The sequence below is a fragment of the Vidua macroura genome, chromosome 2, assembly GCF_024509145.1.
Source record: "Vidua macroura isolate BioBank_ID:100142 chromosome 2, ASM2450914v1, whole genome shotgun sequence".
NCBI classification, from domain to species: domain Eukaryota; kingdom Metazoa; phylum Chordata; class Aves; order Passeriformes; family Viduidae; genus Vidua; species Vidua macroura.
The window spans coordinates 50,414,792-50,703,149 of record NC_071572.1 but is presented as its reverse complement, the minus strand read 5'-3'; the positions used below and the strand labels follow the sequence as shown (position 1 = coordinate 50,703,149).

The 288,358-nt window shown below is 40.1% G+C and overlaps 1 protein-coding gene across 2 annotated transcripts; it reads right to left on the bottom strand.

The window, feature by feature from the left end:
• Positions 1-56,436: 56,436 nt before the first annotated feature.
• Positions 56,437-287,785, bottom strand: KLF12 (KLF transcription factor 12). Of its 2 annotated transcripts, XM_053971027.1 has the most exons (8): positions 287,697-287,785; positions 222,269-222,332; positions 200,040-200,129; positions 145,414-145,951; positions 130,812-130,947; positions 118,409-118,468; positions 78,423-78,580; positions 56,437-62,941 (listed from the first exon to the last, which is right to left on the bottom strand). In XM_053971027.1, exons 2-8 carry the CDS (start codon positions 222,287-222,289, stop codon positions 62,760-62,762), a joined length of 1,185 nt encoding a protein of 394 aa, XP_053827002.1. In that variant the 5' UTR covers positions 222,290-222,332; positions 287,697-287,785; the 3' UTR covers positions 56,437-62,759. The 2 variants fall into 2 exon arrangements, with proteins under 2 accessions (XP_053827002.1, XP_053827003.1); XM_053971028.1 differs by lacking the exon at positions 118,409-118,468.
• Between the last annotated feature and the right edge of the window lie 573 nt (positions 287,786-288,358).

Below are 288,358 nucleotides of genomic sequence, written 5' to 3'. Positions count from 1 at the left end.
TTTCTGCCACAAATGTAATACTTACTAGCACCTTTTAATTGCATCAGTAACTGAACTGACAGCCAAATAAATCTGACAAAGAATGCGAAAACCTTCATATATCGTATACTTTGGGTGGGGAAGATTTCAGGGAAGCTCAAACTAGTTATTTGCTTAATAACAAGGTTATATTTGGTCTTACAATTGCAACTATGATTTCATAGAGTTTCAAAATCGGGATGACAACAGCCTTCACACTTTGTGAAAAAATGTAGGTATGTTCTCTTAGTGGGCTAGAAATACGACTCAGACTGAAAGAGAAAGATTCAACAGAAGCTGAAAGATTTACTGTTCTAATAGATTAACAAAATAATTTTTGCGAACACCTAATTTGTATTAAACTTTTCTAATATCAGAATTCCTGTGTATGACATTTGATGTCACTTTTTGTCTGTTTTGCTTTTGTATGCTTTCTTAACATGCTTTGATGCTTTTTTTGGCGTAAAATTGACACAGGTGATGATTCTCTCTACTTTTGCTTTTAAAATAAAGACATTCTAAATCTTTCTTCCTAAACAATCAATTGCAATGGCATAATACTATTAAAATAATAGAACATTGTTAACTCTTTTAATGTTTTCTCTTTTTTTTTTTTTTTGGTGGTGTTAAAGCTGAGATTTTTGATTACATTAATGCCCCAGCATATCTCAAAATAATCCACAGCCATTGTGAACAATTTCAGGGATAGTTCTACCAGTCACATCAATTCCTATTTGCCATTTCAAGTCTGAACTTCTGCTGTGTGCATAAATGCTCCAGTATGCCCTGGCTGGATTCCCTATTGAACTAGAAACTCAGATCTCTGAAGACAATGGGTTAGCATGTTATTCTTAGGGTGTACCAAACAAGGTATTTCAAGTGAAAGTAAAACCAGAAATATGAATATCGTGGTACAGGCCATGGTAAGAATCTCAGACACACTCCTCACTCTGCTGTGTCTTTTGGGGCTAGTTTAGGTGTCGGCATGTTGGGTCTTGTGAGTGAATGTCATTCATAAGCATCGGGCTGTACCAAATCCTTGGACAAAGAATTGAAATGCATCACAAGGGATTTCCACTCTTGCATTCAAAGATCAAAAATTCGTGTGGCCTTACGTGCAAAGTCCCCCAGTGTAGAACCAAGTCTTTGATTCCTTAACTAGGCAGACTGAACGCATAGAGGATAAATAGATGGCTTCTCCTTAAACTAAGGGGACAAACATAAGAAGGCAAAATAATTCTTTTAAGCTAAATTATCATGTTGGAACAGAGCAGATAGTTAAAAGTTAGTAACAAAGAGAGTTCAGAGTAGAAAATAAAAGAGTATTCTAAGATACAAGTGCCCCTTCCCTTGAAATGTTCAAGGCTAGGCTGGATAGGGCTTTGAGCAATCTGGTGTAGTGGAAGATGTCCGTGTCTGCAGAGGGCTTGGAATGATATGATCTTTAAAGTCCCTTCCAACCCAAACCTTTCTATGACTCTATGATTCCATGAAAAAGCTGTGAGTCTTACAAAAAAAGTTATGGAAGGAAGAAACCTAACCATTTAGAAAAGTCTTTGATCAGTTTATGACAGGCATTCTATAGTCTGTTTGCTCATGATAACAAGGAACTGCATATGATGTTGGGATATGCTCTTCACATGGCCTTTATTCTTAGCAATGTTAATTAGTAACACAGAATTTGAAGTCATGTGAAGCAGAGGATCTCCTATCTTGTTGCAAAGTATTTGTTGTGATTTATGATCAAGATACAGAGAGCCTCTTTCTTATTGTGGACTTATGGTAAGATCCTGAACGTGCTTGGAGTACCTTTATCTTCCAGTAAAACTGAAGAATATTCTTCAGCTTTTTCCTTATTCTATAAAACAAGACTCTTTCAGGTAACATAAGATAAATATACAGTGAATAATAATCTAACAAGACAGCTGTAACTAGGAAGGATATGAATGCAGGTGGAAATCATGATGGACCCCACAGAAGTTTTTGATTTAAACTATTTACTGGATTTGGCAAGTGCATTTCAAATATTTAAGTATGTCTTATGCTGTACTTTTTTTTCACACAATGACTCTCAGAAAACTTGAGAGGGGGTGATTCCTAATTTAATGAGCAGCCTGCCCTTTTCAGAAGCATTTCCTACAGAGGCAACTGCTACAAACAGTGGTATTAATCTTTACAAATTTCAATACCTACACTCTGTTGGTACCTGCTTCTGGGATAATAATACTTTATAATCAGTGAAAATATCCTATTATGCAGTGCTTGAGGAAGATTTTTGATAAAGGTCAGATGTACAAGAATATAACTACTTCAAATGCAGACACATCAGCACAGGTCATATGAATTCCTCTACAGGGGTTTGCAGCTGTCAAGCTTAGGCAACTAGTTTTCAGGGATCTTGGGAATCATCACAGCAAGCACTGAAGTTGTCTGCATAGTAAAAGAGAAAAGTAGGTGCCTGCTTAGGTATCTAAAACTAAATGGGCAGTAATTCTTTTTGGATGACTTTGAAAGCACCTACATTTTTCTGTTGACTTTATAAGCACCTACTTATAGAGAATAAGTTCCCTAAGAAACTAAAATTAGTAGCATGTTAGATGTGTAAGCTAGACAAACAGGACTAATTTTTCACTGACATCTCTATCTGATGATGACCCAAGAAGACTGACATAGTAGAAGAAAAGAATGACTGAAGAGAACACAGCAAAGATTAGCCATATATTGATTTCTGACTACATACTGCAGTAAGTTCTCGCCTAGACACAGGCACATAAAACTATAGATAAGCAAAGAAGAGAGAAAAATAGATGAAATACCAAACTCCAGACACTCCAAAAATATATAGGTAAAGAACAACATGAAAAGTTCAAAATAAAACTATTTTTAGTCAAAGTCCTTGATGGACATCAGCAATGTTTTGCTTTCAGACTACATATTTGGACTAAAACTAAAAAGTCGTATTTATCTACAGAGAGTTTAGAATTGACTTCTGTATTCCTAAATAGCTTTGAAACAGATGACCCAACAGATTTCTCTTGCATCTGTGATCTCATTATTCAATTAAGTGACAATATTGAAAGAAGTAGATGGAAATAAGGAGATATTAAGATTATTGTGTTATCAAGATTTACTTAACCTAGAGAATGATTTTCTCTGTTAGGAGAACCAGAACTCTAATGATAGACAGCATAATAACAAGAGATCTGTTTACAGAATTGATTCGTCTTCATCTAATCTCCAGTGAAAAAATAGCAGAAGTTCTATACTCAAAGTTTACATTTTAAAACAGCACATATGCCAGCTTTAAAATCACATATTTAGGCACGAACAAAAATAATATTTTCTGTATTTTTCTTCACAAATTTCACCACCAGACACATTCAATATGCTTAACTTGTTAAAGTGCATCAAGTGTGCCATTTAAAAAGTAGCACTCGTGTTACTGTGCTTACTTTCACCATAAAAATAGAACTCCCAGCACTCAGAGAAGATGAAGAGAGCTTCAAAAATAAGCATTTTAACTCATGCCCTAGACACCTCTGAATCTGCTCTACACTTAGAGAAGGGTGGTCTGCACATGGGAAGAAGAGCACTTGCCACTGTGCAGAAGCTGCTGTTAGGGAACTTGGTTGCTTTCAAAGCAATTAGAGCTTAATGGACTTTAAAAAGGAATCTTATTCTCACATATTCATTAATTCTATCTTGTGAGGCACAGCTCCTCTCTTGTCCATTTCTTATTTTCACACTCAAGGTCAGAAAGAGGGCATTTTTGGGCATCATTCAGTTATCTTTTCTTATTGATTTTTTAAATTATTTTTTTCCCCCCCAGGAATGACCAGCAGATCTTTTTGGGTGCAGCTGAAAGCAGTAGCTGGCTGCTTACATCTTGTCTTGCAAGGACATGATTTACCCAGGCAGGTTCTGGCAGACCTGAGCTCATTTTGCCTTCCCTCAGAGCTAGCTGACTGAGCAGGAGTGTGGATGGGATAAACTTAGGGCTGTCTGTACCCACCTGTGCAGGCACGCTCCATAAATCATTAGTCACATCTCTGGGATTAATTCCCTTAGCACCATCCATATAGAAAGCTGGTTTCAGAAAGCCTACTAGGTGCAGAGGCTCTCTCTGTCATAAACCAAGAAGAGCTGGGCAGCTCAACTGGAAATCCCTCACAGCGGATGATGGGGTGATGAGTGTGCCTTGGAAAATGTCCTCCTTTTTTATTATCTAAGGGAACTTCAGTGATTACCTTAGACTTCTGTCTAACTTAGAGATGATGGCATTAGGTAAGTCTGATTCCCCAAGGATGAAAATGTGAGCACCTTCCACAGAGTGGGCACAGCTCACAGGAGTCAGCAGCAGGACATTGGCCAACGTGACTGCAGTGGTCTCAGTCTGATATTAAAGACAGGATAAACCAAAGGCTTAATGCCCTTTTTTTCAGAGTTTTGAAACAAAGCTAGACCATGGAAAATGAGATGTCCTGGTTCAGTTTTAAATTGTTAGCAGGTCTAAACAGATTTATGTAGCAGTCATGGGCATTTGCATTTAGGAACCATAGACTATTTAAATCCTAATAAATATCTTCTGCTGAACTGTGTCAAAACAGAGTGGAAGAAACTTTGAGTGGGCTCCTTAAACAAATAATGTTTTAACTTACTTAAATGATGCCCTCCAGGTATTATACTGAAACACCTGTTTTCTTGAGCAACAGCTACTCCCATGGGAAATAAGTTCAAAGACAATATAGTAGCATACAAAATGTTTTTGCCAGATACAAATGCTGTCTACATTCAGTATTGCAAATGCAATTTTTTCTTTCATTTGCAGTCATCTTTCCTTAATAACCTAAGGTTATTTATACAGAATGACTCTTTGTATGAAAGAGATTATCAATGGAAATATTAAATTTCACTTTATTTTAAAAGACCTTGTTGAGTTTAAAGGCAAGGAAAAAAGTAAACCTTTTCACAAACTGAGTTTTAGTGTTAATCTGGAAAGGGGGAAAAAGTTTTTGTACCTCAGCAACAGTTTCCCTTTGGTCCTCCACAAGAATCTGAAATGAAAACTGTCCAAATTAATGAAAAGATCCCAGTTTCCTTCAACGGGCTTTGGATAAGGACCAACTGCTGCTCTCACTGATTTCAACAGTACACTATCTAAGCAGGGCAAAATGATCTAATACTTATCTCTCTGTATATCAAGATTACACAAAATCAATAGTAAATAGAGAGATTATAATTAGGCCCTGATAATGCTGAGTTATTATTCAGAGTTAAAATCTAATTTGCAATGCATATTAGTTTTGGGAAGGATGACAGAAGTAGAGGAGAATAAAGGAGAAGCAAATAAAGGCTGCATTGGCAATGTCATTTTTGCCTTTTAGCTGACAGCTCAGTTTTGTTCAGATAGGACAGGATTTTATCTGTTGCACTCCTCTGCGGTACATTTATGAATCATGGCAGTTAAGTCTTCTGAGTAAGTAGACAAGGATACACTTGATTATGTTTAGAGACTTTTCCACTACTCATATTTTTCCATTAATTTCCGTAGAAGTTTGATTGAGCCCTTTGCAAACACTAAAACCCACTGAGGGCTGGGCGTGAACATTTCCAGAATAAGTGGCAAATGAACATTTTCAAAAATAATGTTCTAGCTGAAACAATTTCCTAGTAAAGTATTCACAAGCAGCAGTCTTCCTGCAGTTCTTGGCTGTGCAAAACAATTTAATCATACCTTAAAGCCAACTGGAAAAAAGTTGTCTAAGCCCTATAAACACAGCCACTAACATTTCCAATGATCTTTCCTAATTCTTGTTGGAAAGAACTCTTACAGTGCAACCTAGCAGTTCAGTTTGCATTCTCTGGAAATCATCTCTAATGAGGTGATTACCTCAGAGCAATTAGAAGTTTAGAAATAAACACAACTAAATAAACAAAAAGATGTGAAACATTTTTCCGGGTTGACTTTGCCAAAGTCAAAGCAAATCAAATTCTTGGAAAAGGACTGACATCTTTCTAGGCATTGATCAAAATTCTCATTTTAAACACATCAGAGGAAATCTATCTCAGATATAGCTGGAGGTCCATAGCTCCACACATGCCAACTGGTGTCCCAGTAGCACCTTCACTTTTGAAAAACTGTCTGGACTGTATGGGCTCTATCTACCTGCACACCCTTCTCACCTTTTACATGAGCTTTATTGTCTGTGGCTTGGGCTTAGCAAAACCCAGCAATTCCTGCCAGGTTAGAGAAGTGGACTAAAGCTCTTGAAGTAAGGGACACCTGAAACTGGTAAAAGTCAACTGGGCTTGCAGACAAAACCGCCACCAACCAACCTACTCAACCATTAAGCAGTCAGTTTCTTTCAGATAACTTCAGAGACTTCATTGTCATATCCAGTCTCCAGCTGTGGCTTGGAGTGAGGCTGGCCTGACTCTTCCACTCTTGAGCTCTCTTCTGCTGTGACTACTGTGTAGGGAGAAGCACAAGGGTACACAAGGTACCTTGCCACAAGTAGTGGGGTAGAGGAAGGTAAGATGGGAAGCTCGGAAAACATATATGGGTTAGCCCCTCCTTGTGTTCTGTAAACATACATACTAGACCTCACTTCTCAAGGCACTGAGATAATTTTTTCCTCCTGGAAGAGAGAGAAATGAGGAATTCTCAGATGAGACGACATTATTACAGGAGCTATGGGTGGGATAGCAGGACAAGCTGCTTTACCTGATTCATAAGATAGTGTACACGTGGCTGTTGGACTAATTTTTGCAAGGGAAAGCTTGCAAAATTATTTTTCAGGAGCTCACTAAGTTCAATTCTTCAAGCATAACTGTGTCATTGCTCAAGTATATCCGTACATCAGTTCATAGATTAATATGATGAGTGTGTTTTCATTGAGTCCAAGGAAAGGTTGAAAGCTTGATATTATCCAGATTCAAAGGAAAAACGATGGAGAGAGTAAATCTCATTGGTGAAAAGGAGGGCTCAGCCAGCCCTACAGCAGTTTGACCTGAAGATAGCCTCTCACAGCCACCAATGCAGCTGTCAGTGGAGTTTTCAATAGCCAGATGTTATTACTGGAAAATACATTCCAGAGATCACTGGAGCTACTTATAGTCCTAACCTTGTGTGACCAAGGCAGCTGATTCTGTAGCTAAAAAAAGGTATTGCAGATTAAGCTGAATGTGAAGCATCAGCTATAGAATTAAGTGGTATTTTGCTGGCAAAACTGTAATGACTAGAACATGCATGTGCTTCTTCACTGTGCCAGCACAACTGCTTTCTTGTTTCAAGCCTGTTCTGTATACACCAGGAGGTGAGCATATCACTCAAACAGTGGGTGGAGCTGATATATTTTCTTTCCTTCTTTGCATTAGGCTGATTTACTCTCTTGTCCCTTTGAGATCATTTTGTCCTTCAGTGTGAATACTATATGATAGCTGTAAAAATTTTTTGGGGAAAAAAAATACAAAAAATGTCCTCCCATTCTGCAGAGCAAGAAGGATTTTCAAGGTCCTGGAATGTGCATGTTTCTCAGCCACCCACAGAATGCATGAAAAAATTAAATGCATTTGACACGTACAGTGCCTTATGTCATGTCTGCTGATGTGATCCAATAGAGATATAAGAATTGCTCAATGCAGGGCTTATAGGAACAAGAAAAGGAGAGTATGATTGCTTAAAATTTACTCTAGTCTGCGAAATAGAATAGATCCACACACCTTAATTTCAGGGGAATATTTCCTATTTCCTGTGTAGAAAATAAAATTCAGTTAGAAAGATTTATTTTTATTAACTTCATATAATGTTTACTGAAATGTGTGGTCAGGGGCTTAAAAATAAAATGGGCTTGCAGTATGAGATGTCCCTTTTCAGCAGCGAGACAGTAAAGTAAGTGGAAAACTATATTCTGAATCCGACCCTGTAAACAAGGACCACCGATACTCTTTTACACGGTTCTTGATCTGCACCTGAAACACCAGTACAAGTACTGAACTACCATTTTCTGTGTGTGCTGTAAGCTTGAGAAATCTCTATGAATCTCAAATTGTAGAATATTCTACAATTTACCAGGTTACAGTAAACACTGATGCCTTATTTAAAAATACCTGCACTGTTTGGATGGGAAGAAGCACAGTACTTACAATTCCCACATTCCACCTGCTGGATAGGTGTCCTGTGATATTAAAGTTTTGTTATATTCTGTGTTAGGCATGTCCTGTGGGTTCGGGTAAAAGCATTGTTAAACTGTAAGTTCCTTCCTCCTTTCTCACCATCTCCATTAAGCAGGAACACATGACAGCAATCATTCCCACCACAGTTGCATTTGCCAGGTCTCTTATTTTCTGCAGAAATAGTGTCACTTCAGCTCCTGTTTTTTTAGTACAGGCTATACTTCTGGCTTGCTCCAGGACTTGCTATTGCTAATGCCAAAGCAATGCCCCTTAAGATGTCATCTGTTTGGTGTGTTTAGGGGTCTATCAGTGGTGATCATATCTTCATAGAATTGCATATTTTGTATTACTGAAGATAGTCTGTGTGTTACAGCTTCTCCATTACTCCGGCCTTCATTTTACTGTATGCTAAATGTTTCAGAATTACTAACAGCCACCTTGTAAACCTGGCAGTTTTCTCTAGAATTTCCAGTTGTTTTTCTGCACTTTCTGTTGTATGGAAGAATATTTCAGGTACTGTTCCTGCAGACTTGACTTTCCTTGTCTTCCTAAATGCATGGAGGTGTCTGTAGTACACCGTTTCTCTTAATTCAGGTTTTTAAATACAGTTTCCACTTTGACAATATTTAGATTGCCTATCAAATTTAAAATCACTCAGTACCATTTTAGGGTATGTTGATATTTTTACAGATCCGAGGGATATTATATTAAAATGCACTTTTAAGAAGAACAACAGAAAATCCGTTTTTGTAATTATGACTAGGATGTGTATGTCCTAGGGCATCTAATATAAGGCTACTTCAATTAAAAAAAAACAGAAAACTCATAAGGAAGGAAAAGGATTCTTTTACATACTGGAAATTTACCTTCTTCCATTGCAGAAAGATCTACGGTCCAAGAAACAAAATTTTGGTTGATTGTATTGAGCTATTATTAGCAGTAAACATTTAAACAGTTCATAGATAAAGGAAAAAAGTAAACCAATTCATGAATCATCCAACCTGAGGTAAACTTTGGATCAACTCTGCATTTAACTCTGTGATTAAATTCCATTTGAATATTTATGGACTTTTTTACCTCTATACTTATTAATGATAAATCAACTTATTTGGCCATTTGAAACACATCAAAGTATATTTAAATTACTGTGGAAGGAGGACTTTATGATGGTGATATCCTAACTACAAATGTACAGAACGATTACTGAAAAAAATTAGAGACTCATGGGTTTTTTCCTTTTTTTTTTTTAAATAGACATTGCTTACCTCACAGATTCCTGTCTTAAAATTGAAGGCTGAGTTTATAAAATTACTATCCCTACCCATGTCAGATCTTCTCCACATATTTCTAGTTGAAAAATTAGAGAGGAGACATTAAGTTTTATAGAAACCGACAATTATGAAAAAACAAATATGTGCAGAACCATTAGAGGTGCATTTGAAGGGAAATCTGTGAAAAAAAATGTTGATTACCAGACTTAAAATGACTGCAGAATTGCAAAGTAGTGGGGGATTTGATTTTGCAGAGTGCCCATCCCTGGGGAGTCAGTTTTGGAACTGTGGCATATTGGGCTGTCTGGAATACACTGTCTCTGATCTTCTCCGGGCTAAATGGCTCTCACACAAATAATTATGTGCAGGATTGAGTTTTTATGGCATGTTGACACTGCTAAAAACAAGGAGACCAGGGACTGAGCTCTAGCATGAGTCTCTTGATGTTCCAGTTCCTCACAGGGTGTAGCTTATTCCCTGGGTTTGGTCTGGAGCACTCCAGCTAGCCCCTCCCGTGGAATTCACTTTTGGGATCCAGCATTAAGCAGCACACAGAGGAACCAAGCTTTGGCTCAGCGTTTGGTCTGGAGACTTTTGTGGCATAGACACAGTCCCAGTGCTATGTATCCTAGTATCCCATTCCCAAGGTATGCTGAACCTCATGGAAGGAGTAGGGAAAAGGCAACATTTTGCAGGCATATATACCCACAGGTTAGTCACTCTTTGTAAAGGAAAAGTGCAGTGGGATTGTAGCTGTGCTGGGAAACTACACATGTACAATGGATCTTACTGTCTGCCTGCTTATAATAGCCAGTTCATGTACAGAATTCAGACTTCAAGACTTCACCTCACAGCAAAGACATCTTTCTAGTCAGATTGCTGGGGTTTTTGAAACATGAACTGCTAAGCCTGAAGCAGTCCTCCAAATACCTTTTCCATTATGGTGATGAGATTTCATGGACAGATTTTGGAATCTTTGCTTCTTTCTGTCCCAGCCTCCTTTAAGGGACCAAGAAAAACCTCTGGACACTGCCTCTTTGTTGTGGGTGCCATCTAAGGCAAGGATACAGGCAAAGGAAGAAACATTCCTTTCTGGCTTTCAAAAGGGTCTTTAAGAGGTAACAACCTCCATCTATTTCCTTTCTCTGATAGCAAGGGAAAGAGATAGTGAGTAGAGAACACAGGAGATCAGTCTGAGGCCACAGCTCCCCAGGTATAACCTTGCTTTCGCCCTGTCCTGAGGGAGTAAGGCAGGTAGAAATAGCCAGTTCAGTGGATGAGAAGAAGGCCTCTGAAGGACTGGTGTGTGGGTATTCTAAGCTCAGTCAGAGAGAAAGAGAAAGGTTTTATAACCAGGCAAGAGCCTGGGAAACAGTTGGGGAAGAATGTAAATAATTCTCTAATCTATCTTGTTATTCACATTGTTTATAAATATGCTCTGCCACTGTGCGTCATTCACTGCACGCCAATGGTGTGACATGTTTTTACTCTAAGACCAATAAAATTAGTCTTCTCAATGTTCTCTATATATAGAGTGGTACATTTGAAATAAAGGAGAGAGTTCATTTTCTTACCCTTCTGATCTGGAGTTCTTTGTTCCTGTCCTGCTCAACAGCATCACTGGTGGTGTATGGCCAGTCAGAAGGTTCTTCCTAGGGTTGCTTCCCCTTATTTTGAGCAGAGCACAAAACCTGCCCAAGTGGAGGGGGCAAGGTAAGGATCTACATTAAGTTCAAAGAGTACCCCCTCTTCTCTCATCAGGGTAGCCACATTTTCCATTCTTGGAAAAAAGTAGGAAAAGTGCTGATTCTGGAGAAGAGGAAGATTGGGAAGCTGGAGTTCAGAGAGCACAATACAGAAGCGAGATGGAGTTGTAGGTAGAGGAAGGTGAAAATAAAAAGCTGAGAGAAACTCTGAGGAAAAGTTTAGGACCACACAGACAGGACAACAGAGAAGGAAATGAAGAAGTCAGAAATTCTGAGGAAAAAGAAAAATTAGGTGTACAAAGTCATGTGTCACCTATCTTTGTTAGCAAATTCATGCCACAACCCTTAAATCCCTTTTCTCTTTCTCTCCGTTATGGTGATAGATAGAGAAGTGAGTTCTAAGGATTTTCTAGGCTGTATGAGTGGACAGAAATAACAAAAATAGATCTCCAGAGGCATCTCCACAGGACAGTTATCCAACTATCTCCAATATTTATTTTACAATAAAAATTAAACTGAAGTAGAAATGGAAATAAAAAGGCTTTCCATATACATAGTGAAGAAAAATTAACAAGGGAGCATTATTCTTTCTCTAACTGCATTTACATTTTCAGAAGGATTGTAGCTTAATGTGATGGTATGTGTCTTAAAATGGGACCACATGCTTGGCCATCTGTTAATCTCATTTTGGCTTTCCCTCATTTTCATAGCCTAGTGTTTGTATCCCTCCAGCATATGTTCATTTCTTCATTTTTTAATCAAGCATTAAAATACATAGAGAAATGGCAGAGACTCTGGGGAATAAAAAGTTCTTAGTGTGGCCTAAGTGAACTTCCAAAAGTGAACAGAAAATTCCCTCTCTTTGTCACACAGTGTTATGACTTGACCTGTCTCTTTTTCCTTTCAAATATGTAATAACAGCACTAGAATTTACACCTTTTAGAAGTTATAATATTTTAAACAATTTAATTCAAAAGTAAGGTTTCATTTTATTCCAGTTTCACCTGACTCTTTTTTCTTTTGACATGGAAAAATCTCAGACATAGTATGCCATTTTTACTAAGACACTGAATTTTTCCTGAGTAGTGTGGTGCAAAAAACTTTGTACTGCAATGACATGATAAACGAAATCTTTCAATATAAGTGAAAAAACACGTCCACAGGGAGGTCAATCTAAAAATCCATGCAAGATTTAGACATAGTGTGAATACACTCCATCTCCTGTAAAGAGATGAAATAAAGAACACATTCTGACTAAAAAAGAGGCATCAAAAAATCAACTTTTGATTTACATTTTCATATATATGTAGGGATTTTTAACTGTTTCAGGTTGCTCAAGTAGCTAGCATAAAAGATCTTGGTGCACTAAAAGCACTTCCTGAAAATCAAGGTCTTTTAAAGCTGTCTTTGACCGAGTGCTGAGACACCAAGGAGGGCAGAAGTCATGCTTCTCACACTTCTCTGAAGAAACACTTTATTTGGAATTCTGAAGCATGTCAGCAGCTCCTACTAAACACTTGCACTTCTCGGGTTTTTTTCGAGACAGCTTGTGCAATGTGACATAGAAGTCACAAAAAAGAAAAGACATTTACATATGTATTTAATACATGTTGAAGAGACCCCACGGTAAGTATTAGACCAAATCAGGAGCTCAGTTGAGCTGGTTGTTTTCTCTATGACAAACCCTGATTTCAGCACCATTACTCAAGCTACAGATGGATCCAAGGGGAACTTGCCTTGCCCTGCTGATGTGGAAATGTGACAGAACTGAACAGCAGAAGTTAAAGGCTTTCTGTACCTTTTTCAGAGAGAGGAAAGCTTGAATATGGACAACTGCGTCCTTATAAGAAGCCTTATCTAGAGCAAGATGTCATGGCAATTGCCTCATGCTGTACCTGTGTAGCTTGTAGGAAGAGGAGAATATTGAGGAGCTTAAGGAGCAAGACTGACTCTGCAAAAGCTTGCAGCACTTGGCTGGGCTGTAAGATTAAAGCCTCGGCTCTGCTCACAGTGGAGCAGAGCCTCACAACTTACCTCCGTCATGAGATGCCCTCGCTCACCTGCAGGCACTCTCTGATGGTGTTTTTTATTGTTTCCTCCCACACAAAAAAAGACACCAGAGTTCTGCCCCAGCAGCAAACCACAGACCGTCAGAACCTCTGTGAACTGCTGGCATTGTCTTCTGGCGACCGTTCAGGTGCAGGGCTGCCCTTGGCACTTGGCTTGCTCTCCATGGCGTATCCGCTATTTCAGCTCCACACAGCCCTCCTTCCTTCCCTCCCTCCTTTCTCTTTACTACCAGTTGCATGCTTTCTACACCCAGCCTTCCTGAGAAGATGTCTGAAGGCTTCTCAGCCTTCAGACTGTTTACCCATGCAGGGGTAAACAGAGGAATACATAAAAGTTTTTAGTGAGCTGATGCTGCTTTCCTCTCTCTGATTTGATCCCACTTCAGTCTTAACTGTCTTTTTTTTTTTAACTTATGAATTTTGTAGAAATATTTTTCAGAAACAAAGAGAATGACAGCAAAATTGTCCCATTTAAATTGTAAAAAGAAAATTGTAAAAAGAAGAAATGTAGGTATGATTACATTAGGAAGGAAGAAAATAATTCAGAACAAATGAAAGACAGTGATGAGAGTGCCATATTACAATTGTGGAAAAAACAGTTGACGTATGAAAGAGACGCAGCAATCTCTCCATAATCTAAGAAAGCAATCTGGGCAACCTGGAAATCAGTAGGAGGACTCTTAAAAGAAAGCCTTAGGTGGCTTTCAAAAATAAATGTCTCTTATTTGTTACAGTAAGCATGAAAATTCATAACAATATGATGCTCTAATGCTACTCGATGTGTTAAGAAATTGCAAGGCAGCTGAAAGCAGTGTGGGAGAAGGGAAACCTCCTCTGCACATCAGAAAATGGCAGGATTCAGGTTGTTTAGCCTAGATTTTTTTAACCAGACAGCCCCCAGATCTTTTTCTAAGTCATTAATGCTTTGTTATGAAAGGCAGCTATCAGCTGAAAAACTCCAGGCCTATTGCTCACCTTCCTGAAACCAGATTTGCCATCTGTTAGGATCCAGTATTCAAATAATGACATCTAACATTAAGAACTGAAATTTCTCCAGCCCCTCAGAGGACCTTTTCCTTTACCATTATGTTTTGCCACTTGGAGCTGCTTTTCTACACAATCTCAAAGATATTTCCTCCTTCACACTGCATTGAGTATCTTCATAGTCTTCAAAAACACCTGCCTCTAGTAAAGGCTGTGCAGTCAGCAAGCTTTCATGGAGGGCACGTAGAAGAAACAGCACAGCAGTAGGTGATGATCCGTCCCTGAGAGTGCCTACAGCCCATCTGTAGAGAGCAGATTCACCCAGCACAACCTACAACCTGGTACTCACCATCCAGACCGTCCTGGGCTACAGTCAGTGCAGTCTGAGTTGCAGCTCCAAGAATGGCTGGGCTCAGTTCACCTTTGATTTCATAAAGGCTTGATAACAGATCTCTCAGGTGCAAACAAATATGGATAAGTGTGTTTTTCTAATATGTTCATTTGTTTGAAATGATGTGCATGTCGAAACACTCTATGAATGTGTGGATATCTACTAACTTTTGGAGGTAAAAATCTTCTAGCCCCAAAATTCCCTTGGAATTTTATCACAGAGAGAAAGTTTAATAAAGCAGAACTACTCACCAAAACCCTCAGTACAATATTAACCTGTTTGTGTCATCTGTAACATCACAACCCAGCTTTACATGACAGCACACAAATTGGCCTGCCAGAAGTTTAATCTCTGATGGCAAAGAGGAACAGTTCTTTCACCTTTCTCAGGCTGGAAAAACACCTCTCACCTCTCTCCTCTCTCCCTTCTGAGTACTCTTTGTACTTAGGAAAAAATGATGAGCAACCTCATGCACTGAAAATTCCTGCATAATGGCGAAACGCTAAACAAGAGAACTTTTTTTTTCCTCTGCAAATATAAACACATTCCACTTGAAGGTACAGTTAAAAAATAGCAAAGATATGATTAAAGAATTCCATGTGGATTCATTACAAGCTTTCATTTCTGGTAAACTAATAAAGCTTTCCAGCTCATTTAAAAAAATAATCTCCCAACATTACACAGGAAGAAAAAATTATTACTCTTTGGGTCTCTGATAGGATATTAGGAGCAAGGCAAAATATTATCTATGCCAGATATACAAGCCAATATCGCAGAAAAACTCATAAAGTATATCAAGTCCAGGGAAAAACATAACAAGCAAAAAGCAGAAAATTACTTGAACTGTAGCAAACTGATGGTAGACCCATAAATATAACTACTATACTTGCAGCCAAAGCTAAAACCTCAGAAACACATTTTCAGAGACATACAATTAAGACTGGGAAAAAAAAACCAGAGAGAGAGAGAAAATTAACAATAAACCCAAAAGCTTTTTACAGACTGTAATGAAGAAGGAAAAGAACACAAGGTACAATAATAAAGCAGATGAGGTAATAATATACTCAGAAAGAGTTGAGAAGAAGGAAAGTGGACAAAAGTAATTCGTAGTTAAACTTGACAGCAATTTCAAGAAGCAAGAAAAAATATATGTGTATATATATATATATATATATATATATAAAAGCTTAAAAAACATTCAGGACCACTGCCAAGATTCCTTGTGGTGCTATTTCTGTGCACACAAATACTCTTTCACAAATGCAAGTGAGTAGCCACACGATACATGATGCCGGACATTAAATACAGCAAACAAGTTTTGTTTCCATTCAGGGCCTTTGCATTTCTGTATTACTCTGTTTTGGAATGTGGAGGTCTGGGGAAGAATTTGCTCACTCATGAAGATTTTCCATAGTAACTTTGAGGAAGGAAGCAATATCAGTTATATTGCATAAATATTACAGCGACATTTCCCTCCTAAGTGCTGTATATATGGGATTTGTGTGTTGGCAGCCCAGTAGATAAATTAATGTTTTACACATTTCTTAGAGATCTTTAAAAAACCCAAAACAAACAAAAAATAATATTGAGCCTTTCAGTATACATTGAAATGCGCAGGATGTATTTTGCAAAGATCCAGTAAGCTGAGGTTGAAATACATATCTGGTAGGCTGTTTTCAAATCAGATTTTTAATTTCTTGTAGATCATATTATTTTTCCACCCATACTGGTGCCTGTGGTGCAGATCTGTCCTGAAGGAACATCTTTTGAAGGTGCTTTGAAGAAAACAAAATCAAAAGGTGGAATTGTAGAGGGAGAAAGAAAGCAAATTGTTCCCACACATTTATTGCCAAACAAGAAAAACCAAAAGAGCTCTCTGGAGAGTTGTAGCTACAGTTGCAGCTATGTCTTGACCTGCTGCGCTGCTTTTTGTTTTGTAGTCCTCAGAGGCAAATTGCATAAGGTTCACCCGGGCGAACACATAATCATCCAGCTGCACATTCATCCCACCTTGCTCTAGGTCCCTACACAAAAGCCTGTGTGAGGAGCAGACCTATCTTACCCTCTTTGCACAGCTGGTGGAGAGGGAGGAATTTCCAGAAGACTCTGGTGGTCTGTATCTAAACTGTACCTAGAAGAACTTCTGTCATATTAGGAATAAGGTAGTTCCATTTTTTTCTTTGTGTTTCAAGAGCACTCTGGTAGATGTTCTAAATTCATATTGGAAAAAAGGCTTCTTTTAAAGCCTTCCTTTGTACCACTTTGCTTCCCTGCTTTTTGAATCAATTGTTTCCCCTAAAAAGTGGGATATGAAGAAAACAGCTTCACTTACTGAAATACTAAATAATAAAATGTTAAGCATTACTCTAATTTACTGGGGAAGTCACTGGGGATAAGGAACTTAGTGGTAGTTATTGGAAAGCTCAACCTTGTTAAAAGGAAGTTTGCAGACTTTGGAAACCTCGAATGCCATGTTCTCAGTACTCTGAAGACTCCCACTGTCTGCAACTTTATAGTGTATTTTTCCTCTATTTCTTTTTGCCACAAGGAAGGAGTAGCAGCACTTCTGGTAGGCTCTGCTGCTACTACAACTAATGCTTGTGTTGTTTTTAAATCCCGTTTAATCCACTGCATCCATTCGAGTCACACTGTATTTCATCCTGTTTCCCCAAGTGCCTCCTTCCCACTCCAGAGCATTTGCTAAAGCAAAGCTCATTCCCTGCATTATACAACACCAAATTACTCCAGGAATTAGGGCATTTCTGATCCTGCTGCTAATACTGGTGTTATACAACTGAGGCTCCCTCCAGATCTGATCCATCCTAAGGGCAGATAATGGAAGTTGCTGAGAGGGACATGCGTTTTGCCAGCTCTGGACTGCTGCCTGCCTGCTTCAGCTGGGGACTGATCCTGAAATTTGCAGCTGAGATCCACCCTCTGGAGCAATCTGCTGGGTGGAGAGACAAGGAAGGCAGACGGGGCTCCAGCAGTGCTCTGAGGCCAACTGAGCATCACCAAAGTTTTAGAGATGGAAGGACAAAGTTGAACCACTTTGTCCTGGTAGAAAGTGAAGCTGGGTGCCCAGTTGGCCTCTAGATGACCTTGTTTCCAAGAGGTTTTATGGGATCTCAAGGGACTTTCTAGATTGACCAAGTCTGGAAATACAGATCAGAGAAATCCACCTCTGGCACAGCCAGGATTTACTGAAAGTTGGGTTAGTGGTAGACTGAGGGCAATCAGAGATCCCTGAAGTCCAAGACCTCTGCCAGAGCTCTTATAATTTTTGGTTTTCTTCTCTGGTGTCCAAGTCACAAAGGCAAAAGTCTGGAGCAATGCTGATTAACTTTGGACCTAAGAAACTTGTGGCTTTTCTGTGTATGAATAAGTAATGAAGGTGTTGGCAGCACAGTATTCGGTACATGTTGTTGTGAGAGAAACAGAGAACAGCAGGCTATCACAATCTCTCAGTCATATCTTATTTATATATTGGAAATAGGCTATAGTGTTTGTGGTACTCTTTAAACTGATTTCAGTGTTATGCCTTAATTTACGCTTACCTCGGGAGTTAAGAAACAAACACTCCTTAAAATGCAGATTATAAAACACATACTTATGGCCATCTGGAAAAAATTTCTGATTGATTAAAGTTCAATCTATCTGCTTTAAGACCAGCTCACAGTAACTGCAATGATTGCAATTCCAGCTATGAGCATTTTCTTCTTAAAGCATTCCTTGCTCTTATCAGCTCAATTATTCAGCAGAACTTTAACTTATTTCATGTATTTCAGTGCCCAGGACATATCTGATAGTGTGGAGAGCAGTTCTGCAGAGAGAACAGGATTTTGTGCCTGGTGACTCAAAATTGCTGAAGAATATAAATGTCCAGGCTCTGTGAAAAAAACAGAGATACATTTGCATACCCCCTGTACCTTAGAGCAGTTGAGAACATGATCCAAAATACTGACCACAGTTTAACTACGTACTGACATGTTCTGCCTGACTTTATATAATGTTCTTCTATTAATATAATAATTAAGCAATTAGCCTTAAGGATATTTTGCAAAACAGCCTACCAGCACGCAAAGCAAAATATAAATTTTATAAGTGTTCCACTTGCCGCTGACAAAAGAACAGTGCATTTCAGTGCAGGAAAGTCACTGAAATTGTATACTTTTAGAATGTTAATCAAAAATGCATTTTGAAATCTAAAATGAAATGTAAAAATATTTTATGACTGCATTAGCAGAAGCTGGAAGTCTGTTCTTCTTGTGTTGGTAAGGAAAATGAGGCAATAGTCTTTTACACATTTACTATGTGATGAGGTACATACACCTTTTTTGGAAAACTTGCAGTGATCTCTTGGCCTGGTGTTAGAGTGGGTCAGTGTTACTTGGCCTGGTGTTAGAGTGGGTCAGTGTTTCCCCACATGTCCCCATTATCTTCTCAACCCTGCATTAAATACTGTTGATTAAATCAACCTTTAATTTTTCTAATACCTTAGAAAAAAGATAGCTTGAAAAACACAATGTGAACCAAAAGCTCATTGAATATTATTCAGTGTGCATTCCCCAATTATTCTACCAGTCTAGTCAGTTCCAAACCACTAGTAAATTTGCCATAATAAAATTTTCTATTGACTTTCCTTCATATACAGGTCGCACCTCTTCCATACCACTCTGAGCTCCTCCCAGATGGATTCTTTTGCTGCTGGCAGGAGCCAAATATTTCTCTTCTGTCTTCTCAGTATTTGGTTCATGTACTGTTTACCCTTTTTATTCAGTCTGTTAACTAGTGGAATACCAAGTCAAAGTAACAGCAGGACTCTATTCATGTAACATGGACATTGACTGTAAGGCAACTGATTTACCACATGGAACAGGTGTGCAGAAGAAAACCTGATAACAGATGGTAACTACTACTGCCAGTCATTAAAATTCTTATACTGAATTGAACTGTGTCATGTCCAAAAGGAACTCCAGATCTTAGGCAGATGAATCAGCCCCAAAAGTCTCTCCTTTCTTTTTGTAATGAGGTAAACTATTTCTTCTGATCTTTGTTGCTGCAGTTTTAGAAACCCACCATCTTTCAAAAATCATGAAGCAGGAGTGATAAGGTGTAAGAAGCGAGGCTGGAGCAGATGACCCACTAATCTCTTCCAAACTTACCCATTCTGTGAATTCCTGCATAGAAAAACTATTGTAGTGGCAGCTTACCAACACCTGTGTTTTACAAATGATAGGGGAAATTTCTTTTGAAGTATAAACAAGTATGTAGACAATTAGTACTGAAAAAAATAGAAGAAGATTTTGGCCTGACGTTACTTTGTTGGCTTAAATGGTTAATATATTGTCCTATGATTTGCTTGTAAGTTCTCATTTAGATCACAATCTTGCCTAAGGACTCATTTTGGTATAAAACCTTTATCAATATGGTTGGAGCACAAACCCCTTATCTATATGTTTATAGTGGTTTGCAGCTGGGATAATGATCTGCCCATGGAAACATTTCAGTCCCTGGTGAGTCTCATTGATTTCACTGAGACTTAATGGCCAACAGCACTCTCTGTTAGCAGACATTACTAAAAAAATGAGGTTGTACTCAAGCACCTGGGTTTGTAGTGGTAGCCCAGTGTGTTGGCACCATTGTGTGGCAGTTTTGGGGGGAGACAAAATAGATTCCTTCCAAAGGAAACTAAACCAGAGAGTCTGCTCCAGCTGCACCCCAATGTTCTCTGTCCCCAAGGCAGAGTGTAAAGGCTAAAGCCAATGACTGGCCCTTCACACAGCTTTGAAGCATGAGACTTGCAGGGGTATTCAGTCCAGAGCACTGCCTGAAGTAACCATAGCTGCAAGGCCTTTGCTATTAAGCACTTATCTGTCCTGTTGTGGTGAATTATTTATTAGTATAAACCTAGGCTCAGTTAGACATCTATGTTTTTTGGAGAGGATTTAATGTAATTAATTTTAGCCATCTTAATCCAAGCTAGTTGGTCTGCAGTCTTGCCTTATTCACCAGGTCAGGGCTTTCAATTCTTTGAATTTTAAGATTGATATGGAATATGGGATATCATATATTTAAGGTATGAGATGAGGACCTTTGGGAGCTGCTTCTCTTCCTCCATGGGCTATCAAATCAGGTAAATTACGTAGTTTATACTACATGTCTAAATTTTAGGCAGGTAAAATTAATGATCTGTCACAGTTTGAGATATGACATGGAGTTTCATGAGCAAATTCTTAGGAAAAAAATTAAGAACATCAATAGCCAGATGCAAATTAATTTTGGGGACATCAAAACTAATGCTTAAGGAAACACACTTTAAAAGGCAAAACCTCCTATTCTGCCACCCATATAGCTCTGCTTGTGTTTAAGACTCAAAGAATGTTCATTTGTTTTGTGCCTTTGATTTGTCTATGGAAATAACCACCTTTATGTATCCTTATCTACTAGTTGATTTCATGTTCTGACAGCAAACAGCTTCTGAGCATATTTGGATAGAAATTTATAGTTACATTGGAAGAAAATACACAGGGACAATAATACTTCCCAAATTATACAATAACACTTTCATGCAAAGCACTTCAAAGAAATGTACATGAAAAGAAAAAAAGAGAGAAAATTGCCCTCAAGAAGTCAGCTGAGGTCTTTCCAACTGTGAGACTCTGCAAACTAAGATTTTTTTTTTTTTTCCCAGTCTGCTTTTAAATGGCTTTGAGGACCTGGTAATTTTTCTTGCTGTCAGATATCCAGAGTTGGGGCACACCAGACAAAGACCCTCCACAACTGACTCCCTCTGGTGAGAAGCATCAAGTCTCAGCCTGCCCTGGGAGCAGGTTCTCTTTAAGTTAAAGTTTGTATTTTCAACATGATGTATAACAGCCATAGGAACACCAACCTGTAGATTATCTCAAACATGATTTTTTAAGAAATGTACCAGCACCTCCTCATTATCTGAGCTACTGAGGATGAAAGAAGAACTTGGATAACACAGTGTCTGAATACTTGTTATTAATGTCCAGCTGAATGCAACTGGCTTGTCTTCGTCAGAATATAGAAGCACTAGCCAAAGCACTAGCACAACTCAAAAGACAGCCAGAGAATCCTCTCTGGTGCCTTTGTATCCACGTTTTCCATCACCCTGAGGACCAGGAGAGATTCTTTAACTGACTACAGAATGACTATACAAAGGTAACTGGGGTCAGGCAAGGCTAATAAACCCTGCTAGGTGTGAACTGCTGGTGTAGCATGTGTCATAATTTTTACTTGTTTGGATCCCAGGAATATGAAGCAGGGTTATAGGACACATTGAAGCAGCTATGATGCTTCTGCACATGAGCCATCCCTAAGATGCAACATATTCGTGTTCAGGGACTGCCAATACTGAGTTGCTAAAGAAGACTTGACCTTGAATCAGTTTATATGACCCTGTGGTCTTGACCCACATAACCCTTAATCTGGATACTACGTGTGCAGATAACTGATAAATTACGCCTGAAATTTATTACTCTTGTGCTTGTATCCTCCAGGTCTTCTCTGCCATCTTTATTGATTATGACAGTTTCTTGCTGCTCTGATTGTTTCTGTCTAGAATTCTGGGGAGAAAGAGCAGCAGCAGAACAATGGCAGCATCAATCGTGGTGAACCCAGATAGCCCTGCTCAGAGTGCTTGTGCAGACACTTTTCTTAAGAAAAGCTCAATGTTTACAAGCGACATATGTGCTGCAGAGCCAGAGCTCCTCTCCAATTCCCTCAGATGTATCTGCTTGTCACAAAAGATACTGGGCAAAGAACAGTCTTGCTTGGAAAGGAACAGTAACCCCTAAGAAACTCTAAGAACAAATTTCTAGTGGCTTCAGCTGAGCAGTTGAGTCTCTAGACTAGAAGGCGGCTCTGACATAACTGTCTTCACAGCTCCAAAATCCTTGGATGCCTGGAAGCCAGTGACCTGGCTTCAGTGCAAAAGTAGGAAACCAGATACTGGCCTCAGAAAGAACATCTCATTGTCTGTGAGCCTCAGGAGCTGACACAATAAGCCTAAATCTTCTTGTATGCTTAAAAACTGAAATCTCTCCCTCCTTGTAAAGGGGAGGAAGAAATCTGGCAAAAAGATGAAACCACCTGACATACATACAAACCACCTTTCTTAATAACACTGACTGAAGTTTTTACCACAAGTGAGCCTGGAGGCTTTTTTCAGGGAATACCAACAGCATTAAGATGTCTGTTTACCTACAGGTAGAAGTAATTTACCAGGAAGAGATGATCCTGACTACATGTAGGTGACTAAATCTATATGCCTTAGAACCTTTCAGGTAAATAGGGAAGGATCTAGAAAACTTAAGAATATGTAATATTAAGCAGTTTTGAAAAGTGGGCAAGTTGAACTTGCATCTTGGATCAGATCAGTGTTTGAGCAATAATGCTAAAGAATTTAGGATGCTTTTATCCTACCCCTAACTGCAACTAGATTCTTACTAATGGGTGGCAGAATATGGAAAATAACCAGTTCTCAGCAAATGGTTTGTATCTGTTATGGATAACAATCAATCCCACACAACTCATTGGAGGAGGCAAAGGTAGAGCTGGCGTGTGGAGAGGAGCTTTATGACAGGCACAGCTGTGGGAAAGGAGAGTGTCCCACATCTGGCTTTCCAGGGACTTCCTCACACTTAATACTGCACTATTTGACTTGCTGGCCAAAGAGTGTTGATCTCAGAAATAAAAGCAAACATGAAGTGTAATTAGCGTCAGTGCAAAGCCAAAGAATCCAAGGCAAAAAATGAGGCATATCTTGCCCAGAAACACGAGGAGAGTAGCAGCAAAATCCACATGCTCCAACATCTAGTCTGGAATATTCCAAACTGTATCTTACGAGTGCTTCCTTTCACATATTGTCATCACATTTCAAAGTTATGGCAAAGGAGACACTTTGGGATAAATGTGACAAGCTCTCTTTTAGCTACAGGAGGCCTGGAGGGGCTTCCCTCCAGGTAGGTGCAGAGAGAACAGCTGTACTCTGCCCTAAGCTGGTGAGGAACAGCCTTGGAATTCATGAGTTACAGGAACTGTATTAGCACAGCACGAGGTCACAGGGAGCATAGGCTGCATTGGATGTTGCCCACAGCTGCTGGGAGTGCCACAGAAATCCTGGACTGGCTCATAGTCATACCTGGCCATAAACGGAGTGACTGTGTTTAACAATCCTTCCAGCAGAAATATTCCAAGATGCCAATTTTCTGCTGTCTGTTCACTGCTCTCTTCAGGCTGATGAACATTTCTGGAGAACAGCCAAAAATTTGATTACCAGTGGAAGCAAGAGAGAATAAATATAGTACTTCTGGCTAGCCCATAAAGCAAAGAAATTCTGTGATTCATCCTAATAATTATAATGTATTTGAAAATATTTTGAAAAGGAATATATTCAGCACTTTGGAAATAAATATATTGTATGCAATTTGATTTTTAACCTGCCATGGAATGTTAATGATGACAAAATATTTGTGTTATAAAGCCAGAATGTGGATATAAATATTTTCTTACTGAATTTTCTACAGTTTTATAGTGTTTAGGATATGAATTTGTAAGTGAAATTAAATATATATTTGGGTCTGGTCTTCAGAAAGCATAATAAAAACTGTTTTCTGCAATGGAAAAAAATCCAAACAGATTTCTAAGAGGCATTAAAATATTCCTGAAGAAGTATGATTTTTATACTACTTATACTTAAAACCAGAAGTACAAAAAATGCATTCCAAGTCACTTTAGAAACATAGAAACCCATATTTCAATCCCAGGCGTGTGATTAATTCTGTTTAGTTAACGGGAAGAAGCGTGTATATAAAATTGATTCCACACGTAACTGCCATCAGAAGCAGGCTCTAAGCAGAAGTTGATGTCCAAAAATCTACAAAGCCAAACATGATTTTGGACTGGGGCTTTCACCTGCTGAACACATCAGTCACTGTGGCCGGAATCAATCCTCAGGGGAGCTTTTCCACCTCCTCATCTGCAAAACAGCCTGAATGTCCTGTCCAGTTGTGATAAAGGCCTGAAGCATCCTGGTCTGTATTCTCTAATAAAAAGAAAAAAAATATCACTGATTCAAACCTATCAATGAAATATAGCAAGAGCTAATACCTCAGAGCAGAACTATTTACCCAAAAGAAAACCATCCTGTAAAAGGAGCAACAACAACCAAAAAAAATATACTCCATCCAAGTAAAACTTCAGGTGATAACATATTTCAGTAAAACATAATTAGTGGGATTGGAATTCGGCCAGTAGCCTCGGGTAAACATTCTTCTTAAAAACAGGAATTGGACATTGTTCCAATGAGTTTTTAAAACCAGCCACAAATGTATGTGCCTTCTCTAGGTGCCTGGAATATTTCACATTGAGTTAAAGTGAAGCATAGGTACCACGCACATCAAAAATGCTCGGTGCAAAGGAGAGCTTTTCAAAAAGGTGACATTTCTGTGCAATTAGTCATGCTCATTATTACTGGGTGATGCCTAGCAGAAGGGTACAAAGCTGGCACCTGTGCAAGACCAAGTATAATGATCTAGAGTGGTAGGACTTGATTTCTTCTCACTGGGTTTAAAAAAGCAGTGTAGAACCATTAATGACTTTTGTTGTAGACTTTTTTTTGTTTCAAGTTTGTGCCTTACATGCCTCAGAAGTGTACTGGTGGACAGTTCTCCCCAGGGTCATTTTAAAATGATTGAATTTAAAAAAATGGTTGAATTTACAGCCCAATATGGGTAACAGTAATAGAGATTCATGTTACTTTATAAACAAAAAAATCAGCACCCCTTTTGCACGTGTTCTTGAAAGATTTGGAAGTCTCAAGCAATTTCACATGTCACTAACATCCCTGCATGATTATATAGCAACCATAGAAAATATCTGCTTCCTGGTATTTTGGGGGTTTGCAATCCCATCTGTTACATTTCACAGTTCATCGCTAAGAATATGAGTTATATGATAAGTTGTGGAAAACACATAGCAATGTCCTCTGACAGAAGCAAATGTAGTAAGATGAGGGTCAGGTGGGGGATATGACAGCTTCAGTACGAGTCTGTCAGAAAGGTCTTCTGGAAAAGGACTTGTCCATCTGCCAAGCATATGAGATAATTGACATCTTGGATGTTCCCACCAGCTGTCTCAACAGTTCAGGATCGAACAGGGGCAATTCACAGTCATCGAGAAGCAGAAATGCATGTTGTAATGCAGGAACTGGAAAACGTGACAGGTGATATTTGCTAATGACTGGTCATGATAGGGAAGAGATGTTAAGCACTGTAGCTATAATCCAGCCATTTTAAAAGACAGAAGGTGAAATATGAATTAATTTTAACACTTTCTAAAATTGCCCTGAGATGATCTATCATCACTCAAGAGTATTCCTAGTACATCCTCACTCAACATCTAATGCTGACATGCTATCTTTTGGGCTACTGATAACCCCACAACCTGGACAATCACTGAGAATACAGAATAAAAATAGAGGGGGAGTAAACTTTTAAGATATCTGTCTTTCCAGTAGATTTGGAACAACTATACCTTATAGAAACATCTGAAAATCTTACATGTAACTTATTCCTAATGCACAAAAATAAAGAATAAGTCATTAAATCTTCTTCCATTATATCATCATATCACCCTCTGAAGAGGAAGCGCTTTCTACCATGCCAGTAATTAATAAACCTAACAAATGGCACTTCTTAATATACAGACATACATTTCTTGAACAATAGAGTACTAAAATGAAAAGATGAGGAGAAATCAGAAACATCTGTCCCACCAGAATTAATAACACTCTCCCCCACTCAACCAAGCATTCTGCCAACACTTCAAAAGGGTAATTAGAGTGACTTGATAATTTTAGATGTGTCATCCTGATTTCAATACCAGGCAAAATAATCCAGCAGGTGGACATTAATTTAATAAATAATTAAGAGGGAAACCCATACAATTTAACTGAGTTGGTATCATTTGTGGAAAATAAAACTTAACAAACAACCATTACAGAAAATATTATACACTTGTATGGAACACTCCAGCTTTAGCATAAAGCCTGTCCCAGCTTTACCGTCACACTCAGAGCATCTTGCAGCACAAGAACTTGCAACTCTCAGAAGGATTGTCCCTGTTGTCCTTCTACCAGCTCTTCTGCTGATGCAGCCTGAAGGGGCTCAGGCTCAGGGACTTTCACATCCCAAGTCCAGATTTAATATAAATTAAAATAATAAATAAATAAATAAATAAATAAATAAATAAATAGACTAGACTAGACTAGACTAGACTAGAATAGAATAGAATAGAATAGAATAGAATAGAATAGAATAGAATAGAATAGAATAGAATAAATGCATTACTTCAGAAATTCAGTTAAGTAGAGCTGGGTTTGCTGGTCTTTTCACTGCTGCCAGATTCTTGACAAATATTATTGAAATTGAAGTAAATATTTTGTGATATCTGGGAGAGACCTGTGATAAACATCTTGATCTTCACTTTGTGCCAATGTTGTTCTTCATTTAAAATCTGTTTCACTTTCCTGTAATAGTTAAATTGTATGAAGTTTGGACAATGCCATGTGTGTAGGAGGAGAGAATTCAGAGTACTGTACAAGCTCAGAGAGCAAATCTTTTGGTGTTTCTAAAATACTCAAGCTCATTCAGTGTCCCCGTTGCATCAGATTGGATGAGATGATTTAATGTTCAGCCTTAGATTGTGGGCAGTGCAAGACAATGTATTAAGTGTTTTCCTTTATCATGATTGCTCATATGTAACCATTAAGTAGACCATTACCTCATGAAACACAAGAGCCAAAAATCACTCATACTGACAGTATATATTTACTAAAGTGACATTCAGAGTAGTCCAGCACTAGTACATTGAAGATTTTGCCCTCTAAATCACAAGAGGAAATAATTCACTTACTTCCACTACTACCACTGGGTCTCTGTTCTTTATCCAGCTTTGCATAGCTGAAACAGCATAGTAGAACATGCTGTATTAGAGTCAGACCACAGCTGTGCACTGTACTTCATCATAATTTGTGACTCCGAAATATTCTTAATTGGAAGTAGCTGGCAGACAGCATGACAGATGATTGCAGAATGATGGTATCCATTTTGTTCTCGCTATTTTTATTAAAGACCCTAGTCTTCATGTCCTATCCCAAAATGAGGGACAAAAACAAATAAATAAATTTTATTTTGAATGTGCTAGGGTTGAGTCAAGCAGGGTTAGAGATCCCACCGGTACAGAGCTGGAAAGCCCTAGCGATGCCTGCACTGACTCAAACCTGGTGATTAGTTTTGTCCTGAGCAGGAGAGATCAAGCTGGCATCTGCTCCCCCTGAGAACATTGATGGGCAGCCCTTCCTCCAGCTGGGATGAAGCTGCACTGATTCGGAGGGAAGAAGAAGTACATAAGCATAAAACAGTATCTGGACATGGAATAAAAAGGAGGAGTAGGAAGTCATCTTCTGCAAACTACTGACAAAGCAGCATATGAGATACACTCCAAGTCTCTATCACAAGGTGCAAGTTAACAAACATAGCTCCCCATGACGTGGGAGGTGGTCTGAATTCTCCGGAGGGACAAGAGGCCTTGCAGAGGGATCTAGGTAGACTGGTACCTAGTCTGGTAGACTGGAGCATTGAGCTGTTGAATTTAAGTTTAACAAGTTCAAAAGCTGAGCAATACACTTAGTAACAGGGTTTTAACTTTTGATCAGCCCTGAAGTGTCTAGGCAGTTGAACTAGATGATTGATGCAGGTCTCTTCCAGCTGGAATTTATTCTATTTGATTCAATTAGATTTGATTCTATTCTACTCTAATGCCTCGACCATTCTTCATAGAAAATGTGGCTATGAAAAGTATTTAATAATTTTGAAAAACTGAATCTCAGAGTTTTCCTGTGACAAAACAGTGCCAGTAACTCCGAGTAATAAAAACGTGAATATCCCATCAAGACTGGGAAATGCCAAGGCTGTCCACAACACCTTGACAAGGCTGCTACTGTGATATAGATACCAAGCCTGTCTCAAATCCCCATTTCAAGAAGAATGTGGAAATACCAGTGTGGTTATAAATGAGACCTAACTGTTGGGAGACAAACCTTTCCTAAGAGTTAAGATGTACAGCTTTCTAAATTCACTGAAAAGAAGAGGAGAGGTTGTTTATCCCATATGTTAGTGTGAGTCCTGATAATGGCATGCTTTCCAATCTTGTTGCCAAAGGCTTGACAAGAGATAATGACTTGAATTCAATTTATGCAAACTGGCCTTGACATTAGATGCATTATCATAGAAGTTTAAATCTAGAAAAGCTTAACTAGGATGGGAGTAGATTTAGGGTCCCCTAAATAGGGTCAGAAATATTGTTAAGGATGTGATACAGTCCAGAAACTGGATTCAAATATGAGGGTTATTCTGTTGATTTCCTTAGGCTAGAAGCATCAGGTCTATGGACTATGTTTTTCCTTTTTTTGCTTTATGAGCCACGGTGGGAAAAAGGAAACTAAACACTTAGCTCAGCGTGGAACAGAATAGAGTAGAATAGGGTAGAATCATTTCAGCTGGAAGGATCATACAACAATCATCTAGTCCAACTGCCTGGCCAATTCAGGACCAACCAAAAGATAAAGCATATTATTAAGGTCATTGTCCAAGGGCATCTTAGCCATTGACAAGCTTGGGACATTGATTACCTTGCTAGGAAGCCTGTTCCAGGATTTGATCACCCACTCAGTAGTGAGATGCTTCTTAATGTCCAGCCTGATCCTCCCCTGGTGCATCTTTGAAGCATTCCCACATGTTCTGTCACTGGATCCCTGGGAGAAGAGATCTCCATCTCCATTTCCATTTCCCTGCCTTAGGAAGCTGTAGAATGAGCAACAAGGTCACCTCTCAGCTTCCTTTTCTCCAAACTAGACAAGTGTCCTCAGCCACTTCTCATAGGGAACTCCTTCCAGCCCTTTCACCACTTTTGTGCAGTCCTATGGATGCACTTGAGTATCTTCCCATCTTTCTTAAATTGGGCCCAGAACTGCACACATCTCATCTAAACTTATACCACCAACCATGGCCACCTGATTGCATCTAAGTTGGTCATAAAAGACAAAATAATAAATTATAAAAGAATTATAATTAAAAAATTAATGAACCCACCATTCTGTGTAAGAAATTGTTTTTAGAGGTCTCGTGCATGTCTGTACTGAAACATATTTTATGGAACTGTAACTGTTTAAGCAGACAGTTATGTTGATTCTACCCTTATTGTGTTATTTTCCATATTATTTTAACCCAACAAACTTTGTGTTGCCTAAGAACCCCACTTGAAAACACTTTGTATGGTCATCAATGTTGTTAATGAAAACACTGAACAGTGCCAGCTTAGAAGTCAGTGCTTGAAGCAGATCTGCTCTTCCATTGTAACAACTGCCTGAGATCTCCCCAGGAGTCACTTAATGACACTCTTGTTATGTGTTATGCTGTGTTAATTCTATAAAATTCATGCTTGTTAGTCAAAATGTAATTGATAGAAAGCCTTGGAGAAATCCAAGTATGAGACATCAGTATAGTTACCATTGTCTGCCAACTTAGAATGAAAGACAACAAACAAAGCCTACCTTCCAAGCAAAATACAGCTTCTAACCCTTTTTTCTGAAATCCAAAACCCATGGCCCTATGTTTTCTAACCAACACTGTCAGGATAATTATCTGATCGCTACCTATGTCATTCCTTCCATCATTTTCAAAAACAAGAATCCTAGATTTAAATCCTCAGGAATTCCCTCAGTTTTCCAAGCTTTGCTAAAATTTATGGTAGGCCTTCAAAAATCTTGGCTAATTTCCTTTATGATTTCCAGATGCAAGTCCTCCAGCAGATGCTTCCATCCCTCTTCTGCAGTCACAGATGATAACTTCTGTGTTCCATCCACCACATGGAATGTAATGGACTAAAGCCTCTTTTCAGATACAGAAGAAAACCAGCTGTTGAGCACATCCAATTGGCTTCCGTCATGAGACACCACTTTGTTATCTGCAAACAGGTATCATGTCTGTTATAGGGATTCTTCTTCTCACAAACATGTATTTTCTTGTCTTGGCACCTCTTTTCTCAGATTGGAGTACTTTACCCTTGGAATCTTTTCTATGGTTTTTCTGAGTTGTCTTACAAATCTCCCCATAACAGGCTCATAAGGCGTAAGTTTCATTAAATCCTGTACTACAATTCAGCAGTGAAACAGAATAATAGCTGCTCTGTTCATGTTTTTTCTTATGATCACTCATAAGGCAAGTGCAGAATCATGGCACAGTTTCTGCTTCCTTCTACTTCCCTTGATACAACAGAAGAAGGGAGTTATTAAATTCAAACTGCGTGTTTGGCAAATGTCAATCCACAACCAAAAGCTCTCAATGAAACTACCAGAGATGTACAAAGTAAGTTGCACTGCTACTAAATTTTGGATGCTTGCATGAGGTGTCCCCTATTTCCTGCAATATTATGACAATCCTTCCTGCTGTCTGATCAAATTGTCATTGCAGGTGCTTTAGGTAATTAGACAGTTTTCAGTATTGTATTCTTTCATCCCGTAACTCAGTGTAACAAGACCCAGTCACTAAAGCTGTATCTGACCTGCTTGAGGAAACTATGACAACATTTCTGCACTTATCCATACTTGATTCCTTGAGGAAGAAAAAGTATAATAAGTAAACCCCCAAATTTCTTGTGAGTTTTAAAATTAGTTAATTAGCTATTATGCATTTATTTAATTTTTCTTCTGGAATTTCCAGTTTGCAAGGAATTTCAAAAAAACAGACTTCCCGAGTAGCAGATACCTTGTGTTCTGATAGTATGTCAAGCTTTTAAACAAAATTTTACTTCCATTTTTTGTCTCCATAAAATGTTGGGTAAATGTATAGTCTTGAACAGTTTCTCACCAAGTTTAAAATAGGAATTGCTGCAAATTTCACTAAAACCAAATGCCATAGTACAAAACATTCATTGAAATATGCAATTATTATAATTAATAATGCCGCTATTAACAAAAGGCACTTCTCTGCCAAAGCCTGAGGCCATCCTCAAGTCATTAAATGAAATCACAATAAATATCAAAGAAAATATACCATCTAGTAGAACTTTGAGATGGGAAACAGTTATTACATCACCCAGTTCATTCTCTCCTTGCCAGTGGAGGAATGTAGTACTAAGTACAAATTCATTCAATTATTTGGATGCAGGTTTCCAACTTTTTTTGGGCACAGCAACAACTCTTTCAGCATAAGAGTAATGAAATCTTGGCACTCCAGCCCTCAGTTTGAGAATCTCTCTGAAAGCCAAAGCTTGTCCAGACTTTTCTGTGTATGTGCACAGATAAATGTAGTTAAATGGAATTGTTTACACTGCTGTTTTTCCTGTTGCACTTGTTTTTCAGCCAGAAGCCATATATAAGAAAGAGCACTTTGCACACAGTGTTGCAAATTGGGACACCTCCATACAGTTAACATATTTTGATAGAGAAGAAAGTAAGTCTGGACATTTTTTCATTTGCTTGCAGCTGCCTGAATAAATTGCCACTATGTCCCAGATACTGAAAATGTACATTTTCTATATGCGTATATTTTAAATAAAACAATAATTTTATAAGTGGCACAGTGGAACAGATCTGGCTGAGGTTCTAGATGATGCTTCCAAGTGTTGCTCTTGAATGCTCCAGTTGCAGGCACCAGCGTCTAGGAGTCATAAAAGCTCATCCAGGTGATGAGAAAATGAGTGCCTGCTGTCTGCAACACACATATTAGATTTGTGCATGGCAGCACCCTTTGAAACCTCTGGATCAGGACATTCTGCTCTGCCAGACGCTCAGTCTCAGCATGTTTTAGACTGGAGCTAAGCCCCGAAACTACTCAGACCAGTGTTCTGGGACATGCTGGGACAAGTGAACACTAAGGCAACTTTCAGGTCAAACAGCAAATCAGTTCAGCAAGTCTGGTGAGCTCAATCAGGTTGGGCTGAGCAAGTGTGAGGCTTCTGTTTGCTTTTGGATCAGATGCACCTAAAACCTTTTCCTTCTTAGACTTCTCTGTCCATTTGTTTTTAATTTATGAAGTTTAATCAAAGTCACATTAATAGGATGCATGGCTCTCCGAGAAGAACCTGATCTTCCACTTAAATGTCCTCAATCCTAGGAAAATGAGGCATACAGCAGAAATTTCTCCTCTATTCCCTTCTTCCACCAGGCTGGAAAATGGAACTAGCTGATGAGAGGAAGAGAAGGACTCACTAAAATATCTTCTAGCTGGTTCTATTTTTCCTGTTTTCACCCTCTTGACATTGGCGTAGATAACTTATTTTAGGCATGCAGGCCTGAGTTTTCAAGTCCAGATCCCCAGTGATTAAACAGGCAATTCTTATAAGACCTTATTTTTCCTCAGTTGTGATTGTGAGTCACTTCCAATGTGCTCAGTCTGAGAAGGCCGTCTTTGCAGGTGGAAACAAATCACAGATTCGTTTACTCAGGTCTGATTTTTTTCTTGTCCTGTCAGAAATATATACACCACAAATCTCCTCTTTATTTCAGAAACACTGAAGGTGAGGCACATCAGTGGAACTTAGAGCAGCTTTCACCTGCCAAACCCTTAAGATCTTTTCTCTATTCCAGTACCTGCAATGTCCTCCCTCAAAAAAACCCAGAAGAGCAAAAAAGATTCAAATAAAACAAACAGAAAAGTTGCTGTTTATCTAAGCTGGCTAGGGAGAAAAATAATTAAAAGGCTAATTATTGTTCCTCTGCTGCAATTTTGAGGATCTGCACAATACATTCTCCACCGTGTTTATCCTGCTATGCCCAAATAGCTAAAATCCAGTTTTTAAAATTATTTACCTTTGTTTCATTCAGCAGTATCCTCTGGGATTGCCCTGTGTACATGAATAGGACTTTTTTTAATAGCTTCTTTTGCTATTTATAAGCTCACTCAGGTAATAGAATAAATTCAAAATCTATGTCACAGTGCTCAACTCATTGCCAGTCATTTTCTCTTCCAACTGTTTACAGGGGAAAAAAAAAAAGACATATTGAAAATGACTGTGTTTGCTATATAATACTACACAATTACTGGGATTTGGTTTAGCTCTAATGAAAGCATTTTGAGCTCTCCTGAGGACTTGAGGAGGTGTCACCTTAATCACCGACAGGAAAGTTTTCCTCTCCTGAAGCATTCCCTACCTCTGTGATAGCTAGTAAGAAGCTAGGGACTGCAGCAATTCATCCATGACCTCTCAGGGACTGGGTGGTCAAGCACTTTGTGCCAGGAAATCCTTGCTTACCTCAAGGAGTACTGTGGTTTCTTGCTACAAGCACACTGCTGTGCTGAAGGCTCTGTGTGCTCAAAGTTAAAGAGGGACTCTCTGAGAGTCCCCTAAATGAAGTTTAGATACTAAGATAGGGAAAACAGGGAGAAGCCTTAGCCCAGGCTTTTAAACTCCAAAGGAAGCATCACTGTCTGCCTGACCTATCCTTCCACACTTGTACTGGAGAGGAGAGGAGATGGCCACGAGGGCTGTGTAGTGTGGCCATTTTTCAGTTCTTCACTGAGTCACTTATAAATGTCTTTGGTTTTCAGCTCCTTTGCAAGGCAGTGTAATTGCTCTTCCATATAGTCCTTCCAAAAGTACAATTGCGCCATTAGCAAACAACATCAAGGAGCTTCTAAAGCCAGTGCTAAATCATACTGGCTGTTTTCCACAGAATTTTGCCTGCTCCACTGAATCAGAACTCATTACTGCTTTGGTTATGCTTGTGACAAAGCAATTTATTAGACTCCTTCACTGCAATTTGTCTGCCCTAAGCTATGCATCCAAAATGCAGGTAGACACCTCTCCCAGTTAAGTGTTGGCTCTAAGCTGAAAACAAGGTGCCTGCAGGAGGCAGTTAATTCTTCCCTACACCCACTATCAACCACCAAGACATCAAGGTCTTCATCCTCGGTGGCTTCCTCAGATAGGACAGCAGATATCCCAACTACTCCAGGCAAAGATTCCTTTAAAATTCAAGCCAGTGCTTTGAACATAGGCAGGTATACAATCCACATGGGATCAGCAGCTGTGAAGCCTGGCCTGTGGGTGACCCTTGCCTTCCTAGAGAGGCATCAGAGGCCAGGTGTGATATCCTAGGACTTCTCTGGTTACACTAGATATGCACATTGAGATAAACATTTATACATCTTATCACTTCTCCTGCCCACAGCCACTTGCTGACAAGTTGCACATCACCCAGCCTGTGGGTCACTGTGCACAGCTCTCTGCCCATCACAAGTAGCTAATGAGTTTAATTCAAAATTTCACAGGGAAAGAAAACAAAAGCTCTCACCTTTGTTGTCTCCCTTCACAGCTGTGTAAGTCCTTTCATATATGTCCTAACATATGGTTTGCAGTTTTTCACTCAGGGTGATTGAGCGCTGGAACAGGCTCCCCAGGAAAGTGGGAACCAAGCCTGTTAGAGTTCAAGAAACATATAGATAATGGTCTCAGGCACATGGAGTGATTTTTGGAATGTCCTATGCAGGATCAGGAGTTGGACTTTGATGGTCCTTCCACCATCAAAGTGTATCCCTTCCACCCCAGCATATCCACTCAGTATGATTCTATGATATCCTAAATTTGACTCCCAACCCTTAGCAAGCCCTCAGCTTTCAATAAAGAGGGATAAAATAGAAACTGCCTCAACTTCTATAAACACATGTGGATGAACTTGCTGCTGAAATCATGGGCCACCAAGCCACAAGAACCAAGTTTCCCTACTAACTAATGGCATGTTAATACATTAAAAATATACCCTGAAACCACCTTCTGGCATTGATGCCAGCTGGCATGAGACACTTCTTCTCCACACTGTTCAACTCGCCTAGTCTCCAAAACAGGACGGCAGCATCCAGCTGCCTGTTGGGAAGGGTCTGTGGGCTGTGCTAAGTTCTCAAGTATTCCCAGGTGTTGTTTGGAAGAATGCTAATGCAGGCCAGAGGCCACTCCAATGGTACAAAAGCACAGGTGGTGGAAGTGCTCATCAGTGCTTCCCACCACTGCTTGACTTACAGGTGTGACTGTAGCCAGAGCAGACAGCTCTGTGCTTGGGTTCATCAGGCTGACTCTTTCCTTCGAAGGGAGGATTAATTTAGTAAATAAACTACAAATTCCTTGCAGGCTTGGTTGATTTCCATGGATTTGCAGCCTCCTTTCTTTTTTTTTTTTTTTTTTTTGTTTTTTTTTTTTGTTTTTTTTTGTTTTTTTGTTTTTTTTTTTTTTTTTTGGTTTGTTTTTGTTTTTGTCCTGCAAGCCATATTCACATCTCATGAACACTGTAGGGCATGTGATTCCCTGGATTCCTGAAAACCTCAGGCCTCTACCGAGCAGCCTGAGGCACTGTTTGGGTGTGACAGGTGATAGCCAGCAGCCCCCATGGAATCACTACCCACTCAGGCAGGAGAGACAAACAGCTGCAATGCCTACCATAATGTGATGGTCAGGTTTCTGACTGGGAAGTGGCTGGTTCCTTTGATGAAAAAAGTGGTTTTTAGTATATGTTCACTTCATCCATCTGTCATGTTTCCTACTATTTTTAAATCTTAATAAATCCTGTGAGTTTTTCATAAGTACAACATTGTGGGGTGAGTCATCCCTTTCAGGATCAACTGGTTGGTTACGGATGTGGCTATTTGCCACCACAGTCAGAGTATTCAGGGTTAGTCTCTTGCTGGACTTAAAGCCAGGAGAGCAGTGGTAGCATGGGGATGAGATGAACCAATGACAAACATCTGGGTGACTGAATCAGCCCAGCTACCTGAGATGGGGCAGGTAAATTCCACTCAAATGCAGCATCTCCTCAAAAAGATAAATAAGCTGTATTGCAAAGCACTGAAGCAGATATCATGTAGATAGGGAACTCGCAGAAGAATTAGTGGGGCAATACTTCCCTTTGGAAAAAGAAATAGGTCATCACTGGCATCATCTCACACTGCTTTTTGTTTATCTCTGTCTTCTCACTTTTCTAGTGGCATAGAGGCAGTTATCCCTTCTCCTTTACTGTGGTTATCTTTCATCCTTTCTCTCTACTTAGAATTTACCTCTTCATATCAATAAACCCACAACCTGAATTAATCTTGTAAACAAACTATATGACAATGAGCAGTGGCAGCATCATTTTTACCAATATTTCTTATAATGACTTCCTCTTGAGTACATATTTCAGTTTCCTATGACACTATTGTTTCAGAACGTATAAAAATCAATATGTAAAATATAAGTTCCTTAATGACTGTCAGGTGCTTTTGACATTTTATCTTGAGTAATCTATTCAAAAACTGCTTGTGAAGAACTTGCGGTTTGGATTTCTTCTCAGAAAGTTTCTAATGTCTCTTTCACTGAATTCTTAGAAGCATTCTTGTTGTCACACATAGTGACTAAGACAACATCTCTAATTTTGCAATCCCTGTTCAGATGAACTTTATAGCTTTAATAGACACTTCCATTTGGGGCAAAAAAAAGGAACCAGTTGCAAGCAACTATCTCTTAATGATTTCACACTTATCTTCTACTAAAATCTGCATAATTTTCCAATGGTTAATCAGCATAAATTTATTTCATTATAAGTAAGATGCAGCTGTTGTTAAGAGCAGTGAATGAAGAAAATTTTAGCATGGTGTCCCTTAAAGCACTTGAGCCTAGATTCAGGCAGTCTAAATTACTTCTGCTTCCCTACACCTCATGTCTCCCTATGCTCATCCCTGTGTCTGCAGGGACACAGGGCATACAAGGCACAGGAGGCTGTAAATTAAGTTTCCAGTGTTTGAGTCTGTACTTTGATGTCCAGATGTATAAGTACCAATACCTCTCAAGTTACTTAACTACTTCTCAGCAAGTGGCCTTGTTGGTTGGTTGGGGTTTTGTTTGTCTTGGGGTTTTTTGTTTCTTTGTGGTTTTTTTTGTTGTTGGTTTGGTTTGGTTGTTTTCATTGTTGTTTTGCTGCTGCTACTTATTGCTATGTATCAGAGTTCAGAAGTAACCTGAAATGCCATGGAACATAGCTTCATATACACTTCTTCTGAATATCTAAATGAGATTGTGGGTACTGGTGGCAGAACTAGGGCTTCCCTGATAAGATTTCAAGTCTTGCTCTGCACTTAATTCAACTCATCCTTCTGTGATCTCCTTCCACTCCATGCACCTTAAATGTGTACATGGTTATGTGAGCTGAGATCTGACCTACATCTAACACTGAACACATAATTCTCTTTTGTGCTGCTGGCTGCAGAAGCATTGTATCTTAACCAGCCTTGCTTCAGCAGCCAACTGTTTTATCTTTGCTTTGAACAGATTCTTGGTCTTGGATAAGGATGTGTTACTGTCAGTCAGATAACACTGGCTTTTGAGGAGCTATTGCAAGCAGCCACAGTCTTTGCCCTCTACCTAGCTTTCAGTCAAATGTTGGGTAAGAGATTTACAAAAGAAGAAGCTTTCTTTATGCTCTTCTTGACCAGATCTTTCATAAGATTGTTGTATAGCTTTGAAAATCTTGCTGTAGAAAAGAAAACAACAGATTGTCTATCACTGATTTCACATAAAAAGGAAGATTTTTTCCATGGTCAACTTAATACTGCTGAGCAGGAGAGAGATAATATCAAACAGGAGAAAAGTCTGACACAGTCTAGACTCATAGGTAAGAATGCACCTCAGGTACTTTAGCATAAAAAAAGGCTTTGCTATAATATAGACTAATGCAGAAAGATTTAACACTTTGAAACTGTGAGTGTTTAGCCATGAATGTTCTCATAAAGGTCCTCAGACTAATTTTATCACAAACACATCTATTCTTTCATAGCTTTACATTAATTCATGTACAAAGGCTCATCAAATAGAAGTAAAGAGTCTTCTGGAAAAAAAATATCCTTAAAATGTTTACCTAGTTATAACTAATAGCTTTTGATTGTTCCTTAGTAAGCTTGGAAGCCATTATAGAAAGCTCAATGAAGAGTCTTGACATTTACTGTGCATTCCAGTTCAAATTTACTAACGGATACAATTCAATTCCTTTTTGCACCACACAATGCCACAAATTCAGTTTAGAGTAATGCAGACTTCCAAGGGTGAGTTGGGAATAATTACACAGAAGGTCAAAAGCCTCTTGCCCTGCAATAAGTACCATTTCTGACAGGCTTGCTAGTTTGTTTAAATAGAACATTATAATCAAGCAGATATTGGAAAATATCTCAAGGAGAGTACTTTTATACAATACAGAGTCCCCCTCATAAAGAAAGATATACCTAATTTTCAGTTCTGTGGAATGTCACCTAGAAGGAAGGGCCCTTTTATTAGCAAGGTGCGACTGCACTTTTGGTCATTGTGAGCTGCAATTCCTTCTCTAAAGTAGGATTTTGTTGCCAAACTTGAAATTAATAGTGTGTTGAACATCCGGCCCAGTGCAAACAGGCTCCATAAGTACCTTCAAATCATCCTTTCTGCATGAAAGAAGCAGTGCTTTTGTGAATAACACCGGATACTGAAGAGTTAGATATGTAGGTACTCCTCTGGTCACGTTGCAGAGAAAGGATGGGGGAGGAGAAGTAGAAGAGATGGTGATTACAACATGCTGTCTATATAAACTAAACATGTGTGAAGGTGTGGGAACGTGCATATAAACCCTTCCAGAGTTTGTTGTTTCATTAAAATGAAGAAAACTCAAAGAGGTGTTCCTTCCTCTCTCCCCCCTCCACATAACAATTTTTGCTGAGAAAAACGTTAGACCTGGACAGGTGCTGATGTCACAATTTTGACTGATAGTCAAGTTCTTGTAGCAAAATAGCAAAACTAATTCATCTGCATACCTGTAACACATGGATGCAGTCTCTTCAGGCTCTCTGCGAATCCCTCTGAGCAGCACAGACTTGCTGCAGGTTCAGGGTACAGCTGGCCATGCTGAGAGGGGTACAGCAGCAGGCAGACATACATCACTGTGCTGAAAGCAGTCTTGGGGATCAGTGGCATTCCTCAATACAAAGGGCGGCATCTTTCTCACTTCTTTGGTTTGTTTTATTTTATTTACTCCAAGTATCTGATCTACTCCTAAACCTTCAATTAAAAAGAAAAATTCCCTAATTTGACAAACAAGCGTCTTGTGAACTCCTGAAGCATTTCAGCTTTGAAAGGAAAACAAGTAGAAACTTTTGCCAGTTTGCTCGAAACTGCCATTCACTGTTAAGTTATTTTTATCAGAGAGGGAAGCTGGCTAAAAGCCTGAACAAAGAGATAGATCTTCATTCCCTTGCTGAACATGAGGAAGCTCAGGTTTAAGGTAGCAATTATCTGTCCTCTGCAACACCACGCCCAGTCTTCCTTCTGCCCTTGTCAGTACAGCTTGCTGAAAGAGCACTGGGGGCACAGAAAAGACAGTCCTCATCAGCTGATCTCTGGCTCACACAGTGATCACCACACGATACTTCATCTAGAGATGAAGTGTGCTATTCTCTCATCACCCTATTTTATTCAGAAGCCTTGTAGGTTCCTTGACTCGTTGCCCCATACAGTGTGTGCAGCCTATCTAGTCCGTATGGGACAAGGGTGATAGCACTGGGCTCTAGTCAGCGATCATGAGGCCACAGCTGTTCTGCTGCAATAATCTCCCACTTGCAGCATGTGTCACAGCTATGAACAGTTTGGCCTGTAAATCAACAGGTTTGATCTTGCCTTCCGATGATTCCTGAATAGGTTGCTGAAAGGCTCTCAAGAGCACCTCCACCTCCAAAACCGGTGCCACCCTTTTTACTCAGAGTGGGTTATGAGGAAGTTGCTGCCTTTTTTGTTGCTTAAGCTGACCTGTGAAAGACATTTTATGCCATACATAAATTATTTGGCTTCTTGCAAGGCTCACAAAAAAAGAGTACTTAAGTATGAACATGTTACCTTGAAGACACAGGTAAGGGTGTAGGATGTGTTTGTTTCAGGATTCAAAATGTGCACACAAATAGTGGGAGCTCAGTTGGATGCAGCAGTGTTGATGCATGGACCTTTGGAAATTGTACTTCCAAATATAGAAATAATTCACTTGTGGTTCTGGCCACATCTGAATCAAATCCAAGAACTATGATCATGTTTTGAATCTGATGCCATATTAAGGACAGATGGATTGACACAAGTCACATTCTTGAGGCGGGTTATTCATAAACACATACATTTTGACACAGTAGATCAAGTGACTAATATTTCATACACCTCAGCATTCCAAAGCACTCACCTGCAATGGAAATGATTCCTTGGTAAAGTATTTTCTTCAGCTACTTGAGCGAATGTGCTCTGTGTCTGTAGGTTCATGTTTGTGCAACAAGATGTTATTCAGTCCCAATTCCACTAGTCATTTTATTTAAATAAAGGTGCCACAGATCTTACTTCTTCCCTGAGTGAGCCACATGTACATGTGGTAAGTGTTCTTTGGACAAGACATGCCACAGCTACATCTGTAGCTGTGAATACACAATCCTACCTCCTCTCCACCTGAGCTCCTCTTAGGCATCCTGCAAAAAGTCTGTCCAGGTCTGCTTGGCCTGACCTTCTCACATGCACCCTGACCCTGTCATGGCATAATGATGGGTAATAAATGTGCTGGCAGTGCCTGAGCACATAAAGTACTAAAATGTTCCAAAGGAAAGTCTTTCCCTGCATCAACCTTGTGGCCTTCCAGACACTCATGAGCAGATTTGGCTTTTGGATGGCCTTGGGTAACCCTTGAGATGTAGTGCACCTGCATCAGTATACCTACATGTTCTTACCAAGCAGAATTCTCTCTTGGCTTATACAATGGAAATTAGAAGTAGGTGTGCCAACATGTATCACTAGGGAAAGACACCCTTAATCCACAAATGGTTGCTTTATAAAGACTGAAGTACTGTAAAAGCCATTCTTTTATGCAATGCAGCCTACAGATTATAAGCTTCCAGAGACAAAGCATGGATTAAGTGCATTACCACACAATGAACATATGTCAGTTAAGTTTTTATCATTGTCAAACAAGCACTAGGAAAGAGTCATAAGGAAAATATTTATAGCAATAAATCCCACCTCAACATGATAACATTCAGACTGAACACTAAAAGAACTAAAGGTATGTAGAATACAAAGTGACTCAGGTATTCCAGGTAACCCATGGCATACTGTAGAACAATAATTTTAATATTTCTGGCTGGCTAATAAAAGTAGCAGGAAAAAACTGTGTTTCATTACTTTTAGATAAGAAACTAGAAGTGTCTGGTCTGGCTGCATGTTCATCTTACTGCAGTTAAGTATAGACAACTTTTCTTAACTATGCTAGTACACATCTTCCAAAATGTAAGGAGCACAAATTATAACTTCTTTCATAAGTCATATAACAAGGTGTGCACTGTTCTCCAGACTCATAATCACGGAAATATCATCACTGCAGTAGTTTGCCTCCCTCTGGATTTTTCCCCTTCGCAAGTTTGTGCTGACAGTTTGCTTTGCTTTACTTTACTCACTAATGTGGTTAAAATCCGTAACCCTCTTGATGACTGCCATGGTTACAGAGCACATCTCTTTCAACAGGTTCCTTTTTCCTGGCGGCAATACAACGCCTCTGATTCACAGGCTGCAGGATAGTGGTGGTGAAATCAGTGGAGCTTACTGTCCCTTGGCACTGGGGACCAAACAGAGAGCTGGTGTAAGCTGAGGATTACCATGGAGCATAGAATAACATCCTTAGCTTTGGCTTTGAAGATTTGGTTTCCTCATCAGTATTTTTCTCTTTTGTTGCCTTTCAGAAATGCAAGTGTTTTCATATCATGCTGTATAATTTAGCAGAAGATTAATATTTTGTCTGGCAGCCTTTGTAGCTTGTATAGATGATTTCTTGCACCAAGCTTCCCCTTCTTTTTTCCCTGTCTCCCCTGTCCTTCTGAGTTTCAGCATGATGTTTTGAAAAGCAAATCTTTTTGACTACAAAGTCCTTTCCAGTCTTTAATAGGTTAGGTATGGGTTAATAGGGCAAATGTCTTCAGCTCCTCTTCATCTTGCTTTACCAAAGTCTGTTTTACCAAAAACATGCTCATTTGTATTGGCTATGTGCTCCATCACAGCTGAATTTTAATGAAAACATTATTTAAAGAGAGTTTTCAGTGTGAAGCGTAGAGAAAGAAGGGGCAAGGGTTTTTTTGCTGTTGTTGTTGCTGTTGTGCTGTTGATACAGTAATGTATACTTTCCAAATTAAAAAACCTGGATGTGTAGATCCCCAGATGACTGCTTTGTGTCCCACAGAAATCTGTTTGTGCCTTAATTCTCCACTGTGAACCAAGTGTATTTTTCTCATTGAGAAATAGTTTAAGAAAAAGGTGAGCCTGACTTGAGCAGTGAAAAATCTAGAAATCTATACTGGAGGGACTGTTTTTAGCAATTTCTCTCATCAGTGATTTCACTTTCCTTTCCAAATTAATTAGGCTCCTGGAATTTCCCCTTAATATACTTTCTCAGGCATAGTCAATTAATGTTGCATTAAAAATATACAATTGCTGAAACCTGTTGCATGTACCATTTTTTTCCAGCCATGAATTATTACCATCGTTTGGGCCATAAAATGAAAGTTAAATAATGCTGCCATATTCCTTTTGACTGAATGAATGTAAATGTTGATCAAAGCTTCCATCAGTTTAAAATATCAGAAATGGAGAATGATGCTGCCAGAAAGATGGGTATTTAATATATGGCGCAGTACTTACATGTTTTTCTCCTTTGTGTTTATCAACGCATTAATTTCTTCTTGTTGCACCAGCATATTTTTATTATTTAGGCAAATTATCATGGCTAAAGTAAGTAGGGCAATTATTCTTTGTTAGCTGGCACACTGCCATTCCTTTCATGTGTTCAAGAGTCAGCTATGAATTATAAGGATGTAATGTCCCTGATGGATTTAGCGGTGACATCATAAATTCTCACTCTGATTAAGACACTAATATGTTGTGTTTCCAGTAATTTCCTGACACCACTTAGAGTGAAGGGCACAAACAAAGATGTCTTTCTTGGCATATGACCAAGGAAGCCAAAGCTACTGTGAAAGAAAACAGCAGCCAGGTGAATTCAGCTCCTTTGGAAATACATCTATTAAATGGGGAACAATACACCTGCATAATGAATGGTGCTCCTCTATGCGCATGGCGTGCTTTGGAAACCATGGTCAGCTGAACAAAAAAAAAAAGAAAAAAGAAAACAAAATATATATTTGAGGGTTCTGGCAGTAGTTTAAACTGCTTAGATAAAGCAGTTCTGGAGTAGCTCAGGGTTCACCACAGAATCAGCATGTAGCTGGATTGGACCCAGCACAAAACCTGAAGTGGTTCCCTGTATGAAATCTCTTCCTATCCTTTCCCTGGTGGGGAGTCATGCCTTGCTCTTCTGGCTCCAGATTCTGATTGAGCACTGGTAACACATTTCATAGCTACAATCCAGTGAGGTCAACATATCCACATGGGCTTTTGGGGCGAACTTTGGGAGTACTCTCAGGTGAAATAGTGACCTATTTCTCCTAAGAGAACAGAGAACATGGTGGGACTAATGCCTGGCTTGTAGTGAGGTCCATTGGCACAGATGAGTTTTTGGGTCTCTATTTTTGATGTACACCAGAACAGCAGACTGGCACAATCTGCAGGCCACAGAGGAGGCTTGGCCTTGTCTTGTCAACATGACATGCGGGATCACTGATCCATCCCTTCACTTTACCCATCACTGCTTCATTCTGTCTAAGCTCTCCAAAAGGAAATTTTATTCACTGCACACATTTATAAAATACTGTTCGTCCTTTAAACTAGTTCCCTTAAACATACCCTAAAAACCAGCACCACTGTTGCTCAAGAGACCCTTGTTCCAGGACCTTGCAATCTCTTAGTGTCTTTTTTAGGTAGATTTAACAGGTCTCACATTTCTTCCCACCCACCTCTGCCATTCAGGCCTCCCTTTCCTCTAATAAGATCCCACCAGGTGCCTTAAGGTAGCACATGCTGAATTCCACAACACCATTGGGAAGCTGAAGAGTCTGGATTTTGCTTTAGGAACTGTATGTTGCTCTTGCAGCAATATGAATTTTTTTTTCTGTAATAAAGCACACTAGGATATTAATTATTTCAGTTAGTCCAAGGTGCCAAGTGGCATTATCAATACCACATATTATAAAAATGTTCATGTTAGGGTTCAAACTTTGAACTTTACTTAAAAACAATAATGGCCTAGAAATCTGTTCCTTCTCTTTGCCTTCTCTGTTCTTGAACAACTCCAATTTTTAGATTTTTTTCTGCGACCCCATGAATCATCTTTTCCTGCCCCAAGTTCAAATGGGCGCTGCATCTCATGATGCCACATGACTTCAGAAGCCGTACCTTTGAACAGAAGCCAAAATATTTATCTTCTGCGTATAAAATGCACTTTATATCATCTTGGCAATGAATATGTTTGTGCATCACATCAAGCAGTGCTTGGCTTCCCTATGGCACATGGTGCAGTTTTATTAATAGTATTGATTTTAATCTAATTTACCTGAAAGTTTTCAAACTTCCTGCTTCTGTATGGTATCTGAAACACTACCCTACAGGTCAATCCAGATCATACCTGTTTGAAGCACTCCACATGAATTTCCACCCAAATTCTATCTCTTCCAAGAGTGCTGGGTCCTGTCAGTGTTTCGCCTTTGTTCTTTTATGGCAAAGCATTGATATGACATTTGTAAATGTTGCCAGATGAGTCGGTGGCCTGGGTTTGGTACATAATTCAGAATTTCAGTTTTTCAAGCCCTCTGAAGCAGCAGCCACTATTGGAGCCAGAGTTTAATGTTGTTAGTGTATTAATTCATGTCAGTGGTTGAGTAAATTTTTTTTTAACCACATTTCATAGAAAATCTCCTACCACCAGCAATTGATCAAATATGACAAGCTCCCACTTGGCTAATGACTGTGATATGGGCTACTTAACTCCTGTATTTCTTCCCAGAATGGAAACTATGGCTTCTGGTGAAATAAAGGAGCTTCTGTTTCTCTGCCACTGTCAGAAATGGAAATTCAGAGCAATATTTTCATCAGCTTGAAATGCCAGATCAGATTAAAATCCTCGTGCCAAGGGGAAGGCATTTGCTTTGAGCTGCAGTTCTTAATGCTCCTCAGCCCACCACTTTGTAAGAGCATCTCAACCTTCCTATTCCTCCTCTCACTGGAGCAGTGCTAAAGTGTAAAATCATCAAGCGAGCCTGAGATCTTCTGGCTGATACAGGACTGCCAGGCTAAGAGGGTTATTTTAAGGAGGGAAGCACACTGGTGGAGATGTAAACTGGAACTCATGGGGCCCACGAATCCTACCCACCCATTTATGATTCCCATAAATTTTCCCATAAATTGGATTTTGCAGCCTCTCTGATGGGGAGAGTGAATGGGATGAGCTGCCCAGGGAGCAGGGCCTTTAAACCACTGCCTTAACCTTGGACATCCTAAAGTTTGTGATAACTGAGGTGGGCTCAGGTAACAGAGAACACCATTGCCTGCAGCTTGAGGAAGACATCTATCCTGCTTGGACATGTTCTTGTTACTAAACCTTCTCTGCACTTCACACATATGGAGAGCCTGGTATGAAGTGTGTTGTTGTCATAATGAAATCACTGGGAATCAGATGAAGAAATGTGTGTTTGAGCATTTAAAGCTAGACTTGTAGACCACAAAACAGACTTCACAAGTAGAGGTCAAGGTGGCACCAATTAAGACAAGATTATATTTAATGGAAAGTCACCTGGATTGAATTAAGTGTATTTTGGACCTAGCAGGCTGGAATCAGGATAAACAAACTTCTCCAGAATTCCTAGGTGACCTTACAATAATTATGACCAAATCTGAGTTTCAAGTCTTCAGAGCCCCGAAATTATCTTTTATATAAGAACACATATTGCTACTCGGGAGGTCTGTTTGTTGTGATGAACAGAGCATAAAATAAATCCCTCACACACAATACTGCAGGTGGAGGCTGCAAAGCAGTTTCTGTGATCAGTAGAGCTAATGGGCCTCCAGTGTAAAACACATTTTTGTAACTCTCTTTCTTCAGACCTTTTTTTGTCAGAAACACAGTGCCAAAAGAGCTTAATGGCTTTGTTTTCCAGTCCATAAACTGCTGATATGTCACTGGTGTTACAGTTAAGCATACACAATAAACCCACCAGAGTTCAAGCTCATGCTACAGTCAAGCACTGGGGCCACCACCTTTGCTTTTTTCCTTTGCTTTTTTCCTTTGCTTTTTTCCTTTTCTCTTTTTTTTTAAGTTTATTACTGCTGCATGTTTAAAATATTATAATATACCTCTACATGGAAATACAGAATAAAAAAATTATACACACACTTCTCAGTTTTGTAGGTTCAACCTGTTGCATCTTTGCCCCTTATGCAGACAGTATGCCCAGAATAAGTATGGAAATCAGCCTTTAATTCCAGTTTGTTTGCCAGTCTTGGCCTGCACAGTCTACTTGCTCACATTAAGATGAATGCTGGTCAACAATTTTTCACCACAAGAGGGTTTCTTTTGAGAATGTGTTGGTTCACTGAGCTTCACTGATGCAGCCAAGGCATTTAAATGCCTGCTTAATGAGTCCATGCAGGTTTTCAAATCTCTAATGGTGTCAATTATTTGGACCTTATGTATCCCTGGCAGTTTCTTAGTGAATGCACATTCTTGTCAACTTTCACTATTTTCTCTTAGCAGTAAAAAAAAAAAAAAAAAAAAAAAAGGCAGATGCAAAGAGGTTTCCTGAAAGTTCACTAGAAATGTCTAAAAGTTTTGAGTTCACGCTGGACTAGAACATGATTTCAAATACAAAAACATTTCTTGTGGACCTAAAGTAATTTTATATATGCTTTTCAAGAATCAGCCAACTTCCAATCCCTCAGTAAACTTAAAACACCTGTCCTAAAGAAGTAAATGCCACTCTTGCTGTATTTGCTTCACTTAAAGCTGATTTTAACTTTTAAGCTCATGGCTCATGGTCTTACTGTGATTAGAGATACTGGTTTTATACTACAAAAAAGAATGGGAAGGCCTAGATTTTCAGGAGATACAAAATGCTTATTCTTTCTCTCTCCATTAAAATGGAGGTAAATCTGATGCAATTGATATTTTGAGTGTTTTTGTAGAAGTTTTTGAAGTGTGTGCTTCTATATTTGTTTAGTTTGAATCCTGGGGGTAAGGAACCATATTGCAAAAGAGGAGAAATACACCCAGCATCAGTAATTCTTACAAAGCTTGCAAGGACACTTCTAAACACCTTTATGTGGGGTGTGCAGAGAAAGGTGTAATGAAAGTATAAATGATTATGTTTGGCACAGTCTGATTCAGTGTTTTGTATCTTAGTGCTCCTGCCATGCTCTTTCCCCCAAACCATGACCCCCTAGGACCACTGTATAACCATACTTCACTCTCATCTCAGCCCCAGGGGTACTGATACTTTCTCTTGTCCTTTCATTCCTTTTCCTGACTTCACATCTCTCTTCAGCCTTAGTTCTTGATTCAAACCACAGGTGTCTGTCCACCTCTTCATACTGTAACTACTTGCCTTCTACCCCCTCCCCACCACCCCCTGCTAGGCAGGACTTAAAGATCACAACCTCAAATAGACCCAGCTGAATCTCTGTACCTGGCCTGCAGCAAGGTCAGAAAAACAATCTGCTTGGGATAAGAAGTGTGGTGTAACACTTGGCCACCCAGGTGGGAACCAGTGACTGGTGTTACCCAGTGGTGCTTTCTGTGGCTGAGAGAAAAGCAGTAATGTTTGCAGAAGGATACTGTGAAAGCCTGAATTCTGTATCCTGTGCTCCTTCCACATGTGAAAGAACCATCTCAGACTCCCAACTACTGTAGAGAAAATGTACTTGGTTTCACAGACGCATAGAGTAGTTCAGGTTGGAAAAGACCTTAAAGATCATCTAATTCCAAGCCCCCTGCCATGGGCAGAAATACCTTTCACTGGACCAGGTTGCTCAAAGCCCCATCCAACCTGTCCTTGGAACACTTACAGGGATGGAGCATCCACAGCTTCTCTGGGAAACCTGTTCCAGTACCTCGCCACCCTCACAGTAAAGAACTTCTTCCTAATATCTAAACTAAATCTACTCTGTTTCAGTTGAAAGCCATTACCCTTTGTCATATAACTTTGTAAAAAGTGCCTCCCCAGCTTTCTTGTAAGCCCTAAAGGTAGTGGAAGATTGCTATAGGATATCCCTGGAGCCTTCTCTTCTCCACCTATACAGGAGATATATTCCCTTATATATTTATCAGGCCATTCCTGACTCCTATAGCAAGGAGTCCACTGTGTCTTTGGTAAGTGGCAATCAATCTGCTGGATATCACCACCACTCCTGCAAGTTACAGCCAGTGAACTAACATTTGCTCACTATTTCTCTGAGATGAATTCAAGCATGAAATTGCTATCAATGCCATCCTTACTTCCTACCAAAATCCTTCCTGCTAGAATAGTCAAGGAAAATATTTTAAGCCCTGAAAGCTTCTTGAAGTTTATGGGTGCATGGCCATCCATGTGAATCAAACTAAAGCCAACAATCCCAAAGGGCCACATTAGTTTTCCCACAAAAACACATGAATGTAGCACTTCTGTCCCACACTTGGCAGGTTATTTATTTATTTTAATTTGCAGCAACCGTGACTGAGTTACATTCATCTTCCCAGATGTTGTTAGTGATGAAAGCTGAAGGAACAAGTCTTCTGATGTTGATGTACTGTGTGCCAAACCTCATCTTGAGCCCCTGGCTCCTGCTGTACTTTTCTTGTGTCTGTACTGCTGCCTTGTGATAAATGAAACTTGCAGAATCACACGTACTGTGGTACAGGAACAAGCATCTTGTCTGGGGAGTGGTCAGTGCTGGAGGCTAAAAACTTGGGCTGTGTGTACATCTGCGGAGGCTCATGTAATAACTCCAGTAAACTTATTATAACTAAAGCAAAGGTGTTGAAGCTTTGATTACAAATGTCAAACAAAATGGGAAACAAAGCAAGGCTGAGGAAGGAAAAAGGCCCCAGCCCTGTGTTCTCCTCCCCCCACCTCATCACAACAAGCAGCTTTTCTGTCTTTGTTTTATTAGCTCCAAAAGCCTTTGCAGTCTTGCCTTCTTGGCACACTTGTAAAGTCCTGGGAAGCTCAGAGTTTTCTCTCAGTTACACTGAAAACCACAGATGGTCTAAATGATCGTTTGTAAATACATGAATAATCGGAACCAAAAAAGCTCTGCAGAAACCCTCTACCAGCCTTTTCTAATTTTCTACAAAATGCCTCTGAAACAGATTGCATACTTCACCAGCAGACTGAAACAGCCATGTTACCAGTTTCGCAGATGGAGATCAATTTCGTCTCAGCTAATTCAGGGTTTTCAATTTCCATGAAGCTCCTTCCCACTGGAAGCAGTGAAGTACCAGACCCCTGTTTGCTGAATGAGAGATGGGCACCAAAGGAGCAGCTCTCATTTCCTGCTCACATCCCTTGACTACAGACCCATCCACCAGCCTGGATGTGAGACAAACCCCCCAGCACAACTGAGGCTAAACCTCTGCTTTCATGTCCCTGTTGTCCCCTGGGCTCTGTCTCTGTCCACACCTGGGTGCTGAGGTGATGGTGCGGTGTGCAGGACCCCAGGTTGTCCAGGTGACCTTGGACCCCTCTGTCATGGGGAAGGTCACACTGTCTCCTATGGGATGCTCTTTGCAGTCCAGGCTTGGGGTGAACACCTGCTGCCAGAGGGGAAGATGAGAACAGGCCAGGTCTGGGGGCATGTGGGGCTTCAGAGCATTCCTTAAAGCACCAGCTCAGGTGAGGCATAGAAGGAGTCTGATCATTCATCTCCTCCCTTGACCTTTTACAGAATCACAACATGGTTTAGGTTGGAAAGCACCTTAAAGATTATCTCATTCCAATTGCCTTGCCACGGGCAGGGGTACCTTCCACTAGGCCAAAGCCCCATCCAACATGGCCTGTGACATTTCTAGGGATGTGGCACCCATTTTAGCTCTAACAGCTCAAAGTAAAGGACTTTAAAACTGCTACTCAGATGTTGCATGCCTACGTGAACACCTGGCTCCTAAATATATTCCCAGTAGTGCTTCTGGTGCCCCAGCTACCTTTAGAAAGAGCTAGTCAGTGCACACCTACATACATGCATACAGTGCATGCATGCGTGCGTGTATAAATACACATATATATGTACTAAGCAGATACATGCATGTACTTGCATGCCTATACGTGCTAGCAGTCAGAACTCAGATGTCAGTATAGACAAAGCAGGTATTTAAGGATAAACGAGGAATTAAAGCAGCTTTATCTGCTGGATAAAGCAATAGCTAGGGAACAGTTGCATCCTGCTTCCCATATCAGCCAGCCCTCTCTTTCAGCAGCACATTTCCATGAGGCTGTGGACACAGGAGAGGAAGCAACTTCCCAGCCAATCCTCTGCTGTACAAACCTTGGCCATGAGCAGAGAGGCTCCCTGTCATCTTGCTGATGAAGGAATTTCACTGTCCCTCTCCCAAGTCTGCCAGCCCCTCAGAAATGGCGACATGCTGCTGAAATGGAATGGCACAGCAGGATGGCCATGATCATACTGGTGGGAAAGACTGAGATTTTTTCCCCCTCAAAATTAGACACAGTGTCTTAGCTAAGCTACCACAACTCTTATTTTATTAATGCTATTTGCAGTAGATTCTCTTCTACATACGTAACGTATTCAATGAATATATTTAACTGTACTTTTGCAGCCAGAGACTGCTAGATGGAGACAGAAAATCCTTTCCAGAGACGCAGGCTTCTGTGTTTGCATCCAGTCTCAGAGAGGGTGCTCAGCCACCAGTGCTGCTGCACCTGCTATGCCGCATGTGCCACATTTATGATCCAGTTGATCATGGGAGAGGGAGATTTAATAACTCCTTAAAAACTACATACCAGAGCCTCTTCAGGGCATTGCATTTTAAAGAAACACAGAGGAGAGCCCATAATAAATGTTACAAGGGGAAATACCTGTGACTGATAAGAAGCTAAGCGGATGACAAATCACAAAAGCCTCCAGAGAACTCCTCAGGAGAAGATAACCTTGAGACGTACCTGTATATAAAGATTAAACAGCAACCCGAGCTCAGCAGAGATTTATAGCGCTTTGCAAGTGTCTTGGTTTCACTGTTTGCTTTTGCAGTAGTTTCTGGACTTTACTGTTAGTTTCTGTCTGTTAATATTCTGCACAGGCCCAAAAATACAGGTGTAGAAAAGTCACCCCAGAAAAAACAAAGAATTTATTTGAAATATTTTACAAGGAGGTTTTATAGATCAATATCCCCAGCAAATGAGAAAGATAACCAGGAAAGGGCACAGTGCACCTGTGAGCAAGGTTGTGCAAAGATACAAAGGAAAACATAAAGGATAAAATGTATTGACATGTTTCAGCTTACTGGCTAAATCTGGTTATTCATTCCTTTGTAAGGGGCAGGTCTGGTTATTATGGGCTATATATTTTTGGTAAGACAAATATGTGAGGTAGTAAATGCCTTTGTGAGTACGCTTCAACAGGAAGGGTATGGCTACTGCTGCTCTGTGGGGCCTCTCACAGAAAACACCCATGGGTATAAAAACCATAGTCAGTTACAGACTGGGTCAAAACCTTAACCAGAGAGCCTGTTCTGCCTAATGGCCCAAGTGAGAGGGAGGGACTTCAAATGGTCAGGTGCTATTATGAATATCAGGAAACATTTTCTCAGTGTAAGGGTGGCTGACCCCTGGCACAGGTTGCCTAGCAAGGTTGTGGAGTCCTCATTTTTGCAGATTCTGAAAAGCCATCTGGACACCATCCTGGCAACTGGCCCTAGGTGTCCCTGTTTGAGCAGGGGGCTTGGACCACATGACCTCCAGAGGTCACTGCCAACTCCAAACATTCTGTGATTCTGGCATTTTTTGCTTAGCTACTGAGTCACTCCAGCTTCAGTTAAACGTCTTTGCCTCTTTGTCTATTTAAAGGGTTTAACTCTGCCAGGTTTGCTAGGATGTGAGGGTTGTTTAGGGACAGGTTTCCACAGTGTGCATGGCACACACTGCTGAAGAGACCAATTACAGCTGTGGCAGCCTGTACCACAGTGTTGGCTTCTCTTTGGAAAGGTCAAATACTTGGCGACCACCAACATGTTTTTCCCCTAGCATTGCCTTTTCAACTCCCAACCAAAATCTCATGCCACCAGCCCACAGGGCAGCAAGCAGATGTGTCAGACAGACCTCTCATATGGATGAGTTTCCCTGTTAGATGCTGGACCTGAGGACTTGCACTCTGAATCCATGGGTGAAAGTCTGCACAGCCAGAACTCCATCTGGCAGGCGGGCAATCTCCCTGGGTTCAAGGATGATGCCAATGTGACTTTTTTCTGCACGTAGAGAGGGAACTGTGCTTATCTGATCTACTAACTCTGTGTGCAAAGCTGAAGGTGGTTACCAGCAGCCACTCCTTGTCATGCTCACGGAGAGCCAGACGTGCCCCATACGATGTACTTAACGTGCCAACTTTTCATTCCAAGTGGACTGTTCAATAACAAAGGGGAAAAAAAGGGGGAGGGATCAGAGGACAATTGAGCAGTTGTTTGTGCAAGTGGAAGAAATAACTTTTCAGGAACAGAGCATGGGTCAGGGCAGAGGACAGTGTGGGCGTTCATTGAGGAGGTCAGACTAAACAGGCAGTGATGCATTTTATACTTATGTCACTCTTGGGAGAAAAAATGAAATTAAACACACACAGGACACTGAGGAAGAACAAACAACTTATTGTGTGGAAAGAAGTGCTTTGGAAGGGCCAATGCAACTATCTGATTTTTAAATTCATCACTGGTTTGAGAGATGGAAGATCTGTTATAGCACAGATTTGGTTGAGAAACATCTCTTCATAAGGCTCAAAGGTCTCCAAATCACTTTGTTTACTCGTTTCTCTGCCTGTAACCATGTAACACTGTGGCTTTTAGTAGATAAATGATCATATTGGTTAAAAATAAGCCAATGGGAATTCAGGGGAAGGGGAAAAATAATTTTAATGAGAAATTTCACCAATAAGGGTGCTGTGTGGCTCCAAGCCTCTGACTTTACACCCAGTTGTCCTAGACTGGCTCAAACATAAAGGAAGCTCTTTTATGGAAGGGCCAGACACAAGGGAGAAGCCCACCCAGGCCGCAGAGTGTCCCTAGGAGCAATTGCAAATACCAACTCTCTTCAACCAGGTATGAACTTGCAATTTCCAGTGTGCCACTACCCTCCTCCAGCAGCTGTTCCTTCACTTCAGGGGCACACAGTGAACAAATCTTCTCCTAGCTGCACATCAACTGCACCAGCCTCCCCACACACAGGGAAAGGAGAGGGGCAGAAGTAAAGAGTTCCCCTTTTAAAGTACTTGGGGAATTCAGATTATATAGTAATGCAAAATATTTTTATATCATCCTAGGACATTTTTGTTTATACTGCTCAGTGCTATTTTATTTGTTCCAGCTTTGCCACAGATGCACAAATTCTGTGAAAGGAGAAAGAATGTCTACTCTCTATGGTGGCTTTTAAAAAATCAGAAAAGCAAGTAAAATCCATTTCTTAAGCAAACATTCAATTAAAAAAATCACTATATGTTTATAGAAAACAAAGATTTAATTTTAAAAAGTTAGTATCTAGGTATTCCAGAAGGTTTGAGTCATCCACAGTAATAATTAGGGGGTTTGTTCCATACAAAATGCTTTATTTAACCTTCATGCCTCCATTCAGATAAGTGTACAAATGCATACATTTAAAGGTTTAAACTCTATTTCAATTCACAGCTCAATTCATAGGAAAGTTGAATACAGAAAAGCAATGCACCAACAAAATATGTCTGAGACACCATTTAAAACGATAACACTTGTTCATTTAAATCTTTGAGAATAGAGTGGAATAATCATCCTCTGACAATTTCATTAGGGGACTCCCTTTACATTATCATAGGGCAAAAATCACCTTTTTACAGTAAGAGGAAAAGAAGCTCTGAGTATATTTACAATACATACACTATACATAAATACAAGAACAACACTTACATAATATTAATAAACTTATAACATAGGCATTGCCTAAACACTACATAGTATATAAATGCAGAGGAAACTATTGGGAAATTAGATCTTCAGAAGTTTACTTTAAGTTTTGAAGAAAAGTAATTTTTGTATTTAAAAGCTTTTGAAAAGAAGGCAAAAGGAAATCTAAAAAAACTAATATGCTTGCCTGCTAGCACTGGTATTTTTATTCCTTTTAAATGTAGGAGCTCTATTGACACTACTATCTCTATGGGGTTACCGATAATGGCCCTCCCTTTCGCATCTTATCTAGGAAAAAGATTGAGGTGCTGTACATACTAATTCCATTGCTGTGAAGCTTCAGTCCCAAATGAATCGTTTGGTAAACTACGGGATGTTTTTGTATTTTTACACAGGAGGATCAAATGAACACTCGTTGGTAGATACAACAGTAATGACCTGATTCGAAGGAACAATTTGGGGCCAAATACAATCCCATCCTTAGGTTTTCATTCAAATAACACCATGGGAGAATTTGTTTCGTCCATAAGTAACTTGGCCAAGAATTATATTTTTCAGTATTGTTGTTTTTTCCTGAACACAGCTGAAAGAACTTTCTGATTTAAGGGTATTTTTGACCCCACATGTTGATAGCAGTGTCCAAATCTCTCTTTCCCTTGATGTGTATGAAATGCATGTGCCTGAGTGTGGGTTGAAGGTCTTAAGGCTGATGGTGCATGAAACTTAAGTAATTCATTACTATCTCTGTGTATATTCTACAAATGTGCAAATGGGAAATACAACTTTGTAAGAACAGACAGAAAGTCAAGTGAGCATATTGTGTGGGTGTTCAGTGAAGAACTTACATTACCAAGGAAGCCATGTATAGGACAATCAGGAAAGAAAGAAAACACACGGATTTTTTTAAGATGGAAATGTAGCAGTGAAAGAGTCTGAAACCAGAAATGACAACAACAATCTGAATCGTGAATAATGTTAGTTCAGCCATGAAGATTTGGCTCAAGCTGTCTTTCCAAAGCTCTTTTGTACCTAGAAAGGCAGGGAGAGGGAGAAAAGTGGTATCTGAACTTATTTGTGTATTTCATGGTTCATGCTTATGACAATCCATCAAAGCCATCGCCTGTGATCCCATATCAGAAACTGAATTACTGTTTTTCTACGCTGAGGTCACAGCACAGAGCAAGGTTTAGTGAGCCAATGTGTGAACCACCTCTTCTTTTGTAACTTTTGAAACTGAGAGCACCTTGGCTCACTGAAACTTCTGACTCTGAATTGGGAAAGATGTTGCAGTTCATTCATATGGACAATAGGATCTCAAGTAATTTTTTGTATTCTTATTTCTGTAATAGCTAAAATTCGTATGTTCAGTTTTGTTTCTCTGGAGGACTGAAAAACTCTCTATTGAAGTTACCACAAGGGTAATTATTTCATAATTCAGGCAGTGAGCATGAGGTTCTATAGAATAATGCAAAACAAACAAACAAAAAAAAAAACCCCAAAAAAACCCAAACAAAAAAAAAAAAAAACCCACCAACCCCCCCCAAAAAACAACAACAACAACAAAAAAAACAAAAAAAAAACCCCAAAACAAAACAAAACAAAACCCCCAAAAAACATTTTGATTTCTGATAAATTAATTTTTAAAAATAGAAGAAGCATGAGGACTGGCATTACACTGCTATTTTAAGAATCCATTAGCAGTAGTTAATATTTACAAAAACATTGAGGAAAAATAAGAGTGCAAGAGTCACAGCTGGCCATTTTCTGGTAAGATCAATTAGTCTACTGATGCAAATGTTTAGGCCACACAAAATAAAAATTTCCATACTTCGTCTTAGGAATATCAACTTCTTATTTGCTATTCAAAGAGTCTCTACACTGACAGACCCCAACTTTTCACTCATTTGTCCCCAAAAGAAAGAGAAGCGATTTATTTTGTCCACTCATGAAGTCAACCAAGATGATATTAAATCCTGTGAGCACTACATGATGAAGAGAAAGGAGACATAAGGTGAACTCTTGTGTTTCCAGAGTTTAATGCAGAGGATTTTTCAAGAGTCCCTATTCTATCATATTCCCTAAAAAAAAAAAGCTCCATTGGGCTTATTGCTGGTTTTGGATTACTTCACTAGAGAATACCCTGGATACATGGGCATATCCAACATAAATTGGGAAGAAATCCCCTAAAACACCGCTCTGACAACAACTTCCAATCACACCTACTGAGAATCGGTACAGCTACGAGTAATTTGTAAACTAAGATTTATTTTCTTCTTACAAATATATGACAGATGTTATCTGAGAAAATAACTAAAAACTCTTAACACAGTATCTCAACATGTGAACATACAAATGGCACTTTGTGTTTGTTTCTGTGCTGCATTATTGTTCTCCAAGTAAAATTTCATTTTCACCTTATTGTTAACAGAATCCCATTAAGTTATTGCTGTGTAAAAGTATAGGAACATCCCATCAATTCTAATTACAGGCACTTTCAGTTTCTGTTTCACCTCTAAAATAGATTTCAGGTTATCTCACTGAAGTGTATGTGTATTTTAAATGTCAGAACCGTCCTGCTACAATGGATATTCTTGACATGTTACTGCACCTAGAAGACTAAACTCCCCTGGAATCAGCAAAAAGCAGCTGCCTATTTCAGCTCTGCAACCTTTCATCAGGATGCACTGTAGTTGGGGAAATACAAGAAGAAATAAAATCATATGAGTGTTTGCCATTCCTGTATCTGTAGTTCATTGTAAAATGCCAGAAGGAAAAAAAGAAATCACAAACCGACAAACCTTTCATATGGTTTTCATTTTGTTTAAGTGTTTTTTTTTTCTTTATTTAGTCAAAGACATTGAGCATTGACTTATTTGACACGGAAGGACTCAATAAAACTTTGTTATATCACACACCATCTGCAAAACAGCAAAGAAGTGGCCACTCCATTTTGCAGAGAAAACACGCTCTGATAAAACAGAACAATTTACTTCTTGTGTTTTGTGTTTAAGCTTTGCAAGGCATTATCCTAACAGTCTTCCCAATGAAAACTGAAGGTAAGGATTGTTTAAAAATGTATTTCATTTCAGCTATTTAACACCCCATGTAAAACTGTGAGTTTGAAAATACTTTTCCATTATCACACGTATCACATTTTAACTGTTACAAGTATAGTAAAATACTTTGAAGTTACTTTGATTTCTAAAGATGCAGTATCCTTACAGTTACATTTTTATGCCAAAAGTTACATTTTTATGCCTTTCTTTTATTGTGAAGAATTTAAGCCTTTTCAATGTTCCAGTGGGCATGACTTCATAAGCATACATTACGTAGCAACTGCTACGCTATAGCAAAACTGTGAAAATACAACGATTTCTTTGTGCAATTCTCCAGTCACGTATCACAGGCAAAGCCATAACACTATAATATGAGCTCGTTTCTTAAGGTAGTATTTTCTGTAACAGTGTTTACTTAAAATTCTTCCTTTTCTGACCTTTTTTGGTTTTTTTCCCCTGTAAATTTTAATTACAAATAAACTTGTTTATTACCTGCATATGGGTAGAGACATATGGAAGTGCTGGGGTTCATATGCATGAGTGTAAGGATGAGCATGTGGGAGTAGCATGGATTTACTGAATGATCTTAGGACTTGACTGCTGTGGAAGACACAGTTTCACACAATGACCTTTCCAAACTCAAATTCAAACTAAAAAGTAAGTGGGATATTGTTAGTCACACCTACCCTGATTTTGAGGTACCCACTTTCAATAAAGGGGAAAGATTTTTTTTTACATTAAACAGCATTTATTACCAGAATTTAAATTTATAAATGGTAACTAGAATACATTTTCAATGTGGCTAATGGAAAACGAGATTTATGATCACTGTTACTCTCATTATTAAAGGGCAGAATGGCTGTACAGCTATTTGTCCATGCTCTGCACTGTAAGTTTACCCAAACATGAACATCACTGATGTAATTTTCAACACTGTTAATTTTGTTATACATTACTCCAGCAAATAATCATATATACAAGTCAGTCTTAATCTATTTAATTAATTATGTAAGCATGAGAGAGAATAAGGAATACTGCATCTTCATCCCCAAGTAAAAATTGCTGTTGCAATGAGCCAATTTTACAGTGCTGAATATAAGGGGTGCTCAAAAAATAATAACACAATTAAACATTTTAAAAGTTTAGTATCAAAGCTGTTTGCTCATTACATTTTCCTAAAATGCTGGCTCCTGAGGTTTCCTGACAAATCCATTTAGAACTTTTGAAAATATATGAAATCTGACACTTCATGGCATAATTTCCCTCTCAAGCTGTAACATGCAATGCCACGGCATGATGGACTGAAATCTCTTGCCTTTCTGAAGGAATGGGACACTGTATGTTTGTGTATCCCAACTGCTCAATTAAGATGGGCCTACTGCATCGTGTCAGGATGAGATCTGGTATTTCTGCATGCTACACATGATGTAAGCCTTCGCCACAGCCAGGAAATGTCACAGACCTGTGGTGGGGTACCAGGATTTTTGAAGAAACTACCTCGGAGCAATTGCCCGTTGTCTTTGCACAAGCACAGAAACTTGGCAGGTCTGAACCACAGCCAATAAAGGCAAAGACACACTGAGGATCTGGGGGACATCAGCTCCACATTCAAACACCCCCATCCTTCCAAGTAACTTCTCTTAAAATACTTCTGAAGGGGACAAAACCCAAAAAACAACCCTGTGGAGTAACTGGGATCAAAGCCTGAAGGTGATGGTATGAATGTGAACTTCATCAAGAAAAATACTGTGTATTTGAAACCCAGCAGTGGACTACTGCTGGTTGTGTAATTCGTCTACAGGTAACAGCAGCATGAGAAGCCCTTGCACATGTGCTGGAAAGGCTGAGGATGTACCTCCTGCCTGTGAAGTAACAAAATGTAGCACACACTCCTTTACCTTTTGGCTTCATTCTCCTACCATTTGCCACACTCTGTGCCTCTGTCCCTTGGCATTACTGCTGCTTTAACCCTCTATCACTTTGGGGTTCTTTGAATAAAACCAGACCCTCTTTCTGTTGCAGTGCTTCCAATTCACAACAGTAACAGGCAACCAGCTGAAAAAACAGGGATTCACAGAGACCAACATCAGCCTTGGGAGATGAGCCTCTCCAGGGTCTGTTATACATACGCTCTTCCACAGGGCATTTCAAAGCTGAACACTAAAATTAAAGGCCTTTCCGTTTCTCTTGTAGTTTCTCTGTCTTCATTGACAACAGGGGAAGCCTAAAGAGGAACACTGATCTCTCCCTGTTGCACCCTGCAACTGATGTTTGAGAGTAACGTCACATCCTCCTCTACCCTAACAGAATGCTCAGTAGGAGTTTCTGCTCAAGCAAACTTAATTTTCTATGAGAGGGGAAAAAAAAAAAACAACACAACAAAACAAACCACAGATCCCAAAAGGAATTCTGTATGCCATTGGTTCTTCAACTGAATTACTGCTATTCAAATAATTAGTTGGTAAAATATTCTTGGGCAAGAAAAGAATTTTATCAATGGAGTTCTACCTGACCTGACTTCTTTCTCTAAATGCCAACAATGACAGATGCATTTAAGGGGATGATATTGAAGTACACAAAAACCAGACCTCAGACATAATCCATGAAGCACCTCACATACAATACTTTGACAACCAGCTTTTAAAATCAACAGTAGTAATGCTGCTCATAAAGACACAGTTCTGCTGTCCTGCAATGCCTCATGGTCTATCCAGAAGCCCTGCCCTGTCCCTGATTTGGAGATGGATTCTAGAATGTTGTCAAATGTGGTGGAAGTAGATCACTAACATGGTCAATGGGAGTTGATAGAGGCATTTTTCCCACAACAGCTGTGAATAATTTGTGTTGAGTTTCTCTGCTCACCACTTGGCAGTGAGTGGGAAGCCTGAATTTCTTCTAAGTTCTTTCAGAGAGCTGATAAACTATCCGTACTGGGGAACATTAAGGATATTTAAAGACAATCAAACTCTGGAGTCTTGTGAATGCTGTTATAAACTATAATCCCAGTCATATTAATCCTCAATTAACTGTAATTGCTTTTGTATCTGTATGGGTACTCTGTGTTGTTTTTTCTTAAAGATTACTTTGATTCCAGAATCCCCCCAACATTACTACATTTACTACAGGAATCTGATATTAACTGAGATAGTCAAACATTTAAAAACAAGTGGCATCACAAATTTAATCTGGAATTACTGCAACAAAATATTAATAATTAAATGCATTGCAAAAGACCTTATGTTTACATCTTTCATTTCTAAGCTATGAAAATCTCAACACTTAGAAAATATTGCCAAGCCTCCCCTTTGTCAAATTTAGCTGAATAGGCAGATCCTTCTGAGGAAAGAAAACAGAAAAACACTATTCTGTTTGCATGAATAACTAATGACTAAGAGTTTCTCTCTTTCCTACATAATTCAATTAATAGAAATTGGTTTGCAATTACAGGGCTGTATGGGAATGATCAAGAATTTCCTTTTATTTAATCTGAAAAGGCTTGGATTGAAAATCCAAGCAGAGGCAGCCACTGGTACCCTACAGAGGTCCATTTATACTATACCGCTGGCAAAATTTGGTTATTCCCTAACTCCCAGGGAGAAATCTAATGTCTTGCAGAGCACAACTGCATGTTTCTCTGTCCTACTTACAGTTCATCCACTACCTCCTCAACAATCAACTCTTTCCTTTATCTTCCCTGCTTTCCACAAGTATTATGTTAAAGGAAATAGAAGTACTTAATTGTGGTGCCTAGCAGGTCAGTGAAACCAGCAAAAAGATTAATTTAAATCCTACATGCTGTTTCTGCATACCCCCCACTTCTGTTGGTGTGGAGTAAATTATTGTCTCAAGAGCCATTTTATTCATTATTGCTTTTTCTCTGCAAGAGATGCAGCCGTTTCTTCTCTGTTTTGTTTTGATGATACATTCAAATCCATCTCATGAATGGCTATACCACTAACCTTGGTACCAGCAAGTACAAGATCTGACTATTTCCCTGGATTCAAATAATGGTTGTGGGAAAGAGGATACCTGCATGAAAGAAAACAGCACACTGAGAATAGGATAGGAGTTTTTAGGTGGGCTCTTTCTATACAAATCAGAAAATGAATCTAATTAATTCCATGGTAAAACAGATACTTAATATGGTATTTCAGCAGAGGTGTTACTGCCCTTTGCTTATTTTACAGACTTCAACAATGACAACAACGAAAGAAAAGAAGGAAAAAAACCATAAAAGAAAAAAGTTAAATGGCTGGTGTCCTCTAGGGCATAATGACAAGTTGTGGTATGATATTAAAATTCCACCATCATTATTGCAAAAGTCTGATCATGCAAACCTCCAGCTCTGGCAGCGGGACCTCTCCAGCAGAATCTTCTTGCCTACTCACACGCAGCTTGTCTGTAGCACAGCTCCAGTGCAGTGCTGATACCGGCCAGATGGTATAGAAAACGAGGGAAAAGATGGCATAATACAGATCTAGCGGTCTTGCTCTCATCATCATCATCACCATCATCATCATCACTATCAACAGTTCGTGGTATCTATACTCCAACCAGCAGTGATTTTTCAGGAACAAAATGTCTGGCAGCTGAGAAAACATACAAGCTATAAACATTTTTTGTCAAAGGATGCAGCATGTAAAATAATGCCCATTCCTGTAGCATCTCGGCTGCTATTTCCCAGGTGATTGTGATGACACTTTCAGGGGGTAGCCATGCTGAGGGGCAGACAGGGTTAACTTCAGATGGCGAGGAGAAGAGTGGCACTTCTTTTCCTGCTTTTTTTTGAATTTCTGTTATTATTTTTTGTTACAGATATCAGGGAAAGCCCTGCCTGTTAACACTGTAGAGGGAGATTCAGCCCTGCTGAATTCACTGTGGGTAGTTAAGAGACCCAGCTCTTAAACTCAGCTGGAACAGGTAGCATTTCTCAAACCAGCATGTGCCTGCGGCGGTGGAGCGCCAGGTGATCCGAGCGGGAGAAACTGCGGTCACAGTCTGCACACTTGAATGGCTTCACTCCTGTGTGCTTGCGGTAATGCCTCGTCAGTTCATCAGATCGAGCAAACTTCCAGGTGCAGCCTTCCCAGGTACATTTGTAGGGTTTTTCTCCTGGGAGAAACAAAAGAAAGAGAGGAAGGGGGAAAAACAGGTTGTGACTTTCCCCTTGTTGCTATTAATCCCCACAATCCCCTCTGCATGCTTCCCATGAACAAGCACTGCCTAGGGGTTGCTTTAGGCCAAATTACATAATTATGAGGTACTGGATCTGCTGAATATAAGGAAGAGAGCCTTGAGATTTATCAATCCCGTGGCATTAACATGACTAAGAAAATCAACAGTATTAAGGCAATAATATAGATCCTACCTTGCAGGGGTGATGCGAGGATTAACATCAGGACAGAGGGCTGTGTAATTATTCTCATCATTACCATACAAGTTTGCAACCCTCATCTTGTCAGGCTACACTTTCTCCCCAAATGACCAGATTACCTGATATTTCTGCAATTTACCATGGGCTGACACAGACTTCCCATTATTCTATGATGCTTATGAAGGTTTCTGATTATTTGTGTAAACAGCATTCTGAGACATTTCTTAGTAAGCTGGCAAAAATCAACTACAATTTCCCAATGAAACATAAAAATTCAGTCTGCAAAACCTCCTCTTTATTTACTGCATTTACTTTCAGTAAAAATAATTTTGTGTAAGATGTTATTAGGAATGGTGTACAATTTTTAAATGTACTTAGCCATGGGACTTGCACAACACTGTTCATAAATACCCATTTACTTTAGTGAGCTCAGACTTGGGCTAATGTAGATTTTTTGAAAACCCCACCATCTTGCTTTATATTTAAGGGTAAGAATGATGTCGTATCATGTCAGAGGAGAAGACTAATACAGCCAAACTGGATTTTGTGCTTGCATAAAGCACAAACTGTTTAGAATCCCATTTTGGCTATGTTTTTAGGCTATACTTCTTTGTGACTTCTACCACTCACCTTCAGTGTCTATAGAAATGCTCTTGGCAGTTACCTCGATCCCATAGTTCAGCATAAACCAAAACTGAGGAAAGGAAACTGTGTGAGGTCCGTATTTATCTTCCTTTTGTGTGTCTAAAATTTTACTTCCCCTCTGACCAGCTAATCACAACCTAGACAACAAAAGTGCATCTCTGCAACAACTGCTTCCTTTGTTAGGCACAATCATTCTTCAGTTAGTTATTATCTCATATGAATCATGAGCAGCTTGCAAGCTCATGAACCAGTGACGCAACACTTGCCTTTTCATAGGCAGAAGCTCCCTCCTTGTGTCTCATCAAAAGTCAATAAATGCTTTGCAGAGAGCCCTTGATTTCAAAAGAAAATTCCCAAGTAAGAGTATCATCACAAAGTTCAAACAGCCCTGAAAAATCCAGCTGAAATGGCCTCTGTAAGGAAACCGAGTGCTGTACAGACATCAGCATGACACGTCAGCAAGGTTGTCAGCAACATTTGAGCTCCTTGGATTGGTACCTTCTGTGCACCATCTGGGCTGTGCTGCAGTTTTGATGTCAGAAGGGGGTGGGAAACAGTTGCTGTGAGGAGAACCCAGCAATCAGGGCTCTGACCACAACCCGTAGTTGCACCAGCAGCAGCTCAGCCTAGATAATTTTGTACTCTCCAACCAAGCACAGAATACCAAATATTGCTCATTGCCACTGGGTGGCCACAGTGTTGGGCATCTCAAATCCACCAGCTCCTGTGAGCTGGACAGGCAGGCACAAGCTACATGGCAGATGGTGGGATGCACTCTCTTGCCAATGACACAGTGCTACAAAATGCGCTCAAATTCGCCACCAAACTGTCTTACATAGATATTCTTGCCACAAACAGTTGGTGCAGAGCACTGTACAAATATAGCAGTACCCCCGTCCAAATTGGCAGGTTGATTCCAACGCTCCTGTCGCACCACATCGTTTTCCAAGCGCAGCGCTTGTCCTGCCCACCCCTCAACACACTTTTAAACTCTCTTGTTCACTAGATACTACCTCAGTTGGCTTCTTTGACCACACTTTCGGACAATGATATTTCTTAGGCTCTGGATTATTATTTACAAGCGTCTGAAATTTTAAACATCTTCAGGGATGGAGACTCAACTACTTCACTGGACAACCAGGGTGAGGAATTTTTTCCCAATATCCCATCTAAACCTACCTTGGTAGGTTCGTGTAACTGGAGGCCATTTCCTTTTGTCCTGTCACTTATTATCTGGGAGAAGAGACACACCTTGCAACAACTTCCTTTCAGGTATTTGTAGAAAGCAGAAATGTTGCCCCAATCCTTTCTTTCTGCAGGCTGAGAAACCCCACTTCTCTCAGCCATTCCTCATAAGACTTCTGCCCACACCCTTCACTAGCTCCACTGTCCTTCTCTGGACACACTCCAGCAGCTCAATGTCCTTTTAGTCAGAAGGACAAAATTCAACTCAGGATTCAAGGTGTGGACTCACCAGCACCAAGTGCAGGGGCACAATCACTGCGCTGGCCCTGCTGGACACACCCTTGCTCTTACAGGCCAGGATGCCATTGGTCTTCTTGGCCACCTGGGCACATGCTGGCTCATGTTCAGCCGCTGTTCATCAGCATCCCCAGATCCTTTTCTGCTAAGCAGCTTTCCAGCCTCCCTTCCCTCAGCCTATAGTGCTGCCTGGGGTTGTTGTGACCCAAGTGCATGATACAGCACTCAGCCTTGTTGAACCTCACACAACTGGCCTCAGCCCATGAATCCAGCCTGTCCAGATCCCTCTGCAGAGCTTTCCTACCCTCCAGCAGATCAACACTCCCCAACTTGGTGTCATCTGCAGACTTACTAAGGGTGTACTTGATCCCCTTGTCCAGATCACTAATAATAATAATATTAAAGATATTAATGAAATCCTTCCCCCGGTACACAGAATTCTGTATCTTCCTTCCCTCAGCAGAAAACAGAGAATCCAATGCAAAAACGGATGGTTTGCATGAGAAATACCAGAAACAGGTTTTTAGTTCATCCATTAAAACAATATTATTTCAGGTAAGAAACGAAAGTCAGCTGACAGAAGGATGTGAGGGTAGATCACTCAGCTGGAGTTCCCACCTGTTGCTGCCAGCATCCCTCCTCAGTGAGTCCTGCCTGCCCAGCCCTCACAGAGCTATGTGAAAGAGACAGGACTGACGACATTCCTTGCAAGGTATTTACTCCACTGAAGGAGAATCACTCTTATAAGCTCAACCTAAGAGGACCTCTCATTGCTTTCAATTAAATATATACATGTAGTGTTAATGTGAAGACATTCACTCACATGCACCTTAAAAAGGCCGCTGTAAAGACAACTGTGAAAGAGACGATTGTTCATTAAGGTTAATCAACATTTTACACAAGTCTAATTTTTAGGGAAAGAATAGTACTACTGCTTTTCTCTTAAACAGCTACATTATCTGTGCATGCTTGAGTGCTAGAAAATAAAAATTCTTCATATACTAACTCTTAACCTTTTGTTTGCTCTCATCCCAGACATGAAGACTAACCACTGAGGTTGTCAAAACCAGAAGACCCAAGAGTTCAAATGATGGAGAAAGGACCAGGAGGAGCAGAATTGCTACAAGCCGAGAAGTTGGTGTCAGCTATCGCACACCAGCTTTGCCTAGTGAGAGCTTGAGCACTCATGGCTGAAATTGTCAGTGCAACCAACAGAGGGGAGCTGGGCTTCAGCAAGGCAACCCAGAGAGCAGTGTGTGAGGAGGCGGACAAAACTGGAAGAACTTAATGACACTACATCTATCTATCTATCTATCTATCTATCTATCTATCTACATTTCAAGACTGGATTGCAATGGAGTCGAAATCAAACACTCGACCATTCTGACTCAGACACTTTTGTCTCCGTGCGAGCACTTGAGTTTAAGTGTTTAAGAAACTCTTGGGCTTCAAGTATGGGCACATTTTGACACCTCATGCACCCAGACACTCAAATTCTCGTTCAGCTTTAAGGAGCAAATGCAGGCTGTGTGAGTTTTGCCTGGGGTGGTGTAAACACAGGAATCAAGAATTCAAAACAGTAGACAGTTTTGGGAAATTGGAAGCAAGAAGAGCTGCAGAAAGAGACTAAAAATGTGGCAGTTAGGAGGACGGGGAAAACTGAAGGAAGATAAAATCCTGTTAGTTCAATATTCTTAATCTATGAAGTTTTAAAGAATCTATCAATTTAAAAATAGATGCCTGAAGCTGTGAATATTTGCTGACCCTCTAATTTTGCATGTGCCTTTGAGAGCTCTATTGTTTCGTCCTGAAACCTGACAAAAATATCTCAAAACAGAGAAATTCCAATACTATTCTGCAGCTTTATACTGCAATACATGGACAGTGAACAGTACACCACAACAGCCATTTACATAGCTCAAGCAGGACCCTGGAGCATGAAAAAGTATTTCTAGACAGTTCTCTGTAGAAAATTAGTAATTTCTATTATTTGGGGGAGTTAATTACAAAGTTTTGAAGGGATGAGTCAACGCTCCAAATGAGAATAGCAATTTTTCAATCTTCTATTAACACAACATCTATTTCTAAGAGCCCTCCAAAACCATGCCTTTTATAGTACAGATGCGACAAACCAAATTAGTTTAATTACTTTTACCATATTATTTCTCCTAACCTACCATGACTCCTCTCACTTAGGCACTTAGGAACATGGTTACAATTACTGCTCATTAAATCCTCCAAAACTCTTCAAGTATTGAATTAATAATGCTGAATAATGACCCCTGTTCAGGCACTTCAAAATTTTCCACCCTTCACACAGCCCAACATCTGTCTTCCCATATCTTTATTCATGTACCCTGACATCTGGAAGACCATTCACTGAGGGAAATAAATCTCTTGAACTTTTACTTTATAACCCAATGACATTCATGTATTCCTTATTAAAAAAACCCTGTGTAGGTACCAGCCCAAGACATGCCATGTAACAGATGAAGGGATCAGAGTCTGTTCTGCACCATGCAGAATTTCCCATGTGGGATGTTCCTCAGCAGTTATCCTCTGCCCATCAACTAGCTGGTATCAACAGCATTTGATGCCAGACCAGATGTTTCAAAGACAGACACCACAAAACCACCACGTAAATAGTTATGGGTTATTCTGCCAGCAGAGAAACTGTTCTGGAACTCCAGGAAACAGAGCTGGGCTTATATTCATTCTTTAGGTGAGGAACCTTATTTACTGCAACTGCAGATGCCCCATGTACTCCCTCTGTCCATTTGCAGTTCCTTTCATTTGTCTATTATTTCAGTTTCATTTATCCAGCTGTTTAGCGGGCTCTTGGCAGCCATGAAGCAACACTGTCTACTACCAGGACAGAAAATATCCCAGTGCTCAAGCTGTGAACACTTCTCTTCCTCTGGCATCAACTCCCCTCTCTTTCTGGTATTACAGATAAGTGCCATGTCCCTTCTTATTTATGTCCTCCTCAGAAACCCCTATCATTTTTTTCTGCACATGGAAAAAATGACACCATGACTCTTGAGTTATTATGTCACTTCTCTGCAGCTCCTTCCTGCAGTGGCAAGCAGCGTTTTGAAACATTGCTAATGCTTTTATTCCAAGTAAGAGCCAACGAGGAAATAAACATAGCGGGCTGTTCAGGGGTAAAGGTTTAGCAATCTAGTCAGATTTTTTTTTCTATGTTAAGCTTTCATCACCCTGTGAAAGACGAAGTCAGAAAGCTTATGGAAACATATACATATACATAAGATATAGGTTTGTGTAGTAATTCCAGACAGGAAGGATGGGGGCACGGAGGAGATGACTGCTTACCCCATGCACAAAATACAATGGTTTTTAGTGAAATTTGCACAGTTCAATAGGTGGAACGTGCCCAGTTCGGCTATATACATCTTTATGCCCCAAGTTTCTACTGTCATTATTTTGGAAAGTATTCCCCACATAAAAACAGAGTGAGGTCACAAGGATTTAGCTCGAAACAAATTGGAAGAAAATAAATAAGCCAGCAAGCATGCCTCTGCCTATGTCTGATATGCTACATTTTCTAGTCGAAGTGAACAGATCTGCAGTTTTGTAGGGTTGAGGACATCTCCTGGTGATTCCTGGTTTGGTTTCTGCTGCAGGATGTTATGCAATATATGTAATGTATAGTATTTATGTCAGCTGTTTTCAGCTCCTATGTAAGCACCAGAATTGTTCTGAAGCATACAGAATAGTCCTAGTGCACCCATACTGACAGGACACTAGGAGAAGAAATCATACATTGAAAATCACAAATGATGGCTAATTAGATTTTGCGTTTCTACTAAAAATAAGACATTTCAGGCAGAAAAGAATCTTATAACAGCAAAAACACTATCTGATCATGAACATCCTCAGGCACTCCCAGAGGAAGAGGGGAGCTTAGCTTTCAGACATGGGGAAAGGGAAAAAGGACAATTCTCACATTTTATGTGATATTTTTATTAGTATAATTTTTTTAAAGAAAAAATAGAGCCCTTATCAAGCACTTTACAACTCTGAAATGCCTTACAAAGCTTTTCTGAAAATGTAATCCCTCACAGAAGTCTCGCTTCACAGTAGTATTGTGTAACAAATATCAAGGCCATTCTGCCGGTAGGAAAACCAAACCAGCAAGCATCAGCCTTCCCAAAACTGACGAGAGTGAACAGCAAGGCTATGACTTACACATTAGGAAACACTTTACTTTCTGTAATGAAAGTGCTAGATCTTAGCTTAAACCCTTTAAAACTTTGAAATATTTTCAATCATTTTGATGCAAAAATCTAATTCAATTATTTACTTAATGCAGTTACTAATTCTCTCTTTGGTGAACATAGGCAATTTGACTTTTATGTTTCAGTATTGTCAAAATATGCAAATAAAATATCTTTCCAGGAAGAGATTAGTTTCGTATCAGTTGAGCAAGTCTGGCAAAACAATTTCTACGAGCAGAACAGGAACATACTGTGCTGCCTGGGACACGTCTTGAAGTTCAGGTTTTTATTTCTTGTTCTCAGTCTGACTTAGGCAAAAGACAGGGACATGGTTTCTCCACGTGGAAACCACGAACAAAACAATTTCTTCAGTTCAAATATAAAGTGACAACCTCCACTCTAGAAGAAGAGACAGAACTTCACTGCACTTTGGCAGCCCTTGAACTCATTATTTACAAACTCCACTTGTGATAATTCAGGTGGGAGTCCTTTTCTCACATCAAAACACACGAACACATTTTCATTTCACTGCACTGATGAGCTTTGGTCCTGTTTGCCATCCTGGCCCTTCTTCTCACTCCCTCTGCAAGACCAGTCCTACTTGTTTCCTTCTACTACTATTGTCCCACATGCCACTCTAGGCATACAGCTGCCCCAGTCTGTTGCTATTTAAATACAAATCCCAACAAAAAAGCCTTTGGGACTAAAATCACAAAATTCAATTTGCTGTACTTTAAGAAGGCAAACCCATATTATCAGTCTCTGGTCTGTTCTGTAACCACATGCAAAGAAAAATGAGAAAGAGGGGGAATCCAAGCAAATTCCGTATTTTCTCTTTTTGGGGCTTCTGCAGAGACTTTGCCCCAGAATGGGCCCTACTAAGCACTATGTGACATATGAATGAATTAATACTTGAGGACAAGGATTAGTTACATACATTGCTAAGGGTGCTGCTGATGCAGTATGATAAACTTTAACTCCGGTAAAAATAGAAAAAGTAAAACACTTGGAAACGTAAAAGGCCTCCTCCTGTGCACGTGAATCCAGGAGCCAAACTAAATCCCAAAAGTTCATGGAAAATATAGTTTTATTAACCTTGCTGAAATTAGTTTTCTCTATGACATGGTGTGTATATGTAAGTTTTTAAGTATATGTTAAGTGCATATACATATATACTTAACATATATATATTATAGATATATCTGTAGTGAAAGATGACATGAAGTTTTCTTCTTCACAACAGCCATAGCAAATACATGGGACTATTGAATTTCCAGTACTGTGGGAAAAAAAAACTGAGGTTTTGCTTCTTATAGCAGCTTTCAGTCACCGAAATATTTGGGAAAGATGATGCAACAGATCCATACTTCCATCAGCAGCCAAGTGTATGGAGGGTGCCAGCCAATCTGCACATTTACTCTCCGTAACTGGGGCGCTGCAGTCTTGGGCTTTAGTCTGGCCTTCCCCAAATAAAACAACTTTCCTTCACTGTGGTCTACAAATGCAAGGGAGACACCAAACAAGTCACACTTCCCTACCCATCCACCTTCAATGCTGGTACTGTGACTCCTCCCAGCACTATTCTACCATGTTCATCAAAAGAAATACTCATGTTTCTCAATATGAAACTTAAACCTTTTTTCTTGAAAAAAAAATAAAAACCCCAAACCAACAATTAAAACTGCCAAAGAAATAATAAAGAACACCCCAAACAAAAAGTAACTAAAAGGCTTCAAAGGATAAGCTTTGTCCCACAGTTTTGCACAACTGATTATGTGGTGTTTGCACTGTGCTAGAAGTCAGGCTCAAGCAGAGGATGGGCACTGCTGTGCTAAGCTGATTATAGAAACAGAGCATTAAAAAACTCACCTTACATTTAAGCAAGTTGGAAATGTAATTAAACTTTCCAAAAGAAGATATACCAATTTTTATCACAATAAAAATCAGATTAAATATATACAACACTTAAGAAAAATATCAGCTGAAAAAAAAAATGTGCATGAGAAGGGACAAGGGGAAAGCTCATTAATGAGACTGAAATACCACTATTTCATATCCTACATGGATAAAACACTGATGTACAGAAAATAACTCCTCATCCTACACAGGTTTCATCAGATCTTTTTACTTTCCCATGAAACAAGAAGTTTTTGTAGAATTTACCCATGTTTCTAACTGCTTATTTGCAAAAAAAAGTGAAGAGTGAAAACACTAATTTTCAGTATCTAGCTCTTGTTTGCTTTTATGCATGGAAAAAAAAAAAAAAGAAAGCAGGAAAAAAAAAAAACCTGATTACAACATTTTTTAAAAAGCTTTTATGACGCTTACTTGCAGTTCTGAGCATGCTGCACTCTCAAAAACTGTGTTTCCGATTGAAGGTTGTCCTGACAAGCACAGGATGGGCACGAGCAACTTCAGACACACTTCCCAAAAGACATGGGTTGTCACCAGCAACAAATTGTTGTTCCCTCTGCTGGGGACTGAGTGGGCTGCAAGAGTTGGAAACCCTGTAGTGTGTATTTATTCCTCCAGGTCTGGGTGCAACATCTGGGAAAATGTTTTGGAAGCAGTGGGAGTAAAGACATCTTTCTTGCCTTCATGGCACTTCGGGGCTACACATGGTAGACCACAATCACGCCAGAGACCTCAGATGAACTGCAGTTCTTTGGAGGTAGAGCATTAAGTACTAAAAGGTTGGCTTCGAGAAAAATCTTATTCTGCATAATGAAATTATCATTATTCCCTCGTGCCACACACAGACAAAACACATATGCACCCCATATTTACAAAGTCAAGGGGCACTGTTGAAAATATTTTTCATAACCTTGAGACTGAAAGTAATCACAGATGCAATTAGACTCGCTTTCCCATCAAAGTGCCTTGGAATAACCACATGGGCACTCTTCCATATCGGCACAGCATCAGACCTACAATGCAGAGGAATGACTCCCTGTGTGTAAGGTGAATTCAGAGCTTGCAAAATGTGCCAGAAATGAAATAATTTAACTTTCCATAGAGCAGCTATTGGAAGAGAACTGGATGTACAAGCTCCTTCTGGTATGGACACCTGCCTGTAACCTGTAACTAGCTGGGCTCAGACAACGATCACACTTCATCCAGAGGTTCCCACTTCTACATCACCTTTCTAGGCTGTGGTGGTGTTGGTGAGTCTGCCCTTACACCCCTGGTACATAGTGCACCAGCAGACATCTGCTCTTAAATATATTTCTGTCCTGAAACGTGAAGCCTGCCACATCAATGGAGTAGGCTGAGGTTTCATTTATTAAATAACCAGTTTATCTTCTAAAGAGAAACTGCATGAAGAAAGAGCAGAAGGCTAGAAAGGAAAACTTCTGTGAAATATACTAGTTTTCACATTGGAAAGCTCTACTGTTTATTGAAACTGGCAGTAAATTTTAAACACTAAAAGAAAGTATTTCTTAGAAAATAAAAGCATCACCCAACACAAATAGACCCTCCTATTTTACTTAAAGCAAATTAATTTTTAAATTGGCTTTGTTTATTTAAAGTCCCAGTTTCTGAAACAGCGTAAGAACCTGCTTTTGGAGGTTTTTTCACTTGATAGATTTTCACGATACAGGTAGAGCTCAGGGACAAGGAGAACACAGGACATGAAAAAGAAAAGCTGGGGTTTTCTTTGAGTGAGTGAGTTTGCTGGGTAGGTGACAAAGAGGTGCTACAGACCAAAAATCTACACAGTTCAAGTAAAATCCAGACAGATTATTTTAAAAATGTTGCTTCTTCCCAATATTTGTCTAAAGAATGGATTACAAATCTGTAAATATCTCTCTGGAACTTATAGTTAGCAAAAGGCATTAAACAGACCTTAAAAAAACAACAGATAATGAATGGAGTTTTAAAACCTACAGAACAAAAATAGCTTTTTTGGTGCCTCTGACTTTTTAAGTCCACTCTGAAAGCGCTCAAAGGAAAATGTGAACAAAGACTAATGACAGGGGCCCTTTCATATTAAAATAATATATGGAGCAACAGTGAGTGAGAGGAATGCAATGTTTGAAAAAGCACAGACTAAATAAAACACCCATGTACTCACTAGTCCTCTCTCTTCTAGGGTGGTGTCTCAACACAGCTATGAAGGAACATCTTGGGGAGGGAATGCTGTCATTTTCTCAGGTACAAATCTGTACTTCTGAGATGTTTACTGTCTCTATGTAAAATTGCTGAAGACCCCTTGACACTGACAAATAGGCTTCATTACGTCTGTGGCAAAGGTATTTGCTCTCATCTCTCAGGAATGATATAGGCGTTGATCAAGGACAAAGCACCAAACACTAAAACAATTCATTTGGCCTGGGGGCTATATTCAGCCTGGCTCTGCAAGAGCCTGACAGAGCAGCCCCTCTACTGCAGCAGCAGCACTGAGAAGGGTGACTCAGACCCAGTGCCCACTGGGGCAGGACCAAGAGCAGCAGTTGCAGCCCAGTATCTGAGTCCCACAAAAGTGCTCTGGTTACAGACCTTGGCCTCCTCCACTCCTCCGAGGCAGGAGCAAAGCCATGCCTGTGGATATATGGTGCCTACACCCATGGATTAAATCCGTTCCTACTTCATGCTGGAAAGTCCCAGGCTTTTGCAGCTGTTGACCCCAGAAAGCCGCACTGTCGCGTTCTTTCAGAAATTTTAAACTAACAACCGAAATAAGGTTGCACAGATATACAGAATGCTGATTACTGCTACAGTAAATGAAGATACCGTGGAGGTGAGACAGAACAGATCTCTTGTGTTTCAGACACTAAAATTATGTCCCACATTACTTCAAAGCAGGCATCTTCTTTCTTTGTTGACTTCTTCAGGATGATTCATACAATGTTTTAAACTCTTTAGGCTTCTCCATGTGCTAAGGGGGTAGCCATGATGAACTAGAACTGGATTTAACCATGAGCAACTTCAGATGTTTAGAGGTACATAGAGTGGAAAGAACCAGTATTACTCAGTCTGTAGGACTCAGATGTCATACTGGAAGTGTCAACGGCAACTTTTGTATTGCTTAAAAGGACTGAAATAGCCACTACAGATCATAAAATGGCATTCTGACTTGTTTTCTTCTCCAACTTCCAAGTAAAAGCAGTGAAGTGAAGAAGGTGGGTCCCACCAGGGCTGCACAGGTGCACCCCTTAGGTGCACACCCCTAAACAGCATTTACACTCTCCCCATTCCTGGGGCCAGCACCAGCACCTGTGCCAAGTGCAACACAGATGAACACAAACTGGGAATGCAACCCATGGCTGCTGGTTTTCCCATTTTTAAAGATTATTCCTTTGTGGAGTCACACATTAGTAATTTTCTTTTAAGTTCATTGAAGCAGAAACTAGCTCAATGCAAGTCCAGTGAGCCAATTTCTCAGTTTTTCCTTGCAGAAAGAGTTGATAAACCTGAGCTGCGAGATTGCCTGCAAGCCCTGAAGGCTCTCCATCACAGCTGATACCTCCTGATAGCTTTATTTGATGATCAGGCAGAACAAAAACAAGAAGCTGATACTAGAAAGAGAAATTTAATACCAGTGCTTGTGATTTATGCAATGGTCTATCTATCAGAGGTTTCACTTGCAGTTTTCCCAGTCAGAGAGACAATACATAAGTCAAGTTCGCCCCCCAGTGGACTCCATGCCCACACCAGCACACTAAGTTTTGAGGACACTGGTGGCAAGTATTGAGGAGCTAGATGACAGCATACTTAAAAAAACCTAGGAGTTACTCCAAGAGAACTAAATTCAACTGTTACCATCTATAATATTCCGTTTCCAGTCTCCATGAGGATGAAAAGAAGTATACCTTCCAACCAACAAATCTGTTCATCCTGTCATAATACCACATAGTTTTTCCTCCTGTGTCTAAACTACTGTGAATGTTTCAGTGGCTATCCACACAAAATAATGTAGTTTGGAAAAGATCTTTAAGATCATCGAGTAAATGAAAAAAAAAAAAGTTCTCAAGCACATACTGCTTAGGTAAACAACTGTCAGCAAGATCAGCCTGCCTAAAAAAATAAGGTACAGATTATGCAATGCTGAGTTTCTGTGATCTTTTCTCAGAAAGTTTCCTACTGAAACTTGCTCACTCTTGCATGCACAACTGTCATACTTCATTTATACTTATCCAAAACTGCACTAATTACTGTGGGTCATATGTGAATAATTGACTTTTGCCTGAAGCAAAAGTAAAGGCCAAGATAAAAAATGCAAGATGAGATTAGTACATGGCCAAGTACAAGATGAGTACGCTGATGGCCAAGGCTACATGTAAGTCTGAATATACCAACTTCTTAACAAGACCTCTGAAGTGTCCCGTAAAACACAGGTTTTCTCACTGGATCCACTGGCTAAATTCAGCACCGACCATTTTTTCTAGACTATACTTCTTTCATCATGCCTGCTGCAATGTCAATATAAAGCAGTTATCAGCTGATTATTTAATGAAGGTTTTTGATTAGATTTTATTTTGCTTTTTCCCTGAAGTAATAACCAAGTACCAGCATGACTACAAAACCGTTCAGGCAGCTGTATTTTGGCATGGGAATTCGTTTCAGTCAACTCACAGCCTAGCAGGTATCCGGGCTTCCTCTGTACTCAGCAGTGAAAGAGAAGCACCTTTGCAAGCCAATATCTGGGTACACCTGAAGAGGGAATAACATGCCCCAGAGGAGCCAATCCCTCTTCTCTGACTACCCAGAGATCCCAGACAGATAACATAGCCTTGACACCAGCTGCTATGGGAACCACAGCTGGGGATATGGATCCTACGATTACAGCAGGTAGACAAACTCCCTTTTGTGCTGGTGGAGAGCTACATATGCTTAGACTGGGATTTGCCTACATCCTCTAAAGCCTTCAGTGCCTACTTCTGAGCACCCTATGTACACAGCCTGAGATTCAGCTATGTTGACTATCTAACACTGATTTAGGGTGCATTACCTGCAAGCACTGGTCTGCCCCATGAGATCACTGATGAATTACAGACGTTTGACAAATGTAATTCTCAGTGTTTTAAAATGTCATGGCAGAAAAGAGCGTCTTCTGTTTCTGGGCTGCCTTGGATGTGACATTTCTGAGGTTGTCCACATCTAGTTTGGTAACCCACATGGTGATTGCTTATACTCCTGGGCTGGTTGCCAGTCTGGCAGGATAGAAAAGAGTGACTTCCCTGTGGTGTAAGCAGATAAATGGTATTTTTGTTTCAAACCAAACCCTCTATGGCTCTTCTCTGCTAGGCTCTCTGTCTTTAAATCTGTTACAGCCATGTAATGCTCGAAGGGTGATACAGGCAAGAAAAGAAACAACATGGAAATCCAGCAGGGAGAAGGAAAACAACAGAGTAAGGTTAGACTGGGATAAAAGAGGTAAAATAAGAATGACAGAAAATGGTGACAGAGTAAGGGTATATAACAGATATTAGAAGAGTAGAGATGAAAGACCACATTTAAGATGGGAAAGAAGAAGGAAGACAAAAAAAGAATTAAGACAGGACACGACAAATAATGAGAGAGCAGAAGGTTCGTCTTAATGGGAAGATATGAAAAAGCCAGGAAAATTGGCCTGAAGTAAATGTAATTAAATTTCCAGGTCACCAGAACATTTCTGTTGTTTAAGGAAGGGACTTGTACCTTACAGAAATTGTTTTAGTAGGGGATATTAGGATGGAGCCTTGTTCAGAACTCCTCTCAACAAAAGCCCTACCAGCCAAGAGACATTTTGGAAAAAAGTGATGGAGATGCAGCCTCAATTGAAATGGAGAAGTCTTCACTTAATTTTCTAAAATGTCATACGCTTTAGAGTACATCAGATCACAGAAAGTGCCAGCAAAGATCCTCAGCAAAGAACAACATTGTCCTATATGCTGGATAAACCCCATCTTTCCTCCAAGGAGTTACAGGAATGCTGAAGTCCATTAAGAGCAGAGAGATCAATAAATTTAAGCAAATCAGCATCAGAGTAAGGAATAGCACTGAGGCTCAGAGTGTTCTGTCCACTGCCTTTCTAGGCATCCAATCAATCCCCTTTTAGACTTGCTCTTGATAACTTCAAATTGCTGCTCCCGAGTTTATCCACAATAAAATTACAACTATTACACATCACTGCTTCAGCTACCCTTACATGCCTGTCATACAGATTAGTAACAGCCCATAAAGTTAATAAGGACACCAGGTACTGACTGAGTGTTAGGTATGGTCACCCCTGAATGGGGCCCAGCTCCTCTAAGCATCTCTCTTGCATCTCTGCTGTAGGAATCTAGTGTGACCGATTCTCATACAGCGATTACTTCCCTCTCCAGTATGGGTTAGGTGCCTCTGAAAGCCTCCAGAAAGACATATTGAGGACTTGAGTTTACCCTTGAATTGAACTGAAGGATTTCAGTAGCTCCTGGCATCCAAAGGCTACATCCATAAAAGCAAGTAGTTTCATAAGGAACAGGTCTGTAGAGTGAAAAAAATGTTGCTGAAGATTCATGAACACACTGTATGCTCTTGATGGTTCTCTCTGGACTAGCTCTGGTTGGTCCCAAGCAATGATCACCCTTTGTTTTTTCAAGCACAGCAAGTATGTCCCTAGAGGCAACTTTTCTGTTTAGTTTCATCTGAGAAGAGTCTGGTTGGTGCTGACACCAGTCTTGGGCTGCCAAGAGGGGATGACAGGGAAGCTCCACTCAAAAGAACACTCTAGATCTGCACCAGAATGCCAGTGCACTCACAGACATCTCTGTTATTCAGGTACCGGCTTTTGGCTCTTAGTGTAGGATGACAAGCTCATTATGCCCTAAACTGGACAGAAAGATAGCTTCTTCTCTTGATCACAGTGCACAGTGACAGCAAATCTTACCTGTGTGCGTTCTCCGGTGAGCCTTCAGGTGGGAGCTTTTTGTGTATACTTTGTTGCATCCCTCAAAGTCACACCGATGGATGCGCCGCTTCCTGGAGTCTGGAGACTCAGACCTCCTCTGACGCCTTGTGCTCTCAATACTGAACGGTGAAATTGAGCTGAAAAACAGAACAGAAGCAAAAAAAATGAAGCAAGAGCATGGTGTATAGCCCAGGCCCCAAAAAAATCAGCTGTAACAGAAGTGACTGTGCTAGAAGTGGCGTAAAAATGAATTATCTATTTCCCTTTCAACATTTTGACACAATTAGTGCTTGAACTAGAGCATATTCTGCAGTATGAAATAACTGAAGGTTTGATTTAGAAGTGCTTATTGCCCAAAAAACCCCGCCATGATCCTTGAAATACTGCTCCAATAATGAAGCAGCCTGACTTTATCTGAGCTCTATTTCTATTTGACATGTGTTCAGGCACAAGCTCACTGAACTGTTTTCTAAACAAGTTTATATATAGCCTCCATAACTTCTCTTTGACAAGTTTAAATAGATAAAAAGCCTGAAACCTTTTATGAAAAAGTGTTTCCAGTACCCAGATCTGAACTATGGATCCTCACATTAGGCCAAACACCTGTTGTTTGCTTGAATGCAGACTGCTAACAGATCCAGATCACCCTGCAGCAGCGATTTTTCCATTTTCTCATTAAACAGTTCTCAATCTATCACATGCAAGCCAATGAAATTTATTTTCTTTCAGACCACTGATAAATGAAGTTTATTAGAACAAGGCCAGAGAGCAATCCCCACAGAAACACATAAATGCTTATCAAAGATACTTCATTAACAGCAATGTCCTATGGCCTATCCGTTACCCTAATTTTAAGCAATTAAAAATACAGCATTGAAGTAATGTTGCATGAGTTTCTAAGTACAGTGTGTGCTGGACCCATTACTTGTAAAAAGCCTTGCTACTGCAATGCATTTGGCTTGATTAGATAAATTATTATCAAGTTGAAAGGCCATGATTCAAACCCTCACTGACTGCCAGTAATGCCAGTAATCATACCACTCAGCCATAAATCATTATTAACTGATCATTCTATCAACCTCACTACGATTATATTGCACAGTAACCAGGATCACCCACAGCTACAGCAGCCTGTTTAGTTAAGTACTAGAACAACTCTGCCCTTCATCAGGTTTCTGGGGCTTCCCAGGTTTATTGACATTCAAGGTAAATGGGCTACAGACTCATTAGCCTGCTCTTTTAGACTCTTAAGATCAATCTGAAGGAAAAGCATGAACCTTTGGGAAGCTACAGGGTACTAAGGTGGGCATTTGAAAGGAGCACTGATGTTGATGCATCTGCTGGGAAGCACCTCTGTTAATACCGCCCTGCAAGCTCCTGTCAGAGGAGCTCCTGCACAGCTGTAGCTGTTACTGCATACACTGAACTCCTAGAGCTTTCCAGAACTTGCTGAGGACTACTAATATGGGGTTAAAAGTTTGCATAAAGCTCTCACACCATTAACTCATGATTTCACTGATGTTCTAATTCTCTGCATACAAATCTCTAAGCCTTGAATTAGTGGTAGTCCAAATTACGCAGTTTTATTTTTGTTTAAATATTTTCACAGTACAATCCTAATTTGAAGCACTAATGGGGAAAAAAAAAGTACTTTCTTTCTGAGCAGTACTCTTTTAACATATATTCATATTTCCCCTGCAGGCAAGAGATTCTCCCGATTAATTATATTTGCCTACAATATGATGCATGTACACAGATGTGCAGAGAATTCCTGAAATGGAGACAGAAGTGGACAGAGAGCCGTAGTAACAACATTAGCTGGCAAAAAATGTCCCCAGGAGATTAAGAAACATTAGCACTTTATGACTGGAATACAGATATGTCTAGCTCTCGCAGAAATGGCTTAGGAATTGCATTTAAGCATCTGAATCTCAGAACAAATAAAAGTCTTGGGTTTTCACTGAGACAATTCACTGAGAATGGTTTCACTACTCCAGTAGGGATTTTTTTTAAACATCCCACCAGCTGAAATAAAAGCAAACTTGTAAATCAAATGTTAAAGGTCAATACTGAACATATAAAATCCAGTGCTCAAAACTAGGAAATCCTGATCTTTAAAAGTAAGTATTTGTGCATCTTTTTTCTGCAAGCAACTTACGAGCTGTCTTAAAACCCTATTTTGTAACAGAGTGTTCAAATCCTGGATAGTACAGCTCATTTAAATAGGAGGAGGATCAAGCTTAAAATGCTGCTGCAATTTCTAGCCCCGAGACAAACTGAACCTTGAGAAGAGTCAGCACCTCATAAAAAGCTATTTGTCACATACGAGAAAGTGATCTCACTGCTCGGGACTGCTCTGTGCTTTCCCAGATATTATATAGAAGAGGATGACACAGAGAAGTCCGTGAAGGTGGCACATGATCAATGCTGCTGCTTTTTGACTGGATTGCTCCCTCTTTCTAAATAGTGTAGGACCCTACTTATCCCACAGGAGGGAAAATAACTGAGTAAGCCACAGAAGGTGATGAATTTTGTCACCATCCCTTGAGAGCTTCACAATCATCGCTTGCTCAGCACAGCAAGGAGAAAAGCTCTTGTCAGCTAGAACCAGCAAATGTCACCTCATGCTTTCCCTTTGCAGCCGTGCAGCATAAATGACAAACTAACCAGCAGAGGAGACGCACATGGCAAGTGAGAGCATATGTCCGAGGTGGTTTTCCTCTGCCACTTCAACTCCTGTGGCATAGGGGGACCCCCACTGCAGACATGTTCAATGGTGGAAAAGGAGCCAGAATCTACCTAACACCACCAGCTTGGTTTTAGCCTTGCAAAAGCTGCGTGACTTTAAATGGGGATATCACCAAAGACACTAAAAAAAGCACAAAGTGCTTTTTTGAGCTTCCTCAGGTTAGTCCCTCTCACAGTAACTTCCAGATGATTTGCTGATATTCTTTCCCTTTGCCGTGCAAACAGTAAAGGGACACATTCTTCTTTCCCCAGCAATTTCTATAAAATACCCTCACCAACCAAACAGATAGAAGGAAAATCTAGGCCTTTTGAAGGCCACAAGGGCTGTGCCAGCTGTCTCTGGTCAGCACAGGGTTCCCAAAACTACTGTTTGATGGCACCATGGTAGACAAAGATTTTGAAATGGATGTATCAGGGAATTCACAGGCATTTATTTTTTAAACTAACTTAGTTTTCCTCTTTCTTTAAAAATCTATAAAATAAATAAAGAAAAAACACCACAGGAAAGACCACAATGCCTCTCTTTCCCCAACCAAAACCCAAACAAAACATATCGTAGCAGCCTCTTTCAAATTTAAGTGCCGCCCCAGAGACTGCACAGAAGGAAGATTTGGAAACCTGTCATCAGCCAAGAGCTACCAGGGTATACCCTGAGGAGGAGCTGCCAATTCTCCTGTTAATGGCCACAATCCCAGGCAGCCTTTAAGGCTCAAGGTGGACTTTTGCAGTAGGACTGATGCCACACTTAACAGCTCAGCAGGATGTATTAAATCACTGCTGAAATATGAAGTTTGAAAGACAAATTAACAAAGAAGAAAACTGGGTTCTAACGTGTCAGCTTGATGGTTATTTATTTGCAGCTCGTTATTTCTAAAACCAGTGTAATTTCTATGTTAGTGTAGAAATTGTTACATCTAATGGGAATCCTGGGAGACCTCTGGCTGCCTCCATAAGCTGCTGCAACACCTGTAGTCCGTATGGTTGGTAGGGTGAAATGAATAAAACCAATGTGAGCATTTAGGGTGATTTATAAAAATTCAGCCATGTTACTTCCAGCTAGAAGTGAAAACATGCATCTTTGCAACTCACACAGGGCCAAGTTCTTGTCTCTCTGATAGAAAGAAGTCTGCAAAACATAACATCGACTAGGGCTTCACCACTAGGTGGCCATGAAGTTCTGCTGAACGGGATCTGCACTGCATGAGATGTGGATTATAACAACCTTGGTTGCAGGATTATTTTTCCTTTCTATGAATGCTGACCATGACCTCCTCGGTGTTTTGCCTCTGTTCTGTATGGACTGTGAAAAGCCCTTGGCACAGGCAGTGACACTGTTAAAAACCACATGTAATGGGTGAATTTACACTGATCCTGTGTTTTCTGAGCAATATGCCAAGCAGAGCTGTCTGGGGAACACAGTTTGTTTATTAAAGCTTTGAACTGTGTTCAGTCTCGTGACACACCACAAGTCCCTGTACACTGGCTGCTCCCCACTCACAGTGTGCTCAAGTGCACTCACCCTGTGGCAAACACACAGGGTTACCTTCGGCCACCGAAGCACGAGCTCCTGGGTGCTGCTGGCATGCCAGTGAGGTGGCCAAGGGCTGGCTGACATGGCCAGCAAGGAGCGAGGGATGTGCAGCAAGCCACGCTTCAGTCTTTGCTCTACAAACCAAACAGCGTCCCAGTGCTGCATCTTCATCCTTGTGATTATCATTTTTACTCCTCCTTGGCCCCTCCACTATGAGCCCAGAGTCTTTGGTAACACATCCTGCCTGCCTCCAAAGTCCTCATGGAAAACACATTGATTCAGGGCTAACAGGTCAAACCAGTTTGTACCCAACATCCCTGTCACCTTATCTAAGTCTCTCCTCTACAGCAATCATGCTGCATTACCTTCCTCTCTAGCTGGCCCGGTAGTTAGTTGAGAGACTTGTGGCTGCACCCTAGTAACAGTCCATGACTGCTAAAAGCAGATGCTCTCTTCCCTTTGGGGTGAGACCCAGGAGGTTATCAGCCATGTCCCCTCCACTCTGGCTACTATAGGAAGAAAAACCAGATGGGGCTCACACCCGTGCAGCATCTGCTCAGCCCATGTAACACAAGTTGTGGTCCTCTTGTGCTTCTTTTGGGGCTTCTTTTTGGGGCTCTGAGTACAGGATTTGGCTGAGATGGCACATCAGGACAGTTCCATTCCAGCTGCTCTCTGCTGTGTTGGCACCAGCACTTGCCTGATTCTGCAGCAAGCCGGTGCAGGACCAACAGTAACGAGAAGAAAATTCTGCCAAAAAAAATCAGGGAAGCTTTTGGTAGCTTGACTCCCTAAGTAGGAGAGTATGCCAAGTACCTGCACTGACACATGGCAGAGGATGGGAACCTATGGCCATGGGTTAGGGGAGTGTCATCACCCCTTTTAGTGGCAACCAGCTGTGATTACCACAGCTTCCATGTTAATTTAGAACATGTGTGAAGAAATCGAGAACGTGGACATAGCAATCAACATCAGAAACAACTGGACAATACAGCTTTTGTTCCACAGCAAAGTGTTTCCTGTAATATTTGAGTATAAAACACATAGAAAAATAACCACATGAATAGATAACCTGAAAACAAGAATTGGGAGATATGACCATGTTGACTAACTATGAGCTGATGATGTGCTTTGGCAATACATGATAGAAGCAGTCATAGCCCACCCTCAGTTCAGTTTTGGATATTCAGATATTTACAGGTTTTATGTTTTTAAGGGAAAAATATCTCACTATACAATATTCAAATAATGTATAAATTTAGCAATGTGGATCTTGACTTTATGAGACATGCAAAGGTTCTGGGTCAGCCTGTAAGTTATAGTAATTAGAAGTGCAGGCAAATTAAATAAAAGCAGAAAACTAGAGTACTACATGCCTGTGTTCAGATGGTAATGAGCAGTTGAAGAAAATCCTTGGATCTCTAGGATTTGTTCAGTGTTCGAAGGGAACCAGGGCTGCAGAAAGATGTATCATGGGTTTTGGCTGCTTAACATTTATAGAAACTAGAGCTGTTAAGTGACTAACTATAGACATAATTTTTTAAAATCCCAGCTTTTGGATTCAGTGTGGGATGGCACCCCCTGGGCATACGGAACAGCATGCTCACACACCCCCACGGCAGCTGTCAGTCCTCTTTTGGTTCTCAGGGCAGCTGCCCACCAAAAACCCTCAGAAGCAGGGATAAGCACAGTCCCAGCACCTTTGCTTGGCTCCTCTGGCACTTTTGTGAATGAACACACCCACAGCATCACGCCACTCATTCGAGGAGCTGATGTCACTTAAGACAAAGTATCTTCTGTTAGTTAAGAGCTTAAGTTTCACACGCTAACAGACATGTGAGTACTCTGTGCCTTTTTGAAAAGCAGCTTTGAATCACATTTCCCAGATTCCAACTCTCCATTACTTTATTTTGTAGCAACTTTTCACATAATGTAATTTCATTTTCTGGTAGGCCATGTAATGTTACTATCCCACTCGGGATAGTGGTAACACTACACACTACACCATGAAGAAATATGACATGGATTTTATTTCTCATTACAGTTTATAAAACTCCTTCTAGTAGTCAGATGCCAAAATCCTACTATATAAAAACATAGTAGTTTTTTTTGCTATAAAATGCTTAAATATCAGTGCCATCTCCTGATAAAAATCTTCACTCAAATATTATTTTTTTTTTAATTACAAAGTTGCTATTGTCCCCTGTTCATAAACAGATGCACATGCGTATATACACATGCATTTTTTCTCCTCTGATTCTTAGATTCTAATTAATGTTTCATGAAAGGCAAACAGCTGCCTTAGGAATGTCAGACATTAAAACATATCAAGCAGTACTTAAGGCGATCATAAAAGGAAAATATGTGCTACTCCTTTATTAGCAGTAGTTACTTCAATCACTGTACTTTAAGGTGATGTTATACTCTAAATTATACTTTTTGTCAAGAAAGAAAGGAGGAATTTGGCAGCATACATAAACAGCACACATATTAAATGGGAAAATTACATGGATAAACAAGACAGAGATACAAGATTATTTGAATACATCTGGTTCAGAAAGTCCTTGAGCTGAGGCTGGAGCGAAGCTGCCCAAGGAGCAGGTGGGTAGATGATAGTAGGAGCACAGAAGTTTCTCTGTTATGCTCTGAACTAGATGTCCACCACCAGCTCCTGCCAGTGTCCGGTAAAGAGGATCCTCTGCTCCAGCTCCATATGGCCATTCCCATCCATGCTGTTATATCCCTGACCTGGGCAGTCAGCAAACAAAACATCCTGCACATCTTTGACCTTGACTTTATCTGCAGCATTTACTGCTGAGACCAGATAAAGGTACTTGAACTGCTGAGCTGCCTTGCAAAACCTGAGCATGCCACAACATTGCTCTGGCTGGGGTGGAAGAGGAAGCACAACTATACATGGAACAAACTTCTGGCAAAAGGAAAGAACTTTGGGGCCTACTAAAAGCACTAATGTAAACCACGGCACACCTGACCAAAACTATTCATCACTTCTGTTACCAGCTGTGTTAAGCTGAGACACTAGACATTTGTTTGATCTTTCTGATCTATATTAGTGCTGTGGGATCCAGGAACACTTTCCAGCTCTTAGGATTTGGTGTTCTGAGGTACATTCCAACTCCACAGTGGACTGAGACCCAAATACACACCCTAATCTCCTCTTTCATGCTGCTCCTCTCTTCTGACTTTCTAAGGAAAGGAAGCTGTCCAGAAAGCATCTCTGACATGCCCCAGCACACCCCCCAGATCTGGTGACTGGAGGACTGTAAAGCATTTCTGACAGAGAAAACCCACGAATTTAATCTATTATGAACTCTGAAATGTCACAGGAAAAAACCCTACCAAAACTTTTCCATCTATTTTACCTTTATTAACCAACAAAATTTTACCCTAGAGAGCTACTTTGTGAAAAAGCAAAGGAATTACATGCTAACTACTTTGCACCTAGGCATTGCCTACATTATTAAAATGCTTCTTCCTGGTTTTGAGAAAATTCATGGCTGTATGACAACTTGCACTACTACATCCAGCAGTAGCCAAACCTGGGCAACAGCAACTCCCACACCAGCCCTACTGAATTACTGAGATGCTCTTTAACAAGGATGAATTTCATGTTTCTCCTAACATGCCAGAGCATACAGAGTTTGCTTCTACCTGCAAAGGTTTTAGAAACATTTGACAAGAAGGCTATTATGTTTTACACACAGACTTAACGTTTTCAGTAATATTAAACATAATTCTGTTTCACTGCTCTGTCTTTCCCTTGGTTTGGACAGATGGACTCATATTAAATGAGACACTTGCCCTTAGATTTTGTCAGAGATTCTGAGGTGACACATGAAAGCAGTTTACATATGTTTATAAGTATTTTTTCTAACATGTGCATGTTACAGAGAAGGCACAGCTGCAATATTGACCCTTCCAGCCCATCAGGATGGCTGAACAGAGTGCAAAGACTGCTCTGGATGTTGAAGCCCATGTTAACATCTATTTTTTTAACATGGTGTATTATCATGGAATAAAGACTAACAGAAAAACTCATCTGTGGAGGGAATATAGATTTTCTGCTCAGCAAGGTTCTTCAGAGTTAGACTAAGTTGTTCACAGTCTTGTCCTGTTTAAGGATGAAGATGTTCAAAGACAGAAAAAAAAACCCAAACAAAAACCAGCAACAGTTTCTGGGCAATGAGTTCCAGTGCTCAGCCACACTCATACTCTAAAGAGAGTTTCTAATGAATGCTTATTTTTAGTAAATAGTTCCTACAAGGTTTTTATATTCATAAACACATGTATCTACACATTATAATGAAAGACTACTAAGTGACCATGAGCTAACATAAACCTTAACTCCTCTTAGAAAAACCTCCAAAATTAGCTTATTTTGCTTTAGCCTGATGTTTTTTTCTCAACAGGAGTGAAAATTAATGAAAAAAAGGAAACCTCAAGCCGTGGGGAAACATCTTCACAATGAATTTGCAAGTGGACTAAAGTGCATGGGCAAGGGTCTGTTCTTTGAATCTGAAGACAAAGCATTGTGTATCTTCCTGGAAGCAGGAAGAATTCCTGAAATCCTGTATGCCTCACATGTTTGATGCATGCTAGTTCAGGCCTGGGAGCTGAACCTGGTCTAGCAGAGAAAAAGTACCTTATTTCGTCCCCTCTTTCAGAGGTGGCAGAACAGCAGTGATCATTCACAGGAGCTCCAGCTGCACTAATTCTCCCTCCAGACAGAGGCTGCATCAATGCCGAGTCTGTTCTTTCTTTCTTGCTTCCTTATAAACAGAGCAGAAAATTGGGTAACTGAGCACCTACAACTCAGCTCTGAGATCACAGAGCCCTCTCCTGCTTTTTATCTCTCCTGTTTCTGATTCATACTTTTTCTTCACACTTTTCTGGCAACACATATTGCAAACAAGCCTTGTCAATACTTGTACTCTCAGCAGAAAATTATTTAAAACAGGGAATAAAAACTACTCTGTTGCAGACATGGGATGAGCTGAAATGTTCTTCATGGAAATAAGATAAGTATGTACATATATTCATGTCTTTCACCTTTGTTCTGGTTATTTGTTCAAAGAGCACAGACCCTCCACTTGCTAGTGTAGGACTCCCTGAATGTTCTACCTTGCTCTCCAGATTTCACTTTCTTCTACTATCTCTAATTCTGATTCTTCACGCTGTACAACACAGTAGTCAGTCCCAGTGACTGTACAATGATGACTCTTACATGTGCATCCACCTCCTCTTACTGGTCAGAGTAACAAATGTAGTGGTGATTAAAAATTCTCTGTTCTGTATCCTTAGGTGACAAAATTGCCACTAACATCTTACCAAGTCAGTGATACTAAATGAAGACATTGTTTCCATTGGGACTGAAGCTCATGCAAATGACCTTCACTTTCTTCCTGTTCAGAAGGGTTATTACTGATAAGTTAAATATTTGATTACCCTAGATACCTATGTGAAATCCAGTTATGGGCGGTCATCTGTCATACTCTGTGTCACCAAGCAGATTTTGTTAACTACTAAATGGTCGACCACACTGAAGTGTACATTTTGGTGTTTATATACATATTTATGTAGACAGCCTGCCCCCTCAAGCCATCTCAGAACAGCATTTTTTTTGTGCCCCACAGCCTTTTACAAGCTCCTGTGTGAGAGTATATATTGCCAAGTATTCATCTATAACTGAGATAATATAACTATCATACCTATTTGATCTGTCTAGGAAAAAAAAAGACTAAATCATTTAATTGATTTGGGGGCAAAATAGTTACTGAGTGCAAGATCATACTTCAGGGATTTGGGTTTCTCTTCCTAAGATACTTTCTAATCAATAAATTCTGAGATTTATAGTTTTGCTTGTTTTGTTCTTCTCGAGCACCCTCTCCTATTGAAAGGAATTTTTAATAAAAGAACAAGAGAAAAACATCCTATAAATCTAAACTGTACCACTCAAGGGCTCTACAGATTGTGTTACTAAGCACTTTCATTAACAAGGAATCCTGATGTATTTATTTTATACAAGAAATCAGCTTTTCTGTTCAATATGCTACCTTCTACCTGGCTTTACAGCCACTCATATCAATGATGTATTCCTTCATTTGGATTACGAGATCCTTGCCACATCTTCATGGCTGTTTGTGTTTGCAAAACAAAGTAGAGTGAGGTCCCAGTACATGAACAGAGTACTAATACCCTACTGCAATATGAAGAAAACCCACTACCTCTCCTTGCATCTGTGATTTTCCACACCTAGTTATAGCAATGGTCTCACCTGAAGCAATGTTCTAGGCTTCACCAGGCCCAGCCTCTTATAGTACTTTCCCAAGGACTGCCACTTCTTTTCTCTTCCTTAATTTCTCCCCTCTTCCCCCAGACTTGCTACCAATTCCCCAGATGGAAACTGTCTCTCTAGAGAATCACAGGGCCAGGTTTTGTCACTGAGTGTCATAATTTACAGAGGTAGAAATTTACATAGTTGTAGTTTCTGTATTTGCTGGTATTTGGAAGATTTCTGGTGGCTTCATCTGTGGCTTCACCCTGGATGGAAAGTGTTCCTGAAAGCTGCAGAAATCACTCAGACATACAACTTCCGAAAAAGGGGAACTCATGACTACCATCTATGAGCTGGAAGAGGTACTGCATCTTTTTACTGGCCTTGCACAGATCTGTTGCATCATGTGGGCAACATTCCTTTTCTTCTATTATTAAAATCAACCCGATTTCCATCCAGCAAATAGTCAGTCTGCGGCAAGTAGAGTTTTTCCACTTGTAATTAATTATGCACCAGAGCACTAATGTACTTTTCACACATATCAAAAAGCCAAATTTCAACAATTCCTTGTTTATCATCACAACAGGTCACCAGCCACAATGATATCCAGCTTGGACACAGGCCTCATAAGGTCTGGCAAAACTCCTATTCTCTTCAGTGGAGTCAAACATAGGATTTCCCAACAGAAGGAAGAAACCAGAGTATTGTTTTCATGAAATGGTCGTCTCAGCACTTTCTCAGCAAGGCAGAATTGCATTTAGACTCTCAAGTCTCATGAGCAAGGCAAGGTTTGATTAAGATAAAAATTTCTTCTGTAAGCAGGCATATAGTTTACATTTTCTACTAGGAAATATACATCTTTAACACATCTGCTTGTCACAGAAATTGTTCCAGTTGCACTCAAGAGTCTGCACTCTTGAGTTTGCACTCACTGAGTTTGCACGCACTTTGAGTTTGCACTCAAAGCCTATTTTTCCTGATAAATACACCATAATACTTTTCCAAGAGCCTTGGTTAGGCTGGTAGCCGAGAAACTCCACTCCTCTGGGCTTCACTGGGTCGAAGTGACTTCATGGGCTTGCTCTCATGGTCATCCACTTGAAAAACTAGGTGGCCCTCACTGTGGCTATTCCCTGGACAGGGAAAACTACAAGTATCTTTAGGATGACAATAACCTTCTTTAGAAAGGCAAGAACAAAATCCTGATGACTTCTTGCCATCAAAATAAACCTCAAGATTTTACTCCATGCATACTCCACCTCTGCTAAACCAAAAACTGAACTGAGGACTTGGGTGTTTATATTCACTATCACTTTGTATGTGAATTTTTGCAGGGATTTAAACTGGGTAAGATTTAAATGAAGTTGCCTCTTCAGGTTTTTTGAAATGTAACATAATGCATTCTGCTGGCAAGGAATGCTTCCTTACTGGTAAAAAGGGCATATGTCTCCCCTTGGGATGTCAAGTATTCAATTATTTGAGAGAAATTATTCTGCTATTTCCAACAGACGTTTTGTGTGCTGTTCAGGAAAGGATAAAGACATACAAAGTTGAACAAGCTTTGCAACCATCAGATTTTTTTACCTGGCCCTTCCCTAGACACTAGAAAAAAATTCCATGTTTGCAGGCTTTATGAAAGCAATTTTATTTCATTTCATCCCACAAGAATTAGTTAGGTTAATCACTTGTTAACAATGTTGCCCAACAAAAGAAAGAGAATTCATAGTAATATAGTACAGCAATTAAATGAACATCTTCTAACAGGAGGTTAAATGGCCATGCTTTTTTCAGGTTAGCAAGCTTTTTCCTTTGATTTGAAATTGTCTCAGGGATGAGGGAAGGAACCAAGTTTCCCTCTATGCAGAAAGATCATCCTGTCACCAGCAGAATTTCTTGCAGACACCTTAGTAATGGAAATCAATCATCCTTCACCCACATGATGTTCCTTGTCCTATTTAGTGCTACATAATATTTTCATGGCCTCGTTATCAATACTTGATGTATTTATTATTTACACTACCATCATTATAATTTATTTTCACACTTGGAAGCACACTCAACGTTACAAAGGGAACCTTGCAAAGAGGCAAAGGGAATCTGCTCTCTTGGAAGCTGTCATATCCCTCCCAACTGCATCTCCTACAATGCTGAGAATCAAGGGATGGTAGCAACGGGACACTCCATTCACCTTGCTAATTTATGCATGTTGCTCATTAGCGCAGGTCCATAGATCTGAGTGGCTGGAAGACAGTACTCTGAATTTCAAGTATCTTAACTGTACAGTCAGCAGCACTGGTGTCACCGTTTGATGCTGGCGCAATGCCAGTGCCCTCATGAAAATACACTTTTCTAAATAAATGCTGTGAGATGTGATCAGGAACAGAGCAGAGCAGGCCTAAGCTTAATAACAAAGGAAAAAAAAAACTTTATTAAACTACTACTACTATAAAAGACACACTACTACTATAAAAGACACACAATAAATCCAGGATGAAAACCTTCCAAAACATTCCTCCTCCCCCCGTAATTCTAACAAAACTACAGTGAGACACAACTCGGACTCTCGATCAGGTTCTCACCCTTCAGTTAATCAATACTCAGTCCATCAAGCGAGAGAGGAGCCTCTCCTGTGCCACAGACCCCCCAGGAAACACAGTTGCCACCTCCTGTGTTTCCATGTCACACATGGCAACCACCCGGAGAAAATCTGCCAGTGTGACACTCCCCTTTCCATGTCACAGTGCTCTCACCACCGTGCATGGACAGACTGCTCATAGGGCTCCTTTAAGGATGCTTTGCCAAGAGCCAAAAGAACAACAGTTCAGTTTCTGGTTTTGGGACAACAGTCCCCCCCATTTTTCCCTCCCCTGGGGCCGAGGGTCTCAAGAACAGATCTTCTTCTCCACTCCTGCACTTGCAGCTGCTGCAGCAGGTCACTGCCACTTTCGCACTTTCTTGGCTCCAACCATTGCATCCCCCTAAAAATGCAGTCTCTGTTGCAAGAGAGATTGGTTCAGTCTATGGCTATACAAGAAAAGTCCAGCCAGAAGCCACTCCATCACCTCCTCCTACTTAGAATTCTTTTCCCCTTCTTCTGATATCTCAGTCCTAGACTGTCTCCTTTCTCTCCTACATCGAGGAGGAATAGTGTTTTGCAAAGCTTTCCTTTCTCAGGAAAGGGTTAAAAAAGTCTCAAGCTCCCAGGACCAGGACGGCTGAGATCCCACAGCAGGCTGCCGAACTCCCACACTCCCACGGCTGGACACTTGTCTGCCCCCACACCTCTCTGCAGCGATTTCCAGGTGCCTCCAGGCTCTCTGTCTCTTCCTCTCCGGGGGGGCTGCCTGGGACATCTCAGGGTTCCTCCACCCTTCGGTCCTGTGGGGGTGGGTCAGCCTGGTTCCCTTCCCTTCACCCCCGCCCCCTTCTCTCTCTGGGGCTCCGGCCTACGTCTCCCAGGCCGCATGGCTTCCCCTCCCCCACCCAGCCTGTGGCCGGGCAGGGCAGCTCTGCACTGCACTCTGACGGGACCCACAGAGAGAGCTCCCTTGGCAGTTCTTGCTTTTAACCCCCTGTGTTCTCAGAGGCGTGTCCAAGCCTTCAGTGGTCACTCCTAATGCTAATATCTAACCTCGACTACTGATTGGCTTGACTACCAACTTCCTGAAAAAAAATTCACTTCCATGTCAAACCGCGACAACTGGTCTAGGACCCAGTGGTCCCTTGTTTGCTACAGTTTTCCTGCATATATTAGACCAAAGCCAGTTGTGCTGACCCAGGATGCAATTAATTCATCTCTGGAATTCTTATTACTTCCCTGAAAACATTTATTTTCCCAAATCTTCACCAACATGATATTTGGCTTAATAACTTAAATCTACATCAGGACTCATTTAGTTCTACTTTTCAAATTTCCATTTTTGAGAAAAAAACAACAAGAAAATTGCCACATCCACTTCTAGATATTTCCCCCTTCCTAATCTGTTAAAATCTCTGTTTACTATATGAGATTTTACAAACAGTCACCAAATAAAGCATCAGCTAGTGCTGCCAATGTAGTAATTAAGAACAACTAGTGTGCTTACACTCAAGCTTTTATGGGAGAAATCGGAGTCTGTTAAAATCTAGCAAAACTCAACTCTGCACATATGTTGTTTTCCTTTGTTTTGTTAAATGGGATGGAACATACCAGAACTTTAAAGATCAAAAAACACCCATAATTTCCTAAAACATTTGGAGCCTTCACATGCAGTAAAAAGGGATAATTATCAAAGCATTTTGCTGTCACAATTGCTCATTTGGAAGAGGCACAGGAAAAAAACAACCAAATCCAAATCCAAAACTCCCAGCATAACAGAATGGCATTGCTGTAACTGCAGTAAATAAGAGAAAGTGTTAGACAGATGGAGGGGAGCATCACAGTGGCATTCAGCACACCATCAGATGAGACAACAATGGCCACCACAAGCAACTGAAGCCAGACATTTCACCCTGGCAATGGGGTTCCCATATCCTATGTGCCCCATGGAGCCACCTCCACACTGGGCAGGTGTCCCTATTGATACTGCCTCGGATGTGAGGGTGCCTGCTCAAGGCACCTTGTGACACCCAGTCAGAGGTGAGGAAACGTATTTCAAGGGGCAGAAAGAACAGGGCTCTGTCTTTGCACCCCACTTCTCATTTCTTTGCCCCGTTACATATTTTTCTCCTCTACATAAGGGATGGAGCAACGAGGACTGTTGTTGCAGACTGAAGTAGAGTTTGACACAAGACCACAATGTGGACACACAACCACGTGCTAAGCATTTTTTTCAGGAATATTGTTTTTGAGAAGCCATTCACTTCATTTACATCCCTAAATCCTCCTTGGAAGCTCCCATTTCCAAGGCCACCTTCTCCCCCTTTGCCTGGGTAGGAAAGTGGCAGTCTGTAATGAATTTCATTTTAGCTGTAACAGCAACCACAAAATCCATTTCTTATTTACATCTCACACTTGGCCACTCAAATGCAACCATATGAGTTACACATACATAGGTAGTCTTTCATACTGATAGAATGGATTTTTTAATAGTAATAATGTTAATTGTGACCTAGAAGCACCTTATGGCATGATAAAGTCCCTCTCCTGCCATGCACTCACCCCACAGCAGGCACAGAATGAAGCTGTAGCATTTCTGCCAATGTATTTGCTTCAGGTAGTGTTAAACAGCTTTGTTCCCTGACCAGCATTTCTTGCTCTTGTTAGGGTCTTTTCAACAAAAACAAGCTGTCTGAATTTCAGTTTATTTTATGTTCAGTAAATTATAGTAATTTTCATAATATCTTTAAGCTTTTCAGTGGCTGATGGCCTGGCAGGTGGACCTTTTGCATCTCTTCGTACTAAAAGCCTGATAAATGTCTTATGGAAAAGGCAGGCAAGGAGACGGTATGAAAAAATCACAGAGTATCAGCCAAGTGAGTGGTGCATAGTGCACTGCTCTCTGTTTCACACCAGGATGGTAAATCCTACTGTCTTGTTTCTGTGACAAAAAATTGAGCAATAACAAAAAATTGTCCAGTGCTCATCTCGTTTTGTGACAGGCTGATTTTATTTCAGCCTCTCGAGTTCAAAGAGCAGAGATGTGGTTTACACAGATGTCCCATGGGTGAGCTTGTATTTCTGAAGGGCTGAAGTCTAACCCTACCCATCTGAAAGCACTGCATTTAAAATCCATTTTGAAAGACAACTCTGTTATGAAGTCTCACATTATTTCAATGCCCATCTTACTCAACAATACCCTTTGAAAGTATAGACAAATTAAATGCGCAGCTTCTCATTAAAGCAATGTGTTATGTTTTAATAGAGTGAAGACAGGGAAAGGAGTAAGAGATGGCTTACACGAGCACTGCACGTGATTTTTCCTGGTATTCTTAGTCATGCTCTGTATCATTTTTGTAGGGGCAATTGTGAGCATATTACCCCTACCTCCTCTCCCTCTTCCTCCTGCCACCACAGTGTCAGAGTGTATCATCTTTTTGGGACCGGACTGAATCACACGGCTGTATGAATGCACATGTTCTCCAGGCAGAAGAGTAAATGTTAGCACTAAACACAACCAGCAAAGGGTTACTTTCTGATCTTTTCAACTACCCACCTGGAAGTAGGTAGTAGAAAAGATCAGAAAGTAACCTGTCCTCATTTCTGACTGGGCTGTAAGTCAGAAATGCTACTTACTGTTTGTAATGACTGAAGGGAGTGTTTCATCCTTCAAGTAGGTGCACATTTTAGGTGAATGTGGTTAGGAGAAATCCTTACTGACACTAATATGGTGACGAAGCCTATGGTGCTACTTCATGCTTTTCTATCATATACACATCACCAGACAAAATGCAAGCCAAATACTGGCATGGGATTTCTAAAAGATCTCTTAGGAAAATGTCAGGTTTTCTTTTTTTAAAGTAATGATTAAGATAATAATTAATTAAATAAATAAATAAATAATAAATAATTAAATAAAACAGTTGTGTGACCAGACTGCTTCTGCTCTGCTGGCAAACCGGCCAGAAACTACAGGCTCCCGACTCTGGGACAAAAGAGCCATTATAGACCAAATATTCACAGGAACTCAAAGCTGCAACCTCATGTTCTGGCAGAAGTCCCTGAAAAAGGTGGTGCTGTGATTTATGTGCCATTCAATGTTGTTTTCAAGACATTCACTGAAATGAAGAAGCACCATTAGAATACATCAAGCACACATCAAAACCCATCTAAATCAACAGTGACTGAAAATACATCATGTGCTTGACATACAGTAATTGACACATCATATTTTACTTGACATTTCAAGGACAGTAGTACCTATTTAAATGGAAACACAGTAATAAAAATATTTTTTTACTTGAGCTAACCAAAATCTAACAGAGCATCTTAGTGAAGAACTGCTTATTGAATATCAGAAATAAAAAAAAAAAATTAAAACAGTAAAATCTCCATTGACTCAAATTATGAAACACAGAAGAATCAATTTACAAGAAGATACAACTCTACTAACACATCATTATCTCAGGGGAAAATTCTGGTCACTCTGGCTAACAACCTCCTACTGATTGCCATGGAGCCATCATTTAAACCATCCCTCTCCACTCCCTTTGCAGCTCTGCCTGGGTTTAGGTCTACAACAAACTGTCAGGACTATCAGCATGACAGCTGATACCAAAACATGGATTAACATGATGGGAGTATAGGGAGCCACGCACACAACATGGGTCACACTCTTTTTCCCAGCACAGACAAGACATTGCAAGGTAGCAGAATTTTGAATCACATATGCTTCACCTGACACCTCATCCTCTCTCCTGAAGGCAGCTGCAGAGGGACATCACCTGTAATAACAAAGGTCCTACAGGACATCTTGACAGGAGAAAGGGGGATGTAATATAAACCATTCAAAGAGCAGCAGCCACATATGCTACTCTTTACAACAGGACAAGGAGATTCCCTCAAATTTAACACCCAGCAAATTGAGAGCTCACTGTCATACCTTCTTCTTTCCCGCTTATAAAGATCACTCACAAAAGATCCTTATATTCTTTTGCTTCTCTTAAATAACCTAAAGGGTTTTTTTTTCCCACCATATGTTGTGATGTAAAAGTAAGGTGCTGACAGTTTTTAAATTGAGGACTAAACTGACTAAATTCATCTGCTGTCACTGCTTTCACCTAAAGTGTGCTGTACAGTCTTAATTGATTATTTCTTGTTCCATCTTCTCTCCATTTCCAAGACATGAGGTTGCACTGCCCTGAACTGCTGTTCAGTCAAGCCAAATGTATTTAACTCTTTTACTCTGCCCTCTCAGCTATACCCTCCAGCAATCTAAGCAGTTTGCTGCTTCTCTCTTTTATTCAATTTGCTGCTTCTCTTAGGTTTTATTCAGATTTGTACATGTACTGAATGCAGCAACCTTCCCTGAAATAATGCCATGTTCTCACTGAATGCAGGACAGGAGCATTTGCAGGACGAGACCCATGTGCTGTATGTGTAATGTAATGATATTACGTTGTATGGATGCCATGTAGGAAAAGCCACTGTAAATGAGGATGGGTGGCCAACATAAAGAGTGAAGAAAGCATGTAGAAACCTAAAACTTCGGTAAATACCTGCTGTGATGTATTCTTCCCCTCCATTTTTTTCCCCTGTAAGCTCTTACTTCAAAGAATGCAATGAATTTATTAATGAATAAATACAAACAAAATTATTTACCTTTTTTTTTTAAACTAAGGTCCTGCTCATACATTCTGAAATGTCTGTGCCCAAGTAGGAAAGTAAACAGAAATCTTGGGTCAGTGTAGAAGTTTATTAAACCAGAAGCAGGAAAAGGAGATTGAGAAGGTGGTAATCATGTTAGGTCAGCAAGCAGAGAATTTTAATCTCCCCACAACCCTCAAAAAGTTTTTGGTGACGCTTTTTAATTGCAGCAACTACAAAGAAAAATAGTATGAGTAATGTGTCATATACCTAATTCTCCTTTCAGAACTGTGGAGAACTGAGCAAGGTACAGAAAGATACAGTGCCAGAGTTTCATTTTAGGCTTCAGAATTAAATACAGAGATCAAGTAGTTCAAAGGACATGAAAGAAAAAAGACTTGATGTACTTTGTGAATTTAACTTCTTCTTAATAGCTTTGTCTACGCTGCCATAACAAGACAAGAGCATACTGGAGGAAAATGGAAAAAGACAAAACTACTAACGAATATGAAGTCATTTTCAAGACTCAGAATAGGATAATTCAAAGAACTGAGAACAAAAAGGAGGAGTAACACTATAAAGCGATTTTTAACAGTCCTCTTTTTAGAAAGTGGCTGAACAGATTTATCAAAGTATGTGAAACGCCTGATCCTAAGCTGAAGTTCCATGAAAGTAGAATCATATTCCTTTCTGTTCATAGGTCAAAGAAATGCTGCCAGCACCAAAGGAAAGGACAAAGAGCACTTTCTGCTTTTAAATTAGGGAGTGCTCCATGTACACACACAAGTGCCTCTATATATCTAGCTAAAATGTGGTCCCTGAGCACAGAGTGTGTACACATTTAATTGACTAAAACTGAGAGGTCAAAGTCTGAATAGCTGAAAATTAAAAGAATATTCAATGACACAAGTGAAAAGGAGGCTAATTGAAAACACAGAGAATGGAAATATGCAAACTTACTCAAAATGCTTTTTCTAAATAACAGTTATATCAAGGCTCTGAAGTAGGATGCACCAGAGATTGAAAGACATAATGATCCTGTAATGCCAATAGATATCTATTCTGAAAGCACACACAGAACCAAATGTTAGTACACAGTATTTCAAGCCTGTACATGTTGTGCTGAGCCCAGTTCTGCTCTACCTGATGTCTGCCCTCTTTCCCCTTGCCCCATCTACAACCCACCAAGGAGAATGAGGCCGTTCCACCACCCTGCAAGCCATACATTACAGGGATGGGCCATTCTCCTACATTCAAGTCAGGACAGTCTGCTTGAAATGCCGTATTTCTACTCCCACATGCATGCAATGGGATACATCACTTCAGGAACTGGATGGGATGTGCTGCTTTATGCAATGGATGTGCTATGAGGCAGCTTGCTTCCCAGTCCTTATGAAAACATGAGTTTCTGCTTGCTCCACATCAGGAGAGCACAGGTTCCTGGTCTCTCATCAACAGTGTTTGCTTGTTCCTGCAAGCTCAGACTTTGGGAGGGTGCTGTATCTCCTTGATGGGAGATACTGGCCTTGTGCAAGAGAGGCTCTCTCCCCAGAAGGACCCATCATGAATCTTCCCTAGGGGCTGTGAAACTGGATGATGAGGAGCAGAGAGAGCAGCAAAGGAGACAAAGACAACTGAAGGCATCAAATGTGGCACAAGAGAAAAATGTGTTTGCCATTGCTCCAGTTCGAGGTGCAAGTCTTCAAGTTGTGCAGACTAAGGTCATTGATTCTAAGTGCAATTATGAGAGGGAAAAGTGTAAGACAACTAAATGAGCTTCTTTTTGATTTTTGAATCCAAAGTCACAGCCTTCCCCCAATCAGCTGCACACTGGACCTTTTTTGTGCACCTGCACTGCTCCATCTCCCCCATTAAGCTGCCTCCTGTTGTGCATGCTAACTTCTCAATATGGCGTTACACAAAGGACTGAGAGGCTGGAGCTGAAGAAAAATTTGAGGGAGAGGGCACAAAGGAGAGGAGAAAAGCCCTGCAACACCTCAGTGGGGACAGCCCCTCGGTATACACCCTTTAACACACAGGCTGCTTTTCCATCCATACTCCCAGGATACTCTGCAAGCTCTTGCAAAGAACGCCATCAGCTTGGAAAGTACTGAGCAGACTTTTTATATCACGCAAGAACAAGCAAAAAGACGCTTGTTGGGTTAACAAGTCCTAACACAGCCCAAAATTCCCACAGCATCTTTACGTGTACTCTTCTAAATCTAATTTGCTTTCAGTGCAACTACTTACAGAAATACAGCCACAGAAGGGTTTAAAATTCTGGTTGAATATTAAGTTGGCCAGAAAGCAGCCATGCCACCTTAGAAGCTTATCTTCTAACCACCTTGGTTACCTGCTATGCTCATACTTTCAAGGTCTATTGTCATGTTACACGGTTTGTGCTTCAAATTAAAATTTAAAGAAAACTCAAAACACCTCAACAACTCAACTAGGCCATTAGGTAAAGTTTGGAATTCAATATTTTATTATAAAAGTAAACATTTTAAAAGTTTAAAAAAGCAAAACAGGCATTTCTGCATATCCTAGCAATATCATATAGGAATGAAAACTACATCATACTAAAAACAATGTTGAGGGGAATGTTTTCAGTCCTAGTTATCTGTATCCAGCTTAGCCAAGATTTTTTGTCAACTCCTCTAATCATGTAATAATTGTATTTGTAGTGTAGGAGTATTGTCCTCCTTTTAGTACTATGTTAAGTATCAATTTTCATGTGATGAGAATATTTTAACTGAAATGAATACATTAGATTACATGTAAGCAAAAAAGCACTTACTAAAAATAAAAAATACTTTTGGAAGTTCCTATTATTAATATTGAAATGCAAAGCAAAGAAAGCAGTTCCATTGCTCTGAGGGGTTTTCCTCTACTATTGTTTTCACATATATATTACTTGAATGCCACTCCTGAAGAGGCAAACAACATCAGGACTTGACTCTAGATGGCAGCAGCCTCCTTTAAATTTTGGTTTTCTCATTCCCTAGTGTCCTGGTCTTTGTTCCTTAACACTCCAAACAATCCTATTCTTCCTGCTCTTCCCCCAAAATAAAGATTCAGTGCTCCAAGCTGCACAGTTTGGGGAGGTGACTGGAAGGCATTTTCAGTAAAAGAAATTAGGCCATTCCTGCAGTTAAGCTACAAGGTTCTTCAAAGCATACAGGATAATTGAGGCCTGAAATGGGAAAAAAGAAAGGAAGATTTCTCCCCTCACCCTTTCCCTATCAGTCACCTGAAGAAATACTGGAAAATAGTGCTTTTTTCAGCTAACAACACCCCCTCAGAAAGGAAGGGGCAAAAGACAGACAAAAAAGAAAAGAGACACCCAGGAAATGGAACAAGAAGGTGCCATTTCATAAGGAATCTGAACTGGGAAAAAAGTCTACCTAAACAATATGGCTTTAAAGCACTGAACAATTGTACAAATCTCTCTCTTTGGACACAGTATACTGACACTATGCTGGTGGAGTCTATTAGATGAGCCAAGGCTACTTTATGTATCATAAAACTTAACACATAAAGAAAGCTACTGCTCAAGGAAAAACACTTTGTCTGAACGCCTCTCTTCTTCTCCGAATATTTACCTTCAGCTTTGGCACTCAGCCACTAGTATTGGCCAGTATGTCCTTGCCCCATCCTGTTGCTAGTGTCTTCCCCCTAATGGGTTTAGGTTGGATACTGTACCTCCTCCAGCTCATTAGTATTTCTCACATGCCCTTTGACACGATCACAACTCCAACATTCACATGAATGAAAGTGAAACACAGAAATACTTTAAACAGAGATTTCCAGAGGTTCATGTATGCATAATTCCTTAACATCTGTAAACTGCTGCAATTAGAGCTGATTCTGTGAGCCCTTGAGCACACAAGACACTTTATTTGGGCAAACAATCCCAGTTCAACTGGATCAGACCCCTCTGTGCAGTTTCCCATAAATGTGTTTTAAAAACCAAGCTACTAGACTTAAAGTTCACAGACACTATCAGAATTTTGAGGATTCCCACATACATGTGTGGCCATGGTTGGGACACACGGGGACATCAGAAAGCACTCAGGGAACAGCCTTTTGGAATAGTTACAGATGGAAGGCACTGTAGTGCTCTAGGGCATCAACATGTTATGTGTGGGCTATTTTCAAAGCTCTAACCCTAACCCTCTCCACCCCAAGCCACAGACATCTCTAAAAGTATGGAGAAGCAGGTTAGGGAGCTAACATGTGCCAGTGCCCTCCCTGGCATGATTCACCAGAACTCAGCTTAACTTGGGTACCAACACAAGACAAGTGGTGAATACCCACAACTAGGGACAGGGACTGGACTCTGCCTGTTAGATTTGTCCATTCATCTGTGCAACCAAGTTATCCCTGCTACTTTTGGGAATGGAACTAACATCACCAAGATATGTTGCTGCTAAAGGGCTCAAATGTTAAATCAACAAATGAAGACTTCCACTCACATATATTCCAAAACTTGACTTCCTTGTCACATCACAAGTGAAATGTCCCAGACCCAGAGTGTCTTCTAGAAGACCACACCCACACTATCCCAATGCTTTTTAAGGAGCAAGCCCCAACTACCCAACACTGGCAGAAATAGTTCTGTCTTCTGTGTGGGTAAAAAAATCCTGAAACTGGTGGATCTATACCTTAAATCCTGCAATTGGATCCAAATGATCAAACTTGTGTCAGTGTGGGACCCCACAAAAATGAAAGGCATTCTCTGAAGGTGCAAGGCTTGCTTGCATGAGTGTACTTGCACCACCGGGATCAAAATCTTTGCTTTTGGGTCTAACACAATTACAATTCAGAAATGGCAAGTGAACCATGGCCACTTTAAAAACTGCATCTCAAGGGCCCAACACAATTTATGAGAGCAGCAGAAATCACCAGTGGTCTCACCCTTAGGACTACAGTAATAAACAATTCATTTTTGTGCTACCAGAAAGAGCAAGAAGAGAGCAAACAAAGCAGTAAACCTCCATCTTCCCTTTACTCTCAATTATTACCAGGTTTATCTATAATTCATTGGTTTTACTATGAGAATCAACATAAAATCTGTTGAACAGAGTTCAGATTTATGAATTTCTTTTCTCAATACCCCAGTGAGGCTGATGGACAATGTTACTACCATTTTTCAGAGAAAGAAATGACACACAGAATAATTAACTGCCCAATTTTTTTCTTCTATCTTCTTCTTTTTTGTATTCTTTTTTACAATAGAAATAGAATAGAAATATAGAATGGAATGACAAATATGGGCGATTGGGGCATCCTTAAAAATCAGAAATCTACGATAACCAGCGTGGCATTTGGCAGATAAGAAATCCTTAGTCACAGTCCCATATACCTACTAAATGTAAAGGTGTGTGTGATTCAAGGTAACTCATCCTTCAAACTCCGTTTTTCTGGCCTTCACTGGGTGTTCAGTTTAGGATTATAACTCACATAATAATTTTTAAAGAGGGATTTTTTTTTCTCCATGATGATATTTTTACATCTCCATTTGTTACGTTCTTTTTAAAACTCATTATTTTTTTCTGTTCTTAGTTAAGTGGTTTGTTTAGACTCCTTTGATGGCCAAAGGAAAAACAGATCCAGGGAGAAACTGACAATCCTTGGGATAATTCACCGTATTTGTCTTAGACATAAATGTCTTCAAATGGGATGGAAAAGTCCACCTCTCTCCAGTAAATGCAGAATGAACTCTACTCACCAAAGGAGTCATACCAAGAGAAGCACCTAATATTTATTTATCCATGGCAGTATCTTTAGCTGCTATACTGAGGGCAACTGGTGACATTGGGAAATCATGGCAACTATTTTCACACAGCTGATAAAAAAAAGTGGTGATTTGCAAAATATTGTTAAGAACAGAGAAAACTGAATGGAAAAAAAAAGGAGATTTATTTGGTTTAGAAGCTGTTTGGTTGCTCAACAAATTGCTAAGTCATTTGCCTACTTATATTTACATATGTGTGCATTTATGAAAATGCAGTCTGAGTGAGGCACAGTGGAAGGTGTCTGGAGGCAACACAGGGCTTGCTGATACACCCTTGACTTTAACGTATCAGACTTGTAATGAGGGACTAATTTGGTTCTAAGCACTAGCTTGGCAGAAACAAAATACTTATAGACTATTAATAGAGAAACTTCTCACAGAAGCTGTGACCTTTATGACTTAGCATGGTTTACAGCCCTACCTCTGTTACAATTAAGCAGAGCCTTACTGCAAAGCAACAGATTTCTGCCTTTTTTTTCCTCCCCCAATTATAAGGAAAGGACTGCTAAAGTAGAGCTACTGTTTAGTACACATCCTGATGCAAATCCCTTCTGCAGTATGGAGGTGTACCGAAACTCAGCAGGTTTACGCTGCTCTGAAAAATGTTCCCTAATGTCCTGCAAACATCTAGCCTCAACAGCCATCCTTAGCTGAAGGCCTAGGGAGATTTAAAGACAACTATCCCTAAAAAACTAATTAATAATGAGAAAATATTATCAGTCACAATGTTATAGTGGAATTGGGGGAAGGGGGAGAAGTTTATTGAAGGGGTTACTTCTCTCATTTCCAAGTCAGACATACATAATAAGTTTCTAATGACTCTGAGTATAATTAAACATTTAAAATCAGTATTGCAAATGCCTGATGGAAAACAGTTATGAAACACATCAGAGAGGACAGTCCATTTACTATTTCAGCCTTTATTTGCCAAGCCATGTGTCAACAAAAATACTGGTTGTTAAGGTCACTGAGACTGGAAGAGCCAGGGAAAAAAATTATCAGGATCATTTTTAACACAAGTTGTTCAAGTCTATAACTCAGGGAAATATGTAATGCAAAAATACACATTTTCATTTTTAACCACACTAAATAAACTTTTTGTAAATTGTAAAAGATTCATCTGACTCCATCTGCTCACTGATGTAGCTCACAGCAGCAAACAGCATCAGTGAAAGTATGTATAAAAGCACAGGTGCATGGGATTAAAAAGCAAAAACCAAAAAGACATAAAATAATGTAAAAAGATAACAAATTAGTTCCAGAAATACAAGCTAAAGAGATATTCTGCAATAATTACACCAAGAGGCACAGTAATCCTAGTTCTTCCTGGCACTGCAGAAATGAACAGCTCTATAGGGATATGCCAACAGGTCAAGCAGCTGAACAAGCAATGCACATAATTTTGCCTTACCTAAAAATGAGAATTGAACAAACTACCATCTCTTTAGAAGCAAATGGTGAGAGCAGCTAAATGACTGGTATTTCAGCAGTTTTATGTTTTGTACCTATTTGTGCCAGAAGAAGTGATGTTCTGAATGTTAGAAGAAGTGATGTTCTGAATGCTATGAGTGACAGAGCAGTCCATGGTAAGCATGTTTCTTTAATTTATCCTAGTCTTAGTAATAGATTCAAACGATGGCAGATCTAGGATTAATTTGGTCTCAAGAAGAGAGTGCAGAGTGGAAAAGGCTCCCCAGGAAAATTATTTCAGTCACCTCTTTGACAGCTGGCCCACAACCATGTTACCCTGTGAATGCCAAATTTGTGAGATAACTGAGAGGAGATAGTAGAGCTCTGCACAGCCAATAATGCAATGATAGGAAGTGATTATTCACTGTTTTTTCAAAGAACTGAGGACTTAAATTGAACAGAGGGAAGAACTTTATTTTTTTCACATAACACACACTTAGAGCTCACCGCCACTGCATACAGCAGGGGACGAGAATATAGATGAGCTCAAATGAGGATTAGACAAGTTCACAAAGGGCAGGGCCATATATGGATATCAAACATTAAGATCAAGTAATAGCCTCAGAAGCTGACGGGCAGAAACTACTAATTTTTTTTTTTTAATGCTGTAAGGTAGAAGATGGATAGAGAGAGGGGATGCAGGTATTCCAGTGGAAGAATCGCTCTATCACAACCTTGTTTCTCTGCTCTTTTGGTAAACACTAGCCAGGTTACTGGGATCACTGTGACCTCAGTGGGAAGTATTTTAGACTTTGGTCAGTTGTTTCTACACACACACTAGTGAAACTTGCCTTTTGAAACCAGCTTTTGCGTGCCAGCTTTAGTGAAGGATTCCCATATCAGAGGAGTAGGTTTTTGCTGGCTCTTATGCCAACAGGACCGTCAGTAAAAGGTCCCAGGAAGATACTACCTGGAGTGCTTACAAAATACACGACAGTTTTAAAATGACAGCTTTAAAATGACAGCAGAGCAAAGGAAACATGCTCATCAGAAAGTGGAAGGTTCAACTTGCAATACCAGGCTGTCCTGCAGTCTAGCAAGGCTCTTCACTGTACACTGTCCATTGCTTTGTTCACGTCAAACCCAGACGACAAGCTGAAGAGCATAGTATCACTTCCTATTCAAGCGCGCTTCACAGACCAAGAAGGACATGCCAGGAATCTTCTCAGTATCATCTAGCCCAGGAAACAGGTGTAGGGAGCATGAAGAAATATCTAAGGGCATGGGAAAGTGGCGAGTGGGCTTCTCAGTCTCAGAGAGGCCAGAGGAAGGGTAGAGGAGCCACTGCCAAGGCAAAAGGGGAATGGACAGCAGCAAAAAAAGACATGTAGGCTACTGAGGTTCCTGAAAACATATTCTAAGTGCCAGCAGGAAATCTGAAAGGTTGAGAAATGGCAGAGATTTCAACAGCTGGCTCAACAGAACAAGTCTCCTTGATTTCACTGTTGGGACAAGTATCTCCAAAAACACTTCTGTTCTCAGAACAGGGTATCTTAGCTACTTTTGTTTGTCAAGTCTGGTAGTAGAAGTAACAGTAGCATGAAAACTACTTTAATTTTCTTCACTGAAATCATTGTAGTGTTTAGTGCTCATACCAGGCTCAGACACAACAGTGTTTAATGATATTACCATGACACAGTGATAGAGAGGGTGGATAAAAACCTAAAAAAAATTAAAAAAAAAGAAATCAAAAAACCCTCCACTAAATTGCCTGACAAGTAATTTTTATGAAATGAAAATAATTTACACAGCAGTTTTACAGAAAAAGAGAATTATGCCATTAATCAGCACTGCTGGATAATTACACTGTACATGAGGCCTTGCTTTTAGGGAAAAAATATAAGCTAATAAAGACAGTCAGACGATCGGTAATGGCAGGGCTTTTGGGAGATACCAGAGACACAAAGCTTAATAATTTACCACTAAGGAGTATAATGACTGAGAAACCAAATTATTTTAAGTTTACATTAATTTTCCACCCAATTACATATTTAACATTAAATCCAAAAGCTAGAGAATTCCCCTCAGCTGTGAACAACCACAGCAACAATGAGAAAGCCAAGGGGATGTGATCTCAAACATGACTGGACTCTGAATGTATTCTTCCAACTGCTGTGTACATCCTTAATATTCAGAGGTCTGCTCGAGAATTAAAGCCAGTTCACACTTCCCTCCAGTTACTGCCGGTTCAAATAAGGTCTCTCCCTAATACAGTCAACTGCAGTCAATCAATTTTCTTTGTGGTGTCTCTTTGCACCTCCCAAGCACCAGCAGCAGATGGCTCAGCCTGGCTGTCTCACTGCCACATTTGTAAGGGAGAAACCAGTGAAAAGTTGAACAACATGGAATTAACAATGAAAATGAGGACTGGAGGGTAATGAGAATGTTTCATTACCTTTGCGTCGTAAGCAATTTAACCCTGATTATTACTGACCTCTGGCAATATTGTATCCAAGTAAAATGTGCTATCCTAAAAAGCATGGGTATACTGGAAGGCAGACATTGCTTCTGAGTGTACTCATAAATAAACCAGAGCATTTCCCTTCCTGTGTTAGAGGCTTACCTTACAGCTGAGTTATCAGCATTCAGCAGTCCCCCCATACTTTGTGTCTGTGCAACAAACAACACAACTTGGTATAGTACACCTGGAAAATTATTATTATTATTATTATTATTATTATTATTATTATTATTATTATTATTATTATCGTCATCATCACTTATGTGGCACCCAAAAGAGCATTAGGTAGGTATTCACAAAGTAGTTAAAAAGACAAACTATGTGCTACAAAGGGCTAATACTCGGTGAAACAGTAGAACTACATAGGGCGGAAAAACAAGAGGAGGTGGTATAACAGGAGGAAGTATACAGGTTATAGGAATAACATTAAACAGTTACTGATCTGGGGGACATGAGGTTCAGTGCACGCTGCCTCTTCTTATTCCACACTGAGTTCACAGGAATCCCTGTGACAGGACATTTTGTTAGCATGCTTTCCAAATCCACTGATTTTTTCTGAAGTGCTGTTTGTTTGCATGCTAATCTTAATCTTTTTATCTCTGAAGGTGTTGCAGCCTGAAAGCAGATACATTTAAAAGTTTCCCAGTTCCAAAGTAAATTTGCCTATTAAGGATTCAGCAGCAGCCACAGATTTTGAAACTTTCACTGATTTTACAGTGATGGCACAATACAGTCCATGACTTCGGGCCAAGATGCAGTAGGCCAAATGCACAGGAACAGCTCTTTCCCCTGCACACTGTATAGTGCACCAACAACCCACACTGAGGAGCTCTGCACACTTAGGGACCCCTGCAGCCCACTAAGTGTAGCTGAATGTGTGGTCTATTCCCACTGAAGTGCTATGATGTTGTGTGAGCCTGCCCCTACTATGCACCTTGGTGTCCCAAGAGCTCTTCCCTCTTTTCTGCCAGAGGCATCACAGCATCCTTCACGAGCTGAGCACACTGGGGACAGCCCAAGGAGAAGGCAGAATAGTGGAAGGTGAATTTTAAAAAATGACCAGTAAAAACTACAGTGCTCATTATCAAGTCCATCTACTAATACTAAAACAATGGCCACACAGTTCCCTGCACTGTGGGCAACCACATTCCATCCAGAACAAAGCATGCTGCTGGCGCCTCCAGAATATTAATAATAGTAAGGTATGTACTGCAGCAGGAGGGAGAACTACAAGGGGTAGCGCTCCACGGGGCTGGCATAAGGAATGGATCTGCTTCAGGCTGCCTGCCAAAGGCACTGGAAAACTTGACTTTTCAGAGGCTGCCCAAAGATGCTTTTCTCCTGCCTGCAGTACTCTTTGGAAGGTTTTTACCCAGACCAGACTGCACTGTAGCCAAATGCAGGTGAGAAGTATCCCTGCTCATTCTCCAGCCTCTCCAATTGGTACTGCTGCCTCCTAATAGAAAAGTTACCAGGATCCCTCACTACAGATAAAAGCTTCTGGTTCCATGACATCCTGCCACGCACATGGGGCTTTTTAGAGGTCACTAGAGTCACGGGCAAGTATCTTAGAAGGAAATCATTCCCCCTAGCCCTGTAACCCAAGGGGAAGCAAGTAACAATGGAGGCTGAAAGAGGGACTATTCAGGTTTGCCCAAGACCCGCTGCAAATGCAGGGATTACGATGGTCTTCCAAGATACAGAGGAGAGAATAGAAAAATTCACAAAATGCTGACAGAAACACCTCACTCCCTGCTTACAGCCTTTTATACCAGAGGTTTTCGTAGGGAGCAAAAGCAGCAAACCAGCATGGAGAAAGGAAGGGACACAAGGGAGAAAAATATTGAGATGCCAGTATCCGTTGCACCATTGCAATGGTGCACCCTTTACCATGGGGAGACATGTCCCCTTGGGAAGGGGGAAGTGTGTCTTCATGAACAACCTGCTGCCAGTTCAGGTCTTGCAGCACCCTTAGGTTTGCACACACGTAACATATCCCTGAGATGCAATGTATCCCTCACTTCCTCCCCCATCAGATGGCTGACAAACTGCAGAACAACACAAAGAAACACTGCTGGCTTAGTCAAAAGGATTGCAGACATATAGCTGCTAGAAGCATTACTAAATATGTTGATGTTTCATAACAGTTTGATCTCACTGCTGTTTGTGTACAGCAGGAACAGCCAGTCAAGGTGATGCATTTGCTGTGCAGATCTGCTGCAGCACTTCAGTTTCACTGGTGGAACTGATCCAGGCTTCCCAGTTCCCTACTCCCCACAGCTTCCCCTTGCTGTGGTAATATGCTGTGGTGCACTGAGAGAGCCCAGCTCCCTACAGAAGTGCACATAGAAAATTTAAACCTTGTCTACATGAAACCTTCAGCTTTCAAACTACTAACAGTGGGTCCACAGGTGGAAGAAGCAATTTGGCTTCCATATATACTGAGCAGAAAGAATTTGAGATACCATCTATTTTTCAAAGGATTAAAGTTAACATGTGTCTATCGCAAAACATCAGCTTACCTCACAAATACAAACATGTAGTTACAGTTTTCAGGGACACATTATCTCACATCATGGAATATGCCAAGGGGTTAACCTAAACCTTGGAGGTATGATTTTAAACTGGTTTTGCTAAGCCATTGTCATCTATTAAATATAACTTTGTTTTCATAGGGAAAAAAAAAGTCCTTTAGGAGTTTCCTCTGAAAAAAATAGCATTTTGAGGTCATCCTGAGGGTTTCTGGAATTTTTTCACATATTCTAAAAATCATCCTTGTGAAGCCCTGCACAGTTATGCCTCCCCATCAATGCTGTCCAGAGAATGCAGAGCTTGTACGGCTCCTGCTCCAGGTGCCCCCAGTCCTACAGCTTGAGGTGGTCCTTCCCAACCAGAGTTAACTCTCTGCCCAAATAATTTCAATGTGATTTTGCAAGCTACTCCTTGTAGAGAAAAGCTTAACTAAATTATCACCTCATTCTAAACTAGTTCCTATACAAGTAAGAAATCCCGTGAGCATAACACTGAAATTTATTGAAATGCTTACTTTCTTGCACTGGTCGATGGAGTGCATATTACTTTACAGAAGCTAATACAATTTTGTTCCTGTTCCTTACAAAGGACCAGCCACAGTTCCTCCCCAAGAGGGAGCACATCTCTGCACTTACACAGCCTATATTCTTTCAGGACTCTTTATTACCATTTTCCCTACAGCTGATCTGTTCTGCACAGATTTTCTGCTCAGTATGAGGGGCTGGGGAGGGGGGCATTAATTATACAGCAAGATGGAGCAGGGCCAGGCAGCCCCTCTGGTGCACTGTCTCCTCCATGCACAGCCTTCTTCCTGCTGCTTTGCAGCTACAAGGATCACCTGTTGGTCTTGGCACTTTCCCAAGCTGGGGCCTAGCGGAAATGACAGAATCAGCTAGAAATGAGAGCCAGCTCCTATTCCAGCAACCCAAATGAGGGAAATACAAAAACAGATGATGGCAACGTGATCTAGATGCCGCACATGAGAGCCAAGAGGGGGTGGGGTAGAGGGGATACATAAAGAAGGGGACAAAAACCCCAAAACAAATAAAAAAACAGAAAACCTCCAAAACCACTAAAAGGAAGTTTTTTTCCTGCTGTTGTCCTCTTTTCATATTCAGCACAGCAGAAACATTAGGTGAGTTTTACTCTATCTGAACACCTGCCAACAGGGAGAACTACCTACCTTGTTCCTACTCCTGCTGGAGTTGTCAGATGTTTCCATCTCCCATATGAGAGATGTCAAAGGGATATTCAGGTACACAACAGAAACAACCTTTTTCAGGCCAGCTCCTCTCTGTACTGCATGGTGACACACAAGCTGTTCCTAGAGCTGTGTAAGGAGTTCCCTTCTTCCACAACAGTGCTCAGCAAAACCTTTTACTTGATGTTTGGGTGAGATGCAATGTTGTGTAGCAGAAAGATTAAACATTACTCACTTCTCATTTTAGTCTGCCAGGCAGAAAAAGCAGATAAGTAATCCAGCAGAAAAGGTAACCATCACTAACTATTTAAAACAGAGCAATGCTGCCTTTAAAATGATAAAAATACAAGCTAATTGCACACTGCATTTCCATATCTAACTAGTTTCATATAAGCCCTCAAAATCCATATTTACTCAAAGCAGTAACCAACCTAACATCCAAGATGTCTCATCAAATTTCTGTGAACCCTTGAGCTGAGTGACACCATATATATTTACTCTCTCCAATACCTTAACAGGCTTTAAAAATGAACTTTTAACATTTTTTAACCCAATAATTTTTAGAAACCATAACAGTAAAAGCAGGAAAAACCTAATACTTAAGAGGAAGTTTATTTCCTCTCCAAGAGCAATGGAATGGGTCCCCAGAGCTTCCTTCTTCCTGAGAAAACACTCTATGAATAATCAATGTAGAGTCCAATTCCTCAACAAGCACCGAGCCTTCAAACACACCCAGCATTCAGCAGTCTCTGTGACTCTGGCCTTTAAACTGTAACACTCTTTGCCTTTCTCTCCCTGGTTTCCCAAGCATTCTTTATTCTTTTCTTTCCAGCAACTAGGTAGGTACGCAGAAGCAAAATTCGAGCACTGGGAGCAAGCTGGGGCTAATTTGCACCTTATGAATTATTCAGGTCCTCCTGATTCCTGCACCTGCACTGAGGCAGGAAGCTTGCGAGAACAGTCATTACTCTTCTCTTGGGTTTGCACAAGCTTGGTTACTGCTCAGACACTTTGTTCTGTAACCAAGGGCTTCAGGTCCTGTATTAAGCAATAGGAATGGGAGAAAAAAAAATAACTGCATGTTGTCAACCCCCCCCCCTCTCCTGCCTCAAACCCAGGATAATCACTCAACCCTGTTCAGAGACAAATGAATTGTAGGGTGTATCAGACTGATGCTGAGTTTATCTTACATATGCTAATCCAGATCAGAGCATCAGGAGAGAAAGAACGAATGGGTGCTTGAGTCCATCCTGTCCGACATTTACTCAGCTGCATTAAATTGCACATTTAAACTTCTCCCTAGCTCAGTAGGGAGTATTTCACATGCATCAAGTATTTCACATGCTAACCTGATCATTAAGGCATACTTCTCCCCAGATACAACCCAAATAAATTCTCTGCCTGGCATTCTGGCTGACATAAGGGGTGCTAGCAGTTTAATACTATTGGAAAAGCCTATATTGTGCTTGCAACGGGGTGGATTTAACAAGCAAATAGGTCTTTTTCATCTCTATCTACTATTATCTTGGTAAACAGAATGTGACACCTAACTGCAACTCCAGATACAACCCATGAATCTAGACAGTCATTAGAAGCATTTGCAGAGAGCAGATACAAACCAATTAGGACTATGAACATTTCAAGATAATGATATGTTTTTGAGCTAATATGCAAAGGCAAACAGACCTAAAAGTATTACGCAAATTCAAAGCAGCAAACACCATCTTTACTGTATCTCATGTCCGCAGCTGCACTGAGTATCATTAGGTCTTGTCCTTTATTAACACTGCTGTTACCAACAAGTTTTCCAGTTAAAAGATCGTCTCATTAATCCCAAGCAGCTAAGCATCATGCTTTGATTGATTCAGTAAAACAGATCTGTGGTAACTGATAATGAAACCTCTTTAATCCCCTCTTCCAAAAAAACCAAGTCAAACACGAGCGTTAAGCATTCAGAAAAGTACAGTCAATCCTTATCAAATCTTTGCTTTTCTTCTTTCTATGCCTAAAGAAATTAATGCATTTTCCTGTTGATGCAGGATGTGTGATTGGTTCTCTGCTTCTCTTATCGCATTCCTTTCCAACAATAGGTACTCTGGCGCTTTTTTTTAAGGTATTTTAATCGAGCATGTAAACATGTTTTATTCTTTGATGCTCTTTCATTCAGCATCATTAATCCCCAGCATGAAATCAATAGACTTAAAACATTTAATCACGTCAAAACGCAACATACAAATCCACAAATGACTTCAGTTCATCACACACACTGAATAGCTTGCAAATTGGAAACTATGCCTTCTTTTTGCCTTGGGAATCAGCAAATCCTAAGCTAGTCTTCCACTGAAGTAAACAGATCCTTTCTCCAAGAATCTGCCATTAGGCAAACAAAACAAAGTTGATAAACAAAACATGGGATTTTCTGTTTGCTCTGTCATCTTTTTTCATCCCTTGCAGTCTCACTGGCCTTATGAGAAACACTTGTTTTACTGCAATCTCTTGACAGTATGCATGTTTAAAAAAAATTTAAAAACAATTACAGTAACTGGGTTACAGAATGTACTGGAGGTGCAAGAGAAGGGAAAACATCTTTGTGGTTGCTTACTTTCCCTTTTTAACAGCATACATTGTTTCTCTGCTTGAACAGAATGCAAAAGGAACAACAATCCTAGGCACTTAAAAAAAAAGGAAAAAGAGAATAAGCTCAACTTTATATATGATTATGATTTCAAAAGCCCATAGGACACAGAAAGTGACAAGAATAGCTTTGATGGGGCAAAAGTTGTGGCTGAGCTGAAAAAAAAAAGCAGAAACAGGTAAACAGGCAAAAGCAATAGTCTAAGTAATGGAATAATATTTTTAATTCTACTACATTAAAAAGCACTGAAAGCTTGCTAATTTGAAAGAAAAAAATACAGTTTGGGAAGTGGTGAAGTGTGAAAATGGGCATGCTGAAACCTTGATTTGGGAGGCAGATACCCAAAAACCTGCCTAGGTCCATGATTCCATCCCCACCCACTGTCCCATGAAGAGTCCTACACAGCCTCCCCCCAAACCCATGAGGTCCTTCACTGTTAAGATGGAGCTTCTCTGGGTACCAACCACTAGGCACATGTCCACACATACTCATTCTGTCAGCTATCCATTTACCACCTACAGACAGAGCCCTGTCCTGAACTTTGCCTGTGTCGGGTGAAGAAGCCCCAAAAGGCAGGCAGAGGGCTGATGATGGTGGTACTAGCAAGGTGCTGTACTGTAGCCCTGAATTCAGGTAATTCACTCAGAGAAGGAGCATCACCTCAGGAATAATCTGGCTATATGTGTCCATGGAAGTAAGGCTACTCTGTAATCAGGAATGCAAGACCCACAAGGCTAAGACGTTGGGCAGAAAAGAGGGATCCTGGCTCCATACTGGAAACCTGGACACTAAGCATCTAGAGAGGAACAGTCAGTGAAAGGTCTGTTTCAGTATCCACAGCTCTTTCTGGCCTGATGTTACTTCAGGGAACGGAGCTTACAGTCCAGTCCTGTCCACGCTCAGGCAAGGATACAGGTTCTTCTTACCCACTCTCCTTCCCCATCCCATAACTTCTGTCTTCCTGTTTATACAGCTGCCCATATTCAGCAAGAAGGGAGACGACACTCTACCGCTCCCCTCGTATCTTATCTGATTAAGCCTGCAGTGAGATCCCAGTGAGATCAGCTTGTGCTCAGAACCTACACCTCAGGTCTCCCATTCTGTTGACAAGCTAGTTCATGAAGCTCACCTGTGAAAGTGGCAAAATTGCTGTTGGTGCTGCCAGCTTGTTTGACAAAAGACTCATCTCTGCTCCGTTATAATCTATAAAGGGCTACAGAGACTACTTCTAAGGGAAAACAATGTTTTTATTTCCTACTGGTTCTCTAAGCAGTCCATAATGTACATAATGTACATAATGTCCATCTGATGTAACTGGGCTGTATTTCCAGAGAAGCACTTACGTTCCCTAGGCCATCAAAGTTTTCTGAGAGTGTAACAGAGGTATCAGTGCCTCTAGTGTAGCACAACATAGTCCCACTCTAGTTGAGAGAAGGAATGAAAATTTCAGAGTAGGTATGATTAATCTGTACTATAAGTATACAGAGTGTAAGTGACCTCCTGATTTTGCAGTTTTTCCCATTGAAAGTCATGTTTATGCACTGAGCTGCATGAAGGAAAATATGTAGATTAGGGAATTGCTTCAAATGCTTTGACTATTCTAGACACATTAATTTTTCATTACCTCTTTTATGAAAAAAAAACCAACAAAAGCCCACAGCAAACTAACAAAAAAAAAGCCCAATAAAAAACATGAAGTAAAACTAAAATGTGAAATGAGGACATTCCAAATCCGGCAAAGAGAAGATCAAGTATTTTCTGCTGGCAGTGCTCTTAATTATTACCAGTAACTTCCTATCTATTATCATCATCATTATATTTTATCCTGCTCTTTAAAAATGATCCAGATTACCTCTGCAAATGTGTGGGGTTTTTTTCCATTTGACAGATGCTAGATTCGCTTTTGGCTGAAAACAATCAAAGTTTAGACACAAGAAATATCATTTAAATATCCTTTAAAGGAATATCCTTTAAAGCCTGTGCTCTTCAGTTAACAATCTGATCCTGGAGATGAATTGCAAGTAGAGACTTGGGCCTTAACATTCTTACTAACTAATGGGAATGCTAGCAAGTAAAGCAGTGTACTCTGCACTGCAATGCTTATTTGCTTTTTGAACTGGTGACAAATGAGAAGGACTGCTTTGAATTAGTCTTACAGACATCACCAATACAACAAAACACTGCAAACATTCGTCTTTGAACAGTGGAGAGTCAAAGCAAACTAAGGTGAAAATGGTGTCCAGCAGAGCAATTCAGATCAGGAAAGCCATCCAACTCCAAAGCAGCTTGACCTGAACACAGCCCCAGAGGCCAGGCCACAGCTGCCAGCTAGACAGTAGCCAAGAAGTTAGCAGAGGTGCAAGCCAAGAAGCCAGCCATGAACCCACGTGCCAGTGCAGGAAAGCTGTATTCCAGAATTTGGCATCTGGGTCCTCCAGCTGCCAAACATCTCCCATCTGGCTGAGCCTGTGGACAAGGTGTTAAAAAGAAGATCAGGGAAGATTATACAAGAGCGAAAGCAGCACTCTTTGCAAGACAGCAAAGATGAAGAGGCACATTGTGCCCCAACATGTGAAACTCACACACATTATCACTTTGTTCCCAGTGGATCAGAGAAGGCAGTCTGGACAAAATGCTCCACATTTTAGAGGAAATGAACAGTTAGATGTGCATGAACTGAAGCAACCGTCCCAGCCTCTGGCCATCCACAGAGGTCAGCAGATGCAGATTTGTGTGGAATTGGTTCGGAGTAAAACTTACAACTTTTAGCAGATTTGATGAACCAAATAAGAGAAAAATAGGGAAAAAAAACCTACAAAAAATGTTTCTTCAAGTCTTTGTGATCCACTCTGTTCCTCCGTCATCACAAAGAAATTGAAGTATCAAAGAATGTTTCTGTACTTTCCTAACTGGAATACCATACTTCTCAGTGTAATTTTATGGAAGGATAACTTTCTTGCAATTTAGTGGAAAAGATAAGTTTAGTAATACAAAGTTGAAAAATACCCAAACCTGGGTAGTCATGAAATTTAATTCAAATGAAATATATCCACTTATACAACTGCATTTAACTGCAGCAGAATACACTTCTGACAAGCATTTACTGTTCCCGAACTCCAGCAGTGCCATACCCCAAAAAGAGGGACCAGCTATGGGGAAGACTCCTAGCACTTCCAGCAGTTTTAAATGCATCATAAGAATTTGTATTTTTAAATAATGCACTGAGAGTTTAATGTTAATCTAATTGATCTTACTTCCACCTTTCAATCTACAGGCAGGTCCACATGGCCCAAATGAAGTTTGACAGATGTGTCATCTTAATCAACTTGGTTCTTGTTTTTAAAAACACATTTAAAAAAAACCCTACAGCTCTTTTCCAAATTTCTGTTTTTATTAGAACCTATTTGTCTTGCCAAATATTATCTTTCAGTCTCATCTCACTCCAGTCAGAGCACACTACTGTCAGCAGTTTAGAACTGCTGCATGAGATGACTTAGCCATCTTCATCTACATCTAACCATGCATGTTTTTCAGGCAGCCTCATTAGTAGGATCTCATATTTATTGCTATGGTATGTAAATACCAAGTAAATTAATGAGGGATTTTTAAAGCAAAATACTAACAACCTCAACAAAGAGCAAAAAACAACACAAGTGTCCTTCTTGAAAATGCTTCCTGCAGAACAGAAGCCAATATGCAAAATGTTCTATAGTTAATTTAATGCAAGCTAAAGAAGCCTGCATTAAAAACTGTATCTGAAATAGACAAGTATTTTAGAAACACAACATTCTGAGAGCCTAGTAGGCTCATCAGAATAATTTCTGACATTGCACTGATAATACAATCAGTTCAAAGAAAATCTAAGTATTTTTAAACATAAATGTATCATTTCAATTTCATAGTTAAGGAAATCTTAAAAGATTTGTATTAGTTCTAACAGAGAAATTGCTCCTGCTGCTACTTTGAAAATGTTTGAGTAATAGGATCCTGCAAATTTTTAATATAAATATACCAGCTGTAGTGTAATTAACTGCAAATTGGAGATAGGAGTAGTCTTGAGGAATGACTTCTGTATTTGACTACTCATTAGCAATTTGAAAGTGTAATTGCTCTTAAACATGCTTTCTTCCTTATTTTATTACAAAGCTTAACTGTACTTATAAATGTGAAGGATTTATTCTGGAACATACTTGCTTATATTGAATGTGAAGTTGTTTTTTCTTCTGTACTCCAAAGACAGGGGGCACACAGGTCACTAAGAGCAGATAAAAGCAGTGAGCTGATGGGTTTACACTTGTCCCATAATAAACACGACTCCAAAGGAACCTTCTGAGGGGCGCACAAAACAAACAAAAGGAGGAGGAGGACAGGCAAGCAAGCAAGCGCACTGACAGTGGACATTTCACTGTATACTGTTTTAAAATCCACTAAAGCAACAGCCATGAATCCCACAAAAACAGGAACCCTACCAGTTTTGGTACATCTTTCTGTCATTTGACATAATTTCTACCTGGGCAAGTGGGGTGAACTCGAGGGCCCTTATGATATCACAGCACTTGCTGAAGCCTCCCAGTCACCCCCCGCCACTGGATTGGCATGTAAACCCTGTGCCATCTACAAGGCACATTGCACAGTAAGACTTTTAAATTTTGCCCTCCTTGAAATAAAAGCAAGGAGATGTTTGCAAAGAGCTCTTCCTACATTTTGGAGCTTTGCTTTACCGTAACTGGCAATGATCCATTGTTATATGAACTATATTGATGCACATTAACTTTGTTACTCAATTTCAGTAGACTACTTTGAACACTTTATTATTAAGCATCAGAGAAGGTATTTTCTATTCTCATATTTTAAACACCGGGATTTATTTTTTAAAAAAATTGCAGCTTTCCCACCACCCTCTGAGCCCCAAGATAAAAAAAAGCAATTGCAAAACTCGACTTCAGATCTTGCCTACCCCCACGTATCCCCCAGTCATGACATAAAGAGGGAAAGAAACCTGAAAAGCACTGCTTCTAGACTTTATCAATAAAACAGAATATTATATAATACACAATAAAATGCTTCATACCTGGAGTTGAAAAAACGAAAAGGGTTAACAGCTGACCTGGCACAGCCCCACATGCTCTCTCTGGAAATTGAACACAGACAATTAGGAATTTTAAGTTACCCCAAATAATCGAAGGGGACTTAGACAAGCTTGAGGAACACTTACTGCAAAGTAAGTAAGGCACATAGCCTCAGTGTGGAAGGCACTTTAGGATTTTCCCATTCACTCAAAACTCAAACTGAATTTGCTCTGTAGATACCCCATCTAATGAATGATAAGTAACTTATTAGGAGCGCTGTGATTAATTTTCATGGCAGCAAAGTCAAAGCTTAAGGGCCCACATGTTGCTCAGTGGTAATTCTGGATCATGATAGATCATATTTTCTTGTTTAAAAAATCATCAGCAACAAAGAGGTAAACTCTAATGAGAATTTTAAGCAGGCAGACATTGCATGAAGAGGAAATTATGGCTGCAGTGAACGTCTGCTCCCAGAATTCTGCTGTATCAGTAGTATTATTCCCACACAAAACCAAAAAACTTAGGCTTTAACATTTTTACTTAGAATTGGGACTCTAGGGAAAATATACAATCTTCTAAAATACCATTTTGAATAATGAACAACACCAATATTCAGGGCCATAGCTGTACAAACTCCTATGCTTGTTAAGATTTGGACTACATGATGTGCTCCTTTTCACTGACAAATTCTGATCTACTGCATGTGCTCAAACAAGAAGCTTCATAAAGATGGTTTTTGGAAAACATTCCACCAACTTAAGAGAAAAAAAAAAGAAAAGCCTGCAGAAAGCCAAGAACATGAATAAGCCCCTTTAGTCCTTTGTGGTTCAGACCTCAAATGTACTGTGAAAGTAGTCTGAGGCCAATGCTTAAGAAACTAGCAAAAATATTAGAATAAGAATATGAAAAATAAAAAAGCTCTAGCACACTAGCAGGTATTTGCACTGAACATGTTTTGAATCTTTTATAATGCTCAATTAAAATATCTAGATTGGCACAGGAACTGTTGAAAGTGAAAAGGAAACTTTCATAACAACTTTGCTTCATTTATACAATTGCATTTTCCACTGGCCCTTGGAAACCTACAAATAATCCATTTTCTCTCAAAATTTTGCACCAAATGCTTTGAGCCTGTCACACTTCCCTGCCTCAAGTGTACAGCAAATATTGGCTCTTTACTGTTTTTGCCATTTTTTAGATGCTAAATTTCTGATAATGACAGAAATATGGTCTGCAGATGACAAAATATTGTACAGAATTCTTGAAGTATAAGTTATTAGCTCTATCACTGCCTAACACTGTTTTGTTTTTTTCCACACTCTTTTCCCACTCTCCAAGTAGAGTCTTTTCCTTTTCAGAAACATATCTCAGGTATTTTGTCCCACAGTACCAAATAGATACAGATTTTATTTTACAACTGTGTCATTATTTAATCAAAGAGCACTGTGACAAAATCTCCCCTGCCCCATCAGCCCTCAACTGAAAGCAATATACACTGGAAAAATGGTTACTGGAAACCATTAACACCAATGGTTCTCTTCCATGTCAATTAACTTGCAATCATCTCTCTGTCTCATTGGAAAATAATTTATTTGCACAGGTGATATAAACATCAGTACATTACCTGGAAGTCGTAACTCTAAATTTTGGACACTCCTTTTCATAAAGTTCCCTTTTTAACAACTAAGCAACAGGGCACCAAAATACAGTAGTTGAGGTTAAGTATTTGCATGCTGAATTTTTGACAGTGGGAAATTTAGCAGACAACTAGAACTCTGTTCAGAACCTACAAGTATCCAGGCACTGAAGCAAAAGACACTCGGGCATCATCCAACCAACCTCACTGACTCCTAAAAGTTACTATGCTCCTTTCTGTTTGGCATGAAAGCCAATGGGCTGTGGCCTCCCCACCCAGCCTCTTCTCCAAACCAGAAACCTAGAAATGGAGAGAAATACCTAATCCTTGCCTCTGGAACTTGAAGCTTATCTGTGCTGTGAAAATGGCTAAACCACATCTCAGACCATGTAATCACCATAAAAAGGATCTGTAACAGTCACTTCCCAATCCAAAATGCAAGTATAGAATAAAGAAGAGGAAAAGGACCACTCCTGGGTATCTTTTGCACACAAATGTAGATATCTGGCTTCCTGAGTTAGTGCTCTAACATCAGGCTTTTATGCCATAGGTGGGTGGCTGCACCACTGCTGGCTGTCACATTTTTACACCGGGAGATGACCAATGGGAAGAGGACATCTTGGTGTTACAACAGGCAGAAATAGGTAAGCTCAGAACTTGGTATCTTCATTTCCACAATGGAAAGTTGGGAACGTGAGCTGCTCTTTTTTTTTCTCAAACACTTTAATGAACTACTACATTTCAGAAGCCCAAGCTCCAAAGAGATCAGAGACAACTCACAGCCAAGTACCCACCCAGGATATAAGTGGAGACATCTCTAGGAAGCTGATTGCTCTGCCTGTTGAACTTCAAAGCCTTTAACTCTTTGTTGACTGTACTGCAGGAGTGTTAATGCCTTGTGCAGGTGCTCTGTCACACTGCTGGAGCCAATCACCTATCTCAGAACCTCACAACACTTCCATCAGACCTCCCCCAAAGCAGAAAATCTGCATCTTGTCTCAAGTGCCTGCGCTGTTGTGGCTCATCTTGGTCCTGGGTACCTGCAGTACTTCATGTGTGTTGCAAGCATTTGGGGATAGTGCAACCTCTATGATTTGCAATATATTGACAAGGATGTACCTGTTACAGAATTGCATGTACTTGTAGTTCCTCTCAAGCAAAAAGAGAACCACTTTATGTTATTCTGACTATACTTTAGGAATGGCAGAAGATCTCAGAAATCATGTGGTGATACAGACAGCAAGCAGTTCTGAAGTGAAAAAATTGAGTGCAAAAGGAATCAACCTGTTCAGCTTGGTAAATATTTTTCAGCAAACAATTTATTATGCAACATTACCCTATTATTGTGCTTTTGAAACTTTCATGACTGAGATTTTGGTCATTATATAGTTCCTCCTGTGAACTTATTTATCAATGGTTTGACTCTTTGGCCTTGACAAGCAACTGATTACAGAAACAGCAGTGCTCCTCAGTTCTTAAGAGAAACACCATGGTGACTTATATGTCTTTCTGACAGCATTGTGTGTCCCTGATTTATCATGCATTATCCCAGCACTATGCTAAATATTGTACTTTTCATGCAAATAATTGAGGGACATATTGTGAAAAGACTGGGACTGCTGACTTTTAATGACTACATAAACAAAGTGTTTTTTTACTGCCTGATGTCAGCTTCTGGTGATTTTCAGGTTAATTTATTTTCCAGGCTCTGTTTGCAATGCTGGGCTTTTCAGCCAGCAGCAGATCCTGTATACAGGCCTTAAGGTGAGCACTTTCTAGGGCAGCCTCTGGCCGCAGTGCCTGCCAGCCTGCTCCATGCCCCCCCCACCCCCCCGAGCTTGCAACACAGGCTAGATGAGAGAGCTCTGTCAGTTGCTGCCTCCTCTGATCCACCCTGGTGTCTTCCTTATTTTCTGCCTGCCTCAGCTTTCATATTTCCTTGCACTGCTCTATCCTCTGGCAACTCAGTATATTTCACAAGGATAAATAAAGTATGACCCAGAATCTCATGCTTGACACATCTTTTGTCACTGCTGTAATGATGGAGATGCAGAGTTTGACTCTGAAACCTGTGACTATCATTACTCCAGGATTAGATGCTATAATCAGCCACTGTGCTGCTTTACTCCTCATTTTAGCCTTCAATTCCTTTATTTTGACTAGAGTAATTTCTTATTTGTGGTGGCTGTAAGGTCCAACTATCCTTTCGGCAATGTATTCAGAATAGCAATGCTCATGTTCTAAGTCACATGACACCTCCTTGGCACACAGGTTCAACGCAAAAAAGACTCTCTTCATATCCATCATCCAATAACTCCCATTTACTCCTCCTTTATCTCCAGCATCAAAAGAACTTGCTGTGAGAAATGAGGTTGTGGTGAAATCACAAAGGGGATTTAACTAATAGACAGGGAAACCTACCAAAATCTTTTCCCATTATGCAGGAGAAAGGAAAATGGCAGGGAAAAAAAAAAAGGAGGTTCATTTTTTTTTTATTCCTGTATTTACATGCTCATTCAATTATACCTTGCCAAACAGTGTCCCCCTCTTAATAGTTCCCTCCTTTACATGCAGTTTACATACCCGTGACCTACACAACTTTTGTGGTTTTGCATGCATTGACCTAAACACTCAGGACAATATTTCCATAAATCAGTATAAGCACTGCTATTAAGATTTAATTGTGCTGCATGTATGTCTGTCAAAATCACAGGAACTGCCTTATGGAAAAGGTAAGATAAAAACTTATCTAATCTAGATAATGAAACAAGAAGTAATTTTGTCTCATGTGACAGCAGAGGACAATGCTCTTTCTTTTTCTTATCAGTAAGTCAAAGTAGCAGTTCACTGAGGAGGTTTTATTGTGGCTTTTCCTGGCAGTGTTCTGCTATCCAATCCACACCTATGAGTATTTGTTAGAGCTCTAAATTTCTTAAAGCACAGGGCTCTGCCCCTGCTTTCTGTGCTGATTTAGAAAGACAAAACATAAAAAGCTGAATAATGAATCACTGGGGAAAGAGATGCCAAACAGGTATACAAACTGCTAACTGGGTAGTACTAATTCTACCAATATAATGTTATTTATAATTCAATCTTCAGTGTCATGCTCTTCAAGCAATTAAACAATGCCTGCCTCACTATCCATAAAATGCATTTCACATATCTAACGACTAATGACTTGAGCTTCACTCTGGAGCAACACATTTTAGTGATTTTAGTGGATTAAACAAGGAAGTAAGAGGCAGATGTACCTGATCCCAACTCATTCTCTGTTTTGCTGCATGGCCTTCAGCAAGTGACTAACCTGTAGATAACAGTAATATTTGAACACACAGGGGACCTGTACAATTTAATTAGTTAATGTTTGCAAAGTAGTCCAAAGATAAAAAATGCTGTATGAATGATAATCACACACTATTGTTTCATGGCATTTTATTCCAAAGCATGTTTGTGTAAACATGTTTAGAAATGTAAAATTCCAGTAAGGGCAAAGTTTGACAACTACCTTAAAATGATCGGCACTTCTTAAACTAAAATTTAAATTAATTAACAAATTTAACTTATGCTAAGAAGACATTTATATGTGAATTCAATACAAACACTAAATTGAAGCTGGGAAACAAGATCTTTGAAAGTTTCTTTGTGGCAGACAAAGGAAGTGAAAAAGACATACAGAAGGTATCAATGAACCAATAGGTGTAACTTTTTCACTGCAAGATAATGGTCTCCCAAATAGCCTAAGTGTTGAGTTACTTTTCTTTTCTTTAGCATCCAGACTTCTGTTAGTTTCAGGACTAATCATTAGACCAAACAATGGCAAACAGAAACAGGATTTTGGACTTTAACAGAACCAGGATTTCTTAGTTCTTCAAGCTTATTATGCAATTAATTTAAATATTTCTCTCAAGATGAAAATATTACTCCTAGCAATGGTATAGTAAAAGCTCCAGAATGACCTACTCAACAGTCATGGAAACTTATTCTTACAGAGGACACAGGAAGATATGATTTTATGTAGACAAAGGTCTACTCTTAAAAGCATTCTTATTTTCAAATTAGCTTTTTTCAGGGAACAATTTCACAATACCCCTATCTCCTGATACACTTCAAATTAAGCAATCCCTTTCAAAGCAGGAAGTGACATTAATTTCTCTGAAGAAGCCAGTTTTGATTTACAGTTGCCATTCACCTAGCCTTTGTTTCTAATGATCATTGGCTAGTGGGGAATCCAAGGCAAAAGGCTTTGGGACATATAGCAGAAAATTTTCATACCAAAAATCCTAGTGCATGCATAGGATGGCATCCTTTGATTTTATTGCCCAACTGTCAAGTTATTGAACTTTTCTTTTGTCAAACATCACATAATTTTAAAAAAGGAACCTTTTCAGAATAATATGGGTTTACTGGATTATTGAAACCCCAGGTTCATACTTAGTGCCTAAAGAGCAATTCCCAAAGGTATATAGGTCTTTCAAGCTCCTGAAATCCTTAATAAGGGCTTTAGGTCAATTCATTTCTATATACAAACAGAAATTTCTGAGAATTCAGATTTTGCTAGAAATAACTTTATAAAATGCCATATAAACACACTGTAGAAGAAGTCAGTACTTCTTCAACAAGCTGTCTGAACTGCTTTTAGGGAGTGCATGTAGGTAGGAGAAATCACACCTGTAGGTGTCAAATTTAGATGTAGTAGGTTCAGCTTCTTCTCAAGCCACAGACCTCCAGCATGGCCTTAGAAAATAACACAGAGGGAGTTTCCTCATATATAATAACTTCAGCAATGTAAAGTTTTATCACTCTCTAAATCACTTGTCCAGGTTTCTTTACAGCTGCTGGAGAAGACAGATACCTTTTGAAAGGTAGATTAGCATAACTGAAAAGTTGACTGGACTGAGAAGTATCTCTCCACTAAAGAAATCCAAAATACTCGAGCCTAACTTTTAGATAGCTTGCATTGTGAGAGATGAACTTTGCTGCAAGGTTATGTCTAAATTGGACAGTGCAGCACTACCTAGAGGCTGCCTCAGGTAGCTGAGACAGAGCACATTGCCAGCTCAGCAGTGCCCTTGGGTCTAGCCAGCGTCCAACCCAGCAACACTTTTCACTGCAGAAACCTCTTCTTTTCTGCCATAGGATACTTACTTGAGACTGCTGACAAAAAATAAAACAAAACTAGAACAGAAACATCCCTGAAATAATGACACAGTGGGGGCACCAACCATAACACAGATGCCTTGCAGGGCTCTTTGTCACTGCTGTCTTTCACTTACGTATCTGCACAAATGCCTCTCAATGCTTTTAGCAAGTCAGTTCAGTTTGTAGAACAACTCTGGAGGAGACCAAGGAGAAGCCTTACCATGTTACAGCCTGTGGGGAGGTCAGAGGCCCACAGACAGTTCTTTCTGAGTGTGTGGTCCAATTTCCCTCCAATTGCAGCAACTATGTAACCTTCTGCTCTGAAGTCTTGCTGCAATGGAAAAATGCATCCCAGACTTGGGTATTCTTCATGAGACAAGTAAAATTGAAATTGATATATTCCACAATTTCACTTCAAACCAATTAGTGTTCTCCAGTGGAAAAAAAAAAATCCTTTATTGAGGAATTCTGGATGAGCACTAGCCAATTCTCCATATGTAAAATCACCACCAGTTTTAAAATGAGCACAGGCAGATGTACCAGAAAGAGGGAAGCAAAGTTCACACAAACACTGCTGAAACACCCTCGCTTATGTTTTTTTGGAGGCTTGGGACAAAGTATTTTGTCTGCAAGTGGAAGGAAAAAATGAGGTGAAAGTTCCCTATAATGAATAGCACAACAGTAGTAAGGATTGCAATCAAAGCAGGAAAACAAACTGTAGAGAATGAATAGCTGATGGAAACAAAGATACAAACTTCAAAAGAAATAAAAATAAACCACAGAAGCTGATTTACACTGAAGAAGAGAAGGGAGAAAAAAAAGACATCTAGGAAAAAAAAATCAGATTTGAAAAGCATGTACTAATTTAAGAGAGTACATTGGTATGATGCTATCCTGTCTGTCTGTTGTGGAGTCTCTTTTTTTGTAACTGCAGTATCCAAAACTAACTCCTACTGTATTGCAGTAATAGATGCCAGAGATTTTCAGAATAAAGTAAAATGATCACATTAGCACCAATGTATCAATCACATAAAGTAGCCAAAGAGAACAGGGATTGAGTCCCTAATCTCATTTTCATACAAGCACTCCAAGGCACCCAGCTCAGCCTAAAGAAGAATTCATGTTAAAGGTCAGAGCAGTCACATACAAATGACAAATCCTATCTCTGTGAATTAACTGCAGCTATAACTACAAGTAGACAGGATTTCCTCTCTGAAACTTCTGACTCTCCCTTACTCCAGAAAAACAATACACTGTCTGAAGCATCATCAGTTTATATGCACAGTTCCTCTTTTCCTTGACATTTGAAAGAAAAAATGGTTCCATCAAAGGAGTTTCCTCCACTTACAACACCTAAGGAGAAAAGGAATCTAGAGAGAAAGAGGAATTTCTGCACCTTTGGATTTTTACCAACATACTGGTCAAAAGTTCATGCTAAAAATCACCCTCTGCCTCTCCTACTTCTGCCCTCAGCTTCTTCAAGTAGGAGATCTTATCTTATATTCAGGGAGGGAGAGATGCATGCTGTAAAATAATGCATTTTACCACACAAATGTGCAGGAAATAAGGAGATGAATGCTCTGTTCAGGGTTTGCATTACTATGTGCCATGGGGATGGCTCCCTAGGCCATCCCGCATCAGTTCTGCCTAGGGATGGAAAGGCTGTCAGGCTGATGGAACAGCATGTTGCCTCTGTGAGGGACCCTAAAAAAGTTTTACTGCTCTTCGAGGGGGGGACTAATGCCTTCTCCTCCCTTGGCTTCATAAAGATTTCTGGAGTGTATCTGAGATTTGGTTCTGAATATATGATGCTTTTCTTGCTGTGTAATAAGCATCAGTGGTGTCAGGCATATAGAGGCAAATCTGCTCTTTGTTAGATGTTACATGTCAAAATGAGTTTGTAAAACATGCCATAGAAAGGATGAAATGCTGCTTACAATGCAAAGCCCACTGAAATCTACATAATGTTGCAATATTTATTATCAGCCAGAGCATATTATTTGAGATTAATAAACAATTCTTCGTCCGTATTTTGTAAGGCATAGCAACTGCCATAAACCACCACTGTCACAGGAAGAAATTTCACTGAAGTACCATGCTTGAAATAATGACTTTATTTATCTATAACTTTACAGTATTGATTGGGTTTGTTGAACTGAAGGAGAACTATAAACTCATTCCAAAAGAACTACTGAGTAAGAAGACTGGAAGCTCAGCCAACATAAAGCTTGCAGCAAGAAGGCAATTTCCCTGAGAAAAAATAGTCATACTTGGTCACTTTACAAATATGCAAGCAAATTACATTCTGTTTGTGTAAATAAGAACTAATGCCAAGCACGTGGCTCTTAGTGTTTCATTGTCACAATTTTTATTCCTAAGAATTTTGTTTCTGTAAGACTACAGTGGACCCGAAACAAAGCAGCAACATAGGTGGATGCCATCCAGTTTAAGAGGACATGAAAAGCAAAGCTTTCAAATAGGTATTACAAACTGTCCTGTGACCCAGCTAGGTAAGTGTCATTTCCAAAACAAGCTTTAAAATGGCTGTATTAAAAAACCAGTTTCTCCCCAAAAACTGACGAGCTGATTTCCCTGTGGTTAAAACCTGGCAGACTGAGATACAAGGGAAGATGCAGGAGCATTCAGTACAATGCTGCCACTCCCAGCTTCTGGCACAGTAGCTCCCCAGTCAGGCGCTGTGGATTGCTGTGGCCTCACCTCGCACCAGGGATCTGCAGTGTTGACGTGTGTCCCAGGCAGCTGCCTGCACCACCCGTGGGCGATGGAGAGGAACGGGAGCTCACAGGCTGGAGTCTCTCGCTGTCCCTAAATTAGACAGCTCCAACAGGGTGGAGGGATTGCTGCCTGAGCGTGCTGAGCGCTCCCGTAGGCACGGAGTGAGGTAACTGCATGGGATGCAGATAGCCACGCAGGCAAGATGAATCCTGAGCCCCACCGACAGCACACAGGGAAAGGCAGGAGGCAAGGAAAGGCAAGGCACTGAGGCAATCCCTCACAGCCCCACATGCTGTGTGAGGGGCTCTACAGGATCAACCCAAAGCAAATGCCCACCACCAGATACTGAAATCCCCAGAGTCTGAACCCCCTTACTGCTCTTAGAGAATAGGTGGCAGTAGGCACCTATATATATATGAATATATATATATATATATATTCATAATCCTTATGCAGAATAATTTAAAATATGCCTGCAAAACAAGCAAGAAAAGATCAGCTGTTGTCTCACACCTGCTACCAAGCACCTACAAACTGGTATTGTGTTTAACAAAGACAAGACTGTACAACACCAATTGGTACTGAAGAAAAGGATGCTGCCAATGCTTTGGAAGTACTGTGGTGTACTTCCCAGCCACTCTTTGCAAGAAGTTATTTTTTGGGCAACTATTCACCAGAAAGAGTTTACAAGCTCACTTAGAAAACAACGCACTCTGCGGAACAGTCACCCAGACTCAAGGGCCAACCTGTCTCTGTCAGGCACTAAGCTTTGACCTACGCTTTACTGACTGCTGAAGAAGTCTTTCTATGCATGTCCCTGTGCTGCCTGGTTATTCAGCAGAACAGTAGGTGCCTTTCCATGTCCTCAGAGGAAATTCCTGTCTGCTAAGTTTAGAAGCTGAAATTGAGCACACAGGATCTCCTTTTGGAAGGCTTCAGAGGCACTTTCCTCTCTGCAACAAGGCTATGTAGAATGAGAGCTTCTTTTTCAGTGGAGTCCTTTGCTAAACATCTAACATTAAGGTACATACTAGATGCCTAAAATCAAAATAGAGCCTGCCCATAGGACACATTATTGCAGACCAAGTAAGAAATAGATTGAGTGCAGTCGGCATGAAGCGCCAACATTCCTTTTGAACTCAGCAGCTGTATGTGTGGTGTCTGTGACCGAGAATGAAGATGACAAATTGCAGATCACAGTCAAATTAGATTTTCCTAATGGGGCTTTTGAAATAAACTAACAGATTACTGTTTAAATAAAACTTGTATCAAGAATGAGTTGATGTTATATTATTAAATTTCTAAATTTGATTCTTAAGCTCCAGAGCCAGTCAAGTAATACTCAACATATTTACCTTCACAAACTGTGGAATGCATTGTACAAAAGCTAAAAAAAGCTTCCCATGGTTTGACCAGTTCTCTAAGTGTTCAAGCAATGCCCATCACAGAGAACAGTATCTGCCTGCCAGTCACATATTAAAATTACTTGCTAGCGCTCCATACTTCCTTTGTTCAGTAATTAGTGCAAAATCATTTACTGCAAAATCATGATGTATTGTTTTATTTCTCTGGCTTACTATGTGTGCTATAAATTGAGAAAAAATACTTAGCACTTCAGGGCCTGCTGTTGTGACTAGAAAATTGAAAATACACATGGGACCTGTCTATCAAGCAATAGCCTCACTGGCAAAGAAACCTTCCCCTCCTTTATTACTGTTAGAAAGGGAGCCTTCTAATCACAGAACCAACACCTTGTCTTGCCTTGCCTTGCCCACAAACACCTCTCTCTCTGCTTAAGGAAAATATTGGCCTGAGATTCACAGTTATGGTGCTTGGCTGGAAGATGAGGTAGTTCATGTCTGGTGAAAATGAAACAAACAAAAAAAAAAAACAACCCCAAAAAACCCAAAGGCAGTACTTCCCCAAACGTGGCTTTAAAATGTCAGCTCTTTTAGCTGTTGATGTCCAGGAAAACAAAGCAAAACATTTTTAGATACCATATTAAGACATTTAAAATGCATCTATAATAATTTACACAATAGCAGTGTCTACTGGCCTTCATTATACCAATTTTTTTATTTAATAATGTCCAGAATGCCCATATTTTGAACCTCTCAGATAAAGTAACGTGTTTTATGGGTCTAACACAGGCTTCAGTGCCTGGAGGCTCTAGTTCTATTTCCAGCTCTGCTTCAGACCTACAGGGTGACCTTTACGCATAACCTCCTTTTCCTCACCTATAAAATGGGGATATTAATACTTATTTACCTCACAGTTGGTTCCCTTCCAGCTGCTACAGTGACTGACCAACCTCATGCATCTACAGAATTGCAAATGTTCAGGATAAACTGCTTCTTTCTTTTCAAACAAGCAGTGCAGGTACTAAATCAAGAAATCATTTGTCCAGCCAGTTAGCAAAAGTACACAGAAAAATAACCACAGTGGAAAATTTTTCAAAGCCCCTCAGTAATTTCCTTCCAATGATACTGTCCTTCAGGAGAAATGCTGCTAGTTCCTATCTGACACCAACTAGAATCAACTTCCTGATGATGCATTCAGTCAAGGAAAAAATACATGGTTTTTGAGTGGTAATCTAACCTGGTCTCTCTTTGGAGAGGATATAAAACCACTGCAAGCTTTCCAAGTTATAGGGGAAGAAACAACTTCAGTATGAAACTCAACCTAATAATGAGGGCAGAGAGAAAGAAAGGAAAAGATCACGAGAGAGCCAAGAGATACAGACATCTCTTCCAAAAAAGGGAATAAAGCTCCACAGAAAAGGTGCTGGCAGGTATGCTGCCTGCAGGCAGGAGGACAGCCCTGCAGCATCGGTGCCTCCGTTGGCCTGGGAACACCTCAGTAACACTCATCTTGTCTGGGAACGTGATACTTACTCTTGTACTGCTCTGGCTATGGAGAGCGCTGTAGATCCAGTTTCATTAACGCTATCTAAGGTCACATTTGGCAGGTCGTCATCATCACTGTCACTTTTAATTTGTCTGGGAGATAGGCCTCGGGGGTCCATTTGTGCTGGAAAGAGACATATAATGGATTAATATGAGTGTGCTGAAATTAATCTTGTCCCAGAACAACATCAGGGCGCACAACACATCTGCCTGCTCCGGCTGGAGAGCAGCGCTTGTGCTGAGCTTCCCAAATCAGCTGATAGGTGGGCAAAGCCACCCAGTGGTGCCACAGCTGGATGTGAGCATGTCCAGGGGCATGCAGGTCTGTGAATTCAGAGGCTACACCAATTCACTCAGCAGTACCGAAACATCACTGCTCAGACCGCATCCAACAAAAACCCAGTTTACTCTCAGGTAACTTATGCTGCCTGACTTCACAAAGCAAAGGGAAGGGGAAGAAGGGAAAGGATTACATCTGCTTTGTACAACACAGAACACTCAAGAGTACATTTGACAGCAAAAATTCAGGAGCAATCTCTGATTCTGAGCATTCATTGTGAGGTATCAGGATGGAATCCATGTCACTCCACTCAACTAAAATTTAGGCATCCAAAACCCCAGTTCTCCTGATTTCTGACATAATTCAACACCATTGTCAGCCTCTGAAGGATCCTTCACTCCACACTACGTGTAACCTCACACAGGCAAACAACATTCAGGTGACCAGTGTCAGTAGGGCTAACACATTTTTTTGAAAAATCACCCAGTTGCATGTCTTACAAATGTCTGAAGATCAGGAATTTTAGGATTGTTTTACCTGTCCACAGCTTACAGTATCCATACTGCATGGCAATGGAGTAAGTGCCCGGGTCCTGGCAGTGACAGCCGCAGGGACTTGTATAAAGAGCAGCCAGGGCTGCCCCGTGGCAGACACAGATGGGTCCAGTCGCTGCAGCTGACCCACTGCTGGGCACAGCTGAGCCCTACAGACAGCAGGGGTGTCTCAGGGAAAACAGGTTTAAGAAAAGGCAAAACAACTGGCCAAGAAAGAACTGAGGGGAAAAAAGTGTGAGAAACACTTTACATTGAGGGTGGCAGAGCACAGGAACAGGCTGCACAGGGAGATTGTGGAGCCTCCCCCTCTGGAGACATTCAAAACCCACCTGGATGTGTTCCTGTGTTACCTGCTCCTGGTGACCCTGGCTTGTCAGGGGTGTTGGACTGGTTGATCTTCAGAAGTCACTTCCAATACTATCAGTTCTGGGATCATGTGAAACAGCTCTGAGATACCAATGTGCAAGGAGATGGAAGGGAGAAGCTTCTCCATAATGGGGCAGTTCCTGGAGGAGACTGTCCTGATGGAAACTACTATCTACAGGGAACCCACAATGGAGCATGGGAGCAGTGTGAGCAGAAACAGCAGCAGAGAGGAACTATCATGGACTAACCACAGCCTCCAGTCCCCATCCCCCTAGGACGGGGAAGGAAGAAGAGCTGGGAATCAAGGAGTAGAGTCCTGGAAAAGGGGGTTGGGGATGGTGGTTCTCACCATCCTAATCTACTTTTAATTAGCAATAAATTACTTTTCCCTGCACTGAGCCCTATTTGCCTATAAAGGTAATTGGTAAATGATCTCCCTGCCTTTATCTTGAGCCTTGAGCTCTTGCACCTTATCTTCTCCCCTGTTCTGTAGAGGAGGAGGAGTGAGAGCAGCTGGGTGTGCACCAGGCAGATGGCCACCAGAGTTAGCTTTTCTGCCAAAAAGAAACAGGAAAGGAGAGGAGACCAGAAAGGCAGGTGACCTGCCTTCCCTCTTATGCTGGCTGCTGTCCTTCAAAGGGGAAGAAAGCACAATTCAGCAGGATAAGGGGAGGGAAACAAGAGATGCCTATAGGGGGGAAATATGGGGCACAACTGTGTCTTGGGATAGTGCTGAGAGGAACTTGGGGTTGCTTGTGCCATAGATAAACTTCAGAGGTGATGTGGAGAAAGACATTTCTCCTTACTCATGAAATACCACATAGGATTAGTAAGTGCTGAGAGACACCAAAAGCAGCTGGAGAAGAGAGTAAAACTGGAGAGATGTCTGACTGTGCAAGGGAGGCATAGGAAGGGGAAAGACAGGCAGAGATTTATGTAAAAATGTGTTTATTTTGTCTGCTATGGTGAAATAGAGGAATTCATGTTATTTATTTAAAGAGCTAACTGTTGCAGTTTGTTAGCTTGTGCTCTCCTGTATTGCACAGGAGACAGGACACTTCCTTCTGGGTCTTGCAACATGATTTTTTGAGAAAGGTATTCATTCCTACTCAACTCTGGCTAACCACAGACCTAGACAATAGGTATCACAGGCTCCCTTTAGAGATCATGAACAGTTCAGTGGGCCCACAGCTAGGGAGCAACTCCAAAAGTCATAGTTAAATCTGCCATTATGCCATCTTTCTTATGTTACAGTGTTTACTGACTCTACAAAAGGGACTGAGTTACAATGAAAAATGGGAGGGCTGCAGATACTTCAGGAGCTGTGCAGCCGTAACAGTAGGACTGATGAATAGCTAGGCTCTTGAAAAGAAAGCACTCCACAAATGATTGATGAATCCAGGGAAAGCTGGTCTTAAATTTTAATTTATATCTTAGCTGCAAACCACCTGTGAGTAAAAGAACACTGATTATAAACTAACTTTCAGTTGTGGTTTCTATGTTACAGAATTTTGTAAGGAAAATGCTGTTAAATATGTTCAGTAAGCTGATGGAACAACCCCTCCTGGAACCACAGTTGCACAGTACTACTTCTATTATCCTTCTACAGGCACAGGTTAGGTGCCTCAGTAATGCTGGCTACGTTTGGACTGCTTACTATTTCTTCATATATGGTAAACACCTTTTGCTTATCAAAGCAAAGGCTATTGACAGTGAACCATGACCTCCATGAGACAAATACAACTAAATTTAAAAATTGTTTGAAACATTCATTCATTTTAGGCAGAATGTGCACCATTCTAACTATGCTTCTTAAAATCACAACTTACACATGATGATATTCAATGTGTAACCTCAACCTGAGCACTAGGGATAATTTAGTACTTTATTTAAAAGCAACTGAACCACCTAGTCAGCTGATTTAGGCCCAGAAAACTATTTGGAAAGAAGTGCCACTTCTGCCTTGCTCCCTAATGCTCCTTCTTAAAATAATGAGGTTATTACTAGGTATTTAATTAATGCTAAATCTAGAAAAGATTATATTCTTTTCAAAGAATCACAGAAAGGCATAGGTTTGTAGGGACCTTAAAGATGATCTAGCTCCAGCCCCCCTGCCATGGACAGGGATGCCATCCACTAGACCCAGCTGCTCAGAGCCCCATCCAACCTGGCCTTGAACACTTCCAGGGATGGGGCAACCACAACTTCTCTGGGCAACCTGTTCCAGTGCCCTACTACCTTCTGAGAAAAGCTTTTATTTCCCCCTTCGAGTGAATCTCATTACAGAAAATTATGCTTGTATCTGCCCGATATTTAAATGTGCTACAAATGATGCACTTGTGAGAGCTAGTTATTTGTTCACAGAATTAAAAATTGTAACAAAAAAGCTATGTATGTTAACTGAGGTTTAATCTGACTTGCACTACAGAAGTTTTAATTAGCTAGCTCAGAAACTAAACCTAACTCGAAATTATGAAAGTTGTTACATAACCTAGTCTATAATACAGTTCTTATATTTTAATTCTGATCACTTAAGTGTGAATACACCTACACAAAAAGAGATTGTATAAATGTGTATGAACAATGTTACATACTTTCATTCTTTATGAGACATGTTGTTTCATTATTACTGCAGATTGCTGGCTCATAAGTTATTCTTGAGACTCCTATGACATCTGGTATTGATTTTAGATTACTACAGGAATGTGCCAGGATGAAAGCTCTCACTTAGCTTCTCCTTGTTTCTGCTCAGTAAGTCCTACTCTGTACACTTCTAGCACAGACACGAAGTTGCTAATAGGGTTGTACTTTTTCACCCAGGGACAATTTACTGTACCCACTAGGTACAGTTTGCCCCATCAGACACCAGTGTTTGAGCACATAATGAGGTGCTGCCACACCTAAGTATGGAGAGGACAAAAGGTGAGGAATGGAAATGTATCAGTGGGTAAATTCAAAGGCAGGTATTTCAAGTACTGCTATATACTTGCAGAAAACCCAACTAAGGATTGTAAGTAAATAAAACAATGTTCTACAGATTATTCCCTTACTTTTTATGTCAGCCCACATATATATCCTTTTTTGTCTCTCTCTTCGTTTGTCACTTCCTTCCAGCTTGTAGACGTGGGTGGCCGAGGCACTTGGGAGCTGAGGTGACTGACCAAGAGGCTGAGCTTTGCTGCTGCCAGCTGGTGTAAACTGCCCTGATTTCTCATCAGCATGGCTGTGGCTGCTAGGGGAAAACAGCCTTTAAAGCTACTCTCTTCCCTGAAATGAGCCATGTGAATAACCAACTGGCCAAAAGCCTAACAAGTATCTCCTCCTCACCACTCTCCGCAGCATGCAAACAGCAGCACAGGACTGTCACACGTTAGGAGTTCATGACTCCTACTTATGTCAACAGCTCTGACTTTCTCTTGGACATCTAAGAACAACTGTTGAACTCCTGGCATCAAGGTTTATAAATACCAGCCTCAGTTCATAAGCACTGAATTAGAAGTAATTACTGGCCTAATGAACATCAAACAGGAGAGGATGAAGAGATGCAGGCAACAGATAGTTTAGCAAATGAGATAAAAAAGGTGGAGGACAAGTGAGTAACAGAATGCAACTGGCAAGCAAGGTGGAGGAAAGCCCATAAAACATGCCAATGCATTTTAACCTCCCTTCATGCTGTACCTTGCTCTAACAACCAAGCTCTTCCTTGAACTCAGGACCATGGGGACTTGTCTGGGTCACTGAATCGAGTCCTCCCAAATACAGGCAGACACATGAATTAATAAAGCTCCAGCCCTAAACCTTAACTAGTTTTCTTACCCTTACGACGCCTCTTGAAAGGTAAGATTTGTCCAACAGAGCTATCAGGTGTTTTTGTGAAGTGTGAATGAGGTTAATGCAAGGCAAGCAAAAAGAAACCAGTCAGAGACTGCTGCTTTCATGGGACAAAGGTGCCACTGAATGAGTGCACAGGAGCTACAGAAGCAAGCTGTTAGCTCTCCATGCTGAATAGACTGGTGAGCCAGGGGAGTTAAGAACGTCTGCAAGTGCTGAAGGCTACAAGCAGCCACATTGCTTCCCATCATTGTTAGCCTCAAGAAACAATGATCCTTTTTTGCTAAGAAAAGTAGAGAGAATTGCTCATGATATTATACACACAAATACATGCAAACACTTCTTAATGCCCCTTTGCCAAACTGTACCAAAAAGGAGCTTCCCTCTGGGCACTATGAGCAAATTCACTTCCGGCACTTATTTTAAGTGAAGGTGTGCAAATGGATCTCACATAAAGCACATACCAGCCAGTAAATACTACACAACTTAAGTCTATCATCATTAATATTGTATCTGCCAGCTGCCAGTTGCCAGTAGGAAAAAGCCGGATCTGGATCAGATATAAGCTTGCTTCTATTTCTGTCAAACTGAACAGTTTGGGGCTTTAAAATTTATTCTGGCTGTGGGGTCAGACAATACCTGATCCCACTTCTGAGGACAGAATTGCCTGTTCTACAATGCTGGAAGAGATTTAAACTTACAGGGGAGCTTTTTAATGAGCACTGCATACATTTGTGCTTTCTGGCACACGGCTGCATTGGTTTTGACATGGTACAGGATTAGCCATGTCACGGAAGCACAATTTCTGGGAAGGATCCAGCTTGTCGGTTGCTAAGGGCAGATGAACCCCTTGGAAGAGGATCAAGCCTCCACCTCCCCACGGGAATAACCTGAGCCCACAGCCACACCATCAGGGGACCTTTTTCCTTCTTCATTCCATAAACTGGTGCTCCTGCCCACATTCTGGAAACTCTTGGGAAGGAAGGGATTGTGGACTTAAATTGCTCCAGGCTGACAAGAGCCCAGCATCCCTCCTCCCACTTCTTACACATGTGCTGCTGATACTAGGATGGTAGGTAAATTTTCTCCCCATCTGTCATACTTGGGTATCAGCCAGGTATGTCCTAACATCTTGGCTTTTTTTCAGTGATTAATCAGGGATACACACCTCAAGCGCTCTGATGTGGTCAGACAAAGCCAAGCACTGTCCGAAGCCCTGCATCTGGATGGCTGCAGGTGGCATGAAAAGGGCCATACACCACAACACTGCTGTCACCACTGGCAGTTCTCAGTTACTGCAACCTGATTTACTTTCCCTAGTCAAATTTCCTGTGAGTGAGATCATCTCATCATTAGGTTCATGAACACCCAATAGAAATAAATTTTATGTCTACATCCTATCTTTGATTTAAAGGCAAATATGAGACCCTTGGGCTAAAGATTAATGAAATATTTAAGAGCAGGAGAAAACTAAGTAACCATTAGGAGTTTTACCTCAATTTATAGCTAAGCTAGATAGTAATTAACTGGTGTCGAAATGACTCTGTGAGATGATGCTTGCTGGTATGAAAGCAGAGAGAAAATTTCAGCATCCTGAAATACCTCTGTCTCACTTCAGCTTAAAAACTCAGCTTTCTGCATTTACTTAACTTTCAGCTAATAACTTTGTAAACTTACACACATGTAGGTTTGCCAACACACCACACCACAATAAGAATCACCGTTACTCTTAAAATAATTAAAAATTTGTTCCTGCTCTTTGAAAGGATTTCCAAATTCACAGTTTGCTTGCTTTTGTTTCACATTTTAGACTCCCTACCCTGCTTTCTCTGAAGGATGCCTTATCAACTTGCTAATCAAAATGATTGTTCATGATGGGATTTCCAACTGGTCCTGCCATTCACACACAAGGACTTGCCTGCCAGAAGCAGGGTTACACATTTCTGCAGTGGGGTCAGTGACACCAAGACCTGTGCTAGCTGAGACATCAGCCTGGATGGTGGGGAAGCCCCTCCAGCCTTGCTAGTTCAGATCCACACCTGGTGATGGGTTTGATCTCAGAAACACAGATTTTTATTGTGTGGAAGTTTAAATGAAGCAGAAACATGGAATGCCTCAATAAGCCAGAAAGGGTCATCTTTCCTGTTTCCAGTAAACTCCTCTCTGGTTGATTGCAGTCCATGTTGGCATACAACAGATTAAAGACTGTCTCCAGCTGCAAGTAATGCTGCTTTGCACTTACTTCCATTACAAATGGAAAACAAAATACTACCTCACATGTCAAAATTAACATTAATAAGAATCTCATTACTACTGCTGTTATACATGTGTGTCCCCGTGTCTGCAGAGCACGAAGGATTGAAGTAACAAAAGACATTTGCTGCCAAACTCCTAGAAGGATGGAAATGGAAAATATGGCTAAGTAAACTGTATGGCACTCATGTTTTAGCACAATACACATTTAATCTGCCAGCATCAGAAACACTGCAGTTATGAATACTGCAGTGTCTAAAGCATAACTTTGGACCCTTAATTTCGGCATAAAGCATAGTTCAGTATCTGATATATTGCAAGAAAGCTCCCAACCAAGAGCAAATCTTCTGCTCTTTCTTAAACTGAAACGGTCTCAAAATGTCTCTGATAACAGATGCATCTGGGTAGATCAAACACCAAGCAGAAGGAAATCATCTCCATCCTTCTTGGTTACTCTTGGAAAACTGGTTTTAGTGGAAGTCAGCCTTACACCGCAGTTTGATGTTTGAAACAAATGAACATCCCCCTTCTTCGAAATTTTTTTAGAGAACAGTACACCATCATGGACTTAGCAAGAGAGCATCAAAAAAGACTGCAACACACATCACTATGCATTTTTAACGGTGGAAACAACACTTCCAGATGCAGATGTACAGGAGCTACTTAAAATTACAACCTCAGAGACTGTGTTGTACTCAGGTTTATTTAATGCATTCTAGGAAACAAAAATGTGTCTTTACAGACCTACCAAATGCACATGAATGATGCTATTCACTATTTCCTTCTCCTAAGCTGGTTCCTACTATATAGAGCATATATAAGGCATTTTTCTTCCTATCTAAAGTTCATTATAAATGCTTTATGCATCGGAAAAATGCTCTGAGTGCACCTATCAGATTTTTCATCAAAACAGCTTGGTGCCTGGTAGGAGCAGCAGAATTGGTCGATTTATTTCATAAAACTTTATGTACAAAGCAGCAGTATCCATGAACGTAATGGTCAGAATATAGAGTCTACAGGGGTAATTTTTATTACAATTTATAGCAAGATTACCCATACTCCACAGTTTTCAGATTTTATGGGACTATATGGCTTGAGCAGTTAACTGCACCTAGCATGGTTATGGTTCACAGAGAATGGGAACTGGCACTGAATGCACAGTGTAACTAATCTAGCAGAGAATATTAATTGCTATGATCCAATCAAAGGCAATATTTAAAATCATTTCAACAGTCAAGTAATTTGCCATAAACCTGTAAAATAATAGCTAATGGAGAAATACAGAGCTAAGAGTGATCGCATGGATGTAATATATGCACATACTTAAGCATCTGTCATTGGGTTGTATACATAAACATACAAACCCATTTTTTAAACAAAGGACTTTTCTCTTTCTAAGCTATTTCCATGCCAGGAGACCTCATCTACACAAAAAAGGAAACTACTAAGACTACTGAGATTTATGTCTCACTGAGCATCCAGTATACAAACACTCTATCATCAAAAGTAAACAAGGAAAATAATAAGGACAGAATGTATCTAATATTAAATAAAATACTGTGAAACTACTATACAACGGTAGCAGACTGTAACTTACACAGTGCAACAGGCCAGAGGTATTTTAGACATCAGGAAGCTTCCAGCACGTTGGTCCAAGGCACAATAAAACCCAAGGCAGAGAGAAAATAAATGAGAAGTTTTAGGCATGTGTTTCTACTGGATCCAAATTCATGGGATAAAAGCAAGCAGATCAAAGCTCAGCCCTGGTGAGAATACAGAACTGAAGGGCCAGAGGCATTCTTGGCATGGAAGACAAGGAACTAACAGCTTCCAAAAGGTGCAGGGACTCAGGATATGTCAAAAGAGATTTACTCATCCCGCTTATGCTGGGCTTCACAAATCAAGTTGGAGTATGCCTGTACCTCATTCCCTTCCTCAAATCCCTCCTAGGGAACAATGAAAACGAACAATGAAGATCAACATGAACAAATCATATTGATGAATCGTAAAAGAGCATTTGCTTCTACAGTGAAAAAACCCAAGTATGTCACTAGTGAATCACTAGAAGCAGCACTTTTCTGGAAAATTAAGTAGAAGATTGTTTAGGGAAGTCCCTATAGTTAACCTAATCCATTTTGTCTTAAATTCAACCTCCTTGGTTTCAAATACCACAGTATATCATATATCCTGTGTTTTAACTTTCCACTCTGGCAAAAACTACTGTTTATTCTAGCTCTTAAATAATGTGCACCATCTTCAGGAGCACAGGTCCCACCATGAACACAAGCCTCTCCTCCGCCTGCTTCTCCTCCTGGCCAGCCATTGCCAACCTGTTCCTGCTTTCCCAGAACCACTAGTGTTTCTTCACCTGAACCAACCAAACAAGGGGGAGAGAGATCCAACATTCTGGGGACAGCAGAGGGGGAGGTGGACAGGCTGGAATACATACAGCCACAGAAGATTTTTGTGCATAACCAACAATGGTAGCTAAGGTAGAAACTGCCAGCCTCAATGCAACTCAAATCCAAAATAACTGTCCACTAAAACGCAGAAAGGATAATCACTCCACATGAAACAAAAAAGGCAACACTACTGGTTTTAATTAAAAGTCTCTTCCATAGCATAATTTATACAAACAGACCATATAATCTGACCTCTAAACATATGGAACATCTTAGTTTCTATCTTTGTACTACAAATTGCATTTACTTTTGTGAAATAAACTTTACAGTAGGCAGAAATAACAGGCTGTACTTAAAAAAAACAATAAGGGAAGTGGATAATGTAATCTAATGGTACTACTTGTTTGAAGTCACAAAATATCTGCAGCAAAAGATAATGCATTTACTACTTATCAATATATCCACAGTGAGGAATATGCCATGTGCAAACTGTGAAAAGACAAAACTGTGTATTTTTGCCAGGTCTGTGTACAGATATAACATAAAAATAGTTCAAGACTATGTCAATACAGCTATTTATGTAGAAGAGAAGCAGACAAAGTTCAGTTGGCAAATTTAAATTTATAATGTTCTGACTGGTGAATTTTGCAAGTGATTGTGTCTTCTGAAAACATAAAAACCCGCAAGAATGAGAATCCATAAATTTGATTCCAAAACTCCAGAAATATCAAAGTTGCACCAGCCCTTCGTCCTCCATTATCAGTAAGGAGTTTCTAAAAGGCTCTTAAATGAATGCATTAACTCCTCTGAACTACAGAAAACAATTTTCAAGGATATTGTATTTGGCAAAACCTGCTGCTACAGGGACATGATTTGCCAGTAGTATTCATATATCTGATGGATATCTGCTGAAAGCAAAGAACAGTGGTCCAAACCAAGCATGACATTCATATCATTAAAACCCTGAGGTTCTACAGTTTTTCACCTCAAAAAAAAAAAAAAAAAAAAAAAAAAAAAAAAAAAAAAAAACCAAAAAAAAAAAAAACCAAAAACACTGGAATAAATTTTTCAACATAGAAAATGCTATATTTTTTTTTCCTCTATGCTCAGTCTCAGGAAGAGTGGAATAGTCTTTCTTCTTGAAAATTTCCTCTTAAAGCAAGAAAAAAAACAGAGAAAACACAGAAATAGCTTGAGGCAGACATGCTGTATGGAACATGTTAGCCTCAATGCTCAATGGTTAACATACAGACAAACTTGGAGCAACTGAAGAGAGGGTTTTAAGGGAAACGATCAAGCAGGCAGTCTTATCTATAGGTGCTGCTACCTGCTGGGCCTCTAATTAAACTTTTAGCAATGCTGCTAAACAGGGAGCAAAAAAAAGCAAGGAAAGAGTTTTTCTGGGACTATAATACTGTTTCATGGAATATTTTAATGTACAATAATGCCTAGTCATCACCACCTAATCCTCACAGAAAAAAGCTCCAAGCACCTTTTAAAGCTGTGATAAGAGCAGTGACCACTGAAGGGAGTGAACTTTGACTCTGCCATGTTGTGGGGGTGGCAGAGGGTACAGCCCTCTGGTATCCATGAGGACTCGTGCCTGGCTCCCTTCCCCTCTGTGCCCGACAGCCCTAAAGTATTACTCTGCTTTGTGTGCATGAAACAATGAGAGAAGAAGGTTGTAGGGGGCAACTTGCACAGCCAGGCGGTGCTGTGGGGGCTGCAAGAGACCCTGCTGCTCTGGGGATCTCCCTTGAGTGTGTCCTCCTCAATGGGTGGACCAGGGCAGGAAGGTGCATGGTCAACAGGGGAGTCTCCACATAACTGTGTGTTCATAGCTGAGTGTTGTGGTGTTAGCAACTTGTAGGAATTTACTAAGATTTGCAAATGGTAAGTGCTGTATTACTGACACCGAAAATAGTGCTCTCTAATTACCTTCTAATTAAATTAATTACAATTAAACATTGTTATTAACTTCCTAAAAATGCACAAATCCTGGTTTTGATTTAGACTAGGTTTTTAATCCTACAAAGGCACATCACTCTGACATAAGGGTGCTTTTGCAGCATGACAGGCCTGTCTCCCATTGCCTGTCTTGGGGTATAGCATGTGGCACAGGACCTGATGGGATGCACCTTGTAAATACTAGGGCTACGTGTCTTCAAACAAAAAGAAATCTTGCAAGCAAAAAAAAAAAAAAAAAAAAAAAAAAAGGGGGAAAAGAGGAGGCAGGAGAGACAGCAGAAATAAACAGCAAACTGGGAGGCAGAAAAGGAGACCTGAGACTCTTCTGAAGGGTGGTGAGACAAAGAACACCATGATGAATGGCACCACGGAGAAGGATGCACAGAGGCGGAGGAGGAGATGACAGTATAGGTTGGAAATACTAACAGAAAAGGAAGGGAAGACAAAGCAGAGCTGCTGAAAGTGGCACTCAAAGAGCAGTCAGCAAGATGGGAAGGACTAGAAAAAAATAGAGAAATAGAAAAAGACGGGGAAACAGAAGACAAGGTAGCCACTTTCTGTGCCGGAGGGAAGAGAAAATTCAAATAGAACATGAAGAAAGAACTATTTGCTTGAACTGCCTAAAAAAGCAGCCACCAGGAGAGTTTTGTCTGCAAGTGAGAGAAAGGAGGACTGGGAAGCATCAGGGGAAGCAGAAAGCCACCTGCACAAAACACCTGGAAACAGTATTAGAGGGATGGTGACAGCCTGAGAAGGTTTTGCAAAAAAACTAAAAATTAAATGGTTCTAGTCAAACCTGGAAGGAAGAGGAAAATTCAGCATGAGAAAATAAAATTTGGAATAACAAGGAAAAAGCTTTTCTCTATGCCCTGTTTCTTGTATTTGCTCCGCTCAGCACCTGAACTCTAGAAAAACAGGAGAGGTCTGAGCTCAGGTCTGATGTAATTTTCATTAATTTTCACATTAAAATATCTCTTTTCAGAAAAGTGCCTTAGTCTCAGTTGTGTGAAAAGGGCTTAGATAAAGGTTAATGTAAAACATAACTTTAAGTGCTTCCCAACTGGCACTCCTGGATCATCAATGTCATCTCTGAATTAGCACCAATGCAGGAATAATACAGTGATTATGCTGCTGATGCTCTGTGGATCAACTGTTTCAGTGTGCATATTTTTCTGTTTCTGAAAATTAGCAGCATTCATGTAGAAGTTGAAAGCTGTGATTCTAGATGATTCCAAACCTGCATTTGTCCATCAGCTGGTAGAGGATTAGGAACTAATTCAATTTGGGAACAATGTCCTGCTAGGATCTGTGTACATTTATTTTTTATTATCAACACAAGAGCTGATCATTGAATGGAATTTAGTCTGCAACATATTAAAATAATTTAATTGGTTAATTGGTGCAATATCACTGCATTTAATTATTTATACTGTTTTGCATTAAAGAATGAAAAACACTCCAGCAGAGCTGATAAAAGATTACTACCTAGAGTGGATTGCTGCCCAATTTACTTCTATTGTATTTATTTAAATTAACCCGAACTTCTTAATCAAAAGAATTAGGGACATAAAGGCACACAGGGCTAAAATTACATCACTGTATGAAGTGTAATAAAAGTTAAACCATCATTTTGAGGCTTAAAAGTAGACTCAGATCAACAATGAGTTCATTTCCTATGTCCAAGCCTATTGAGAGGGCACAATCCCCACCAGTTGGACAGTCGCAGATTAACAGACAACAGGATACCCCTAAACATCTGAATGACCCATTACTGTAGTCCTGTACAATAACACATAGTTGCCAGTTAATGAAAAACAGACATAAGAGGTAAGAAACAAGTTGTTGAGACCTGCTCACTATGCAATTAGGAACACAGGAGATGCTACAAGACTTAAATGTCCTGCAGTCTCATAAGCCCCAAAGTAAGGTTATCTGTCAATATCCTCCCTTTCTGCCTAAAGCAATACCTCATTTCAGGGGAAAATTACCATATTTTATTCACTGACATGCAATGAGCCTTGAAATGAGTATCTCATTCCTTTCCTCATATTCCCATCTTGGTCACTAATGCCCCCTTTATAAAGCTATGCTTTAAATTTTCTGGGCACATCTGTTTTTTCTTTCCTTCCTCCACCTATTATCTCACTATCCCTAACAAGTTTTTGCTCCCTCAGTAACTGTTGGGTTCTCATGCTTTCTTGCTTTTGAGCTCCCCTTTCTGTGTTCTTTGGACACCTTAAGAGTGTATCCATCCTTCTGACATGTGCCTCTTCCTCCCTTCACACCTCCATGTGTCTCTTGGGTCCTGCATCTGCAAAACTCATTCCCAACATAAACGCTCTGGGTGGCTTCCTTCCCTTCTGCTGTTTAATCTGGAAGAAGAAACCTAATTCAAAGTATTGCACTGCCACTCCTTAAGCTTAGTAAAACCTACTTCTCTGCATCTGCTAATGCTCTTTGGTCCACAAACCTTTTCTTCACACATTCCTACAGCCCCAATAGCTGCTTTCTACTTGCTGGGGAACAAACCCTCTGACATTCCTCCCCTTGCTAAAAAATCTGAAACACCTGGTGAGTTTTCCATGTTCATCTATGATGTTTTATATATTGTCATAAATATTATACACTGACATTTTTTCCATTCTCCTACTTCTTCAGCTTCTGAAGAGGACTTATTTCTCTCAGGACAAAACCTGCCACAAGTTGTCTGAGCATCTAACACCACTGTTGAAATCAATCTTAGTTTAAAAACTTAATTATTTTAAAGATTATCCAGGATAAGACTTTTAAAGGTTCCTCCCAATTATGTAAGTTGTATGTCTTTTCAACAACAACACAGTAAGTGTGAAAACTAACAACTTTATAATCATTATATTTTTCTCATACAAGACCAGTTTCAGAGATGCCACAGATGCACAAAACTGGCTCCACCTTACCTTTGACATGGCTTCTCCCATCCTCCAACAGTGGTACTACTATAGTGTTGTTCATATTGCCAGGTGATCTCACAGCTGTATAGACAACAGGCACCGACTGTACCACCACGGGGATACGGTGCACATGACTCATTTTGTTGGACTGCAAGTTCATGGGACTTGAAGGTGGTACTGGATGGATAATGTGCAAAAACTGCTGGCCTCCAACACCAGATGCAGAGGCCACAAGAGGACCTGGAGTTAATACTGATGGTACAGATGCTGCCGAGGAGACTGATGTTATTACTGTGGGGGATGAAGCTGGCCGACTGGAAGAAGTAGAAGTAGAAGAAGGGGAGGAGGCTGATGCTGTCATGGAAACCGGTGAAGATGAAGCTGCTGTAGGGGATGACCTGGCTTTGTTTATTGACAAATCCACTGGTTCAGTCTGTGTTTGGAAATGGTCTGTAGATAATGAATCCTCCGTGGGGTCAGCCTTCATGTTGTTTAGTAACAAGGGTACAGCATCCATATCTGGGTAGTTGTGGACGTTTGGAGACTGTTGAGGAAGAACAAAGGGACATAGTTACACATGTGGCTAAAGATGACTCGCACACCCAGTTGCTAATGCATACCACACAACTTGATCATGAAAGCCACAGAACTTGTTTCCTTTTCTTGAGTCAGCTCTTAATTTTGAAGTACAAATCGTGTTAGAAAGCACAGACAAAATATTTGAACAAAATATTAAAAAGAAAAAGAAAATTCTACTCCCATTTCTTAGAAAGTGTCAGGATTAACAGCACAAAATCATCCTGCTTCTTTGCACTATGCAAAGTCACCAATGACAAAAATTTTAGTATTTTCAGCATTAACAACTATTTATATTGACAGAATATTATTTCCCAACATCTAATTTTAAACCACAGCATTACTCTCTTGTGTCATCATCACTCAGACATGAAGAAAAACTGGTTACCACCATTTCAACAACTTTCTGCATGCTCAAAGACTGTAATTTCCCCCCAGTTGTCTACTTTTTTCTAGACTAGGCAGACCTGACTGCTTCTTTCTGTCACACATCTGCTTTAAAAGGACAAGCCTTAGTACCTGTTTGCTTTTAACAGTGATCTTTGAAGTTTTGTTCACAACTTTTCAGAAGGTGGTGCCTTACGCTACCCTCAGTCCTTCAGTTCTATGTTTGACTTCTGCATTCTGAATGGTAGGCATTGATAATGAACTTACGTGTCAGTACAGAGCCACGCATTTGTCTGATTGCCCTGTCAGAGCGAGCAATGGTTACAGCAATTCATTATTCTGAACTAGCCCATTAGATAGCCTTCCTCATTGTTATTGTTATTATTTCCATACTAATTAAGAACAATTTTCCTGACTTCATGAAATAATCTTATGCTTTAGATGAATTCTTTCAAAGCTGGTTGGACTAAATTTATTCTAGAGCAGTACCATCTGCTATTTTTACAGTTTTCCCTTATTTCCATCATCAAAGAGGTTAATAGAATTTTTGAATAATGCTAGACCAAAGACAGATCCCTAGAGAAGTTCATTTGATATATCTTTCCATTTTGACAGTACATCATTAATAACCGGTCTTTAATGATGTTTTTTCAAGTAATTTTCACCAGGCAGAGCAAGGATGGAAATGCCCATCGATAATCTGGTCATAAGACAAAGCACAGCTCTCAGCTCCTTAGCTAAGGAACTCCATGGCACTGCACTGCAGCACAGCTTCTCTACAGACAGGCATTCGCACAGTGTAGTACCAAACCACAACCTCACACCTCACTGCTCCTTCAAACCTCACTTGACCCAAAACAATTACTCCCTGTACAGACCTAAGCAGCTCTAAATGCATTTATTTGATCTCTAGATTATAATATTTACTAAGTATCTAAAAATATTAAGTCAGAAATATTTAAGCTAGAAATATTTTAATGCATCTACTGTCAATAAACTAACAATCAGTCAAGCTATGAATTCCCTCTGGGGTTTTTATAATCAAGTACATTAAATATTTCCAAGGAAAGTCCTCCTTGTTTTGAGTCAGAGTCAAGCTTCAACAGAGAATGAAATTCTATTGAAAAAGAAAAATACAACCACTTATAATGAAAACTGCAGTAATAAGGACCTAACTGGGTATTATTCCTGGCATGCTGAAAGATTAGATGTTCTAGTAGATCCCATCTATTCAGCTGATTTAGATTGGTTCTTGGATCTGACATTTCCCCTTATTTGAAAGCAAGAACGTCTCTGGAATGTTCTCTTCCTCTATTCATACACAAATTAATTTAAAATAAAGGGACCACCATCTAAATAATGGATTCACCTGAACCCTAAATCCTGCTATTCTGTTGTAATACAAGTAACAAAAGCAAAATATACCTTTTTATAAAGACAATGGGAAATTCTCCTAAAAAGGACACAAAGTGAAGAACAGGTTTCTTTTCAATGCACATAACCAGCCATGAGTGACAAGGCTACATAAAGCTCTTCCTCAAGAAGGCACACCTGCCCATAATTGCCAGGTGATGATTCCTGGTAACTTCCTCTGAAGCACCTTGGCTATTGTCCATAATGAGATCCCCACCATGCCATCATAAAGACATAAACATACGTGGCACAGGAAGTTAATTTGTCAAATCTTGACAAGTCTCATCTATATGCACTTGGGAAGATAGACTGGTTCTGCTGAACTGAACCATAGGTACCACAGCGAAGTGGAAAGGGACACCTGCACCCTCATAAGGCCAAAGGCAGCATCTCCTATCTTAACTGTTTGAGAGGAGAGGGATAAATGGCATCAGCTTGTGCAAGAGAGATGAGGGATCCCCTCATGCACGTGGCCACACAAATGTCATCTAGAAGCAGCATGAATTGCCAGCTCTAGCCACAGTGTAAATAAATCCACCATGCAAAATCCTATTGCTTTACTCCAGGTTTGCCCTGGGTGCCAGAGGCAGATATCAGGTTGACCCACTGCCACAAGAGACTCAACAGAAGGGATCCACATAGATCTCAAAAGCTATTGCCAAACGGGTTGCATCTGCCCTAAAGTCCTAACCTGCCTTTGCAGCAAGCAGCACTAGGTCCCTCACAAGAAGAGTAAAGAGCCCCAAATCCTCCTGTACCTGATACCACATAAAGTATTTGTTCCGTGGGTAGAGTTAATGGTCTTTGAGACAAAGCACAGGTCATGACTTACAGATTTTTCTAAATTGTGCTAAGAACAGGCCTTTGTTTCACTATAGTAATTACACCTACTCCTTTGGGAATTCAGAAAAAAGTAACATGTAACTTCAGACTATCATACAAATCACTTTCTCTTATAACATCTCCTCTACATTTACTTTTGTTTGTACATTCCTTACATTCCATATATCCTTCCCTAGGTACTCTCTTCTTGTCCAGAGCTGCTGGAGGGGCCACACAGTCTGTGTACTATGGTAATGCAACTGATATTTTTATTTCAGTCTTCAGTAGTGAAACAAAGCTCGAAACCTTCACAATCCCTTCATGAATATCTCCAAACAGGATGACAACTGGCATGCCCTTCCATAGCTGCTTTTCCCTGACAAAACTCTAAGACTAAGGATGCCCTTTCTTTGGTAAATTCAGGGTGTGACTGATGTCAGTTGACATTACAAAAACCAGCAAGAACCTTATCAAAACAGGTTTGTATGTCTCATATTTAAGACAAAAATTGTAAGCAAGTGCTATATTTTGTTCTGCTGGTGGTAAACGAAGAGATCTACCCCAACAACTCACACTGCTTTACAGTGAGCTACAAGTGTTATATGTTCCTCCATGACCACAGATTTTATCTAAGCTGCCAAAACTCTATTTAAGCAGTGTGTGAATCAAAACTTTGAATAATAAATGTATCATTATTTTCTGAAAATGGAACATATAAGTAAACTTTTCTCAATGACAACAGCTATTCCAGAATGAGGAACTAAGGGAAGAAGAGCAGCAAGGAAGCAAAAAGGAATGGGTGAATTCTCAGCATCTTCCACTAATGTTATTAACTGAGAAATAACTGTTGATTGCCCTAGACACTGAGTGTTGTTGTTAGTTTTATTTAATGGAACTACATCTTTTCTAACTGAGAATATAATAAAGCTGTGATTGCGATAGTCAGTGTACCTTCAGCCATTCTGTCAGCTCAACTGGAAGGGAAACAAATAGCTGTGGTGCTCATTTCTTCTGTCTCTCCAATTCTGTCTTTCCATTCTCATCTAGTGAACTGGGTTTCTTGTGGTAGTGTGGGCTCAGAGGATTGCTAGTTTGGGCATCTGAAGCAGGCTTTTCCTGTCTGGCTCCCAAAAGCATCTGTGTTGGTTTTGCAAACTTCATTTTGGTTTTAGGAGTCTAAACTCCGCTTTTGAGAGTTTGGCAACTTTCAGAACATTTGCTGGCTTAGAAAGGGTTCATCCTAATTCAGTGGGCTGCCCTGGACACCTGCCCAGACCATAGAAATACAACATGAGGGGTTACATCTCCACCTGGCCTCCCTCATCTCACTGCTCAGCCCACTGGTACAATGGAGAGGGGCAGCTTCAGCCCTGCCACCAGCTGGGACTTGGAAGCAAATCTCAGCAACTCATGTCTCTGCAACATTGCTGTTGCATCCTTATGCTGTTCACCATCCACTCCAATCCAGGCTGAGCCAGAACTGGAAAGCAGGTAAGGATGGCTCCCTGTTAGAAAAGGCTTTTTAATAAAGCTGCAGCCTCTGTTAATCAATGCTCTTGGCTCATGCTTTTTGTGCCTGCCCTTTTAAAGCTGTACACCAGTGTTCTCTGCAATGCTCTGTTTCATTAACTTGTCATTAATAAATACTGCCAGGAACATAACACGTGATTTCCCTATTCACAAAGATTTTTTTTTTTTTTTTGGCTGAATAAAAAAGCATTCCTTACTCCTTATTCCCAGACCATTACAGAAAAACAACCAGTCTACCTCACAACCCGCCACAATACCCAGAGCGAAACACAGTGACGCTGCGGCTGGTAACATCCTATCTGCTGGGCAGCCATCCTTTCCTGCACAGTTCTTCATCTTCTCTCCAGCCCCCTGAATTTCACCTCCTCTTAACTTATTTGTGAGAAAATTTTACAACAGCCCCTTTTGACTCTACTTTTATTCTACTCATGGCAACTCCTCTGTGTATCAGCATTGTCTCCTACCCTAAAGAAGCCATGAAGAGCTCACAGTTTGCAAACAGCTGAGGTTAAAACCAGAGAAAAAGCAAAGATTATTCTGTTGTCATCAACTCATCCTGACACCTTGCAGTTCACCACCTTCACATGGTACTAAGCCACAGTGAGTCTTTAAGCCTTTGTGGACTTCTACTGAGCCCACACAATTGAGCCACACAACAGAGTTTACGAACCTCCAACAATCAGCTGTCAGTTTTTGAAGTGTCTTCCTTTCTGGCAGCAATCTCCCAAGGTCAAACATTTTGTAAGAAAGCATACCAAAAAAGCTGTCCTTGATGACGGAAACAGAACAGACTAAATTTAGCGTTTATAAAATAAGCTAGCTTTGAGGACAGGAAGTTAAAAAATAAATTGCTAAGCATTTAACTCTTCAGTCAAACCACACAAAACCCCTTCTTGGTTTTCATTATGCTTTCCCACCTCATTCTGCTCCAGCAGGAGCAATTTTAGACAAGATGATTTTGTTTTGTCAGTGTTAAAGAAGACTGAGATAAGAAAAATCATACTCTATCTGAAAAGCTCCCCACAATTTTAACCACATCATTGCCACTGCAGCACCAGAACGCCAAGGCTCAGCTGTGCAGGCATGCAGTCTCTCCTGGGCAGGCAGTGCAGAACGTGTGCCCAGCTAGAGCAGCTTTCAGCTCTGGTCATGATGCCCGGAGGGCAAAACCTTAATAATCAGAAATACTGTGCAGGTCACAGATTTTCTAACACTTCACAGTAAATGAAAACCAACACATTTTAAATTACAAAACCCACTTGCTCTAGAAGGAGTTATTTTGCTTTCGTATAGCACACAGATGTGCTTACAACTCTGATGCCATGAGATGAGCAGGTGGGTTGGGTTTAGAACATGGTGTACCCATTTTTTGTACACAGTTCGTTTTTAAAATGGAATATTTTCCTTATCTTGCTCATGATACGGTAGAAAGTTCATGCCCCTGAAACTGCATTTCTGTAGGTCCTGGCCATGAAAACATACCTGCCTATGTCATGTTTTGTCCTACCCCACCCCATGGCACTTGATGAGCACAGAAGGCTGCAGCTAGCTAGGGTCAGTAGCAGCCTGGGCACTTCAAAAGCCATGTGGGTTATGGCTGAAGTACCCAGCGCTTTACTTAGTGTCTTTTTAGGGCTTATTTTGCTAATCTAGGAGTGAATTCTCTTTGAAGTTACAGGAAGAGATGTTTTTCAAAACCTCTTCCCAGCATGAGAAATTACCTTCACAATATTCACTTCTCTCTGAAAATCCCCACTTTAACCAAAGCAACAAAATACTCTCAGAAAAAGAAGTAATACAACCTGCAAAAAAAAATGAACTAAACAACCTCTACTTGAAACACTCTGCTATTCCTCTGAAAAGATGACACATCCAAGACTCAACTATGCTCAATTTGAGATGAGGCTATTATTATTATTCTATGTACCAGAACAGTGGCAACAGACAGCTGTATAAAGGCAGAAGGACAAACATGTACACAGCTGAAAACTAAAACTGAGCAAAATACTTAATTTTGTTTCCACATGCTAAAGCACCAAGAGAACAGGCATTTCTGCCTTTTTGCTCAAGGCTGCTCCTGTAGGCTTTTCCAGGCTCACAGAACTGCTCAGCTTGGATGTACTGGAGAAACACAGGAGGTCATGCTGAAGAAGAGGGCAAAATGCAAGACAACGAGACCATTCTGCTTCCTTTCTGGAAGCACAAATTAAAATGTGTCTTACTGTCAGTTTTCAACAAATAGTTGCTCAGGGTCAAGGTTAAATTTGTATTCCAGGGAAGAAAAGAGATCCCCAAAAGATGGCACTCCCAAGTAAGGCTGAGTCAGACTCTGTCACAACGACTCATATTGAAACGTTTATAAAAAGCAGTAACCGGCGCTGAGAGAGACAGAGGGTAAAGTCCAGGAGTTATTAAAATAAAAAAAGGCTCAATGAAAATGCGTTTAACCAAATTGGAATTGATTCAACAAGAGAGACTGAGAGATACTCACTTTAAAATACTCATGATTCACTTAATGTATCATTATCTCTGCATAACACTTGGAAGTTTGATTTCAAAGTGGAGGTTTCCAACCCTCAAGGCCTGAAAAGAGTATTTCTATTCTCTTTGTGAGTCCGAAGAGGCTAAAGAAACTCTCCCAGCATATCCTATGAGGCACAGGTGGCCTTATTAGCTGAGTGTTGTTAAGTGTGTAGAATCTACAGAAGATGCCCCAAAATAAAAAGAGAATTACCTATGAAAGGAGGAGACCAAATGCAAATCAACCATTCATAAACACACAAGCATAATTCAAGCTCCAAGGCTGTCAACACTATCTTCTAACTTTTTCTGATCAGTGACACAATGATGTTTTCCACAACTACTTCAACATTAAAAAAGTACCACGTGCTGCAATCTTTAGTAACACTTCAAATTAGGACTGGGCAAACAGATTAGGACTGGGAAAACAAAAGGAGATCCCTATGCAAACAGCGTTAATTTTTAAACATGTTTAACAATGAGTGCAAATACATCTAATATGAAATGACTTATTTTTAAATAATACATTTGCCAAAACGTAAGCGTTAACATTGCTTTGCATCCAGCTCTCCTATCCCAAAATTGACAGGTTTATCCAAGGATTTCTATAAAAGCACAGAAGGAAAAGCGAGTGATTACAGATTTCTACGCCAAACAAACTAACCAGGCCCTGTGCTATTTAGTATGTTAAATGTAAAAAAGATACATACCTTGAAAATGAAGACAAAGTCTCAGTACCTCAAATTCTGCATGGGCCTGCTGGAATATTTCTGATAAGCAACAAAACTTAACAAAACCTTGTTCCCTAAATCATGAACACATTCAGAACACTAGATGCTCAGCTTAGATGTTTTACTTCTATATGACAAGTGTTACGAGAATGCTCTGTCAAAGGAAGAAGTAATTGAAAGAAAAAAATTGATGCTCATTGCTATGACACAAGTCTTGAAGAGAAACAGATCTAATAAAAGTGCAGTGCTTGGATTATTACTTTCTTAAGAACAAAAAGAGTATGGTGATATAGCTGTATTTCTTGTACTGATCCATTTTAGATGTGAAAATAATTTCTGAATAAATGGTAGATCCCTAAATAGTTGGTAAAGGGAAGGTAAAATACCAGGAAAAATATTATATTACCCCAATTCAATTCTGGGGATTTAAAAAAAAAAGTTTGTTTGTAAAATTCTAGACAACAAGAATTCATACAATCACCTAGCAGCTCCCCTTCTAACCCTTCCCCCCACCTTACACTGAAAACAATGAAAGCCTGAAGAAAAATTTGCAGTCAACAATTTTTTAAAATTTTGATGTAAAGTTTTGATACACATTTTCTTACCCTGCACATTACTCCGAAATATTTATAAATATACTAGCAAAAATGACTATGACAAATAATGCATGAAACTATTATTTATATCCTTTAACCACCTGCAAGCTATCACTGAGTTCCAGGCAAAACTGAGCCATGACCAAACGAGCCTTTGAGCTGGACTGTGTGCACCTGGTAAACAGAGCTGATGTGGAAAAGTCACAAATGACTGGGCAGTACTTCTTCTCAATCATTCCTCAGTCTTGCTCTGAGGTATGAAGGTCTCCATTAACTGCTTCAGCACCTGTGCACCTACTGGACACTTATGTGGTGGTGATGAAGGTGCCATGCCTGAAACTCACATCTAGTGTGTCATACATACTCTGCAATTGAGCTTCTCCATGTCGTTCCTCGCTTGTCATTGTTCATCTTAATTTCCACCAGAAGAATTCATTTTCCCAAATGAACCTCCTTCTGTTTACTATCCTTCAAGCTGAAGTTTAAATTCATTTTGTTCTTCTGACCTCCCACCTGAGGCTGCACTCAATGTCGACATCTTTTCAGTAAAATAAATAGATGGCACAGAGATAGGTGCAGTTAGGTCTGACTGAAATTAACACTTTCAGTGGCGTAAAAAAAAAGTGTTCACTCTAGAGAGAAAACATTTAAATCAAGTTTTACTAAAACTAACACCTTCTGCAGTCTGTTCCTCAAACTTATTGCTGGTCTTAGTAAAACAAACATGGCTGGTACTGTTCACTGGTACTGAGGGAACATGGCCTGAGTTTATATGTCCAAAACCTCTCAACCTCCAAGTGTGCGTAGCTCTACTCCAAGCTCGTTAACCATGGTGAAAGCAGTCTGCCTCATTAACCCCCTTGAAATCCTTGCCTGCTTCCCACTACCACCCTTCCTCTGGGAGCAGGCAGCACTGAGGTGGACATGAGCAGACCTCAAGGAAAGAAAAAGAGCCAAATTTATGAAAAGAATAACACTGGCTAGAAAAAAAGACCTACCGAGGCAGACAAAATGTAGAGACTGGGTCTGGAACTGTCTGAAAGGGGAAAGTTACCTACTACGTCTTGGCTAGGAAGGCAGGGATACTACCAGCAAAGGGACCCAGGCTCCAAGGGGTCATGCCAAGTGAGTCTGTAAATTAAAGAAATCAGGCACTTTAAACCCTACACAAAGCATTAAGACACCTGATGTCACCTCATATACAACAGGGAGGCCTACAAGATGAAGATGAGGGTGGGAAGGAGATGGTGATCATCCCTCTGAATGAGGGATTGGCTGGAAAGGCTGCAGAGGTTGACTATATGTCAGGGAGTGTCCCAGCCTGGAGAAGAGGAGGCAGGTCAATCTTGGGAGTGACCACAGAAAAGGGCTTGTGCCCAGTAAAGCAAAATGCCCCACCAGTGCCTGGGACATGAAACTGCTGAGGTTCACCATTCCTCTGATGTCAGCAGACATCCCAGAAATCTGCTGGTGAAACATCCTGTCCCTCTGTAACATTCATCCACAGAAAATTTAAGACAAGAAATGCATATTGCAGTAATGGCCCACTAAGGGTCTGAGCAAAACTAGCACAGACAGCCCTCCTCCCAAAGGCAGACCAACACTGCCCAAAGGCAGACTGCTTCATTGCTTAGGCTCACCAAAGTTTTTTAGCATAGCTTTTGGAAAAGTACAATTGGGATGGCTATTTCTGACTTTCTGCCCTTAAAGCAAACAGTCATATAAACTATGAACATGTATATTTGGGAAATTAATTCCTAATGCCTCTAGACTGGATTTTGATTAAAGTCACTGTCCTGGTATATCACAGTTATAGAAGAAAACTGCTATTGTTACAGAAGAAAAAAACAAGAATAAAAACCAAGCCCTCCCTGCGCACCTACTTTGAGTCTTTATATAAAAGTTTACAGTTGAAGACTAAGTAGAACAACATATGGATTATGAGACGGACAACCCACTGGCACCGACAAACACTCCAGTTTAGACCATTTAATGCAATACTCTGGAACTGACCATAAAGATTTCCTTGTTTCAGTTCTTATCCTATGACAATAATAATCACTTACTGATTACTGCAATATTTTTAGTCTTCAGAAATCTTTTTTACACATAGATAACATACACTACACTTCCACTTTACAGAAGGGGAAATGTAGGGAAGAATCTCTAGAGATTTTCCCACACTACAATATCAAATTTAGAGTTGTAACAGTAGAGCTAAAACATTGTAATACTCAGTATAAAAATTAAATGCATTCTAAATATTAAACCCTCTTTATATTATTTTATTCTTTCTGACTTGTAAGGGTTGAATAAAAATAGCATAAAACAAAGTATCATTATTCAGAGTACTTCTCCTGCTCTTAAGTAAAGCCTGCAATGTGTATCTGTAACAACTTCCATTATTTGAAAGGCTCACCTCTGAAATCTGAGACAACTGTACACACTCAGTATTTCATTATACTTTTAATCTTAAAACAATAAACATCTTAGCAACTGAACTAAAATTAACTCAAACTAATTATTTTTAATAGACAACAATATTACAGTGATATTACACATCAGAAGAAACTCGGTATTTACTTGTTTTTCTCAGAACAGAGTTAATACGGAACTATGATCACCATGTTATTACTTATGGATGACATCACTTCAAGTTTGCTCTGAAGAACTAATTGCTTTTAAACAGAAAAAAACATCAACTTTCGAAGAAGGTCTTTGTAATAGCTGCTTAATAACTTTTCATTTCCTAAGCTTAGATCAACTTCAGAATATATTACTATACCAAATTAAATTCTGTTAGAGACAAACAATTGGGTTTTGACAACAAGTAACACATATAAAAATGCCATATTAGGCACCTAAAACTGAACTGTAGGCAAAACAATGCTCTTGAACCCCCCTCAGAGATATACATTTCAACTTAAAGAAAACTCCTTATATGCTATCCATGGTGACAGGGGCAACAAGACACAAGCTATTTCTCTTGCTTGTGAAAAGAAAACATGGAAGAAATGTAAAAGGAAAAAAAGTAGTTTTTATTTTGGTGCACAAATTATTTTTCAACAGAATAATTAGTTTTACTTCAAAGTAGAAGTTTCTATTTAAAAATAAAGGAAGAGAGGGAGAAGTAAATATTAGAATGAACCATTGTTAATGATGAACATTGACCCATTTAAACTTTAGGTAAAGAACACATCAAGTATCTTCTGATCTTTTTGTTATTTCTTTACTGATTATAACCAACTAGTGCATTTGAAAGTGATTCCCCAAGTTTTTGGTTGACCTAAATCCTCCTTCCTCGCCTCTTCCTCACCCCTTTCCTTTGTTAACAAAACAACATTCTGTATAAGGTTTTCTCCTGGCTCTTTCACTAAGAGCGCTGAACTCCGATGTCCAGGCAGAGGCACATGGGGCCGCCTGAGACCTCCTGGAGTGTGAAGGATGGCACTGAGCTCATGGACAGGCTCTGGCACCCTCATGGGGAGGAACTGGCAGTGGCTGGGGTAGACCAGGGTACCCCTGAGGACACAAGCTGTGCAATTACCTACCTATGCCAACCCAGTAAAAGATGCACACAAGCACCTCTTAGAAGCACACAGAGGGACAGAAGAAAAAAAAATTGCTTTGTGCTGGTAAAAAAAAAGGTTCTGTAATTCTTAAATTCATTCTAAATACAGACATAAATGGACTGCCTGCAAAGTGATGTTGTGTAACATTATAACAGTGACATCAGGATAAGCACTGTCACACTTCCCCATGTTAAACCAAACAGGACACATCACCTAGTACTGGTTATGGAACTGATGTTTTGCCACATCATTGCTATCACAACCCATATTTGAATAGAAATTATGGTCACGGTCAAAGAAGGAAGGTGCTTAACTGCATGTGTCCATCGACTCTGAGAACTTACTGCTGCATTTTCAGATGCATACACACACATGGATACAACCCTTCTCAGCAGTCAAGGCTCATGGGAAGGATCCAAGGGTACCAAGCATTTCCAAATACTCCTCCTGACTGTTTTAGGAGTAGAATTGTTTGAAGCGCAAGAGCTGATCCCTACATGTGCACTGCCTTGCTGCTCTGATTCAGAAGGAAGACTTGCAAACCCAGTGTGCTTATTTACTTTGGGAGAGGTGCATGAAATAACCTAAAAAAGTATAGATTCAAATGCTCTCTTTTTCCATTAATCCTAAATATAATGTCCAGCCAAATGCAGATGAGCACACCAAATACATCTCTGAATATGCATACTCAAAATTCTGCTTCTTCTGAGACACTGTCACTATTACTCTTGACATGTGGGTCTTATGCTTAAGCTATTTTACAGCACTAATTAGTACTGACAGCTCCTAATATATTACAAATTAAATAGGGAAATTCATACTTGGGTTTAGGAGCTCTTTTACCATTGAATTTAAAAGAGTATCTCTAGCTTCAATATATAAGTAATTGCATGTTACAGGCATGAAAATCTAACAGGAGAAAACTATAGGCTGTAACGTGCAGCTGTTTCAAAAATGGCTTGGCATCTCACAACTTCACTTGGAAATTCAAGACTTCTGCTGTCAAGCAACACAGAAGACGGATTCTGACACAGAACAACACCTGCACAGAAAGGGCCATGGTTCCCCTGTGGAGCTGCTTGTGGCATGGCCACAGTGTAACTGTGCTCATTGATTGGCTCAGGTGCCTCCTTCAGAATGCCTGCACACTCACCACTTTGCTCTATTTCACCTCTACTACTGCACACACTCACAACACAAATGTAGGGAATTGTAGGAAACCTTAGGTTGGAAAATGGACCTTGAAAGACCGTCCAGTTAACCCACCTGTTGTGGGCAAGGACATCTTTCACTGCACCGGGTTGTTCAAAGCCCCATCCAATCTGGCCTTAAACATTTTCAAGGACAGGGAATACACAGCTTTTCTGAGCAACTGATTGAGTCTCACCAACATCACCAGAAAACTTACGTCTCTTCCTTAAGTCCAGTCTAAATCCATGCACTTTCTGTTTAAAATTATTGTCCCTTGTGCTGTTGCCACAGGCCTTTATTCATCTTTCTTATAAGCCCTGTTTAAATACTGAAAGGAGGCAATATGGTCTCCCTGGAGCTTCCCCTGGTACTTTTCTTCTCCAGAGTGAGCAACTCCTCTCTCAGCCTTTCTTCCTAGCAGAGCTGTTCCATTCTACTGTTCAATTTTGTAGCCCTCCTCTGGACCAGGTCTAAATGTGATTCCTCAACACAGAAATAGCTGATACAGAGCCAACCACTCCCTCATCCACCAAATTGGTTTTCTAGAGGCACAGTGACATAAAAAAATTAAAATCATGCTCTGATAGTATATGTAATCCCCTTTTGCAGTACTCTTCTTGCTGTTTCAACAGCTTGTCTACTCCATGACTTGCAATCCACTACATAGAGTAAGGTTGGCAGTTACTGCCCATCTTTACAGATATTTTGGCCATGGCAAAAAGCTCATCTTCTGTGTACTTCCCAAGCAACAAACTCCACAGTAACTGCTGCACCAGCGAAGAACAGGTCTACTAACTGTGAACAGGCCAATTTTCCCAAGAAAGACTGAAGCAGGTATGGAAAATTCTGATGGCAAGGAAAGTTTCCTACACCCTCAGTAATGACGTGCTAGAAAGAGTTACATGCTTCAGATTAACTTTGTAAGAAGGAAAAAAAAAAAAATCCCTGACAGAAAAAGCCACATCACACTGAATAAAAACCCTAACTTAGCTAGCAAGAAAGTGGTTTCTCAGGGCAGCAGAACACTGCACTGCCTGTCCAGCTGGTGCCGGGCTAAGCCACCCAGCACCCTCACCCTGCCACTAGACTTCAGCAGTGAAGCTCCTCTGGAAAAAGGAAGTTGGGAAAACAGAGTCTCACACCAACCTTCAATCTGCATTTTATAGGAAAATAACGACACTGAGGAGGGAGTCTGGAGTTCTGATTCTACATTATTTAGATAAGAACTGGATGAAATCAGTGAAGTGTATTTTCTAAGCAATGTGTGAGGTGGTGTAAGCCTGTCTTCCTCTAGCACAGCTGTCAGCAGCCTCTGGCTTACGTGCTAAATTGTGGCATGTGGGTAGCCTGGTAGTAGTACACAGCAGGAATTAGATGCTAAAATCATCTGTTTTTCACAGAATCAAGATATCATGAATTACCTCTCTGGTAATACACAGCCAGTTAAGAGAAAAATCCTGCTGAGAACAAGTCTTGAAAATTTGCCTAGCAAGTAAGCTCTGATCAAAACATTCTCATTCTCTTGCTGCTGTGCTGTAAATTTTGGAACCTGTAAATCAGACTAGTTTGAAGAGAATGCATCAGAAGATCCCATCTCAGAACAACAGCCTCATAACTGCACCTCGTAAATCACAAAAAGCCTCATAAAATAGAGCTCTCCTTACATGCATGGGAGACAGACTTGAATCCCTTCAGGCGCTGGTGCAAACTGAACCCAGGTCTTCCACATCATTAGTGGTTAAGTGACCCATGCTTCTATGTAAAAAAGAGATCAGGAACATTAAAAATATGGGGTTTCAGGGCATCTAAAGCAGAGTCTGAGTCACAACAGTGAAAATTTCAACATTTCAACCACCAGGTCAGATATCCTCAATGGGAGAGGTATACATCACCTCTGTTCCTAGTCCTGATTAGAGGCACACAGCACTGAGCTGCTCTACCTTTAAGGGTATATAAAAACTATTTTAGGCCTTTAGAAATGCAATATATTATAGCTAAAAACAATGATATTCCTCTGAATTTTTGTAGTCAAACAGAAGAGTTAAGGATTTCACTTTTGAATTCTGTCAGTGAAACCCCTACTGGTGGTCCACTTCAGGAAGAGATCAGGCTAAACACCCATTTATTTCACTGTGTAGGCAATTAGAATAAAAGATTAATATTTGCCTATGACAAAGTGTCCAAGTGGCTAGCTGACATGGGCATCATTTAACACAAAAACAGTGCTGTGAAAAGGTTTTATAATCCCATTACAAGACTTTGATAGAAGGGCTCACAGTTCACATAAACTGAGGTGGTCTTCACAGACAGATGAAAGTACTTTATCACATTTCACGGTAAAAAGAACTTTTTACATACATAGGACTACTCCTCAAGAGCACTAAGCGTTTCTGAACACTGTTCAGCTTCAAACCCTGAGACCTTACAGCTTAGACATCCCTTTATATTTAACTACTAACTAACCCAGTGCCTGCATAGAACATAATCAATAGCTTTATTATCCTGGAATCTAATTACAAGGGCATTTTTTGCCCTTTCTCTCCCTTTTCAAATATGAGTTTTCTCATAGGAAATTAAAATAACAGTTTTATTTTACTATCTGTCATAGATACTGCATTTTATTAAATTCAAAGTAAGTTCATTATCATACTGAAAGGTCTTCATTTGGTCTTTACAAAGACAATTGTACAAGCCCAAAGACTTTACTACAGTGACTATGCTACATGAAGGAATACAACAAGCTGATATACTTCTAGATTAAAGGAAGCCAATTTCATTGTTTGATGTATAATGTGTTCAGCATAACATTAGATGATGAATCAGCTTAGTTACCAGTCCTGTGGGACACCGGCATTGCTTAGAGTGACCAGGGCTGCTGCTGTACCAGCTAATGACTCCTGTTCTGAGGGAAGTACTTTCCTAATGGCCAAGGAAGCCAGCTTACCAACCGATCCACTCTATTAAAAATACATCCCAACAGGGTTGATAGTTAAAATAGTAGAGCCGACTGCCTGCCAAAAAACCCTCAAAAAATCTAATGTGTGAATCTGTTGAGGGAAATCTCAGGTTATTTATTCATACTGAGGATCCCAAAAGACAGAACATTTGTTTAGGCCGGAATTTGCAGACTGTACCCTGCTTCAGGCATTAATGCTCTTTTAAAATGTTTGTCATGATATGCCTAAACGTGAAAGATTTAGGAACAGCAGTAAGACAAAACAACCAATCTTTTTACAGTATTACATAAGATGTAAACCTAAGAAAAGGAGATGCTGGACAAGTGAAACTTAATTCATGCTTTGCCTTCATGCTACCTGTCTCAAACAACTTCTATATACAGAACAATATAAACACATCTGATTTTAGAAATATTGGTTACACACCACAATTATGATATTTCAAATCAAATCTTCCTTACATCCTAAAGTAACAAATACTACCATGCAGGGAGATGTTTATCACTGTAAGGCTAAACCAGTTACCTCTGGAAAATTAGTTTACTTTATAACTCTTTCAAGACACCAAAATAAGTCTTAGGAGGATAATGCAGCACTTGCAGGAGGAATTGTGTACAACAAAGGCAACAAATACAGTAACTGGTGGTGCTTGGAAAGGTATCATTAAATTCATGTTGAGTTCAATAGGCCTCTCCTGTATGAAAGGTTGTGAATGATGTGAGGCATTTTTTCCAGTATTTCCCTTCCAGATTAGCTTTGTCCAGTAAAAGAACTAGTCAGGCTATACTCAAATGAGCAGTCAAATCCTCCTGGGGAACAGATGTTTCTGGGTCTCACCGTCAATATTTCAGATCTGTCAGAAAGGTCACATTCATGGTATATAAATAGTGAGAAGTATGCCACTCATTTTCCTTCCCTATACATTTTTGGTAATGATACAGAACACTGTAAAAACTAAGGCAGAATAAAAAAATTTAAAATTACACAAAACAGAGAGGAATTTGAATATATTAACTCATTTAGTTCATCGAGCTCATAACTGGAGGATCTAAGAAAGAAAATTAGGAAAAGCAAGCCCTCCTTTTAAAATTCCTGGTCTCGCATTTGCCCTATAGAGGAGTGTTCAACATACCAAAAGGGAAAGAGTTCTCTGGGCAAGGTGATCTCGAAACCATAACTAGCACTGAACTCCGTTCCTCAATCAAAAGGATATAAATTAAAAAATTAAAAAAAAAATTAAAATAAAATTAAAAAAAACCACCCTGGAATAAAATGGCTTAACCCCTAGAATATATTATCTATTTAAATTATCATAACATGGTATTTCTGCTACATTACTGCTATCGAATTAATCCGGCCAAACTTCCTTCTTTAACAGGTAAGGAGCTTACGAAAATTTGAGAGGCACTTAGTTATCAAATATTACTCTACTTATGGCATTCATGGGTCAACATGCCTCTTGGAATCTTGCTGTGAGTTTTAAGAGCTGGGTTTTAGTTCACTTTACATCAGCTTAACCAAATAAACTCAATAAAACACTACAGCTTAAGTTAATAAACCAATAACCTACGTTACAGAAGATAAAATACATAAAAATTACTAATGCTGAGTGTGTCAAATTGATGTTATTATTACAATAACATGTGTTAGACTTAAGTATGAATATCTGGGGAGAGTATAGGTTGAATATTTTAAAAAATCCACTAAGACCTGTCATCACAATGGTGTACCACAAACAGGCTTCAGGCAGGCTAATATTCCCTGATCCTGCATTTCAATGTCTACAATATAATTGTTCACAGGTGAGCTATGGGAAAGTAATCTTTGCCTATAATCAGTAGAGCCAGGAGAGGCCAGAGAGCCCCTGGGCTGAGCAGGGCTGCTGTCTCCCCTAAGCATGAGATCTGGGCTTCCACCTAAAAAAGCTTCCCCTCATTAACCAGGTCCAGTTACCAGCTTACATACATGCATTGAAATAGACTAAAACTAAGGTAAGAAAACACATCCCTTGGTGATTTTTCTAACATTTCACCTGTATGGTGAAAAAAGAGATCTCTCACCCTAATTAAAACATTCTAAAGGATAAGCAAGGTTTCATGTTGGGAGCTGCATAATCAGCCCCTTTCTAAATCTTAACTGTAGACCTCAAGCTGCAGGGTGGGTAGTTAATGAAGAAGGGAAGCAAAGTATCTCTATGAAAGGACAGTCTCATTGAGAAAACCTGATTTTCTCCATCTGCCAATATCCCTTACATTTTGACCAGATTAACTTTTGGCCAAAGGTACACATGGGTCAGAATGAAGCTGCAGTAAAAATAATAAAAGCACAGTAGGGAGCACAAATAGCTCAATGTTACTCATCCAAACTAAAACAGAGATGACAATAGGATACTTCAGAAAGACTTCTTTTCTTCTTCTTTAAATGAGGCACCTTTTAGAAGGCATTAGACTTCAGTGATGTTCAGAATCCTGAATTTTAACTTTTGCTTGGCTTTCCCAGTAAGGGTATTAACATCTTTAGGGCAATCAAGAGAACTACCATAATTAAGCATATTTAATACCAGAAACCAGTGAAGTGTTTCAATTTATTCTCAACAGAAAATTCTGAAGTGACCAGCACAATAAAAGTATCTCTATAGTAATGAATTACTTTGATAAAATGGAGCAAAGTTCATTATTTGCATTCATGATAGAGACATCTTTGAAAAGGAAAAATTAAAATATATGGGTGATTAGAAAGAATGAGCAGGACACATGTGAATTGCTGTCTTTTCTGTTCTACAGTGTATAAAAAAATACTGAAAATCAAAATATTGTCTGAGTTTATATTACTGAAGCCACAATATAACCTGATACAATTTGTGATTTACATACTATTACTATAGATATAAAACAAATTGAAAGATAATACAACGCTTGTGTGGTTACTAAATAGCACAGGTGCCTGAGACCAAGTTCCATTTGGCACTGAGGTTGATTAATTGGTCCACCTTATGGAATAACAATTTCTGATGAAGAAGATCACAAACATGAAAACCAAATTTAATTGCCCTTAATAGCAACTAAATTTAACTCTTCTCTACAAGCAATAAGCTATAGCTTTTTGCTTGCTTAAACTACCAAGATTACTACCAAAAAAAGGAGAGGACTGCAGACCCAGCCTCACATGTCCCAAAAGCCCTGGGGAGCTACATGACCCCCACTCAGTCCAGCAATGACTGACTTCATCAATGGTTAACTCTCGCCGCCCTCCATCTGCTTACACCACAGTCAGAGAGGTGGCAAATGCTTAACGGGGAGGAAACTGATGACTGAGTATTTGGCAGCTATAATCAGCACAGCACTTATTTTTGGGTGATGAATCACTGCTTTTCTCCCAGCCACACAGTGCTGGTACATTCACTGCACAGAAAACCTCTTTTATGCAAGGGGCTGATGGCAGGACAATGAACACCTCTCCTGGTAGAGTCATGTCAAGAGACTGCTTTGGAGAGATTAGAAGATGTTATAGCCAAAGGCTGCTGTGTGCAGTACTGCTCACTAGCATTTGCTAGCCACACATCAAGCTCTGGGAATGTGGGGCTACTCGCCAGGAGATCTCCAAAAGTCTGTTTACAGTCAATAAAGATCACCTTTTCCTTCCTAGTGAAAACAAGACTGAGGATGCAATGAAGGAATGCTAGGTGTCAACAATGGTATCAAGGGAGAAAGCTAGGTCTCCTCCCTTGTGAGCCACTTGAAATTGAAGTCAAATCACATCACAAAATAATACTTCAAAGTCCTGTCAAAACTTTGAATAAATGTGCAAAAATTGGAAAATTGGAAAAAAATGACTGAACAACATTTTCATAAACTCAGCTGAAGCACACCTCCGAAATCACGCTCCCCACGAAGCCCTTGGCAGCCTCACCACAGGCTGCCTGGGACCAGAGCCAGGAGACCTACCCGATGTCATCATGCACCAAAAATGGCACTGCAGCTACCTTCCAAACCCACAGTGATGGCAGTGAGGTGCAGCATCTTTATTTGGCACTACAGGGCACATGCTCTTCAGCAGTGCTGTGCATTGTCAAGATTTATTGCTCTCCTCCCCCCTTGCCTCTCAACTCAGAATCTGGCATTAGTTCAAGGACTGACCTAGGCTTCTGGTACATCCTCCATGGTCTCTTGAACACAAATTTCCACCACAGCAGCGCTCTCAGTCACAGGATAATTACATATAGGTCAGCAACTATTTTCTGTGGCATATCAGCTGTATCACAAACGACATCCTAATAAAATTATAACAGATCCACTGACATTTTGTCTCAGCATTAAGAGATGTGACAAAGTCAATAAACACATCATATGCACTTCAGGGTAGTGAATGGGTGAGATCAGTGCTTTTGCTTTAGTGTTTACTATAGTGGAATCCAGAATCCCTAACAAACACAGCAGATTAGTTTTGCCACCCCAAAATAGGCACCTCATAATTTAAACATTTGCCTTGCTACCACCTACCAAATTATTCTATCCTTTTCATTCTGACTTTAAACTGGTATCAACAAGTGACAGCACTTTTATCTAAGCTCAAGCCTGAGAATGTGTCTGTTTATATTAATGTCCAACCCAAATCCGTTTGTTGTGGGATCCATCAGGAAGACTGGAACAACAATTATTATTTACATAGAGAAACACATACAAAAAGTATAAAATATAAAACCTGAAATATTTAAATGTCATTGTATACAGATAGATATGTGTGTTAATAATCATACTATATAATTTTTTAATCTGTATATATAAAGATATAATTATAGAGACAAGTATTATAAAGACAAATTTTTTGAGGCCAGGTCTATCCTTTGATTCAGTGTTTCTACTCAGTGGCCTGCAGAACAACTGAAAAATCTGTGTGAAACATAGAGTTCACTTGAGTATCTATTTTTGTGGTTTTTCTTCACCTTTGCAAAACCTTTAGAAAAAAAAACAACCAAACAAACACTAATGAGCACCACTTTCTTCCTTTTTAGCCAGTTAAGTTTTTATTACTATTCCTGTCAATATTACAATAAATATTTTAGTTTGAGAATTTCCAACTCATTTCTGCTTATGACACCACCAAAAGCCTAATATTGTCCTAACACTGTCAAAGATCAAAAGAGAAAAGAGTGAATTCTAATAACATCAGCTCTATTCCCATTAGATTTCAAGCTGTGCTCATGAATGTGCTCCTTAGGGGCCAATCACTAAGATGGCTTTTTCAGCTCTGGCTTCCTATTTTTTGTATCTTCTTCAGAAATTCAGTAGCCACTTAGGACATTCAGCAAAGAATATTTTTGTACTGAATATACAGTATATTGTGGTGACTATTTCCCACAAATAAATCCCTAGCATACAATACACACTTGTTGATTCCAGCCCGCAATCCTTCAGTGTGTTGAACAGACCTAATACCACAAGGCTATTGCTGCTCCTCTTTTCCACTGTCACCAATGGAGCACCATTGTACCTGATTGTTTACAAATCATACATAATTTAAAGGATAACACAAATATGTCATACATCGTCCTATAAAGCAATGATATCTACATAAATACCCCTTTATCAGTTGTCCTGAATCTGCACGTAATTCCTATTCTTAAATTATCATACACAACAGTAGTAATTTTTTTTAAAAACCCACAAAATTTTGCATGACGCTATCAGATACATTACTACTTTTTACAGTGACCAATTGAAAAATTTTACTTCAAAAACCACCACACAAACACAGCGAGGTGTTCTGCACTGCAAACTATTCTTTCCACAATATAGTATCACTTTCCAAAATAAGAACTTAAACAATTGATATTTTTTTAGTTTATTGTTAGTTCAAGGTAGTTACAATTAAAGTTTTAGTACAGTCATGTACTAAGAGCCTGTAACAAGACTGAACAGTACCACAAATAAATTAACCTGTATATGAGGTTTCAGTAACATACATAAAGAACTAAAATATATAGAAATCATTTTTTAAGTTTATACATTAGAATAATCTTTTTAACAGGACATGTAGACTAGGATGGGTGATTTGAGGAAAGACTATCCCTCTGCTATGGAATATTCTATTTCAAAATTTCCATAGAAACAGTAAAACCCATTGAAACTGCTCTAAGGCTACCACCACTGTTACTACCTGAAACACCTGAGCCCACATCTATAAACTATCAAATTTTAGCACAATATCAGAGTGTGGGTGCCTTATATCTTGCATCCTGAGTTATAAGGCCTCTGAAAAAAAAGAGCAGGGCCAATGCTACAGCTGGAAAAATAAAACATCTGTGACTATATACACATATTTAAGAGACAATTAAAGAGATGATCTACATATGTAGAGAAGTATGTAAATCTCCATTGTTTAAGAGAAATTGGAAATGTGAGTGCTGTGGTGGGTCTGGAGGACAGTCTGCTTAGTATAGGGCAGAGATTTACCTTCAAGCCCTGATCATCTGTCTTTCTGCTTCTTCCCTCTCCTCCCTCCTCCTTTACAATGTGCATGGCCACCACCAGTGTAAACCACAGGTGATAATTTCTCAACCAACCTGTCACACAACCACTGCTGCACCACAGCCAGTTAATCAAACGTGTCCTTTTTGAAACCTGCATAATGGCATCGTATCTGCCACTTCAAATTAGTGGCTCCAAATATTCAGGTCCATTTGCAACCCACAGTCTGTCCCAATCCATTATCACATGACACTTGGTCAGCAAGCAGATTGTAAATTAACATTTCCATCTTCTGCTGTAGCCTTTTAGTCATAGTAATTACAATAAAATCTCTTTAATCAGCACACTCATAAAATAACCAAGATGGATGTCTTTTATTTGAGAAGACCTTGTGATACACATTATGCCACCAGCTGCAGGGGGAGAATATCAGGCTTTGCTAGGGCAGCAAAGCAGTAAGCTTTCTCACACTCAAGCCAGAACAGCAACTCGAGTTCCTCAGTGATGCAACACTTTCTGCTGTGATTAAAGTGAAACAAATAACATATTTCTGGTTTCCTCTTTTACTTTCAGTGTACTTCCAATGTTCTTAATAAAATACTCCCACAAAATGCTTGCAGTTCACCTAAGCAGAGACAGACGTGCTTTGTAATGTCATTTCTTCAATGTTCAAGGCAGCCTTTTCAACAGGGCTTATAATTAAGAATGCTTTTGATGGAGAAATTGGGCCTCTGCTGTTAATCAAAGGACCAAAGACACCCCTCAGCATGCATAATTCCACACCTCTTTGTTTCAAGGAAATCTTGACAGGAAAATAATGGTTCCTTCCATTCCTTTCTTCTCTGTCAGTTAACCACAGAAGGTTATTCTGCTCCAGCCTCCCAACCGCTGAAGCACAGATTACTGGAAGGCGAAAGAGTCAGAGGCACAAACTTACCAAGAAACCCTCTGCATCATTTTTGCACTGGAGGTGAATGAACTGACCTGAGTAAAATGGCCTTCACTATGGGAATGTCCCAGGGAAAATTTAGTGCTCGTTTAAAATTCAGGAAAATTGCAGTCAACTGAAACAGTCTGTCCTTCAAACCAACCTTATTTCTGACATCTTTAGATATCCCCAAATATGATCTCAGCTCAGGCACAGCTGAGACTCAGAAGTACAGCACTGTCAAAACTTTTCAAAGACTTAAAAAGTCTGGAAACAAAACACAACATGGCTTTGCAAAGCTTCTGTATTGAAATGTGTTCCATTTTTGAGAAAAAGATTACCAAATGATTGCATTTCCAAAGAAAATTCATAGGGTTTGTAGGACACATCTGAGTTTCCAACTTCTAATGCTAGTTGGTACTCAAGGCACAAGAACTTCTGCTAACAGAGAAAAAAATCAATTAAAAGGTGCACAAAAAGTAACAGGGAAAATATGTGCAAGCAGAAGAAATCTAAGAAGCTTTGTTCTGTCTCAATCTTCAAGACAGGTCAAACAGTTCCTGATCCCACTTTTCAGTGTTTTGATCCTGTCATTGATTTATCCACCAGAGAAAGTAAAGAAGTTTAATCTTCACACAGTTATTGAAATAATCACAACTAAAGAGGTAGAAAGCACTCAAAAATAAACCACCCTCAATTCCAAAACCTTTTTATACTTCCAAATTGCATTAATCATTCTTGTTACAAGGTGCAAGTATAAAACAACAAATCTAAACACCTAAAAATTACCAAAGTCACAAAGATAGAGGTTGTAGGGCAATCTCAAACATGAGTTAAATACTTCTGTGCTGCTTTGTTAATGTTACTGGTCAAAGGGGCTTATAAGAAATGTGGACATGCCCTCACCTTATCTCTACTCCCTCTGTGCTACCTCCATGTGCTTCCCCCATATACAGCATTCATAATACACTGAATTTACAGTGTTATTAGGAAAAGATCCATTTAAAGAAAACTCTGACATGAATTTTACATCAGTTTGATCCTTTGGGTATTCCAGCAGGCTTCAAAGAGAATGTGTCAGTAATTAATGCAAGTTCATAAGTTTATTTCCTAGGAGTCGGCCCACATATGTGGTTTTGTCCAACAGGATAGGTCCCTCGGCAAAGGCCTGAGTTGCACTGGGAGCATTGTCAGCTCTCTAGTGAACCATCAGGCACTTTCATGTAGTCATCTACAAGTCCTTCTGAGAGAAGCATGGTCTACATTTTTCTTTCTTCATATGTTTCTTCACACATTTCTGATCATCTTGATATTATCTAAATATCTCCTTTACTAACAGACCCTATTTTTACTGGCTTTGTATTTCTTCTACACTACCCAACTAGGTATTAAAAGACAAGTGAAGAAATTGCAGAAGAAACTGAAATACTTAATGTGTTTTGAGGAATGGAATGAAGTTTTTGGAAAGAACATTACTCCTATCTTCTCACCAGAACTGGACAGAAATAGTGGTAACTACAGCCAACTCCTTCTGGTTTACAGTTACAGAGGGACAAGAATTGCATTTACAGGAGATGCCACAGAAAGACATCTGGGGACACAAAGACCAAAGACTGAGGGAAATAACAGATATGGCATTGCCAGTTACAACACCAGCTAAATCCATTTCTATCAAACATCATCACGTGGCTCTTGGAGCAGACATGAGGGCACAGAATTACAAGGTATCTTAGAGGGCTGCAGCAAGTAATATTTTTAGTTTTAAATCAGATATCATTATAAAGACTATGTCCCTAAAGGCCATTCCCACACATTAAACATTATCTTTTGCCACCCACAGAGATCACATGGCACAGCCTCTCCTTGCTCTACCCTGCACTCCATACTTAAACCATAATAAAAGCATGGTTTTCTCACTAGCTCCCCACTGCTGCCCCTGAAACTACCTTCTTGTCCAGAATTACTGATTCATGCTGTTGTGCAACGTCTTCCAAAATTTACTTGGACTTTCTTCCCAGACATGCTAGTCCAACCACTGGAACAGCAGGAGAGAGATTAAATTTGATACCAGAAGTTCTGCATCAAGGAGAAGCCAATTTTTAAATTAGGAGCTGTTTTCAATCACACTCAACAGGGTTTTATTCTGATCTCAAAAAAAGAGCTGTTAGTCTGAAACTGAAAACTTCACAAAAATTAGATGACATTCTTGATGGATTTTTTTTTTTTTGTGTGTGCATAAACAAATGTTCTAACCACAGCCACAGACATGGGCCAAAGATTATGAATTTCAATATCTGAAGTTAGGAAATATACAATGTAAATACTGAAAATTCAACAGCAGACACCTTCAAGTATTCCCTTTGCCCTGGTGAGTGGATTCAAACAAATAACAATCACAACAATCCAGAAGCCCAAGAATCCAGAAAATTGACTGTAAATGCAATCTAAACTCAAAACACTTCCATGGACTACACTTGTTTAATGTCTCTCAACTTTTCTACGTCAAAAATTATGTTCGAAAACGAGGAGAAAGTAGTCCTCTAACACTCCATTCAATCTAGAAAGTTTGAAAAAATACAAGTAAGCAAGCAAAGAAAGAAACCAAACCCACAGACATCTTTTTTCTATTCAGTAGCAAGCAGAGTTTCTTCTAAAAAGAAAGCAGTATCATGACATATACTCCGACTCAAGACTCCTTCTTTAGGGCTTTCCTCCTTCCTCCCCCCACCCCGCCCTCTCCCCACAGAATAGGAAGCTTATATGAAGAATTTGTAAATGAAATTACTAGTTCAGTATTTTTCCAATACCTACCATTAGGCAACATTTTGGGTTATTTTTACTACTTTTAAACTAAATTTTCATTGTAGTATAGACTACATTGTAGTATAGACTTCACTGTAGAAACCTGCAGACAGTTTTGACATTTGAACCCCACTCACTGTAAAGTTAACATGCTTGCAAAAACTAGATTGTGAACTCAGGCTCACATGGTACAGTGAAGCCCACTGATGGTGTTACCTCCCTGCACCTTTAAAACTTGCGTATTTTCCAGAGCACCCTCATTGTTCAGGCACTTTCAACTCTGATCCCTTGCTGGCTAACTATCAATTTCCTTTCAAGTCCTTTTTACTGCTACTTTCCAGCAGCAATAAACACAGTTCTTTCAGGTAACAGCTGCCTTGCAGTTTGACACCATTCAAAAACTTATTACAATGACTGCTACAGGAAGGTATCTTAAAATCAAGCTTGTATCCAACCAATTTTGAAATTATCTAAGCTTTTAAATACAAGTGTATGAAGCTCACTTTCTTTGCAACACTTGAAGCTAAGCAGTTACCTTAAATGACCCAGGGAAGAGTGAAATGCCAAGCAGCAGCTCTCTGATTTGGACATGCTAGAGTGCGCAAAAGAGCAGCACGCAGCACTTGAAAGAAAAACATTGGGATTTCTTTAGTTTGTGTTTTGAGCTGCAAGCAGTTAAGTATTTCAAACACAAAAGCAGATCAGAATTGGGTGAAACATGATGCCTGTCATGGTATTTTTATTTTCAAAGATTATTTAAGAAAATACTTGAAAGCGTCCACAAACCCACAGTGTCCAAGACCCCCCAGTTCACTCCAGCACTGCTTGCATTGTAGCACTGCTAGATGTTTGTAACTTCGACAGAGGAGAAAATGCAAACTTCACACTGACATGAACAGGCACACCAAATATACCACTGCCCTTTTCTGATTATAATTATGACTGGGACATACAAACAGGGCACAAAACCCATGTATTTCTCCGACACCTGTGATGTACAAGCAAGCAAGCAATATAACACATAGTGTCACATTCAAATGCCTTGGATTTGGTCATGTACAGTTTTGAGACACCAAAATTCTTCAAAAAGCCCTTCTGCACCCTTCTGTACCTGATGGAAGCTATGGGGAGTTTAAATCAATATGGATTTAGCCACTCCTGTGCTGAAGAACACTTGGAAAATAAACTGAAATAGTTATGTGGTAAAATACAGACATGCTTTTGCACTGAGTAGTCTACAGAATAAAGGACAGGATTTCTTTCAGGCTTATAGAGCCAGGAACAGGACAGGCTCCTGCAAAAAGGGGCTCCTGTCCTGTGACAGAATTTTCTACATCCCAAGGCAATACAAAATCCAAACTCCCACTGCAAACACCACTAGGGAAGGAAGGATTGTATTAATTGCTTTATGTTACTCACCTCATCTACAGATGCCAGAGATTATACCTGCAATAGTCACTTTATCTACACTTGCATAAAGCATAGAGGCTGAGGCAAACGCCTCTTTAATTTACAAAGAAAAGCTTTACAAATAAAGTCTTGGGGGTTTTGTTTTCATTTTTATTAAAAACTAGTAGATGATTAAGCCCTTACAACATTAAGAAAGTGTATTGAGCATGAGACATGGTTAAAAAGTAAATGCATCAGCTTATCATTCAACTCAGAGACTGCCTAGCCTCGAGCAAGTACATCAGGATCTCTGCTTTCACACTTCTAGAACTGTGCAACCATCACTGTCTAATTCAAATAAAATAGACAACCCCCCAGGAATCTTCCTGCAATTAACACAAAGAGCAATTAAGCACAAAATAGTTGTAAGGCTCTGAGAAAATAAGTGAATCAAAGTGCTCTAGGTTCACAAGGCTTAAGGAATAGCCCCATGTTTGCAAGACCACTGCTCTTCTCCCCACAGACACTAACCCAGAAATAATCTGCGATTAACTTAATAATCAATAAAATAAAATAATCTTCAGGAGATACTAAAATTATTATCAAAAAGAAAAACAAGAGGAAGGCAAAAGTACTTGCTCAACTGTATGTAACTTCTGTCTTCTATGTTTGAGTTACTTTTTGTTTTAAACGCTGCAGAAGCAGTCAATTTCTCTTTCATTTTTGGAAAGTTTCAAACATTGATTAGGCACTGGCAAACTCTGCTGAGACAGGCTAGCAAGAAATCAACGGTTGATATGTTCATCTTAAGGTACACAGAGACGTCCCTCTGTTTTTAGCAGATTTTCTGTTACTGGGGTGGTGTATTCTTGCTACCATCTCAGCTGAGATCTTGCACCACACATATGCAAAATGCCTCTTTATCAATATGAACAGAAGAGCACTGTACCACATTATTCATGCAAGATATTATTATAAAAAAATAATTTCACAAATCTATTTGCCGCATTTCTCCACCCTTCTTACTCACTTGTTTACCTAGCTGCCAAAATCACTAAATTTCAAATGCAGATGTGAACCTTACCATGACTATCAACTAACATCTTCTGACTGAGCTACAATCTTAAATGTCAGTTCTAGGCAAACAAATGAGCAAAACTCATGAGGGCATAATTTATTAACACTGTAAAATGGACTGCTGTTAAATGTTTTCCTCCAGTAATGACAGTGTTGGCCTCTAATCAGACATGTGCACACTACCAGGAGTTACAGGATCACCCTAATTCTGACCGCTGACTCAGGTTTTCAGATTTGCTACAGGTCCAAACTGAAAACCAGGCAAATTCTAATGTAACAGCGACAGACCACATCCTATAGCACATTCAAAGCATACTCTACCCCTCACAACAATGAAAAATCCCTTTCTAGAAGATCACAGCAGCATAGAAATACGTAAGATTGCACATGATAATAAGGTAGAAACTAATGACTTTTGTTGTCCTAGAAGTTGAATCAGATAGGTTTAGAAAGGTTTGCTCAACTTAATGTTAAAACTTTGAGAACTAAGGTTTTACAACCTCAGAACCTGTTAAGAGTGCTTAGCTATCATCAAAGTTATACGGTTTTTCCTGGGAAAACAACACTTTCTCATCATACTCTCAGAGAATATGAAACATTTATTTTGCTGCCTATAAAGAGCCTTTTAAAAAATCTGGATGCTGCCCTTTTTTCTCCTTTCTTGACTAAATGAATGTTTATCCATCAAACTTATTCTATCCAGTTAGTTTATGCTATGCATTTACTGACTTCATTTCCCAGTCTAAAATTATTTGTTATTTTTCTGTACTGATCTTCCTCTTAAATGATTCTAGATCTCACCTCCAGCTTACCAATTTTAATCTGGTCTTCTAGAATGCTTGCAGTCCAGCTGGAAGTTCACAGGCTTTATTGTCTTGGTTCTGGCCAAGACAGGGTTAACTTCTGCAGTAGCAGGGAAGGGGCACAGCCAGGACATGGAAGTGTATTCTATACCATCTCATGTCAATGCCAGGGACAAAGGGAGAAGAAGGGAGTCTTTTGTAGGAAGAAGACGTTCCTTCCAGTCAAGTCAGCATGGTGGCGGTTCCCAGCTGGAGGGAATGGTTGGATAACATCATTTCCAAGCCAGAAGGAACAGCTGGGTAACTGGTTCTGAGCTGGAGAGAGCATTTGGAACAATCTTAATGTTTATAACAAATACCTATCAGAGAGAGTAGAGAAGACGGAGCCTTTCCCAGTGGTGCCCAGCAGGACAAGAAGCAACAGCATTAACTGAAGCACAGAAAATTCCATTTAAACATAAGAAAAAAAACAACCTTTTGTACTATCAGGATGATCAAACACTGGAACAAGTTTCCAGGAAAGGTTGTGAAGCCTCCATCCTTGAAGGCTCCAAGGATGGAGGCCTTGGATATGCACACAGGGACTGGATACAGCCTTGAGCAACCTCTTCTGGGTGGTCCTGCTCCTGAAGTGCCTTCCTGTCCCAGCTATCCTGTGATTATGTTCAATTGCATCCTACCATCTGTAATTTGATAACCCCACAAGATACACATCCCTCTGTTAGACAGACTACCACCACCATTTCATCTGTTTGCAGTCATCCACATCATATGCTTGTGTATGTCTGAAGTCATCCACATAGTCATCATTTCATATACACTGTAAATCTTCCAGATTGTTTCTGAGATGTTGCATATTACTCCAGTCAGAGCCTTACTGAAGTTGAGAAGAAACACTTGGACTGCTCTTTCACCCCAGCTGAGCTACAGTGCCACCAAGTCATTCTATCTCAAGCAGAAATTTCATAAAGGCCATTTCACAAGCTCACTACATTCCATCATTATATTTTTGTCCTCAGTACTGTAATCAACTAGAAGACCTAAAGTGCTTTATTACAAAACTGTCATAAAACATCAGCTTACACTTACTCATGAGCACATGCTTTTGAAGAGTTATGTGTCTGAGCAGCTTTCATGGTTGCCAAATTTGTTTGAATGGTCTGCAATCACAACATCTTCCTTCTTTGTCTCTTTTAAGATCACACTCCCTATGCTCTTTTGGGATACCACCTGTCCTTTATGATTTTTACAAGGTAATTGGTCTTGGACTCAAAACTGCTTCAATTAGTTGTTTGGGTAGAAAAGAATAAACTGCACCTTAAGCTTACAAACCTGAATGCTTGTAACTTGAAAGCATTCTTTAACCTGTTCTTTCCTTTTCCTGGCCTGTGTTCCTTCTACCTTGCTGTTAGCTTCAACCACTCTAAGTAGCTTATCCCAACCAACCTTCTTTGTAAAGACAGAAGAGAGGTAGATTACTATTCCAACTTCTTCTGTTTTCAATTATATTCTCAATTTCTCCCCCAAATAACAGTTTTATAATTTCCTCTGTCTCCCTTTACTTACAGAAGCTTTTTGCTATTTACAAAACATTATTTTGTTGTGCACTACATCCCTTACTATCTGCAGCTCTGCATTTTATAATTTGTCCAGCATGCTTTTCATGTTCTTTAATCATTAATAATCATAGTGCCAAAAGAGTTTGTCAACATTTCAAACTATCATCCTTGTACTGCTGTTTGGATACTTCACTCGGATTAGCCAACAGTCTCAGCTTTCCTGCAGAGAGAAACTGCTAGATGATCTCAGGTTTTTAATATTCTTTTGTAACTGTATTTCAAAGCTGTGCTAAACAAATCAGTCTGAGAAGCAGTACACCCACGTTCACAACCTTTCTTTAGCTAATGATAATTACAGATTGTACTACAGACAGCCTTTAATAAACAGCATCAGGTTTAGAAAGAAGACATCTGTAGGGACCTTTCCGTTGCCATGGAAATATCTGTAGGCCAAGCTGTCTTTAGCTCCACACATTACCTCTGTATTAACCTATTATTTTACTTTTCTTTGAATATTAATACAAATTATGGACTAACTCACCCCAACAGGATTATTATAAATGATAATTTTGTATGACTTTGAGGGATTCCAAAGGAGGAGTCACAAATGCTACATAAAAGGGTAAAATCCTGGACTTTCAGAAAACTGAACACTTGCCTGATGCTGCATGGCTTTTATTCCATGGAGTCTTGCATACCTGCAGCTTGCTTTAGCAACATGGATAGGTCAAGTCTCCGAGCAATCGCTAATGCACTTTCTGAAGGCCAGGAAGCAATTCACAGCTAAATTTTTTCACATCATTATAAAAGTCTGGATGAAACTTAAACCATGCCAGCTCAAAATATTAAACAGATGATTACTTTCTGAAACTATGTGATTAATGCAGTAACCATCACGAATGCAATAAACAATGATGACATATGGTGCGGAACACTACAGGAACAGGCACAATATATGTGTGCAACAGACAGTCTCACGTTCCGAAGACTGTTCTGAAGGATTCCCAAATATTTTGCAACTATGTACACTTAACACTGCTGAAATGCAGTCATCTCAAAGGTTAGATGGTACTAAGTAACTTGCAAATGACATATAGCATAACAGGGGCATCTCTAACACCCACACAGAATAAACAGGATCTCAGTTTTTAAGTTCTCATCCAAAACACACCCACATAGCCAAGTGCATACTATTCAATTTAGTTATTTCATATAAATGAAGAAAGAAATTAACCTCTGCTAAGGTATGATCCACTGGACTCCAGAAGAGTGAGGGATCCAAGCTCCAAAGTTAGATTGTTCACAATTAACAATAGCACTTTGACTGCTTCACCAAAATTACAGAGGATGTAGCTGAAAATGTACCTTACTCTGACAATATCTCATACTGCCAATAACTTTTGAACAGAAGATCAATCAGAAGTTCTCCCTAATGGCTTCCATTGCAACATTAATTTTTGTCACCAAGTATCTGATGATAGACTTTTGAAGAGAATCATTAAGAGTGCTGCCCAAAGAAGCACAGGCAACCTCTTTAGCATGAACTAACCTTGAAATTCATAGAAAAAGAGACCTAAAAAGAATTCCAGGAAATACTAAGCTATTGCTGCTGGTTCTTACCTAGTATGAGCTGTATCTGTTAGTGAAAAGGCTCTAGGTAAAGTTTCTCAGATAAAGAAAATCATAACAAAAATATTTCCTATATTTTTTCTGTATTTTTTTAATACCTTGTAACCTCAAAATTAAAAAGAAAGTAATTTTATCAGACTGTCCAGAGTGTGAACAGCAATTTAGGTTCCATTTCAGAACTGCTGACTCACATAAATCTGTGGAAATCTCTCCACAGACCCTAGAAAATCTGTGATTGTTGCCCAGAAGTAACACTGAGTTCAGTCAACAATTAAAACCATCTATTTTCAAACAACAAAAGGCAACCTTTTCTCTTTTTTTTTATATCTTTATTTTGTTTCTTGATCTTATTCCCTTCAGTGAAAAAAACCCACTCTTAGTAAGCAAAGGGATATGCTTTTTATGCAAAGTTTAAAATTATAAATACTGGAGAACAGACCATCAGGCTGAAAATCCTCATAAAATAACAAGTGGCCTAGCTACCACCAGGTAAGAACTTAACTCATGACCTTGGTCTTTTTAACCAAGAGCAGCATTTGCACCACATCAGTACAAAACGATATTAAAACCTGGTATTACAAGAGGCAGTAACCCCACTGCTGTCCTGTCCCCAACTTGGCTCCTCCCTCATGCTGCCACAGGGACTTGCACACCAGCACTAGGGAACTGGTGGACTGAAAATCACCTCCTTCTCCCAAAAAATTAATCATTTTTATTGCATATCCATTCCTCAATCTGATGCACTTGGAATACTATTGTTGGTGATAAAGAAGGAGCTTGAGGTCAACCATGTGCAGTGAAGACAACAAGGTAGGAGTGTACTGCTGTGTGCTGGCAGCAGTACTGGCAAATACTATGGGATGGTGACAATGAAATTAAGTGGGGATCTGAGGGCAACAAATGGGGCACTGACATCTGCCTGAGCAGCCAGATTCCTGTATCATCAACTCACATTCAGTGGTGCCTTCTGTCAGTAATCCCCTGGGATCAACAGGACCACACACAGACGACTTCATTGTACCACTGTTCCTAAAATGTTTTCCCTGTGTTTCATTTACATGATTGCACACCATCACTTGTGCAAAGCTCTCCATTTGTTCAGTGCTCATGACAAACAACCCTCAATGACCAAGACAACAGATTGTACTCATTATTCCACTGTCACCGGTGACCGCTCAATGCTGCATTTCCTCTGGAAGATGCACTCAAACACTTCAAGTAATACTGAAGCTTTCTTATTCATGTCATAAAAGAAACAATCAATCCAAGTTCAAGGTTTACTGAATTCCCCACACCTACCAGCTGGGCCTCAACACCACAGGGAGCCAAGACCCTGGAGTGTAGAGGAATCGCTGCCTCCAGAAGCTCCACTTCTGTTCCCAGCAGGGTGCAGGAAACATGTTGCTTGTCCTACCACCCTACCTTTCTAGAAATCCTCCTCCGCATGGAAGTGCCACAGGAATGAGGCTCTGTGGACGTGAAAAACATCCCCACCAAACTAAATGGACCCAAAGATGGGGTGGTAAAGCCAAGGACAAACTTCATGTGGAAGAAAAGGAGGATTACACTTCAGAAGCTGAAGAAGTTAAAGACAAACAGCTGAATAAGAGTGGAAACTCACTACATTTAATTTAAGCTGTATTAGATCCAAATGATCCCTTATGAACAGCAGGCACAGGTAAGCAGATCAAAAAAAGTAGTATAATTTTTTAATTAAAAGACAAACTAAGATCTCTGCAGATCCTAAGTTCAATATAGTTCCAATTAAGAACAACGAGATAGTGAAAAACAAGCAGCATTTAGCTGTACAGAAAATTGTCTTTGGTCATATCACTGACTTTGCAAACAATGTATTTGCAAAGAACAGTGCATCTACTTAAAGAAATAACCAATAAACCCATTAGCACTTTCCAGATATAAGACACATAATCCCATTACTTCTGAAGGATATATTTTACATTTCAAAGTAAACACAGAAAGGATTTCTTAAAAAAATATACTTTCCATGCAATCAAGCCTAGAATCAAAGAGAAACTGAATTGAATAATGGCCAAAGCACAACGTGCACAGTTACACTGCCTAGGCAAGAGGGCTTCACACTCAGCAGCACCATGCCAAGAAAGAACTTGCCACTTGACATATAGAAGTTGCTTAAGTGAGAAGACCGATGTCAATTACATCAAGAGATTGGCACTAAAGGTCACGTTACTTAATATGCAGTATTCCTGGCCCTTTAAAGAACACTTAACATATGGCATTTCTGGCTTTTAAGTCACTTTTCAGAGACTTTCCTTATATTCATATTCAATATCCATCTACAAAGACTTGCAGAATAAACTTGCAAAACTGAGTGACAAGGTAATGACACAAAATGCATGTGGGAGAACTAACCCTTACTGTGCCTATACAAGGATGACCTGTAAACTGGATGTGTAAATGTAGCTGTCTTGGTGGCAATGGATTATATTATAGCAGCTCTCTTGGGAAACAAAACATTGCCTTCAAAACAATGTCAGGTAATGGTATACGAAGAGTAACCCATTATTTTAAATGCTGCATGGAAGACAGATATGGGCAAAATGGTAATAACCTCTTATCTTTCAAGAATTAACTTAATTTAGGCCTTGCCTGGTTTTGGCAGGGGCTGGGGCTTTTTTGGTAACGTTTTTGTTTTAAGCCAACCAAAACCTAAAGCATGAAAACTCACTGGAAATCTGTAGTGGGTTGAGCCTGGCTGGATGCCAGGCACCCACCAAAGTCATTCTATCACTCCCCTCTACGACTGAAAATAAATACAAGGGAGGGTTCATGGGTTGAGATAAGGACAGATCACTCACCAAATGCCATCATGGGCAAAACAGATTCAAACTGTGGATATGACCTAAATTAATAACTAAAAACATCAGAGTAGGATAACAAGATATAAAATAAATCTTAAAAACACCTTTCCCCCACCTGTTCCTCAGCTTTACTTCCTCCCCAGCAGTGGCACAGCGAGACTGAGGACGTGGGTTATGATCAGTTCATCATGCATTTTTCCTGCTGCTGCTCAGGGAGAAGAGTCCTTCCCTTGCTCCAATGTGGGGTCCCTGCCAAAGGACACAGTCCTCCACAAACTTCTTCACTGGGTCCATCCCACAGGCAACAGTTCTCCACAAACTGCCCCAATGTGCGTCACTTTTCCACAACCTGCAGTCCTTCAGGCACAGACTGCTCCAACACGGGTCCTCCAGAGGGTCACAAGTCCTACCAGGAAACCTGCTCCAGCATGGGCTCATCTCTCCATGGGTCCACAGGTCCCTGCTAGGATCCTGCTCCAGCATTAGCCTCCCATACGGTCACAACTGCGTTCATGGCAGTTGTTGTTCATCCACGTGTTCTGGTGTTGGTCTCCTCCATGGGCTGCAGGTGGATCTCTACATCCCCGTGAATCTTCACAGACTGAAGGGGGGCAGCTGCTTCACCATGGTCTGCACCATGGACTGCAGGGAAATCCCAGCTCTGGCACCTGGAGCACCTCCTCCCTGCTCCTTCTCCACTGACCTTGATGTCTACAGGGCTGTCCCTCTCACATATTCTCATCCTATTCTTCTCTGGCTACAAATCTATCTGTGCTATATTTTTTTTTTCCCTTCTTAAATCTTAACAGAGGTGTTACCACCATTTCTAACTGGCCCCAGCTTGGGCCAGTGGCACATCCATCCTGGAGCTATTGATGCGTTTGACACCTTAAGTTGCAGTGGTTACTGTACCTATTCTACCTAGTGGTGAAAAATCAAGGGGGCCAGAGGATTTTTGTCTTGCAAGTTCTAGAGATTAAGGATGATTAGCTCAGACACTGCTATTTAACATTTAAATACTTAACTTACTGAAGAAGAACACTGAACCTGATATTTAAAAATGTGTGTTAGCACACATTTACAAGGTTGATGTGAGACATGAATTTTCAAGAATATATAAAGCAGATAATATGTTTAGGTTTTGGAAAATGATGACTGAAGTCCTATGATAAAGATCCAAGTAACAATTGATATGGAAACTGATCTTCAAAACATAAAAGCTGATGTAATTGGCGGACAGCAGTTGCAAAATAACTGAAAAGAAGTAGCCTACATTTGCCACCACATTGCCACCAGTGTCCCAGAACTCAGAAGGATAAAGGAGTTAAAAGATGGATTAAACAGTTTTACTGGGAGGAGTTCATCACCTGCTATTAAATACAATTACTCAAGTATAGCAATGGGCTTAAAATCACCTAAAAATGCTGACTGATCAAAGTTATGTCCAAGGAAGGATCACACAGCATGGACCTTTTTCCATCTTCCCTGTTTTCCTCACCTGTTGGGGATACTACTACAGTGTTTGGTCCAATGGACCTTTGGCTTGACTCACCATGGTGCTTATGAGGATTCTAAATAATTCAGTCTGCTACTGCTACCACTCCACACAACCAGACTGCAATCATAAACTGCTTTAATGCACAGTATGTTTCACCACATGCCCAGGTAACAAAGGTTAAATGTCAGCAAAGCTCCGTTGTGGATATTACCACATGATGTCATGTCATGTACTCAGTCAGATGCCATTTGGATACCAATATAAAGAACAGGTTGTCAAGCATTTAAAAAAGAGCTGCACTTAGATTTAAGAAGAGTAGTGAAACACACAGGTTGATGACCATATTTTAGCCATGATTTTTAGACTGAGGAAACATGACACAGGTGTTAGTGTAATAAAGTAAAGAGGAAACCAGATATATTGGATGAAAAGCTGTTTTTTCCTATTAGGGACACAAAGTCCATTTGGACATCATCTAGAGCAGCAGTCACCTCACTCCCCAAATAACAACAAAACCAATACCTGGGTTTTGTAAAATGCACAGACTTCTTGTTCTTATCAGGGTGCAGTGGAAGCAGTTGTTTTTCATCTATTAATCCCTTTCTGACTTAGAGGCTGGTTAACCAAGAAAAACTGTCCTCCATACATTCCTCCCTGACAACTGAACTCAGATAAGGTTCTCCACCTAACATCTGACCAGATTAAGATGTTCTGGGCATTCGTGACAAGAGCATTTCCCTTGGCCCAGCAGAGTCCAACCTTCTTTTTTCTTCCCTGCCCCAAGCTTTATGAGAATGATGAGAAGTTCTTTGACTTCCTCAAGGTCAGACTTGAAGTGGTGGGTAGCAGTAAAGTAGGTAATTTACTTGGGAGGAGATACATGCTGAATTTAAAATTAGACCAAGCTTTAACTGAAGTTTGACCGAAATGTATTCATTTATCTTTATCTCATACAAAGAGGGCTATTTTGAAAGCTTCAATTTAGCCACTTTTTGCCTAGAGCAAACTGGTAAGTGAATTTTAAGAAACATCTCTAGAAATACACAAAGTGCTACAGATAAACAAAATACTGAGAACAAGAAATCCATAATGAGATCAGTCTTAGGCACACACTGAAAACTCTGGTGTTGCAACTGCTTCAAAACCTTTATGCTGTTACAGTAATAATGTCCAACCAATAATAGTACTATCTGTACTGATCACTGAATGTTGAATGCCATTCTGATTAAGTATCTTCTGCTAGTTGCCAGTGACCTTCATTTTTAAGATATTCCACTAGCAATAGGCTCTATCCATTGCTAAAACATTGCAATTTCATGTTTGGTGCATCACTTACAGGTTATGAAACTCTTCTCTCAAAAATGGGGAGTTCATTCATTTCAAGTTCCTTTCCTGGGATACATACTAAGATTGCAGAATCACATAATGGGTCAGGTTGGAAGGACCACAGTGGGTCATCTGGTTCAACCTCCCTGGTCAAGCAGTGTCCAGATGGTTCTTGAATTACATTAGCACTTTATTATTACTCCTTAATAACGATCCCCAAAAAATAAACCTATGACTGTAGATGGAACAGCATTATGTCATGGCCTGTATCTTGAGCTGTGCAGTCTCCAGGTTCTACAGACAGCTGTAATTGCTGATTCATTACACTAAGAGAGGGTATATTTTGTATGGAGCTCGTTGGTCCTCCAGTTCAGTAAGGAAAGGGATCAGTCTTTATGTTTCTTCAGTGTAAACTTCCAAGTCAGCTGTTCAGGGCCTTATCTGTCAGCTTTTACAGAAGCAAACAGAAGCCAGGAAGAGAAAACATACCCACTTACAGAGATGAATACATCCCATCTATGGAACACATTGAAGATGAAAATGTGATGTAGATCCAGCTTCCCTCCTCGAAATGACTGTATTTGAAACTACATGAAACGAAAGACCTTTCTGCTGAGGATGCCTTTGCTTCTGGAAATGTCTAGGGATAATTGGCAGGTCGACAAAATAAATAATGATACTCTCACATTATTGGTTTTGTTCAGTCATGCCAGGACAATCTTACTGTTTCATGTGAGATAATGATGCAATAAATCTTAAGACATCTCTACCACTGCATTTTAATTTTTTTACATGCTCCCAAGACTTTTAGCATATAGATACATCACCCTCATAAAGGCCTTGATCCTCTTGTGGCTGCAAATGTTGATATACTCCATTACTAACAATAGCACAGGTTACACGGAGGTGCTATAAAGGATGAGCCTCAGACACAGCTCTCCATGGTGTCTGAGAACTGCTGTTCTTTTACACGTGCAATCTCTCATGCTCAGAAAAACAGATTCAAAAACAAAAACAAAAACAAACAAACAAAAAAAACAAAAAAAAAAACAAAAAAAAAAAAAAAAAAAAAAAAAAAAAACAAAAAAAAAAACAAACAAAAAAAACCAACCCAGAAGATTCCATCAGAAAAAAAAAAGTTGTAGGGAGATCTCCGTACTCCGTATCACCATAATAAGCACAGGCTATGCTGTCAGGCAGCTCCATTCTTTCAAGCCATGTCACTTAGCTGTCTTTTGCTGGAGTCAAAATGCCTTCCTTGTTCAGTCACTTAGCACCTGCAAACTGCAAAAGCAAAGCCCTAACAGCCATTTCATCCACATGACATGACTAAGAGCACGAGCCATGAATTAGGGTAGCACATATCCAGCCATGTGTTGTCACTCTTCCCCTTCCCTGCACACTCCTTCTGCTTTAAGACTACTTTGGCATTTGCCTGACACCTAAGAAAGCCAAAATTTTGTTGGGTTTTTCACCCCCTCCCTCCAAGCTACTTTTATGTCAGACTGTCAGGCTGAGCTGGCTCACTAAGCGATCCCGTGGTTACCGGCATCAGTTCAGGGATGGTAGCTGAGGAGTTGGGGAAGGAAAGAAGTGGGAAGAACAAAGGAATGGGACAACCTCTTCAAATGTCTGACCTAGACTTCAATGCAACTAACAGTACAGCTACTACTGCAAGGAGTATTAAATCCTGTTAAGGCTGGTAAGCAGTCCATGCACCCTGCCCAAGAAAGCAGAGGTCATCATTTAAAACAAAAGCACACAGAAAGCAGAGATGTGTATGTACACAACAGAAAGAGAAAGGAATTGAGAGAAGGCAGCAGAGGAGCACAAACCATCCACACAAGGTGAACAGCACAGCTATTTGCTTCAGGCTTTGAGGGCTTTGAGGAACCTGATCTAGTGGAAGGTATCCCTGCCCATGCCAGGGGGCTGGAACTAAATGCTCTTTAAGGTCCTTTCTAACCCAAACCATGCTATGGATTCCATGATACCTGGCCATGCCAGGGACCAGCAGCAGCCTAGCTGCAGCAGCTCAGAACTCAGCAGGGGCAAATTTATCCAGAGATACTCCCTACTAACATGTCTGGCTTCTTCTGATTCCAAAGATTGCTCATACCACCCTAAGTGCACAAACCCTCACAGCGGGAGTACTCATCTAAACACAGATCACAGCACAAGCTGAATAATGCTTTAAGGGCACTGGAGGTAAAGCAATGCAAGTGCCTTGCACTACTAAATGCTCCTGCAATAACTCAAGACAAACAAAAAGAAAAACCAACATTTTAGATAAAGTTTTAAGGTATTTTTTGTTCCTCCTTTTATAAAACCAGAAGGCTATAAAGAGCTGCAGACAAAACATGAACAAAACACATCCAAGTTCCAGAACACATGGCTTATCAGAATTTAGAAATAAGTATTTTTTTAAGATGCCTGTTCTCTGCAGAGCTTTCACACTGTGTTAGAAGAAACAGGGAAGACAAAAAGCAAATATGCTAGTCAATGATTTAAGGGAACACCCAAAATAGCTACTAAGGGAGACAGCCTCATGAAACCCACACCTGGCTTTCACAGCTCCTTGAGAAATGATTCACAAAGGGCTCGGGTCAGCCTGCAGCATGGGCTCAGGACTGGTACCCATCACCACACCACAGGCAGACACTTCCCAGATTAGCAGATGGGCACAGCAGGGTCTGGTACAGGACAGCAGGAAGCTCCGACAGACAGATTGCCAGTGCAGAATTTCATAGAGGGAATGGCGAAGGTCGATTATCAAAAATGTAACCTTTTGGTTTTCCACAGAGCATGTTTTTCTCTTAAAGTTCCCACTCAGCAGTTATTCATTACCAGTTTCCTCCTGTTAGAGAAATTACTTGGTTGGCATGGCAACATATTCCCACCATGAATTTCTATCCCTCTGCCTACTTTCAGTTCCCAAGGACTGAGAGCTTCACTGATCCTTCTTCACCCTTTCATGCCATTACTGCCTATACCATACTCCTTCACAGGGGCTTTTATTTGAATTGCATCAGGCACCCATGGGCGGGCACAGTCATTGTGTTCTCTGGCAATGACATTATGCAGAGGAGCTGTAGCTCAGGACTCAATTACTCAGTTACTCACTGTAAACAGCAACTCCTAAACACACCAGAGAAATGGTCAAGGCTTAGTTACTGACCTACGTCATTAATCTTTTAGACGGTCAAAGATATTTTCCCTTATTTTAAAATGAGCAAGGGAAATTCATCTAATGTTACTGTGGAATTTTGAAACAGAAAGTTAGCTTAACAGAGGATGCACTCCAACTACATTTGCTGATGTAATTTGTACTCACCACTAACTGATGGATAATGACAAAAACATTTATCTTTTTAGAGATTATATAGTTTTAGAAATCATTTGAGTGAAGGCAAGGAACATATTAAAAATCAGGTACATAATCAACAATAAACCCTCTCATACACACTTCATCCCAGCATTTGATACGAATAAAATTAGTCCATAAAGAATATTTAAAGTTCACTACTTCACAAAAACTTTCCTCACTGTAGATGTACCGTGTATTAGCTTAACAGCAGGGTTTAAACAAAACTAAGAACAAGCATCATGTCAGTAATGTATTACATTAGTCTGCCTGAAAATGCAAGGACATTTAATCCAATTGATTTATTCCAATTATTTTAATGACTGTTAAAAACTTCTAGAGATTATGGGAGCAGTTTTTATAGATTTAAGGTTCCTGCATGGTACACCCTGGCCCTGAGTCAGTGCCATGAGCAACAGAACTCCTTCAGTTCTTAAAAGCCAAGCAGATACTTACATTCTCTGCTGAATGCTTAATATTCAGTATCTTTCAAAAAAAAGCCCACAGCATGTTTTCCACTGCAGACCAGATATTTCATACTCTGCATGTGTGATCTGGATTTACTTTATCAGGCTGGATATTAGGACAAACTTCTCCACTGAAACTGGTTAAGCATTGGGACAGGACCCCTAGGGAAGTGGTGGAGTCATCATGCCTGGAACTGTCCAAAAACAAGTAAACGCGGCACCTTGAGAAATGGTTTAGCGCACTTGGTGGTATTACATCAAAGACTGGATTTGATCATGGAGGTCTTTTCCAACCTTAATGACTATGATACTTTGAGTAACATTTTGTTTATTTTCAGCTGGGGTTTGCAGAAAACTTGCAAATACCAATTCAACAGAAGCTGCAAGTGTCTTTCCATAATCCATTTAAAGCTACCAAATTTCTAGAGCAGGCAGCTATTTTATTTTTTAGCCTTTAAGAAATACTTGTTCTTCTTTCTGACAACAGTAAGGTCACAATCTAAGAGTAAAATTGTTATGAAACTCAAGGCAACCTCTTTTTAGTCTAGAAGTATTTATGGAATTTTAATGTAAGAATAAATTAATATTTGAGTATTCAATACTAACAACGCACACGCTTATTTTATGTTAAACTAACTCTTTATCCCATCAATACTATGAATGGTTATTCAGTAAAAAAGTTAAGCATATTTCAAGTAATTCAGTAATTCAGCATATTTCAAGTAATCCATCCATGAAAACTAATATGTACAGCAACAAAGGAAAGAAACTCAAGCTTCAATAAACCAAACTATAAACTCTTTTCCAAGACCAGACATAAGTAATACTTACCTTTTCACTCTATATTTTTTAGCTTATTATGTAAAATGAATACCATTCAGAAGCCAACAAGACTGTTTTGGCTTCTACTCTATTTCTCTATTTTATTTTACAATTTTCTATAATGAAAATCAATAATGTTTTCTGTGCCATGTTTGCACAGCATGTTTTGACCTGCAGATCATACAGAACTGTGGATGCTGCAGATTTAACATTTTTATTAGTCTATACCTACACCTTAACTTGGATATGTAAAATAACCTGAATTTAGAGACGAAAACCTCTTAAAGGTGTTTCAGTTTTTTCCTTTTTTTTTTTTTTTCCTAGCTTAGAGCACATCTCTGCACTGGCAGAACCTCAGAGCAGTTAACAGTGGACAGGAGCTTCCAAACAGCTCTTCTGCCATATAAATCATGGCCCAGACCACTACTACTTCCACAGGGGACTTTTTTTTTGTTGACAGCTGTCAATAACATCACTACTGTTTACTCAACAATAGAACAACATATTAGTATAAAAGCCCTAAGTACTCTATTAAACATTAGGTTTATAGAACCATGAAGTTATCACAGACCATTGCTCCACAATACTCAGTAGCTGAAGGAATAAAAACTAAAGTCTTTTTTTCTCAACAGCACCTTCTGCCCTCCCCAGACATCTCATCATATGGACTCCCCAGAAATCCACAATTCTGTTCTACTATAAGTAATGGAAAATAAATCAAGAGTCTGTCACAGGAAGTGCTCTCATTGCCACCACCATTTATACTACTACATCTTAATTTCCTACTGCAGTCTCAGGATGGCAGTAGGCAGGTGCAAGACAGGGTTTACAGGTCAAAACCTACACCACAGTCTCTGGTTATCAGGAGAATCTCCACAGAGCTCAAAGAACAGTGAAAACTTGCAATACTAAACTTCTAACCCTAATACTAACCTTCTGCTCATGTGGTCCCTGCACAATGACAGGTACAGGTGGGTATACCAGGGCATGTTGCTGCATGCTTGCTTTTTGCCTGTGCTTTCTGGAGGTACATGGTAACAGCTCCCACTGTATGCATAAAAAGAACCTATCATCGGGTTCACTGTGATCACTCCTGCATTCTTGTAACATCCCATATGGACAAAAACAAAATGACCACTGTTTGTGCGGAAAAAAGAACAAGAGGAGCTTTGGTAATCAGTGGGTATCATGACCTCTAAGCAATGGAGTATTAGAGGAGAGTGAAGAAAGAATGGTACTAACAAACACCCACTCCAGGTCAATCTAGACTCTCAACTAGAGAAGAGTAGAAGTTGTCAGGGAACTAAGTGGGATCTCATGGGAGATACCTCTAAAAGAGTCAAAACAGCACAGGCGTACTGCAAGGTCTTTAAGGAGATCAAAGTACAACACTAGTATATGTAACCACTCAGAAAAGCAAGAAGATCTTGAACAACAGTTTGGGAGACATGAAACACATAAAGAAGCTCCAGTACAAAAAGGCAGTATAGCAGGAGGAGCAAGAGAAGGATGAGCACACATATATCACACAGGAACACATGGGTGGTGCTGGGAAAGCCAAAGCCCAGCTGGAGTCTAGATTTGCAGGGTATCAAAGGCAACAAGAACTTCTACCACTACATCAGCAATACAAGTATGAACAAGGAAAATGTGGGTTTGTGGCTGAAACAGGGGACAGCTTGCTGATATCCTTGCAGCACCTTCCTCTACCGTGTGTGAAAGGTGCTAGAAATTGGCAAAAAGAAAGTGGAAAATGTCGTGGAAGGGCACAGACAATATTGAAAACATATCAAGCATATCTGTAACCCAGACAGATGCTGCTGTCTTCCAAGGACAAACTGATTTGATTGCTACAGAATTTCCAGTAACTCCCTCACTGCAACGGCATTAGCTCATCACAGAGCATCACAGAGAAGATCAGTGTCTCAGCATCAGTATCAATCTCATTGTACTTTCCTACAATGAAAGTAGGAAACAAGGTACAAACATCAACAGAGACAAAGGAGGAGGGTGCATGTGACATCTGTGTGGTCGGTGTTCCCTTCAGGCACCAGGGGAATGGAGGCAATTTGGAGGAGACAGGGCTGAGTGGGCTAATCAAACATGATCCTTTCCACGAACAAGCCTTGCCTGGGAAGATCACCTGTCCTCCCTTCCACTGCATCCTCAGCACCTCTCCTCCTCCTCGTTCCCTGCCCACCCCAGTGAGCTGGGTCTTACCATAATTGTCTGCTTGGACTCCATCCTTGGGCAATGGGAAGCATGAGCAGTGGCCTGTGCTGGTAGGGGAGGACAAACACAACCTTTGGTTGCTGCTGGCTTTTTCTGCCTGCAGTTCCTATGGTTTTCTGTTATGCTTAACTGATGAAACCAAGCAATAACAACATCTGTAAAAGGATGTCTGAAAGCAGATGCTCCTCTAAATAACAGTTTATTAAATACTCATCCTCACAATGAAGGGTAAGGGGTGGGGAAAGGAGGGGAGTGAGGAGATTATGAAGGGAATTTAAAAACAAAACAAAAAACTAAAACAAAGAAAAAAATTCAAGAAAACAGAAACCTTACAGTAATTTATGTAAAGACTCATCTCCACAGGGAGAAATAAGGAAAAAAGCCAACAATGCTAAAAAATATATACAGCTCTTTCAGTACTTCCCCAGCAGGATACAGAAAAAAAGTAAAATATACATCAAAAAGAGTATTTATAAGACAACCTCCAACAGAAAAGAAAAGCTAACAGAACATCAATGAACAAGAGAAAAGTAGAAGCAATCCTTTCTTATACTGAACAGCAAGGATTAAAATAATTTTGGTATTTTCATAACATAATGGCATTTCTCTCATGATGCTGAAGTGCTCGTGATACTGTAAATTATTGAGTTATATTGGCTTATGCTTATTTTTCTTAGGCTAGCCAGTATATAATAAAAATATAGTAACAATGAACACTTACACAACACTTCTCACTTCAAGAGTCCTTGAAGAAATAGAGTATAGCAATTACCAAACTGAGAGCCAGGAAGAGAGAAGATTTCACTTTACCGCAGTCAAAACAAAGGGAAAGGACAAGAGCCCAGGCACTTCCATCTCATTTCTATTTTGAACATATCAAGGTGCCCTAGTGAGCAAAATATACACTGTCATAATGAACTGACTACTCTAATGAGCATTATAACAAAAAAAAAAAATTCCATCAAACTCATCTGTGAGTAGAACAAAATGAAACCTAATGACTAACTTTTCTCCTAGTGAAATAAAAAAGATTTTGTGAGTAACAATTATTTCACAGAGACATTTCAATGGAAAACATTTTTAATCATCAGCTCTGGACCACAAAAGTTAGCATGCATCAGCAGGCCTGCACTACCCATGCACATATATAATCATAGACGGAGGTAAACAAGAGGTAATTCAAGGTAGCTTTCTTGTAAGAAAAGTGAGATTACCTAACTCACTTTCCTCCGTTTCTTAATATGAACAGAGGGGTTATGTACACTTGTAACCTACTGAATTTCACTGCCACTGCAGCCTAAATTAAATTTCAGATGCCCAGTCAGGTGAGTTACCGGACAAGAAGAGTAACTGCTTTTCATATGCCAATAATAGTTTCACACATGAAGTCTAAAATACTCATTGTTGTATCTTAGAATTCCACTGCACTGTAACATGAAACAACACAAACCTGTGATGAGTTTCAAGGCAAAGGTGCAACAGGATTTTAGAATACAGCGCTGTATACCAGCTGATATATGGCATGCTCTGAGCTCCCATGACTACAGTGTTAATACCCTTCTGGCACAATGCATAAGAGCAAAAATCTGTACCTCACTGGTTCCTCAATTAGGATTGCAAGCTGAATCACAATTACAGCTAAACTGTCAATACTGGATTCCCCAAAGAGAAGGAAATAGAGCGCACACGGGTGTCATGGGAACTTGGGTTATCAGGGGGAGTTATATTAATTGTAGATATTTGGATGGTTAAAATCTTTCTTGCAATTTTTTTAAACCATTTTCAATGACTTCTTTAGTGCAGTAATGGAAATGTTGAACATCTTGCATAGGAATCTATTTTCAACCCAAAATGTAGATTTTGGAATTCACAGTAACCACAGATATACAGCTTATATATATCATGCTTGTTTTTCTTTATGCCCAGTTTCTCAGCTGAATAAATCTTCCAGGAGACTCCCAGCATAAGCCCTGGTAGCAGAGCAAGCTGAGAGGTCATATGTCATCAAAAAAGCGGACTGACTCGAAGGTGAGCTCACAAAATAGTTGATTGGGGATAGAAGGCAATCAAACTATAATCTTGCAATGAACTTTAGCACTATGCTGCAATCAAAGGGTCAACTTTTCTTCTCCCAAAGGCAACATTATTTTTCTAATCCATATAAGAATATAAAACATATCAATTTTCGTATCTAACATGATAAATTCTGTAACCGTGTTTTTGCTATGGAACTGTAACAATATTAAGCTATGTTAGTTTCTGGGTAACATTCCACATTCTCTATGAGACTTTCTCCAATCTTAGCAGATAAAGTATTACCCTTCTCCTCTACCAAACAGTTCTTCCTAAAAATCTAAATTTCTTGTAATTGAAACCATCTTATTGTTGCCCTTCTATTACTACAGACACAAGAAATCTCTTGGGCCTGGCACTGTTGGCTAAACACACACTGTTTGGAGCAGAGATCTTCCTCTGCTTCACTCCTTTACACTTGCTCCTGTATTCCTAATAAGCACCGTCACTAATACCTGAAGAACACTATTAAAAGACTGTCTAAACTTCAGATTAATTAAACCTAGATACCCTGGGACCGCCCTTTATCAGTACACCACCTCACACAATTAAGTTTTCACCCAAAGTGAAAATCCCCCTGTTCCTACCATACATATAACAAACAATACCAGACAGAATAAGGAGCACATTCCCTGCTGTGCTCTGTAACAGTCAACTTAGCTGCCTAGGAAAGGAAAGCAATGGCAGACAGCGGTCAGTAAATTAAGTCTCAGAGGATTTGGGATACTTCACTTAGTGTGAATTTCAGCATCATACATCTTACCACCCTACCTGCATTTTTAGTCTGCAATTTTGGTTAACTTGGCAAAAAGACTGCCTGGCAAGTGTGCTGAGCTGGTTAAGCTATCATTTCCTGTTAGTCTTAAATCTATTACCTTTCTATTGCATTTTTTGATTTGATCCCTGAAGAGAAAAACAAATGAAAAACAAACAAGGAAACCATACCTACATCCATGACAAAACCCCTTGGCTCCCTACACATCAGCTGACTTCAAAAGGAGTAAGAAACATGAAACACTGAAAAGATTCAATGTTTGATAATGCAGTAGTGCAGAGACATGTCAGAAGTGGGCAGCTGCGGTCCCAGAGGAGTAAAATGTCTCAGGATGTAGTTCCAGATACAGGTCACCAGCTGTAATCAAAAGCAGCACCCACAATCTTTTTCCCACTCTCCCCATCTCCATATAATAGAGGCTAATCCGTGAGTTCACATGCAAGTATGACTTGCAGGACATATACAACCCTTCCCTTTCTCCCTTTAGGTAAGTTTTTTCTTGGACCAGTGATCACTTGACCCTGTACACCCCAATGTCACTGAGTCACTGGCAATGGATTGAGCAAGAATGCCAGGATGACAGCAAAGACGTAGGAGTTGGCTACCTTTTTTCTTCATGCAAGCTTCCACTCAACACGAAACAGCACCCGCAGCACTCGTGAGCTTGTGATGCTTGATTTGACCTAATTAATCCAACTGACATAATCCTTCTAGGATGTGACTTGCACCCTTCTGGGTTGCAAGCACAACCTTCATCTGTGCTCAGGAAATACAGTGTATCTCCTTAAGTACATCTCCCAGGGCTTTGCATTGTGCCCTGTAGGTTAGGTCCTTACTGGATCTGGAGTCAGATCTTGACCTCTTTCTGAAGACTGTTCTACATTTATGGCACTGCAAAGTAACCAATGAATTGTACCAGCTGTGATTCTAACACCTCATAACTCCCTGAGTGATGCCAATTGCAAGATGAAGAAAACCAACAGAAAGCAAGACGGGCTTTCTTTGCAGAAGAGATCAATACATGTGCACTGTCCGTACACAACTTGTTTCCCCAAATCAGTCATGCTAAACATTAAGTAATTCAGAAAACAAATAAGTAATTAAATGAAGCAGAAATTCACAAATGACAATACCAAATATCAGAAGTGCTCTTTCTTCTACTAATACAAAGAATGTACCCAAGCTGAATGAATCACTGCAAAAGAGTTCCCCATATAGTCACGGAGTAAGCTTTGTTACTGAGACTATTATCAACTGAATATGAATAGGTATTTTCGGAAATCTTTAAAAATAAGAGATTTATGTCAGTATTACCCAGGCTGAGGTAAAACATGTTTATGTATATAACAACATAAGGATGGATGGCATTCTTCAGATATGAGACAAGAAGATAATTTGGCTGGCTATGAAAGACACAGAACAATATTGGCTTTTTAAAGGGTTTTGTCATTTTAATAATTTCCTTTCATAATTCAGTAATTATAAGTGATTCAAATGTAGACAGACCAAGAAGAATTAGGAGGAGACTCCAGAATAAGATATATAATCCTCCAGTGATGATTTGAGAGAACAAAATGTAGGCAAAGGAACAGATGAGACTGCAGATCTGGAAACAAAGAGACTGATGAAAATTAGCAGTTCATCATTCTCTGTATTTTAAGATTAATTGTGGGATATAAGTCCCACATTTATATCTCCTTTTAACAACAGCTTATGGCCCAATTCAGCAAATACTTGAAAAGCACAACTGAACACTAAGTCGCACACATTTACCAATTTTTAGAAACTGGGCCACATTCTGCAATTACTAGCAGGACTTTCAAACTCCACACTGAAGCCAGTCAACACTATTCACCCTAACTTCTTAATAGCAGCCACCACATTAAATTCTCCACCCAGTCTCTATTGGCAATACATTAATCCAGCTTCCCCGCATTTTCACAATCAGAAGTATTACTTCCAGAATAGCTTTTGGCATACACAAAGAATGAAGATTTTTTTTTTTGCTGCTGAAGTACCCCACCTTCAGCCTCATGGGGAGGGATCGCCTTCATGTCCTTTTTTGAAGCTGGTAACTGAGAAAGATTTTACTGCAGCCCAAAAGATCTAAAGTTGTAGGTCACTGGAGGATATTAAATGATAAGCAAATTCATATTTCTGAAGTAATTCTCCCAATTTATTAGCAATGTTAGCTCCTATTCCACAGTAGGGGAGATAATAATGAAGCCTTGTTAAAGGGCGATGCAGTATCTTTTATGTAATGTCTTTTTTTCATTTGTGATAAAGTCATTAAAGCAGCACTGTGTCTTCCTGAAGCCTCAACCAATAGACTGCATTAAATCTCCTGTGCAAAATTAAGTACAATATCTCACTGGAAAAATAAGCATGTGTTCTTGCTAATGCTGATGGCCTTCTTAAAAGCATTAAACTACTCTAAATTGGTGACAATAAAACAATACAGAACTGTTTAGACTTTTTCCAAAGCAAAGAGAAAATCCATTTCCCTTGTAAATACCTCTTTGTTCCAAATCTGACTACTAACCTCTATCTCATAAGGCATGTCTTCCTTATGGACTGACTAAATCCTATTCTCCCACAATGATCTAGCTTCAACTCAGTGTCTTAAATCTGGGTTGATAAAGGTTTGTCTTCATTACACCAACAGAGGCTGCAGTTCCAGAGTCCTACTCACCTCTTCTCTAGTCACATGGTCCAAGGATCTAGTGCATGGGGCACAGCTGAAATCTCAGCTCTAATTTCCTTTCAGACTCAGCTAGAGAACTGGGCTGCTTTGCAGCTGGGAGTACCTCACACAGTTTCATTCTCCCAGGGCTACCCTAAAAATCTCAGCTGGACTACACTTTCTTTGCTTATTCCTTCTGCAGTATTGCATTTTAAATTCACCTTCATTTGCTCTAGGTAAGTAGCACTTGTGCAGCATAAGGGCTGGGACTACTATTTAAGAAAACTACTTAAAAACTATTCAGTGGTATCAGACCAGGTTTGGACGGGGCACCCAAATACAGCAAAAGACACAGAGGAATCATGATACACAACAAAACACGTAACACAAAAGTTGAAAGATCTTCGAGCTCACGCACAAATAGTAGAGAAGAACATTACATTATACTTAATCTCTTCTGCAAAACACTGAAGTCTCCAAATTAAAACAAGAAACAAGGGAATATAATGGATTGATTGCCTAGCTTGGTATCCAAATACAGCAAGAACTGCTAGTATCTGCTCTGTCCTGGTTCCTATCTACATCATGCATGACTTCTACTACTACCATACATAGTCAAGAGACAACCTGGTGAAGACCAAGTTGCCCAGAGTAGGACAGGGAAGATGAATTTCTTATTAATGTGCATTGGCACATGGTGTATTTTTTACCACAACTGTCACAAAAAGTAAGTGAAAAAGTAACCCAAGGTTAAAAGCTGGTGTGTTTCTATAAAAACTTTTTTTTCCCAGTTGTACTCTCATTTTGGTGCTGTAGGTGGGCATGTTCCTTCTATCTGAGTTTTTTTTACTTCCATGTTATCCAGTTATTGGAATGATCATTTTTCACTTTACCAAGAATTCTAAGCTAGGTGTTTTCTACTTCTTTAGTTAATAGCTCAAGGGGAGGACCAGTTGGGTGTGCAACACAGTCCTGCACACATAAATGTCCAGACAACACCCAAACTCCCCCAGCAAGGTCCTGTGGGTGAAGCCAACCTTGGAGACCATGAATCACAAGGTAGAGTTATCTGAGGCACAACTACAGAGTTGTGCAAACCTACATTTTCTGGATGACATATTCATGTGTCCTGCAGAAAAGCATTCAACATTCCTACAAGGAATAGGTATATATCCTTAAAAATTCTTTAAAATTAAGAAGATGTTTATTTGAAATATGGGCTCACACTTAAAAAGGAAACAACTCAAAGTGGTCCTGTAGCACTTCTAAGACAATCGCACCCTAAAGCCTCATGGGCAATGCATGACAACTCAGCGTTCTCTAGTCTGATAGAGCAGTGCTCACCATCCTGGTCAAGGGCCACTGGTGCTCCAGACACTGTTGGTTTCACTTCTCCACAACAGATATTGCCTTCATGATTCTCCAATCACAGATGAAACCTTTTTTACATAACCCTTAGCCCATGTCTCACTTTTACCCTTGCAAACCTAGAGCAAACAGCTGATACCAAGCCAGAACAGCAAAAAATCCAAATGTCTTCCCCTCTGGGTTTTGTAAGAGTTCGTCTGGTGTTCAGCTCCTACGTGATGAAGCTCTGGCCCTTACACTCAGAAAACTCAAAATGCCATCTTAGTTCCCGAAATTTCAAGTAGAAGTCACATTACCTGTACACACATATGCTGTAATAGAGGTGCAAATCTAGGGACTTTGGGTGCTGTAACAACACAGACAGACACCACAATTTCAAACTCCTACTACTTAGATCACACTTCAGTTCCCACTCTATGCTTCCCATTTATGATATTCATCTTCCCAAAGAGATCCACGTGCTGATTTTGGTAATCACAACCTTCAAACACTTGTCCCTGTTATGTATACCAACATCTACATATTCAAAGCATATTCAAAGCATGTCTCCGAAGTACATGCCAAACATCTGTTTCAACCAGCTCTCTTTAGAGTTTAAGCTGTTTGCTGGACAATTGCCATCCTAATGGCCAGCTCCTCTGTTAGTGAACTGAAGAATTCATTTTGTATTTATTGATTGTTCCCTAATGAAGAATCATAAAGGTGCCAGAGACTCTTGACCAGACACTACTTAATTAGTACTAAAGTGCATAAAATTCCAAATCAAACGAGCTCTTTGTATAATGGCTCAGTCACTGGGGGAAAAAGTGATATCATTTTCTGCTTATACGGAAGTCCATAAAATTTGATTAAAAAACTCTAAGGAAATTTAAAAAATATATAGATTATTCATTTCCTTCCAGTTCCTAAGACATCAAGTAGGTCTTCCAGAAACAACTCATGCTTTGCTAAAGGAAGTACTCTTCATAAAGGACGCAGCAATACGTATCACGCACAGAATTTATTTTATATTGAACAAAGGCAAATGCCAATGGAACCTTTGTCTTCTGAACACTATATAGAAATGTCTCCGTTACATACAAAGATATGCAAAGCATCCAAAAGGTACTAAAAACAAATGGATCTGTCTTTTCATCATCATGGCTCACACAATAGTTCAATTCTTGCATTCCCACAAATTACATTATATTGGAGTCATTTCTGAGGGCACTTGCTCTCAAGAAGGCGGTGGTGAGCAAGAACTCGATTAAATGCCAACCTTTTTCTTCCTCTCAAACTTAAAGCCTCAAAAACACCCTGAATAACTCGTATTGCCTTGCAAGTATTTCAAATTAAGTCATCCTGAAAGTTAATTCCCTCTTTTCCATATCATTCAAATTCTCAATTAAATAACTGAGAAAATAACAGAAAGGGAAAAAGCCAAGTAACAGAATTAGGCAAAAGCCTACAAGGCAATAGCATTGCTGCTTCTATTAGGCCGCTTTTGAAGGCATCTGTCTTCAGATTAGTAAAGAGGCTTGGACTCTTTGGAATAACATATCATGTAGACAAGGAAACAAAGTTTCATGATAAAAAATACATTAAAATAGATACCCTGGCTGTAATCTACAATCATTGATACCACATATGCAAGAAAATACCCTCCCATCTTCCTAAAAGCTATTACTCCAACACCAAGTTCTGCAAAAAAATTCAAAATCCAGTTCATGATCTGTACTGTATTCAGCAGCTGACATGATACCAGATTCATTCCTCTTATCTTAATGATAAACAAGTGCATTTCACCAGACAGAGAGCAGGTTTCCACAAACAGAAAATGGAGTAGGACGAGCATATAAAGGATGAAACAATCGCAGTACAGCAAATATCCCTAGAAGGCAGAATAGCAAACATACATACATACTTATATGGACTTCCCAGACATATGGCTTCCTTTACTGAAATCTATTCCTTTTTCCTTTTTTTTTTTAATTAAGCTGCACCTATTTTTAATAGGTGTAAAATTACACCAACAGCATCTTCGCTATCTCAGATGATTTCAGTAAGTCTTCTGCAGAGTTTTGCTCTGTGCTTCCAGCAGATCAGACTAGATGTTCACTGGTACAAGTCGCAAGAAAATATGCTCCACGACAGTGGAAATAAAGAAAAACAGAGAAAAGAAAATGGGAGGGAAAGCTAACCACAGAGAAGCTGGGGAAGGGTTACCAGAGTGAGGTCACACAAACCTCTGCTTACCCCTTGCTCAGATTCCAGCAGCTCTGTTTTGACTCTGACTGCCGGCATCCCATCAAGCATTAACATTCTGTTCTCAAAGGCGCTGATGTCCTAAGGCAAAAAAGGACAAAGTTAATAAAAAAAATTATGAACAAACCACTTGTTTCAATTCACTGGTTTAAGTTCTATGATACTGTAGAAGTATGTTTCTTTCACCGGAAATAAAGTTAACGAGGAGGATGTAATAGTAATTTGAAGGAGTAGCTGCCAAGTTACTACTTCTGCTAATATAGTAAATCATACTTTCAGTTATCCTTAAAAGAGAACTAAATCCTTGTAAGCAACAAGGAAAAATCATCTCCAATTACTATTTTGTAATTTGAAATTAATTACACAGGTACACATATATTAAGTCCTTGCTTTAGAACTGAAAAGGAAAGCAGTGTTGTCAAACAGTTTGAAGATTTTGGCAGTATGCTTAGGTATAGTTGATTTCAGTCAAAACACTTGTACTTCTGGTAGAGAAAGCTTACATGGGGAGAAGTTACAGTGAAGACCTGTACCTATACACATTAAAAATTACTACACAATTGCTCAAATTTCTTATCATTGTCTTATAAAGTTATCAGCATTTGTGAATGAAAATCTCCACACTGTGGCAAGCACATTTCTCTCTCTCAAGATTTTTTATTGAGGTGCACAGAGAGAAATGTGCTTGCCACATCCACACAACTCTGAAACAATAAAAATTATCTCTGAGAGAGATAAAAAAGCAAGTTAAAAACATGCACTGTCCATGTAGTTATGGGCACTATATGCTGAGAGCTTCAAGCTGAAGAAGGATTTGCAGAACTGTGCTTCCCTGAATCAACATTTCTGCTGTTACTAGAGCAGTTTATGAGGACGTACAGAACATGCCAAATGTTGTGCCTTCAATTCAAACAGTACCTCAACCTGAATCAATTTTCTACTCCAGACAAGGCTCAAGGCTGGTGTTTGAAAGCAAGTGTCTTCAGCCACCATTTAGTCTGGACAACATGGAGAGAATAAAAACCCTTTTATCCTTCAAGCTAGAATGTGAGCTTACAAATCCAGACACCTTGGTCAGTGCTACAGAAATGTGGAGACATCACACCCATTTTTTAAATAATGTAACTAGAGCACACTTCACTTACAAGTAACTTATTCACAGTCAGTTATTAATCTACAGCCCTGTCTGGAAGGCTCTAAACTAGAAACTCACCTCTGCTCTGGTACCTTGTAGTCCTCTAACTGCATGAGAATGGGGAAAAAAACATTTTCCCTGTGTTTCACAGGCAGCAGATCCATTCAGCACTGCATGGTGCCATTATTCCTAAGGACTGCATTCACAGCCCTGTTTCTTATCATGGTTGCTACAGTCAAAGTTTAAGGAAAATGGTCTATCTGAACACAGCTTCCAAAATACGTTTTAAAAACTTAAACTACTTTAAACATTTTCTTTTTTCCATTCGATACACCTCATCCCAGGACCTCCACTTTCCAGGATATAAATACTGCAGAAACTGTTTATTTTTTGTATACTCCTTTACTGTAATTTAAAGAACTTGTTGAAAAGGGAAACTGATATGCCCAACACACTGCCAAAAGCAGAGCAAATGACCTGCTTAAAATGCCTGTCACCCTCACTTTAAGTCCTGTGTATTTTAGCACCCAGAGTTGTGGCTACTTACTACAGGACAAGAAGCAGCTTGATGGTGAAGCAGATAAGCAAGTGTAATCTCTATTTCTTACCTTTAAAAGTAGATTGAGATCATTCACAAAAAGCTCTAAATGCTTAGAAGTTATAGAATTTCAGATTGAACAAGTAAATTTCAGCAGGACACCTCTGCATTCAGACATGCAAGAATGCGAACCAGTCAAGCTATTGAGATGTCTCACTCCATGCTATGCTACTGCTGTACATCTACTGTACTTTTAAAACTTGACACAACAGGAAGAGGAAGAAAAACAAGTTCTTCCTACGTTTGCTGAGCAAATTATTTTGTTCACCTTGATGTTTATTCAGTGTTTGAGACATGAGGTGGAAAACACAGGAAGGGTCTCTGATGCCACAAAGAAGCTGGATGAAATTGTGCCTGACTTTACATCTTTCTTCCCAGCAAGGGCACTGCACTGTTTACTTATTAGCAGCAGATCTCAGGTGTCACTGAGCCCCATCAGTTTGGATGTGGTTTGAGTGGAGAAAGAGCAGAAGCCAGTATGGCATTCCTGGCTCCCCCAGTGCCTATTTTGCAAGCTGAGAGGTCCCTCTGCTTTCTTGATTTATAGGCAGCACAGTTGAATTTTACAGCAAGATCAGGAATACACCATCATCAAACATCCCTTAGGCTGTTTAGCTCATAGACAAAGAAGGATGAGCTGATGCTGCACCATGTCCCTGAGGAAGTTTTACCCGCCTGAGCACAGGGACGAGGCTGGCTTACACAGGAGGCACAGGCAGAAGGAGGGGGGAAGACAAAGTGCCACGGAGGAAAGGCAGGTTTAATGAACTGTTAGAATCTGATTAGAGGCTAATGTCCCTTTTAGTGCTTTGTACCAATTTACAGCTGATATACTTGAACCATTTTTTCCCCACTGGCTGTGATAAACTCATTAGTTTTAAAAATGCAAGCTAAACAGAGCCTTTGAAGTTTAAAACTGATAAATAATGAAAACCTGACTAGTTCATGTACCATTTAACACATTTACATTTAACTAAATTTTCATCGTGTTAGCTTCTCCTTTTGTTCTCCAAAAATCTTATTTCTTAAAAGCAGCCTTTCAAGAGCTGGTCCGAAGAGCAAATACTCTAGCTGCAAACAGCTCTGCCTTTCGGGTAATTTATAATTCACAGGAGCAATAATCACAGGAGTAAATTATTTCCAAACTATTTGATCTCGTCTGCATTTATAACTTGAAGTACGTTGTGTGACACATCCTGAGAGGCCACTGCCGAGTAGATCCAGTCTGTGTGTGATCACAGGGACGACACATTCAGCCCAAAGTCACCTAGAGAGATGATCCAAACAGCACTCTCCTGCCATAACCAGTGCTTGCACTACAGTACGTTCGAAGCCATGCAGCAAAACAGGTATAATTGTTGAGGTTTGCATAAAGTGAGCTGTCACCTAAGGCAAAGGGGCTTGAGTTACTCCCACTGAGACTGGGATATGAATTGAGCTCTTCCAGGAGCCTCCAAGGTCAGGCAAGCAGATTGAGCATCCACATCAGAGTGAGGCCAGGCTGCTCCAGCGCCCACATTAACTGATGACACTCATGAGACCCACTGGCAGAGATTCAGGCAACCCCATTTTCTTCATTAACTGTGGTAGCTAACTTCCAGCCCCCAAAATTGCTCAGGTGAAGGGTACCTTAATTCGTGTGACAGTCCTCCCTTTTCTAGTCTCCCACCTCAACCCTCCTGCTGGACTCCTTTACCACCTTCGTAAAACACACGGCAGATGTAGGTCCTAAGCTGGGCAGACAGTGAAGCCAAACACTGCATGACCTTACCAAAACATCTGTTCTCTTGGATGAATAACTCATCCTAAAAGAGATAATGCTCTCTTTCTCAGTGCCATCCATTGGAACCTGCCACTAATCACTTTTGGACACTTATTCCCTTGAAATATTAATTAAAAACACAAATCATACCCGGGTCCGTATGGGCAACTGCTACTAGAGCAGTTGTTACACAAGACAGACACGCTTTCAAGCTTACAAGCTCTTTTGAGAAGCTGCAGCAGTTAGTTAAAAACCAGACTCTCCCCACTCCTAAAAGGACTACATTTTCTGCACAGCACCTCTACAACCATCACTGACATTTTCTTCGTGAGGATGGCTTTCTGCTGCAATTTTTAATCAAATTATCTTTCACTACTTGAGCGGAAGAAAAAAAAAAACCCAAATCGTTATCTCATCCTGATACAAACCCCCTCAGCACCCTGTAGTGTTTATTTAATTATGAATTACACTATTATGACATTTGCCATCCACAAGAAGTGCTAAGGTTTTGTAGGCAAGTTTTTCATTTGGCCAAGCCATACATTTTAAGAATCACACTGCAAATTTTTAACAATCAGAGAGGATCTGATGCCACAACTCACCTCCTGTTCTGAGACACCACAAAGACACCCCTAAACCCCCTTTATAAGATAATCATAAGATTACTGAAACCAGATATCCCCACCCCACATCATAGTTGTCTCTCTCACTCTCCAAGATTTTCACATCTAGCTGCTCAGTACTAAAGCCTTACCACGCAGATAGGCCCTACCCCAGGCAACCCCAGAAAGTGAGCAGTGAGCTCAGGCTTCAGAGCACCCAGAACTCAGACCTCACATTTCCTGTGTGGGTTGACAAACATTTACATTCCTGTGAAAGAAAGCCTCCTCATCTTGTTTCACTCCTGAACACTCAAGTGATAGAAAGGCAAGGCAGATGATGCTTGCTACTACTGCTACTAATGAAAGGCTTAGTCTCACTGAAGAGCTGCACATTGGTAAGACAGACACTGATGATTCTGCTTTTTTCCATGGTGACCTAAAAGTTTCAGCTGACAATTCAATCTTCAAAACTCTTGTGGGCTTGGCCTTCATCATCGACCATATGCCCTCCCAAGCCACTGCTGCATTCCTCCTCTCCCTCAACAGCACAAGGGAAGAACAGAATAAAGAAATGCTTAGGAAATGAGATAAAGACAAGAAAATTACTTATGAGATACTGACACAGGCAAAATGGACTTGATTTAGGGAAAATTAATTTATTGCCAATAGAGTTGGATGATGAGAAACAAAGACTAAAACTAAGCACCTCCATCCCCAGCTTCCTTCTGCCCAGTCCCACTTCATTCCAAATCTTCCTTTACTTTTCTGTACAAACTTAACTTCTAACTCGACACACTTTGATTTTGAGAAATGAAGTATCAGCTTGGGGAAGAGCAGTCACAAACTCACCGTTCAAGCTACAGTAGAAAGTTTCAAGCTTCAGGGAGTACATTTGAACAGCTAAGAGCCATGAACAACCTTCAGGCAGTCCTTCTCACCCAAAGCTATGACACAAAACTTTCCCTACCTTATCTTCTAGTTCTTTTTACACAAGTTTTCTGTACCTGTAATAATTTCTTAATTCATCGTTATATTCTTGGGGTAATTTTTGTTATAACAATGTTCTTGATAGTTGATAAACATAGGGTTTTAAGTCTTGCTTTTTTATACAGGCGTCTTAGAAATATCACTGAATTAACCATGAAGTAGCCTATGTCAGTTATATGCCCTATAAATAAGATTACCTTGTTGATTTTTTTCAAACACGTATACCCAAATTCTTATTATTCTCTTTTCTTATATCACTACGTGGAAGTTATTCATCAGTCAAAGCAAGAGTCACATAACACATCAAGACAAAAATGTGAAGTGATCTACTTGAGGTAAAGGAGAACCTTTTAAAGGTATGATTAGGTAAGTTTTTCAAAACATGAAAAAAGAGAAAAAAACAAAGAGAAAAAAACAATTTCTCTTAGTTTCAAGGGATAATAGAAGATTGAAGGATCACCATTTCTTATCAAATGTAACAATCTTCATAGGGAGAGAAAGCCAAATAAACCTGTCAACTCAGTTTTCTGAAGACCTTTATATACTATACAACAAGATCAGTTATTCATTTAAATGCAGTTCTCTCTAGGATGAAACATACCAGTTAAAGAAAGTACATTGTTGTGGCTAGAAGAGAATCACTTAACTGGGAGTTCTGCCAGGAAACTAGGGGTAACAGCCCATGACTTGCCATAAGATCATCATATGTAATTATATCCATAGCTGTGTAAAATGTTCATAATGAAAGCAGAGATTCTGGTAGTTCTGTATTTTACTCCAAACTTGAATTTTCAGTCAAATTCACCAGAAAACTATGGTTTGCCTTTACTGATGCTTCAAGGAAAGCCAAAATAACTTAAGTGAAGTAAAGCCTTAGACTTCTTACTGTTTTCACATGAAACTGGGGGGGAGGGGGTGGGGTGGGGGGGGTTGATTCTAGTTCATTTCAATTCAAAATTAAATTTCTTTGGTGAGAAGGGACACAAACATTCAACTGCATGGCATCCAGTGAACTGGGAGGCATCACAGCTCTGAGTGTGGTCTCTTACTACAATTGTGACTGTCAGGTAGAGCCCAGACCTCAAAAGCACCTGTGACTTGACACTGTCAGTGCCTGAGGCACATGCAAGGGTTGGCCTTCAAGCTCATGTTCCCCAGCTCAGATCCTTGCTAGAACTACCAGACCATGTCCAGCTGTATCCCTCTCATACCAGTACAAAGATGTGCACATGCAACACAAGTTTCTCAAATTCCTAGTCCATTGCCTAGATCTCTTGCAGAGAATACTACTAATTTTGAAAACAGCAGACTTCCAAAATTATGAAGTACTCAAATCCCTAAGGATGTAGCTATGTTGTAATCTGCAATATATTTTTACAGATCTGTCTCCAGGAAAAGACTTCATGTCGAGACAATATTCAGTGGAGATAACAGAGATCTCAAATTTTGCTGCTATAATCTTTTTTTATTAGCTTGGGTTTAAGTTAGTTTTAGGGAATATAAATAGAACTGAAGAGATGTGGTCAGCTTCCAGGTGACAGAGGATCACCAAGTGCATTGGTAACTAGAGGCCAATCTGCTATTTCTCAAATTCAGCAGGCAACCCTGTCAGCTTTGATGGCTTAAAATCCTTTTACATCAGCTCTGCTGTCCTGCCAGTTTTAGCGATTCTACAAATAATTATGGATCCTTCCTGTGGTACAGACACAATAGGTTACAACCAACAGTACTTACACCAAAGCCTCACATTTAACTTTTATCAACATTAATGACTTCATTGTCTTCCTTCTACTACAACATTCACAGAATATTTGATTTTTGTGAATATCAGTGGATTCAGTAAGTATCTGTGGATTTTCTTAACCATACACTTGAAGTCCCACATAATGAAAAAAGCCCAACCTCTCAGTCAAAGAGAGAGCGGGAAAAGAGCCATCATTTAGGAGTGCCACATATTTAAGAAAGGGTACATGTGCAGAAAGCATGTACTACTTTTATCTTTACACTAGAATTATTTTAAAAGACATCTTTTCAGAACATTTGACAAGTAATAGTAAAATAAACTCTTTTGGGTTTTTGAAGTGCAGACAAATAGTAAAGACTACTATCAAGCTAAAACTCATTACTTTTTCCCAAAAAAACCAAACAAAAACAACAAAAAACCCTCTAGCAATTCATTTAGATTGGCACTTCTCCTTGACCACTAATATAAGACAAGTGTTTTTAAAAAACTCTTGCTCAATTTCCAAAGCAGTGTTCCAGTATGTCAACTGCCCTTGAGACTGGAGAAGAGCTTAAAGAAGAGTTTGAAGATGAATAAGGCTTAAAATTAAAAACAAACCTCACCACCTGGCAAAAAAAAAAAAAAAAATTGTAACAGGAAACACAGAAGAATTGAAATTTCTAGTATTACAGTGACCAAATTTGCACATATTACTTAAAGGTTACCTTCACTGTTGTCTAAATGGTGACTATTTTGTACTTGCTGAGCAAATGAATATTAAATGGCATTGCCCAGGAGCTTGCCAGCAGATACACAGTGACTGCAATTTTACTCTGAATTCTGACTGTACCTGCTCTGGTCAGAAAATTAGCTGCTGAAAGCACAGGGAGCTGGCTGGCACAGTTCCCCCACCTTCCACTGTGCAAAGTGTGCTTCCATAAAAACAGATACAACATGGACTCTGTGTGCTGGAGAACAGAAGGAACATTTAGCATGTAGCAGTAGCCACAGTTTAGTCCAAAATTTGTGCATGAAATGGTATGTGGCAGGCCAAACATTGTTGCTCTTTGCCAAGAAGAGAAGATGCTCTCTACAGGATCTGCTTGGCACCATCGTCTGCACAGTCCAGAGGGACCATCACCTCAAAGCAACAGCACCTTCAGCTCTACAACTGCAAAGCTCCAGAGGGAGCAGTGAAACAACTGGGTAAGCACTTTCATAAGTCTGGGCATCAACACTTGCTTCAGAAATGGCGCTGGACCTTGCCATTTGTATTTCAAAGAAAATAAACACACTACCAATAATACTGTCTGTCCCACTGCTGCATGGGATCATACCCAAACCTTCAGCTCAGCAAGAAAACTGCTGCTCCTCCAGGTGCCATGTTCACGCCCCTAAAATAAAACATGGCAATAAACTGACCATCAGGGCCAAAATCTGGCTTCTTATAAACCATAGACATTACAAACTGTATTCTCTGAATGAGAGCAATATAAGGTTATGCCAACATTAAATAGCCTAGTGCCTTTTAGCAGCAGAGCCACAGAAATGTTAGGCAACTGGCACTGCTTCTGTACAGCAGGTAAGTAAGGGTAATTCCTTGTTTCTCACTGATCTGGGAGCTCCAACACAGAGGCAGAATGAAAAGGGAAAACAAGGAAAAGACAGCTTTTGTAACAACTAAAATTTAGGAATTTCAGCTAAGATTTGTTTTTATTTCAGATTTACTTTGTTTACATGCAATTTTTAAAAACTTCTGGAGTTTTTTACTATTAAAGACAGAGCACTATATGACACCCATAAGAGAACAACCTGTTCCCAGAAGTCAGTGGCTCAGTTCCAGTTCAGCCTGCCATGCTGCCCATGACAAGAACAGCAGCCTTGAGGAGGAGGAGGACACCTTGTGTGCAGTTGCACCTTCCAACACCAGGTATTGTAGGACACACCGCAAAGCGCACAGAAGGTTCACACAGAGCATCTGTCACAGTTCATGTACAAAGTCACAGATACCACAGGCAGTAAGTGGTGAAACCAAGTGCTCTTTCAATGGCCCTGTTCCAGCTGCCAGTTAGAGCTGCGACCACAGTCTCAGCCTCAGAAGCAGAGTCAGTTAGCAAAGCATACTTAAAGCTCATTTGATTCAAGGACAGGCCAAAATAACACAGGATTAATTAAACAAAACTGAATGATTGCACACTCAGATGAAAAGGTCAGACTACATGCCAGAAACTAAGCATTACTGTACATGCTTCTCACCATGGAGCAAACTCACTGCTTATTCTGACATGTTTAAAGAGAGGGAGTATACTGTGATAAAACTCCCAAATTGCAAATGTTTAATACCGTGTCCCAACCCAATCTCTGTTTTATTTAACAACAGTTTGAGGATTCCTGCTCCCTGCATACTTCAGTGGAAACTCCTGAAAAAATATGAATATTAAAGCTGGTGAGTAGTACAAAGCTCAAAAAAAGGGAAAACAGTTTAAAAAAAAAAAGGGAAAACTCTTGACTTCTGTTCATTTAGTGAATGAAATACAAAGCACCACAATTCATGAGTAATAATTTTTAAGTATCCACCAAATATTTTTTTAAATTGTATAAAATAACATTTTGCTCTCAGATTGATTGCATCAAGCCAATACCTAACTACTCACGAGGTACCTTCTTACTCAAGACAGAATTATCAAAATGCTTGTGTACAAAACTGCCAAATTAGATTTCACAAGCAATAAATTATAGTAGAATTAGGGCCCATTTTAAAGACAATTTCAATTAAGTGCTAAGAATTTCTAATTAACAAGTGTTAAACGTCGCCAACATGCGTTTCCCACAGATTCTCAAAGAAACTGTGATTCCTCAAACACATTTAAAAAACAAGTGCTCTGCACAAAATTACTGCAAATTATTAGAATAATGGCAAACGTCAAGATTAAAGAATAGTTTAAGTAATTCTAGACAGAGTAATAAAAGTCTGGAAAACATCAGAAAGAGATACAGAAGTAGCACATATAGCAGTACATTAAGAGACGCTTTGAACTTTGATTAAAACTTCTTGAAAAGGCAGAGATACCAAATTTGCTATATAAAGCAAATCAAACTCGGCAGTTATATTAATTTAGAGATTATAAACAAAATATATGGGTGTGTATCTAGGCAAAAGACAAGCTAATGCATAATTCATTTATACCAAGTCATTTTACAGCATGAAATATCATGGAAAAACTAGGGGAACAATGAATGCTATAGTCAAACTGGTTTTTTCTTAGGATCAAAGGATAATTTAGTGGGAAAGCTTTTCAGGAGATCTCCAGTCCAACCTCCTACCCAAAGCAGGGGCTAACTGGAAACCATGGGATTTGCACTGGAAGCCATAACTTCACACAGAGAGAAGCTAGCCTCATGACAAGTCTGCTTGTCTGATGAGCTGGATATTGGTTGAAAAACAATTGGACTTTTCTACAGATTTGTTTACCAAGAGCTATCATCAAGCACAAAAATACAGATACAACCTCTGGCTATGCAAACTTGAAAGAGGTACTGGGGCAATACCATCACTCATACAATAGCCTGGCTACATCCTTTCCCTAAGCATCCATTATTGACTACTCAAAGCAGAAGCAGGTAAGGTAGATGGACGTTTGTTCCAACAGAAAACACATTTCTATTTTTATGTTTCTTCTTTACGCATAATACACACCAAAAACATCAAAGTTAAATCAGCTCTAAACCATAGCATTTGGTCTCAAGAGCTGCACTTCAGAATGAATTGCCATTCTTCTGCCAAGTACCTGGTACGGATCACTGCCAAAAGGTACCTTAAACTAGGTAGGCCACCGTTCTTCTGCAGGATTTCACCACCTGACATTTACTGTAGAGCTAAATGAGATGGTCAGCACATGGCATATACAGCTTAGTATGGACTTCAAATAATAACTTCAGAACCCTCTCCCTTTGTTCCTCTCAGTGACTATTCGATCGCTGAAAATGCAGTGATACAGCCTGCCCATGTGTACTATTGCTCCTGGCCAGCTTCACAACTGGCAAAAATCACAGCCAAACAGCAGAACCTGGCAAAGCACCAGCACACTACAACCTATTGCTGTGCTCACTGAAACACTGAGAAGTATTACACCAAGCTATACAATAAAACTATTCATTCCTACCTGCTTTTGAACTGCACTTTGCATGAGAGGTGCCCTTTGTAAAAGCATTTGACAGAATCATGTGTGACTGCTAAATGTGCACCACTAGGTCTTTAAATCCTCATTAGTGCTCATGAAGTCAGAGCACCTGATTATACACTGCGCAGCAGGAAGGTCTAACAAAGTGTTGTTATTTGTATCATCCTTTCATCCTGTATCAACCTAGCATCACGCTCCCTTTAAAAATGTATAGTGACCTTACCTATGTCAAGGCTTTCAAGAAATAATGCACTGAGATAACTGGTTGCTTGGCATCATACATAGCCTTCAGAGCATGTGTCAAGCCCCGAGTCATACTAATATATTTAACATTTTTCATTAGGACATAAAAAGAAATTGTGCCTGTATAAATCACATATTTATTCCCAACACATGGCTTAGTTACACTGTGTAAAATGATGAAAACGATTTCCTGTCCATATTAGCTATGTCTCACATAGACTAAAATGCTTTTATTAGATTTACTTTGCACCACAAGAACTGGATGGATTAAGTTGCTCATATTTTTAAACACCGATCTCTGTATAGACATCAAGTGTTATGTGTACTGAATCCTTCTGAAGATACCCAGACCTCTAACATTAATAACATGACAAACTACCTCCATCATTATTCTGGTTGCTGAAATTCAATAAACATTACTAAAATCTCACCACTAAAATCACAGCCACAGTCGTTTCAAGAGCAGTGTTTATCAGACACTGAATGATGGTGGCACAAATCTGGTGAGCGATTCCCATGATCAATGTAGCTGATTCACGAGAATGCTCTCTATGCTGAAAGCTCAAAGCTCATGCCAAGTCAAAACTTCGCATGTAAAAAAAAAAAAAAAAACAAAAAAAAAAGAATTTTTTTATGAATACCTTTTCTTAAAAATCACTCCTCATGGGAGTACATGGACCTGTTGGAGCGAGTCCAGAGGAGGGACACCAGGATCTTTAGAGGGATGGAATATGAAGAAAGGCTAGGAAAACTGGGACTGTTCAGCCTAGACAAGAGAAGGTTTTGGGGAGAACTTACAGCAACCTGTAGCGAGCCTACAAGAAAGACGGAGAGAGACTTTTTACAAGTGTATGTAGTGATAGGACAAGGGGGAATGGATTCAAACTGAAAGAGGGTAGGGTTAGATTAGATACTAGGAAAAAAATCTTTTCTGTGAGGTTGGTGAAGCAATGGAAAATGTTTCCCAGAGAAGCTGTGGATGCCTTATCTCTAAAGTGTTCACAGCCTGTTTGAATGCTGCTCTGAGAAACCCAGTCTAGTGAAAGGTGTCCATGCCCCCAGCAGTGGGGCTGCATCTTTAAGGTCCCAGCCAGCTCAAACCATTTAGTACTTCTGGCTCTGTGCAGGCAACTACTGGTAGGTCACTTAGGTTTGGATTACAAATAAGAGACTTCTCTGATACAAATGTACACACAGCCCAAAGAAGGGCAAGCTGTGGAGAAGCAGGGCATGAGGAAGCTGTCCTAATCCAGGGGGATGTCCTTCAGACACCAAGACTCTTCAGAATCCTCTCCTGTGTACACAAAGGTCTGGTGCTGCATAGCTACATAGTGCAAATACTAAGTCTGGAGGCTGAAGTGAACTTTTCCCCTTGTTTGCCTTGCTCATATCATATTTAGGATTTTACTGCTGTTTGGGGAACAGTTACAAACACTTTAAATCACATTTGCCTGGTGTGATCTTTTATTTATTTACTCTAAAGATCCCCACGTGGGAGATTTCAGAGCCAATGGGGTGGAAGAATTTCAGTGTTTTAAAACACTTTCTGATGAAAACAACACCGTTCTTATAAAAGATTCCTCAGTCTCTGATCCCACCAGGCTGGCACTGTGGAGAGACATCAGCAAATATAAGCAGATGGGTTATCATGTTGGTGCCCTTCCTTCCACACTCCAGTAACTGTTACTGATACAGACTTGTGACTTGACAGAAATAACACATTTACCAGAAACACAGAAAAAAAAACCCTGACTGGCAAAAAGAAAAATCTAACTTTGTACATCAACTGATAAACAATAAATGCTACCTAGTATCCAGAGGAAATCTGGCAGAACTAATCCCAGCCTGCACCTGGGAATTAAAAGTGGAGCACAGCATACCTAGTAGACTGCCTAGCTATTGTCCGGCACAGCTGAAATCATTGGAAATATGTTTCTTCATTAACAAAAACAGAAACTTACATAATACTACTTCAAATAAATTAAGACTTTTTTCTGATAACCTGGTTTTACATTAGGTAAATAAATGCCTTATTTCTGTGCACTAGGCTCTTCTAGAAGAACTAGCAATTGACATAAGATTAATACAAAAGAATTCTTAAGCTGCATACAGCTCACAAAAGCCAGAACCTAAGGACATCATTAACTCTTCTGGAAACTTGCTATGCCCCAAAGTAAATCTTTTCCTTCGAGCAAAAGTGCTAAGTAGCCTTGATCATTAGGAAGTTTTGCTAAAGATCAAAGAGCAATGGCACATTTACATTCAGAATAACGTAAGAGTCCAACTCTTGCTTGAAACCAAATACACAGCTGAAAAGGATACAACAGGAGTTGGGTGTTGTTATTACCTCCGAAACTTAACTATTTTACTTTTCCAGTGTTTCTTTGTCCATTTTCCATGCTGAAAAGGTATTATCAGCTGAAGTAGAAAAACAGGCTCTTCCACACCAACCAAAGTGGCTAAATCAGTTTGATAAAAAATGAAATCCTGCAACTTTTTAACATTAAAGCTTCTTTCCAAAACGCACCCACTTTTAAATAACAAAGGCTCTAAAACTTCTGAAATTATCATTACCACTATAGAACTAACAGCAGGTATGCTTGGTTTATAAATACTTTCCATATATTTAAATATATAATAGTTAGAATAATTACCCAACCTGTTATGAGCATCTTATATCAAGCCATGAATTAATATCTCATTTCACTACATAAAAAAATATATTTTCAGAGATGTATGTTGCTTGTCCTCCCTGAAGAGCTCAATAAGAAAGCATGATGGCTGAATGGATTCAGGTCATTCTAAAGAAAGGTTTAGTTCCTTGTACATGAACAGCCAGGATATTGTGAACTCTCTGGCTCTCTTTCTCCATATTAAAAAAAAAAAAAAAAGATTACCCTTGCTTTATGCAGAGATTATTATGGCAATTCACTTGTTTTACATCCTGTGATAAAATAAACTCCATTGTCATTCTGCCTGGAGCTCCTGTATCTCATCCACTATGTAAATCTCCAAAGAGTAGTTCAGCTAACATCATCTCAGTTCCACTGCACTTAAGACAACCTACACATCTAAGTTAATTTTCATCTTCCTAAGACCAACAGGCACTCCTTACTTCTTAATTTGCAAGAGAGATTCTCACTGTCATTTCAGTTCAGAAACATCTAATCCCATATTCGTATAGTTTTAAATGAAACTTAGATTGTACTCCAAATGTCTGGGTTTTGAGGGTTGTACCATGCTCTTAAAAATATGGAAAAAAAAAAAAAAAACAAGGAAAACATAATGTTTTGTATCTTGCTATTTCTAAGACACCTTTTATCATGTGTTTAGCCTTTAGTGGTTGGGGGTTTTTTGTTTGTTTTTTCCTAATACAAATACTGAAATGCTTCTATATTACTTTAAAATTAAGGTGGAAACTCAGCATGTTTACCTATAATGTTTGAAAGCCTAGGCCTTTGTTTTCACTGGAGCTATGCCCACATGTCCATCACAGCTGACTGCAATCACAGCTGCAGCTGACTGCTATCAAACTGAACACCAAAAAACTTCAGTAAATAGCAAAGTTCAAAAGAAGGTGACAGCCTCAAAGCAGAGAACTTGCCCTTTCCTGACTCATCACCAGACCTCTGCATAAGAAAGACTTAATGAATCATCACGTGGGAAGCACAAGAGTGAGTCGAGATTTAGATTAACACTGGGAGCTTGTTTTCTCTTTTAGACATATGTCCTTGGGTATAGGAAATACCATACCCAGTGGAATCATTATTCAGGTCTGTTAGCAGTGGATATCAGTATTAAACTGTCTTCTCCTTATGTGCTAGCTACTGAATTCTAACACATTCTTCTACACCATCATATGAGAAGTGACAAATTGCCATTGTTTGACATCATGCTCTCCACAGGATGTCAAAAATACTAAAATCCAAATGCGCTTACTTCTACCACTAAATTCTTATTGTCAGATACGTAGGAAAAGGAAAACAAGAACACATAGTATTTCAGTATCTAGTTCTATGTATCTTAATCTGCACCACTGTTCAGATGGAGATTATTCCCTTCCTCATCACAAAGAAAAGATTAACTCCAAAATGCAATTAGTTGTGATGCTTCATGATATTGAGAATTAATATCTCCACACAAGAGAAGTATCTTTTTTTCCCATGCAAAGTTATATGCTTATAACTAATGACCAGAAAGAGGTCATAATAAACTGAAGTAGCAAGTAGCAAGTCCTGTATATCTGGTTTTAAATTGTTTTATTTTATGGATTATGCTCAACAGAAATGAAGATTATTCTGTTTCTTGGAAACTGAAAACCTGAGAGTATGAATTTAAAAATTTTTGTCCCTATTAGGCACTTTGGAAACTTGTGTCATACTTCTGAAAATACACATATCAAAATGGTCAGGACATGCATGAAAGCATTTCCTGATCTAAGCTAAAGCAGTAGCACTCTTGGCTCACTTCCCACTATAGCCTGAACTGAGGAAATGCTCACCTGAAAATTTCTCACCTAGATCTTTAGGCTGTTTCCACCATTTTATTTCATATATAGCCTGCAAGACGAATTTTGGAGACAAGAGGTGGTATGAGTTTCTGCTCCACCTGAGATGCAGGAACTCTGTTTTTAACACATCTCTCCCTCCCAGCAGGGGAACACCAACACACACCACACGTTTTCAACAGAAATGGGAACCAAGGGTGTCTTTGCCCACATTATAAAGCTATTTGTTATTTTATACTCACAGACTAGTTTTTGTTAACTCTGCTCTGAGCTCTTGCTGATCTTTTCAAGATGAAGTTTTACATTTTTTTTTCCACTCCCATAATGAATTAAAAACCAAACAAAGAAAACCCTCAACCCGACAAAAAATTCTCAAACTTCAAAAAACAAAGCAACATTTACAGGAGGATTGTGATCACAGGATGCATTTAAAAGCTCCCTCTGACCTTAAAAAATCAGATGAAGTTACCACACTTCAAGTCTTATAATCAACAGCAGTAAATAATACAAACTATAGACGCTAAACCATTTACTAAATAAGAGCATAAAGGGTTATCTATTAACTTTCAGAAGTAGTTTAAACGGCACTCTACAGAACTGAGTTATGTCAGTAGGTGAAGAAGTAAGCTCTTAAAACAGCTTTCACCTACATCCACAATTTACTACCCACAGACCATCCTCACCACCTATCTCTTTATGGAGAAGTGATCCAGGCAACACCAGCAAGATCTACCTTTGCTTTACAACGACATTTAGTAATTTTCATTACTTGAACTGTGAAAAGAACATTTTAAATATTCCACGTTTTTATCACATTTTGTCAATTCTAGACAAACTACTCTCCTGTAAACTGCACTATAATGTGGGCTGCCTTACTCCCCCACACATCACCTCACATGAAAATTGCTGCCACTCTCTTTTATGCAATTCTCCATTCTTCCTATTTCAAAAAACGGTTTAATAAAAAGGATTTTAATTCAAAAACCAATGCATCTGAAATATTCCACATCAGCTCCAAGCAGAGCAGAAGTCTGTGGAGACACTGGATGCAAACCCTGCACACCACTGCTGAGCCAAAGACATTTCTCCCAATTATGAACAAAGCCTTTTGGGCAACTTTGCTCTGACTAATTGAGAATACAACCTTATTTATAAAATATGAAGATATCTGTATTGATTTTAGAGTAAAGCTTGAGATTTTGCAGAAGACCAGGCTTTGACAGGGCAAGCCTAACTCACTCTATGCCTACTTTCTACGCCTTTCTGAAAACTCAGAGTGCAAAAAGACCACAGCTATCTTCAATCAGTAAAATAACACTTCTGAAATATACTGCATTTTTTATATATAAAACTTAAAAGAAATGGTTAGGATACTCCATGGATGTTTTACCCCTAACCCATATTGATAGAAACTAAATACAAAAACAAAACCCTCAAAATCATAACCCAATTTTATTTAAACAAGGTCAGATCACAAGCCAACTCCTAAATATGATTTGTCCACAATCTACACATATGTGTGCCACCAAGAGAGTTAGGAAACTAATAGAATGTAGCTAAGACCCAGGATCCATAGATGAGAAACTACTTAGATTATGCAAGCATCTGTCTGGAAGAAATTAAGAAACGAGCTGTGTAGAACAAATTTTGTACTGCTGTTCATAAGGAAAGCCTAATAAGAACACCAGGGTCTTTCCAGAAATCATTCCATAACTTTGCAAATGCAAGGGAAACAGGAAAGAGCTCATAGGCAAACTCACAAAGCTGAAGTGGTTTGTTGCAAGCCATCTTAAAGCCTTTTTCTCCTTGGGAAATTTCAGTGTTGGAAATTACCTCAGCAATTTTTCAGTCATGGGCCTTAGCTCCAAATTCACCTCACCTTACCTGCAGTAGGACTGAGCCTACAGTGAGCAAACCTGGGGCTACAGTGTGCACCATGCACAGCCCTCTAGCACCAGTGGGAAAAGACAGGAGCAAGAGACAGCACAGTATGTGGCTGCTGATGTGAAGAACAGGAAAAGAAAGAAAATCACTGCTGTTCCTCCCTTTCCGCAACGTAAGATTTCGGGAAAAGCTTTCCTCCCACTCTACAGTTTCAGTGTTAACTTTTACGTTTTTCACCAACAGCAAGTAAAAGCAGATCTGTCCTGTGAATATGACTGAGCTCCAGACAACTGCCTGCTATCTGTTTACATTATGAAATATTCATTAAAAATCAACTGTTAAGGGACCCATCTTGATAAATGTTAGACAACAGATGAAGCCAAAAGAACTCCACATCCCCCTGCCTTGCTGAAGGCCATCAGTCATTTTTAAGTAGTCATTTGTTACACTGTTTTATCCAGCTAATTTATAATCACAATGAATTAAGACAAAACATCCAACTACAGCCTCTTTGCCTGAGAGTAATCTAAACTGAAAAGCATATGACAAAAAGATAGATTGATGGTCAGTGTGAATTAATTCCCTTGAGATTCATATATTTTACCAAGTTGATGTTTCTAGTCATAAAGATATTCCAAGAATTCACTGAATGATGCTAGATGAGAAAGACTCCTTAAGAGCAGCCACTTTCTTTCTAGAAAAACTGCATTTGTTTGCAATACAGAGGGGACAACTGACAAGAAAAACCAAAAATATCACCACACTGTTACCACTATACTGACTATGCAAATAAAACCATAAAACTTCCTGAAAACATTCTCAAATACATATTACAAAGCCATTTTTTTATCATGATCAGACTTTAAAAAGCATGAAAAAGGGAAAAGATGAAGTCCAATGAATCCAAACTCCATACAAAGCCAGGGCAGATCCTGAGTCAGATGAGATGACCCAGGGGCTTGCCCAGCCGGCAGTGGAGCATGGGGTAGAGCCCTAGGCCTGCAATCAGCAGCTAGCAGGTTCTGCACCCTCCCATGCCCTGCTACATGCAGGAGCCAGAGGAGGTGAGGCAAGGGCACATAAAAGGTTGGGAGATTCCTGAAATGGAGGGGGCTTTCAACAGTTCAAGAAACACGTCCTTAAGTCCCTTCCTCTAAACAGCTGAGCTGAAGTTTGCTCTTGGTTGGTTTGGTTTTGATTTTTTTGAAGACATGACATACAGAAAATTAGGAGTCATCCTTACACCATTAAACTCAGTGTAGTTCATCACTTTTCCAGCATTAAATAACTTAGAATATCATTAAACCTGATCAGCTGAACTGCCCAGTGTTATTTCTAGAAGCTGTTCATGAAACCACAGTGTGAGTGGTGTGATTCACCCATGGCCACTTGTTAATACAACCCAGATCTCTGCTTTTCCAATCTGAACAACCTCTTTTTCCCCTTTAGTTTTGCTCTCTGACCTTCTTTCAGTCCTGTTTACCTGGTTTTGAAGTCTTGATCTTTATTTTGCCCAGAACCTTTGAGCTATAGTTTTTCTCTGTCAGTTACCCATTTCCTTACCAGCTCCTACCCAAGTCTCACCCCCCAACACCCCCATTCAGCCACTGTACACTGAAAAACATAAACTTTAAATACCTGATTCAACAGATAAATGAACCTCTGGATGCAGCTGGACATGGAAAATGCAGAAGCATCATAAGCTGCATGCATTCAACATACCCATGTGCTGTCAGATTTACTTTTGCATATTTCTTTTTTCTGCTAGATATTCATCTAACTTCATTTTATGAGACAAAGAATTATGCCCATTTTTCCTTCATCAGTTGCATATATGCTTAGATATCACTTATTTATACAACACAATGTTTACATATATTTTGATGCAGACAAAGGAAGACCTTAAATATACCAGTATAACATACAGTCAATGCAACACAAGTTGTTTACACTCCCAACAATACACCAACATTTTAATGTTAGCAGTGAAAATCTTTCAAAACTAGATTAGTAGAGGAGCATTAAAACAAAAAGCTAAGGCAGGGTGCTGGCTGAAATCCAATCTCTTCTCTATTGGAGTCAGAACTTTATCAACTGATCTTAACAGTGACCACAGAGAAGCCTTCTCCACCTCTGTTGCTTAAGCCTTCTGGAATAATTTCTTCCCAGAAAAGGAATTTTTAGCCTCAAGCTTTGAATTCCTCCATGTAACCACATTTTTCTTTTCATTCAGCGATATGATTTAATCACAGTACTTTCCTAATATAAAAGACTACCAGTAGGATTCAGAGTCCTACATTTGCAAAGGCTGCCAAACAGAATACATGTAAAGAAGTAACTCAGTACCCCCTTCCTTATCTGCACATATTTAGAGCAGCTTCCCACAATTACTGCGGGAAGTCATCAGAAGGGCATGAGAGAGTGGAACTATGGCTTGACAGGAAAGAGGTCACCCTGTTCTCCAGTTCTTCCTTCCTCATTCCACCACTCTGTGTTAAACCAGAAGAGCAAAAGCAGAGAGAGGAACAGTGATACACAGCTAACAGAGATACAGCTCTCATGCAATTACAGAAACCTGCAAAAAGGTCAAATTCTTTCAAGAGTCTTTTACTTTTGCTTGATCTGGAAGCTGTCCCTCCTCTGCACACACTCTGGGTATGACAGCCCCTCTCAAAAAATAAATCCTTAACTTTTTCTGCCCTGGTGTCACTTCCCAAACCAAATACCTAAGACATAGCCTGTCCCAGTTAGTTCTCAATCCAACACAGAACATTACTACACTATGGTAGTACTACTCTGTGCTGTCTCCTGGACAGCAAGAGTTGTCCACTGTAACAAAATGATATCCACAGATGGCTTACAGAAAATTAGTTTGGTTTTTTACCCTCTCACACTTTCTGTAAGTGAAGTGCCTCCCCAAGTTTGTAAAGATTTTATCACCTCACTCCTGAAAGATGCAAGTAAGGTTTAGGAAGTATCAGGTTTTCACTCTGCTATTCATAGCCAAGAGCTCTGAGCAGGGAAGTGTTTGCTCTGCCATGACGCTGGCCCATCCCAAGCTATTAGACATCGGTATGGGCAGCAGCCACTGACTTGTCAGCAATCAAACCAAAGAAAAATTCCTCAAGACTTTGTGTTCTGGTTTTAGCAGGAACAACTGCTGCCTCATGTGGGCATATGGGCCCCTGACCCCATGGAAAAAATTGTGTACATTTCTGCACAGCTACTAATACCACTTTGTCTCTATCAGGGTTTAAATTTGGCTCTGGGAGGCTGGAGGTGTTTTCTGGGACCTGCAGCATACAAAACAGATGTTCTATGGATGCTTCTGAAGATTGTTTTGCTGGCTGTTATTTCAGGAAACAAAATTCAAAGACATAGATCATTCCCTCAAATCTCATGCCGCTTGTGAATTTGGAGGTAGCTGGAATCAGCATGTCCACTTCTCTGTTGTAAACACTCAAGAAGTTTACCCAAGAAGGAATTACACTCTACTGTATCCAGGTCAGTAGTTCATAAACAGCAAAACTTCTGAACCACTAAAAGCTCGATAAAACCAAATTACCACTGAGAAAAATAAGACTCTGTCCTCTTGAACTACTTTGCTAAGTTAAAAGAACTGCAGACTTACATTTCTTGTATTGAACTAATACTGTGCTTTTGAAAAACAAAACCTGGGGTTTTTGCTGGTCTTTTGATTGTTTCCATCCCTGACTGGGATTCAGGGTTTGACAGAAGCTCTCAAGGAAACAGGCTTCCCACAATAACACCCCTCCTTGACTATTAAGAGTTTTCTGAATGCTTTATTTAGCCAAGCTGCTGCACAGCATTCCCCTGGACTGTGCCCTGTATCCCACTGTACCACACCCTGCATTTGTCAATACAATTCATTTGCTCTGGTGTAAATCCACAGGCAGCATCATCTGTGTTTAAACAGCCTTGGTGGGAACTGGTTATCATAGTATCCCAGAAAAAGATTGTCCCTCATAGTCACCAATAACTCAGATTGGCAGAGGTCAAGGCTTGGTGTCTTAAAACACTAGCCAGTCGTGGAGGTCCATCAATAGCTTCTTCCTTTTTAATGATCACAGAAAACTCAGAGTGCAAAACAACCTTCTATCACAAGAAAACAAAGCACCAAGATAACTTCCAAAGAGATCCTCTCCTGTTTAACAGATCCATCTTAAACATTGACAGATCCATCTGTCAATGTGGCATCTGAGTGCTACTCCACAACATACTAACCATCATAGTCAGTAGCTATAATGGAAGACAACACCCCTCTAATTCTCCATTCATCTTTGCATGGAAGAATGATGAACACCACTATGTATGAGCCCACTCAAACACCTGGCTTCAAAGGAATTGCCTATTTCCTTAACCATACTACTGGTTTTTCTGCTGAACATTCAGTTATTGTCTGCAAACACTGCATTAAGCCACGACTGTTAAGGTACAGTATTGCCCTGCCTCAAAGACAACACCGCATACAAAACTCAGGCCAGTTATGTAAGCTATTCTGTTTAATAACACAGTGTACATTTTTGATACCAGCATTAATACATATAATGCATATAGCTGTAAAAATGTCAACCAACTTTTATGGCTTTCCTCTTCATATGAATATTCAGTCATCCATTTGTCCCTAGATCCACTTCAATCCTGAAAAAGAAAGTATTAAATCATTTAATTCGTGTATTTTCTGAGAAGTTCAATAATTTCTCAAGTATGTTGTGCATGTAAATACAAAAAAATCTAACCACAGATATCTATTCCATAGTAAACCATAGGTCAGAAGAACAGTAATTTTGTAAGCACTTAAAAATGGATAAATACAACAAAAAAAGTATATTGCAGAAAGCCTTATGTTTCCTCTTAACTAATGATTTTCATCAAAGTTCTGTGTTTTTAACTTCTGTGCTGCTATTTCAGCTCACTAAATCCCAACTGCTTTAATTAGTCTTCTGAGCCCACTATGTACCAGTACCCTGCATTTGTACAGGAAAACTTTCCAGCAGCTACAGAGGACAAGCATTCTTTACCAATATTTCAAACTGTATTTCCCAAAAATACTATGTACAATCCCAACAGTGACACATTAAAAAACTGTCCAAGACCACCACAAAATCTGAATATGTATTTCTTTCAGGGTTTCCTATAGATACATGATCAGTTTAGTTATGAGGGCTACAAAGAAGAACAGAGGGCTGCAGCATCCTTCCTGTGAAGAGGGGCTGAAAGAGTTGGGGTTGTTCAGCCTGGAGAAGAGAAAGCTCTGGGGAGATCTTACAGCACCTTCCAGTACCTAAAGGGGCTACAAGAGAGCTGGAGAAGGACTTTTTACATGGGCTCATACCGTAAGACAGTGTTTCAAATGAAATGAGGAGAAATGTAGATTAGATGTTTGAAATAAATTCTTTACTGTGAGGGTGGCGAGGCATTGGCACAGGTTGCCCAGAGAAGTTGTGGATGTTCCATCCCTAAAAGTGTTCAAGGCCAGGTTGGATGAGGTTTTGAGCAACCTGACCTAGGGGGTGGCATCTCTGTCCATGGCAGAGAGATTGGAACTAGATGAACAGTAAGTCCCTTCCAACTCAAAACATCCTATGATTCTATGTTAATCTATAAAAGAAAAAAGCATATAGAGATTCAAATATTGTGTTCTGTGAGGCTCCTTCAGGTTTAAGAAAACAAACAAACTCAGTAGTCCAACTTTTTAAAAAAGTCTTGGGGCAGAAAAAAAAATCTTCAGATGTCCAAAATTTAAATAATAGACAGGATGTCTTAAACCCCTTGACAGAATATGTTCATGTATCTGGAAGCAAATGCTACTTACATATGTCTCTCTTAATAATGGAAATAGTGTGAAGTCAAGAATCTGAATCTGCTGTTAGACTTAGTATGAACAATCTGCTGTTATTTTTCTGTCATTCAAAATAAGGTTATCCTTCAAATACCAGTACAGCATCACCTGCCTGATTTTAAACCACATTCCAGTAGTTCATTACTGCTGTATATATGACAACATGACAGGTTTCCAAATACTATACAAACTTTCACAGTGAAAAGAAGCAGCTCCCTTAAGAAAATAAAAATAGTCCATTCATATAGTGTGTTATTATCATACTGACTAAACATCACACACTTATATTTTATTCCTAAGAAAATATTACGTTTAATAGAAGAAAGTAAGTTTCAAATATTTGTATGAATTATAAAAAGCTGCGAAGTCACCACACTGACCTAACTGAATACCATAGACTGTAAGCATGCTAACTGTTGTAGACCATTTGTCTTCTCTCATGCATCTTGTAGACTCTCTTTTCCTTTTTTATTTAATCTCCCTTGGCATTATTTGGATTATTTCAAAATCTCATGTAGCAGATTCCTTTTTTTTTTTTTTTTTTAAACTGCACACTTGAAGAACCACCTTTGAATTTGTAGCTGCTCTTTCCTCTGTGCTCTTGTCCAAAAATGGGACAACTGGACCACATTTTCCATATCCTGGACTTACACGATGTGGTCACCTAACCTGTACAGGAAATTACTTACTCATTTCCTTTCTTTAAATTAAATGCAATGTATCCAAAAGCTTCATGGAGTCTCTATGACAGAAGACAGAGTTTGACTGGTAATTGTTTCCAGTTCTCCAGGTTTTCTCATCATTACTCCTCTCTACATGCACACAGACACACATGTTCCTGCAACACAACTTAGCTTCAAGTTACACACCAGCGCTGGAGTCCTATTATGTTACGGTGGCTATGGTGACACAGCAAACATGGGTCTGTGTTTCAGAACTAACAAACCACTATCCAACCAGCCAGAGCTGCAGCTGTGGTTTTGCATTATTAATTCATGTCCAAGGGTCCTCCTCATGGAAAAGCTACTTCTTTAGCAATGACAAGTAACTGGGTTTGCTTATTAATGCTCCTCAGGTTTGCACAATTAACAAGCACTGAATTGCCCACATCCTTGCACCACTGGGTGTTCTCCTCTATGGAAGGGCTTCTATTTTAGGCTGCTTTTGAGAAGATTAAGAGCAAACCTTTTTCCTCTGAAAATAACATTTAAGTAGTAACTTTGTAAAAGTTTGCCCTGACTTTCAAAAGTGCTGAAAAGCTTTTACTTCATATGAAAGGACTTCAACATGCATATGAAAAAAGGGCCCATCCATTCTGCCGCATGCGTCACCGCCATGAAACCCATTTTGGACTTTGGTTTTCAGTCCCTTGCAGTGAAATGTTACTTTTTACTATCAGGAATATGGAATCAGACATTGAAGTCCAAGTAGAAACATCTTTCATTTGAATCAAGCAGGTTTTACAGTCGAAGAAAACCTACCCAACGAGACAGCTGCGCAATATTTCTGATTTGAAATCTTTAAGTTAAAAAGGCTCTTAAGTAATCACAGAGCAAAGCACAAATCATCATTTTCAACCAAAAGAATGAAATTTAAGCAAACACAGAATTATGCCCTCCTCAACCCAAAGCCTAATTTTCACCTTAAAATAGTGTTTTGGGACCCCAGGAGTTTATGAATGACACCAAACATTAGATTCCTTTTTCTACAGCAAGAAGAAACCAAATAAATTTGGTTGGTTACACTTAGTCCATTTTGAAAACCTGTCTTGATCAGATTAGATGCCCTGGTTGTGCCACCCCGACCAGCATGGCTACCCCCTGGTGGAGCTGAGCAAGACTCCTGGATCACATTAAAGGAGCATGAGAAGAGTTTCAGGACAATCATGCTGAGCATATTTCAGGAAAGACAGAAGTCCCTCCAGGTGCAGAGGTAGCCATACCCCTACAAATAGAACACTTTTGAACATATAAACCCACACAGTTCATTAGTTCACAAGACCGGACTGGTATCACTTTTATTTATCTTTTACATACTGATAATTTTAAAGAAAATTCACATTAATACATTAACAAATTACTCCTTGTGCTATTTTTACTCTTTTATAATTCAGATAGGTATGGGAATATACATTTGAAAAAGACCAACACATTTGCAAAGTTAAGTCATTTGCTGAATCAGAATTTACTAACTTTTCCCTCTACAAAACAAACTCCTTATTTGGACATAAGGGGGCTAGTCACCTTCTTACATAATCTATTTTTTTTCCAAGTATGCACTTTTCTTCTTGAAAGCCCTTAGATCTGTATTTTGACTTCTGCAACCCCTTTCAAAGGCCCTGAGTCACACCAAACTCCGACAAAACCATCAAGACTTCTCCCAGACTCATCAAGACCACCCTTGCCATCAGGTAAGGCAGGATCACTGAAAGCTCAGTTTCAGCACTATTCAGAGATGAACACAGGTTATCCTCAAACCAGTGTTAAGGATAGCTACCCTTTTAGTAACAGTGATCACACACTTGTCCTTTTTCCCCAAGTTTCTGATTCTTGCAGGGACATTCATAAACTCCATAAAGTGACATTTTGCACAAGCTACAGATAAAATATACATTAACCACAAGCTACAGATCCACAACAGTCCTTGGCAATTAAAACTGATACAGGATAGGAGATGCTGGCATACAGTCCAGCACTGAACTGATCCCGAAGTCTTCCTCAACTGGACTTCAAGTGTCTCCCTTTCCTGACTTGGGTCTGGTCCCCAGGATATTTGTAAACTGAATGCTGTACCACTGTAATTGAAACTAGCCAATACACTTTGCCACAAAGCCTTGCAAAAAAAAAAGAAAAAAAAACTTTGAAATTCCAATACACGGCACTGTCCCCCCAGCAGTCACCACAAGCTGCAAGACAAACCATGTAGTACAGCCTAAAACTTATTCAGTTTAGTTTAAGTGTAACTGCAGACCTCACAAGACCAAAGGATCACTTGCTATGCATCCTAACAACTGTGATCATAAGGGTTATTCCATCCCCAGCTGAAGTCTTTGCTAATTTTTGATTGCAACTGCTGTTCAAACAAGGTACAGTTACTTACTTTAATATGCCAGCCCCTACGCTAACATCTTTGTTGCTCTGCTGTAATGTCATAACAGAAATACCTAAAGTTGCTCAAAATATTTCTGAAAATTACCTTAATGCTTCAACTTCTGGTTTTCAGATACTTTAATAAAAGTAAAGAGAAGCAAGAGGTAGAGAGGAGGATGCTTGTTGCTAGGTGATACCTAGTTCTCCTGAACTCCTGAAGACTGAAATATTTATCCAGACTCCCATGAAGAATGACATCTAGCAGGGTGAAGAGACACACACATGTACTAAAGTATATCAGGATTCAAAGTAAGAAGCAGCAACTCTGCCACCTGCTTGGTCCCTAGGGCACCTAAGATGAGAGGACTGCAGGGATGGGGATGATGCAGCTCCTCCTAAACATCTTACCCCAACTTTCACTGAGCCTATAGGGAGAGATGCCTCCAATACATTCATGCCAAACCAGAATGATCTCAATGCGGCTGCAATCATGGCAACACAAATAAATGCATCCTTGGCTACCTGACCATAAAGCAATGTTGTTTTCCTGATGCTTGGGGTACTTTTCCCCAAACCACTATACTCTGACAATGGGTTTCCACAAAAAAAAAGCATGCAGTTGGCCAAATGTGGATGAAGAATTAATCAACTGAACACACAACCTGCATGCCATGTTCCTCCTGCTCCTCACTTTAAAAGGTTTATACTAAACGTTCAACAAGTGCTTACACAGTCCTTCAGTAGAGACTTAGAGGAATAAACATTATTCTTTACAGGGTCTTTTATTTGACATTAATGAATTATTCTGAACTGATCAGCTTCAAGGGTAAATCCCAGACCTCCTGAGTCTTCAAGATGAATTCCAAGAACAATTTGCTCTCCCTAGAACTTAAATGTCTGGTTTGACAACTATTAGATAAAATTTCAGAGAAAGACGAAGTCTTTCCGTAATCCTTAAAAAGCCTTGCTACTGCATCAATGTACACAAATTACATTAGAAAGTGTATGTGCGCACTGATAATGTCTTAAATATAGAATAGGACTTAGTTAAACTCTGGAGAAGTAGTGGAGTCCTCAAATGACTGGATTTAGGTAATAATCAGTGGTCAGTCTAGGAGAGTGCAATAAATTGCAGGGAGCAGAAAAAAACCACAAATACAACTATTTGACTTCTTATTCTAGAAGTAGTGAACTTCAACACCCAGTTGTTTGAATGGATAGCTCTGAAACCTTAATACTCCCTTCACAATTCTAGCTTAAACAGAATGACATTGTTTTTCATTAGATCCAAATGAAACAAATAGTGATAAACACAATCACCCATCACTTTGGGCAGCTTCTCTGACATACGGAAATGCTCAGTTACAGTGCAGGACAAGGTCTGTTAGTTCACCACCTTATCTTCGCACACAGTTCAAACTCTGTTAGAGGGAAAATTTTATTCACCAGCCTGTGCACAATGTTGAAGGACACGATAAGCCTTGTTATAAAAATTATAGCTTTTATATATATACATATACATACATACTTGTACGTATATATTAATATAAAAATATGCATGTGTTCAGTCACAAATTTTTGATGAATTAGGGTTTTTTTGGTAAAAAATTTTCTGAAAGAATGTGCATAAAGCATACTTTCTAATATATCATTCAAAACAACATACATTTTAAAGCTTGAATGAAAACCCTAACTCCATTTCTGAATTCACAAAGAAATGATATTAATAAAAAAATGTCATCTTTTCCCCTTCAGACTTCGCTTTTCCCCTTTCTTCAGGAAACAGTATATATTTCTCTCCATATAAGGATTATTCAAGATTTGTATTCATAAGGGCTTATGAGCATCTGAAAGAAGTATTTAAAATAATATTTAAATATTTAAAAGTGGTTATTCCTAATTCAGATTGGGATTATGTATGCTTTGTTTCTACCTTTTGTTTGGACTTCATATGAAACAAATGTGATTAAGTGTACTAAAAATGAAGTAAAACTTTAAATTAAAAGGAAAGTTATCCACAGGAAGCCTGCCTGTGCCTCAAGGAGGACAAGAGGGAAGAGACCTGCTAGTGACTTTTCCATATCTCTGCAGTGGGGGAAGGGATAAAGATCAACCTCTCTAGCAGGAGAGCTCCATCAGGACTAGATTGACACAGTAGAAACTGCACAGGAAAGGTCCTAACTTTATAGGTTTCCTACTCTTATTTTGTCCTGATAATACAGATTAGCATTACCAGACATTATCACTCATTGTCCCACTTCTGGTTGAATGCTTTTACTCAAACTAGGTTTATGCTCAGTACAGAATCGAGCCTTACTTGAGGTACAGGCAGCAGTACTTATTCTCTCTTCTCCGAGTTGCAACATAATCTTCTATATTCTAACTCATTCCAAAAATAAAACAAGGATTTTCTTTACCTTCTGTTAGGATGCTGCTGAATCCCAGAGACCACCAGAAGAATAAATAAGTCTCACACTTGTATGCACTTATAAATGAAATGACCTGATCTTAAGAACCAGTTTACTTAGGAATACAATTTGTATGTGGATCATGTCTCTGATGTTTCTCAATGTGATGGCAACCTCCTGATTACCTGATGTGTGGGAGGGTGGATGAACCCCTAAGGCCTCATGCTACAAGTCCAAAGGAATGAGAGCAACTTTACTTCACACTTTTGTCAAAATCTGCTCTTTGGTCAAGCTAGCTGTAGTGAGCAGAGCTACCGGTGTTTTAGCCTGCAAGACAGTCTGAAACACATGAATGCCTGAACAGATTAATACTGCCTCAGATGGCAAATAGTACCTTACACCACTCAAAAATTTTTAAAGTGCATCCTCATACTTGACTTCAGAGGGCATACCAAGACAATGGAAAAATCAGAGCAGGAATAACAAATGTAACACTATGTAGTAGCTTATATAAACCCTGGCATATCTTCCCTTTTTACACTGTGCAAGATGTTTTAACAGAACTTAGAAAATGGCAGTAACCACCATCCCACTATGGACAAAACACTGTGCAGCTCTCCACCACAGTGTCAAGCAGTCTGAGCCAACTTTCACAGAAAGAATAAGCAAAAACAGAGAAGTTGTGCCCATTAAAATTCCTTTTAAAAGAGGGAACAAAATTGTTCCCACAAGCAGCAGAAAAAAGCTGAACAAGCTTCAAGTTTATACATCACCAGCAGGTGGTCGTAAAATCAGTGTTAATGTCGCTGAGACGTGCATAGGCAGAAAGACCCAACACCTCATCCCACCAAGCCCCAGCCTGGAGATGGTCACCACTTCACAAGTGCCCACATATTCAACTTCTACCTCACTGCATCAATAAATGCAAGATAAGTTAGCAAAAACCTAAACTGCTTAAACAAATCTATTCTGATCCTCCAAAGTAGAGGCGGCAATAGTTATGAGGTGGCTTTAACCTCTCTAACTACAGCCGCAGCATCTAAGGACAGGCTTCCACAATTTATCCTAAAGTTGGGAAAAAAGAGCAAAGAAAACCAAGCAAATGCTATTCCAAGTTGTGATACACACTGAAGAACCCCAACTTCCAGGCTCAGTTACACTTCTAAGAAATAGAGCAATAAGCCGAGTGCCTCCTGCTCTACACAGTAGATAATAATGTTCAGGTCCTATTCCTGCCTTTACACAACAAATTCCAACACCATATTTTTGAAAATTTGGGCCCTTTCTTTTGCTTTCCATTAGAAATGTATCAATAAAATGCTTTTTCAAGAAAACAGTATGGTATCTAAAGCACTGTATCTATCTATGTGCCTGTGTGGTTACATAATCAGGCTCTAAACGAGAGGCACTACATGACACCAGTGATGCTATTAATCAATTTAAGGAGCCTATTTGGCTGGCATCCTACAAATGTGGGTGATGAGTGTCTATTTTAATAGGAAAGTACACTCTCTAAAATTGATCAATTGACCACAAGTGTTTCAATTAATAATTTTTAATGTCTTTTCTCCTAGCCTGCCCTTCCTTAAAAGTGCAGACTGGCATTATTACTAATAATCATCTCTCGGCGTACTGAAGGCAAAAGGTTCAGAAAAGGGAGAAATTCCAAAATCTGTCAATGCACCATTCCCATCAGGCACTGACCAGCTCGAAACAACTTCACTACCGGATTCAACAGCTACAAATCTTTTGGTAGCAATTTGAAATCCAGAGAAAATCACTGAAGCATACTCACACTCTTGATGCCTTCGGAAGGAATGAGGAGAATAAAATTTATCTTTGTACTGTTTCTAGCGAACTTCCACTGTAAACTCTCCATCCCAGCTTTTCAAGCTACCAATACATGGTAAAGTTCAGCAAAAGCCATCATTAACCTTAGGAAATGGTACATGTGTCTGGAGATCCACCCAATACATAGCTGGTCGTATTCCATCAGCCACCCTAGACCTCACCATTTTCCTCCTTGTTACAACAGCCCTCATATTTTTGATGGGACATGCAGATGGCTCTTATTATTTTCCTGTCCTTGTTTAGACAGGAATATATTTGCTTCTCCCCTTCAGAGAAGGGGATGGTTGGGAAATAATTTCATGCAGTATTCCAGGGGGACATAAGTATGTAGTTAGATTTGTAGATTAAATTCCAAAATCCATAAGGAGCCTGATTTCCAAAGGTAATTTGTACTTTCCAGTCTCCTACTGAGATGACTGCAGCAGCCTGCAGGACTCACCATCTGCATGCAGCAAGCCAGTGACATTTCATTCTGCAGACCAGCACAGGCAAACAACCCCCTTAATCATGGCTTGGCAATTGTTCACATTCACAGCCCAGAAACCATAACCTGAAGAGCTACTTTAGCAGATAAAGTTCTTGCCAAATGGCAGGTTCATCTCACCTACTGACAGACACCTACACCTGCGCTAGCTGCCCTTCATGGCTTTGCAGCTAAAGGACAGAAAGGTGCAGTGTGAGGGCCTGAGTCACTGTCACTGCAGCCAGTCCAGCAAGTGCTTTTGACAAAAAAATCATTTTAAATAAAACAGTACTTAGCTGTCTACAAAGTAAAGGGTACTCTAAGTTTTAAGAGCTTTGTTTTTTTTTAAACCAGTCTTGGGTTCATTTGTTTTCCTGATCAAACACTCTAAATTTTAAGACTTAAAAAGAGACCATTTCAATGGAGCCTGGAGGACTTGGAAAAGCATCCCATTTTTACAAGAGCTTAGAGGGAAAAAAGGAAAAACAGAAAAGTAACATGAGTTTAAATACTACTGCCAAGCAGGAACTGGTGACACCAGCCATGCTTCCTATACACCAAAGCTCATTAGTTGTATAGACATCACCATTAAAAAAAATTACAAAAATCAGAAACTGAGAATGGTAAGGAAATCACATTGCCTGATTTAGTAAAAGAGAGTCAAAAACACTGCAATGAAAAAATCCTGTATTTTATGGGGAAATGCACAATTGTAAAGACCAAAGTTTTTCACAAACTTGGCCAGACTGCTGATCCCATACTCTATGTCACCCCAGTGAAACAAATCAAGTTTATGCTCCCAATATTCTCACTCCCATAGTAGAAAGTGGACTCACTGTATCTAATCATCTTTCAAGGAAGAGAATGCAACAAATAAATTAATACACATAATTAATCACAAGAGACATGAAAACCACAGGCTGACAAGAAACATTTTCTTTTTCCTCCCCCTCAATACTCCAGGTGTAACAAAAATAATGTGACAATATGGATGCTGTTTAGAATTAAGCATGCCTTCTACCCAAGACACTCAAGAACCTGTCCTTTCCTAACCTACATAATCCATAACCCCCACATTATCCTGATGAAGAACACCGTGACTTACACAAACAACTTGACTCACCACTTCCCCAAGGATAAATTCAACAACTCCTTGACAATCAAAGCTTTTGTTTTTCTACCAGTTGCCTCTGATTACTTTCTTGACTTGCAGGTAACACCTGACATCATACATGACTTCAAACGCTTAAAGCAGTCCAACTGGCAATAGGAGACACATGAGCTGAAGATGCATTGGGGCTATACCCATCCTCAGCTTATTGCCAGAAATACACTTACCTGGTATTTTGCAATTATGAGGAAGGTCCTAAATTAGATCAACTACTGAAAAATATTTCTGTAATTTGATTATGTAAGAGATAGCCAACACAGCTTCTGCTATTTTACCAATTTCAAACAGTTGCCCATCAGCTACTGTCTGTATCTTGGAGATCACCATGCCTTTTCTACCAACTACTCCCTTTGGTGACACAGTTTCTTCTTTCCATGTAACTCTAACACAGAAACATTGCAGTTGTCCACCTCAAGCCTTAAGGATCCATCTTTCTCAGGTTCAAGAACCCTTCAGCCACCTTTGAGACACAGGTTCCTGGCCCAGGATGGAAATGATCCTTTCTCAACCACTGGACATCCCTTTCCACCTTCCCTTGCTTTCAGGATAGGCTTCTGGTAGGTGAGTTGGCAGCTTCTGCAGCTCAAATGCAGTTGTCTCCATGCACACCTCAGCATCGGTGCCGTAACTGGCACCTTCACAGCCCCACACTTCAGCAGTGTGAGCCTGCTAACCAGACCACCCTGTCCTCACCCCACGGAGTGAGCAGTCTTATGTTCCACTGCCTGACATTCAGTGGCTTCAAAAGAGTTTAAAATTACAATCTAAAACAAGGTGATATAGAATTTGCGAGCCCAACACTCCTCTGTGCTTTGTCCCACCTACCCTCATCACTACTCTTACCATAGCTCACCCTTCAGCTTCTTCCCTGAGTTTCAGTCTTGGGCAGACAGCTCATCCAGAGGCACTAATCCAACAACAACCCTCTCAGTATCACTGAAAGTGGCTATATTCCAACTAGACAGCCAAATCCTGACTCCATCTTGCGGTTTATTCCATTACTATGGAAGATTTCAAGGTTGGATTTCTTTTTTAATACAAAAGCTAATTATTTCTTCTACATCCTTAGTTGTGCTCCTGTTTATTCATTAGGTACAAAAATTCCCTGTTCTCCACCTTCTGAGTTTTCAATATCCTGAATTCACTGCCAGCAGTAGAGTGGCCGGTGCTATCTACTCCAAAACACCATGAAACACAACCTGTCTCACACAATGCTCTCCCCTACCAGAAAGATTTTGTTACAAAAGACAAAGCAATTATCAGAGCATCACCACAGGAGCAAACTTCAGTTAATAACACCACCAGACACAACTGAAGTACTGACAGTGGTCCAGAAGCAAACAGCAGATTTTGCTGCATGTTGGAATATTAAGACATTCTGAAAACAGTTTTATTAAAAGCAGAGGTAGCTGCAATAGTCTTTGTAATAAACATAAGGAATACTGCAAGCAACTTCCACTCCCACAAGTGGCAAGTGTCATCATCCTAATGATAACCCCTACTGAGTTGCATCCTGTAGAGTTATCACAATTAAGATTCTGTTAAAATACCCATTACAAATATCTATTTTTAATTAACTGTGATTCAGACTTATAATATGAAGCAGGTTGTAACTTGATGATTTTCATAAGACAATGAATTAAAGATTAGAAAAACAAAATAAAGATTAGCTGCTTGGGGGGGGAGAGGAAATCAAACCAATTTCAATATCTATGGGAAAAAGCAATATAAGTCAACAAAAATAAAAATCATAAATTTTGGTTACACAGACCAAGTTTTATAGATAATAAAAAAGTAAACCACTGAAAATAAGAGTCCCCTAAGTGTGCATTTACATTTTAAAAAGAACAGAACAAAAATCAGTGTTATAGGCCTGAAGTTGATATGGGAGAAAATATGGAGGTGAAAACAATGTCTGTTCTACACTCTACTAGACCCTTCACAGCTTAGCTTAAAAAATAAAAAGGAAAAAAGTTAATTAAAAATGCAAGCAGATATTTCTACAAACCCACACAGGGAATGCACATAAGGGTTAAAACCCAAACTGCTCCCAACAGGGCCATATTCAGCACAGGCAGATTTACTATCCCTCTTTGGCCCATGAGGCCCTTGTACCAAACTGAAGTCTTATAGCTGGGGAGGGCTAACAGGGCTTCTTAATGTAAGGGCCATTTTCACCAGCTCCACTGCTTTTAGTCTTAATCCCATTCATGCATTAGTCAGATTATTTTGTTTTTCCAATCTGATACATGGAGAAAGCCCACTTTTCATATCTCTTTCCTTTATCAACTGACCAAGTGACAACAACATGAGATCAGTCTGGTGACCCATCCTCCAGTCTGCTTCCGTGTCCTGCTGTGCACAGCAGGCATGCTAAAATACAAGTGTCAAGCAGTCAAGAAATCTCGACAAGCCCCCAATCTTAAGGGCATCAAATATGGTTAAGTCATCCTCCTTTATGGAAAAAAATCTCATGGACTGGAGCCAGCAGTTTAAAGGGCTTTGACAAGCGAAGAAGGATTAAAACAAGCCAGCACCATTTCAAATTGAAAAGCAGAGAGGTCTGGCTTCCTAATAAGCAAATTCACCAAAAAGCCACAAGCTTAACTGGAAACATCTTAACCTGCAGTACTGTCAGCAAATACAAGTAAGCTCTTTCAAACATGTACTGAAAGAAATAATGCTGTATTTTCTTTATTGCTGTTTTTCTTATCTGCATTTGAAAAGAGCCCACAAGGAAACACTCTATTGAATGAGTTCAGGAGGAGCATATTATCTAAATACGCACATTTGTATTAATACCCAGGGATGACATTCACAAATATCTTCCTACTATCCTGTAAATGCCCTCAGCACAAACATCTCTACACTGTATCAGGGATGTAGAAGTTTCATAGAAGCTGCTCTTGAGAAGCTTCCTGAAGGCCAGCATGCCAGAAAGGGCAACCACAGCACCTGCTCTCTCTTATGAGCTTTTCCATACCCTGCACCCAGTGGGCTCAGACTATCACTGTTTCTAGATGCTGGAAAAAGAAGGGCAATAAATTCTCAAGACAGAAGACTTAGTAAATAGTTGTAACATACCTTCTCTTGAAGTGCAACAAGGACAAGACGTAGCTGTGTCAAGTTCTACTGCTCCAGGACTCAGCTTCCTGCCCAACTCATCTCCCCCTCTTCCATCTCCCAAGCTAGATCAAGACAAAACACCCCTTCCACAGAAGTGAGGGGCATTTACACTATATTAAGTGAACATTAAACTTCAAGCAGCTGGTCTACATTAGCTTAAGTTGAAGCTGCCACCACTCTGGAGGCAAGGTCCCACAAGACCATGGCATTTTCCAAGCTGTTCCCAAACTGAAAGAACTGAGCAGGCAGGGGTTGCATAGCTAGAACAGTATCTGACTTTTTCCTGCACTCCAGCCAGAAGTATGCCAGATCAGGATACTCATCACCTGTCCCCTCTGTTGCTTTCACAATTTCCTTTTCTTTGTTGCCACCTAAAGAGCCATCGATAGAAAATTCACTCAAATTGTAAAAACTAGGATAGAGGAAACCTCAAAAGATATCTAGTCTTTCCCTAGCAATTTGCACCACTGTGATTACCTCAAAAATTCATTCCGTCTCTATTATATCTATTATAGACAAGCTTCAGGAAAATAATCACTGAACCTGAGAAGAAAAACTGCCTGTAGCACCAAGATTTCATCCAGATTCATTCTAAAGACAGAATATCTGCTTTAGCATACCACTAGGACCACAAATAGAACAATACTCAGGGTATGGAGCTGAGAGCTTGCCAGAGCTCTGATATTTACTTCAATTGCTCCTAGAGACGTTTATGAAGTAAACATTTTTCAACACAAAATTAGGATTAAATCTGCCCATAAAATATGACTAATTGCATGTCTTTTAAGGATGCTTTCCAGATCAACTATCACAGATGACATCTGCAAAATTATTTGAAGATGGAAAGCAAAATGAACTTCTATGATAAAGTTTTAATTGTCCTGAACAAGAGGGAATGTAAGAACAATATGTTTTCATTCCTCAGTATGAGATAATACAATACTCTTTTAAATTGAAAAAAAAATGCATACACAATAGCAATCATTCCTCCAGCTTCTTTAAAACTGACTTCATACACAAGCTTTGTGATCCATGCCCCCCAAAAAACAACAAGAGTGACAAAAGGCAGTTCCTTCATGTAGAAGTCCTTGTTCCCCTGGCTAAATTTATTTTCCCAGAGAGGCAAGGCTATTGCTAACCCTACTCAGACAAAGTTTCGAGATACCACTCGAGAACTCCAATACTGGCACATCTAGGTCATTACAAAGTCTGTGGAGCTGATGATCTAACTGGTTGAAATCCCTAGTGAAATATGAGTCAGTACTTGGTCCATGTTTTGTTTTGATTTTTTTAATTTCAATGCATCTCGAGGTACAAAAAGACAAACATAAATTTGTGAGTGCAAATCTACACCCAAGTCTGCACGTTAGCAATGAACAGCAGTGAATGCACTCAACACTGTTTTCACAACTACAAAGAAAATATTTTTAGTACAGTAAAAAGACACAAGAAAATTTAGACACTCTCAAGGTAATCACATGCACAAGTTATATCTACAGACACTTCTAAATATCTCTGGATCTTTTGGGATTTGGTTATATCTGATTAGTCACACCCAGAGAGTCACCGCAAATAATACCAGGATTTTTTTCCTATTGCATAACAAGACCTCACAAGCTAATTTATTTAATATTACTATAATTTGATCATACAGTGTTAATATAGTTTTGGCTATATGGATATTTAGGTAAGTAATGGTCAGACAGAATGATTCACTGCTGTACTGTGGCATAGGGATGCATTGATTGAAATGGGTATTAGTAAATCCATTATCATAAGCTTTCACTGGTATGGAGCAATTATGCAACTTTTAATTATCTTCTCTTATATGTTACAGTCACAAGAGAAAGCAATGCTGTTAAAAGCAGTAATGAGCATAAACACACACTTGTGAAAGACAAGACCAGACTAACAGCAATGGAAAAGAAATAGGAAAAAGGGGAAAAAATACTCAAAAGCAGATGAAAAGTAGAGAAGGAAAACAAATACATTTGCTGCAACTCACGCTACTTGATCTGCATTTTCTTCACTCCTCAGAAATGGAAACATAGGTGTATTAATCATAGGGAAGACGCCAAGCTTACTGGCACCATAGAAGAAACATTCAAACCCTGGAGTGTAAAACTAGGGTTCTACACAAAATTTCTTTAAAAATATTAACAGATATGCAAAATATAACTAATAGAAACATACAATTTATATTTATTTGCTTTGTTAATTTCTGTGTATGTCTAATATTTTTGTGAGGTTTTTTTCAGCGAAGTAGCAGATGAGCCCAGAAACTGACTGCTCTTTTGTGACTTTACCCTCCTACTGCTTTTAAAACAGGCATATCTGTAAATTTTTGCTTTCTTGCTCACACTCCAGTGCCCCAGTTTTGTCATTTTTAGTGATTCCTTCCTGTGTGAATAAGCCTGAGCCTAAGTGTTTTCTTTCACACACCAACTAGGAAACCCTGCCTCCTAAGCTGCTAACAGGGTGCAGGGAAAGGTGCAAGGAAGAAGCATGGCCAAGACAGAAATTTTCATGTAAAACCAGGAAAATGAGAGAATAGATAAGCAGTCTAGAAGAGGAAAGGTTAAAATTGCTATCTAGAGCAAAACAAAAAACTATGATTTATCACGTACACCAGATAAACTGTCTTTCACCTCCAATTACTGGACTACACAGCACAGCTAGATCACTTGGCCTCATGATGTATTCACACCAGCTACTCCAAGTCCCACTAGCAGCCAATTTCTAGGTGCCAACACTGTACAACAGCTTCATTAAAACTGGTATGACAGGACAAAGTTTCAGCAGGTTTGCAGGTGACAAAATCTGGGGAGGCCAACACACTGAAGGGCAGCACTGCCATTCAAAGTGATCTCAGCTAGTTAGAGGAATGTTTTGTCAGGAACATTGTGAAATTCAGCAAAGGTAAATGGCAGGTCCTGCACCTAGGGAAAAATAACTCCAAGAACCAGTACATGCTGGGGCCAACAAGAAACTTGGCAGAAAAGGAGCTGGGGTCCCAGTGGATGAAAACTTCACCATGAGCCAGAAATGGGCCTTCTTGGAAAAGAGGGCCAACAGCCTTATGGAATACATTAGGAAGAGTATCATCAGCAAATTGAGGGAGATGACCCTTCCTCTCTGCTCTCCTGAGACATCTGGAGTACTGGGTCCAGTGCTGAGCTTCCCAGCACAAGACAGACATGAACACAACAGCATCCAAGGCAGGTCACCAACCTGAAACACGGTGATTCTTGAGGGCCACCAAGAGAGCTGTAAGAGTTGGAGCTGCTGAGCCTCAGGAAGGAGAAGAATTGGTGGGGAACTCAGTGGTCTCTGCAACTACTTAATACACTGCAAAGACAACAGAGGAGTCCCAACTCCTCTCTGAAGCAGGCAGGAACACAACCCAAGGTAAAGGCCACGATTGCAGCAAGTGGAATTTCGATTAAGGAAATTAAAATATTAAGTTTTTATGATAAAGGTTATCAAAAACTGCAACAGATTGACTAAAAGGTCACTGAAAGTTCATCCTTGGAGATACTCAACACTTGACTACCCAAGGGTTGGAGCAACCTCAATGAACTTGGTGCTGCTTTGTGCAGTGACTGGACCAAATGAATAGTCTACAGACACACCCTGCAACCTATGTCAGTCTACCATTCAGAGGGTTCTTCCCCCTGTGTATATTAGGTTTCTCCAAGCATTAAGACTTTGACAATACAAGTCTTGAGAGTATAAAAAGATTCCATCCCAGTGACACAAATTTTTAAGACCCAAAGTCCAGGGGAGCTTCACACAAGTTTTAGTATTCCTACAATTGGAATGAAAAAAAATCCCTCCAAATTCTGTTTTCTTTCTAAGCTGCTAAAAAGCAAATGCAATTTTTCTTCAGAACACCTAATCATGAATATGCAGATAAGTGTGTATGTAAAAATATATACTGTCCATTTATATGTATTTGCTAAAATATCTTGAAGTCTCCAAATTCTCATAGTTCTGAAGAGGTAGAAGAACTCAGCAGCTTCATATTTAAGTACTATACCACAGAAACACAAATCACATTGTTAATTCTCAGTGTTTATTGTTTATTTATCTCACCGACATTTCAGCTTTACCATAATACAAATAGTATTTTAAATCATTTCCTGTGCCACAGGTTTCCTATACTCATGATGCCAACTAGTGCAACAAGAGCTATAGCCACAGTTCATACAGACAGCAGAAAAGTGACAGAAGGTTTTGAACTGAAAATAAAGACCTGCATTACTTCAATGCTAAATCACATGCCACCACTAGTACATACTATTAGAGTACATCTAGAGGACTTCAGCAGCTCAAATCAACTGCTCTGTCAAAAAGACTTTGTAAACTTTCAAGATGTGAAAAGCAAAGTAACAACAATTCCACCAGTTTGGATTGTTTTCTTCTATGCACACATGATATGTTTAGGTAAGCATGTATATACCATCTGAGATATAAAATATATGCCAAAAGGAAATTTGTAGTTTCAGATTTTTATGTACAAACCAAGAATACAGATCACAGGAAAAAACAGAAGGAACAACAGATTTCTGTAGTTTCCCATCATCTGTGAACAGAGCACCAGGACACATACATGATATTAATCACTCAGGACTCCACAGATTGCATCAGCAGAATTACATATGGAATCCACAACTATTAGTATACTTTGATGCTAAAGTTAGACTCCACACAGCACTGAGAGGACAAGTTCAGTTCCCTTTTCACTTTAAAAGTGGTACAACTTCAGACTGTATTCTTTCTCCCTTCTAGAAAGAAAATGGTGTCCACATTATATGTCAATTCCAAAATACTTAATAACTGCACATTCAAAGAGTGGTTTTCAGCAACATCAGTAATTTTTAATTTTTTTTTTAGTGGTATAACGGATTCCATATAGAAGCAGCAAGAAGGAACACAAAGCAGATTGTAGAACATTTTGCTTGCATTTCAACTGTAAATCATGAAGGTCATGCTTGCTTTCAGGCCATGGGACAAACCTATCCTTGGGAAATATCTCAAAGAGAGCAAAGTAGCTCTGCCTTGGCCCAGCTCACTACATGCACAGCAACTTGGGCATCTCTCCAGAGCAGCCACCACCCTCAGCAAGGAATGCTCACCACCATGGCTCTCCACGGACTACACAATCAGGTGCCCAAGGGCAAGCAACCATACCTTCCTATGTAGCATCCCACCAGGGGTAATCAGCATTCAACATGCCTTTTAAGCAAGCAGCAATCAAGAAACTGGCAGCAGTACTCAGTGCAAAATTAAAAAAAAAAAATTTAAAAAAAAAAAAAACAACAAATCCCAGAGCTGACACCAAATATCCAACTGTCTGTCCCATAACCATCTGTGCATTGCAACAGTAATTTCAAAGAGAAATACCACATTTTTTAAATTATCAAATCATATGCTAACAAAAATATACAGCTCTGGAGACAAAAGAGGAAAAACAACCCAAAAACCCTATACCACCAAGAAAGAAAAAAACACAACCCAACCACAAAAGCAAAGAATCCTCTTTCTCAAAATATAGTCACAAGTCTTAGCTGTTTTAACTTTTAACCCATATTCTCCAGGGGAGGGATGGAAGGCAGGAGGATAAACAGATGTTGCCTAAGACATCTTAACAATCTGTTAATTGACACATTTATTGTCATACTACTATTCATGAAACATAATGCCAGTTTCACCCTCATGGATTTTGAAGAGGAAAACACAGGTGATTTAAGTTAATTATTATATTGGTGAGTAATAAAAGTATTAAGGGAAGTATGGCAAATACATTTTTACATATTAGCTCTCACTGAAAATAAGAGGAAAAAAAAAAGACTTATGACAATTATTACAATTATTACAACTGCATAAATATAAACCAGAGCATGGGAAAAAAACCTGCATTGGTCAGTTCGAAGTTTTAGTATCAGAAATCTGTAATTAATCCTTCAAGATAATGTACCAGTAATGTTACAGGCCTAGTGTTTCCTTTATCCATACATAAAAACACTTCCTCAATTGTGTGAAGTGCCAGACCAAGCACAAGGTAGTGTCCAACTCCAGTGCGGCGTGGGTTTTTGCTCTCCCCAGCTGCACGCGGCTCTTGGGAGCCCGGCTGTGGCGTAGCTTCCACGTGCTGCCGGGGTTTGCTGCCGCGCGTTCCCGGACACGGCTCCGTGTCTCGGGCGCGTGGGCTGGCCAGCCTCTGTTACCGTGCGCTAGGGATCCGGCAAAGAGGTAAGGAATTTGTCCATTTACTCCGTGCTTGGCAGGAACGGTTTATTGGTCACACGTGGCGCGGTTCGATGGAAAGACGCGACCGCTCCCGGCACTCGCATGGGAGAAAATGGCGCCTGGGTGCCGGCGGGATAGGGCTTTATGGAGGGGCGGGGCGAGAGGATCCACGGCCTGCCGCCCAATAGGGGCGGCTGCCGAGGCGGTGACGCCAGCAACAGCGACCAACCAGAGAACCCCGCAGGGGCGGGCACAGAGCCGCGGGCTGAGCGGGATCGTGTGGCTCGGGGTGGCCAGCACGGGGTTTCCCGGGGCCGGACGGCAGGTGGTTACAGGAGCGGCACAGGGGGAAGAATCCGGCAACATGGGGTCAGAAACCACGGGGGGGAACAACACAGGGGAAAAGCGGGATTATAGAACTTGACTTATTTTAACATAAATTAAAAACCCTAATCTAAACCCAAACTCCGGGATGCAACACTCCAGCAACATTTTTCATGCTGTACCACCTTTGTCCACCCCGGCCACAGCTTCTTCAGTTGTAAAATAGAGCAGCAACTCTACCAGAAGACAGTCATGTTCTTGGTGAGGGCACAATTCATCAAAACAGAGGGACACATCTAAAAGCAATGCTGCCACTAGCTCCTTCTTTCCCACCCCCACCCCCACTCTCAGCTGACATCACTGACTCTTGGTTCAGGAGAGGTTCCCTACCTCTGATGCTGAACTGAATGCTTTGGAGAACTAAGGTCACCAAATGGGCAAATCTACGATTGACTTTTAAAAATAATTAGTTTTCAGCCAGATTAGTGAACTCTGCTTGCCCAGAGGCCAAATCACTGCTGGAAACAACAAACAGAAGGGAGTATGAGTGCAGATGGAGACCACTGCTTCCGGCATAGCAAGGTGCAGGGTTTGCTTAGAATCTCATCAAAACCATAACTGGTGGACAAATGGGAGAACAGGCAAGCTGCTGCTACTGCAGAATTGAAAAACTTCCCAGAACTTTTTACATTCTTCATTAGTGGCATGAATTTTAAAAATCATGTAAGACAACAAGTTAAATTGGTGTATAAAGACAGAGATGTCAAGAATTCATCAGCAAGACCTGGCAGAATGATGTTCTCCGGCTCTGTAATAATTTCATTTTTCCTGTAATTCTGAAATTGTCTCAGGACTCGTCTACTGTTGACAGAGATATCTATACATTTTCTCATTAAACTTCACTGGGATCAATCTTTAATGTAACTGTACTCCCAAAACAGTAAGTGAAACATAAAAAGAACTCTTCAAAAAAAAAGGATATGAAGGGGCCACAGGAGTATTTTTATTTCTTAGAACACTCTCTTTACTTTACAGATAGTAAACTGAATTAACCCACAAGTGCTATTTATCTGTCAGATACAATGCCAACAGGCACTTTAACAAAGACCAGACAATCAGAGACCAGGTAGAATATGCCGTGATGACTTTCAGGACCTGGCTTCCATACAAGCAAACATTCAAATCTATACATGCATGGTCTCTGACAGCAGGCAGCACAGAAGTTATATTTAAATTACATGTATATTTACTGAGGAAAAGAAAATAAAATTAGAATGAAACCTCCAAGATTTGCTTGTAGGGCCAGCAAAAGAGAAGCAGTATTCCGGACTCAACTGCTAAGCCAAGGGAGAACACATACTCCTACATACATCTAGGAATAGCTTGGAATAGTCTCTACAAACAACACATTCATTTTCTTTTTCTTTAAGAAAGCTGATCTTTCCAAGGTAATTCAAAGCTAACTGTATTACTGAGCAACACCTTAACTCCCCTCACATCCAGCCCATTAGCTTCCTTTTCTGGACAACACATCAGTTCTCCATTACATAGAGGACTTCCTTGCAGTACAGTACAATGGATCTTCTCCAGTCCTCTTGATTCGTTTTGTACAGGTAGGTGGTAATTTATGCCTGACATGAATATTTCTGTTGAGTTATCCTATGCTAAATTTCTGCTCAGAACACGTTTTTACAGCTGAGACTTATCAGTCCCTGAAGACAGGAATTCCAGCAGACATATTTAACTTGAGATGATAAAAGAAATATGGGGTTTCAGCTACTTAAAATTATCAAAAACTTTTATGGTAACAATATAAAAAGAAATGGATAGTTCAAGGTAAACCATTATCTACAATTGCTTCCATACATGTCCTATCTTTATGACTGCAAGCTGCAACATTTTTAAAGTCCTTTCACTGATAGTGCTTGTCACCCTTCATTTCAAAAGCTTTTTTCTTTCTTTTGTATGGTTTCTTGCAATGAAGTATCCTTCAAACAAGAGATCAAACTGCTTCATTTTGACTTTGTCTCAAAGATTTTTCACCACCAGCTACCTATTCATTATCCCAACTACCTTCTAGTATCAAAACCACAAACAAAAAGATCCCATAAACTGTGATGCTTAGAAGGCAAGGCTAAAGGACCTTCTTCATTTTGTGGAATTATTTGGCACCTACAAACAGATGATTGAGTACACAGCAGTGTCCACACATCCCCCACTGCAGCTCCAAGCTCACAGGCTTGGCTCTGGTCCTCAGGCTCTGGCACCCAAAGCCCATGATGGGGATTTTGTGCATGGGAAGAGAGAGGCACTTCACAGCAGGATCCAAACCTTCACCCACACTTTTAAGAGCTGACCAGAATTAGCAAACTGCTAATGCACCAAAAAGAGGCTGATCTTAAACCCAAATCCTCTACACAAGGTACCAGTTCCGTGGTTCCCACAACCAAAGAACAAACATTATTCACTTGAGAAAAGCTGACAATGTTCCATTCTTCTAGGCTAAAACAGAGCAGCAGCAACAGGAGGTCAGCACCACTCTTCACACCCATCAGAAGCTGCAGAGCAGACTAAGCTGCTCCTCTTGCATCAGGAGGGTCAAAATCCATGCTCAGCTTCTCCCAGCCAGGAACAAGAGATTCACTCTTCCTGAAGTCACCGAGAAGCATGGGACAGCACAACAAGTCGTGCAGCAAAGGCAGAGCCACCTTGCCAATGCCGTTTCATTCATTTGGATATTCACTGGAGAAAGTTGCTAAATCCTTCACTGAGGTCCAGCCTCATGTATACCTTGGATGACCCTCTCTGGTGGACACCAAGTTGCCTTGCTCTGTAATTAGAACAGATTCTTCTCTGAAGCTCATAGAACAGCCACTGGGGCAGTAGTTTCATCAATACATAAGCATATGCTGATTTTTCAATAAAATTTAGGCACTCACAAATTTTTACCCTGAAGGAACAAGATGAACAGACCAAGCACATCAGCCATGCAACAAAGAACGCAGCTGCACAAGAGCCGAGGAGTGTCCTCCAAGTCATTCACTAACAGAGGAAAACAAAGAGAGGGAGAGGGCAAGCAGGAGCAGTTACCTTAAGGGACAGGAAGAACAGCAGCAATATAACCTCCTCTCTAAAAAGAAAAATGACTGACAAAGGAAGGGAAAAGAGCACTAGATGGATAAACATGAGGACAAGAACAGAATATGCAACATAAAAATGATGAGCAAAAGGAAGAAAAACAGGCTAAGAGATGGAGAGACAAAATACAAAAGAAATGGTGTACACTTCAATCGCTCTTTCAGTATGGAAAATTTTAAAGTACATTAAGAAGTTTCAGAATATTCCTCTGATGAAAAAAGTCCTTTCAGTTGCTGTTGTTTTATTAAGTGTAGTGTTTTTTTTCCCTGCTTCTGCTTATATAGAAATTGTTGGATCAGAAAACTGAGTGAGTTAACCACTATCAGGAAGTAAAATGAAGTCATTGACACAAGCTGCATTTATTGATTTTACAAGTTTTTATAAAGAGCATCTTGCATATGCATACTCATGAGCAAAAGACTAGAATGAAATGAGACACAAAAAGGTGTCTCTCACAAAAAGGTGAGAGTGAGCGAACCATAAAAAGGAACGGTCAGACAAACATAAGACACTAGTATGAAGATGAACCAGATACAGAAATGGATAAAAAAATGCTTTCAAAGAAACAAGAAGGCAAAAAATTCAGAAAAATGCAGAATATCAAGTTACACAGCTGTAATGTTTGTGCTCCTACAATACACATATCTGGCAATGTCCTGTATTTATATGCATAATAAAACGGTGATAAGAATGGTAGGCATACTTTCATTATACCAGTATTTCTGGCTATTCTGGGTTTCAGCAAACCAGTAGCAAGACAGTAAGAGAAAATAACATCTACTGTACTCGTGCTCCAGCTCTGCAGGAACATGGGAGTCCTCCCTCCATAGGTTGTTGCTTTACTTGAAGAATAATTTCTCTGAAGTACTTTCAGTTGCTGGCTACTACAGCAACCTCAGTGGAAGGGATAAAACCCCACAACAAGAGAGATCTGTACTATCCTAGAGAAGTTCCTGCTTTTTCCAACCCCTACCTGATAGTAGCCAATTAAAGCTGAGGATTGCTTTTAAAGCCTTGAGCTGGTTTTATTCCCTCTGCCATTAACCTCACCTAAAAGTGGAGCAGCACTCTGGGTCCAGCACACTTCTGTATTTTTTTGCTCTCCAGGTAGTAAACATCTTGTTTTTTTCCAGCTTCTTTGGCAGTTTTCCCACTAGATGCATTCACATAATAATTATAAGAATTTCCTAAAAATGTTAGTCTGAGTATTCATGAAGAGTAACATTTGGACTCAATGATCATAAAGATAGTTTCCAACATAAATTATTCTCTTTTTATCCTCCTGTTTGTCTCTCCAATCTGCATTCAGTTCCAGCCAAAAAAAGATTCAAAATGGTAACACCACCTTTCCTCAAAACCCCTTCCAAGGATTCTTCCTGCAACAACTCTCCCTCTTTCAATGCACCAGGTTCACTTCACATCAGAAGTTGTAGAGACAAAAAGTTGCACAGCCTCAAGAAACTGCCAAGGAAGGGAGAGAGAGTAACACAGGACTGCACTGTGCTATCCCACCTCTCCACACAGCGACACAGTGTGCCAGAGCGCTCACGCACATCCATCCCAGCCAGTGGGTATTCTCTCTTCAGACCCAGTATTTCCTGTTAGGGAACCATAATACACTCAAATATCCTAAACACTGGAGTATGTAGCAACTTATGATGGGGTGAGGTTGGGGTATCAGGTTTTCCATATTTTCCTAGAATATGGGAACGTGGTCTCACATGGCAGTTAATCTGCCATTTGTATGCTTCTTATGGTTTAGTTTGAAAGTCCTTCTGTACTAGCTTAAGAGGCATTTTTAAGAGCATCACAGCCATTCAGATACACCCCATTACAAGTCAGAGTCACATTTAGTTGCCTCATTCAATCTGAAAATTCCTACCTTTTACATTATTTTTTGCCTTCATAATCTGTTTCCCCCAATGTCAGGCATCTAATCAAAGTAATCAGATGGGGGACCCAAGGTGTCCTAGACTCTCACTACTGGCAATTTACACTGGAACAGGCATCTCTGGAGGTTGCCATAGTCCACACAAGATCTAGAAGGGCTTTTTAACTCTCCCTTGCCCACAGCACTGTGCTGGCTACACATTTACCTGAGCACAGTACCTCCACCAGGTGTTAAATGAAATAAGCCAAGGTCACCTTCCCTTATTGATTTATTTCATATCCATCTACACATGCTATACATTTTCATGAATGAGTACATACACATTCCTCAGCAAAACTGTTCTTGATATTCTTGCACTCAAGCAGTAAACTGCTTTAGCAAAGAAATTAAATGATACAAGCCAGAACAGACATTCCTTCCACCCACCTTTACAGAATCTCTAAGCCTTTTGTGGGTGAGGGTGCTTCTCCCAAAAGACTTCTGCAATGGCATAGCCAGAGTCATACACAGCAAATAAATAATCCCTATTAAGTTAAAAAATACATTCTAGAAAAAGTAGTTACCATAGATAAAAGAGAGTGACAGATGTGCGGTTTTGCAGATCACTCATGAATTTGGCAGCACCTTCCTAATGATCACTTCTGCTTGCTTTCTTGAGTTGCCAGTGGAGCCAAAACCTAGCAAGAACCTGCTTCCAAGCAGGAAGAGCTTTAGTAAAGAAAGAGTCAGAAGAATAATTTCATACTTTTGCCTACTACTTCCCGGACAAGGGGATTTACAAGGTAGCACGGCTCTCACACTGTTACTGATCATAGACATGCATTTGGCAATGTGGAATCTAGCAATTAGGAGTCAGCCAAAAATACTGGTTTGCTTCTGTTTTTAACATCAAAAACTGGCACTCTGCCCTGCCATTACAGCAGGCTGCACCAAGATGAGACAAGAGGGTCCTTTGCATTCCACCTTGTTCTGTCCAGTCATGCTGTATTTACCAGACCTCATGCAGATCGTGCTGCAAAGTCGAGTCCTATATTTCTACTTAAAAAATTGGTCATGTTTTTGTGGGGCACTCACACACCATCAGGTAGACAGATGGAATCACAGTCTGTTGAAAAGAAACAAACACAGATCAATAACTACAGTCTGATTTGTGTGCTTTAAATATTGTCAAAACATGCAGGAGGAAAAGGCTGGTGGACTTCACAGCACAGAAATCTCAATGTACTCCAATATTCCATACAGGGAAGTAGCATCCACAAGAGTTAACTACAGTGGGGGAAGTGTCTGCAGGCAGACAAGTAAATAAATAAATAAGGATGGGGAGTATTTCACATTCTTTCAACCATTTATATTTAATGATCTCTATACAATGTAGTCTACAGTGCTCCCAATAAAAGAGCCATGCAACATGTGAATGAGAACAGGAATGCATAAACTCTGACATCAAATCCTAAGTCCTCTGGCTTTAAATTGAAAATAACAGTCCTTTCCCTATTGATTTTTTCCCTCCTCTTTCATTTGTGAAAAATTGATTTTTCTCAGCTGTGTTTGCTGAAGTGTCCACACCTGCAGCTCACTGCTTGCTTTAATCTTTGTATTTGTTCATCCATACTTCCAAGTAAGCCTTGTCAAATAAGCACCTGAGAGCCCAAGTCCCACACTCACCAGTGGTCTTAACAAGTCTCAGAAATCCTATCCCTCACACATTATGACTGAAAGATGAGAAAGTTTCTCCTGCCTTCCAGGAGGATGCTCAGAGACCATTACTGTAGCTGGCCACCCTCAGGACAAAGCAGTGTCACATATTTTTGCAAGACATCTCAGGGCAGCACAGACACCGGAGAAAAATGCAACAGAATCTCGTGCTGCTCTCCCAGCAGCTCCTGAGAAGACAGCAGAGTAGTAACTCCAGGCTTGCCATGTCTGAACATCCTCATGAAACCTGGCACAAAAAAAAGGGAAGCCTTGGAAGTAAAGAGAATTTTAGGAGATCCAGATGAAAAGACAGAAAGTACTCACACAATAAAGTCCTCACCACAGCTATGGCCTGTTTCTCTCACTCTCTGATGCATTTAACAAAGGAGCTCACACCACACTTTGCCAACCTATTCAGTTCCTCTGAAGACAGCTGGACTAGCTGGAAAAATGCCAGACTACACAAGTCCTTCAAATCCAACTTCAAAATTGTAACATACATTTTTTTTTTTTTTTTAAGTAAAAGAGTTAGACTGAATTTTTCCAGTAAGAATCATTTGGAGATTAATCCAAATCCCCAAAATTAAAAAAAATGTAACAATTGAGGCTAAATCTGTACTGCTTATGAAACACTTGGATTTTCGCATGAATCCTTCCTACAGAAAAAAAGAGCTCTTAACTCTCAGACCAGGCCAGTCTGTGCAGCATTCGTGACATATGCACATGTCTGCTCTGAACACGTATGGCTTATTTCACTTTTGACCTGAACTAAGATTTGCAGATGTGAGAGGCATTAATCCACTTGGGCAATCAATCTCTTTTGTGCTACAAAAACCTGCACGTAGTACAAAAAAACCCCAGTAATTTGCATGTAATAGTTAACTGAATTTTAAGGTGTTTTAAAGGAAAATTAAGGTAATTAGCCATGCTGCAAGTCTATGCATTTGAAATCCTCAAACATACTCCTATTCCAATATTCTCTGAATATTAACTTTTTGGGGATTTAACTTAAGTCCAATTATTTTAAACCCTTCATGACTGTTATTGGCTTTCCCTTGCCCTTTGGTCCAAGGCACAAATAAAACATGAATTACGGTGTAAGCCAACAATTATACAATTATACAGATCATTTATCAGATCAGCAAGAATGTCCAAATGATTATGACACATTAAGCAAGATACACAAATTATAAAACACATCTACAGCTCCAATTATCTATTTACTATAAGGCAACACATCCTGCTTGTAGAAGATATGGGAATAGTAAAGAATGAAATTAACTGACTGCAGGTGCAAAAGGGACAGAGACCCCAAGTGAGGGGACGTGGGGGAATGGTCCTCTGTAAGGTTACATTCTAAATGAACAGCATGCACATGGCACTTTGCACTGTGACTGCCAGAGACATCCTCCAGTACAAGGCAAGGGGCAAATTGTTTTTGTATAGCTGCATCCTATTTGGTTGATCTTCTATGCAGCAGCAATTCCCAAGGAAAAAAACACAGCACAAGTTCTGCCACAGTACTGTTCATTAAAAACTGAAGTGTCTCAACCTGTGCAGAGATAAATGATTCATCCGTGTGCCCTGAGGAATATCCAAGTCAAATAAAGATGCCACAAAAGAGAGAATCCCTCCGCAAACCAAGTTCAGAGTAAATAAATGAAGTGAGACCTCTTACCTTTCTGAGAAGGGGAAGAAGCTTAAGTAAATTTGGGTCTGCTCTAAACTTCAGAAAATTTAGTGTGCAAGAAATCTTTCATCAGAACAAGTGATAAAAGTCACATCACAAGACCACAAACTCTACAGTAAAAGGAGCAATTTTTTACCAATCTTCAAGCAGCTGAGTTTCACTGCATGTAAGCTCTAAATGCCAAACCATCCTAATCACTTTAGTGACCCTAAGTTTCAAATACACTCAAGAGAGACAGAAGAGCTGAACTTTCCCTGCAGATGTGTCCATCTCAGGAGATACTTCCAACAGAGATCACCTCTGCACCAGCAGGTGGGCCCAGACTATCAGCTCACCCTGGTTCCCAGGAGAACCACAGTGCCTGTAAACCAGGTTGCTTCTGGAGGAAGCTAAACCAGAAGCCCCTCTCCAGCGGCACAAAAATGTACTCCAAATCCCAACAAGACAATAAGGGCCTGCAATAACAACTGCTCCTCTCTTTTACACCTGCAGCTGCACAGCACCTGCTCATGTAGAGATGGCTTCCAGCGCATAGTTAGGAAAAACAAATCTAAATCTGGTAATTTCAAGGTCTTGCAACCACTTCAAATCCCTTTTAAAAAGAAGTCATGCTGCTGACATGAGACATATAGTTCTTTAATATTACTTGATCAGTATTTGTTGAATATTTTATGGTTCCCTTTACTTTGCTTGGCTCTCACTGTTTCTTTGAACCACCCTCCCTTATTTTGCAGTTCTTAATCATCACCTCCCAGCTCTGAAATATTTATCACATCCCCCAATAATGGCTGAGAAAAAGAATCACAACTAAACTATGTTGAATTCTGAAAGCCAAAACATAAAATACATCAAGAGCAAATGGTAAGCTGCTCTCAAAAGAATCATTTTGAATTTTAAAAATTAAAAACCCTTCTCTTCTATATAGTGTCATTTATTGCTAAGATATTTACCGTTAAATATAAGGCATTAAATATATGTAATTTATATAAATTATACAAGAAAGATATCAACTCTGTATGAGATCACCTTCATGCAATAATCTCCAAATTTATTTAAACTACTGAAGTAATAACTTCCAATTACTAAAGCACACAGTGAAGTGCAGGAGAGCTGAGCAGTTCAGCAGCTTTCTATAGGAAGCCTGTCACAGAAGGAAGAATGCACTGCTAGCCTTCCATCTTCTTGTCTGGAATCAAAAATACAGCTTCAGACTCCTGCCAGCTGAAAACTGAGATGCTTTGAAATCAAAAATGCCACTGTCTTGACAAATACTAGGTAAAAACCAAATCCAGGAAATGCTTTGGCATTAAGATGCCAAATCTTTGTCACAGAAATTTCAGATTATTATCCTGTAAGGGGTTTCACAACTGCAGAGATCAATGTACTAAAAGGAAAGCCTCTCTTACAACATACTGGTATATTTTTTGGTGTATGAGTAGTTCTAAGTAAGAAAAAAATGTGAGAGTTTCAAAAAGGGTTTCATGCATTGTTAGTACATTTGAAATGTTTGCCTCAGGCAGGAAAAAAGATCAAGCAGTTATAGAACAATCTCAAGTCCGCTGACCATAAAGAAAGCAAAATGTAAAAGGTACAAGTATATTTAAACAAACAGAATGAATTCAGGTCTTTTGGGGTCTGAGCATCTTCTAAAAGAATGCAAAGAATCATAATTAATAGATGTCATCTTTGGCTCAGTCTATCCAATCTCTCCTGGGAAAAACCACATATGCACTGCAGTGTTTGGGGGATTTGGAGTTTTTTTCATTCTTTTTGCCCCTCACATGCATCTGCACATTTGTTTATCCTTAGTCATGAGAACATGGATGATTTGATAATGGCCTCAGGGAAGATGGATGGAGTAGCAAGAACTAGATGAGTCTAAGCATCATTAAGGAAATAGATGGTCTGTAGCAAGAAACTGAGAGAAGTCAAAAAGGAGAAAAGATAAGCTACAACTCACTTTATCCAACATGTCTTGCTGTGTAAAAATTAACACACACTATGTGCATCTTCAATTTTCTAAATGACTAGAAACAAGGATTATATTGGGTAAGATCAAGTTTTTCAAGGTTTTCAACTGTCGTAAGGTATAGACCCCGAACATGCTCGTTTCATTTCAATCAGCTCTCACCATAAAAGCAGTTTCCTTTTTTCTTCCTGAATACTATAAGGCAGTTACAACTTGAGTATCTGGAAATGTAGATCCAAGCTTCAAAATTGCTTTCCATATACTGCATAAGGAATGCTCTGCCTCCCTCCTGTGTTCTTGCTGTTCCCAGAAGAACCCAAAGTTCCCACTCTTTGAGATTTATAAATGGACAAAAAAGTATGTCTTTTGCTGTAACCCCACCACATTCAAACAGGAAACAACCTCAAGGAGGAAGACAAAACTGCAATGTATTTGGTAACAACCACCAGGCAACACCTGAGAAGGTCACTCAGGCTTTATTTCATCTTTCAGGCACTGTAGGTAACTTTAAAATAACATAACTGTTAACTGGTTACCGCATCAGACCCAAACACAAGGAGATATTTACAGTCACCAAGCAATACGAAGTTTAATGTCTCTCTCTTCAGAACAGAAGACACTCAAAAAGGAAAGTGGGTAATATGACTAACGACTGGGTGTTAAATTGCACACTCTAACCCTAGAGAACCCTGGAGTCACTCAAGCATTGCCACCCTAAGTCTCTTGCAGCCACTTCAGCAGAAAGCTCCTACCATTCAGCATTTGAGTTCCCACACTTACAGTGTGCCTGGAAAGCAGAATTTGGTTTGGAAAAGACAAAGATTATAGCTTTCTGCCCAATTCTGAAGCACAGAAGAGGCAAAAATGTAACCATGTCCACAACTGAATTAATTCTGTTCAATTATGACTTGCACCATCACCACGAAAACATCTTCAAAGGTCTTCCCTTCTTCCTCCCTTCCCCCTAAAAAGGAAACTCACATTTCACTTAAACATCTGTGCTGGGACACTCTCTTGAATCACTATGCTTGCTTCCCAGGGTTTCTCTTACTGTTAATTCTGTCATCAGACTACCTGCTCTTTGACTTGGCAAATGGATTGTACCTTTCTCATCCATGCACAGGCTCTTAAGATATAGCACATTTCTGCCCTTAGGCTTCAGGTCAAGTAAGAGAAGTCACATTTAACTTCCAAAAACCAAATCTTGGTCTAGCAGCCCATTTTTAAGTTTCAGATCTCTGAGACTCGACCCAAATAGATTTTCAATGTCTTTTGAAGTGAAATATCTAAATGGAAAGCTCTGGACAGGTAGGTGGGAGCAGCCAGAACCGGAAGTTTATCATAGAACCTGACAAATTTCACTTAGGAGGGAAAAAAACCCTCTTGTGGGCGTCTGCTACTAAAGACCACTGGCTCATGCTCTCACAGGCAGCAGCCACTTGCTCCAGCCAGGCCAGCAGCACACAGGGACTATAATTAACCCCTTCCTTCCCACTGGAGGACAATGTCTAGAAATGTGGGGTGACCCCCACACCATGTGTCATGCCTGTCCCTCCCCACCACCATTCCCAATTTCCCCACTTGCACTCCCCCATCTCTCAGACACATCAGTCCTCTGGGCCTGCTGGTTTCTCATCTGCCCTGATCTAAACAATCTCAGGTCTCTCTACATTCATTTACACATCCCTTGACTTGCCCAGCAACAAGAAAGTGAACCCAGGCTTCCTTCACCAGATGAAGTGCTCCACCAAAACCCTGGTGGTGGGGACAGACATGGGAATGGAAGAGAAAGGGTGTCCAATCTCCAGTGCATCCCTGACTCCCTCACAGGGCTCTTTCAGGCTGCTGCAAACCCTATGGTCTCAACTTTGCCAACTCTGGAGTCTACATACAAAAATCCAAACCCCAAGAACATTAAAAAAATTAAACAAAACCTGCATTGCCAGCCAGGATTTTCAGAGGAGTCTGGTCTTCTCAGAGCTTATGTATCCAGCTGGAGAGGTCCTAAAGTGGTTAGTTTTTATGCTTGCTATTCCTTTCAAAGCTAGTCTTTAAGGCTGGAAGCAAATCATCAAAAAAATCTAAGACTCTTGTGGCTTTCACAAAGTTTGAGAGTCAATCTAAAGCAGCGCTCTGACCTTTAGCTCTTCCATGCAGACTTTACAAGACTAATCTGTTGTAATAGATTTAACAGCATCACAGCCCCCTATGTATTTACACTGCTCTGCAATACTGAAGTTTTCCAACCCAGCAGCTTCAGATCTGCATCACAGAGGAGCAAAAGGGAAAAAACAAATAAACAAACAAAAAAAACCCCTCTACACAGTTTTAGGCACTTCCCAAATCTGGTATATTTACAAACACAAGAAAGCAGCCAGGAGCTGCTCACCAAAATCCAAAGGCAAAACCCAAGCCAGCTGCAAAATTCATTTCTTAGCACGCAAATGACAATGATTCCTGCTCTTCGAAGACATCCAGGCATGAGTGGTTTGCACTGTACTCTACAGTAAACAGTGATCTGGGCAAATTCATCAAGTCCAAAGCCTAAAGCTCCCACACAAAAGGTCTTGTTAATAACAGTCTCAATGTAGTTAGGACTCTGGTTTGAGTAATTTTTCTCATCACAAGAGTAGAGGTATCAGAGAGGAAGAGAAAGGGGCTCTTACACATGCTGCTCCCCAGAGACTCACTACGCATTAAGTCAAACAAAAAGCCAGGTAAACAACCTGTATAAGGAAATTTCACATTCTCTACAAAGACGTCACAAGACAGGGGACTGGCATCATCACCTCTGTAACCCAACAAGACATTTTATGACAATACCATTACATTTAACCAAGTTATCAGGAATCTAGACTACCCATAACTGCATGTTATTTGTGAATGCTGGGCAAGAGCAAGATAGCAGGAAAAAACACTCTAATCAGTTACAAAATAAGGTGTAGACCAGCCAGCTTCCATCTCTTGGTTCCTCTCTTCCCAGCTGGAGGGTTCCTCATATGCCCAACCCACATTCCATACTAGTAATTCAAACTCAGCAGTAACCAAATCAAGCTCAAGTTTTCTTTTTCCTGACTCCTGAAGAAGCAGGTAACACCAGTGAAGTTAAAAAATAACTACATCTCGTCAAATTTCCCTCTGATGCAGATCACCAAGAAGCACCAATAAAGAACAAAACTATAAATGTGCAGCAACTTTCCCTGCACACCCCCACCCCCATCCCTTCCCCTCTACACCAATTTCATACACTGTGCTTATGTAATTCATCACAAATAACCTTGTGGCAGGTTACCAAAGGGTGGCAGGGGCAGGCTGCCCTTGTCCTGACTCCCTGGGAGGGGCAAGCAAAGCCAGGAGAGATGCCCCAGGCACAGAAGCAGCACAAGGCACTGAGCTTTGGCAACCAGATACCCAGTCCTACAAGGATCAAGGCAAGACCAGCTCAGAGCTACAAAATAGGAGGAATCTCATAGAAGTCGATACTGACACACAAGAAACAAAAGTCAGGACTGAACCTGGTACCACAAAGGCTCAGCAACCTTTTAAGCATCCACAGTAACACACCAGAGAAAGATACCCAAGACTTGAAAGAGATTAATAGGCTGCAGAATGAAAAGCCAACACAGAAAACAAAACTTATTTTGAAAGTTGATTTATACCACCTCTTATGTGGAATAATATAGCATGTTAAAAGCAAAATGCGTGCCTCCTTCATGGTAGAGAAACAGATTTGCAGTGGAAAAGCTTGGCCAAAAATTCTCAATTTGTCTTTGGCAATTTAAGCCATTTTAACATAAATGACGTTAAGAAGGCAAAACTGACTGATACTTTGTTTCACACCACATCAGCCAAAAAATCCTGGCTCTTATGCTTCATTTGTTATCACAGCCACAGACTAGGAAGTTCACATCTGATACTTTATGCTTAAATATCATCTACCTACACTGCAAAACGCACTGGGATAGAGTCAGCCTTACCTGAGGTGTATAACTTTCAGGGATTTCCCTTCCCTTAAGACAGAAAAGCACATCCCTTGTACAAAATAAAAACTACTGCAGAACTTATAGTTTGTTTAACAGTTTTGGTCTAAATTCCAAGTCAAACTGCAAGTGAGATGTATTTGTATGGCAGTCAAATGATTAAGACAATTCTACAGTTAGGCTAATGCATTTTCAGAAAGCATTTTAAAATAAAAACAAACCCATCTGATTTCTGCAACAGAAAAAAACACTGATAGGAGAGGTCTTTTAAACCAATAGTGAGCAGCAGACTGTAAGGAGCTCACCTTTTCCACATCTACTGAAACAAACCAGAACTATGGTGGCTCTCCTCTGTCCACACTCCTCCCACATATCAGTGTAATTGGTGTTTTGGAATTATTTGATATTCAATCCTTTTCTGTCTTACAACAACCATGACAGGTGCAGAACCACAAATTTTTATTGTTATTGGGAGACAGAACTCATGTCTCCTTCACACGGTGTCTCCTGCTGGTATCTACTTTTTTTTTTTTTAACCCGAGCTTCCAGCAGCCGTGCCTGCTATTCATAGCAAAAGCCACAGCAGAATCTTTCAAGGCCGCTGGCAGTTGTGGTTACTCCGCTTCTTACAAACACAGCGGCTCCCTGCCAAGGCTCCCTTGCTACATCAGGTTGAATCATGGCATCCCTCACCACCGTGACCCCTGAACGCAGTCATGCCACAACTCTGTCTAGTTCCATTAACTACACTGCAGTGAGATAGCACTTCTGTGCCTACCTCCAAAACAGCCTGCCTCTTCCCTAAGCCAGCCGAGAGGCTGCCAGCACACTCCTTCAGGCTGCCTTCAGTTAATCACATTTTCATGTTTCAGAAATAACAGTTTTCACTAATTGCCCGCAATATGAACTTCATGGTACACCTTTAAATATGCTGTAGCAGCAATTATGTAATCCTCAAGGCAGGCTCCTATTCATCATTCACTCTTCTAACCCAGCAGATACAAGCACAGGAAATAAAGCTCTTAGATTAAGTGGACAATAAAGAACAACAGTAACTTCTTTTTAACTAGGTGAAAAAAAAAGGTGAATTAAAAGAACAAGCAGAGCATCTTATCACTGTTTGGTGATCCTGTAGCAGAGTCATTTATTGCACAGCAGGACATTAAATGTGTTTTCCTATACACTGATAAATTATAAATTATGTGTGTCCTACTTCTGGTAGTACCACTTTTCTTATCTCTTCCAGGACTGAGTCAACTAATAGCAGCCTCAGCATTTCTGACCTTTACTTCATCAAAAAAAAAAAAAAAAAAATTTCTGCTGTTCAAATTAAGGATTCTGCCTGCAGCCCCTAACAGTGGCTGTTTCACCTACCCCCAGCAACCCGGTCAGTAACAGCAGCTTGATACTGAAACAAATGCATGTGAGGCTGAGACCAGCTTCTTTAGATGACATATGTTGAGGTGCCCCTTCAACACTTCTAGCTGAGAAGTTTCCATCCCCTTCACATCACTCCATCTACCAAAATCTTGACAACGGTGATGCTGTCAGTGAGCAAGAAAAACTTTCTGCTGCTTAGGGAGCAAAGGAAGGAAAAATAAACCCCACCCTAGCTTGTTGTGTGTCTGCACCTCCAGCTGTCTTGGTGCACTGTGTCAGTGGATGAAAACAGATGGGCTTGACAACTTCACTGGCTCTCTAAGAGGCCTGCTGGCAGAGGCAGCAGTCTGTTCCGGGTAGAAAAGGATAGTTTATTATTTCCTGTTCCCCAAGTCTGAATGTTCACTTTCATTTTGACTACATGCGAAAAAAAAGAAAACATTTCTCTTTTGAACACATAATCTGAAAAATTCACACATCCACCTACTCCTGGCGAGTAAGAAAACTTCACCAGTGTAATCTGGTTCTGCAAAAATTAATCACCTGTTTGAAAACTAAGACAACCTAAAAGTTATGACTGCAGAGATAACCTCTCAAACATAAAGAATTTTATAGCAAAGCAATGAGCTAGAGAAATGCCCCAGTGTTGCTGATTTAATTCTTTGTACCACTTCAGAGCAAAAGCATTCCTGTCCAGAAAATCTGGGGACAACCCCAAAACTGACAAGCAACCCCAAATTTCACACTTCTGCTATTTTGCTATAACTTTAGGGTACTCTGGAGAAGCTGACAAGAAAGAGATGTAAAGAGCCAGAGGAGCACACCAAAACAGGACAGTTAAGAAACGTGTGCAAGAGTGAAAGCACTCAAAACACCTCCAATGCAACCAGGAGCAGGAGGAGATGGATGTTCAGCCTGCTGAACAGTACAAGATAATCCAGAAGATGATCTAAATTCAGTACACTTAAACGCAAATCAGCAAGTTCACCATAAGGACATTTGTGGTAAGCTTTGCCCCAACAAGACTGCAAATGAGTGGGCAATATTTTTAAAATCAATGTTTTACATTTCAATGCACAAACTGATGCAGAGTGCAAGTGCCTGTAATGCGTCACAACTTCACAGCCCTGCCTCCAGACAGAGCCTGAAGAGCAATGCTGCCACAGCTGCATCTACCTCAACCACCCAAGCTTCCAGAGCAGTGTTTCAGGAGACTTCAGCATCTCCCTTGTGCACCTCAAGATGCAGAGGAGCAGTCTCGAATTGTGTTTACAGGTGAGGTAGCACGGTCAACACACTTTTTTTTTGGCCCATGACCACTCTACATCTTTTCAGGATCAGATTACCAAAGATGTGAATCGCCCCTGTAAGATATTAACCCAAGCCCAGGTGTGGTCATGATGCACTGGCAGCAATCACAGGTGTCAATACTATAGGAGGTACTGTAAGGCAAAAACGCTTGAACTGAGTACATGTGAAAAATCTATGCTAACTACTTCACTACCACACAGGTAATTTTCCCACTCATCTCTCCACTTCAGATGCTTTAGAAACGTTGCTAAAGCTGCTACATCTTGAAGCCTATTCTCATTCAAAGTCAAGATGACCAAGAAGCTTTTTGAAATTTTAACTCATGATTTATGTCCAGAAATAAACTAAAATGTGAATTGGCTATGAGAAACCATGAAAGAGGAAGGAACTGGACAAGGCACTGGTTTTAAGAACAGCTGTGACTGACATTCACACCAGAAAGTCACCACAACAGCAGCAAGGCAGGGTCACCTATCTCCTGGCTGCACAGGTCTTAATTTCCTCCCTACTAAAAAGGACCCTTTGCAAGAAGGCGCTCCTAAGGAGACATTTCTACTTTTAATAAAACAACCATTGTTTACCCTAATGCTTTAGGGCTAGCTTGTGAGAGCAGTCTTCTGCACAACTGTTAGCTGACTTCTGTGAGCACTCTCACAGATTGTACCATTGCTGTAAATATTTCTGAGAGTTTTGTACTTCAAAAGAAACTAATCCCAGCTGACAGCCCAACAGCATCAGTAGAATTTTCAATAGCAATTACTTGGCAGGTTATTGCAGGTGTGAGCTCCTCAGAGTCAGGATAACCAGAGCCCAGAACACGACAGAACTGCTCAGCTGTCTCCAGCCCCGTAGCACAGGACCACTGCAAGCCCAAGGAGAGGCAAACATTTTACAAAACCTAGAAAACATTACTAAAAGAACACTGGAAAGTTGCTGGCAACTGTCCACTAAGGAGTCATTTCACACCTGTCAGGTCCATAGGCTTCTCAAAGGGCTCATCGGCACAAATTATTCAATCCTTGCATGACACTGCAACTGGGCAGTGACTACGTGAGCTACTGACCAGGGAAAGCAAGCAACACTTCTTCCCAGGACACAGAGACTGTGCTGGAGATGCAGAAACCTTCTAGCAAAGGAGAGAGGTCAAAGCAAGGTTCACAAGCCTTTCACAGCAGGGAGGAGAGGCAGAAGCTGCAGTCAGGACACAATCCAGCTGCACTGAGTGAGAGTGCAGGAGAGGGGAGAAAGTTCCTCAGAGAGGCAGCAAGGCAGGCAGGCCAGAATGGCCAAGCCCACATACCAAACTCACCCTTTGCTCTGAGGAACACAAAATATGTACATCATCCTTGAAGGAGCTGGGGGGAGGTGAAAATGAATCTCAGGGGGTCTCATTCTCAAGTGCAGGACACAGCGCTCTATGTGACGAAGTCCAGAAACATCACCCTCGGGAGAAGATGTTGGCTCACCTCCTCCTACAGCTGTGCATTCCAGTCATCCCAAAGCTCTGTGCCAGAGCAGCCCCGCTGCTGGACACTTCTGCCTGCATGTGAACTGTGAGTACCGGTCCAGCCACTTCACCATGGTGATCCCTCTTCTCCTTGCCACCTCAAACAGCCCAGCTGAATACTGGTGACATTGCACAGTGGAATAGATGGGCTAAGGGATCCCTGAACGCTCCTGGGAAAACCTGAGTTACATTTTTCATCTGAGTTTCAATGAACGAGTTTGCTGATGCTCCGCCCAGAATTCCAAACCCACAGGCGAGTCGGCATTAACCTACTGGGTACTTCAAGGAAGCCTAAACACAAATTATCACATAATCAGTACTCTAAAACTAGTTGTGGGGGGAGGGTCCAGCCAGAGAAAAATAAGCTATTTAGAAGAACAATGCTCTGGCAATCACTTTACATTCACTGCCCTTGGGAGAAGAACTCTCCCCTTTATGAGCTGCTCTTGGGAATATAAGAAATTCATTAACTTGCCAAATAAACTTTTCAGAGGGAAGAGAGGAAGACAACAATTTCATGTCTCTTCCCCAGCCAATATTGAATATACTTACCAGTGAGTGAAGGGAGTGAGGGAATAAATCTGATTTGAGAAGACGTAGATCAGAAGTGGGGAAGAAATTCAGAGGAAAAAAACAAGAAAAAAGCAAGTAATTTGTTTTGATTTTTAAATAGCTCCACTAAATCATGGAACAGAAGGACAGGAATTCAGAGTAAAAGGAAAGGAAAGAGTGACTAATGAGAAAATTTACACATGCACGCTCACCTCAGTGCCTGACTGATCTGATAACCATCCCTTGCACATTATGTAAATCAAGTTTCCAAGAAACTTTACCTTTTACTCAGGCCCTGTTGTGGCGATACATCAAACACCGAAACTATTGCACCCTCTTCGGGTTTTGTTACTCAATATTTTCTGTATCAGCCTCCTCAACTTTCACCCTCTCAGTCTGCAAGGGGACAGAACTACTGGGCACTTGGAAGAAAATAACCTAGAGAAAACATACAAAACACGTAGAATTTTAATTTCTTGGGGGACAAACAGAGGGATGAAGACACAGATCAAGAACCACTAGTGGAAAGATCTTTAGTATTTACATCTAAGGCTCATTCTTCAAGTCAAAATTAAGTAAGCACCTAAGAGGTTAGATATGCTCCTGGTGCACGGCACTTAACATCTCTTCAATGTTTAATAGCACAGAGCATGGTGAGGGACACCCACTACAAGCAGCATACTTCCTGCAGTCTGCAGAGGAGTAACTGGGGGATTTGGATCTGACTGATCAAAGCAGAATGCTGCCAAAAACTCAAGGACAATGAAGTCTGATGATGGTGGAAGCTATAAAGAGGAACGTAAAGGGAGGAACTAGGCTGATGAGCACCACTCAAACTACCATAAATTGCTGCAGTACTATTAACAAACTGCACTCAATTCATCTCTGGCTTATTTCCATCATGCTTTATCAACTTGTTCAAAGTGAGCATTAAAAACTCTTTAGTACCTTGCTACATTTGTTACTGCTGAGCATACATAACTGACAAGTAAGAATCTATCTGGCACAGCCTGCTCATTCTCCAGACAGTGGAGGTCATGATCTGGAAAACTCTGACCTTGAACTTATCCAAGTTTCTAACTTCAACTGAAGTTATACACATGGGTACGACAACTTAATGACAAAGAAAAATGGAGGTGAGAATCAGATATGCAGCAGAGCCTCACCTACTCCAGAATCTTTTTTACTTTTGAAACCATACAAGAAATATTAGGAATTTATTTACCCCCATTTTAAAGTCATGTATTTGAAAAACAGAATTACCATTGGTGAAAATATAAGTGATCCCTGAAAAATATATGCTGGCCTTGGTACGGCCAACGCTGCCTCCTCTCTCCAACCACTCCCTCCCACAAAGATGCATGGAAGTACCAAATCTATTCTGGGCTCCTTGTGGAAATTCTTTGTCTGTAAAGTTTTTTCTAAAAACAGTCCACAACCGACTTTCTTTTCCACTCCCAACTCAGCAGGATTCCATGTCAGTGCCCCAGCTTCTGCATGAATCAGAGGTGAAGGAGTGAGCTTTGAAGTCTGGCCGTGCAAAGGCTGTCCCACAGGATGCTGGAAGCTCCTGCACACAAAGCACCAACACTACAGAACCACAGGGACCAAACCATTACAGCACATCACAGAAAATGCCTCAGCTGAGGAACCGCTGGGCAAGTCACACTTGCCTGAAGATCTCTCTCTACATGCAGTAATGCACAAAAACAAACAAACAAACAAACAAACAAACAAAAAAAAAAAATAAAAAACAAGCACTCCTCCTCTGATCCTCTGATGGCATTTTCAGCCAGAAATGTCAGGAAGCAACCTCATTTTTACATTTCTTGTTCAGTTATACATGTTATGGCATATGGCATAAGAGTTAAGCACCATGTCAGTAGCTAGTGTCTGACTAAAGCTTTGTTAAGCATAAGGATTTCCATGAGATTTCCATGATACTATCAACAACTGTCAAAAACTTCCCAGACTTCTTCAAAAATCTCTCAGTTGCCATTAAACTGTTAGCATCACATTTTACACCCCCCTTTCTTTTCTTCATCAAAGTTGCTGACCACACAGCATCACATTTCACCTTTCTTACTCTCACAGCTCACACAGCAGTGCTGTGCTGGTAACCCTCTTTTCCTGTGCACAGGGCTGCAAACCCAGCAGGACCAGTACTGCCTGCAAGCACCCTCCCCATGCACAGAGCAGGCTAGAGCACCAAAGTGAAAGGTGTGCCAAGAGCAAAGCAGCTGCCACTGGCAGAGGTGCACTCCACCTTCAGTGGCAGCCCTTAACTCTGTGCCTGTCTCCCCTCACCAGACTCTGGCAGTCTTAAGTCTTTCTTTCAACTTTTACAGATGAGTTTGGGTTAACAGGTTGCTGGAGCAGGGGAGCAGTTTTGTGCACCCAACATGACGTCCAACTTTTTAAGTCTGTATCTAGAAGGACTCAAAATCTCCAAAAGAAGGCACAGTAAAGACATAGACCAGAAGATACTCAACACACAGTAAGGGACAAAGTTGTCTCCTTGACAAATAAAAATTCTGAGCAAATATGACAGATGAGAATGCATGTATCCTTTGCTCTGAACTGGCCTGAATGTCAACCAATTAGGTAAAATAGGAGGAACAACAATGAATGGCAACAACAAGGACAAGACATAGCAGAATTGGGGGGGCAGGGGTAACCAAACCAACCAACCAACCCAACCATAAAGGGTTGCAAATGGTTTTAAAAGCTAAGGGAAAAGTAATTTTGATGCATCTCAAGTAGATATGATGCAAGGAGCTGCTTTCTAAGTAGAGAGGAAGAATAAGAGGGGGTCAAGAAGAGCAAAGAGACAGTGAGAGCAGTGAACCATCACTGCTATAAACAAGCTCCTTTGCTGCACAAGCACCAGTTGTACTGAAATGACAAACACTCAGAAAAGAGTAAGGCAGCTGATGTACAACACAGCAACAATCAAATGAAGAATGGCTGAACAGAAAAGACCATCTTTATCTACATGTGTAAGTGTAGTATCTATAGAACACACCTCTATATATACACAAACACTACATAGTGCATTTTGTAGTCACAAGAAGGGTTTGTCCACATTCGAACTTTCAGTATGATGCTGATGTGCTAAGACCTGGGTTGTTTTTTCACTTGACTTGCTTGTGGCTTTTTTTTTTTTTTTTTTTTTTTTTTTTTTTTTTTTTTTTTTTTTGTGATAAGTATCACCTCATGGCTCTCCTGTATGCCTGCTTGTGTCCATCTACTACTCCCCGGTGTCCTACTCTAAAGACTCTTAAAAATTCCTTTGTGGAATGCTTATCATAAGAGGATCCTGACCTATGACCTACAAATAAATTACTTGAAAATGGAACATATATGACACATTTATAGATAAAATTCTCAGACAGAACAAGAAAAGCACAGCTCAACTCTGTGATGATGCAGAACCACTGATTAACATAACTGAATAGCTTTTGTGTTCTCCAAGCAAATTACACAATTTACAGTCACTGAATCTTTGGACAGACCCAAATGAGGAGATCAGCTTCTCTTCCAAGGGACCACCCACTCTTTGTTATTCTTCATGGCCTTCTGATCAGGCACTACTGTTAGCAAAATTGAAGTGTGCTTTGAGTACTGATTTAATTACAAAAAATCCTGTACAAAAGATCTTGGCAAACAGGTTGATTATAGTATTCATACACTTCCTGAAAGATTGAATAATCCATTTGGATGCACTGTAACTTCTGATATAATTCAGTGTGAAAACAGAAAATATAGTTTTAAAACATTACTTTTCTGAGTTCTGAGGCACTAAACACAGATAGGGTTATGCATTCATATAGTTGGTATCTGAAGAGAAAGATCAAAATTGTTCTTCCTCCCTTCATTCTAGTAGAAACACTGACAGAAATCCCATACTATCCAAAGCCAGCCTCTCCAAGATTTCACCTCCTTGCCACTGCTATGCTACAATTTGCAAGAGTTAAAGCCTGAATCACATTTTCATCTATCTGAAACCATTATCCTGGTAAAATTTGTAAACCTTTAAAGTGACACAATGTGAAGAACATCTCATACCATTCACAATCTGTACTGATGAAAATTATGGCAAAACTTCTTGAGAAAAGGGTAGTAGTTACTATCTCCTTTGTGTTGATATTAAACCAAGTTTTATGTCTGTAAACACAAAGGCAAATGATGCAAAGGTAATAATTTCATTGGTTGCCTCTCCGTATCGCCCAAATGTGGAAGGATAACAACTGTCTCCAGTTACTTACTCATACAAGAACTTTTAAGGAGAACCATCTATAAAGAATGCTTGTCGTTAACATCCTATGCTTATTTATAAATACATACAACCCTCCCATTTTTCAAAGTCTCAGTATGAAGACTAACACCAGAATCTGCTCTGTTTCAAAAGCAGATGCACTTTTTCAGTACCCAACTGCAGATACCTACTGTTTATACCCTATGGGTAAATTTTCAGGCTAATTTTATTCCTTCAGTAAATGCACTGAAACTCTGCCCCAGACTGTCTCAATCCAGTCTAATACAACCCCCAGTTTTAAAAGCTTTACAACAACACTCATCTCCCTCAAGTATTATCATCAACATTTAAATAAGAGAAAAAATGAACACTGATACCATTTCCAGATTCACACAGACAACCTGTACCAGGAATTGAAAGGGAAAGCTCTTGCCTACACTCCCACATTCTCCAGTCTTTATCTTCCTCTGTACACTACTATATCAGCTAGAGAAGTTAGCCACTGGGAAGTGAATTTGGAGAAGGCTGTTGCCCAATTACCTGGGAAATAAAGGACAGTATAACAACACCACAAAAAAAGGGGAAAAGAAAATTATACACACAGAGATTAATTAAGAGGGAACAGCTGGCAACAAGACTGGCGGAACTTTTAAGTGCTATGAAGAATGTAAGTGCAAGCTTGAATTAATAGTTTCTTCTATGTATTATGCTTGAACAAGATGAACAATGCTTTGTTCCTGTATTTTTCCAATGAAGTTAGCTATTTTCTTAGACAGGGAAATAAAAGTAGACAATGCAGCAGTCTGTATTTAATTCCTTTGCTATCACCTGCATGTGAATGGAGGCCTCTATTTATCTGCTGTGCTTTTATTATGGAAAGGAAGCAAATGGCAGCTCAAATTGTCAAGTGTTAAAAAGGAAAAAAAAAATAACCTTTTTTTTTTTAACTTGAAGTCCAAACAAAATGATAAAATACGAAAATCTGCATGAAGGAAAGTTAGCTTAAGTATCTATAAAAAGAAGCAAAAAAAGGCCCCGGAGTATCTGCAAACTACAGGATTTTTCACTATTGGAAATCCAAACACTATAATGAAACTATAGGAATACTTTAGTTTAACTATAGTGACATTCAGGACACACCAAAATAACAACTCAAGCAAAAAGCTGCTAGTGACAGACCTGAAAGTGAAACTACACTGCAATGTCCCTGCTGCTTGCAAATTAAAAAAAACTTGACTTTTCAAAAGCACAGTTGTTTAAAAAAAATCCCTCAGGGGCCATTTTAGATTTTGACATAAAGTGGTTTATTTCCCTGAATAGATATTTTTCTATCTATTGTGTAAACAGTGAAAACTTTAAACTTTCAGTAAATCAAATGTTAACACACTTTTTTTTTCCCTTTGCCACAATCTTTGTATATTTGTAGAGCATCTCAGCTGCAGCTGAGATGAACCTCTGGTTCAGAGAGGTGCGCTCTCCAGTCCCCTCCAAGGATGAAGCTTCTGCTAATGAGTGGAAAGTGATATAGTCAGAAAAGAGACAGATGCTGTGCAGGTGCACAACTCTGGGCAAAGAGCTGCTCTTACAACCAAACAACCTGGATATGTACTCCTGCAGAAACACAGGCTTGTCAGCTCAGAATTACAAAGCCCACCAATGCATAATTTCAATATTCCCTGTTCACCAATGCAGGTGGCACCCTACCACTTTCAGCACAGCACTTCCAGTAGTTTATCACTTCTGAGCAGCACAACCTTATTCCCTCATTCCGTGCTATTTGGTGAGTGAATTGCCCACTTTGATCCTCAACTCTTCCCTACTTTAATTCAATTACTGATTAATTTCAGAAAAACAAAACACCTTTAACTCAGTAAGAAGCATATGGTCCTCCTCCCTCCTCTCCATCACCCCACCACACATAGAAAAATACTCATAAAGCTCCAATTAAGAGTAGATTCTTAAGTCCTGTCCACAAAATCTCAACATTCATTAGTTTGGGACCACCATCATGACTAAGTAAGGTATGAACACCACACTGTATGAACTGCGGCATGTGTTGCAATGTGATTTTCTGACCAACATGCTCATTTGTACATTCTACAGTATTTCACAACACCTATAATGTTTCAATTCAAAAAAGCTAGCCAAGTAAAGGCATTTCCCTTTTTGCACAGACGTGCTTCTGCAGTTTGCTAACTAAAGAGGGTGTCTGGCAGTATCTCAGATTTGGGGTTGGCTTTTTTAAGAGTACATTAGAACTGGGCTACTTTAACTTGCCATTTGACAATTGCATCATTCTCCCTTAAACCTAGTAATTTTCATTCTCCCAGTAACTTTACTATTTACCTGTGCCCAGTCCATTATATTGCTATTTGGTGAATGTATTTTCAAGTCACACAGATCTGAGCCCAGATCAAGTAAGTCTGAAACACAAATCCAGAATAATTACTTCCTTCCAGTCAGTAGGAATGACTCTTTGGGCTTTGCCAATTCTACTGTAACTTCTCTTTCTCATCCTTTCGTCTTCTCAGAGGAAGCCATCTGCCACTGGTTCAAACCTCACAGTCAGCAATGACAGCTTGGTGACAGACAGAGAATGGAAGACATGAAACAGCCCTTTCTGATTTGAAGGACTTGGTGTCTCCAACTTACCTCCACACTAGCTCCTCTCATGTAGAATCACAGAATGGCTCAGATTGGAAGGGTCTTTGAAGATCAACTAGTTCAAAAGCCCCCTGCCATGGGCAGGGACACTTTTCACTAAACCAGGTTGCTCAAAGTTCCATCCAACCTGGCCTTTAACACTTCAAATGGTGATTTCAGCTTCAATGTGAAAAACATCTTTTCATAGAGCTGAAAACACAAGTCTCCATCTTCCTCTAGCAGAAATAGCTCTCCTTCTTTCTTTCATAATCAAGTTACAGATAACACAAGTGCTCTCTGTCCAGAAAGCTTTAACACCTTGTAGCTCTCATACCCAATAAGACAACTGGCTGATAGTCAGAGATTCACACACGTTACAGGCTGAAGGCAAGCAAGAAAAAGATACTTGCTTTCTACTTGAATTGGTATTTTTCTTGATCTGTGCCTAATGTCATCTCTCACTTCTTTCATCACCTTATTCACAAAAGTCAATATAACCTAGAGTAAGAGCCGATGTATCTGAGGACAGACACTGATGCTGGGTTGGAGCTGCTTTAGAGCCACGAAGACAAACGTGCTCTGCGTCTCCAGTATTACACAAGCAACAGCTAAATAAATATCACATAACTGTTTCTAAAACTACCTATATGTGCTAAAAAACAACAAGGATTCTAAAACTAAAAACAATATCAATATTCTGCCAGAAAAACAGTGATATATGAAGTTCCCTTGATGTTTCTACTGGAGTGTTTTTGCAATTACCAATTTAGGGGTGACAGCCTAGAAAATCAGTAAAAAGCAATAGGTCTAAGGGTGTTTTTTTCCAGCTTCTCCCTTAAAGGGTGCATACCTTATATGGCTATGATTCTAATCACTTAATGTGAGTGATACCCAGAAGACACTCATCATATTATGAAATGAAAAAACACAGAATAATAAAAGCAGTATCACACTGCCATCTCATACATTTTTGTCTTCTACTTTTGTATTCTAAGAATTCTCTGTACATCTTCACTGCAGTTATTCCTTTGTCCTTCTAAGTTTAAGTTAGTGTCTTCTCTCCAGATTCCTCTGGAGGCATTTATCTTACAACCAATCCTGCAACATGAAATTCATTTTGTATTGGCACAATGGCTTCACATGGAAACAATCCTAATTTTAGCAGGATTCTTATGCTGTAAACCCTTGTTCCTATCTTGACTGACTCTGCAGTAATCCATGTAGTTTATTTTGTTACACAAAGAACTAGAGTTCATTTGGTATCATTATCTTCCTATGTTTGCCATCCTAAGCCTTCATACTCAATTTCTGAGGCATGGCTACAACCCTTAATGATCAATTCTGTATACCTGTTCTGACTTCATCCATACACAACCCTACCTTCTGCTCTGATTATCTGTCACCTTAAAAAATAACCAAACAAAAAAACACCCCACCCTAAAACTCAAGTGCTGCCCTTTCTCAGTCTTCCTTCTGCAAACACCAAGAAGACTTTTTTGTAGTTTACTGACCTCCCCTTCAGCTTAAAGCTTCAGCACACGTGTTACCAACAAGAGTCTCCATTGTTTTCTGGTATTTTGCAACATTGCCATTTTCCACTTTTCTGTATTTTTTCTGCATATGAAGTTTCTTTTCCACAGGTCCCTAATTCCCTCCTCCTATTCATCAATCTCCCTGCCTTCTCACACCCTCTTCCACTGTAATCTATAGCCATTGCATGGGGTAAATCAAGAGCAAGCTGCCCTCACCAGCTAGAACCAGCCACTGAAAAACAATACAGATTAATCCCTCCTTAGCATCCAGAGAGACAAACAGCTTTGTAGCCTTCAGGATGTTAGACACTATTTAGAGAACCACTGGGCAAAGCATTTCTGCTTAGTTCAACTGGCTTGATAAAAGTAGCATTGCTTGGGCCATGCAGGGAGGTTTCTGTGGTGTCTTATTTGCTCTCAGTCCTTTGTCTCACAAGACATACGGCTCACACACATAGCCATCTTATCTGACACACTGACCTACAGGTCTCAGCAGTCCTTCCTTGCCTACACCACCAATGCCTCTGCATACTGAGGACCTGATCCTTACAAGAACCTGTGCAGCCTCCTGCCTGCATCCCACCTCCCACTTCCAGGGTAAAATCCTCCTGCAACCCCAGATGAAGGTAGACCTAGGCTCATCCTTGCCTTAATTAATACAGTTACATAAGGCCACCTCAGGCCACTCACCATAAACACCTTTATAATCTCCAAGCAAAGCACAATTCATAAGGAGTAATGATGTTTTGTATAGAACATGGAAGACATCTTGGGAGAAAAGAATCCAGTGGCTTGGGACACAAAGTCTTACCCCAGTCTAAAACAGAAGCAAAGATTTGCATGCTCATATTCCTTCGAATTACTTTACCTTTTCATCCTAATACATGATACCTTCTTAAAAACTGTACCTTGCCACCTCCTCATGGCCATGAAAGTACTAGCAATACAACCAGCAGACAAACACATGGCTTTTCTGCAGGAAAACCCAAGATCTCACCTCATCTCTGCTCTGGAGGTGTTCTCCTCCAGATTACGAGTGCAGGGAATACAAGGCTTTCCCACTCTTAAATCTGGGAATGGCTAGAGGTGCTTTCATGCCTCCAACCACCTGATTGCTCCTGCACAGCCATAGCTGTTTTGGGAGGTGAACTGGGAAAATAACGCATGTTAAGAATAACTCAGTGAAATGGATGAAGTTTGGGCAATTTCTTGACCCAATCCAGCAGAAGATGTCAGAGTGACAGAGGGACATGCACCACAGGAGATGGGTGATAACTGGAAGCACATAAGCCAGCACTGACATCAGAAGCACAAATTAAACCACGGCCAGAAGCACCTCAGTTAGATTGACTGACTCCTGTAGACCTGCTCCTCACTAATGAGTGAGGAGCACAGAGGCAATCTTTACCCAGCAGTTAGCACTCACAACACATATGCAACACTCTGCTGTACACTTCTTCTCTCATACTGGTGCCCCTTTCCATCCCCCCAGCATAAATCTAACACCAATTTCAAGATAACCTAACACTCTGCTCCAGGGATAAAGCAGCTTTCCATTTAAAAAAAAATTAATGAGGCCAGCAAGACCAAATTATGACCAGAAGTCTTTAAAAGTAAGTGTATATGAAAATTCCTATACAATAAAAGTAAGTTATCCAGTAAATGTAATTTACTTAAGCTTATCACACAATCTCTTGCATCTCTTGCAACTCCACTGAGTTTCAATACATCTACAAGATATGAATGGTAATTCACAGTATCTAAACTTGACCATGAAGAAAGTATTCCACTCCATCAGTGGTAATGCACTAACTACCTGACTTTTAAGAGCATCAATTTTTTTCATTTCATCTGGAGTTGAGCTGGTTAACACAGGTGAAACTGGAGCCAAGATTCCCAGTTCAGTATCTCTTTTCCAGTAAAACTCAGATTCTTTCCAGTCCTCCAGCATTCAGAATTGGCTATTACACCAAGAAACACAGAATTATTATAAATGTCATTCTGTAGATATGCAGTGACTTTCAAAATGGCCAGTACTCTTTAGAGATATTAATTTAAAAGCCTGAACCAACAGTTTAGGATTTCCTCTAAGCTGCAGCTTTCTGAAGTCAATATTTGTAAATCATGTTTCATGTTTCCAAGGAAACCAAGTGGGTAATACCTCTTGCAAACAGCCTCCTTCAATACACTTTTCATGGCTACAAGGCTCACAGAAGTTATTCTCAGTCTGACAAAGCAGTTACACTTTTCCTTATTGTTGCATCCCGGGTTTGACTTCAGATTAGGGGTTCTGATATGTGTTAGCCAGTTCTGTGTACCCCTGTGCACCCGCCGTGTTTCCCCTCCCCGCAGTGGTCCGGTCCTGGTTACTTGCCATTGGAGCATCACCACGCCAGTCCTGTTACCACCCCCCTGTCCACTCCAGAGAGTTCTGTGTCCGTTACCCCATCCCCACAACCCCGTTCGTCCCGGAGCCCCATGTCGTGTCCCCGTTGGTTACCCCAGTCCACGTCACTCCCCCGTAGCCTGCCCCCATTGGTGAGGGGGGCCCCGCCCTCCTATAAAATCGGCCCACCCCCTATAAAATCGCACATGCCCCCAGTCCTTGGGCCATTTTGTCCACATGGCACTGGGGAGCGAGCTATGGTTCTCCACCGCAGCTCCCCGTGGCCATTAAAGCTTTCCAGCCAACCGCACAGACAGAGTGGACATTCCTTCCCTCTTCGTCTCGCCCCCTGCGTCAGCAGCAGAATGCAGCCAGCCCCACCCCAGTGCACAGAACACAGCAGCGCCCGGGAAAAGCAGCAGCCCCCAGTCCCGCCGAGAAGCAGAGCCTTCGCCGGGCTCTCTGGAGCTGCCCGGGACCCGGGAAAATGACGCCTTCGCCTCACCTTTTATCTTCCAGAAAAACATATCAGCATGCAGAGGCAACTGAAGTAATGTACACAGCAAGCATCTACAGAAATCTCTGTGGACCCTGCCATCTGAAGCACACATCTTATAACCATTGTATTACTCAGCTTTTGTTAAGTATTTTTCCCAATGGTAGACCTAAAAGTGTCCTGAGTAAATAGCATTATATTCATTTTGCACATGTAAAAATGAGACACTTATTAAATTACTTCCAAATCAGTCAGTGTATCACTTAGAGTGTGTATCTCACCACCCTCTCTAAAAACATTATTATGCATCTTATAGTAAAATTCAAATATTAATAAAGATAGAAATCAAACCTAGGAACAGAGCAGCAAGTTTTAACAGAATCCTGCTTACTTGATCTTTTTTCTTCTCTTTTTCTTATTTGACAGATATTTACAACAATTTAAGGCATGACTGCAGACATAAAATAAATGGTGAGAAGCACAAAATATACTCAAAATAATTTTGTTGATGGGATCTTCAGAAGAAGCAAGATCATAAGCTAAGCAGCAATAATGTCACTACCTGGAAGAAGAAAGGAGGAAAAAGTAAAGTCTTAAATAGAAATAACAAATTTATGAATTCTACTTTGATAAATGTGAAGACTTAAAACTTTAAAACAAAATGCCTGCAACAATATTTTTGTGCTCTTTCACACTGAAGGCAGATCAAAGCAATACAGAAATTCATTTTCCTGTCTGTTAGAAGTTCTCTAAGACCTGTTTCCAAACAGCCAGGTAATGTGTTTTTACACAATATATTTAGACAGCATTTTGAGTCCAAACATTCCTGCTGAAAAACAAAGATTCTGAAGCTTCACCAGAAGAATATAGACTAAAAAAATACATATCACACCCTCTCATCTGCTCACATCTACCTACAAGACACCTTCAGCAAGTGTTTTCCTACACAAAACACACCCAGAGCTCAAGATGCTGCATTTTGCTTACTCAGAGAAACTCAACCCTGGTTAAGACATGGATGCTTTTCGGTGGCTCAGGGTAACCAAAGAAACAGCCCTTCGAGAACCTCCTCTGTATGTAATACGCACGGAGCCAAACTCACGGGCTTCAGCTCCAGCAAATCACTGCATCCAGCACAAATCTGCAACTTACAAAGACACATATTCAAGAACAGCACACAAAAAAAACCCCAAAACCTTGAAAGAGCAGCCAGAAGACTTCTGACACTTCAACAGAGGATTGTTCTAACAACAAAAATAAATCCATTGCAACAGAATCACTTAACACACCGGACATCACACTAGGTACATGAACTTCTTTGGCAAGCAGTGAAAACCAGTTTCTGCCTTGCAAAAAGTCTCAAAGTTGTCTGCAGAATAAAAAACGTCATTTCACACCTCATGATTGAGATTATAGTAATGGACAAGATGTTCAGGGGATAATAGCCAGTGCTGCAATAAGAGAAATCCACATTGCATAGTAAGTTTATTCAGCAGCAAGTAGTTTTCAAAAGACCTTAAGTCAACACTGAGCAACAAAGGGCTTTCTTTTGCTACCATTTACTCATGAAACACACATCTTCACTATTCTTGGACCATTTATATCCTCTCCACACTCCTTAATTTAGTAGTTTCTCTCCTCTGCATCCTATCTTCATCCCAGAGAAGAGCAATGCACAGAGTTCAAGAGAACAACTGGGAAACAGATGGACAGAACAGAAATACTTTCCCAAGACCCTGGAGGCAGAACAAACACAAGGACACATAGAAAAGGCAGACCACACCCAGACTGCAAGGAGAGGAAAGGACCCCCAGGACCCTCATGCTGGATTGCAAGCAAAGTCATGGTCACCTCAAACCTTAGCTGTCCCAGTTACAGAAGAGCAGGATGAAATAAATGGAGTTGCTTTCCATGTAGCAACTTTTGAGGTACACAAGCTTTTCCAGAGGTAATACAAGACACCAGCACTGAGCCACCACATGCAGCTCCAGCTGCCTATGGCACCAGCCCAGAAACCAAGGGGTTACTGCTTCACCACGCTGTTTTCAGGAACTGCTGCAATAAATCCTCAGCAGAAATTCAGGGCTCCAGGGACCTATAACATGCTATGTCATCTATAACACAAAAATGTAAATAAGGTATGACTGGGTCTTACATTTAGAATTGTGCAATAGAATCTATTTTTGCATTTAAAAAACCCTAAAACCTCAAAAGTAAAAACAGATAAAAGGGCTAACAGTCGTTGCATGGAGAAAGCAAGAGCAACATTACTGGTGAAGAACAAGAAACAACACCTTAACATTCCACTTGAATAAAAAAATTGAATCAGTATTAGCCTTTGAAGGGAAAAGATTTTAAGCTAATGACCACAAATGCTTTAGGATCACGTTTCTTCTTTGCCATGCAAAGCACTATACTCAGATGACAAAGTTCAGAAGTTCTGTGTCGAGAAGTTCATGAACTTCATTCAGGAGCCTTGCATATCACTGCCAGATAGCACAGGGCTATTTCTTAATAAACTGGTGGCTCCTGAACATAATGATCATCAACAGTAACAAGCTCAACAGAGGAAAGTGAAAGCATCCCACTGGAAGCCTCCACAGGCACCGCACTGAAGAACAGTCTGTCAAGGAGGAGGAATTGGAGCAAATGCTGGGACTAACAAATCACCGAAAGTCAACTGGATCTTAGAAAGGTGGTACCTTTCCTCACAGGCCAATTTGTTTCACAGTAGCAGTGCATGAGGTGACTGTAAAATCAGCTTTGTAATGTGTTTCATTTTCCTTTTTTAAAGCACAGATAAGTAAACACCCATTTGGACTTCTCTCATGAGCATAAAGAGACATTCTTTCATCAGAGAGTCTCCATTGGGCTGAGATGTGTTTTTAGTGCTCTTAACCTGGTTCATTTTGCTCTCAAGCAGCTTGAAGCATTAATAAAACCTTTCCTCTGACCACCACTTTCTAGTTTCCTAACTTGTTGCACAAGGCTAGACTGCACAATGGTTCTTGTTTCCAGCCCTGATCCTTCTCACAGGATCTGCACTAGTTACGTCAATTTGCAAAAAGAAAGCAAAACAGCCAACAAGCTTCCTTCTCCCTCTTTGAGGAAGACGCAAATAACCTTTTCAGCTGTACTGCTTTTTGATAGCTCTGTGTCCTACATCATTTTGCGTAGCCCCATGACAAAGTAGAAAGGAAGTTATCACACTGAATGAAACAACACAATGAAAAAACTGGCAAGCATAAAAAATCTTGCTTTGGTCTTTAGTTGCTATTTCAGGAAGACAAAGAGAAGGCAGGGAAAAAAATTTGAGAAAGGCACACCTTTAGTTTCCCTGCAAAATAAGGTTATTTATGATCACAGTTTTGAAGTCAGAATATGCAGAAATTAAGTTTTATTTAGATAACTGTATCTCTTTGAAGTCTGAGGAAATAGAGCAGTGTATACCTAAGCACTGAAAAATGTCCCCAAAAAAGATGAAATAATTTAAGTGAAAAGGTCTGGTTTGTTTGAGTACTAGCAGGGCTTCAAAGGTAAGATTACCGTTAAAGAGCAAAACTTCCCCAAGCTGAGCAAAGCTTAGCAAAATTGCCAGGTTTTCTTAGTAACTCTTTTAAAACTGGTATGATTAATGAAAAGCAGTTGCAGTGGAGAGGGAGCACACTGTCCCAGTAACAGCATTATAAAATTTGAAATTATCTAGAAAAAGCATAGGAAAAAAAAAAAAAAAAAAAAAAAAAAAAAAAAAAAAAAAGCCACCAGAGCAAGAGACTTGAAGGTCTGAGAAGTGCAGCACCAGGTAAATATACGAAACACTGGAGCCTGGGTGCTCCTGCTCAGCTGGTACCTTTGGCCTATGAGCATCCTATTTCATACTTTAGATAATACACTGAATAGACATGTCCAAAGGGGCACCTGAGAACTGGGGTGTCAGTGTCATCAGCTGAGAATAAATCAAGTATTTGAAAAAATTATTTTCATATGCAGTTTCACAAAGCAAGAGTAGCTGGCCAATCCTACCTTTGACAATGTTTGGAAGGAGCAGGTTAACCAAGGCTGCTCCACAACCTGTCTGGTAAAGAAATGGCTTTTTCCTGTAACACTATTTTATGTTCCAATGAAAAATTCTGACTCTTATTTAAATTTTTCACCAAAATTACATTTGAACTTATGAAACCAATTTACATTCCTTCTTTCATCAATGCCCAAGCAGTACCCATTTGCTGTTAAAGTTTCAAAGGAACTACTTACCCTATAAAAAACACAGACTAAACAAAACTGAAACACAAACTAATCAATAAGCAGGTGCAGAACAGAATATCTTATTTCTCACAGCTTATTCAATCGCCACAAATTACAGGATCATTCAGAAGTTGAAAAAATCTACCATGAGCAAATTAAACTAGGTAAAGATGTTTCTCTTACAGTATTTGAATATAAACAATATGCTGAAGGGTGATAGCTACTAGTTCTAAAACTCCCCAGGGTATTTTTAACAGAAATTGAGTTTTTCTTAATAAAGAAATACTATTTTTCCTTTATTCATTGTAAAAGTTAATTATACACTAATACAATTTATTAAGATATTTAAACAAACCTGGCATATCAAAAAGAAATCAAGATATTATTAAAAAATATTTTATTGGTGTTTTCCATAGTTTACGAGTTCTAAGTGTAGTTGACAAAGTCAATTGTAAAACTGAACTACCTAGTAAATCAGAAACAGATCAGCCATACTGCAATATTAAACATCTGAAAATTCAAACACAGCAAATGATCATTAATTCCACAAACTTTTAAAATATACAGGAATACATACAATGCATTTGCTCAAATAACAATTTGAGTATACTCTGTGTAAAGACTATTTCATCTGCTGTGTATCAGCACACTAAGCATCACTTACCCAAAAGACAGCACTAGGAATGGAAAATGAGTAAGAACTGTAGAAACCAAACAAGATTTAAATTGATTGTGTAAATCAAGTTTTCCTGCCCACTACTTTGAAGTTAAAATTATTTAAATCAATTCACCGTCTTTAACAACCACAAAGTAAACACTGTTCAATTATGCATATTCTGAAAATGAAGACAGAGAAGGAACTGACAGGAGACTGGTTGACCACTCATTTAAGAGACAGAAGTGTAACAAGGTTAAGTGGCTGGAAGCCAAATATATGGCTAAATTCAGGGAAGAAATAATGCATAGAGATTAGAGTAATTATAACCACTGGAACAGCTCACCGAAGGTGACAGTTGATTGCCCACTGCATTAAGATTTTTACATTACAAACATCTACTCACAGGATGTTCCAGCTCCAAGAGATCATGCACGGTTTGCATAGGACAAGGTGATACTCTACTGATGGCATTATTGAAATTGAATTAGATGATCACAATAGTCTCCTCTGATACACAAATCAATGAAACTACAATTTGACCCCATGAGAGATACTATAATATGTATTTCTTCTCACTTCACCACATCCTGCCTCCAGTGAGCATACTGAATTTGACTTGTAAACCTCCTGTGCTATCTGCTTAAATGCCAACCCATCCACCACCACCTAAGACTCTGAACATCCGTGGCTAAATTCCAACTTGTTCATCCAGGCAGAAATCCTTACAAGTCTTTGCAACTTCCATCCCTGTCTAGTTAAATGTGGCTTCGTGGGTTTACTTCTTCTATGGCATTTCAACACTGGCAAGAACTTTTAGGACACGATTTCTGTACTTTACACAGCTGCCAAGAGCTGTGTAAAAAGAGCTTCAAAAGAGCTGAAATCTAGTCATTCAACTTTTAAACTGAAAATTCTATGTCTATCAAATACTGACTGGAATTACTGGTTTAGATCATACCAAATGATTACCATACTATGAGTCTCATTTCTGTTCTCTTCTTCAGAAATTACTGTTACAGATTCTTTGAGAGATTTGAATTTCTGGGTTTTCTGAACTAGTTCTAACACTGTTGAACACAAGGAGAATATTTCCACTGATTATTTTCATATTTCTAATACATAAAGAAATGTATGAATACAATATGAAAAGACTTTTCACACTAACCTCACGTTTCTATTTTTGGTATCACAGTAATATGCAAGGAGTCAGCTTGGGTATAGCACTAACCCCAGCCTGCTCTGATCTGCTGAAAGACACTACGGTAACCCCCAACCAAATGCAGGTAACACCTTCACCCCACCTTTCCCTCTCTCTGCCACAGAAAGCCATGCTTTCAGGAGGGCAGGCCTGCTCCAAGGGCTTGACAGCTAGGCACTGAACTACTGAGACTATAATCCTTATACAAATCGAGTAGCAATTTTAGCAAATACACACACACACACATATATATATAAATGTAATCTATAAAGGCTTCTTTGGTCAGATGTCTTGAAAACACAACTGTACAAGTAGAAATGTTAAAAAAAAATGGGGGGGGGGGGGAGTAGTTAAAGTGGCTAGGGTTTTTGTTAAAGGGAAGCCACTTTCAAATAATCCAGTATCCAGAAAATGCAGTTGCTTTTAAGAATTCAGCATCTTTTTAATGACAAAGTGATTAAGAGAAGGGTTACAACAAGAGGAAGAGAGCAGCATTCCTTGCCTAAAGAGAGGCTGAGCAGCACTGCTGGCAAGAGGCAGAAAGCAGCGCAATAATTAAACATACAAGGATGAGAACTGATGGATGGGAACCAGCAGCATCAACTGCACTTAGAATCCATCACAAGAAGAAACTTCCTTCTTTTACTTTAATTCCTCCTTTTTATTTCCTTTTTGTTTTGAAAGCCACACAAGTGGAACTTCAGTAGTACTGGGGGGAGATGTGGGATCTGAAAGTACAAATATCTTTTATTTCTGTTGATGGACTTCAGGCTATGACTTCAAGAGGACTTGGGTACCAAACCACTATGCTCCTGATACTGTCCCTACTATAGAAAATCCCAGCCTGACTGCATCTACCTGCTCTCAAAATACATGGGCTAAGTTAAACACCAAATAACTAAAGCCAAAAGAAGAGCTCACAGAAACTGCTATTCCTTCTTCACCACCACCAAACCCTTAAGGGCCTCCAGTGCTTCTCCCATGATTTGAGCACTGTCAGTGATCTCTCACTTATTTTTTTAACAAGTACAATGTACTCATTTACATGTGAACTAAACATCTGAGACTTCCTGTACTGTCAGCCAACAGAGGGGTTTTCTGAAGGTCTTTTGACCATAAAAAATATTCTGATGTCGTGATTTTAGTACACACTTCTGAGGCGAAGATGAGCTAAGCTCTTCTTTTTTGGAAAAGGAAAGTATTTTATTCAAACTCTCCATCAGAACTGACTTAGGCAGGTGTCTGTGATTGCTATGCATAGAGTTCAGTCTTCCATCCCTGCCTATCCCACATACTTCTTCAGCATCGCAATGCAGAAGAAATGCTGTGTTCCTAAATCCAGCAACACGTGAAACCCTAAGGAAGCACATCTCCAGCAAGCACAAAATAAATCTATCTCATATACTGGCTGGGATGCAAAGCAGAGAATGTGCACTAAATCTCTCTTTTTTTTTTTTTTTTTTCAGTTTACTATGTTTAATTGTATGATGTGACTACTGTAAACTTTATCCCACTGAAGCCACAATCAAAAATTACAAATCTACCATCTTCTCAAAATAGGAGGTCTCCAAGTATTAAGATACACTCTTTCAAGATAGACATTTTAGCCAAATGTTGATTTAGCTGAATATATATTTTGAAAGTAAAAATAAAAATGGCAATGATATCAGAAATAGCAGCCTCCAAATCTGCCTCCTAACTAGACGAACTCCGCATGCTCTCACTTTCAAAACCTCATTTTTTCCTTTCAAAATTGTGTAGGGCACTGTCTATACAAAAGATTTCCTTGGCCAAATGGAACAAGGGAAAAATTAAGTCACCTTGTAACTGTTACCAATTTATAGAAAGTGGAAAGCAATGTTTTTCTCTAGTTTTTTTTCTTAAGAAAAATTTTTCAATTCCCACTTGGAATTTTCTTGCAACTGAAAGATTCTCTGAAAAAGGATCTGGAAGAGCTCCAACTACTGTCCAACACTTTAAAAGATTTTAAAGTGTCATCAATCACAAGTCTTTACATGCTCTTCTAGAGCACTGCCAACTCGTATTTGAAGACTAACTCAAAAGTGTTTCATGCCAGCATTAAACACTCAAAATAAAGACAGATACAAAAAAAAATTCTACATTATTCTGATTTTAAGTTAATTCTTGTTCAGATTCCTGTCCAATGTTACTTCATAGTATTAATAGTCATTATCTTCCTTTTTTTTCTATGAGGAATTGGCAATTGATATAATTAATCCTAAATATCTCAGTGGCTACCTCAGATGACAACCTATTATTATATCTGCTATAAAATGTCCCTTCAATTTTCTGCAGACCATCTGAAAATGCTGGTACCATGGGGAAAAAAACAAAGTAATAATATCCATGGTAAATAGCAAGTCACAAGTATTCTTTGAAACTAACGTAACAAATTTCTAATACTACATATTCCAGTTAACAAACTTCAGTCATTTCAACAGAAATGCTCAGTAACTCGTTCTTCAAAGTCTGATTTGAAAGTATCTGAGAACACCGTGTATCTGAACCAGCCACTTCTGACAACTTTGGTAGTTTAAAAAAAAAAAAAAAAAAAAAAAAAAAAAAAAAAAGAGGCAAAAGAAATCAGTACTTTTTCTGTAAAGAGTACCATTTTTGAAAGATTTTCTCTCAGGTATCCACAGCGAGAAAATACTGGGTTACATATAGCTGCCTTTACTCCTGTCAATGGCAGCATCTCAAGACTTGAACAAAGTATATGAGAATTACAGCTCACTCACACTCAGAAAGGCTTCCCGAGCTCACTGATAGCATCTCCAGCTCTGCAAATGGACCTGACCTTATTTCCAGCTTTCCAGCTGGCCTGAGCTCTGTGCACACACCGCTTGCACCCACGCAGCCTGCCAGCATCATTATGCTGCCCATGCTGCTGTCAGGGACCTCTTAAGGCTCCAGAACAGAGATGCAACACCACCACCAGAAAAGCTCTTCTTGAGCAAGGCAGAGAAAATTATTTAGGCAGTCAGCAGGACGATCAGCATTAGCACGCAAAACCTTGTGCTCTTTGCTGCTCTGACCACTGGACAACACCCCGCATTAATAAGGAATTAGGGTCACTGCTTACCACCTTAAGGAGAGAGTAGCAAAGTGCCTATCCCAGGTGACACATGACAAAAACGAGTCTAGAACTCGGGTCTCCCGACACGATACATCATCTGATTAATTATCCCCTTAGCGGCGCTGATGTCCAAGGTCATGCATTTGATTGTTCTATGTTTAAACAACGAGAACACACTTGCCCCACAGCCAGGCCAGGAACAAAGCTCGGGATTTTTGAGTCCCATCATTACTCTGCTATGTAGCAAATACCGTGCCAGCCATTAGCAAAGAGCACGCCTCATTCCCCTCCTGAAGGCTGGTTCACAGAGAGGACAAAAGCTTGCTACTGCAAACCAGACATTCCTTAACTCAAGTGGTGCTGGTCTGCACTGCAATGCCTAACGCTGTTATTGCCAGCACTGCCAGAAACCCACGAAAGGATAAACACCATTGCACACGAGGGCGTTTGTGTTAAGAAACAAACAAAAAAAAATAAAAAAACAATTTTGTGTATAAGTAAATAAGATTTAAAAAAAACCGCAAGACATTACTAGGATCGCATTCATTGGGTCAGAAGTGTCAGCGTGTGAGTCTTGGCCAACTTTATTTAGTATCACTAAACATATACTTTTAATAGTCTTCAATCATAGCATCTCCCTTGATCCTGACAAACAGTTTTAGTTCAAATAAACCTTAGCTTTTTCATCCTTGTGATTTTGCTGAACTTAAAAAAAAAAAAAAAAAATCAGCTAGCCAACACTGAGGTAAGTCCTACCCTTGTAGCTGTGGCTGAAGGGACTCTTCTGGCACAGGAGTTGATGTGTACAGATGTTGAGTGCATGAAGAAACAGAGAGTATAAAACATGCAGTCCCTGAATATACATCACATGATTTACATATTTACTCCCAAGTTTTACCATGTATTTGAGAAACACTGGGATGGCTCATGCCACCATGCCATCCCAAAAATCCAAGAAATTACAGAAATAGCTACAGAACCAAGACATACCATAATTCAAATTTGTCTTCTCCAGATCAAAACACATTCTGCAGCAGATATAGATACAAAAAAAAAAAAAAAGTACATAATAATTCAATTTTGGTTTAGTCCCAAGTTTAGATATGGCTTTCTAATTAATAAGAAGAGCTGTTACACTGAACTCAAGAAAGTCCACACAATCTCAGTGTTACATACAACACAGATACAGATACACTTTCTGGGCAAAGACACGTTCATTTTCCCTCTTCTTCCTATCTCTCAGTATTATTTTAAGAGTTCTCTGCAATCAAAAAGTAAACAGAACTAATTAAAGAACAGTCTATCTTTTTCACATTGTAGAATAACAGAATATTCTGACTTGGAAGGGACCTGCAAGATCACAGAGTCCAACTCTTAAATGAATGGCCATACAGGGACAGAACCCACAGCCTCGGCATTATTAGCACCATGCTCTGACCAACTAAGCTAATTCCCTATAGCCATTGCTTGGGAGCAAACAAGAGCACAGACTTCATACAAACTTCAAACCTGTTAGTCACACCAAACTCGGCAGAAGTATGAAAAAGTTCACATATTCAGGGCACAAAATCTAAGCAAATTTTCTGCACAGAAGATTCAAAATGCAAACACAGCATGATTATGGCTGGAATTTATATACATATATACATACACACACATATATATATAAAAACCAAAACTGACTCCACAGCTTTCTTCAAACTGGTCCAATTTCACCCACTTTTGCAACAGTGCCACAAGGTCTGACCAACACTTCAGTCAAGTTTGTCAACATATGTCTAGCTATAAACTAATGCAATCATGTTGACACTGAATCATCAAACATAACTTTTGCTGTTGTTTGGGGGTTGAGTTTAGCAGCAATTTAAAAAAAAATCATTCAGTTGAAGCAAGGGGACTGTCTAAAGTTCGGTTGTTGAACACAGGGTAAGATTACATGGAACTTTTTCCAATGACAATGTTGACAGTGTCCTCAGTACTTCAGTGCAAAAGCATTTCTCCTTTCTAGTGTAAGCATGAATTAAAAAAAAAAAAAATTCTTTTTTACTGCATAGGAAACATAGTCATTTCATGCTTTCACATTTTGCACTCACATGATTCAAAACTTATCTTACAGATACAGCACAGTGCAATTGGCACAAGGGAAAGGAAAACCCTCAACCTGGCTGCTCAACACTTTACTTAACAACTCACTTTGAAACAATATGTTTATTACATGTTTTCCTCTAAGCAGGAAAGTGAGCATGCTTGTGTTTGCAGCTCCTCCTCTTTCAAAGATGCACAGCTGCAGCTGTAGTAAACAACCACTAGTCAGGAGCTGAGAAGGTCAAAGTCTGGGTGCTGCATCCATTTCAGCTTTTCTAAAAACAAAATTTTTATTTCAGGAAATTAATTTTTTTACTCATTTTGTAGTTATATCAAGGAAAGGCTAACCACAATCATTCTCCAACAAAAGAAACCAAGACATGGTATTTCAAAAGCCACAAGCAAGACACTTCAGTAAAAATAAAGTGTTTTCAGATCTCCATCTTTATTAATGAACAAACACATCATTCACACTCTCTTATTTTACTTGATTCAAACTAAGACTTGATCAAAACCAACTTTGTACTGATGAGACCTGTTCCACAAAGCAAACAACACTTACTGAAGGAAAGAGCAAGGAGGTTGGCCATGCAGAGAAGTGGTGCCAGCAGCCATGCAAGGTTCACAGAGGTCATCCAGCAGCCTGAAGCAAGGAGGCTACAGCACTCTGTCTCTGAGAATGCTTGCATAAATGGACATCATGCACCCAAGCCATGAGAAAGGGAACTCAGCTTTCCATTATTTTACAGACCATCCAAAATCTAACCAATGGGATACCCTAGCAGCACTGAAAACTCCATCAAATTACACAGACATTCTACAACCCTCCTGTGCAACAGAGAGCTCCCCAAGCACCCAGGAAAGGCATTGCCCACTTTCCTCAAATACATGGTCTGTATTTCTATTTAACCATGGTGGTTATCATCACATACCACCTTGGTCTAGGCAAAAAAGGAAAACAGTCACTACCAAAGGGTTCTGCAGCCCAAGCCCTTTGCTGACCCCATTCTAACATCTCCCAGGGGAAGAGCTATTTCAGCCCCACATTTCTGCCTCCTCTCATCTGGAGTGAAACTGCTCATGCATGTTCAGGTCTGGCAGATCCTGACAGAAACAGCTGGCAGAGGACTCCACGATTAGCCTGTCCTGGAATCTTAAAGTTTATTTTTAAAAGTTGTTACACGGAGTCTTCTTGGGCTGTCAGGGGACTTTCCAGAAAAGGTTTTTTCTACAAGAAAGCAAAGAAAGGCCTGCAAATATTATCATTAACTACTGCTGGGTGAAAAAAAGACAGAATTAAAATTACATAATTTCCCATCCCCTCTATTTACACATCTCATATTGCCTCACTATCGGAAACAGAAAATAGACAGTATCTCCCATATTCTAAACTCCTTCCCAGCCAATCCAGACTAGGTGCACTCACTCATCAAATGACTTATGAAATACATCTATGTCAAAAAGCTTTTTTCCCCACAAAAAAGGGGCTTCTCTGACTGCTGCCCTCCTCCCAGTTCCAGATGCCACGCACAGTTAAAAAAAAAAAAAAAAAAAAAAGGTGGGAAAAAATACTACAAGGGGAGAGAAAAAGAATCAAAAAGAGGAAAATGCCACCACTGTTGTTCTGGAGGCAGTGGGGGGAGCGGGTGGGGGTGCTGGCCCGGGGAGGGGCGCGCATGGGTGTCACCGAGGGGGTGATGTCATCCACCAGCCTCCAGCCCGGGCACCTGCCAGCAGCAGCGCAGCAGCGGCTGCCAAAGCCTCCGGCAGCACGGGGAGGGGAAAAAATAAGAAGACGGTGGGAAAAAAAAAAAAAATCCGCAATGTTTCCCTTCGCTATGCGCGGTTGGTTTGTGACGATAGGTGACATGCCAGCTTGCAGAGAGCGGTTTCAACTTGATTACGTCCCATTAGAAAGATATTCAAGACACTCCCCCTCTCCCAGCACGAATAATAAATTAAAAAAAAAAAAAGCAGCCTCAGTTTATGCAGCCTTACGTCACTAATCAAATGCTCCTATCGCCCCATCTGTGACCTATTCAGCACAGCTACTAATCCCACGCTGCGACCACTTTGCTGTTCCTGTGCATTTCAGACTTGCAGACCAACCAGAGAGCAGAAAATGGAGCCCATATGCCAGCGCTATATAAAGCAGTCTCGCAAAGTTGCCGCGAATAATCTACCTGCCGTGGCGAGACAGCAGAAAAGTGAAAAGGAAAAAAAAAAAAAAAAAAAGGGTGGTGGAAGGAGGAAGAAGAGTACCATTTACTTCACGATAGGTAATTAAAAAACTAAACTAGTTTACTGTCTTACTCAGGGGAAGGGGGGCTGCCAAGAGCTAGCAAGATTTTACAAGCTCTATACAGACCCCGATCAAGTGAACTTCTCTTCAGTGCTTCCTACCGAAACGGTTCGTACCTCCTCCCTAAGCGCACAAAATACCTTCTTTCCCAACCAAGCCCGTTTGCAGGACTGAATGCCACGCCAAAATCCGAAAAAAAAGCCCAAAAATCCGCTGTCTGGACCGGAGCATCGCATCCCTGCAAACCACGGGGAGGAGAATATAAAATAACCCGTCTGGTGGTAGCTCCTATCCGCCTCCCCCAAAATCCTGCACCACCGCTGGTGGTTGGACGTTGGGGAGGCGGATAGGAGCCACATCTCATCCCAGAGGAAATTTCATCCCAGCAGCGGAAAGCTTTCGGAGGGCTTCACAGGGTGACGCTGATGCCATGGGGTAACCCACCTCCCGCAGCGGCTCTAGGCTCACGCGTTCCATGTAAATACCAGCGGTTTGCTCCCCAAGCTCCCGACTTCTGCAAGAGCGAGCATTTGTTCCACAGAAGATCATTATTTCTGTAGAAGGTAATACAGCACGACACTCCTGCTTTTTTTAATTTTTCCCCCCATAGAGGGTTATAGTCCGATTTCCCCCCCCCCCCCCTACAGCGTCACACTCCGATTTTCCCCTCCATCGAGCGCTACACTATACTTTTTTTGATATTTGTTTTTATATATTAATTGCCTAGCCCCGAATGCGCACGGGGGCCGCCCGCCCCCACCCACCCACACCCCCTCCGGGGACGGCAGCACAAAGGACTGGGCGCTCCCGGCTTACTGCTCATCACTCCCCGCTTATCGCTTTTTATTTCCCCCCCTCGCCTTTTTCACCGCCACCCCCACCCCTTTTTTCCCCCTCCGAGAGCCTCAGCAGGAAAGTTGAGGGAAAAGTTCGGGCCGGCGCCTAGCACCCTACCCCGGTATCGCTGCCGCCGGGGCACCGGCAGGGATGGAGGGAGGAGGGGATGGATGGAGCGGGGGAGGGAGCGGGGGAGGGAGGGCACCGCCGTTAACCCCCGGCTCGCCCCGGCGGCGCCGGGGGAAGCGGGGGGGGGCGCCCTGCCCCCCCGCCTGTTCTTTAAAATTATTTAACTTCAGTATAGGAGCGATATTTTGTTTGTTTGTTTGTTTTTTTAAATAGAGGCTGGCTGGGACAGCAGCAGCAAAACCCACACACATTAGCCGTTTATCCTGCTAAGAAAGGGAATCGGCACAGACCTGAGCAGAAGCGGCAGAGCAGGAGAAGAAACTGTTTCCTTCCCTGACACAGGGTCTCCGCTCTGTGTCTGTCTGTCCGCCCGCCCCGCGCTCCCCGGGCAGTGCCCCGCGCACTCGCACCCCGCACTGGCGGAGGCAGCCGGCGGCCGTCCCCGGGAAATGAATGGGGGCAGCCCGGGGAGCCGCGGCGCTCGCTCGCCACCGACTTACCCGCGTCACATGATGAGCCCGGGCAGGGTGGGCCGGGGGTGGAGGCTCCCGGCGCCGCCTGGCCGCGCCTCGCGTGGGGCCGCCGCGACACCCCGCCGGCCGCTCAGACAAAGGGTCCGGACCGGTGTCCCCCTCCCCAGCTCCCGGCCCCTGCTCCGGCCACGGCGGGCGCCGGTGGCGTCGCTGGCATGCGGCGCGTCCCCGCCCCCACCGGCAGCCGGGCGGAGGGAGGGAGGGAGGGAGGGGCCGCGCCCCCGCCCCGCGGCCGCCCCGGTGCGCCGCCCGCCCCGCCCCGGGGGGTGGGGACGGGAACGCCCGGCCGCGCCTCCCCCTCCCGGCCCCAGCCCCGGCCGCGGCCCCGGCCCGGCCGCGGGGAGGGGCAGGGCAGCGGGGCGCCGCGGGGAGGGGCCGGGCGCGGCCGGCAGCGGGGGCGCCGAGGGGAGGCCCGGGGCGAGGGGGCGCCGAGGGCGGGGCGGGGTAAGGAGGCGCCGGGGGAAGCTCAGGGGAGTGCGGGGCCATGGGGGAGCCCGGGGGGAACTCGGGGCTCTGGGAGCGCCGAGGGGACATTGAGCGGGGCGAGGCGCTGGGGACGCCTGCGGGAGCCCTGGCGGTACCAGGCGGAGGGGAGCAGAGGGGAGCTCCAAGGGGTCGGCGCGGGCGGT

Bases quoted from the DNA above. Each gene is read 5' to 3' on its own strand.
- KLF12 (XM_053971027.1), bottom strand. From the start codon at position 222,289: ATGAAGAGGAAAGCCATAAAA. The intron at 130,948-145,413 runs GTAAGGTGGAGC...GTCTCTTTCCAG, and splicing joins TGGGAGAAGCCATGTCAAAG to CACAAATGGACCCCCGAGGC. The intron at 62,942-78,422 runs GTAAGATTTGCT...TGTTTCTCCCAG, and splicing joins TCACCGGAGAACGCACACAG to GAGAAAAACCCTACAAATGT.